This window comes from Chiloscyllium plagiosum, unplaced genomic scaffold (assembly GCF_037043375.1).
Source record: "Chiloscyllium plagiosum isolate Xiang-an unplaced genomic scaffold, Cpla_swu_hap1 HiC_scaffold_7, whole genome shotgun sequence".
Lineage (NCBI taxonomy): Eukaryota > Metazoa > Chordata > Chondrichthyes > Orectolobiformes > Hemiscylliidae > Chiloscyllium > Chiloscyllium plagiosum.
In genome coordinates, this window is record NW_028270145.1 from 39,166,458 (window position 1) to 39,378,708 (window position 212,251).

The 212,251-nt window shown below is 42.8% G+C and overlaps 3 protein-coding genes and 1 pseudogene across 9 annotated transcripts; 2 read left to right on the forward strand and 2 right to left on the reverse strand.

Moving 5' to 3' along the window:
• The first annotated feature begins 1,566 nt into the window (after positions 1-1,566).
• Positions 1,567-97,423, forward strand: kansl1l (KAT8 regulatory NSL complex subunit 1-like). 4 transcript variants are annotated; one of them, XM_087988953.1, is made up of 16 exons: positions 1,567-1,669; positions 5,525-6,751; positions 20,443-20,584; positions 21,247-21,444; positions 21,693-21,805; positions 40,547-40,736; positions 53,641-53,794; positions 65,391-65,540; positions 66,385-66,531; positions 73,889-74,064; positions 79,986-80,110; positions 82,031-82,085; positions 82,765-82,877; positions 86,007-86,175; positions 94,868-95,187; positions 97,059-97,423. In XM_087988953.1, the coding sequence occupies exons 2-15, from the start codon at positions 5,568-5,570 to the stop codon at positions 95,156-95,158; spliced, it is 3,207 nt and encodes a 1,068-aa protein (XP_087845079.1). In that variant the 5' UTR covers positions 1,567-1,669; positions 5,525-5,567; the 3' UTR covers positions 95,159-95,187; positions 97,059-97,423. The 4 variants fall into 4 exon arrangements, with proteins under 4 accessions (XP_087845079.1, XP_087845077.1, XP_087845078.1 ...); XM_087988951.1 differs by having other exon boundaries at positions 1,618-1,669; positions 5,545-6,751; XM_087988952.1 differs by having other exon boundaries at positions 1,620-1,740.
• LOC148149593 (phosphorylated adapter RNA export protein-like) lies at positions 66,543-69,054 on the forward strand (annotated as a pseudogene).
• Positions 97,424-99,019: 1,596 nt separating the features above from the next.
• On the reverse strand, positions 99,020-133,407 carry rpe (ribulose-5-phosphate-3-epimerase). The gene is made up of 6 exons (XM_043693418.2): positions 133,267-133,407; positions 117,448-117,527; positions 103,694-103,833; positions 100,704-100,838; positions 100,333-100,419; positions 99,020-99,378 (listed from the first exon to the last, which is right to left on the reverse strand). Exons 1-6 carry the CDS (start codon positions 133,404-133,406, stop codon positions 99,256-99,258), a joined length of 705 nt encoding a protein of 234 aa, XP_043549353.1. The 5' UTR covers position 133,407; the 3' UTR covers positions 99,020-99,255.
• A 14,118-nt stretch (positions 133,408-147,525) lies between these two features.
• Positions 147,526-196,250, reverse strand: ftcd (formimidoyltransferase cyclodeaminase). Of its 4 annotated transcripts, XM_043693422.2 has the most exons (15): positions 196,233-196,250; positions 196,065-196,142; positions 193,849-194,032; positions 192,295-192,423; positions 185,154-185,242; positions 180,726-180,905; positions 177,954-178,091; positions 177,545-177,676; positions 174,275-174,336; positions 169,622-169,748; positions 167,867-168,028; positions 157,630-157,673; positions 153,160-153,298; positions 152,169-152,264; positions 147,526-147,755 (listed from the first exon to the last, which is right to left on the reverse strand). In XM_043693422.2, exons 2-15 carry the CDS (start codon positions 196,116-196,118, stop codon positions 147,669-147,671), a joined length of 1,623 nt encoding a protein of 540 aa, XP_043549357.2. In that variant the 5' UTR covers positions 196,119-196,142; positions 196,233-196,250; the 3' UTR covers positions 147,526-147,668. The 4 variants fall into 4 exon arrangements, with proteins under 4 accessions (XP_043549357.2, XP_043549361.2, XP_043549358.2 ...); XM_043693426.2 differs by lacking the exon at positions 196,233-196,250 and having other exon boundaries at positions 193,849-194,057; positions 196,065-196,174; XM_043693423.2 differs by lacking the exons at positions 192,295-192,423; positions 196,233-196,250 and having other exon boundaries at positions 196,065-196,220.
• Positions 196,251-212,251: the final 16,001 nt, after the last annotated feature.

The following is a 212,251-nucleotide window of genomic DNA, read 5'->3' on the forward strand; positions in this document are numbered from 1 at the left end:
CAGTTCAGAGTGTGGTCTTTAAAACGATTTGTATATTTTACAGCATCTTAAATTGTTTGCCAAACACAAAACAAGATGCCGCGGAAGCTGAAGTAGATGTGTTATCATAGAGTCATTGGGATAGAATTGTCTAATGACGAAGGAATTGGGAGAATGGGATGGCGTTTTTACAGGGGGCAGGATGGGAGGAGGTGTAGTCCAGGTAGCTATGGGAGTCGGTTGGTGTGTAGTAGAAACTTCCATATCCGCCACAGATTCACCTGCACCTCCACCCACATCATCTACTGCATCCGCTGCAGCCGGTGTGGCCTCCTCCATATTGGGGAGACAGGCCACCTACTTGCGGAGCGATTCAGAGAGCACCTCTGGGCCACCCGGACGAACCAACCCAACCACCCTGTAGCACAGCATTTCAACTCCCCCTCCCACTCCACCGAGGATATGCAGGTCATTGGACTCATCCACCGCCAAACCACAACAACGCGACGGTCGGAGGAGGAGCGTCTTATCTTCCGACTGGGAACCCTCCAACCACTGGGGATGAACTTGGACTTCACAGTTTCTTCATCCCCCCTCCCCCCACCTTGTCTCAGGCGAATCCCTCCAGCCCGGCACCGCCTTCCTGACCTGCAGTCTTCTTCTTGACCTCTCCGCCTCCATCCTACTCCGACCTATCACCCTCACCTTGACCTCTTTCCACCTATCACATTTCCAACGCCCCTCCTCCAAGTCCCTCCTCCCTACCTTTTATCTTCTCCTGCTGAACACTCTCTGCTCATTCCTGAAGAAGGGCCTGTGCCCGAAACGTCGAATCTCCTGTTCCCTGGATGCTGCCTGACCTGCTGTGCTGTTCCAGCAATAAAGTTTCAACTTTGATCTCCAGCATCTGCAGACCTCACTTTCTCCTAGTTAATCATTTGTTAGTGCAAACTTTATAAATGTATGTGTTTAGATTGAAGTTTCATTACGTATCTCTACTGTATGTATACTAATTCTGCCAACAATTCCTAATTTTCAACACTTTTGTTTAGCAGAACAGGTTGCTGGGGTAGCCCAGTTTCTTCATCTAAAAATGTTATCTAAACAATGAGTCCTTGAACTCAAAAAGACGAAGTGCTGAGCAGGTCGGCAGTCTCTGTGACCAGAGACACAGTTAACTCCCCAGATCGATGATAATGTAAATGCGACTGGTTGAATTTTTCAAAAGAAAAAAGGATCCCGAGATAAGACTTACTTAGGCACAAATGCTTGTAAAGGAGGGAGGGATTATTGTTGAGCAGGTCAGTCAATCACAAGCCTCCCATCGCCCCATCTGTTCACATGACATGGGGGTGGAGCCTTCACTTATACACTGCTTCTGTGGCAACTAGGGTGGTTAGTGGCAGTAGCTGGGCTCCGCCCCTTTCCCCGGGGCATTGCGGCAATTGGTGAACATCGAGTGGGCAAAACCTGGTCCTGAAATGGTGGGGACGTCAATCATAATTATGTCACCACATGTCCCCGCCCGCTTGTCGTCGATGGGCCTGTAAGGGTGCCCACGGGGAGGGGAAACGTGGGGATAACAACAAACACAAGAAGTTGGTAGTGAGCGAGAGAAAGACAGACAGGCTAGCGAAAGTTTTCGTACCACTACAGTAGTCGACATTTCTACGGTGACGGAAAGATCTAAGTGCGTTTACTCCTTGCCTTTCAGGAAAAGGATGAAGTACGGCGGGAAAAGTCGTGGACACTTTTCGTTCTGTACCGTATCTTTTTTTTTCCCCAAAAATAAATTGCTTGTTTTTTTTCTTTCGCCGACGGGAAAGGGGGGGAAGGATCGAAGTGTTTTGCACGGAGTGAAAGACCGAGGGATAGCGAGCGCAAGCAAACTGCCCGTTCGCACGCGCACGCGCACCCTGCACCCTCCAACGGCGGAGCTTTGCTGCGTGGTCACGTGGGCAAGCGCGCGCCCGCGCACTGCCTTTGCTGACGGCTCTCACTGTGCAAGCGCGCGCGATGTACAGTTGACCATTAGCGGTTGGCTGAGACTTGTTAACCCAATTGTTCAAAGTGTGGCGCCTTTAACCCCTCCCAGTCTTCTCCATTGAGAAGTGCACTGCGTTATTTCGGTGGTGCAAGCAGATTTTTAAAATACCTTCTTCTTTCAAAGCTGATAATTGTTTAATGGAGGGAAGGTGAGAATGGGTTAAATTTTTCTCTCGATACGCAACCAGACTTGCTGAGTTTCTCCAATATGTGAATCACAAAACAACGTTGATTTAAGTTTGATATTTTAACGGCTTTCGTTTTCTGATGCTCTTCACTTTTATCGTGCAGTTTTTTCAAAATATCTGCTCCCATATTTTGTGAGCTATCCAGATTAAAAATGAGCCTATTCTGCAGTCATGTGCACCCAGTTTTTCCACCTGTTATAATGGAGAATGGACTCATTAAATTTTGAAAGTAATTACTTTTGATCATGTCCCAAAGTCTGCTGTTTTTATTTTCATAGTAGTGTTCCAGTCAAGAGACTGTTTGTTTGTTTGTTTAAGAAGCATCGTTCAAAGGTAGATTAAATGTGTTGCAATATTGTTAACGTTAGGATGTCCATTTCAATGATGTGAACATTAAAAGCAACTTTACAAACTATTTTTAAAAAAATCTGTCAGGGAGAACCTGTAATGCTTTCCTCCTTCATAACTCATACTTTTAAGAGAATTGTTTCCTTTCTGCTGCACAAATTTAAAAATGTTTGTGAATTAGTTCGGAGGTTCAAACATTTTTCTTTGTTTGATAACTGCTATGCCTAGCAAAAAAAACTTAATGCGTTTTGACATCTTCATTTTTTTCTACTCGTCAGCTTTTTGAGATGAAGAATTCCAGGTTTTCACTGAGCCCTGAAATAACCCCAAGATGTAGTTTTGAGGACTCCTTTATTCTACAACTGCCCTACTGGTAGAAGTAGTCTCTCTCAATTTCAGAGAATCTTGGAAGAAATTTTAGTTAATTTATATTTAGAACAATAATTGGAGGGGAGACAAATTTTGACTGCTTTGATTACATGGTGAACTTTGAAAATATCACAGTTTTAATTTGATTTGCTAAATGTAGTTCATACAGACGGAAACAAGTACAACTATTTTTTTTAAATCCAGGCACACACAATCATGGAATTTTACAGGAGAGAAGGCGGCCATTCAGCCCATGTCTGTACTGGTTCCTAAATGAATGACCCAGCTAATCCCAATCTCTAGCCCTCTTAATTCATTATTTTCAAATATGTACCTGCTTATTTGAAACCTCATATGGAAACAACCTTCAGTACTCTCCTAGGCAGTGCATTCCAGCTGACAACTGTGAAAGAGTTTCTATGTCTCACTCTTAGCTCTGTTGATAATTTTACTAATGGTAACAGAATTTCCTCCTTTGCCATATCAAATTTGTTCATTTTGAACACCTCCAGGTTATCTCCTAATCATCTGCTCAAAGGTGCCTAGAACTAAACTCAATACTGAAATGTGGTCTGACCAATCATTTCCTTTATTTTATACACTTTTTTTAAAGAAACCTAAAGAATCCTATAAGCTGCCTTAATTGTTTAAATTTGATTGGTCTCAATCGCATTTGAACCCTGAGGTCCCTCTGCTCCTGAACTCTCAATTGTACCATTGAACTGGATTGTCTCTCCATGTTACTGCTATAAAAATGTAAACTTGATTTGTCTGTATTGAAATTCATCTGTCAGATGCCCCTCTGTCAGAGTCGTCTTAGTCTGTTTTGTCTGGCAATCCAGTGTTGCCTATTCCCAGAAATATCCATAAGACATTGACCGCTCAGTCCATTGAGTATACTCTGCCGTTCAATGAGATCATGGTACATCTGATCATCCTTAATTCTAATTTCCTGCCCTATCTTCATAACCCTTGCTGATGAACAATCTGTTTCAACCTCATCTATACTTAATGGGTCAGCCTCAACATCACTGCAGTAAAGAATTCCACAGATCCACATTCCTGCCATAAAAGGATAACCTCATACTGAGATGTCCTGTGGTCTGAGATTTTCCAACAATGGATAATGACTTTTCTGCATCTACCTTGTTAAGTCCCCCAAGAATCTGATCTTTTTAAGATCACCTCTCTTTTAATTCTTCAATGAGTACAGAACTTGCTCTATATCTCCTCCATATGACAGCTCCTTCATCAACCTAACAAATCTTCTCTGGACTGTCTCCTATGTTCATCCTCTTCCTTAGAAAAGGGTCCAAAACTGTTGACTGTTCTCCACCTGTGGTCTGACTAGTGTCTTGTAGTATTTGCCAGACCCTTCTAATTTTCTACTTTTTGTCATAAAAGGCCAAGAGTTTTTCAGCACAGTGATGCTTAACCATTAATGGTTTTCTTTCCATGTTGTTAAATGCCTTTTCCTATACGCTTGTGGATGAATTCATTCAAGTAGATGGTTTGAAATTGATTGCAGATCAATACGATTTAGTTATTTTACACTGCCAAATGGAATTTGGAGCGTTGTTTTAATTGCTTCAGCGCGAGGTGCCTTTTTTGGTCTGGTCTGATTTCAGTTGTTGAAATCTTGCAGCATGGAAATAAGCAATTGGTCTATAGTGCTTCCCAGTTTTCAAAATACCTATTGAATTGTAGTCATGATTTGGAGATGCCGGTGTTGGACTGGGGTGTACAAAATTAAAAATCACACAACACCAGATTTGAGTCCAACAGGTTTAATTGGAAACTCTCTAGCTTTCGGAACGTTGCTCCTTCATCAGGTGATAGGCACTATCACATGAAGGAGCGACACTCCGAAAGCTAGTGTGCTTCCAATTAAACCTGTTGGACTATAACCTGGTGTTGTGATTTTTTTTTTTCTTAACTATTGAATTGTAAGCAGTCCAATTCATGTTTGAAAGCTGAATTAAATCTGTCTCTACTAATTGTTCAGACAGGGTCATCCTTAAGACATGCTTATCTTTTGCTCATTGTAAATCTCTTGCTTTTTTTTCCACTGGAAGTAGTTTCTCCTCATTAACTATCCAATCTCTTGACTTTAAGCACCTCTTAACTCTCCCCTCAACATTTTCTAACACAACACCTGCATCCCTATCTTTCCACAAAGGCAAAGTCTCCTATCCTGAATAAATTTGTTTAGAGTTTCATACTTCCAACATAGTGAAAAATTTATCTTTCTGCATTTGAAGTTAATTATCACTTGTAAGGTTAACAAAAATATTATCTCCAATAACTCCATTTTAGAAATACACCAGGAACACTTGGTCGCTTAGAAGACATATACTTAAAAATTAAATCTTAAAATATAACATGACATAGCCAGGTGACTTAAATTGACGAGATGTAATGGTTTCTTTTGAAATTATTTTTGTGTACCTGAGATATTTGTGTTGGAGGTCATGCTGTGTAGAGAATAACTCTAGAATCATTTTTGTAATTTAGGCTTTACATATCATTTTATGTAAGGCAATGGCTTCAAATATTTCGCGGTATCAGTTTTTATTTACTCATCTGTTCTGTAGGGGCAATATCTTTATTGCAGTGGGATTGCTGGGACAACACTGTATGGTTACAATGGCTCCTGCTCTCACTGAAACTGCCACAGAGCCACATGGATTCCAGCTGTTATCGTCTTCATTATCTTCCAGTTTCAATGAACCTGATACATTCTTCCATGAAGAAGACACCATTACAGAGCAGAAGCTGAATGAAGAGAGTAACACACAGTCTGCTTGGTCTCAACTTGCATATCCATTTGCAACATGTGGGCTTGGCAGTGATGCACCTGATTTGAAACATGTACCTTATGGATCTATAACTGTTCACTGTGCAATTCCAAGCAATGCAGCCTTGTTAACTAGTCCTAATTCTCTACTGGATAAACTGTCTTTAAACTGTAAACTAAATATTAGGAAGACATTGTTTAGCAAAAGCTCTGCTGTTATTCTTGCCAAAAAATTATCTTGTGATAGAACTAAACAAGTATCTGCTTCTAAAGCTTGCAAAATGTATTTTGTACCTGAAGCAGAGCTAAGTAGTAGTAATAATGACAAGAAAGACTTAAACTTCCAGAAAGACAATGCTTTGGAGTGTACGGGCATGTTAAGCACTGCTCATCAGGTGAAATTGGCCTGTGATTCTGTTTCAATGACCCTTAACAATGCTGGTGGCATGACTTCAAATCAAAAGGTCATGTTGAAACCAGTCAAAGCAAACAAAACTTGGGATACAGTACCAGCACTGGATGACTTTGAGTTTGAAAGTTTATTGAATAGTACCAGGCAATTGATCCTGCAGAGAAATGAGGAAAAACAACTTCATGGTTCCACAAGTATAAGGAAAAATGAAATTAATACTCAGCTGTTTGAGTGCCTTAGCAGACAGCAAGAACTAGCTAAAAAGTCTAGCCGACTTAAAAAGCATTTACAACTCATCCAAGCAAAGCATGTTGAGTGTCAAATTAAGTGCAAAATTCAGGATGTTATGAAGTGCCAGCTTGAAAAGCAGGCAAAAAGAAGCAAAATTGACATTTCAAATACTGAGACTGTCTTTCCTTTTGGAATAAAGCACAGTGGTGTGCACACTGGATTCATTTCAAATTCAATCAATTCTGAATTCTATGAGTATGTGTCCTTTTCAAAAGCATTGCTTTCGCACATTAAAGAAAGTGTGGATTCCGACGCAACCAGCAGTAGCACTGAAGAGGATACAGACAGCGAAGAGATTGCACTGAATAGAAATATGCCGTTGTAAGTAGAATTGTTAATACTGTCGTCGTTTTAGACATCAGCTGAGTGAATTAGATGCAAATCAAAGCAGAAGCATGAGTGCTTGTTGAACTTGTTTTTACAAAAAATCTTCCATGAATTCTCTGGGAAGGGAGAGGTCCCTGTAAATCAGATCACTTTGACTGAATATAATGGCTTCATAAGTGCAAATGGTTTAGTGTATAGAAAAATGATCATTTCTGTGAACATTTTATGAACTTTGAATTATTGATTCATTGTAGTACGGTTTCTATTATGTTTTTCATATCATCAGAATAGGATACATTTTTGGGATATCTATATTTGTGTGATATATAGTCATGATGAGCTAACCAAAATTGGTTAGTGTAATTCTGCAGATACAATGGGTGTAATGCCCTCTCATTCGCGAAGACCACTGCCATCTCAATGGCAATAGGGAGTGCGCAATAAGTGCTGGCCGAGATGATGATACCCATATCTTATGGACAACTAAAAAAGTGAATTGGCTACAATTGCTCTGAAGTCAAAAGAAATGGAAAGTTGGTTGTTTTTATTTTAAAGCTGATTGAGGAACACTCATTTAAATAAGTGCCATGTCCGTCATGTTTTACTTACCAGAACTTTTGTGATACTGCTGAGCATCCACTTAATAATGATAAACTCCAGGTGTGATGGACAATAGGGAAGTGCTCTCCGAAAAGTTGTTCTGTGGAGCTTAACATCATGTGATTATCTGCAGTGTGATTTGAAGAATAATGTTCAGGTGCTTCTTTTAGTCTAAGTGCTTGAATGGTTTAACTTTCATGTTTTGTCAAGAAGTGGACTGGTGCATATGGGTACATACATTTTAACTTTTATAAGGGTTAATTGAATGAAAATCACAATGTAATTGGATTCAATGACACAAGTAAATTACCATGATTGTGATCTGGTAATTGCTCAGTAATATGGTACTTGTTGTATAGTTTTGTCCAGCTGTTAACATGAAACAATTCTACTAACTAGGTAAAATTGAACCATTTCATCTCTGTAATTGATTCAGCTTTGCAAAATATAATTAATTGTACACCAGGAAGTGATTTTCTGACTTTTGTGTGAAGATCCTTTTGACATTATATGTAATAGGTGTGAAACAGAAATCATTTTAAAACAGATGAGTAATTTAAAAAGAACAGAGAACGAAAACTCTCATTCTTACGTACACATACACATACTCTTGCTCTGGCCCACACTGGTCAGTGCTGACCGTGGTGCCCACTCCTAGTTCTAACTGCTCGCAATTGGTCCACTACCCCCTCACCCTTCCTATCCATGTATCTATCCAAATGTTGCTATTGTACCTGCCTCATCCATTTTCTATTACAACCCATTCCGTATAAGCACCACTGTTTGCCTCAAGAAATTGCCTTTCAGGTCCTTAAATCTTTCCCTCTCACCTTAAACCTATGCTCTCCTAGTTTTCATAATTTTATACACCTCAATAAGGTCACCCTCATTCTCCTATGTTCTATGGATGGAAGTCCTATCCTGGCCAACCTCTCCCTGTAACATGGGCCTATTAGTCCCGGCAACATCCTTGTAAATCATCTTTGCACTCTTTCTAGTTTTAACTATGTATTTTCCATAACAGGGTGACCAAAACTGTACACAATACTCCCAATGTGGCCTCAGCAATGACTTATACAACCGTAACATAATATCCCAACTCCTTTTTTTCCATGCCTTGATTGATGAAGGCCAGCACACAAAATGCCGCCTTCAACACCCTGTCTTCCTATGATACCGCTTTCAACTAACTATGTATTTGTATTCCTTGGTCCCTCTATTCCACAACACTCCTTAGGACCTTACCATTTTACTGTATAAGTCCTACCTTGATTTCACTTTCCAAAGTGCAACACCTCACACTTATCTGTACTGGCAAATGCACTTCAGTCCTCAGTCCACTTGCTCATCTGATTAAGATCTCCGTAATTTTTGAAAACCTTCCTCACTATCAATGATACCTCCCTAATTTTGTATCATCTGCAAACTTACTAATCATGTCTTGTACATTCATATCCAGATCATTTATGTAAATAACAAATAACAAAGGTCCCAGCACCGACCAATGGGCACACCGGTAGTCACAGGCCTCCAGTCTGAGAAACAACCTTCAACCATCACCCTCTGCTTCTTACCATTGAGCTAATTTTCAGTCCAGTTAGCTAGCTCTCCCTGGATCCCATGCAATCTAACCTTCATGACAACATCCACTGCCCTACCCTCATCTATCCTCTTGGTTACCTCTTCGAAAAGCTCTAAAAGATTTGTCGGACATGATTTCCTGCGCACAAATCCAATCTGACTATCCCTAATCAGACCCTGACTATCCAAATATTGATTGATTGTGTTCCTCAGTTTCGTCTTCAACTTGCCTACCACTGATATCAGGCTGACTGGCCTGTAGTTCCCTGGATTGTCTTTGCTACCTTTCTTAATCAATGGAACAACATTAGCCACCCTCCAGTCTTCTAGAACATCACCAGTTGATAAAGATGAAGCAAAAATCTTTGTAAGGGCCTCTGCAATTCCTTCCCTCGCCTCCCATAATGTCCGATGATGGGCTTGATCAGACCCAGGGGATTTATCCACCTTAATGCACTTTAAGGCTGCAAATATGTGATCCAAAACATCCCAACTTGTTTCTCTTATTTCCTTAGCATCCATGATTCTCTCCTCAGTAAACACCAAGGAGAAATATTCATTAAAAATATCCTGAGGGGTGTGTGGTGATGGATGTTCACAGTTGTAATGGAGAAAATAATACCCTTTTATGGAGTTGAAAGGGATTAATTCCTGGTGCACATGTGGGTGACAGAGACTTTGCTTTGCAGAGGAGCATTCTGGGAGAAGTCTGCTCAGTCACCACAACCCCTCAAGGTCCTGAGTGGATGTAAATGTGCAGAACACAGAAGATGGGCAATGTCCTCAATGAATATTTCTCTTCTGTGTTTACCATGGAGAAAGACTTGAAGACTTAGGAACTTGGGGAAGTTAGTGGTGATACCTTAGCGCCAGTTCTATTCACAGTAGAGGAGGTATTGGATGTATTAGAATGTATGAGAGTGGATAAATCTGGTCCAGACGAGATATAGAGCTGAAAATGTGTTGCTGGAAAAGCGGAGCAGGTCAGGCAGCATCCAAGGAACAGGAGAATTGACGTTTCGGGCATCCTGAAGAAGGGCTTATGCCCGAAACGTCGATTCTCCTGTTCCTTGGATGCTGCCTGACCTGCTGCGCTTTTCCAGCAACACATTTTCAGCTCTGATCTCCAGCATCTGCAGTCCTCACTTTCTCCTCCAGACGAGATATATCCAGTAAAACTGCAAGAAACTAGACAAGAAATTGAGGGGGCCCTGGCTGATTATCTTTGCACCCTTGTTAGTCATAGGTGAGGTCCCGGAAGACTGGAGGGTAGTGAATGTTGTGTCCTTATTCAAGAGGGTTACAAAGAAAAAACTCTATGGACCAGCAAGCTTAATATCTATGGTAGGTATGTTATTTGAGAAGATTCCGGGAGAGAAGATGTACATGCATTTGGAAAGACGTGTTTGATTAGGAGTAGTTAGCATGGCTTTGAATGGGAGATCTTGCCTCACAAATTTGTTAGAGTTGTTTTGAAGTGACTAGATTTCAGTGAGGCCTTTGATCAGTTTCCACATGGTAGACTGCTGTGGAAGGTTAGAGCACATGGAATTTAGGAGAAGCTGGCAAATTGGATGCACAATTGGCTTGTTGGTAGGAAGCAAAGGGTAATAGTGGAGGGATGCTTGTCAGACTGGAGACCTGTGACTAGTGGAGTGCCTTGGGTCGGTGCTGGGCCCATTACTGTTTGTTATCTATATCAATGATTTGGATCAAAATGTACAAAACATGATTTAAGTTTGCTGATGACACTAAAATGGGTGGTATCGTGGACAGTGAGGAAGGTTATCAGAAATTGCAGCAGGACTTTGATCAGCTGGGGAAACGTGCTGTGAAATGGCAAATGGAGTTTAATATAGCTAAGTGTGAGGTCTTGCATTTTGGAAAGTGAAATCAAGGTAGTAGTTTCATGGTGAATGGTAGGGCCGTAAAGACTGCAGTAGAACAGCGTGATCTTGGAGTTCAGGTTCACAGTTCTCAAAGTGAAGTCGCAGGTAGACAGGGCAGTGAAGAAGGCTTTTGGCACACTGGCCTTCATCAATCAGGGCATTGAGTATAGAAGTTGGGAAGTTATGTTGCAGTTGTAGAGGATGTTGGTGAGGCTGCACTTAGTATATTGTGTTCAGTTTTGGTTACCTTGTTATAGGAAGGATGTTATTAAACTGGAAAGAGTGCAGAAGATATTTACAACAATGTTGTCAGGACTCGATGGTCTGTGTTATAGGGAGAGGTTAACCAAGCTAAGATGCTTTTTCTCTAGAGTGTAGGAGACCAAGGGGTCATCTTAAAGAAGTGTATAAGATCGTGAGAGGCATGGATAGGGTGAATGTGCTCAGCCTTTTTCCCAGGGTTGGGGAATCGAGAACTAGAGGGCATCAGATTAAAGTTAGAGCGGAAAGAAAAGGGAGCCTGAAGGGCAACTTTTTTACACAGGGTGCATTACGCACATGGAATGAGCTGCGATGGAAGTGGTTAAGGTGAGTACATTAATAACACTGAAAAGGCATTTGGATAAATACATGGATAGGAAACATTTAGAAGGATTTGGGCCAAGTGGGGATAGTGTAGCCTGATGTTTTTGTTGACATGGGCAAGTTTGGGCCAAAGGGCTTGTCTGGAGGACTCTATGACTGACCAGCGGAGTGAGCCACACAATCACGCAAGTAAGGTGAGCAAGGTGAATTTCTTTTCTCTTTTAGTGTAAAGGGGCAGAGATGGCAGATTGGGCAATGGTGTGCTCCTTCTGCCACATATGGGAGATCAGGGAGCAGTCTATTGTCCCTGACAACTATTCTGCAGTAAGTGTGACTAGCTGTAGCTTCTCACAGACCACGCTGTTCAGTTGGAGCCGCAGTTGGACACAGAGGAGCAAAGAGGGGACAAAGTGTGAGATAGACACTAGGTACGGGGAGTTGAGCACACCACAGGTTCAGTCAAGTAGATTGATGACTGGAGAGGCAGGCAGGTAGTTCAGGAGTCTCCTGTGGCTGTTCCCCTCTCAAAACAGATATACTGTTGGGGGGAATAGCCTCTCAGGTATAACAGCAGCAGTCAGGTTTGTGGCACTACAACTAGCTCTGCTGTAGAGCAGGGTCAGGCAAGATAGTGGTAGGAGATCCCTAGATAGGGGCACAGATACTTCTGTGACCAAGTTTAAAACTCTAAGATGCTGTGTTGCCTCATTGGTGCAAGGGTCAAGGTAATCTCTGAATGGTTACATGAAATTCTTGAGAGAGTGAGTAGACAGGTCATTGTTCACATTGGTACCAATGACAGAGGTAGAAAGAGGGATGAGATCCTGTGGAATGAATACAGGGAATTAGGAAAGCGACTGAAAATCAGGACCTTGAGGGTAGTAATCCCTGGTTTATTACCAGTGTCGTTCGCTAGTGAGGCAAGGCAACAGAAAACTAGGACATTTGAATGTGTGGCTAAGGAGCTGGTGCAGGAGGCAGGGTTTCAGTTTCTTGGATTATTGAGACTTCTGGGGCTGTGGATGTTTACACTGATATTGTTTATGCTTTCTTCAAGGTCCCTCCTGGTAGGCTCATCCAGAAGATGAAAATGTATGGGATCCACGTGACTTGGCTGTGTGGATTCAGAATGAGCTTGCCTGTAGAAGGAAGAGGGTAGTGGTAGAAGGGTATTTTTCAGGCTGGAGGGGCATGAATAGTGGTGTTCTGCAAGAATCCATACTGAGACCTCTGCTGTTTGTGGAGTTGAATCCAGGTAAGTGTGAGGTCATTTGGGAGATCAAATGTTAAGGAAAAGTGGCAGGACCCTCAACAGCACAGATGTACAGACGGATCTTAGGGTTCAAGTCCATAGCTTCCTGAAAGTGGCCACGTAAGTAGATAGGGTGGTAAAGAAAGTGTATGGCATGCTTGCCTTTATTGGTTGGCAAATTGAGTACAAGAATCAGGATATTGTGTTGCAGCTATGTAAGATGTTGGTTAAACCACAGTTGGAGTATTGCATTCAGTTGTGGTTGCCATGTTACAGGAAGGTTGTGGAGGCTTTGGAGAGAGTGCAGAGAGATGAAAATGTAGATGCTGCTAGGATTAAAGGTATGAGCTATAAGGAGAGGCTAGTAAAACTTGTTTTCTCTGGAGCAGCAAAGGGTAAGAGGAGACTTGATAGAAGTCTATAAAATTGAGATGCTTAGATAGGTTTGATGGTCAGAATCTTTCCCCAGAGTTGAAATGCCTAAAACTAGGTGGCATGCATTTAAGGTGAGGGGGCAAGTTCAAAGGAGATGTGAATGACAAGTTTTTTTTTAACCTAGTGGTAGTCTAGAATGTATTGCCGGGGTGGTGGTGATCATGGAGGCAGTTAGGGGCGTTTAAGGGACTTTTAGATAAGCACATGAATATGCAACAATAGTGTGATTTGGACCAAGGACAGGCAGAAGGGATTACCTTGACATAATGTTCTGCACAATGTCCTGGGCCGAAGGGTCTGTTCCTGCGCTGCACGTATCTTCATTTTCTGTTCTGTATTCCACGTAGCCAAGTCACTGTGGTTTCCATGCATCTTTTTCTTCTGGACAAGTAGGACCAAAGGGTCGATTTTCCATGTCATATAACTCTTCGACTCTATAAGAAAGCTGAGTAAGTGTTTGGAACTGTGGGTTGACAAGTGCCTAGGTTGTGATGGACTTTATCCTAAGGACTTGCATAGCTCTTGAGATTATTGACACATTCATTTTAATTTTCCCAAACACCCTAAATTCAGGGAAGGTTCCATTCTAGCTGAATATCGGGTAATCCTCCATTGAAAAAGCAAGAGAGATGAATTAGGAAAATACAGGCAGATTAGTTTAGTGTCTGTCATGTAAGAAGTTCCCAGCAGGACACTTTGAGTTCAAGGTAATAAGAATTTACATAATCTTGGGGAAGAGAAAACATGTTGAACATGTAGTTGTAGCACAGACAGAAGTCCTTCAGCCCATCAGGTCTGCATTGGTCAAAAAATAGCCACTTAACTATTCTAATTTTTATTTTCCAGCACTTGACCTATTGCAACAAGGATATCTGTTACAGTTCTTTTGAGAAAGTAGACATGCTATAACTGTTACAACATGGGGTAAACCCTCCTGCTTAATTTAAATTGGCACTATATTGGCACACATAAGAGGCACATATTGACACTAATGATATAGCCAGGAAAAGGATCGAGGATATAAAAAGTGATTTCAGGGAGTTAGCATGGAAGCTGCAAAGCAGGATGAACAGAATAGTCTTCTCTAGTTTACTACCGGTGCGACGAGATAGCGAGGCGAGGAACAGGGAGCAGGCGCAGCTCTAACACGTGGCTGCGCAGCTGGTGTAGGAGGGAGGTAGTTGGGATGCCTTCTGGGGAAGGTGGGACCTGTACAAGAAGGATGGGTTGCATCTGAACTGGAAGGGGGCCAATGTCCTGGGTGGAAGGTTTGCTCGAGTAGTTCGAGAGGGTTTAAATTAGTATGGCAGGGGGGTGGGAACCTGAGCTGTATATCAGAGGTGAGAGTTGATGCAGATGAGGCAATAGCAAGAGGTAGACCAGATAGTGGGAAGAATTTTCCTGGGAAGGAACCCAGGGATCAGTTAAAGTGTGTTTGCTTTAACGCAAGGAGTATCATAAATAAAAGTAATGAACTTAGAGCATGGATCAGTACCTGGTGCTATGATGTTGTGGCCATAACAGAGACATGGGTTTCTCAGGGGCAGGAATGGTTGCTGGATATTCCAGGGTTTAGAGCATTTAAAAAGAATAGGGAGGAGGGGGTGTAGCACTACTAATCAGAGAGGGTATCACAGCTACAGAAACTTCCATTGTCGAGGAAGGTCTGCCTACTGAGTCAGTATGGGTGGAAATTTAGGAACAGCAAGGGAGCAGTCACCTCGTTAGGGGTTCACTACAGGCCCCCCAATAGCAGCAGGGAGATGGAAGAAAGCATAGGTCGGCAGATTTTGGAAAAGTGTGGACGTAGTAGGGTTGTTGTAATGGGTGACTTTAACTTTCCCAATATTGATTGGAACCTCCTTCGAGCAGAAGATTTGAATGGAGCTGTTTTTGTAAGGTGTGTTCAGGAGGGTTTCCTAACTCAGAACGTTGACAGGCCAACGAGGGGAGAGGCCATTCTAGACTTGGTGCTCGGAAACGAGCCGGGGCAGGTATCAGATCTTGTGGTGGGAGAGCATTTTGGAGATAGTGACCACAACTGCCTCACATTCTACATAGCTACGGAGAAGGAGAGGATTAGGCAAAATGGGAGGATATTTAATTGGGGAAGAGGAAACTATGATGCGATTAGACATGAGTTAGGAAGCATTGATTGGGAGCAATTGTTCCATGGTAAAGGCACTATAGACATGTGGAGACTGTTAAGGAACAGTTGTTGCAAGTGATGAATAAATATGTCCCTCTGAGACAGGCAAGAAGTGGTAAGATAAAGGAACCTTGATGACGAGAGCGGTGGAGCTTCTCGTCTAAAGGAAGAAGGTAGCTTACATAAGGTGGAGGAAGCTAGGGTCAAGTTCAGCTCTAGAGGATTACAGGCAGGTGAGGAAGGATCTCAAAAATGGTCTGAGGAGAGCCAGGAGGGGGCACGAGAAAGGCTTGGCAGAACGGATTAGGGAGAACACAAAGGCATTTTACACTTATGTGAGGAATAAGAGAATGGTCAAAGAAAGAGTAGGGCCAATCAGGGATAGCATAGGGAATGATTCGGAGATGCCGGTGTTGGACTGGGGTGTACAAAGTTAAAAATCACACAACACCAGGTTATAGTCCAACAGGTTTAATTGGAAGCACACTAGCTTTCGGAGTGACGCTCCTTCATCAGGTGATTGTCGAGGGCTCAATTGTAACACAGCAAAAATTTTTGCTATAAATTCTGTGTTACGATTGAGCCCTCTACAATCACCTGATGAAGGAGCGTCACTCCGAAAGCTAGTGTGCTTCTAATTAAACCTGTTGGACTTTAACCTGGTGTTGTGTGATTTTTAACAGCATAGGGAATTTGCGTGTGGAGTCCTGAGGAGGTTGGGGGAAGCCCTAAATGTGTTTTTTGCTTCTGTCTTTACAAAAAAAATGAACTTTGTAGTGAATGAAACCTTTTGAAGAGCAGGTGTGCATGCTGGATGGGGGGATAAAGATAGAAGAAGCTGATGTGCTGAAAATTTTGTCAAACATTAAGATTGACAAGTCGCCAGGCCCGGACCAGATTTGTCCTCGGATGCTTTGGGAAACGAGAAATGCAATTGCTTCGCCACTTGCGAAGATCTTTGCATCCTCGCTCTCCACTGGAGTCGTACCTGAGGACCGGAGAGAGGCAAATGTAATTACTCTCTTCAAGAAAGGAAATAGGGAAATCCCCGGCAATTACAGACCAGTCAGTCTCACGTCTGTCGTCTGCAAGGTGTTAGAAAGGATTCTGAGGGATAGGATTTATAACCATCTGGAAGAGCATGGCTTGATTAAATGCAGTCAACATGGCTTTGTGAGGGGCAAGTCATGCCTCACAAACCTTATCAAGTTCTTTGAGGATATGACTAGAAAAGTTGATGAGGGTTGAGCTGTGGATGGCATTTGATAACGTTCAGCAAGGCATTTGATAACGTTCCCCATGGTAGGCTCATTCAGAAGGTCAGGAGGAATGGGGTACAGGGAACCTAGCTGTCTGGATACAGAATTGGCTGGCCAACAGAAGACAGCGAGTGGTAGTAGAAGGAAAATATTCTGCCTGGAAGTCTGTGGTGAGTGGTGTTCCACAAGGCTCTGTCCTTGGCCTCTACTGTTTGTAATTTTTATTAGTGACTTGAATGAGGGGATTGAAGGATGGGTCAGCAAGTTTGCAGACGACACAAAGGTTGGAGGTGTCATTGACAGTATAGAGGGCTGTTGTAGTCTGCAGCGGGACATTGATAGAATGCACAGATAGGCTGAGAGGTGGCAGATGGAGTTCAACCTGGATAAATGCGAGGTGATGCATTTTGGAAGGTCGAATGTGAAAGCTGAGTACAGGAGTAAGGATAGGATTCTTGGCAGTGTGGAGGAACAGAGGGATCTTGGTGTGCAGGTACATAGATCCCTTAAAATGACCACCCAAGTGGACAGGGTTGTTAAGAAAGCATATGGTGTTTTGACTTTCATTAACAGGGGGATAGTTTGAGTTGTGAGATCTTGTTGCAGCTCTATAAAACTTTTGTTAGACCGCACTTGGAATACTGCGTCCATTTCTGGTCGCCCTATTATAGAAAAGATGTGGATGCTTTGGAGAGGGTTCAGAGGAGGTTTACCAGGATGCTGCCTGGATTGGAGGGCTTATCTTATGAAGAGAGGTTGACTGAGCTCGGACTTTTTTCATTGGAGAAAAAGAGGAAGAGAGGGGACCTAATTGAGGTATACAAGATAATGAGAGGCATAGATAGTCGATAGCCAGAGACTATTTCCCAGGGCAGAAATGACTAACACGAGGGGTCATAGTTTTAAGCTGGTTGGAGGAAAGTATAGAGGGGATGTCAGAGGCGGGTTCTTTTTACACAGAGTTGTGAGAGCATGGAATGCGTTGCCAGCAGCAGTTGTGGAAGCAAGGTCATTGGGGACATTTAAGAGACTACTGGACATGCACATGGTCACAGAAATTTGAGGGTGCATACATGAGGATCAGTGGTCGGCACAACATCGTGGGCTGAAGGGCCTGTTCTGTGCTGTACTGTTCTATGTTCTAAACCAGCAACGCAGAAAAGATCTATCCCATGCAGTAATCTGTGAAAATTCGAGAGGCCAAGAACTATTTAAAGTAAACATTAACAACTTTATTCTTAAAATATCACAAGAGAATAATTAACTAACAATTATTTACACCTCCTTTCCCTTCTATAAACACCCAATTAAGATTTACTGAAATTCAGATTTCAAAACCAGCCAGCGGTCAAATCTCTTTATATCTTCCTCTGTCGATTTGCTCTGCAGGATGGTGTAAATGTTTTTCTATGTGCAAACTCCTCCTCTAGTCAGGTACCCCTCAGAGTTTTGACTAGCAGCCTACATCTGTTGGTCTTTTGGCAGTAATCCCTCAACTGTTCAATTTTTCCTGGTCTTAAAGCCCAAAGCGTCAGATTAGTTTCATTTGGGTTTTAATATCGTCGATATACTAAATTCAAACTTGATTGGAGGTTTTTATTTGGGGGGGGTATAATTTAAATTGACTGGCTGAATTTGAATTTGTTTTGTCATGTCCAGGCAACCCAGTGAATCTAGCACTTCGACCAATTGTTACATTGTTCCGTATTCAGAACACTCTGTGCTGTATCAGGTAGTTCTGCTAGCGTTTAACTCTCTTAAAAATACTGTACCCCTTACACCTTCATAACATAGCTAAATGGAAGCCAGTGGATGTACTGTAATTAGATTTCCAGGAGGTCATTTGAAAAAGTGAAGTAAAGATCAAAAGCAAATGCCTAAAATAAAATGTTGTAGCAGTCACATATTGGCTAGTAGCGAATAGCCATAACTGGATCTTTTTGTTTGGCAAGATGTAACAAGTGGTGTGCCACACCAATCGGTACTGTGGCTCATCAAGTATTTAGGAAAGCAAGTAGAATACCATTGTAAGAAGAATTGAATGCAAAATGAGGGAGGTTATTATTCAGTTATACAATATAGTGGGTGGCACAGTGGTTAGCACTGTTGCCTCACAGTGCCAGAGACCCGGGTTCAATTCCCGCCTCAGGCGACTGACTGTGTGGAGTTTGCACGTTCTCCCTGTGTCTGTGTGGGTTTCCTCCGGGTGCTCCGGTTTCCTCCCACAATCCAAAAATGTGCAGGGCCAGGTGAATTGGCCATGCTAAATTGCCCGTACTGTTAGGTAAGGGGTAAATGTAGGGGTATGGGTGGGTTTCGCTTCGGCGGGTCGGTGTGGACTTGTTGGGCCGAAGGGCCTGTTTCCACACTGTAATGTAATGTAATCTAATCTAATCTAATCTAATATACGTTGAAACTATATCTGGCGTACTATGTACATTACTGGATTTCTTCCTTAAGGAAGGAAGCAAATGTGTTGGAAGAAGTTCAGAGAAGGTTCCCTACACTATTGCTTGCCAACGGTGAATCCTCTCTCATGAGGAATGGTTGGTCAGGCCAGACCTGTATTCACTGGAGTTTAGAAAGTAAGAGCTGACTTAATTGAAACATACAAGGTGCTGGATGTGGCAAGGATTTTTCTTGAATTTATTACTAGGGGCTACTGTTTATGAATGAGTCACCCATTTAAAACACAAGGCTTTTTTTTGTCTCCAGGATTGAGCCTTCCATAACATTCTCTTGAAAAGATGGTAGAACCAGAGTCCTTGAATCTACCTAAGGCAGAGGTGGGCAGGTTTTTAATCAAAGGATGAAATGTTATTGAAAATTGTAACCTCCAATCTACATTCTGGGCATTCAGGTCAACCATGACATTATTAAATAGTAGAGCAGGTTTGGGGTTCTGAAAGGCCTACTTCTGTTTCTTGGTCATTTGTACTTTAACAAGAAACCAAAAACATTGGTATATACTGCAACTTAACCAATTATTTTTCAGTGACAAAATTTAGAAAAGATCATTGCAGTTATGTTGTACTAGAATTGGTGCAAACATAGATGATCTTAGTGAGCCCACCTAGTTTCCTCTGGCTTGCTATTTATTCCATCTGGAAGTTTGTGACAAAGACTTCAATTAAATACAATATATTTAAAAGTTTCTACTCAGACATTCAAGACTGTGTAGTTAAAAGAATAGGTTTTTTTTTGGAAGAACGGCATAAGTTGGTGGCACGGTGGCACAGTGGTTAGCACTGCTGCCTCACAGCGCCAGAGACACAGGTTCAATTCCCGCCTCAGGCGACTGACTGTGTGGAGTTTGCACGTTCTCACTGTGTCTGCGTGGGTTTCCTCCGGGTGCTCCGGTTTCCCCTCTCAGTCCAAAGATGTGCAGGTCAGGTGAATTGGCCATGCTAAATTGCCCGTAGTGTTAGGTAAGGGGTAAATGAAGGGGTATGGGTGGGTTGCGCTTCGGCGGGGCGGTGTGGACTTGTTGGGCCGAAGGGCCTGTTTCCATACTAAGTAATCTAATCTAATCTAAAAAGAGCAAGTAAGACAAAACAAAAATTAATATATTAGGAATGCCACCAAGATCCTGAGATAAAATTATACCATGAGCAACTTGAGCCATGGGGAATCGTGTGAAAAGCTCAAAAGTAATTTAACCAGGGTTTTGGTTAGGTAGCAGCCAAGGATGATGAAGTTTTAACCTCCTTGACTGCAATATTAACTAATATTTTGATCGCATTTGCAGAGAGAGGAATAATGTTTCAGCATCCAAATTGTGCATAGTATTATTGATACATTTTAATAACTCTTTATGACTTTAGAATATCAAATTGTTGTCCTCTAAGATGAAGCAATGCAAATATTGAGTGGAGACCAGGTTGGTAAATTGTTAAATCGGTCAAAATGAAATTATAAACAATTTTGTTTTACAGTAAGTACAGGTCAGAAAGGAGATGGATCATTGATCGAGCTGAAGTTGCAAGCCGGTGGACATGGCTTCAAGCCCAGATAGCAGAACTAGAGTATAGGATACGCCAAATAAACGAAATCTACAAGCACCTATGTGCTGCAAAGGTAAAATAGAGAACCAGCGGGAATAGCAGTTTGCTTTAAATTTAAAAGCAAATGTTTAACATTGTATCCATGCCAGCTGATTTGAGAGCATTAACCCATTTTGTATGGGTTATATATACAAATTTGTGTTCTGTAATTTAAAGCTTGGCATCACCAGCTGTTTTTTGTTAATATTCAGCCAATTTAAAAAAAAATAATTCTCAGTTGCAACACCTTTTTAAGTGAAATTCCCTTTGTGTGCCCTAACAATTTACATCTGACTTTATAACTGTGCACTCTAGTATTCAGGTATGCTGCATTTGGAATATTTTTGATATCTCCACTCAGACCCCAAAACACTCAGAATTTAGGATTAAGAACCCTTAAGGACTTTTAATACTGCTCATTACTCAGTGATTCCTGTTGGAAAATATGGTTGAGATCATTGTATGAGAACAAGACAAGGCCTGAAGTATATGTCATCTTTAATCAAACCTTATCTAGGACCACACAAGTGCCATTGTAACCTACAATATTTTTTAGTTTATGTAATCTATCATTTGTCGTTAGGGTGTTTCATTTTTCAGAACGAGGTTTTGAAGGTTTCCTTTCATTAATTAGCAGAGTAACTCACTTGAAGCAATGTTTCCTAACTCCAATCATTTTGTTTAATTGTTGTCTAGGAAACCGTGACTCTGGACGCTTCTCAGTTGTCCGAAGACGCTCTCGAAAAGCAGATGGAGTTGACAGAAGCTGCAGCTTTATTAGCTGCAACCAAGGATAATAAAACGCCTGTGGAGATGAAGGATTTAGCTCTGGAATGCAATTTGGAAATAACACCAAGCAGCCCTTTGCTGCTTCTAAGGAATATAGATAAACAGGTAGAAAACAAAGTTAAAGCTGGAACTTGTTGATATCTTGAACTGCCAGTAATGTTACAGTCTCAATCTATTAAACAAAGGCATGTAAAATAATTGAGATGAAGAAACTAAGTTCTGTAAAATTGTCTTCCAGTTAAACTACAGGTTAAAGATAGTTCAAGGGGAAAATGCTGGATTAGCATTTACTTCACTTGCACTGAATCATACTGTCTAAGAGTTTGAAAACATTATTTATTAATTGTCTGCAGAGTGCACAGCTAACCGAATCAGTCAACAGTTTGATCCCTCCACTCAATTTGTCACCTGCTTCTTCTCCTGTCTCCTGGAAGAGATGCAGGCATCATGATGGCCTTGTCTACAGGTAAGAATGTTGTTAGTTTCTCTCTGCTTCACTTGGGAATTTCCTAGTTAGGAATGCGATTAACAAGCAGTTGCTTTCATTGGTAGCACTGAATGTCATGGTTGTGCCAAAGTAATTTTAATCAAATGTTCCTCTTTAGAATTACTGATCCATGCAAGCTAGTTTAAAAACTGTTTGGGTGTTAGATTAATTCTTTGTAGGGGGTCAAAAATGCATGTATTTGAGCTGAAAACATAATGAGCTTGAGTTTATAACTTCAAAGTCTATCCGAGATGGTCCCAGATCCTCAATGCTGATCCTAAATTTTGGAGTATGCAAGTTTGAGGCTATTGTGTTATTGCCCTGCCTAGAACAGGATAATTTGAAGCTTTTGTTTGTCAGGATAGCTATTGAGGAACCTTCCTGGAAGACTGCTGGAGTTTAGTTATGTAGTGTTAATCTTGGAGAATAGATAGTCATACAGTGTGGAAACAGACCCTTTGGTCTAACCTCTCTTTGTGCTCTTGATAGAAATCTGTTATGAAGGAAACAAAAACATTTGTAAGATGAGGCAGTTTTAACACCATTTTATGAACAAGAATTTGTTTCACAAATAAAAACAAAGAGTATAGTATGGCACAGGAACAGGTTCTTCAGCTCACCAAGTTTGCCATTGTTTGATGCCCTTCTGAACTAAAAGCCCTCTGCCTGTAGCAGTCCATATCCCTCTATATCCTGCCTATACATGTCTCTATCAAGATGGCTCTTAAATGGGACCTTGGGTTCATGTCACATTACAGGTGACTACTATTGCACTGTACACACGCACACGCACTCCTATACACACGCACGCACACATACACAGACACACACTTACACAGACGTGCACACAGACACCCACACACACCCTTACAGACACACACACTCCCACACTCCCACATGCACCCTCTCACAGATTTAAGACACTCTGCACTCACTACACACACACACATACATGCACTTTCTCACACTCACAACCACAAACCCACCCAGACAGAGACAGACAGACACACGCACGCGCGCGCGCACACACACAGACAAAGACCCACATGCGCGCATATATTTTGTGGGGTGAATTTGTACTTGCAGGGTTACATTGTACTTTGCTAAAAAAAATGCATGAATTCATGTAAAACTCCGTTATCTCACTTTTTAGATTAGAATCAATCTAAACATCATGGCATAGACCGAGAATACAGAGGACTAACACCTTCAACATATTGTCTGGCTATCACCATTGTTAACAGCTAACCCGAGAATGCAACTTTTTTAAAAAAAGATTTTGTGATTTACACATGAAAGAAGTGAAACTATCACTTTATTCTAACAGATGAAAGGCTTAACAGACAATCAATTTTTCAATGTATAATTTCAGTTACATCACACTATATTTGCTATATAGTTTATATTTTGCTATATAGTTTATATTTGCTATAAATTCTGTGTTAGGATTGAGCCCTCCACTGCCACCTGATGAAGGAGCACCGCTCCGAAAGCTAGTGTGCCTCCAATTAAACCTGTTGAACTATAACCTGGTGTTGTGTGATTTTTAACTTTGTACACCCCTGTCCAATACCGGCATCTCCAAATCATCTCTTAAATGTCGTTGTTGTATCTGCTTCTACCAGCACCTCTCTGGCAATGCATTCCAGGCACTTACCCTTTTGTAAAAAACAACTTGCCTCTCCTATCTCCTTTAAACTTTTTCCCTTTTACCTTAAACCTATAGAACAGTAGAGGCCATTCGGCCCATTGAATCTCCACCAACTCTCCAAAGAGCATCCCACCTAGACCCAGATCCAGCTCCCTACTCTATCCCTGTAACCCCATGTTAAGCATGCCTAATCTGCCTAACCTGGACACTATGGACAATTTAGTACGACCAATCTGCCTTACCTGCACATCTTTGGACTGTGGGAAGAAACTGGAGCACTTGGAGAAAACCCACACAGACATGGAGAAAATGTGCAAACTCCACACAGTTAACCAAGGATGAAATCAAACTCCTGGATCCCTGGTGCTGAGGGGAGCAGTGCTAACCACTGTACCATCATGCTTCCTGTGTCTCCGAGAAAAGTTGATATTTGTCCCCTGGGAGAATAAATAATGAGAAGCCCTCTCATCTATCCATGCTTCTCATTATTTTGTAAACTCTATCAAGTCACCCTGCAGCCTCTGTTCAAGTGAAGACAAATCAACAATGTCCAATCTCTCCTCACAGATCATACCCTCCAAACCAGACCACACCCTGGTAAACTTTCAGTACCCTTTCCAAAGCCTCCACATCCTTCTGGTAATGTGGTAACCAGAATTGTAGGCAATATTTCAAATATGGCCTAACTCAAGTTCTATACAGCCTCAACATGACTGGACAATTTTTTTTATACACTCGCCCCAACTGATGAAGGCAACTTGCTGTTTGCTTTATTTGATCATCCTTTCACTTGTGTTGCCACCTTCAGGGAACTGTGGACCTGTATGCCTAGATCCCTCTGTATGGGGCGGCACGGTGGCACAGTGGTTAGCACTGCTGCCTCACAGCACCAGAGACCTGGGTTCAAATCCCGTCTCAGGCGACTGACTGTGTGGAGTTTGCACATTCTCCCCGTGTCTGCGTGGGTTTCCTCCGGGTGCTCCGGTTTCCTCCCACAGTCCAAAGATGGGCAGGTCAGGTGAATTGGCCATACTAAATTGCCAATTGTGAAGGGGCAAGTGTAGGGGTATGGGTGGGTTGCGCTTTGGCGGGTCGGTGTGGACTTGTTGGGCCGAAGGGCCTGTTTCCACACTGTAGGTAATCTAATCTAATCTAATCTAATCTAATCTTAATGCTTCTATGGGCTCTGCCACTTACCACAACATAGAACATTTCAGCACAGTACAGGCCCTTCAGCCCTCATATTGTGCAAGCCTGTGAAACCAATCTGAAGCCCATCTAACCGACACGATTCCATTTTCATCCATATGTTTATCGAATCATTATTTAAATGCCTTTAAAGTTGGCGAGTCTACTACTGTTGCAGGCAGTGTTCCACGCCCCTACTACTCTGAGTAAAGAAACTACCTCTGACATCTGCTCTATATCTATTACCCCTCAATTTAAAGCTATGTCCCCTCGTGCTAGCCATCACCATCTGAGGAAAAAGGCTCTTACTGTCTGCCCTATCTAACCCTCTGATTATCTAATGCCTCTATGAAGTCACTTTCAACCTTCTCTCCAACAAAAACAGCCTCAAGTCCCTCAGCCTTTCCTCATAAGACCTTCCTTCCATGCCAGACAACACCCTAGTTTTTCTCTGAACCCTTTCCAAAGCTTATCACCTTCCTATGATGCTGTGATCAGAAGTGTATGCAATACTCCAAGTTTGGCTGCAACAGAGTTTTGTACAGCTGCAGCATGACCTTATGGTTCTTAAATTCAATCCCTCTACAATAAAAAGTTAACACACCAAATGCCTTCTTAACAACATTATCAACCTGGGTGGCAACTTTCAAGGATCTATGTACGTGGACACAGAGATCTCTTTACTCATCTACACTACCAAGAATCTTACTATTAGCCCAGTACTCTTTTTTTATTTCTGTTGCTCCTTCCAAAGTGAATCACCTCACACTTTTCCACATTAAACTCCATTTGCCATCTCTCAGCCCAGCTCTGCATCTTATCTATGTCCTTCTGTAACCTACAACGCTATCCACAACTTTACTGACATTTAGTGTCATCCACAAATTTACTAACCCATCCTTCTACGCCCTCATCCAGGTCTTTTTTAAAAATGACAAACAGCAGTGAGAATAGGGCCCCTGAAAGTCAGCAAGGCGGCTTTTGTGTGGAGTCACAGGACATGTGACTAAGCGAGTATTTTGCATCAGCGTTTACTGTGGAGAAGGACATGGAAGATATAGGATGGAGGGAAATAAATGGTGACATCTTGAAAAATGTCCATATTACAGAGGAGGAAGTGCTGGATGTCTTGAAACGCATGAAGGTGCATAAATCCCCAGGACCTTATCAGGTGTACCCTGGAACTCTGCAGAAAGCTAGGGAAGTGATTGCTAAGCCTCTTGCTGAGATATTTGTATCGTTGATAGTCACAAGTGAGGTACCGGAAGTCTGGAGGTTGGCTAACGTGGTGCCATTATTTAAGAAGGGTGGTAAGGACAAGCCAGAGTACTATAGGCCAGTGAGCCTGACATCAGTGGTGGGCAAGTTGTTGGAGGGAATCCTGAGGGACAGCATGTACATGTATTTGGAAAGGAAAGAACTGACAAGGGATAGTCAACATAGCTTTGTGCATGGGAAATCATGTCTCACAAACTTGATTGAATAGTTTTTTGAAGAAGTAACAAAGAAGATTGATGAGGGCAGAGTGGTAGATGTGATCTAATGGACTTCAGTGAGGCCTTCCACAAGGTTCCCCATGGGAGACTGGTTAATAAGGTGAGATCTCATGGAATATGGGGAAAACTAGCCATTTGGATACTGAACTGGCTCAAAGGTAGAAGATATGGTGGTGGAGGGTTGTTTTTCAGACTGATGGCCTGTGACAATGGAGTGCCACAAGGATTGCTGCTAGGTCCACTACATTTAATCATTTATATAAATGATTTGGGTGTGAGCATAAGAGGTATAGTATAAATTTGCAGATTACACCAGATTAGAGGTGTAGTGGACAGCAAAGAAGGTTACCTCAAATTACAATGGGATCTTGATCAGATGGGCCAATGGGCCAATGGGCTGAGGAGTGGAGGATGGAGATTAATTCAGGTAAATGCGAAGTGCGGCATTTTGGGAAAGCAAATCTTAGCAGAATTTATACACTTAATGGTAAAGTCCTGGGAGTGTTGCTGAACAAAGATACCTTGGAGTGCAGGTTCATAGCTCCTTGAAAGTAGAGTTGCAGGTAGATAGGATAGTGAAGAAGGCATTTGGTATGGTTTCCTTTATTGGTCAGAGTACAGGGGAACCTTGATTATCCGAATACCAATTATCCAACAATCGGATTATCCAAAGGAGATCTCGAGGTCCCAATAGAAACATTACATCAAAGACTTGTTTCCAACAGTGTTTTGTTTCCCGTGATTTAAACAGGCACCATCTCCAAATGACTGACCTCCCACCCTCTCTTGCCCCCCCACACTTTCCCTGGGGTTCTACAGAGAGGTGTACACTAATTCCACCCCCCCACCAGATAATCTCTCCAACATTGCCCTGTACAGGGCAAATGTGGAAACTGTCAAAAGGTTGCAGGAAAAGGTGTGTGTGTGGTGTGTGTGCACGCTATTTGGAGACTCGCGCATAAAGATAACAACAGCATGAGCAGCAGTCTTGTGATTGGTATCCAGTCCGGCTGCTCTGGAGAGGGAGTGGTGGGGTGGAGTGGGGCTGTGTTGGATGGGGTTGGGGGGCGCTGTGTGCTGCTGTAGTCTCCTGAACAAGGAGCAGACTTTAAGAACTTCGAGCCCCAGAGGAAAGGCATTTAATCGATTAACCAAATAATCAATTATCTGCCCATCACGTTCAGATAATCGAGGTTTCCCTATATTGAGTACAGGAGCTGGGAGGTCGTGTTGCGGCTGTACAGGACATTGGTTAGGTCACATTTTTGGAATATTGTGTGCAATTCTGGTCTCTTTCCTATCAGAAGGATGTTGTGAAACTTAAAAGGGTTGAGAAAATGATTTACAAGGATGTTGGCCAGGGTTGGAGGATTTGAGCTAATGAGAGAGATTGAATAGGTTGGAGCTGTTTTCCCTGAAGTGTCGGAGCCTGAGGGGTGACCTTATAGAGGTTTACAAAATCATGAGGGGTGTGGATAAGATAAATAAACAAAGGGAACCTTGTCGAACGCCTTACTGAAGTCCAAATAGATCACATCTACCGCTCTGCCCTCATCAATCCTCTATGTTACTTCTTCAAAAAAACTCAATCAAGTTTGTGAGACATGATTTCCCACGCACAGTTCTCTAATCAGTCCTTGCCTTTCCAAATACATGTACATCCTGTCCCTCAGGATTCCCTCCAACAACTTGCCCACCACTGACATCAGGCTTACTGGTCTTTAGTTCCCTGGCTTGTCCTTACCATGTTTCTTAAACAGTGGCACCATGTTAGCCAACCTCCAGTCTTCCGGCACCTCACCTGTGACCATCGATGATGCAAATATCTCCGTAAGAGGCCCAGCAATCACTTCTCTAGCTTCCTACAGAGTTCTAGGGTACACCTGATAAGTTCCTTGGGTTTTACCCACTTTTGAGCTTTAAGACATTCAGCACTTCCTCCTCTGCAATATGGACATTTTTCAAGATGTTACCATCTATTTCCCTACATTCTATATCTTCCATGTCCTTCTCCATAGTAAACACTGATGCAAAATACTCATTTAGTATCTCTCTCCTGTGGCTCCACACAAAGGCTGCCTTGCTGATCTTTGAGGGGCTCTATTCTCTCCATACGTACCCTTTTGTCCTTTATGTATTTGTAAAAATCCTTTGGATTCTCAACTCTGTTTGCCAAAGCTATCTCATGTCCCCTTTTTGCCCTCCTGATTTCTCTCTTCAGTATACTTCTCCTGCCTTTACACTCTTAAGGATTCTCTCGATCTCTCCTGTCTATACCTGAGATATGTTTCCTTCTTTTTCTTAACCAAAACTTCAATTTCTGTAGCCATCCAGCATTCCCTATACCTACCAGCATTTCCTTTCACCCTGACAGGAATATACTTTCTCTGGACTCTCATTATCTCATTTCTGAAGGCTTCCCATTTTCCAGCCATCCCTTTTACCTGCGAACATCTGCGCCCAGTCAGCTTTTGAAAGTTCTTGGTAAAAATGATGTCACTTCTGCCCCCAACATGGCCGTTTCCACAGCCACTTTCACCCCCCTCAATTCCTCATGCACCATACGTGACATCACTTCCGCCCCTCACATCATCGCTGATGTCACACGCTCAGTGACGTCCGCCCTGGCCTATGCCATGTTTGCCACCACTTCCGCCCCCACCAATGCCACTCACCTAGATTCTCTTGACACGCCTCCCACAGATACCACTGTCACCATCCCCGCCCCCCAGAACCCTGCAGGGAACATCAGCCCTGCTCATGACTCCACCCCCATTCCCCCCACCACCACACCCAGACCAGTTACAGGCTCCGCCCCCATTCCCAGCTCCACACCCACACTAGATCCCAGCTCCCAGCCCTGCCGAGTTTTCACCATCCCTCCACACCTCCCCCTCACTGAGGACGAACGATCAGTCCTCAGCAAAGGACTCGCCTTCATCCCCCTCTGCCCATGCATCAATGAATTTAATACACGCCGTGACATCGAACACTTCTTCCACCGCCTCCGAGCTTACTTTCACAATCAGGACTCCCGCCCACCTTCTGAGGACCCCTTCGCCCACCTCCAACACATTCCATCCACCTGGACACCCTGTGCTGGCATATTACCCTCCCTCGACCTCTTCATTTCCAACTGCTGCTGGGACATTAACCGCCTCAATCTGTCTACCGTCCCCCCCCCTCCCCATTCCAACCTCTCACCCTCACAACGCGCAGCCCTCCAATCCCGACCTCACCATCAAGCTAGCAGATAAAGGGGGTGCAGTGGTAGTCTGGCGCACTGACCTCTACACCGCTGAAGCCAAACGCCAACTCGAGGACACCTCTTCCTACCGTCCCCTCGACCATGACCCCACCCCCTATCACCAAACCATCATCTCCCAGATCATACAGAACCTCATCACCTCAGAAGATCTCCCACCCACAGCTTCCAACCTCATAGTTCGGGAACCCCGCACTGCCCAGTTCTACCTCCTTCCCAAGATCCACAAGCCAGACCAACCTGACCGACCCATTGTCTCAGCATGCTCCTGCCCCACTGAACCCATTTCTACCTATCTCGACACTGTCCTATCCCCCTAGTCCAAGAACTACCCACATACGTTCGAGACACCACCCACGCCCTCCACCTCCTCCAACGCCTCATCTTCACTATGGATATCCAATCCCTCTACACCTCCATCTGCCATGACCAGGGCCTCCAAGCCCTACGTTTCTTCCTCTCCCGACGTCCCCAACAATACCCTTCCACCGACACTCTCATTCGTCTGGCTGAACTGGTCCTCACCCTTAACAATTTCTCCTTCGAATCCTCCCACTTCCTCCAGACCAAAGGGGTAGCCATGGGCACCTGTATGGGCCCTCGCTATGCCTGTTTCTTTGTTGGCTACGTAGAACAGTCCATCTTCCGTAATTACACTGGCACCACTCCCCACCACTTCCTCCGCTACATTGATGACTGCATTGGCGCCACCTCGTGCTCCCGCGAGGAGGTTGAGCAATTCATCAACTTCACCAGCACATTCCACCCTGACCTTAAATTTACCTGGACCATCTCTGACACCTCCCTCCCCTTCCTGGACCTCTCCATCTCCATTAATGACAACTGACTTGACACCGACATTTTTTACAAACCCACCGACTCCTATAGCTACCTGGATTACACCTCTTCCCACCCTATCTCTTGCAAAAGTGCCATCCCGTATTCCCAATTCCTCAGCCTCCGCCGTATTTGCTACCAATAGGACCAGTTCCACCACAGAACACACCAGATGGCCTCCTTCAGAGACCGGAATTTCCCTTCCCACGTGGTTAAAGATGCCCTCCAACGCATCTTGTCCACATCCCGCACCTCCGCCCTCAGACCCCACCCCTCCAACCGTAACAAGGACAGAATGCCCCTGGTGCTCACCTTCCATCCTATGAACCTTCGCATAAACCAAATCATTCGCTGACATTTCCGCCACCTCCAAACGGACCCCACCACCAGAGATATATTTCCCTTCCCACCCCTTTCCGCCTTCCGCAAAGACAGTTTCCTCCGTGACTACCTGGTCAGGTCCACGTCTCCCCTACAACCCACCCTCCCATCCTGGCACCTTCCCCTGCCACTGCAGGAATTGCAAAACCTGTGTCCACACCTCCTCCCTCACCTCCATCCAAGGCCCTTAAGGAGCCTTCCACATCCCATCAAAGTTTTACCTGCACATCCACCAATATCATTTATTGTAGCCGTTGCTCCCGACGCGGTCTCCTCTACATTGGGGAGACTGTACACCTCCTAGCAGAGCGCTTTAGGTGACATCTCTGGGACACCCGCACCAATCAACCACACCGCCCTGTGGCCCAACATTTCAACTCCTCCTCCCACTCTGCCGAGGACATGGAGGTCCTGGGCCTCCTTCACTGCCACTCCCTCACCACCAGACGCCTGGAGGAAGAACGCTTCATCTTCCACCTCAGAACACTTCAACCCCAGGGCATCCATGTGGACTTCAATAGTTTTCTCATTTTCCCCCTTTTCCCCCCCCCCCCACCTCACCTCAGTTCCAAACTTCCAGCTCAGCACTGTCCCCATGACTTGTCCTACCTGCCTATCTTCTTTTCCGCCTATCCACTCCACCCTCCTCCCTGACCTATCACCTTCATCCCCTCCCCCACTCACCTATTGTACTCTATGCTACTTTCTCCCCACCCCCACCCTTCAGGCTCTCTGCCTGTATTCCTGATGAAGGGCTTTTGCCCGAAACGTCGATTTTACTGCTCCTCGGATGCTGCCTGAACTGCTGTGCTTTTCCAGCACCATTCTAATCTAGACTTTTGAAAGTTCTTGCCTAATACTGTCAAAATTGGCCTTTCTCCAATTTAGAACTTCAACTTTTAGATCTGGTCTTTTCCATCACTATTTTAAAACTAATAGAATTAGATTAGATTACTTGCAGAGTGGCCCTTCGGCCCAACAAGTCCACACCGCCCCACCGAAGCGCAACCCACCCATACCCCTTCATTTACCCCTTACCTAACACTATGGGCAATTTAGCATGGCCAATTCACCTGACCTGTACATCTTTGGACTGTGGGAGGAAACCGGAGCACCTGGAGGAAACCCACGCAGACACTGGGAGAATGTGCAAACTCCACACAGTCAGCCGCCTGAGGCGGGAATTGAACCCGGGTCTCTGGCGCTGAGAGGCAGCAGTGCTAACCACCATGCTGCCCACTGGTCGCTCGTCCCAAAGTGCTCCCTCACTGACATCTCAGTCATCTGCCCTGCCTTATTTCCCAAGAGTAGGTCACGTTTTGCACCTTCTCTAGTAGATACATCCACATACTGAATCAGAACATTTTCTTGCACACACTTAACAAATTCCTCTCCATCCAAACGCTTAACATTATGGCAGTCCCAGTCTATGTTTGGAAAGTTAAAATCCCCGACCATATTATTCTTACAGATAACTGAGATCTCCTTACAAATCTGTTTCTCAATTTCCCTCTGACTATTAGGGGGTCTATAATACATCCCGATAAGGTGATCATCCCTTTTCCAAAACAATGCAACAGCATATAACCCTGACGAGGAATCAAACTGGGGCCATAATATTGAGTGCACTGACTAGATTCACTACAGTGTGGAAGCAGGCCCTTCGGCCCAACAAGTCCACACTGAACCTCCAAAGAGCAACCTACCCACACCCATCTGCCTCTGACTAATGAACCTAACCACTGTGGGCAATTTAGCATGACCAATCTCCCTTACCACATCTTTGGATTGTGGGAGGAAACCAGAGCACCCACACAGACACTGGGAGAATGTTCAAACTCCACACAGACAGTCACCCGAGGCTGGAATTGAACCCAGGTCCCTGGCGCTGTGAGGCTGCAGTACTAACCACTGAGCCATTGTAATTGTAACCACTAGCCAAACAGGGAAGCATGTGGCTGGTGGATGTTTTCTAATCAAGCTGTTTAGCGATGTTATTACGCATGTCTGGAGCAGGTGGGACTTGAACCTGGGTCTCTTAGCTCAGAGCCACATGGCGAAAGCAGGAGCTGCATTGTTAGACAGATTTCGCCTGAACGCTGCTGGGCCCAGTCTTCTAGTGAGGTATATATCCAGCATTCCCTATACCTACCAGCCTGCCCTTTCACCCTGACAGGAATATACTTTCTCTGAATTCTTGTTATCTCATTTCTGAAGGCTTCCCATTTTCCAGCCGTCCCTTTACCTGCAAACATCTGCCTTCAATCAGCTTTTGAAGGTTCTTGCCTAATACCATCAAAATTGGCCTTTCTCCAATTTAGAACTTCAACTTTTAGATCTGGTCTATCCTTTTCCATCACTATTTTAAAACGAATAGAATTATGATCGCTAGCCCCAAAGTGCTCCCCTACTGACACCTCAGTCACCTGCCCTGTCTTATTTCCCAAGAGTAGGTCAAGTTTTGCACCTTCTCTAGTAGGTACATCCACAGACTGAATCAGAAAATTGTCTTGTACACACTTAAGAAATTCCTCTCCATCTAAACCTTTAACACTATGGCAGTCCCAGTCGATGTTTGGAAAGTTAAAATCCCCTACCATAACTACCCTATTATTCTTACAGATAGCTGAGGTCTCCTTACCAGTTTGTTTCTCAATTTCCCTCTGACTATTGGGGGGTCAATAATACAATCCCAATAAGGTGATCATCCCTTTCTTATTTCTCAGTTCCACCCAAATAACTTCCCTGGATGTATTTCCAGGAATATCCTCCCTCAGCACAGCTGTAATGCTATCCCTTATCAAAAATGACACTCCCCCTCCTCTCTTGCCTCCCTTTCTATCCTTCCTGTAGCATTTGTATCCTGGAACATTAAGCTGCCAGTCGTGTCCATCCCTGAGCCATGTAATTGCTATGATATCCCAGTTCCATATTCCTAACCATGCCCTGAGTTCATCTGCATCCCCTGTTAGGCCCCTTGCATTGAAATAAATGCAGTTTAATTTATTAGTCCTACCTTGTCCCTGCCTGCCCTGACTGTTTGTTTGACTCACTTCTGTTCTCAGCTGCACCCATCTCAGATCGATCTCTTTCCTCACTATCTCCCTGGGTTCCCCCCCCCCCCACCTTACTAGTTTAAATCCTCCCAAGCAGTTCTAGCAAATTTCCCAGTATATTAGTCCCCTTCCAATTTAGGTGCAATCCTTTCTTCTTGTACAGGTCACTTCTACCCCAAAAGAGTTTCCAATGATCCAAAAATGTGAATCCTTCTCCCATACACCAGCTCCTCAGCCATGCATTCATCTGCTCTATCCTTCTATTCCTGCCCTCACTAGCTCGTAGCACTGGGAGTAATCCAGATATTACTACCCTTGAGGACCTCCTTTTTAAATTTCTGCCTAACTCTCTGTAATCTCCCTTCAGAGTCTCAACCTTTTCCCTTCCAATGTCATTGGTTCCAATGTGGACAATGACCTCCTGCTGGCCCCTCTCCCCCGTGAGAACATTCTGCACCCTCTCTGAGACATCCTTGATCCTGGCACCAGGGAAACAACACACCATTCTGCTTTTTCTCTGCTGGCCACAGAAACGTCTGTCTGTACCTCTGACTACAGAATCCCCTAACACAATTGATCTCTTGTTTGTCGGCTTCCCCCTCGTTGCATTAGAGCCAGTCTCAACACCAGAAACTTGGCTGTTTGTGCTACGTTCCCCAGAGAATCCATCACCCCCTTCATTTTCCGAAACAGCATACCTGTTTGAAATGGGTATATCCACAGGAGTCCTGCACGAGGTGCCTATCTCTTACCTTTCCTGGAGTTAACCCATCTATGTCACTGTATCGGAGACTTTCCCCCCTTCCTATAACTGCCATCCATCACATACTGTTGCTGTTGCAAATTCCTCATTGCTTCTATCTGTCTCTCCAACCGATCCACTCGATCTGATAAGATTCGCATCCAACAGCATTTATGGCAGATATAATCCGCAGTAATCCTTAAACTCTCTTTAAGCCCCCAAATCTGACAAGAAGTACATATCACTGCAAAGGCCATTTTTGCTCCCTCACAATCTACAGACCCAGAAAATAACACTGTCTTATTCCTCTACAAACACTGCTTCAGGTTAAATTAATAGCTATGGCTTATATTTTAAGTTTAATCAAGAGATTTAATGCCAAAAACATATAATCAAGAAAGAATCCACTATACTCTATACTGCAACCTTTCTCTTGGACAGACTTAAAACAACAATTAACTTATCTGATTCTGTACTGTGAACTTCGCCCAACATTTCCTCCAAGATTAGTTGTGAATTTCACTGTTTGTTAATTTTTCCAGATGCACTCCAATGTCCATCTCTCTCTCTCTCTCTCTCTCTTCCCCCCCCCGCCCCTGCACTGTCCTCACCATGTGCTTCCTTTGTCTGCTCTTCTCCCACTTTAAACTGCTGTTGTTTTTGACTTTTTTTCCCAAAGTTCCAAAACCATGCAACAGCATATAAAATAGTAATTGCTGCTCCTGGAATTCGAGGAAATCGCCTCCAGCACCTAAAATACCTCAAAAAAAGGAGCAGCTCTTACAGTCAGAAACTTTTCCTGTTTTAGGCCAGAGTTTTCAAAGACCATTTACGAACAGAGTGAAGGCTCTGTTTCAGAATAGTCATAGGATTTGGAATAAAGCAGATGAATTGTCAGTTCAGAGAGAGAACTTTGTAGGAGCTATCAGGTCTTCCACACAGAGACCTAGCTACAAGGAAACCAAAGCTACAACCTGAATAGCTAAGGATATGTGACATTTAGGAAGGACATGTAGCTGAGAAAGGCTTGAAGGGTAGCTCTAAAGAAGATATTAGAGCTGCGGTGAGAGATGACTTTAGTTCTAAAGTTTACATTGTAGAATCAGTTTAAGAAGAACTAAAACAGCAAAAGGGAGAAATCTTTAGTGGGACATGTTTTTAGGCCACTATACAGCAGTGGAAATGTAATCACAGTATAAAGTAGAGAATTGAGGGCAATGTAGTAAACTTGAAGAATCTGTATCTACATAGGCTGGGCAAACTGAACTAAAATTGTAAAGGTCAAGTTTTTGAAATGTATGTAGAGTATTTTTTTTAAAGAGTTTATATGTTGAGAAACTGACTAGGAGCTATTTTAGATTTCATAAAGTGCAATGAATAAAGGTTAATTTAATAATCTAGTAAAGGTAGCTTTAGGAAAGACTGACCATACTTTGGTAAATTTCACACTAAGTTCAAAAATAATGTATTTCAGTTAAAAACTTGGGCTTAATTCTAAGCAAAGGAAATAATGAAGACTTGAGGGGCAAATTGACTATTGTGGGATTGGATGCTATGTTTAAAATGCATGACCCCAGATAGAGGAAATGGCTAACGTTTAAAGTTTACAATAGCAATGTATTCCTTTAATGTGCAGTAACCCAGTTTGAAAAGGGCAAGTGTTCCAATTGTGGTTAATGCAAGAAATCAAAGATTCTGTTAAATAGCCAAAAGAGAAAATGCTGGAAAATCTCAGCAGGTCTGGCAGCATCTGTAAGGAGAGAAAAGAGCTGACGTTCCGAGTCTAACTGATCCATTGTCAAAGCTTTGTGAGGATGTAACCAGCAGATTAGAAAATGGGGAAGTGATGGATATGGTACATTTCCAGATTTTCAGTTTCTGATAAGGTCCCACACGAGATGTTGGTCTATAAAATTTGACCATGAGAGACTGAAAGAACTATACTGGTATAGATTGAGAACTGAATGGCAGACACAATGGACAGAAATCAGTAGGAATGAATGGGTCATTTTCATGTTCTGTGCTTGGAACCCCAGTTGTATACAATATATCAATGATGTAAATGTAACATTTCCAAATTTCCAGATGATTCATGTGGAAGTGAGTGTGATGCGGGATATACGCATTGGCTGCCTGGGTCACCATTTATTGCCAATCCTTTGTTGCTTTTGACCTGTTTGGCATACTAAGCCATTTCAAAGGGCAGTTAAGAGTAGGGCAGACCAGGTAAAGACTCCTACCACTCTTTTATATTAAAAAAATTGCTTTTACACATTTCCTTTTGAACCCCCCACCTCCCAACCTTAAATGAATGCCCCCTAGAATTAGACCTTTCAACTCTGGGGGAGGAAAAAGATTTTGACCATAAGCCATATCTTTGCTTCTCATAATTTTAAAGACTTCTATCAAGTCTCACCTCAATCCTCCACTGCTCTAGAGAAGGAAACTCAAGTTTTTCTAGCCTCTCCTTTATAGCTCATTCCCTTTAATCCAGGCAGCATCCTGGTAAGCCTCTTCTGCATCCTCTCCAAAGCCTTTCTGTAATGCGGTGACCAGTATTGAATGCAGTACTTGTAAGTGTGGCCTAACCGAAGTCTTATAAAGCTGCAATGTGATATCCTGACTCTTGTACTTAATTCCCTGACCAATAGAGGCAAGCCATGGCATATATCTCCTTTGTCACCCTATCAACTTGTGTGGTCACTTTCAGGGAGCTATGGACTTGAACCCCAAGATTCCTCTGTACATCAGTGCTGTTCAGGGCCCTGCCATTAGCTATTAACATTTGATCTCCTGAAATGCAGCACCTCACGCTTAACCCGGATTAAACTCCATCTGCCATTTCTCCAACCATATCTACATCTGATCTATATCCTGCTGTATCTTTTGACAATCTTCTACAATATCCATAACTCCAATGATATTTGTCTGCAAACTTACTAACCCACCCATCTAAATTTTCATCCAAGTCATTTAAATATATCACAGAAGTTAGTCTATCGCTTGTCCATTGACATTACCAGTACGCCACACTTTAAATGGCATTCAGTACGGAGAAGTGTAGGTTATTCACATTGGTATGAAAAACAGAAATGCACAATATTGTAAAAATGCCATTATCTGCTACCCAAGCATCCAGGATTCTCTCTCAATTCTGGGTAATCTAAAATGCAGGATGGAAAAGAAATTGTGGTTATAACAGCTGTTCTTTTTCTGAAGTATTTTCAGACTTCGAACTGATTTCTTTGCATCCTTGGAGCGGCAATCATGGTTTTATAAGATATTGCATTGCATTGTTTTGAAACTTTGGAAAAGGAGAGATTAAACTAATGGCACATTGTTTTATAAAAGAGGGAGAGAGAAAGCAGGTACAATATGGGAAGTGGGGAAAAAAAACAGTGAATCTTCACAGCTGACTGCTTCTGTTAGTTTCAAGTATCTCTGGCCACTGGAGTTCCTTGTACGAAAAATAAATGATTAATGAAATTCACAACTGACCTTGGAGAAACCTGTGCAGGGAGGCCACAACAGGGATAGCTAAGTGGCGTTTCTTTTAAAAAAGATTTTTCTTCTGTAAATCTACAATGCGTAGAGTGGGTTTTTTTTAATGTTTTGAGGTCTGGCTCTTGATTAAACTTTTAAAAAATATAAAACAATGGTACTGTTATTCTGGAGCAGCTTTTAGAGCAATGAGATGTGCTATTTTCTGTTAAGGTGCAAAGATGACCTTTAGTAGAGTGATGTGCTCCTCTTGTCAGTTGTGGAAGATTAAGAAGAGTTTCCATGTTCCTGATGGTTTATGTCTGGAGGAATTGTTTGGTTGTGAATCCTATCAAATTGCATGGATCAGTTGGAACAGCACTTAGAGGTAATGGGGAAATTTACAGGAGCTAGATGTGATGGATGGCAGGTTCGGGAAGGTAGCAGAACCGCAGATATAGTCCTGTAGATGGGTTACCTTCATGAAAGGTAGTGCAGGAGTCACCTGTGGCTATCCCCATCACAGACAAGTGTGCTGTTTTAGAAACCATAGGATGGACTCAGGGGAATGTAGCAATGATAGCCAGGTTTCTGGTACTGAGACAAGCTCTAATGTAGTGAGAGGTATGTCAGATTTCAAGCAATCGATTGTAACTCTCTAGTCAGAGGCATGGACAAATGTTTCTGCGGCTAACAATGAGACATCAGAATGGTGTGTTACCTTCCTGGTGCCAGGATCAAGGATATCTCTGAGAAGGTGCAGAATATTCTCCAAGGGGAGAGGGACCAGCAGGAGATCGTTGCACATGTTGGAACTAATGACATAGGAAGAGAAAAGGGTGAGATTCTGAGGAGAGAATACAGGAAATTTAGGCAGGAATTTTTAAAAATCCCCAAGGATGCTAACATGTGGATTACTGCTGGTGCCATGAGCTAGTGAGTAGGAATAGAAGGATAGAGAAGATGAATGTGTATGAATATGTCTTTGTATTCTCTTTTACCACAGGTGTGGTCCCAGGGGACTAGAGAATAGCCAAAATTGTTCCACTGTTTAAGGACAGCAGAGAAATTTCCAGGAAATTACTGGCCTATGAGTCTCACGTCAGTGGTAGGGAAATTTAGTGGAATAGATTCTCTGACAAAATCTGTGCGCGTTTGGAAGAAAATGGACTTATTAGCGATAACGCAAGGTTTTTTGTGGGGGACGTCATGCCTCACTAACCTAATGAAGTTTTTTGAGAAGGTAATGAAGTTGATTGAGTGAAAAGCGGTTGATGTCTTCATGAGCTTCAGTAAGGCCTTTGACAAGGTCCCTCATGGCAGACTGGTACAAAATGTGAAGTCACATGGTATCATGGGTGAGCTGGCAAGAAGAACCAGTTCTGTGTTCAGTCATAAGAGACAGTAGCATTGGAAAGATGCTTTTCAGAATGGAGCATTGTGACTAATGTTTCACAGGGATCAGTGCTGGGACTGCTGCTGTTTGTGGTCTTCATAAATGATTTGGAGGAAAATGTAGCTGGTTTAATTAGTAGGTTTGTAGACGATACAAAGATTGGTAGAGTTGTGGACAGTGATACAGCAGGATATAGATCAGCTGGCGGCGTGGGCAGAAAAATGGCAGATGGAGTTTAATCTGGACAAACGTGAGGTGATGCATTTTGGAAGGTCAAGTGTAGGTGGAAATTATGCTTGCCTTCATTGGAAGGGGCATTGAGTACAAGGATAGGCACGTTATGCTGCAGCTTTTATAAAATTTTAGTTAGGCCACACTTGGAGTATTGCACACAGTTCTGGTGACCCCACGACCAGACGGATGCTCAGGAGAGGGTACAGAAAAGGTTTACTAGGATGTTGCGTAGTCTGGGGATTTTAGCTATGAAGAAAGGTGGAATTGACTGGGTTGGTTTTCACTGGAACACAGGAGGTTGAGGGGCAAACTGATAAACGTTTACAAGGTTATGAACGGCATGGATAGAGTGGAAAGTGTGAGGCTGTTTCCCAGAGTGGAGCTGTCAGTTACTATGGGACACTGCTCTGTGGTGGGGTTGGGGAGAATTTAAAAAGAGATATGCAAAGCACGTTTTTCTCTTGCTGGGTGGCGAGTGCCAAGAGGAGGTAGTGGAAGCAGACGTTCAAGTAGCACCTGGACAAATATGAATAGGAAGGGAATAGAGGGATATGGATCCTGTAAGTAAATACAGTTTGAGCATGGAAGGGCAAAATGTGTCAGAACAGGTTTGGAGGGCTGAAGGGCCTGTTCGGTACTGTAGTGTTCTTTGAAATGTTTAACTCTTCATGAAAGTTGTAGAATTTGTTTTGAAAGTTCCATCCATACAAAGATTTGAAAAGAATCCTAATCACAATTCATTTATGGTTCTAGCAGAGCCATGGACAGTTAATCTGAATTATTGTGGGGCTTCAGCATGCACGAAGAATTTGTTTTTGCAAAGCGGTGAGTAGGCAGCGCCTTAAGGCTAAAGCTCACCACTTCTTTTACTGTTGTATCTCTAGCTGCTACAGTTGACTTTGTGGAAAATTATTTGTTTGAAGCAGTTCACAAAAGCCAGTGTTTTTGTTACGTTGTCTATTTGTCACATTATAAAAATAACTGTGGTTGTTAGTGTTTTAGGTGATGACATGTCTGGCTCTTCAAACTGCTCTGGTTCTGAGGACTATCAGCCTAAGACAGAGCATCCAGACAGGACTACACAGCGACCTCTTTCTGTGGATGACACATCAGCCAGAACCAGGCCCCTCCGGATGCATCATAAGCACAGACTTCTCTGTTGTGTTTATGACACTAGCAAACGAGTGAGTTGAACTAAGTTAAGAAAGAGTTTGTTTTGTGGTCGAAGCTACCAGGTTAATTTGTGAATTTTGTGCGCACTAAAATTGAAAGACATTTGAGGTATCTCATGTCAAATGATGGGTCGTTTTCAACTGTGGGCCTGTATGCATGATGTGCAAACTTTAAAACTTCCCAAATCAATCCCCAATAGGACAATAGATGAAGGAGACATCCTTCTTATCAGTTTAAGCTGACTTGAGCCAGGATTAGAAATAAAAGTAAGTATCTAATCATTTAAATTATCTGGACTTTTTTTTTGCCAAAAAGATTAATTTAAGTTTTTTTGTAACTGTAAGTAGAAGCACAAGTATTTTACCAATTGCATTTTATAGATTACTGTGATAGCAGAACTGGAGTCACTGGGAATCAGGAGGTGGAGAGAAGCTCTGTGCTGGTTGGAGTCCTATCTAGCAAAGATGGTTGATCATCTTGGCCTCAGGGCATTACTGGAGGAGTTCCTCATGATCATGATTGAGGCCAACTGCTTCTTGATTACCTCCCCTTTATAAGGTCAGAACTTGAGATATTCACTGATTGCACAATGCTTAGCATCATTCACCACGACTCCAATACTGAAGCAGTTTATGCAGCAAAACTGTAACATGCAGTTTTGGGCTGACAAATGGCAAGTAACATAACACTACAAGTGCCAGGCAATGACTATCTTCAGTGAGAGTGAATCTAACCATATCACCTGGATGTTCAATGGCATTACTATCGTTGAATCTTCAATCAGGGGTTACCTAGGGGTTACCATTCACCAAAAATTGAAGTGAACCAGCCATGTAGACATTAGCTACAAAAGCAGGTCACAAACTAGGGTTTGTGCTCGAAACATTGACTCTCCTGCTTGGATGCTGCCTGACCTGCCCCACACTTTTGACACAGACTAGGCATCTGTTAAGCAACTTGCCTCCTGTCCTCCAGTGCCTGTTCATCTACAAAGCATAAATTAGCAGTATGTTAAAATATTTACCACATGCTTGAATAGGTTCAGCTCCAACAGCTCAAATTCACCACCATCCAGGACAAACCTGCCAGCTTTATTTGTACTCCTTTTTGTCCAGGAGATAGTGAGGAATGCAAATGCTGGAGAGTCAGAGTCAATAAAGTGTGGTGCTGGAAAAAGCATAGCGGGTCAGGCAGCATCCGAGGAGCAGGAGAATTGATATTTCAGGCAGGACCCTTCATCTGAACTGGGGAGGGGGCTGAGAAATAAATGGGTGGGATGGCGGGGTGGGGGGGTGGGGGCAGGTGGCGGGGGCAGAGAGAGAGAGAGAGAGAGAGAGAGAGAGAGAGGGGCTGGGGGAAGGTAGGTGGGATGGCGATAGGTGCATACAGGTAGGTAATTATGATAGGTCAGTGGGAAGGAAGATGGAGAAGTAGGCCAGGTCAGGAGGACAATGCTGAGTCAGAGGGTTGGATCTAGGATGGATTGGGGAGATTTGGAAACTGGTGAATTCGGTGTTGAGGCTGATTGAAATTTGGTTGAAAAGATACATTGTTAAATGAATTTCTAATTGAAAAATGAAATGCAGGTAGGGATGCAGGTAGGGAATTTCAGAGAGTAGGGTGAATTTGGCTGAGGGCTTTTCTGCTGGTGTTTGGATGACAGAAACCAGAGTTGAAGATCAGAAGTCATGAAAGTGTAGGCTTGAGGTAGGCAGAGATAATTAGTGTTATAAAGTGAGCAACAAGAAATTTACATTTTTGTTCTGGGCAGATTCAGGAATCACTGCGGGTTCCATGATCGTTTTCAATTGATGGCTCTTTTTTCACGGCTTTCCAGTTCAGGAAGATAGTGTTTCTCAGCTTATTTTGTTAAAATGAATTATTCTGCTTTCCTAAATCTTTATTTAGTCTTCCCTGTACAATTGACATTGTCCCAGTATCTCAATACATTTTTTTAATCCCTTCTAGTCCTGATGTCTTTCAAGATTGGCTTGGAGCTCATGTTTGAGTGGCAATATAAATTTATTGTTAAGAACAGAAGTAAGTCATTTATCCCTCAAGCCTCATCAGCTATTTACTGAGGTTGTGGCTCATCTATGACCTTTGTCCTATTCTCTTAAGAAAAATCTGTCAATCCCAGATATCTAATTATTAGTTTGTCTAGTTTCAATTATCATTTGCAGAAAGGAGTTCCAAAAGGTAATGTTAGTAAAGAGCAGTGAATTTTCTTAATACCCTGTATAAAGCTTTTTCCTATGTTGGTGCAATAATCTAACTAAGCACTTGCATAAATCTGACCTTAATATTTATCTGCGTTACTGCCAGTGAGCAACAAAAGCAATGCACTGCATGAAGTACTTTATTGAGCTGTTACATAAATACAAACTATTATAGTCAACTTTCCATAATTCTGACCTTAACTGTTTAAAATAAGAGTTTTAGTGAGGTGGTCACCCCTCTGGTGCAGGCAGAGAGTAGCTGGGTGATCACTAGGAAAGGAAAAGGGATTAGTCTGAGAGTGCAGGAATCCTCTGTGGCCATTCCCCTCTAACAAGTACAGACATATATCGTTTTTACGTACAGTTAGGGGGGGTGGGGTACCATTCAGGGGAAAGCAGCAGTAGCCAGGTCAGTGTCGCTATGACTGGCTCTGGAGCACAGTGGGAAAGGGTAAAGATACTGACAGGAGATTTGATAGTTAGGAAGACAGACAGGAGATTCTGTGTCCACAGACAGCAATCCAGGATGGTGTGTTGCCTCCCGGGTGCCAGGGTCCAGGATGTCTTGGAGGGGCTGCAGAACATTCTGAAGGGAGAGGGTGAGCAGCCAGAAGTCATTGTGCACGTTGGCACAAATGACATAGGTAGAAATAGGGATGAGGTCCTGCAGAATGATTATAGAGAGCTAGAAAAGAAGATAAAAACCAGGACTTAGTCGGCGCTAATCTCTGGATTAGCATATATACTGGAGTTGCAGTCGATCTCATGTAAAAGTCAACTCCCTATTTTTGGCTAAATAATCTGGAATTTTCCATATCTCGTGTAAAAGTTGACCCTAGTTCTTCCCAGATAATGGATCAACATTGATTAGTCAGTGTGCTGGTGTCACGTTCAGCTCCAGCTTTCCAGTCTGCCAAATTGTTCAGATCCACTCCCGGTCTTCCAGTCCGCTGACTGTTGTGTTCTGCTCTAGGTTTTCAGAATTATCAAAATTCATTTGTTTTCCTTATTCGTTTAGAGATCAATTGGGCTTCAGCCAATGATACGGTTTGAATTTTGATGGGCACGAATTTCAGCCCCTCAAAAATCGTATCCATGTAACAGTTGAACCTTAAGAAGTAGTCAAAACAATTTGACTATTACTCTAGTACGTATGGTACTTCCAGTGCCATGTGCTAGTGAGGGAAATAACCGGATGGTATGCCAGAGGAATACATGGCTAAAAAATTTGTGCAGGGGGCAGGGATTCAGATTTTTAGATCATTGGGATGTTTTCTGAGGCAAAGGTGACCTGTTCAAGAGGGACAGGTTGCATCTGAACTGGAGGGGGGCCAATATCTTGGCAGCCAGGTTTGCTAGTGCTACAAGGGAGGGTGCAAACAAGATTGGATGGAGCAGACTCGACGTGCTAAAAGGCCTAATTCTGCTCCTATATCTAATGAACTTATAAACCAAAATTAATGCTCATTGGGACTGAGTAATTGGTCAGAGATGCAAACTTGGTGTAATGTGATCTCAAAGCAAATGCCAATCTGTCCTATTTTGAAAAAGAACATATTATTCTGTGTCCCAGTGAATATTTAACCTTCAGTGAACATCACGCAAACAAATTATCTAGTAATTATCACATTGCTGTTAGAAAGTTGATTTGCTGTAATGTTGGAAATCAACAATGATTGGGATGTCCTATGTTTATAGAAGGTTGTACCTAATACAAATCTATCTTCCTGTTCTCACTGTTACAAGCATAACAGGTGTATATCACCCCTACTAATCGGATAAATTGCAATCAACTAAAACTAAGTCGACTTTCTTGGCCAGGGCAATACCTGTGATTACAAAGATTGAGAGGTAACCTGATCAAGGTGTTGAAAATATTAAAAATTTAATAGGTAATGTGTTTACGCAATCTAATGTCTTTGGATGGAAGAGTCCAATTGGAGTGAGACCCATTCAGGAGTGAAATCAGGAAGCTTTTTCTCACCATTCCTTTAATGAAGGTCTGGGAAAGCTGACCCAAAATGGCAGAGACAGTTGGAACTTTGAGAACTGAGATTCACACAAATTTGTTAGATAAAGTATTAATGGCATGTTGCAAAGGCAGATAAATGGAGCTGAAATTGACACCTTGTCTCAACTACTACTGAGGAACTGTTAATCTATCTGACATCTGTCTGATACTTTGATATTGCACTGATGTTTAGTAGTAGCAGGAAAATTATTTTGTGGGAATGAACAGTGTTAACCTGCATTTGTTTTCTGTTGATGGCTCACATTTATTTCCAAGCAGAGGTTAAAGCGTATCAACTCTTGTTGAAGTTTATTTGGGGCTTTTGAGATTTGTAGTGGCACTTTAGTGTCAATCACTTAGCCCAACAGAGACAAAGGTTTGATTCTCACATTCTGCAGTATGTGACTTGACATCTCAATGCAAGTCACATTTTACCTCTGGTCATTCTTTCTATTAAAGATGTTTTGTGTTGACCTGCACAGGCCCAATTATTTTCTACTGAGGTAGTACAAATTATTTAGAATCCACTCTTGATATCTTTTAGCCCTGTTGGATATTAACACAGATTAGGGACGAGATTGTCAATGATGCTGTCTGATTAGCTGCTTTTCCATTTGATGGAAACTACAAGTTGAGCTATGACTCAGCAGGAGTTACTTCTGTTGTATGTAAATCGCCACACGTTACCTTTTAAATCAGTTACTTAGTAAGAAATCTCATCATCAAGTACTGAAGCAAAGATTTAAACTTATTGCATGTAGCAACCAAAATAAGACCCTTTAAGTTAAGCCTCTCAACCCAACTTGGCTATTACCTGATTAATAGTGGAACTTGGCCATGATTCCATCAACAGTAGTCTGTATCTGGAAGTGTCCATGTTTCGACCTTTATGCAAAGTTGTTCTCCAGAGTTCTGCTGCTTCCTGTTCTAGTGTATTTGTATACAATTTTCTCTGTTTCAAGTTTGTGGTGTGACATTATTGATGATTCAATAGACTCTTTCGTCCAGATTACTGCAAGTCTGCAGCTTGTCGCCATTATCAGCAGTAGGTTCTTTGTTCATTGTTATGTTTGGCCTTCACTTTCTGTTCGAAGACACAGCTTTCCTGTGATTAACTCCTCGAATTCTTCTGCAGAACAATAATAGAACATAGCTGAAGAATTACAGAACATAGGAATCGTGAAGAAGGGCTTATGCCCAAAACATCGATTCTCCTGCTCCTTGGATGCTGCCTGACCTGCTGCGCTTTTCCAGCAACACATTTTCAGCTCTGATCTCCAGCATCTGCAGTCCTCACTTTCTCCTAATTATAGAACATAGAACTGTACAGCACAGGAATGGACCCTTCTGCCCATGCTGTTGTGCCAAACATGCTGCCAAATTAAACTAATACTTTCTGCGACCCTTGGTCCTTTTCCCTTAATTCCTTGCATATTCATGTGTTTATCTAAAAATCTCTTAAACGCCCCTATCGTATCTGCCTCCACCACCATCCCTGGCAACGTGTTCCAGATTCCTACTATACTGTTTAAAAAGAAATCTTGCTGTTCACATCTCCTTTGAACTTTCCCCCTCTCTCCTTCAATGCATGCCCCTTAGTTTTATACATTTCAACTGTGGGATAAAGATTCTGACTCACAGCCCTATCTATGTATTTCACAATTTTATGAACTTCTACCAAGTCTCCCCTCAGTCTACACCACTCCAGACAAAAGCAGCCTGTGTATTTCTAGCCTTATCTTATAGCTCTCATCTTCCTAATCCAGACAGCAGCCTGGAAAACCTCTTTTGCACACTCTCCAAAGCGTCCATATCCTTCCTGTAATGTGGTGACCAGAATTGAATGCGATGCTCTTAACTGTGGCTTAACCGAAGTCTTATAAAACTGCAACATGACATCCTGATTCTTGTACTCCCATTGTCCGACCAATAAAGGCAAGCACGCCATCCGTCTTCTTTATCACCCTATCTACTTGTGTGGATACTTTCAGGGAGCTATGGACTTGAATCCCAAGATTTTTGTTTGTACATCAATGCTGTTCAGAGTCCTGCCGTTAACTGTATACTTTTCTTTAACATTTAATCTCCCAAAGTGTAGTACCTCCACACTTATCCGGATTAAATTCCATCTGCGATTTCTGTATCCATATCTGCAACTGATCTATATTCCATTGTATCTTTTGACAACCTTCTCCACTATCCATAACTCCACCAATCTCTGTGTAGTCTGCAAACTTATTAACTAACCCGTGTATATTTTCATCCAAGTCATTTACGTGTATGTATATAAATATCTCTCAAATAGCAGAGATTCCCAATGGATCCCTATGGAATACCACTAGCATTGGACCTCCAGCCTGAAAAACACCCTTCCACCACTACCTTCTATGGGCAAGCCAATTCTGAATCCACACAGCCAAGTCACCTTGAATCCCACGCATCTTTAACCTCTGGGCAATTTGGACCAAAGGGTCTGTTTCCATGCCGTATAACTGACTCTATCAGAAACTTGAGTAAATTTTTGGAGCTGTGGGTTGACCAGTCTTGATGGACTTTATCTTAGGGACTTAAATAGCTAGTGAGGTTATTGGCGCATTAACTTTAATTTTAACTCCCTTGAGATCCTGCTTCTCAGCGTCTTTCCTAACTCCCTGTACTCACTCCACAGGACTGAGTACATCCCTCTTTCTATCTATGTCGTTGGAATCAATCCTTTTCCTTTGTGGCAATAAAGCAGTTATCGAAGCAGTTTTGTTTATGTAGCTTCCACTCCTCCTTTAGTCAGATGTTTGGCAAAAAAAAGAAATGTACAGTTATATATAACAAAAGAATTGTGGATACGGAAACAGACATTGCTGGAGAAACTCAGCAGGTCTGGCGGCATCTGTGGCGAGCAAGCAGGGTTAACATTTGGGTTAATGACCTGTCGTCAGAACGGCTGATAGACATCGTTGTTGTACTTACAACTGATCAACGTTGTGTACAACTTGCTGTCAAGTGAAACTCTTCCATTGGTGGTAATTGGGAGGAAGCAATAACTAACCACAAAGAGATGAAGAGAAGCCGAAAGCAAATACTCCTGCATTTTCAAATCCACAGTAATTCATGTCATCTTTTTGCATGTTCTGATAATACTACATATTGTAGAGTAAGGCTTCTACAATACCCTTGCAACTACCTTTATGTATAACTACACCTGCTTATTTTGTTATTTGACATATTCACTTTCCTGCTGATTTAAAATACTACTTATACTCCGTCTCTGATGACAGGTGGATATTATACAGTGAATGACAGAATCATGCTTGCTTTCATTGGAATGGACTTTGACTGTAAGGATAGCCAAGTAATGCTGTAGCTTTATGAACTTCAGGCCACACTTAGAATATTGCATACAGTTCTGATCACCACACTATCAGAAGGATGTGGATTTTTTGGAAGGTACAAAAAAGTTTTACCAGGTCTGGGGATTTTAGCTATGAAGAAAGGTTGGCCAGACTGGGTCTGTTTTAACTGGAATGTAGGAGATTGAGGGGTGACCTAATTGGAGTTAATAAGATTGTAAATGGCATGGATAGAGTGGAAAGTATGAGGCAGTCTCCCCAAAGTGGAGGGGTCAATTACTATGGGATATATGTTCAAAGTGGGGTGGGGAGAGTTTAAGAGATGTACGAGGCATGTTTACCACAAAAAGGGTGGTGAATGCCTGGAGTACACTGCCGGAGGAGGTGGTGGAAGTAGACACAATAGCAGCATTCAAGAAACACCTGGATGAATACATAAATAGGAAGGGAATAGAGGGATGCACATCCTGTAAGTGAAGATAATTTTTAGTAGGGATGTGCAAAATGGGTCAGTGCAGGCTTGGAGGGCCGAAGGGCCTGTTCTATTATTCTTTGTTCTTTGCAAGTTAGATCTCTTGTTGTCACAGAATGTCAGCTGTGATAACTGAATGAGATTTGGTGGTTGCTTTCTAATGTGTTTTTTTCCATAAAATTACCTTGCATCCCATGTTATTGAAATAGAGTCCACACAAGAATTTAGTTTTCTTGGTGCTGAACTGCTGATGATCCTTTTGTGCTAATTTAATATAAAACTGAGGACATCGTACAGTGAGCTAGTGGAGGAACTTAAACCACAAAGATATTTAAAAAGAATTTGTCTAGTGTAGCATTACTTAGCAAATGCCAGACTATTCCCACTAGGAAGCTTGCACGCTTGTTTGCTACCCTGGAAACAGTATAATTCATGAATGGGCTTTTTGCAGCAATTGACATTACTGGAAATTGCTCCTCCTGCAAACTCACTAAACCTTTAATTAAACCCGACTTCCTTCATTTCTTGATGTTTTGCCATTCACGTAAGGAAGTTTGGAGTCTAAATTACAAATTTGTTCCAATTCTCTTATCTATGTTTATCTTCCTTGGTAGCAACTGTTTACAAAGATAATTTGTAAGCAAATTAATTGTACACATTCAATTCAGCAATTTTGACATGAGTTTCTTGAGTACTTATGTGCAGACAAATTAAATGTTTAATATACATGAAATGAAATCTAAAATTACAAAAAACACCAGTTGTCCAAGCTACTCTACTCCTGATTTTTTTTTTGCTGTTAGGGTCTGGGTTTTTAGGGACGGGGTTTCGCAACAGGCGGCAACGTAAAGTTGAGGATTAAGATTGCGAATTTGAATTAACAGAAATAAAACCTACAAATACTGTAACTAGATGGTAGCGCAGTCAACTTCTGAAAATGGAATAGACTGGATGACAGCACTCATGAAAGGATGCACACCCCAAAACCATGTTTCAAATGCTGACTCCTTTGTTGGGTATTTCCAGAATTTCTGTGAGTAGATTTCCAAGATTCACTAAGGCCGGTGGCTGGGATGATCTAATTTTTTTAAAAAAAAAAGAAAACTGGAAACACTACATAGAATCTTAAGAACTCCGTTAGCAGGGGTGAAGAGTTCAGTATTGACCTCAGGGAGGATACAGCACGTTGATTAAGATGCTTGATGTGTGATTGAGGCAGAAATGGTCAACAGTCCATATTAGTTTAGGTGGGAGGGTGAAGGAAAATGACATGAATGGATGTGGAAACATGGTGGGTGATTGTGATTAGACATGACATCAACTGGCTGGGAAACTGGACTCTTGAAATGAAAAATTTAGAAGTTAACCTCAGGAGCTATGCAGTGTCCCAATAAAATGGAGAAATGAACATTTCAGATTCTCTGTCTGGACCCATGCCTGGAATAGGTTCGCCCAAACAATAAAAATAATAATTATTTCATAGAATTACAAAATCCCTACATAGCAGATAGAGGTCATTTGGCCCACTGAGTCTGCACTGACCTCTAAAGAGCATCCCGTGCTATCTACGTAACCCCACATTTATCATGGTTAACCGACCTAGCCCTGCAAGCTACAGGGCAATTTGGTTTAGCCAATCCACCTAACTTGGACGTCTTTGGACTGTGGGAGGAAACTGGCACACTTGGAGGAAACTCATGCAAATAGGGAGAATGTGCAAACTCCACACAGTCACCTAAGAGTGGATGGAATCCATGCCCTGGCGCTTTGAGATAGCAGTGCAAACTGCTGTGCCACCCCATGGTAACGCTTTTAACAAAACATCAAAAGATGCTTCACTGGAGTACAATAAAGCAAGCTTTCACACCGAGACATGTTGTAATGTGAGGAAAGATGTACCAAAGCTTGGTCAAAGACTTACATATAAAGGAACTCCAGTTTAGAGAGGTGCTGACCTTTTGAGAGGAGATTCCTGAGTTTAGTGCTTACATTATTGAAGCTATGGCTATCGCTGGTGGTTGCAGATACTACTTGGCTTGCTTATTTCCAGCATCTATGGTTTTTTAAAAATGAATCAGCCCTGATCTTTATGGAAGTAAATAAATTTTGCTTCCGTTGTCATGATCTTCGAGACCAGCTAAACCATTGTTAAAGTGTCATTGGTTATCTTCATAAACCACTCTGCAGTGATCTGCTTTTGTTTCTTTTTTTCTTCTTTTTATCAATGGAATAAATTTGTGTAGTTTGACAATGTCTATTTTTTCTGCCATTGATTTTTTTTTTCATACATTGCTGCCCTCACAAATGCAAGGGCAGAAACACATCTTCCAGATGTATTCTTCTTTTACAACACTAAGGGAGTTGCACGTTAGAGGAAAACTGAAAGAACTGCGGTTGCTGAAAATCCGAGACAAAAATAGAATTTGCTGGAAAAGCTCCGCAGGTCTGACAGCAGCTGGAGAGAAATCAGTTAATGTTTTGAGTTGCGTGCGTGTTCCTCAGAACTGATGGGAGCTAAGAAAATGTCAGCTTATATGCAGAAGGTTCTACCACGCAACAATCGCCAGACAGGAAAGTTCCCTCCATGTTGGGAATCACTTCAGCAGTCGGGGGCATTCAGACCCCGATATTCGAACAAGCATCCACTACTGCGGAATTCGACATACACAACAACGCCCTATCACAGATTCTGGATCAGTGGTGCTGGAAGAGCACAGCAATTTTTTTTAGCCCTATCACAGAGCAGAGACTGATGTCTAAGTTCCGTATCCATGAAGATGGCCTCACCTGTGATCTTGGGTTCATGTTGTGCTACATGAGACCCCACCACAGTGTTGTGTATCTGTAAAATCTTCCTTCCTGACCTGTTTTGACACCATCATCTTGATAAATTCTGATTTCTCTATCTTAATTAGTTTGTATAGTTTTGAATTTCTTATTATTTTGGTTAGACTCTTCTACCAATCACGTTATTCAGGTAATTTATTTTGTCTCCAGCACCACCTTATTTTTAATTTTCTGTAATTATCTCTCTGCTTCATTGTTTCAGATTATAGGTCATTCCTTCGCTGGTTATTCAGCTGTTGAAACTTTACTTATCGTCTAATAATCTTAGTCACCTGCAGAGACTTATTATCTGACACTGCACTCACACCAGTTGTATGATCCTTTGATCTCTCTGCCTATAAACTCTGGGTTTATGTGCTCTTCTCTCACTGCACCTGATATTGAAACTGGAAAGCTTCTGGGTCCCCAAGTAGTAAATGAGGTGTTGAACTTTGCTGGAGCATTGTAGAAAGCCTGAGACAGAGATATTGGCGAGGGAGCAGAGTGGTATGTTGAAGTGGCAGGTAACTGCAAGCTCCGGGTCTTTTTTGCGAACAGAAAGCAAGCGGTCACCTAGTCTATGCTTCGTTTCCCCAATGTAGAAGAGATGACATTGTCAACAGTGAGTGTAGTAGACTAGATTGTGTGAAGCGCAGATAAAGATCTGTAAGGGCCCTTGGATAGTAAGGCGGGAGCAAGTAAACTGACAGGTGTTACACCTCTGCACCACAGCTCACTTCTACCTCCTTCCCAACTTTCATAAACTGGATCTGCCTGGGCAGTCCTTTGTTTCTGCTGGCTCCTCCCCACTGAACTCATCTCTTCTTACCTTGACTCAGTCTTTTCTCCCTGCTCTAGTACATCCCTGCAATATCTCGGATGCTTTACACCAGTTTCAGAATTTCCAGTTTTAGACTCTAGCTGCCACCTCCTTTACTCTGCATGTTCATCCCCCACTAAGGTGGTCTCAGGGCTCTCAGCTTCTTCCTGGAGCAAAGACCTGAGCTGTCTCCATCCACCACCCTGCCTCCTGCCTGGCCAAGCTTGTCCTCACCCTGAGCAACCTTTTTTCAAAGTTCTCTTATTTTCTTCAGGTCAGAGGGGTGGCCATGGGTATGCACTTTGACCCGAGTGATGCCTGTCTCTGTGATGTATGTGGAACATTCCTTGTTCCAGTCCTATTCCAACCCCCACTCAAAACTCTTTCTCCGGTGGTTTCGACGATACCAGTGTTGCGTCCTGAATTGGAAAAGTTTATCAGGTTCCACTTTGCTCTCACCGTCACCATCCTGGTCCATCTCTGAATCTTCCCTTCCTTGACATCTGTTCCCATTTCTGGAGATAGACTGGCCACCAATATCCACGCTAAATCAATGACTCCCAGTTTACTGGATTATATGTACTCGCACCCTTCTTCCTGTGAAGACTCCATTCAATTCTCCCAGTTCCTCCGAGACTGTCACATTTGTTCTGATGATGCAAACTTCAACAAGGAGCCTCCTAAATGTCCAACTTCTTCTTCAACCAAGGATACCCCAGCACTGTTGTTGACAGGGTTCTCGGCTGGTCAGACCCATCTCTTGTACTCTTCCTTCCAGTGAGAGAGTCTGGTAACATTATGAAATCATGGATGGACTACAGGCCTGTCCATCTCCTTGTCATTCAGCAATAAGATTAGCTTAATTAGAAATACAAGTAGTTTTACTATTAGGTGCTTGTTACATCCTTGTACAACCCTGTGATATACACCGATCACATAATACAAATATACTTAGTGTTGGCGATGTAATCGAGTTATCAAGTTATTGTGAATAATGAAAATGGTTACATTCAATGGGAACATTAGTGTAGTTTCCAAATCAGTGGAATATTGGCAATGAACAAAATTTTATAGTGATTTTCCTTCCTCCTAAATTGCGGTCTGTAACTCCTTTGAACGTTTGGCTTGGTTCAAATTGTCATTTACTGTGAGTCAATTGATGAAAATATGTAATTGAAACTGCTGTTTTCTAAATTGTTTTAAACTAGTAATTACATTTACAGGTTCAACAGGTGATACCTGCGCAGTGTAAACATTACTGTGAAATGTGTGGTCCTAACAGCACAACTGATGCAATTGACCCAAGGACGATGACACTGGAAGAACAAGTGGCTGTGTTGGACCCCTGTTTCCATCCAGTATTGTCACCCCATTCTGGTAAGGCTGGTTATGTAGCAATATTTTCTTATTACAAAAGTTTTTCAAAGTACTTTTGAGTATTTGAAATGTTTACAGTTCATTCTGTTGTATTTAACTTTGCATTTTCACCAAATCTAATGATTCTGGCTAAGGTATTGTACTACACAACAATATGTCAATGGTGCATCATCCAAATAGCCATTGTACCTATTTCGCCATTGTTTGTGTACTGGTCAGCAAAGGCTGGGAGTTCCTAACTCGACTTCCCTTTCAGGCAGTGAGTTCCAGATTACCATCATCCTCTGTGTTTTAAAAACAAGTCTCCTCAACTCTCCTCTTGGCCTTCTGTCTCTTCCCTTAAACCTATACTCCTGATTATTGACTCTTCTACTAATGGCAAAATTGCATTCCTATCTGCCCTATCTATGCCCCTCAATCTTGCATACCTTTTTGTAGTTGCAGCATGGTGGCTCAGTGATTAGCACTGCTCCCTCACAGCACCTGGGATCTGGGTTCAATTCCACCCTTGGGTTATTGTGCAAACTCTACACAAACATTCTCCCTGTGACTGTGTGGGTTTCCTCCAGGTACTCTGATTTCCTCCCACTTTCTAAAAATGTGTGGGTGAATTGGATTGGTCATGCTAAGTTGCCCTTGGTGCCGAGGGATGTGAAGGAGATGGATTACCCATGGGAATTGTAGAGTTACAGGAATAGGGTAGGGGGATGGGTCTGCTTAGGATGCTCTTCGGGTGGGGAGGGGGGGTCAGTGTGGACTCGATGGGCTGAATGAGCTCCTCTTGCATTGTAGGGATTCTATGGTTCTGTGATGTCCCCTCTCAATATTTTTGATGCTCCAAGGAACATAACCCCAACCTGGGGTGGTGTTCCAGTTGTGGCCTCAGCAGCATTTGTACAATTCCAGTGTAACCTCCTAAACAAAAAAAAATTCAGATGCTTAACACTTGAAATAAAAACAGATTCCTGGAGAAACTCCACAGGTCTGGCAGCGTCTTTGGACAGAAAGCAGTCAACATTTCGGATTCAGTGACCCTTGTTCAGAAGATAAAAATTGATTGTAGAAGTTTTAATAGATACAATGAAGAGAAAAAGATTGGTGAACACAAACATAGGATCACCAATGTTTTTTTTCCCCCCCCCTTTATAGGGCCAACATTTAGTCTGTTCGACTGCTCACGGGAAAGGTAGTATTGTGAAACACTGTAGAAACGAACGACTTCCTTACTTTAGCTCCGACTGACCTCTCTCCCTCCCTCCCTCTCTCCCTCTCTCCCTCTCTCTCCCTCCCTCCCTCTCCCTCCCTCTCCCTCTCCCTCCCTCCCTCCCTCCCTCCCTCTCTCTCTCCTTCCCTCCGTCCCTCGTTCTCTCCCTCCCTCCGTCCCTCGTTCTCTCCCTCCCTCTCTCCCTCCCTCTCTCGCTCCCTCTTTCCCTCTCTCGCTCCCTCTTTCCCTCTCTCGCTCCCTCTTTCCCTCTCTCGCTCCCTCTTTCCCTCTCTCGCTCCCTCTTTCCCTCTCTCGCTCCCTCTTTCCCTCTCTCGCTCCCTCTTTCCCTCTCTCGCTCCCTCTTTCCCTCTCTCGCTCCCTCTTTCCCTCTCTCGCTCCCTCTTTCCCTCTCTCGCTCCCTCTTTCCCTCTCTCGCTCCCTCTTTCCCTCTCTCGCTCCCTCTTTCCCTCTCTCGCTCCCTCTTTCCCTCTCTCCGTCCCTCTCTCCCTCTCTCCGTCCCTCTCTCCCTCTCTCCGTCCCTCTCTCCCTCTCTCCGTCCCTCTCTCCCTCCCTCCCTTATAGGGCCCTTATAGGGCCAACTGGCCTGTTTCCACATTGTAGGAATTCTGATTCTGTGGGTGGAAGGGTAAGCATGAGGAGATAGAGATGCTTCAGTATGATTTGCGCAAGCTGAGATATTGGGCAAATGCACTATAATGTGGATATGTGCGATAAATAATTGGTAACAAAAACAGGAAGGCAGGTTATCATCTGGTTATAAATTGAAAGAAGGGAATGTGTGACAACAGTGTGTCTTTGTATACTAGTCACTGAAAATGTATGCAGGTGCAGCAGGCGGTAAAGATGGGAAATGGTATGTTAGCCTTTGTAACGTGAGACCATAGCCAGAATATTGTGTGAATATTATGGCCTCCTTACCAGAGGAGGGGATGCTCTTGCTGCACAAAGAGGGCAGTGAAAGTTTACCAGACCGATTCCTAGTAACAAGAGTGTGGCGCTGGAAAAGCGCAACAGGCCAGCTGCTTCCAAGGAGCAGGAGAATCGACGTTTCGGGCATAAGCCCTTCATCAGAAAATGATTCCTCATTTCGTATAAGAGAGGTTGATTTGATTAGGATTATAATTGCTGTAGTTTAGAAGAAAGAAGAGAGGAGTCTCACAAATCTATAAAAGTCTAACCAGACTAGACAGGCTCAATGTATAAAACAGAACAGTTCAGTATCGGAAGATTTCCTTTGGCCCACAGCATCTTGCTGACCATGATGGCAGTCTGAAAACATCCTGTCTTCCTGTGCATGTCCATATCCCTCTATTCCCTGTCTTCCACATGCCTCTTAAATGTTACTGCTTCTACTGCCTCTCCTGGCAGCAGGTTCCAGGCACCTACCATTCTCTGTTTTTAAAAACAAAACTTGCCTCGTAAATCTTCTTAAACATTTTCCCCATAGTATTTGAAGAAAAAACACTCCGACTATTCACTTTATCCATGCTTCTCATAATTTTATATATTTTTACCAGGTTGCACCTCAACCTTTTTGAAGCTGTAGTGTCAACAATCCAAGTTTGTTCAACCTCTCCTTTTTACTAATACACTCCAATCCAGGTAACATCCTGGTAAACCTCTTTGTACTCTCTCCAAAGCCTCTATATCCTTTCTATTATGTGGTGACCAGTATGGCACCCAAGACTCCAAATGTGGCCGAACTAAAGTTTTATACAGCTGCAACATGATTTGCCAACTTTTATATTTAACGCTCTGACCTGTGAAGGCGTTCTTTACCATCTAACTGCTTATGTTGCCACTTTCAGGGATCTATGGACTTACAGTCCAAGATCCCTCTCTGTATATCAATGTTCATGATTTCCTGGCATTTCCTGTGTACTTTCCTCTTACATTTGACCTCCCAAATTTCATCATCTCACTCTTGTCTGGGTTCAACTCTGTCTGCTATTTCTCCAGCCAGCTTTCCAACTGCAATATTTGCCAACCTCTGCAGCATTTGCCAGCCTTCCTCGATATCTACAAATTCACCAATTTTTCTGCTGTCTGCAAACTTACTGTTAGTGGGAGTAGTGCTGGCAGAGGTAATGAATAGGATGAAAATTGTTGTAAGGATGTACTGGAAAGTCTTGACTGTGTGTAGGGTAGCTGTTTCACCTGGTATGATGGCTTTTATGATGGCAGGGCAGTATGGTGGCTCAGTGGTTAGTACTGCTGCCTCACAGCGCCATGTTCGATTCCAGTCTCAGGCAACTGTCTCTGTGGAGTTTGCACGTTCTCCTTGTGTCTGCATGGGTTTCCTCCAGGTGTTCTGGTTTCTTCCTACAATCCAAAGATGTGCAGGTTAGGTGAATTGGCCATGCTAAATTGCTCATAATGTTCAGGGATGTGTAGGTTAGGTGCATTAGTCAGGGGTAAGTGTAGAGTAATAGGGTAGGGGAATGGGTCTGGCTGGGTTACTATTCGGAGGGTCAGTGTGGACTTGTTGGGCCTAATGGCCTGTTTCCCATTGTGGGGATTCTATGATTCTATGATGACAATAAAGTGTAAGTGGAGAGAGCGGAGGGTCTCACCATAATGTTTAAGTCATCCAAAATGTAGGAGAGGTGCCAGATGATCAGACAAGGATGTAACATACATACTCAACAAATACAACAGGTTCTGAATCGAATAAGAGACAATCTAGCCATTGCCCCTTGACATTCAATGGTGTTTACATCACTGAATTTCTCAGTGTCAACATCCTGGAGGTTGCTATTGAGCAGAAGCTGAACTGGAATCACCAGATAAATATAGTGCAGGTCAGAGGCTCGAAATACTGTGGCGAATAACTTACCTCCTGACTCCCCAAAGGCCTCTCATCATCTTTAAAGGACAATTCAGGAGTGTGATGGAATACTCTCCAATTTCCTGGAGGAGTGCAGCTCCAACAGCACTCAAGAAGCTTGACACTATCCACGACAAATCAGCCCACTTGATTGGCACCGCATTCACAAACATCACACCCTTCACCACCACGACTCAATACCAGCAGTTTGTACTAAATTCAAGATACGCTACAGAAATTCACCAAAGATCCTTAGACAACAACTCTCCATATCCAAAACCACTTCCAAGTAGAAGGACAAGGACAGCAGGTACATGGGAATGCCACCACTTGCAAGTTCCCCTACAAGCTACTTATCATCCTGATGTGGGACTATATCTGTGTTCTTTCACTGGGTCAAATTCTTGGAATTCCTTCCCTGATGACGTTGTGAAGGTACCTACAATACATGGACTGCAGCGATTTCAAGAAGGTAACTCACTACCACCTTCTCGAGGGCATCTAGGGACAGGCAACAAATGCTGGTCAGCCAGTGGCACTCATGTCCCAATAAATAAAAAATACAAATAAACCACCTACATTTTCATCCAAAAGATTTATATTATCACAAATAACAGAGGTTACGGGAGTTTTTCCTTATGGCAGGGATGTCCAGAACCAGAGTCACATCCAAGGATGCAGGATAAACCAACTAGAACTGAGATAAGGAAACATTTCTTCACCCAGAGAGTGGTGAGCCTTTGAAATTCACTACCATGGACAGCAGTCGAGGCTACAACATTGTATGATTTCAAGAAGGAATAGAACTTGGTGCTGAAAGGATCAAAGGATATGGGGGACATATGGGAAAAGGTTTTTCAGTTGGAGGTCAGCCATGATCATCATGGCATGCTCAAACAGCCAAATGGCCTTCTCCTCCTATATTCTATTTTTCTACATCATCCCTCCTCACTGCTTTAGTTGTTCCTTGGATCAATATTGCATGCCCTTCCATGTCCTTCATCTGAATGCTCAATAACCAGCAATGTTGAGTTGCTAATCATGTTCATCTTTCAGCCAAGCCTGGGTCATAGCCATGATGTCACACTGCCGTGTGCTTATCTGTGCCCTCAGCTTGTATATCTTACACTTTAAAGCAAGGAGCCCAAGGAGTATGTTCCATTTAGCCTTATTCAACTCGATACTTTCTTATCAAGACTACGTTTCCTCTGTCTTCCATATGCACTTTTAATTACAACACTGCTTCTACCCCTTAAGATCTACTTGCCAGGAACTCACCTCCTGTCAATCTAGTTGAAATTCACCCAACAGTTTTGGCAAACTTTCTGTGAGAACGTGATCCCATTCCAGTTCACATCTACCCAGTCTCACTGTATTGTTCACCCTCACCTGGAAAAGGTCCCAGTTCCTCAGATATCTAAAGCCCTCCTTGCAACAATCTCTCCATTCAGTGATTCAACTAACGTTGTGTGTTTGTTTAAGAAGGAATGTAAGGAGAAGCCTGGGAACTATGAGTCTGACTTTGATAATGGGTAAGCTGTTGGAGGTGATTCTGAAAGGTGGGAGTTATATGCATTTGGAGAGGCAAGAAATGATTAGGAATAATCAGCATGGTGTTGTGTGAGAAAAATCATGTCTCTCAAACTTGATTGAGTTTTTTGAGAAAGTAACCAAGAAGGTTACTGAGGGCAGAGCAGTAGACATTGCTTACTTGGACTCTAGTCAAGCCTTTGACATGGTCCCATGTGGCAACTAATTAGTAAAATTAGATCACGTGGGATTCAGGGTGAGCTTGCCAATTGGATACAAAATTGGCTTTCTGGTAGGAGACAGAGAATGGTGGTGAAGGTAGTTTTTTGGATCGAAAGCCTGTTACCAATGAGGTTCCACAGAGATCGGTGGTAGCTCCACTTTTGTCATTTCTGTAAATGATTTGGTTGAGAGCATAGTTAGTAAATTTGTGGATAACACCAAAATTGATGATTTAGTAGTCAGTGAAGAAAGAGATGTTGATCAGTTGGGTCAAGGGGCTAAGGCGTGGCAGATGGAGTTTGAGTTGGATAAATAGGTATTGCATTTTGGTGAAACAAACAAGGGCGTGACTTATACAATTAAACAATTGGTAGTGTTATAGAGCAGAGGGACCTAAGGTTTCAGATACATAATTCTTTGGAGTTTGCATCACATATTAAGAAGGCATTTAGCATGCTTACTTTCATTGCTCAGACCTTCTGAATACAGGAATCAAGATCTCATGTTGAGGTTGTAGTGGATGTTGGCAAAGCCTTTTCTGGAGTACTGTGTCCAATTCAGGTTGCCCTGTTATTAGTAAGGATATTATTAACCTGGGAGGAGTCCAGAAGAGATTTATCAGGATGTTGCTGGGAATAGTGGTTTTGAGTTATAGGGAGATGCTGGGACTGGAGCATGGAAAGGTTGAGGTGTGACCTAATAGAGATTTACAAAATCGTGAGAGCTATAGATAAGGTGAGTGGCAGGTGTCTTTTCCCTAGGGTGGGGAATGTCCAGTCTCGAGGGCATATTTTTAAGGTGAGAGGAGAAAGACATTTCAATAAAAAGAAGCCTTTTTTTTTTAAAGAGTGGTTCATGTGTGGAATGAATTTTCAGAGGAAGTAGTAGATGCAGGTACACTTCTAATGTTTAAAAGACATTTGGAGAAGTAAATGAATAAATGTTTGGAAGGATGTGGGCCAAGCACAAGTAGGTGGGAATAACTTAGTTTGGGATTATGGTCAGGTATGGACTGTTTGGACCCAAAGGTCTCTTTCTGTGCTGTATGATTCTATGATACTCTGCTCTATCCTTCTATTTTTATATTACTATGTAACTTTGAATAATCTGGAGGTCCTTTGAGGTCCTGCTTTTAAATTTCCTACCTAACTCCCTCAAGTCTGCTTACAGAATGTCATTTTTTTTCTTCTATGTCATTGATCCCAACATGAATTAGATTAGATTAGATTTTTAGATTAGATTACTTAGTGTGGAAACAGGCCCTTCGGCCCAACAAGTCCACACCGCCCCGCCGAAGCGCAACCCACCAATACCCCTACATTTACCCCTTACCTAACACTACGGGCAATTTAGCATGGCCAATTCACCTGACCTGCACATCTTTGGACTGTGGGAGGAAACTGGAGCACCCGGAGGAAACCCACGCTGACACGGAGAGAACGTGCAAACTCCACACAGTCAGTCGCCTGAGGCGGGAAATGAACCCGGGTCTCTGGCACTGTGAGGCAGCAGTGCTAACCACTGTGCCACCGTGCTGCCCACGACTGGGCCTATTTACCCTCCCCCTTCAGAATGTCCTATAACCATTCCAGATGTCCTTGAACCTGATATACGGGAAACAAAGTACCAATCTGGTGACATATCTATCGTAGACAGATGCGTCTATCTACTCCCGTTACTCACGATTCCCCTACCATTCCTGTCCTTTCACATGTCTCTTCTCCCCCTCTTTTATTTTTTCCTCTCTCTGTTCACAGCCCCTAAAGCAGCTGGACCAGCCTCAGTGCTATGCCTCTAAAGAAAAGTCCTCACTCTCCCTGTTTTCTGAGAGAGAGAGAAAGGGGTTTACAGGGGAGATTTCCTTGTTACCTGTCTGGTGGTCACCCATTTCCTCTGTCTGGTGACGACAACCTAAATGTTAGTATCCAGGTACCTCTGTCATTTGAATGCACTGTGGTGCCCATAGGCTCAGAAAAATTCTGTAACAAAATGTGTGATGTTGCAATTGTATATCTTAAGGTTTATGTTGAATTATTGAAGGTTTTGCCATATAATTTTTCAGTTGAGATTAAATATTTCTCAGGTGAACGATTTTGCTGCTTGATAGATTTCACTAAAGTTCAGTTTATCACAATCAATACCTACTACAATAGTTTGGATTCAGCAATTTAAGTAAAACAGCTAACGGAAGAACATAATCGATTTTTGACCTTTCAATTAATCCATATGATCAAATGTGAGCAGTACAGATGCTGTACAATGCAATGTTGGTCATTTAATAAAAAGCTCATTGATTTTTGTATTTCCTGCTTGCAACAAAATCTTCCATTAATGTTGTCAATTCTGCATAGTGCAGATACAGTTCCATCTCAATACTCAGTGCCTGTCATCCACTCCTTCAGCATTTCAGTAAATTGGGTTGAAATCTCCTGATGCATCTGGTTTCTACATCCACTCATTTGTACCTTCTCTTCCTCAATCTCACCAGCTCCAGCATTCTCCCGTAGAACTTCAGTGAAACATAGAAATTGAGTACACAGGTGCAGCAGCTAATCAGGAAGGCTAATAAAATGTTGGCCCTTAGAGGGTGGAGTATAAGAGTAGGGAAGTCTTACTGCAACTGTGCAAGTTGGTGGTGAGACCACATCTGGAGTACTGTGTACGGTTTCGGTCCCCTTATTTAAGAATGAAGGGCTTGTCATATACTGCCTGGTTGAGGGGGGTCTCACTGAAACTTGTGGAATACTGAGAGGCCTGAATAGAGTGGACATGGAAATGTTTCCATTAGTAGGAGTTTTGTGATCCAAGGGCATGGCTTCAGAGTGAGGGGAAGGTGATGAAGGTGTGGAGCTCACTGCAGCGGAAGGCTGTGGAGGCCAAGTTACTGAATATCTTTAAGATAGAGATAAGCTCTTGATTTAGAGTTGTAGAGATGTACAGCATGGAAACAGACCCGTTGGTCCAACCTGTCCATGCCGACCAGATATCCCAACCTAAGCTAGTCCCACTTGCCAGCACCCGGCCCATATCCCTCCAAACCCTTCCTATTCATATACCCATCCAAATGCCGCTTAAATGTTGCAATTATACCAGCCTCCACCACTTCCTTTGGCAGCTCATTCCATACACGTACCACCCTCTGTGTGAAAGAGTTGCCCTGTAGATCTCTTTTATATCTTTCCCCTCTCACCCTAAACCTATGCCCTCTAGTTCTGGACTCCCTGACCCCAGGGAAAAGACTGCCTATTTACCCTATCCATGACCCTCGTGATTTTGTATACCTCTATAAGGTCACTCCGCAGCCTCTGACGCTCCAGGGAAAACAGTCCCAGCCTGTTCAGCCTCTCCCTATAGCTCTAATCCTGCAACCCTAGCAACATCCTTGTAAATCTTTTCTGAACCCTTTCAAGTTTCACAACATTTTTCCGATAGGAAAGAGATCAGAATTGCACGCAATATTCCAACAGTGGCCTAACCGGGGATCAAGGATTCCAGGGAGAAGGCAGGAGAATGAGGTTGAGAAACCTATCAGCCATGATTGAATGACTTGATGGGCTGAATGATCTAATTTGCTCCCATACCATATGGTCTAAAAATATTGTTTCATTGAAGACCGTTCAGAGAATATTCACTAGCATGATCCCTGGTGTGGATGGATTGTCTTATGGACTGATGCTAAACAGGTTGGGACTCTACTCATTGAATTTTAGAAGAATGAGAGGTGATGTCATTGAAACATTTTGAATTCTTAAGGGCCTCGACAGGGTAAATGCTGAAAGTATGTTTTTAACCTCCTGGGAGAGTGTAGAATTGGAGGATTTATTCGTAAAATTAAGAGTCACAACTTTTAAGACTGAGATTAAGATGGAGCACAGTGGCTTAGTGCTAAGCACTGCTGCCTTGCAGCAGCAGGATACCTTGTGTGTACTTATGACTGAGACAGATTCTTAATCAATAGGAGGATCATGGATTATGGGCAAAGGGCAGGAAAGTGGACATGAGGGATGTGTGATCAACCTATTGAATGGCAACCAGGCTTGAGAAACCAAGCAGCCTATACCTGTTCTTAATTCTTATGGTCTTATGCCTTGGAAATTCCAGTGCAACAGTCTTCCTGCACTCTGAACTTTTCTGGGTTTTTTTCCCTGTTGAAAACTGTTGAGAGAGCTTGACCATTATCAAAATCATTCAAGGATTATCCATTAGTTTGGGATATTCAAATACAGTTATTTCTTTGATGCTTGCAATAAGACAGATTTAGTGCTGTAAACAATTGGCAATGATTCTGCTTTCAACACCTCCTGTGATAAATGAACCCTGTTAATTGCTCGCAAAACATCAATGATAAATGATGCACTAGCGTCATACATTTCAGCCATTTTTCTTTATCAAGCATTTCCTAGCTATGGCTGGATTATGGATGTCATTTGATTGTAGAAATAATAATAACCTCCTTTGTATTTAATGCTGGCACTTGATTTGAACTCCATGATAGATTCATTTTGCGTTTGGCTTTCAGTCCCATAGTGCTAACTTTGCTAACTTGTTGTTTCCCAAGGAGTAATCATCAATGAACCACAATTTTTTTTTGTTTTTAATAAAACAAAGAACTGCACTTGTTGAAGATCTGAAGAAAATGCAAATATTGCTGGAGAAACTCTTCATGTCTGGCATCATTAGTGGAGAGAGAGTTGAGAGTGTAGTGCTGGAAAAGCACCACCGGTCAGGCAGCATCCAAGGAGCAGGAGAGTCAACGTTTTGGGCAAGAGCCTTTTTCCAGCACTACACTGTCAACTCTGATCTCCAGCATCTGCAGTCCTCACTTTCCCCTCAGCGGGGAAAGAGCAGAGTTAATGTTTTAAGTCTGATGACTCTTAACCATTCTGTATGAAAGTGTTACTTTATCTGTAAGCTGTCCTTACAAAGTGGAGGATTCTTAACCTAAAACTAGAATGACTAGGGATGTTTATGATTCTATCTCACTAGGACAGTTTTGTTGAATATTTGTATTCTATTTGGGTGCAGTTTGTATATAGAAGACCACTGGCTCCATTGTTATTGATTTATTTTCCATTTTCCATTCCGATAAGGCCACCTACAACCTCAAGTGAAAGCAAAGTTATTCCAAGTATTAGATTAGATTAGATTCCCTACAGTGTGGAAATAGGCCCTTCGGTCCAATGTTTTCCTTCAATCAACATTGCAAGGCATTTGCCTAGTTATTATCATATTACTCTATGTGGGAGCTTGATGTGTACATATTGGCTGCTATTTCCTGCATTTCAACATACCACATTTCAGAAATACTTCACTGGCTGCAACATACTGGAAGATAATAAAAGGTTCTATGTAATTCCAAGCATATCTTCTGAGATGCAATCAAAGGAATTCTAGCACATTCCATTTTTTACGTTTAAGAATATCCACAGGCCAAAGTTTACCAACCCTTTGGTGTCTAAGGGGGAAATAGAGTAAGTTGAGGCACTGTCTCTAAGGAGGATAGAATAAATTGAAAAGATTGCAGTGCAGTGGGATACCTGCCCTACATTTTACAGCAAAGTGATTGATTTAGAATCCAGTAACCATGCTCCCTTCTGAAAGTGTAAATCAGCTGCCGTTTAATTGTTTTTATTGTATATTTCTTTGTTTAGCAGTATTTTAACTTCATCTAGAACCAAAGAATGAATTCACAGTTGTAATGTGATATTGTGTACAAAATGCATTTACATTTTTTACAGCTTGTAAATAAAATCATATACTGAGGAAATGATCTTATTTTTAACATTTTGTAGATATGCCTGTTAGTGTACACGTTCAAACTTTGTTACATAATGAAGACTGGAACAAGCAGCCTTTTCCATCAATGAATGAATTAAAGGCTTCCTTATCAAACAGTACACCCTGTAAAAGTCACCCATGTGAGAATACCTTGGATTCAATCAGTAAGTGGGAACTTGCCTGTTTTAGTTTTTCATTTTGATGTATTCATTTTCTTAAAAGCAATTTTATAGGTAAAGGCACAAATACTTAACTGGAATCCCAGAACAAAATAATTTAGACGCTCAGAGTTTGAAATACAAATAAAAAAACACTAGAAATGCACAGCAGGTGTGGCAGCACTTTGAGAGGCAATTTGGGTTAACATTTTGGATCACTGATCTGTTTTGAATGTTATTGTCATAACGAAAATTAAATTTGTCAGGTTCTCATAATTTTTAAATTGCAATTCCTGTAAAGGTTTCTGCAGGTTAGTGTGCACCAGACGTCATCTTTGAGACTAATTCTGGTGGTGAGAGCAATGTGTATAGTTTGCTGTCATTTGTGCAGACCTTCTTTGAATTGTTTTATAGATTATAATTTTCACTTTATGTGCACAATGCCCTGTTATTGAAATAGCTAACTGTGTGGTGCTGGTTTGGTAATGTTCTTGTAGCCAGATTTGTAAGATATTACAATAGGAACTTATTGTCTACTCTGAAGTTTACTGGTCTGCACAGTGTGTCTCTGCACTTCCCTGTTTTTAATGGTGTCAGGTCCTTGCTAGGGTAAAGTTCTGCCCCTCTGGAGGGGGGAAGAGGCAGCGTACATAAGGTTGTTGTAATTTAGTTATAATGTAAAAGTCCCTGAAGAGCTTTTCAATATTGACAGATGTAAAAAGTAATGGTAATTAAATTAGGTTGTGTAGAATTTTCTAGGTTAGGTTGTGTAGAATTTCTAAAATCATATTTGTATCTTAGTGCATATGACCCAGATTTTTTTTATTGATATTGTCCAATTGATTTCCAGGGTCTAACGTGAAGAAAAACCATTATACAAAGATGCTCACACAGCACTGGGACCAGTCAGCTTCTGACTTAAGGTTGCAGACTCCAGAGTTGAGGAAACCCCTTAAAGAATTAAGAAAGAGGAGACATTCAAATGAGAAAGTAGCTGGTAAGGTCATAATGGTAGTTTTGGGAAAGCTGCTGTCAGGTGTGTAATACGCCATTGTTGAATTTGCTATTGAAAGTGCAGCTTTTTTCAAAATTTGTCGAACATAGAAGTGTACGGCGCAGGAACGAGACCTTTGGGTCATCATGCTGTGCTGAACATGACACAAATTAAACTAATCCCATCTGCCTGCCTTTGGTCCATATCCCTCCATTCCTTGCATATTCCTGTGCTTATCTAAAAGTCCCTTAAATGCCATTATTGTATCTGCCTCCACTAGCAACCCATGACAGACCATTCCAGACTCTTAACACTCTGCGTTTTAAAAAAAAACTCTTGCCCCTCACATCTGCTTTAAACTCCCCCACCGCCTTAAATGCATGCCCCCTACAATTAGACATTTCAACTCTGAAAAAAGATTCTGACCGTCAATCTTATCAATGCATCTTATAAGTTTAAAGAGTTCTATCAGTCTCTGTTGCTTCAGAGAAAACAACCCAAGTTTTTCTAGCCACCTTACAGCTCATACCCTGTAATCCAGGCAGCATCCTGGTAAACCTCTTCTGCACCCTATCCACAGCCCCACATCCTTCCTGTAGTGTGGCGAGCAGAATTGGACACAATACTCTAAGTGTGGCTTAACCAAAGTCTTACAAAGTTGCAATATGACATCCTAACTCTTGTACTTAGTTCCCCATCCAATAAAGGCAAGCACGCCACCTTCTGTAACTGATCTATATTCTGTTGTATCTTTTGACAACCTTCTACACTATTCACAATTCCACCAACCTTTATATCGTCTGCAATTATGCTAACCCCACCCATCTACATTTTCATCCAAATGATTTATATAATATCACAAACAGGAGTGGTCCCAGTCCAACTACATCCTTTAAAGCACACAATGAAATGCCAGCTTATCCATCTTCATTTGATTTGAGCAATTGCTACCGGACCACAACATCTGACAATTCAAGTGAAGAGAGTGATCTTGATTCCAGTGATGAGGAGAGACTCTTGTGGTGAAGGAAATGTCAGAAGTATTTAAATAGTGAAAACATTCTACCTTTAAAGCCTACCTTTTGGTCATGCCTTCTAGTCCAGTTGGTGATGGTTTTACGGGGCCAGGAAATCCTGCAAAAGTAGGCGGTGGCAAAAATAATATTTGGAGTTCTGTGTTACATGAGCAAAAGCAAGACATTGTGGAAAGAGCTGGGAATTTTGGGAATGAAGGGAAGCTTTGATGTGAACTTGTGACTACTCATTATGCACCGACAAAAAAGGTGACAGCAAAGCAGCGTCAGTGAGAGGAGGAGGAAATGAGCAAGCAAGAAGCAGAATCTGGTCTCTTTCCTATCGGAAAGATGTTGTGAAACTTGAAAGGCTTCAGAAAAGATTTACAAGGATGCTGCCAGGGTTGCAGGATTAGAGCTATAAGGAGCGGCTGAACAGGCTGAGGCTGTTTTCCCTGGAGCGTCGGAGGTTGAGGGGTGACCTTATAGGGGTTTACAAAATTATGAGGGGCATGGATAGGATAAATAGACAAAATCTTTTCCCTGGGGTCAGGGAGTCCAGAACTAGAGGGCATAGGTTTAGGGTGAGAGGGGAAAAATTATAAAAGAGACCTAAGGGGCAACCTTTTCATACAGAAGGTGGTACGTGTACGGAATGAGCTGGCAGAGGAAGTGGTGGAGGCTGGTACAATTGCAACATTTAAAAGGTATTTGGATGGGTATATGAATAGGAAGGGTTTGGAGGGATATGGGCTGGGTACTGGCAGGTGGGAGTAGATTGGGTTGGGATATCTGGTCAACATGGACAAGTTGGACCAAAGGGTCCGTTTGCATGCTGTACATCTCTATGACTCTGACTCTCTGTACAGGACGGAAGGAAAATCAAAGACCAGGAAGAGTGTAATCAAAGCAATTTCAAGCAAAAAAGGCCAGTGAAGGAGAGGCTAAGGGAAAGGCTTGAAATGAACTATAAAGAAACCTATGATATTAAAGAAGGTGATAGTTCACAAAAGATCTCAGTTGAAATAGCTTACAGGCTCCAGTAATCAAAAACTGATCTGATTCAAATGGTTATTTAAAATTTTTGGGAGGAAGAAATCAATAGAATGCCTGATTCAAACAGCGAGGTCAAACAGAATTGTGGACTCATGATTGTTGATGGCAGCTGCAGAAGAACACCTGGTGGAGCTAACTTGCAATTGTTGAAAAATACACCAACCATCACTCAAGACCAACTTAAGGACATGTTTTATGACAAAAATCAGAGAGAATATAAAGGCAAAAAAGCAGCCAAAAAAGGTAACACATCATTGGGAAAAAGGTGAAGCAAGTTATTAAGGAACCGAACCTGCAAGTAGATGATGATCATGCTTCCTGAGAGACTTTTGCTAATGATCCAAATCGTGCCTTGGCTTCTGTTGAGGATACAGGAGAAGTGCACATGGAAAAGCCTATATTTGATCATGAAGATGCAATTGAACTTGATAATAGTAATAAGCTGGAAATGTTTTGAAAAACTTTCTTAGTTAAAGCACTGAAATACAATGAGACAAATAAAATAAATATTCCTGAAGAAGGGCCTGTGCCCGAAACGTCGAATCTCCTGTTCCCTGGATGCTGCCTGACCTGCTGTGCTGTTCCAGCAATAAAGTTTCAACTTTGATCTCCAGCATCTGCAGACCTCACTTTCTCCCCAAATAAAATAAATATCCCTATATTGGTGATCTCATTGAAATTTCTAGTTGCCATATTTGTGCTGCATTTATAACATCCTCCTTACTTGAAGCAACTTTTTTCACTAGTATTGTGTTCAATTTGAATTCATGCTTATCTTTCAAATGACATAAATTGTCAATTAACTTTGTGCTCATATAACAGCATTTTTGAGAATATAGGGTAAAATAATGCATTCCTCTCAGCTAAGGAATCCTAAATCATTCTTCCATATGATGTGTTGAAGCAAATTTGCTGACAAAGTTCATGAAATTCCCTCCTCAAGCACATACTGTCCGAGTAGAACAGCCTTAATCGAGTTTTCTGCTGACGAAATGAAGAGTTCCTTCACATTTATGAGGACCACATAGGACTTGAATATTGCTAGAAATGGAATATGTGCTCTTTTGATATTGCTGACCTATTCACTAATATATCATTCGTGGAAGCTGTAGACATTTGTACTGCAGGATTATGTCATGGCAATCTAGACCTGCGTCCATCGTATGAATTATTGAACTTGCAAACTCAGCAACTCATGCAGTTAAGTTTAGTAACAACACCATGCAAATCCACATTGATGATGTTGCCATAGGATTCCTGCTAGGCCCAGTTTTGCAAGCATCTTTAATTTCCATGAAAAATCCTTTCATTGGAATGACACCTATCTCTTGCATATTTTGATATGTAGATTATAGATTTACTGTAGATTTATAGAATCCTTGCACATCTTAGTGAGTTCTATTCTGTGTTTAAATTCACATTTGAAGTGGAACAGTCAAATGATGTGCCTTACCACAAACCTATCTTCATGGTGAGATTCCTACAGTTTCATGTGCTGTAGGATTGGCCTAATCAGCAACCTTATAAATAAAGCCACAGTCACATTTTTACCCTGCAAACATGAAACTCCTGTGCACATTAAAAGCCATCTTGCATGATAATAGCACCCTTATCAGATGATTTCTCTCAAAGTCCTTAAAGGCTCTCAGGTGGGGTCTGTTAGTCCTGAAAAGTGCTTATTCTATCTCAGAAAGGCAAAGTATTTGAAAGATTTGAGCAACAGGTGAAGATGAGGTATCCAGTAACAAAATGAATGGTATTTGCCTCTAACAGGATATTGCTATCAAACTATAAAGATGTTCTGCCTGTCCTACACAAGGTGATGTATGAATTACAATGTTGGTGTGATTCCAGTTAGGTAGGCCATCTATACCAAAGTCTGATAGATCAAATCCAACACCATTTCCCTTAAAGTCTTCTCAACAACACACTGACCATACTCAAACATCTCATTCTTGTAAATCTTGCAACAGTGTTTAACATTAGATTCTGCAATTGGACAACGGGGTAATCCTGAGTGCTATGTCAAAATCCTCCCTCCCTAACAGCAATGTGGGTGTACCTACACCAAATGTACTGCAGTGGTTTAAGAAGTCAGCTCACCACCACTTTCTCACGGCAATTAGGAATGTGCAATAAATGTTGGTCCAGCCAGTGGTTGTTGCATTCCATGAATGATGTTTTTGAAAAAAAATCAGATTCACATGAAGCTTGTACACTGACTCCAACCCAACCTTGCCGGTACACAGCTAACACTGATGCAGATGCCCTGTTGAGGGAAAAGTGCAATAAATAATCTATTTCTTGTATCCATAGAGTCTGGCTCCCTCTGAACTTTTTGTGTCTCTGCAATAGTTTTCTTTCTCTTTTTCACTCTCTGTCTAAGCTAATATTTCTCTTCCACTTGACTGGAAAGATGTTGTGAAACTTGAAAGGGTTCAGAAAAGATTTACAAGGATGTTGCCAGGGTTGGAGGATTTGAGCTATAGGGAGAGGTTGAATAGGCTGGGACTGTTTTCCCTGGAGCATCGGAAACTGAGGGGTTACCTTGTAGAGGTTTATAAAATCATGAGAGGCATGGATAGGGTAAATAGACAAAGTTTCTTCCCTGGGGTGGGGGAGTCCAGAACTAGAGGGCATAAGTTTAGGGTGAAAGGGGAAAGACATAAGAGAGACCTAAGGGGCAACTTTTCATGCAGAGGGTGGTATGTGTATGGAATGAGCTGCCAGAGGATATGGTGGAGGCTGGTACAATTGCAACATTTAAAAGGCACTTGGAAGGGTATATGAATAGGAAAGGTTTGGAGGGATATAGGCCGTGTCTGGTAGGTGAGACTAGATTGGGTTGGGGTATCTGGTCAGCATGGACAAGTTGGACCGAAGGGTCTGTTTCCATGGTGTACATCTCTATGACTCTATGAACTCTCACACTTGCCAACACTTGTGACCTGTTGTCTATCTTGTCACTCACTCATTTGCCAGATAGCGCATTACAGAGTTCTTACAAAAAGAACTACACAAAATTACCAAACTGCCTGGTTTTCACTTCCACGTTGATCAAAGACACAGGCCGGGTTTCTGTACTTAACTAGAATTATTATTTATTACATATCGTTAAATTCTCACTAGAGGTAAGCCAATTACACTGAGTAAAGTCTACAAATTTAAATTCAAAGTCCCTTATGAACTCCCCTTGCACACAACAGATAAAAATGAATAGAGGGAGAAAACCATGAGCAGTGGGAAAACTTTTGAATAAAGGTGATTTTTATAACAATATTTCAAGGGCTGGGGTTCTTGCTGATTGACTTCTCTTTTTCGAAATGCTTCCCTGGTTTGCAGAAGGCACAGGATGGCTGGTTCGTTTATGAAAAGTCTGTCTTAGTCCAATTCAAAGTCACAAATTTCAGCATCTGAAGAAAAGATAAGTCTACTTAATCAGGATTAAAGTGCTTACTGTCAAGAACAGAGAGGGTGTGAGTTCTTGGCTGCTGCAGACCTGGTTTAAAAGACCCAGCACAACCCATGGACAAAACCAACGTCATCTACAAAATTCCATGCAAGGACTGCCACAAACACTACGTAGGACAAACAGGAAGAAAGTTAGCCACTAGGATACACAAACACCAGCTAGCCACAAAAAGACATGACCCTCTCTCCCTCATAGCCCTACATACGGATGAAAAAAACCACCATTTCGACTGGGACAACACATCTATCCTGGGACAGGCTAAGCAAAGACATGCCAGAGAATTCCTAGAAGCCTGGCACTCCAACCACAACGCCATAAACAAACACACAGATCTAGATGCCATCTATCAACCCCTCGGAAAACAAACAGGAAATGACATCACCACAAACCCCAGGAATCCCAGCCAGGAGAAAGATATAAATAGAAAGCAGGAGACAACAGCTTTGCTTCACTTGGAGGTCGTCACTGATGATGTTACCTAGCCAGGTGATGAAATGTCTGGATATCAAACCTACAGCTCAGCGAGCAAACCTACACCCTAGACCTGGTTTCTTTCCAGGTCTGACTAACATCTTTGTTATTCACAGCTGAAGATGTTCAGCTATCTGACAGTCACATAGAGCCATTCAGCATGAAAACAGACCCTTTGGTCCAACCAGTCCAAGCTGACCATAATCCCAAACTATTTAGTTCCACCTGCCTGCTCTTTGCCTCACATCTCTCCAGACCTTTCCCATTCATGTTCTTATACAAATGTCTTTTAAACGTTGTAATTGTACCTACATCCAGCACTTCCTCAGGAAGTTCATTCAAGACTACTGTCATTGATAATTGATCTCTAGTCCACAAGCCAATCAGCCTCACGTGTAAATGACCCCTGAGCTCCTGTTCTCATTAGGTATCAAGTTTCTTACTTTAAACGCATACAGCCATCCTTCTAATCCTCGGTTTTAAAGCTATTTTTTTTTCATTTCAGACCAATGTTTTAAAAAGCACAAAAATGAAAAGACACTGGTGTTTACATTTTCTTGGAGTCAGAAGATCTCACTATAGGACTCGATCATATAACCCACGCTGATACTCCACTGCATTACTGAGTGAATCTTGTATTGTTGGAAATGTTGTCTGTTAGATGAAATGTTTTATCAAAGAGGAGGTCGTGAGTTTGTTCAGTTTCCTGAGCATCACATGTCTCTGTTTTTGGAACTTTGCTGTGTGCAATTTGGCTGTCCTGTTTGCCAATATAAATGATAACTTCAGAGTCATGAATTGGCTATGAAGTGCTTTGTCACACGCTGAATCTGTGAAAGGGGCTATATAAAATGCACATTTGTTTTTTGATTGTTCTTGCCTCTATTTCTGAAGCTATACTTTCTGCCTTTTATTTCCTCCCTGTCCATGACTCCTCCAGATCCTCCTTTCAATTCCACTGAACAGATACTCACAATTCTTATTTTGTAATTCCCCTCCCCAGTTTGACTGTATTGCATTTTGCTACATTAAACAATATCTCCCAATTTGCCTGGGCCCTTTCTAGTTGATCTGCTTTATGATATTTAATGCCCATTTAATTTTCTGTTGAAAGGTTTATTTGAAAATCATTTACTTTTATTTTTTCATAAAAGTTTTCATAAAACTTATATTGTTTTAGATTTAAAATGAAGTAAACTTCATAAATCACAACTAAGAATTACTGAATAGGTGTTTTAAGAGTACTGACACTAGTTTCTAACATCAGATGAGTTAAATAGCTTTGTAGAATCTTGCTGTCATAATGACATAATCTCTCCTATTTTCTGCGCATCGTTTTGTCTTTCAGCTCTAAGTAAACGGCACTGTTCTCTGATAAATCCCAGAGAAACTCCTGGTACTTTAGTGAAAACAGCACAGATATCAGTGTCTTTTCCTATTCAACAAACTCCATGTTCCAGCCCAACAGATACCCGGGCATCCAGGGCAACACTGTGCCAAAGACCACTTTTGCAGACAAAAGACGTAAGATTTCATGTCTGTAATTTATTAAAATTGCCTAAACTTGCTGCTGCTGTTCAGTCCTTGTATGTTTCTTTGTTGAATTTATCCCTCCCACTGCAATGCTGGAAGGAAGAAGGTAGCGTAAATGAAACAATTTCTCCTGAATATCGCAGGGAATCATATACTCAAGCACTGGAATTAGGAGAGCAGTAAGGGGCCATGAAATAATCTCGGCATCTCGAGTTAAAGAAAATCCCAAAGCATTCTATACATGCATTAAAACAAGAGGATAGCTAGGGAGATGTTAGGACCACTCAAGGATAAATGGGGGAACTTGTGCTTGGCAGTAGAGGATGTGGGTAAGATTCGAAATGAGTACTTTGCATTGGTGTTCACCCAGGAGAAAGATATGGAGGATAGTGAAACCAAAAGAGAAAATGCTGGAAAATCTCAGCAGGTCTGGCAGCATCTGTAAGGAGAGAAGAGAGCTGACGTTTCGAGTCTAACTGACCCTTTGTCAAAGCTCTGTCAAGCTTTGACAAAGGGTCAGTTAGACTCGAAACGTCAGCTCTCTTCTCTCCTTACAGATGCTGCCAGACCTGCTGAGATTTTCCAGCATTTTCTCTTTTGGTTTCAGATTCCAGCATCCGCAGTAATTTGCTTTTATGGAGGATAGTGAGATTTGTGTGGAGCATACTAATATGCTAGGGCATTTTAAGATCAAAAAATAAGTTGTGTTGGGTTTTTTAAAGGATGTTAAGGTAGAGAAGTCCCCAGGGTCCAATGGGACCTACCTCAGGTTATTGAGAGAGGCAAGAAAGGAAATTGTTGGGGCCTTGACCAAGATCTTTGCATCCTCGCTAGCCGCTGGAGAGGTCACAGGGAACCGGCAAGGAGGTAATGTTTCCCTGTTCAAGAAGGGAAATAGAAGGGATAATCCAGGAAACTAGATCGGTGAGTGTCTCATTGGTGGTTGGGAAGATATTGGAGAGAATTCTACTTAGGGACAGTCAGCATGGCTTTGTGCAAGGCAGTTCGTTATCTTACTAACTTGATTGCATTTTTCAAGGAAGTGACAAAGGTGATCGATGAGGGTAGAGCAGTAGGTGGTCTTTACGTGGATTTTAGTCACACTTTCAAGAAAGAACCCTCATGGTATGCTCAGCCAAAAGATTAGGATGCATGGGATTCATGGTGACTTGGCCACATGGATTCAAAATTGGCTTGCCCGTAGAAAGCAGAGGGTAGTGGTGCAAGGGTGTTTTCGGGCTGGAGGTCCACGACTCGCGATCTGTGCTGGGACCTCTGCTGTTGGTGACATATGTCGATGGTTTGGATGAAAATGTAGATGGGTGGGTTAGTAAGTTTGCAGACAATACAAAGATCAGTGCAGTTGTGGATAATGTAGAAGGTTGTCAAAGGATACAGTGGGATATAGGTCAGTTGCATATGGTTGGAGAAATGGCAGATGGAGTTTAATCCGGGTAAGTGTGAGGTGCTGCACTTTGGGAGATGAAATGTTAAGGAAGAGTATCGAGTTAATGGCAGGACCCTGAACAGCATTGATGTAAAGAGGGATCTTGGGGTTCAAGCCCATAGCTCCCTGAAAGTGGTCACATAAGTAGATAGGGTAGTAAAGAAGGCGTATGTATGGCCTTAATGGTTGTGCAATTGAGTACAAGAGTCAGGATGTCATGTTGTAGTTTTATAAGACTTTAGTCAGGGCACACTTAGAATACTGCTTTCAGTTCTAGTTGCCACATTAGGAAGGATGTGGAGGCTTTGGATAGGGTCAGAAGAGGTTTACCAGTGTGCTGCTGGATGAGAGGGAATGAGTGTAAGGAGAGGCTAAAAAACTCGTGTTGTTTTCTCTGGAGCAGTGAAGGCTGAAAGGAGACTTGATAGAAGTCCATAAGATTATGAGATGCATAGATAGGTTGATGGTCAGGATCTTTTTCCTCCCACATAGTTGAAATGTCTAATACTAGGGGGCATGCATTTAAGGTGAGAGGGGGAAGATTCAAAGGAAATGTGAGGGGCAGTCTTTTTACACAGAGAATGATAGGGGTCTGGAGTACACTTGGAGAAAGTGAGGACTGCAGATGCTGGAGATCAGAGCTGAAAATGTGTTGCTGGAAAAGCGCAGCAGGTCAGCAGCATCCAAGGAGCAGGAGAAGAAGGGCTCATGTCCGAAACGTCGATTCTCCCACTCCTTGGATGCTGCCTGGTCTGGAGTACACTGCCAAGGGTGGTGGTGGAGGCAGATATGATTGGAACATTTAAGGTATTTTTAGATAAGCAAATGAATATACAAGGAATGGAGGGATATGGGCCAAAGGCAGGCAGAAGGGATTAGTTTAATTTAGCATCATGTTCAGCACAACATTGTGGACTGTAGGGCCTGTTCCTGTGCTGTACAGTTCTATATATTAATTAAACTTTATTTTCAATATAGCCATAATGTATGAAGGTTTCCTCAAGGATGAAGCAGCGATTTTTCCAACAGATTTTGGCACTAATACTGATTTGTTCTTTGTCTGACAGGGCCATGATTCTGATTAATTCGCAAGGTTCTGATTAATCCTATTTGACCTATAAATGTCTGTGCCAGTCTTGTTTGTTTAAGATGCTAAAGCGTTGCTGAGGTATCATGGGAAATAAGGCAGGGCAGGTGACTGAGGTGTCAGTGGGGGAGCACTTTGGGGCTAGCGACCATAATTCTATAAGATTTAAAATAATGATGGAAAAGGATAGACCAGATCTAAAAGTTGAAGTTCTAAATTGGAGAAAGGCCAATTTTGACGGTATTAGGCAAGAACTTCCTAGCCGTCCCTTTACCTGCGAACATCTGCCTCCAATCAGCTTTTGAAAGTGAGAAGCCTTCAGAAATGAGATAACAAGAATCCAGAGAAAGTATATTCCTGTCAGGGTGAAAGGAAAGGCCGGTAGGTATAGGGAATGCGGGATGACTAAAGAAATTGAAGGTTTGGTTAAGAAAAAGAAGCAAGCATATGTAAGGTATAGACAGGATAGATCGAGTGAATCCTTAGAAGAATATAAAGGAAGTAGGAGTATACTTGAGGGAAATGAGGAGGGCAAAACGGGGACATGAGATAGCTTTGGCTAATAGAATTAAGGAGAATCCAAAGAGTTTTTACAAATACATTAAGGACAAAAGGGTAACGAGGAAGAGAATAGGGCCCCTCAAAGATCAGCAAGGCAACCTATGTGTGGAGCCGCAGAAAATGGGGGAGATACTTAATGAGTATTTTGCATCAGTATTTACTGTGGAAAAGGATATGGAAGATACAGACTATAGGGAAATAGATGGTGACATCTTGCAAAATGTCCATGTTACAGAGGAGGAAGTGCGAGATGTCTTGAAACGGGTAAAGGTGGATAAATCCCCAGGACCTGATCAGGTGTACCCTAGAACTCTGTGGGAAACTAGAGAAGTGATTGCTGGGCCTCCTGCTGAGATATTTGTATCATTGATAGTCACAGGTGAGGTGCCGGAAGACTGGAGGTTGGCTAACGTGGTGCCACTGTTTAAGAAGGGTGGTAAGGACAAGCCAGGGAACTATAGACTAGTGAGCCTGACGTCGGTGGTGGGCAAGTTGTTGGAGGGAATCCTGAGGGACAGGATTTACATGTATTTGGAAAGGCAAGGACTGATTCGGGATAGTAAACATGGCTTTGTGTGTGGAAAATCATGTCTCACAAACTTGATTGAGTTTTTTGAAGAAGTAACAAAGAGGATTGATTAGGGCAGAGCGGTAGATGTGATCTATATGGACTTCAGTAAGGCATTCGACAAGGTTCCCCATGGGAGACTAATTAGCAAGGTTAGATCTCATGGAATACAGGGAGAACTAGCCATTTGGTTACAGGACTGGCTCGAAGGTAGAAGACAGAGGGTGGTGGAGGGTTGTTTTTCAGACTGGAGGCCTGTGACCAGTGGAGTGCCACAAGGATCGGTGCTGGGCCCTCTACTTTTTGTCATTTACATAAATGATTTGGATGCGAGCATAAGAGGTACAGTTAGTAAGTTTGCAGATGACACCAAAATTGGAGATGTAGTGGACAGCAAAGAGGGTTACCTCAGATTACAACAGGATCTTGACCAGATGGGCCAATGGGCTGAGAAGTGGCAGATGGAGTTTAATTCAGATAAATGCGAGGTGCTGCATTTTGGGAAAGCAAATCTTAGCAGACCTTATATACTTAATGGTAAGGTCCTAGGGAGTGTTGCTGAACAAAGAGACCTCGGAGTGCAGGTTCATAGTTCCTTGAAAGTGGAGTCGCAGGTAGATAGGATAGTGAAGAAGGCGTTTGGTGTGCTTTCCTTTATTGGTCAGAGTATTGAGTACAGGAGTTGGGTGGTCATGTTGCAGCTGTACAGGACATTGGTTAGGCCGCTGTTGGAATATTGTGTGCAATTCTGGTCTCCTTCCTATTGGAAAGATGCTGTGAAACTTGAAAGGGTGCAGAAAAGATTTACTAGGATGTTGCCAGGGTTGGAGGATTTGAGCTATAGGGCTAGGGTTGTTTTCCCTGGAGCGTCGGAGGCTGAGGGGTGACCTTATAGAGGTTTACAAAATTATGAGGGGCATGGATAGGGTAAATAGGCAAAGTATTTTCTCTGGGATCGGGGAGTCCAGAACTAGAGGGCATAGGTTTAGGGTGAGAGGGGAAAGATATAAAAGAGACCTAGGGGACAATTTTTTCACATAGAGAGTGGTACGTGTACGTAATGAGCTGCCAGAGGAAGTGGTGGAGGCTGGTATAATTGCAACATTTAAGAGGCATTTGGGTGGGTATATGAATAGGAAGGGTTTGGAGGGATATGGGCTGTATGCTGGCAGATGGGACTAGATTGGGTTGGGATATCTGGTCGGCATGGACGGGTTGGACCGAAGGGTCTGTTTCCATGCTGTAATCTCTATGACTCTATGATTGATTTTTAGATGGGATTGGTATAAAGATGAATTCATCCAAGCCAGGGGGAAAAGTAGCTTTTTGTATGTACTATTTGTCAGGATGAATTTGAGGGTAAACAACAAGGATAAACTTAGCCAGGATTAATTAAGAGCTTCGAATTGTTATTGTCCTTGTGAATTGACCATACAAAGGATCACCACATCTGCGGCCACAAGAATTGATTGGGTTTGCAAAGAAATACCCTTTTAAAGAAAAGAAATGAAATGTGATCACTTTATATGTTAATTTGATTCTGAGTGATAGACTTTTATTTCTTGCAACCTAATTGATTAAGACTTTTTGTAATTAGGTGAGTCACACGGATCATTTGCTTCCAGATTTCATTGCTGATCTGCATGCAACTTAATTGTAATGAGAAAGATCGTCAGAGATGACCTTTAGTTATTTCCACACTAGGGAAGGGGAAATAGACTGAGAATTTCTAGTCTGTATAGTGACTTTCCTTGGATTTCATCAAGTGGGGATGGGATTTTCTTCGCCACCATATTTAGCCAAATAGTCTGTTGGTATTTATTTTCTGTCTTCACACAATGGTGATCAGTTATTTGCTGAAGTATTGAACACTGTTGTTTAAATATTGCTTAAAAGAAAAGTAGCATTTTCTCAAAACATGTATCAGAACAATTCACAAGAAACATCAGTATAAAGGGAGAACAACATGAGAAGAGTTTTTTTTTTGCTTTAAAAAAGCTTTGATTGAATATCTTTTTCAACAGTATTGAAGTGTATATTATGAAATGATTGTTTCGTGTTCATTGAATTGCAATGTAGCAAAAAACTTGAGCCTAGTGAGGGAGAGAAGTGCAGCAGAAAATTAACAGGATTATACTCTTGCTATGTCATCATCATCATTATTTTAGTCTCAAATTTTGTTTTCAGGAAAGTAGTAAAGCAAGTTCTTGTATATATTATGAAAAGCTCTTTATATTGTGCCATTCTAGATTCCTTCACGGCAAAAACAGCAGAGTGAATGTTGTTACGATATTGATAACATTGTCATACCGATGTCATTGGTTGCCAGCTCCAAGATCGAGAAGCTACAGTATAAGGAAATAATTACACCAAGGTAGATTTCATTAACAATTTTATTGTTGTATCTAGCAGAAGGCTAGCACTGAGGGACCACAAGAGTTCTCCAAGTATTGTTTCAAGCTGTAACTTTAACCTCACATTACCATTGACCCTAAACCAGTCCAAATCTTTGAGAACAACATGAGTAAATATAAAACAGTACATTATAGCAGATTATTTTGAGTCACATTGGTCATGAAACTTAAGTACATTTTTCTTTCATTGTAAAGTATACATACACCCACCATCTCTAGACAGCAGTCACTTTTGCTAACTTGTCATCCTTTACTGAGTGATGACAGGCTATTTCATAATGTGAACATCGCTTTCTCTCATGTCAGTCGTTGGATAATGTTCAGCACTGACTGAGTTACTAGAATGTTGATCAGATCATGTATTCTGGGAAGTATACAATGCACGTGCTCCCTCTTTGAAAGAACAGTCCAATTCGGTATTCCCATCTTCTTCAACAGCCTGCAATTTTATTTTGTTTCTTTCTAATTCACTTCTTCCATGTTACTAATAAATCTGCTTCCAGGCATTGCGTTTTCATCTTAAATGCAGCTCACTGCATTTAAAAGCTTTTCTCATGTCTCTCTGGTTGCTTTTCAATCATCTTCAGTCTGTGTCCTCTGGCTAATACCCACACGGCAGTGGAAACAGTTTCTCCCTCTGTATCTGAGAGCCCTCACTACATTTTGATTACCGCTAGTAAATACTCCCTAAATCTTAATTTCTCTAAGGAGACAGATGTCAGTTCCTTAATCTCTGTACATAACTCATCTGGTTGGTATCATTCTGTTCCATCCTTGCATATTCTCAAAGGCTTTAAAGTTGAAAACTTGAAGCCCAGACTGTGCACCATTTCTAAAAAAAAAGTGAATGGATCGCGAAATTAACAAAAGGTAATGGGCATTTCTGACTAAAGGCAGATAAAATGAAGCTAGAATAATCTCAATGCTAATAGCATGATTTTGGAACATCAAGCATTTTCAACAAATCAGACATTACAATAGCACAGATGGAAATTAATATGTTTGACCTAATGGTTGTTATAGAGATATAGTTACAAAGTGACCTAGATTTGGAGCAATATATTTCAGGATATGTCAGTTTTAAAAGTGTTAGTAAAACTACAAAAAGTTAAAAATCACACAACACCAGGTTATAGTCCACCAGGTTTATTTGGAAGCACTAACTTTCGGAGTACTGCTCCTTCATAAGGTGGTTGTGAAGCAGGATCATAAGATACAGAATTTATAGCAAAAGATTAGTGTCATGCCATTGAAATGATATATTGAACAAATCTAGATTGTTGTTAAGTCGTTCGTCTTTTAGAATAGGTTGCAGGTTTTGGTTCATTAATATGTAAATCCCAGAACTACTTTTAAGTCGCATTCTCATGATAACTTAAGGCTTTATTTTAAAAAAAAGATGACATCACAGTTCAGACAATGCCTTAAAGGTGTGAGGTTAGAGTTTGTCTGTATCCTAATCTTGAGTCAGACTGGTTCTATTACTCAGCACAAATTTAAAATAAGCAAAAGTACCAAGGAGGAGATGAGGAAACATGTTTTATACAGTAAATGTCGGAATAGTCAGAAATGCACTGCATTTAAATGATATTGGACGCAAATTCAGCAGTAATGTTTGATAATGAATTAGACAAATTTGAAGAGGGGAGAAATTCACAGGGCTGTGGAAAGGACAGAGGAGACAGACTAAGTAGCTGGCACAAGAGCAACAAACCTATAGCTCACTTCTGAAAATGTGTTGCTGGAACAGCGCAGCAGGTCAGGCAGCATCCAGGGAACAGGAGAATCGACGTTTCGGGCATAAGCCCTTCTATAGCTCACTTCTGTCTTGTGCAGTTTATGCATCTGTTGACTGAATTTGCTTTCCTTTCTATCAACAGCTGGCAAATTGTGCCCATTAAACCATCGAAGGAGCGACTCACACAAAGGGAAGTGGTATGTTTGAAGTCAACTGCAACGGTTGCAATAACTGGTAGTGACTTTTACCAATGACCCCTCAATCATACTGGTGATGCTGATGCTGCAATTGTCAAGCTGATTTAGATCAGTTACATTTCCTATTATTGTAGTACTACCCTTTGTGTTGCTTTTCAGATCATTGGTCCCACCTGATATTTTATACCATTGTTATTGCTGTCATTGTGCCAACAGGTTACGAACTGTACAATCAATACTAATCACCCATCTGAGCCTTTTACAAAAATTTTCATCTCTGTATTAACCACCATCCCTCTATCTAGTGGGCTTTTTCTTGTTTTTTCAATGCAAAACGTTTTCCCTAACTGCTGAGCGATTTCAGCTGTAATTTTCATGGCAGTGGCTTTTGGATGTCCTGCTAGGAGATTTGCAATACCAGACTTCCACCCTAATGTGGTTAAAGAGAGGCAGAAACTCTTGTCCAGTTGGGTTGCCTTCTTAGACAAGAACTACTGATGTCTTGGCATTTATTTTGGCAGGACATCAGCATCCCCTGCCTTTGTTTGTCATTGCTGCTTCTGCTTTTATTTTCTATTTCTTTACTCTCGTGTTTTTTCTTGTGCAGACATTTTAACCAAGTTTATGTTAATTAAACAAGATTCTAATTTCTGTTAGTTAACTTCCACTTTATTCACAGCTAGAAGATATTTCGGATGAAGCATTTTCTTTACGGCATAAGAAGCATGAAATATGGGAGCAGGCAAGATGGTTTCTGTGGGAGCAGAGCCGATGTCATCGAAGAGGGAACAGGTACGTGTATTGATCCAGTATTGTTTGCTGTGTTGTTATTCTCTATTGATCTCTTTTTGTCATCTGTCCTTGACATATTTCTTTTTAAGCTGGTACCGTACTTAGTTGTAATGCAAGCGGTCATTTTGTTCAAGATTTTCATCTCCTAAAACTGCTAATCCCTTGCTTGGCTCAAACCTTGATACCTCACCCATCTCGCCTCCCCTCATGTGAGTGCATTAATTCACTCTCTCTCTTATGAAGAGTATTAGCTACCCAAGAGCTGTCAGGGCTTGTGAAGAGTACTAGATACCCAAGGGCTGTCAGAGTTTATGAAGAATACTAGCTCCCAAGGGCTGCCAGGGCTTATGAAGAGTACTAGATACCCAAGGGCTGTCAGTGCTTTGTAGAGTACTAGATACCAAGAGCAGTCAGTGCTTATGGAAAGTACTCAATACCAAAGGCTTGTCAGTGCTTATGGAGAGTACTAGATACCAAGGGCTTGTCAGTGCTTATGGAATCACAGACCAACAAAGGTTCAGTGAAGCTTTTTTTCAAAAAGATTGCTTGAAGTTTCTGTTTCATCTCTGACCTCTACACAATGTTAAAACAGAAGAATGCCATGGAGTTATAGAAATCTACAACGCAGAAAAGGGCCGTTCGACCCATCGTGTCCATGCTAGTCAGAAACAATCAACTATCCTAATCTCATTCACCAGCACTTGGCCTGTAGTTTTTATATACTTTGACATCATAAATGCACTTCTTAAATGTCATAAGTGTTTCTGCCTCTCCCACCCTTACAGGTAGTGAGTTCCAGTTTCCCACCATTCTGAGTGAAAATGTTTTTCTCATATTCCTTCTAAACCTTCTGCCCCTCACCTTGAATCTCTGCCCCTGGTCATTGGTATGAGTTCAGTCACAGCAGTGGAGTTTTGGATGACTACAGGTTTACTTCTATTTGCTACTGAATTAGTTCTGTGGAGGCCAGTGTCCCATCACCAAGTCACCCTTTATTTGCATATGAAGAGTTCTTGATGACAACAGCAGTGTTCCACAGAGATCGATGCTGGGTGAGAATTTAGGAGGAATTGTTAGTAAATTTGCAGATGACACGAGAATTGATATAGCGGGCAATGAAGACGGTGTTCTAAGGTTACGAAGGGCTCTTGATCAATTGGGCCAATGGGCTGAGGAGGTGCAGATGGAGTTTAATTTGGATAAATGCGAAAGGAAAATTTTGGAGGAATTTGGTCCAAACATATGCAAGTGAGTCTACTTGGACTGAAGGGTCTGCTTCCATGCAGGGGAAAAGGTTTCTTCATGTTTATCTATGCCACTCATAATTTGTTATATCTCAAATCGTGTTCCCTCTCAATCTCCTCTTCTCTAAAGAATTTACAGGGAGTCAGCCATGCAATTGTGGATTTAACACACAGTTTCATATGACTAGAGATTACAGATTAGGGAATAGAGTGATCTTGCAACTCATCTTTTTGGACAGTATGTTTCAAACATGTGACCTTTCCCATCTAGAAGCAAAAAGCAGCAGATCCATAGGAACACCACATGCGAGTTCCCCACCAACTCACTCACCGTCTGACTTGGAACAATTCTGGAACAGCTCATTCCCTCTACTACACCCTTAGCAGCATTGGTGTACTCGAAGAACTGCAGCAATTCAAAAAGGCTGCTCATCACAATAACTACAATTAGGGATGGACAATAAATGAGAAGTCACCACTTTGGATCTGAGAAAGGATAGAACACAATAATTTCTAAATGTTAGAAAGCAGAAATACAGGGTGTCCTTACTTCAAGTCAAGTTTGTTTTCCTCAAAATGAAGGATTTTAGTGGGGATACTTGTTACTTGTTCCTAGCTGCTGCCTGGTGGGGTTTTTTTGCTGTTGGGCTGCATACATTTTTGCTGTATGATGCCTCCATAGTTGACTTGGGTCGCTGCTTTATGGAACTTGTCCTCAAGACTATAGTCACGTCTCTGTTTTTAGAGACTGATGTTGCTGCTGATTTAAGTCCCACTGATGGGTCAGGTATGATAAAGTGCTGCTATAGACAACACTGGAAATCTCATGGAGCGATTTGTCTCAGTCTTAATCATGTACTGACATCAAAGTGAAACAATAGTAAACATGTTGACTTTAAACATGAAGTACCTTCTAATAGAGATGTACCATGAACCAGTACGTAAATCATCAATTGTGGTTCAGTTGAGGCATTCAGGAGGCATTAGGTGATTACTAAAAATAATATGCAAGGTTACGAGAAAAGGGATTTGTCCCACTTTTTTTGTGTATAGAACAAACCTGGATAGAGTTGTAGCTGGGCTAGAACAACTTGTTGAGATGCACAGCACTTTCTTAAGCACAAATCTTTTATACTATTGCTGGAATGTTGTCAGGCCCAGAGAATTTGCACTATCCAGTGCCTCCAGCCATTTCTTGATATTGCATGGAGTAAATCAAACTATCTGGAGACTGGCATCTGTGGTGCTGAGGACCACTGCTAGAGGCTGAGATGGATCATCCAGTTGGCACTTGTGACTGCAGATTGTTGTAAATGCTAGCCGTGTGTTCTGCACGGATGGTGTGGGCTTCCCCATTATTAAGAAATGGAATCTCTCCCTGCTGTTAGTAATTTAATCTTCCACTACAGTTCATGATTGGATGTGGCAGGACTGCAGAGCTTGGATCTGCTGGGTTTCTCTGGCATTTTCTATTCTTATTTTAGATCTGTTCCCTTGGTTATGGGATTGCTTAGCCCTGTGTATTACATGTTGCTTGTCATGCCACTGGTCTTGTGTCATCGCAGGTTGACATCTTCTGCCTGATGCTAACCCTGGCATGCTATCTTGCAGTCTTCATTAAACCAGGATTAGTTGCCTGACTGGTGTTGTCTTAAATATTTTTGCTGCAGTTTTGTCCATTCTCTTGACTTATAAGTACGATGTTAAACTGTCACTGACAGTCGTTACAATGTCTCCAATTTTTGTGTCATTGGAAATTTCCAGACACACCGGCTTTACAAACTGCACCCCCAAATGTATTATTTTGAGGGAAGTGGTCTCTTCCTGATTTTGAAATCATTTTTCATAACCTTTTAGTTTATCAATCTTTTTTTTTTCCTTTTAGATCATCATCCTTCAGTAAGAATAATGATGAGCATTTGAATCCTCATCCTCCAGCTTCTCCAGAAATTCAAAACCAACTCAGCTGTACTAGCTCAGTGTGCCGTGTTTCTGAGGTAGCACAGACTGACGACCCTCAGGATTTACTTGTAGAGGGAGTGACCAGTGCAAAGGTAGATTGGAGAAAATGTGTTTCTCTTACCTGTTAATGCAATCTTTGTGCTAATGTGGTCTTTGGCAACAAAGCGTCATTCTTAGCCTCATTCTCTTCATTACCCAATGTCCTCCTGATGTTCACCCTTTAAAACCTCGTAAAATAGAGGCACTTTATTGGAATTATCTCCTGTATTATTCCATACTTCTTGCCTGTGTTCACTTTGTGAAGTGAGTTATGCCCAGTATCCAACACAGCTCATCTTTTGACTGAGCATTGTCAAAAGAGATTTACTATAAAAAGACATTCTGCATCTTGTCTGTTGGCCATACTTCTAATTTCAGTTGTGGGTAAATTGCTGGAGGTGATTATAAAAGATAGGTTTTATGAAGGTTTAGAGAGGGAAAAATTGATCAGGGTTAGTCAGCGTGGTTCTGTGCAAGGAAAATTAAGTCTCACATGGTTGGCTAATTAGTAAAGTTATGTTGCGCCTGCCACATGTGTTTAACTCTTATATCTAGCAAAGAAACTGAGAGTCTGCTCTTTATTAATAGTAAACAATAATATTCATTTATCTAACACAACACTATAACAAAATACTAACAATTTACACATAAACCTAATCAACTAGCTTGTGCTTTAACTTAACTCTGAATGATCATATGCCACCACACTAGGTCTTGGCCTTGATCCACGTGGCAATGACCATCTGGTCGTCTTCTCCCACTGGTCCCAGGATGTCTTCTCTTCACAATAGTTGGTGTTGAGTTACTTCTCCTGAGGGCGGTGTTGCGGCGATTCTTATACTTAGGTCAGGTAGCCCTCTCCAAATAAGAGTGTGAGGTGCCCGTTTCTGGTAAACAACTCAAGGTTCCGATTATCCTGGGGATGGCATTCAGGTTGATTCTATTGAATTCCAAATTAGAGTGTGCATTGTACAGCTGCAGTCTGTCTAGATTCTGCAGCATGCTTATTCTAGAGTATTTGAGCGTCACTTTGATCAAGGCTTGTCTCAATTTCCTAGCATCCCTTATTTATTGTCCATTTTTCATAAATCCATCATATGGAATGGCTCATCCGTCCACAGTTAGGTCAATTGGGATTCTGGGTGAGCTTCCTAATTGGATACATAATTGGCTTAACAGCAGGAGGCAGAGTGATGGTGGAGGGTTGCTTTTCAGACTGGAGGCCTGTGACTAGCAGTGTTCCACAGGGATTGATTCTGGGTCCTCTTTTGTTTGTAATTTAGATAACTGATTTGAATGAGAATATAGGAAGCATGGTTAGTAGGTTTGCAGACGACACCAAAATTGGTGGCATAGTAGACAGTGAAGAAGGTTCCCTAAGATTAGGAGGAGGAGTTGGGGAGTTGATGGTCTATTGGTATTCTTCGAGGAGAAAGTGAGGTCTGCAGATGCTGGAGATCAAAGTTGAAACTTTATTGCTGGAACAGCACAGCAGGTCAGGCAGCATCCAGGGAACAGGAGATTCGACGTTTCGGGCACAGGCCCTTCTTCAGGAATGAGCAGAGAGTGTTCAGCAGGAGAAGATAAAAGGTAGGGAGGAGGGACTTGGAGGAGGGGAGTTGGAAATGTGATAGGTGGAAAGAGGTCAAGGTGAGGGTGATAGGTCGGAGTAGGATGGAGGCGGAGAGGTCAAGAAGAAGACTGCAGGTCAGGAAGGCGGTGCCGGGCTGGAGGGATCCGGCTGAGACAAGGTGGGGGGAGGGGGGATGAAGAAACTGGTGAAGTCCAAGTTCATCCCCTGCGGTTGGAGGGTTCCCAGTCGGAAGATAAGACGCTCCTCCTCCGACCGTCGGGTTGTTGTGGTTTGGCGGTGGATGAGTCCAATGACCTGCATATCCTCGGTGGAGTGGGAGGGGGAATTGAAATGCTGTGCCACAGGTTGGTTGGGTTGGTTCGTCCGGGTGGCCCAGAGGTGCTCTCTGAATCGCTCCGCAAGTAGGCGGCCTGTCTCCCCAATATAGAGGAGGCCACACCGGCTGCAGCGGATGCAGTAGATGATGTGGGTGGAGGTGCAGGTGAATCTGTGGCGGATATGGAAGTTTCCCTTGGGGCCTTGGAGAGAAGTGAGGGGGGAGGTGTGGGCGCAAGTGTTGCACCTCCTGCGGTTGCAAGGGAAGGTGCCGGGAGTGGTGGTTGGGTCGGTGGGGGGTGTGGATCTGACAAGGGAGTCGCGGAGGGAGTGGTCTCTACGGAAAGCTGATAGGGGAGGGGAGGGAAATATATCCTTGGTGCTGGGGTCTGTTTGGAGGTGGCGGAAGTGACGGCGGATGATGCGCTGTACATGGAGATTGGTGGGGTGGTAGGTGAGGACCAGTGGGGTTCTGTCCTGGTGGCGGTTGGAGGGGCGGGCCTCAAGGGCGGAGGAGCGGGAAGTGGAGGAGATGCGGTGGAGGGCACCGTCGACCACGTCGGGGGGGAAATTGCGGTCCTTGAAGAAGGAGGCCATCTGTGTTGTACGTATTTTGAACTGGTCCTCCTGGGAGCAGATGCGGCGGAGACGAAGGAATTGGGAGAATGGGATGGCGTTTTTACAGGGGGCAGGATGGGAGGAGGTGTAGTCCAGGTAGCTGTGGGAGTCGGTAGATTTGTAGTAGATGTCCGTGTTGATTCGGTCGCCTGAGATAGAAACAGAAAGGTCTAGGAAGGGGAGGGAGGAGTCCGAGACTGTCCAGGTGAATTTGAGGTCGGGGTGGAAGGTGTTCGTGTAGTGGATGAACTGTTCAACCTCCTCGTGGGAGCACGAGGTAGCGCCGATACAGTCATCAATGTAGCGAAGAAAAAGATGGGGGGTGGGCATCAATGTAGCGAAGAAAAAGATGGGGGGTATTCTCTCTGGACTGTTAATCTAAAGACCCAGATAATATCCTTTGGACCTGGTTTCGAATCCTGCCATGACAGATGTTGGAATTTGAAGTCAATAAACATCTGGAATTAAGGGTCTAATGATGACCCTGAATCCATTGCCAATTGTTGGAAAACCCCATCTGTTCACTCATGTCCTTTAGGGAAAGAAACTGCCCTACATGTGACTCTAGACCCACAGCAATGTGGTTGACTCTTAACTACCCTCTGGGGGCAGTGAGGGATGGACAATAAATGCTGGGCCTAGCCAGTGACACCCTCATCTCATGAATGATTTAGAAAAAAATTACAAAGGGATCTTGATCAAATGAGTCAATGGACTGAAAAATCGCAAACGGAGTTCAATCTGATAAAAGCGAGGTATTGCATTTTGGTACAACAAACAAAGGTAGGGCTTGTTCAATTAACGGTAGTGCCTTGGTTAGTTTTGTAGAACAGAGGGACGTAGGGGTTCAGGTAAAGAATTCTTTGAAGTTTGCGTTACATAGCGTGGTTAAAAAGGCATTTGGCATGCTTGCCTTCATTGCTCAGTCCTTTGAGTATAGGAGTCGGGAAGTCATGTTGAGGTTGTACAGGACATTGGTGAGGCCTCTTCTGGAATACTGTGTCCAGTTCTGGTTGCCGAGATATAGGAAGGATATTATCGAGCTGGAGACGGTTCGTAAGAGATTTACCAGGGTGTTGTCAGGTATGAAAGGGTTGAGTTGTAAAGATAGGCTAGGCCTTTTCTCACTGGAGTGTGGAGGGGGGTGGTTGAGAGGCAACCTTGTAGAAGTTTATAAAGTAAATGAGGGGTACAGCTAGGGTTAATGGGAGTTGTCTTTTCCCAAGAATGGAGGATTTCCTCACATTTTTAAGGTGAGAGGAGAGTTTTTTTAAAAAACACACGAGGGACAAATTTCTTCAACAGAGGGTGATTCGTGTGTGGAATGAACTTCCTGAGGAAGTGGTAGATGTGGGTACAATTACAATGTATAAAAGACATTTGGATAAGTACATGAATAGGAAAGGTTTGGAGGAATATGGGCCAGGAGCAGGCAGACGGGACTAGTTTAGTTTGGGATTATGTTCAGCATGAACTGAGTGGACTGAAGGGTCTGTTTCTGTGCTGTATGATTCTATAATGATCGTCATGTTGATTATAATACACCTTACCACTAGCAAGATATAGATGCGATCAGCATAACAGATTGGAAGCTATTTGATCTGCACTCCCATTAATCCTAGAATATGGGAATGTATGCATATAAGAGAAAACCAATAGAATAACATACAGCATAGAAGTAGGTCATTCTGCCCAATTGTGCTTGTCAGTATTTATGGTACCAACTGTCCTTTGTTATCTCAGGTTTCTGTAAATAATAGAACCATAGGATTTTACAGTTTAGAAGGAGGCCATTCAACCCATCATATTTGTACCGTCTCCCAGAAGAGCTACCCAGCTAATCCCACCCTCCTATCTCTGCATCTTTCTAATTTCATCACTTTTGAATATATATTTAGCTCTCTTTTGAAACCTCCAGTGAAATCTCCCTCCATGACTCTTCCAGACAGTGCATTCCAAATCCTAACAATTCTGAGTAAAGATGTTTCTCCTCCTTATTGCTCCTAGCTCTCTAACTGCCATACCAAGTAATGGAAACAGAACATCCTTTTTGACCCTGTCAAAATTGTTCATCATTTTGAACACCTCAGTAAGGTCACCTCTTCTCTGCTCCAAGGCGAATAAGCCCAATCTCTCATCTTTCCTTGTATCTAAAATCCTTCATTCATGGTTATCATTCTAGTAAATCTCCTTTGAATTCTCTCCAGGGTTTTAATATCCTTCCTTAAATAAAGTGTCCAGAACTGAACACAACATTCCAAACATGATTTGTAGAGATGTAGCATCACTTTCTTGCTTTTATACTTTATAAATTTAGGAACCTATATAAGCCGCCTTAGCAACTGATTCAACTTGCCTGGCTGCTCCTGTACTTCCCTCAAAGTTGTGCCATTGACCCTGTATTATCTTTCCATATTTTTTGTATCATAATGCATTATTTCAAGTATCTCTGCATTGAAATTCATCTGCCAGGTGCATGCCTATTCGTCAATGTCTGTTTGAAGTTGCTCAGCATCATCCTCACAATTCACTCTTCTCCCTAGTTAGTATCATCTGCATATTTAGAGATTTTGCCATCATCCTATTTCTAAATCTTATATAGATCAGAAAAAGCAAGGGTCCCCCAACACTGCTTCTTGGGGAACATCATTTCCAACTCTTCTCCAATCTGACAAATTTGCAGATTTCCTCCCTCTGTTTCCTATCTTTTAGCTAACATCTAATCCATACTGCCAAAGACCCTTTAATCACAAACATTTCTAATTTACTGACCAATCTGCCACATGGCATAATATCAAATGCTTTCTCAGAGTCCAAATATACCATATCCACAGCACTATACCCTCATCCACTGCCCTGTGTCACCTTGTCAAAGAGCTCAATTAAATTTGTCAGACATGACCTGCCCTTAACAAAGCACCGTCTAGTATGAACTTATTTTTTCTGTATATATTTACCTTGTCCCATATTATGGCCTCCCAATACTACCTGTCAAGCTGACAGGTCTGTATGTTCCTGAGTTATCCTTGCACGTTTTTTATATTGGTGTCACATTTGAAATGTTCCAGTCCCCTGGAACTGAAGCCTGAAATTTCTGTCTCCAAAATTTTCTCCCTTAGCTGTAGGAAGCTGGGATGCATCCCACTGGATCCGAAACTTCTCTACAACTGGAATGCTGTCAGCCTTTTTAGTACCTCTCTATACTGTTGTGAAATTCCTTTTTTTAAATCCACTGTTTTATCCACCAAAATGCAATCAATTTGCTCCAGTTATAGAGTCAAAGAGATGGAAACAGCCGACCAGATATCCCAACCCAATCTAGTCCCACCTGCCAGCACCCGGCCCATATCCCTCCAAACCCTTCCTATTCATACACCCATCCAAATGCCTCTTAAATGTTGCCATTGTACCAGCCTCCACCACTTCCTCTGGCAGCTCATTCCATACACGTACCACCTCTGTGTTAAAAAGTTGCCCCTTAGGTCTCTTTTATATCTTTCCCCTCTAAACCTCTGCTCTCCAGTTCTGGACTCCCTGACCCCAGGGAAAAGACTTTGCCTATTTACCCTATCCATGCCCCTCATAATTTTGTAAACCTCTATAAGGTCACCCCTCAACTTCCAACGCTCCAGGGAAAACAGCCCAGCCTGTTCAGCCTCTCCCTATAGCTCAAATCCTTCAACCCTGGCAACATCCTTGTAAATCTTTTCTGAACCCTTTCAAGTTTCACAACATTTTCCCGATAGGAAGGAGACGAGAATTGCACACACTATTCTGTTAGAACCTTAAAATCTAACCTTTTCTAGACTGGAATCTTAATCCTTTTTCGACTTAACATTGAACCTTTTATTATATTATGATCATTATTTCCCCAGTGCTCCCTCACTCTGAGGTTCTCCATTTGGCCTGTCTCATTTCCTAGGACCAGATCTAGCACAGCTGCCTCCCTGGCAGCACTGGAAATGTACTCTTCTAGCAAGTTCTCCTGCACACACTGCAGGAATTTCTCTCATCCTGTACCCGACAGTCTATCTTTTTCAAACTCTACCCTTGGATAATTGAAATCACCAACTGTTGCAACCCTACTTGCTCTGCAGATTTCCATAACCTGCCGACAAATGCTCTCTTCTACTTCCTCCCCACTGTTTGGAGAGATATAATAAATACCCAACAAGGCCCCTGCTCCCTTCTGTTTCTCACCTCCAACCATATAGATTCTAATTCAGGAACTAGATCCTGTTCAAGGGTGATGATACTATCTTTGTCAAGACTGCTACACCACCTCCCTTTAACTCACCTCGTTTCTACAAAAAGCCTGGAATGTTAAGTATCCAGTCATGTTCTAGCTTGAGTCACATGTCTGTCAATGCTGTAGGGGGATATGACATAGCAATTTCTGTTTCCAGTTCCCCAATTTTGTTCACTATATCCTTAGCGTTAGCATACATATAATTTAACCCTGCCTTTATCTCTTGGAAGACAATCATTTTCTTGTTCACTGTCAACACTCAGACTTTCCTCACTTCCCCATTCACCACCATTCTCTTATGCCTTCTCTAGTGCTTCCAAAACTAGATCCATTTGTCATCTCAGCCACATCTTGCAAAATCCACTATAACAAATTATAGAATCATGCATTATAGAAGAGACTCTTCAGCCCATCAAGTCTGTACTGCCAAAGCTACACTAAATCCACACTAGCCCCATTTTCTTGCACAAGGCTCATAGTTACGACATTACAAGTGCTGATCCATGTTGTTTTTAAAGGTTGAGGTTACCTACCTCAACTACCTTGTTAGATATCAACCCTGTATGGAAAAAAAAACACGCTGACTGTCCTTGGTCAAATATTGCCTCTCTAAATAGAGATTAATTCTCTGCTTCACAATTTTCTCAGACCATTGGTAAGGAAACTATCTCTACCACCCTTCTTAAAACAAAACTACATCAGCTATCCTCCAGTCCTCTGCCACAACCTCCAGTGACCAGAAAGAAATTAAAAAATTGTCAGGGCCTCTGTAATTTTATCCCCCCTGTCCTTCAGCAACCTGGGACACAGTCCTCCAAACCTGCCAGAACCTCCAATACCTTAGTCCCTGTATCAATCTTCTCAAGAACATCTCAGTCCCTCTTCCTCAAATCTGTACATACATCCTCCTCCTTATTGAAGACAGCTTTGAAGTTCTTGTTTAACACTCTACCCAACGTCCTGTGGCAGCACACACAGATTTTCTCTTTTCCTGGTTATTCTCTTCTCATTGATATACTTGAAAAGTATCTTGGGATTCTCCCTAATTTTGCCTGCCAATACAGTAGGATATAACTTGCCATCCTACTCTAATGAAATTGTGTTTCTCTTTGAGTTAGACCCTAATGGTATGCCAGAATTCAGAGAACTGAATAATACCAAAAATTAACATTTGCTTTGTTTGAACCAGAGGTCACTAATTTGTAACCGTTTGAGAGGAAGGAATATTGAAATATTTTATGAATGTAGCTTTAAGATTCTGTAGTGTCTTAGTTGGTCAGTGTATTGGCAATGATGAATGATTTGAAAAGAAATTGGATCAACACCTGAAGGAAATAAACTTGGAAGGGCTGCAGTGATCTAGCAGGAGTGGGACTGACTGGATTGATGTATGGAGGGTCAATATGACTTGTATAGATTAAATAGTTGTAATGAAATTACAAGCTTGTTAAATACCTTTTTGAAATAAGATTTGGGCAATTTAAACTGCAGTTAATTTTTAATATTGCTCTTTGTCTGTCCAAGTCTTCTCAAGCACTTTTTTAAAATTCTGGAATTCAACAATGTTTACTAATATGTGTTCAAGATGGGTGTGAGAGGTCAGACTCAGTTACCCAAAATGTACAGAAGTGAAATAATTTTGATGCAGTTTCAAAATTTTGTTAAGCTTGGTAATATTAAATATATAAGTTGTATTGAAAATATGTAAATCATCAACACAGCTTTATCTATAATGTTAAAAAATCACACAACACCGGGTTATAGTCCAACAGGTTTAACTGGAAGCACTAGCTTCCGGAACACTGCTCCTTCATCAGGTGGTTCATCAGTGCTCCAAAAGCTAGTGCTTCCAGTTAAATCTGTTGGACTATAACCTGGTGTTGTGTGACTTTTAACTTTGTACACCCCAGTCCAACACCGGCATCTCCAAATCATTATCTATAATGAGAACTGTTCTTCTTTTTTCCAGGTTGTTTTACCCTGGAATTGTCGTACTTTCCCTCTCAGTGATGAAGAGACAAAACACTTAACTCATCCCAAGGTAGCTGTAAGTGATAAAGTTGGCTCTCAGCCACTAACAAGGTGTAACTCAGCACTCAGTGGGAATAGTTCAACTAATCAATCACCATCTGCCACTGGCAGTTCAGATAGAGTACCATCTACTGGACACACAGTTACTGAAGAAACAGAATGTAAAGACTCACTCTGGGGGACACAGCAATATGACGAAGTAGTGCTGATAAACCTGAGGTTTATTTAGCAAACAGAAAAATATTGGATGATCATAAGGTAATTTGTAGTAACTTTCATAACTGTTCTTTTGAAAGCAGCAGCCTCCTAATCAATGTTGAGCAAACCTTTGTTGTTCCTGCCCTTTCTACAAGTGTGGATTCTGACCTGGATGACTGTTGACTGACCAGAACTCCTCCCTAGTGGTTATAATTCAATACATGACTGCTGGCAGCATTCAGGGCTAATTACTGATTGTGAACGTCTCACTGCGCTGGGTCCTTGCTCCACCTAACATCCAGACTTTGACATTTTCAGCAGATATTACGGGAAAGCATTCAGGAATTTGGGAAGATTTCATTTTCACTTCAATTTAGGGCATGAAGCTAATTAATTTTAGTCACCATTTATGACCAGTAGATATTAGGAGTTGAACCTGGATTCTACCAGTATTTAACTTTTCAAGCACATGGTCTCCTGTGGCAGAGAGTATAACATGTTGCACCTGTTTTTGAATGTGCAGTTCATACATCTCAAACCTCCCAGTGATATGACAGTTTCAGGTGCACGGTCACAGACTTGTCCATCACTGTTTCTCTTTCCACCTTTGCTGTCTGACCTGTTGAATATTTCCAGCATTTTGTTTTTTTTTAAAAAAAATCAGGTAATGAGGTTGTTTCAGTTCTAATGAACTTTTATCTCCAATCCTTCTGTGCTATGATCTTTTTTTGTTGACAGCATCTCATCTTCGATCAACATGTCAGGTGAAATGTTATTTTGATCAATATCCAATCTTGTTTTGTGGGCCATACTTATTGCTGTTCCTTCTGCTATCCCCATTTTCTCACATTCCAGACTCTCCTTGCGTGACCTATCTAATGCCAACTGATTTGCCTCTCAACAACCCTTTATTGTTGCCTTTTCTGTCATTTGTCTCTGTATTTACTTTGAAACTACTTCTACCTCTTTTGCCAGTCCTGACAAACGATGTTCACCTAAGATGTTGTCTGACCTGTTGAAATATTTCACTTTTGCATCGAAGAATAAAATTGGTGTTTTAACCATTTTTACAGTCAAACCTGTGACCTATGCTAATAATTTATTACTGATCCAGAACAATCCCAGGCTCATCTTGAGAAAACAAAGTCAAGTGCTGGAGACTTCGATGGGTAGAGACAGAATTAACATTCTGGGATTGTTAATAGTGGCAAATGAGAGATTGATGTATAAAATAGGTTTAAATTATCAGTGTGGAAAGGAAATGTGAATGGGTCCTCTCTGCTGTAAGCAAAGTCAACAAGAGCAGAGAGAATTAGAATGAAAATAGTACACCAAGATCATGTTCTGAAGTTGCAGAACTCAGTGTTGAGTCCTAATGGTTTAAAGGTAACTTAGTGGAAAATGAGATGCTGTTCCTTTAGGCACTTCCAGATTGTACTGATCATATTCGGAGGTTATGGATTCAAATCCCACTGTAGCAGTGTATTCTGTATTGTTATTGGATTCAAAATCTAGCTTAAGTGACATACAAATTCATCTAGTTCACTAATGTCCGCAAGGGAAGGTAATCTGTCATCCCAACCCAGTCTGGTCTACATGTTACTGCAGCAATTGCCTCTGGGCCATTAGGATGGGCAGTAAATGCTGACCTTGCTATTGCTGACTGGAAAGTACAATCAATCAAAACTGAGCTTGACTCACTCTTCACTGATACTTTCTCTACACACTCTCTATATATTGTTTTCCAGTAGAGCCCTAGCCAAGTGTTAGAGGTTATTTCAGTTTGTTCCCAAATGGAAAATTGATTGTAATGAATTTGTTAAATAGCAAAAGAAAATCAATGAGAAAAAGAACCTTAAATTTCTGAATGAAATTTATTTCCTGTTTTCAGTTTTCATCATACAATCTAAACCCTTGTATTATTCTTGCAGCCATTATCTTCAAGAAATCACCTTATGGTAGTGAAAGACACCTGCAATTCTGTAAGCTTTTTGTCTAAAAAAAAAAGCATTCAAATATAACTCAGCGGAAGTTGGAGTTCAGGCAAAGAGCTGAAAACATTGGATGTTTTCATGGAGAGTAATGTTTGGATAATTACTAACCAGTGCAAGCGTGAAGTAGTCATGTAGCCTCGCTGAGAACAGCAATATCTCAACCTGTTGAATATTGTGCATCCTATCTGACCAGCAGCTGGACCTGAGGACATAACTAGAGAAAGTGTTCTGAAACTGTTTTTGTTTAGTTTTCTTTTCACACATTGTTGCCTTCTGTTTACCTTCTTAAAAAGTAAAATTATTTAGTTAATAAATGGTTTGTCCTCTCTTATGCTAAGAGGTTTCAGTTGGTGCAACTGTGCTGCAAATACTCCAGCACATAAGTCTGAGGGTGGACTGGGCCATGAGGTCAAAGCTTCAGAGCTACTGTGTATTTTCTAGGTTAACTTTGTATTTTGACTGACAGTCACTTGCTTTCACAATCTGCCCCATATTTATTATTACTGTTGTCATTATCAATTTTAACACTGGAGTAAGGAAGGTAGTTTCAGTCTTTATGACAGCATATTATGGAACAGTAGTGGAACAATCTTCATTCTATTTTACTCCTCCAGGAGGATGTGATTTTAAACACCATCTCCTAGGGCACCCCATGGTTTAATGATTGTGTATGAAATAAATGGGTACGTAGGAAACTGAGAAGCTGTTCTTCCCCATTTTTTCCTTCAGGGTGGAGGCTGTGTCCAAATACGAACTACTGCTCTGCCTCTGGAACTTCCTTGAAACCAGCTGACAGTTTGTTTCCCCTGGAGGGACAGATAGTGTTTGAAGCAGGAAGGCTACAGAAGGAAGCAGATGAGGCAAAGAAATGGCAAATGAATACAATGTGGGGAAAATGAGGTTACAGACTTGTAGACCATTTTATAAACAGGGAAACGCTTTGGAAATCTATACTAAGATTCCTAAAGGTCAACATGCAGGTTCAGTTAGCATTGCATTTGCCTTCCTAACCGCTAACATTTATTTCAAGACTATAAGAGCAGAAACTGCTGAGATGCTAAGGCTCTGGTCAGACTGCATTTGGTGAGCAGTATTGGGCCCTATAATCTAAGAGAGGATGTGCTGGTCTTGGGTTTACAAGAATGTTTCCCAAGAATGAAGGGCTGAGGACTGTTTCTGTACTTGGTGTTTTGAAAGATGAGGTAAGGGCGTCTGAATACTGAGAAGCACAGCTAGAGTGGACACAGAAAATGTTTCCACTCGTCCCTCCTGCTAGGACCCAATGGCATGGCCTCAGAGTGAAGGGATGATGAATTACTTCAACCAGAAGGAAATGAATCTGTGGAGGCTAAGTCATTGAGTATACTTAAGACAGAGGAAATTTCTTGATTAGTAAAGGGATCAAAGGTTACAGGAAGTCAGTAGCAGAGCAAACTCAAGTCTCCTTCTGCTCCTATGGTCTTCATCCATCTGTTGGGTATTAATTTAAACTGACTGTTACTAAATTGGTTTGAGGGTAGGATTAAAATGATAGATAGAATAACATTTTACTTTAGGTGTTTACATTTTTTATTAAACGGTGACCTGCTTATAAAACATTGCAGAAATAAAATCTTACACTTCTGGCTTTCAACTGGCTTCAAAAAAAGTTTCATTTTACAGCCCCTTTCTACATTATGCTTGGTTCAATGCACTGTGAAAGCCCAAAGGAAAACTAAATTTCACATGAAAATGTTTTTATTCTTAATCTGTAAATTATCCTGTTAAATAACATTACTAACCCCAATGCTGTGACCATTCCTTTCTTGCTTCCTAATTCTCACCAGATGGATTTGTCTCAAGGGTCTTTTACTTCAGATTGCCAGCTCTTGCTTCCGCATCACACACAAACAATATAACACAGCTATTTGTTTTTATTCAAACAAGAGTATAGAGAAAGAGAGCAATAGAAGATGTTTCAGTCACAGAGTTTTACGTTCACAGACTCTGCTCATATAGCCACCTGAACTACTTTACTGCTTCAGCTGGGTTAAGAATTATTAGTTTTACACAAGTGTTTGAAATTCATTCCTGTACCACCACCACCAGCAGCAGCAAGCACAACTGAATTTCCTGGAGTTGCACTGTTGTTATTTCACCTGTCCAGACAGCGCTTTTGCATGGCTTCAACACAGACATTGCGGAGCAGATTTATTACAGATCTGGGGTCATCACTCTTCATGACTGCACTGCCAGATACAATCATGTTTGCTCCAGCCTGAAAGAAAGAAAGAATTAAGTTCATAAAGCTTTTTTTTTTTGGTAAATCTGTTATGTATGCATTGAATACTGTGAAGTCATGGAGGGAATAATGTTTGTGATTGGCCAATGCTCAGTAGCAGAAGTGTACAGTTTTCAAGATACACAGTGGAAATTCACTAAAGCTTCTTATATAGTACTTTCCAAACCCTTAACCACTTCTATCTAAAAGGGCAAGGTGAGCAGATACATGGGAATACCACCACCTTTGTGTACCCTTCAAATCACTATGGTTTGGAAATAAATTCCTGTTCCTCAAGTGTCCCTGGGTCAAAATCCTAGAGTTTGCTTCCTAACAGCTTTGAGAGTGTCTCTACCCCAAGGTCAGCGGATGAGCTCATCTGTGAATGGTGTCATGCTTTTATTTTCAGCTAAGAGTACAGAGTCTCAATAAGCCTGAAAAATACCTTATTTTCTACTTTAAATTCAAAACCGGTTGATTTATTTAAAGTATATCTTGCAGAATCACAATATAGGGACTGTGAAGGTAAATGCCAAGCTCAGTTTGAGGTAGGGAAGTATTTTATGAATCTGCAGAAAATCTCTGACTAGAAATCAGTTACATTTGCATCGCACACAGATAGCTGATCTCCACTCAGGCAGCAACGTGCACTGTATATTAGGATCGCTATTGTCTGTGCGGTCATCTCATCAAAGCCTGCTGACATGGAGTCAGTGTGTCACAACTCACCACCCCACCAAGTTTATCACCTTCAGCAGAGGAGAAAACAAGGGAGCCATCTGGAGTACTACAACCATAACCTTAAACTCATTGTGCTGCAGACATTGAGAACGTATAATAGATGACCTGTAAGGTGGCATTACTGTAATGAACATGGAAAAAATTCATCCTGTTGAAGTAATTAAATACAGTTATGTACCAGATTATTTTTTGGTCACAGTGTAGTAGTACCTCTGCACATTTCTGAATAGTGTCTGGTCCTACACCTCCATCAACTTCAATATCCAGAGAAGGAAACTGTGTTCGCAACCAGTGGACCTAAAAAAAACAATGGCTTTCAGTTCCGAATCTCTTCTACAATTTAACAATCCAGTGGAGGGAATTATTTCAGCAAACAGGTTCCACAGCTAAATGGGAACAGATTTGTAACAGCGAATGCAAGACTTTATATCTGCATTAGGACAGAAAAAAAATGAATTATCTTGCAACTACTTATACTATCCATAGTAATAGGATCTATTAAGATGTTAAACCAATTCCTTCATTGATCAAACACCATGACAGGCCACAAAAGTTCAAAGCATATGAAATAGAAATTATACCTTTGACATCATATCACCCATAAATTTCTGACCTCCAAACCCAGGTTCCACAGTCATCACTAATGCCATGTCAATCTGATTTGCCCATGGTGCCAAGTCTTCTACAGTTGTACCTGGTTTAATTGCTAGCCCCACCTTTAAAGGAAGAAAACAAGATATATTAAAAGTGTGATTGCCATAGTATATGGGTTTGGATTTACATCAAGTTTTGAAAGTTCATTCACCTATTGTGTGTCCTTGCAGCAGTGAAATAAAGGATTACTTATTTTAATAGAGTGCTGTCCAGTTCTACAAGGCTTCTGTTGGAAGTTAGAAGAGATAACACCCACTCTGGTCCTCCTTGTACTGTTTGAAAAAGAGCGAACCAAGAAACTTCCTACATTTGGGTTTAAAATAAATTCCACGTGTTTGCGTATTTTGCTCTATATGAAGTACCAAAGGGAAGCTTTCTCCTAGCACCCAGGACCACTCATTCACAGTTCAGATACAGCAGTTTAAATGCAGAATAAAGTTTAATATCAAACTAGAGGCAGTTTGCTTTGATCAAATTAATTCCATCAATGTTCCAGAAGTGAAATTTCTAATCTAGAATTTCATAGAATATACTGAACACAAACAGACCAACCAATACGTGCTGACGTTTATGCTTTACTCAAGCCTCCTCCCAGGTTTCCTCATCTAAATCTATCACATTAAGCATTTATTCCTTTCTCCCTCATATGTTTCATTAGCTTCTCCTTGTATATCTCTGTACTATTCCCCTCAGCCACTCATACATACAAATTACTTTCCAGATAAAATGTTTTTCCAAATTCCATGCTTGATTTCTTGGTAACTACATTATGTTGATGTCTCTTGTTTTGCTCTTCTTCACAAGTAGAAATGCTTTGTCTGTGCTCCCTAAAAGTATTGTCCATTATGTTCACCACTCCCACATGACAAGTGCTCCAGCTGTTACAGTTACAGTTGTAGTAAATAAGCAAGCACCAGCACCACACTTAGACTGTTATTTCTCCCTAAGTAAGCAAAGAGTAATATATTTATATATATTGATGTTAAACAGGACCACACCAGACTGCAATTACATCAAATCATTTATGGAATTGAAGGCCATTCTGCCCATTTGTCTCCACTCTGGCTCTCCACAGACCAATTATTCCCATTCCCCCATTCTTTCCCCATTGCCCTACCAGATTATTTCTTTTAACTACTACTTTAAGTACTTACTCCTTCTCAATTTTGTGTGTCTCCAATATCTACTGCTATTACAGATTCTTCTTCCTTAGTAAATACCAATAACAATGACCTATAAAAGGTATGCTGGACATATTGTGTACTAAACATATTAGCATCATTGTTATCCCTTACAGCACCCATTCTACCTCTTACACCCCATATTCAAACTGCTGTTCTTCACAAAGGACAGTGGTCCAACTGATCTTCATTATTTTCTTTAAGAATCTAGTGATACCTGGGTGCTAACTGAGCAAATGCCTTTGTTAAGCTGGTGGTTGGCAGTATTCACAAGTGACTACATGCATAAAGGGAGTTAAACGTGTATTAGTGGAATGGTGGGGCAGTATAGAAAATAGGTTCAGCCTTTATCTTAATAGATATGTTGAATGATTGAAAGGTATAGGATGACACTGGTATAAAATGAGAAGTTTCAGGACATCAGCCATGAGCTGTAATTAAATTAAGTGTTTGGATATCATGTTTGGAAATGGCTTGAAAGAGAACATAAACAAGGTAATCCTCAGAATACTCTAGAGATTTAGACATTCTGTTCCCTTTAATTCTGTGTCTCTGCGTTATACAGTGACAGATTTGGCTCCACCAGTACTGTATCCCAGTGTTACACAATGACAGTCCTGTCCCTACCAGTACTCTTCCCCAGTGTTATGCAGTGACAGATCTGACCCCACCAAGGCTGTACTACAGTATTATATAATAACACTGCTGTCCCCACCAGTACTATGTTTACTACCCAATATGTCCAGCATACCTTTATAGGTCATTTTTATTGGTATTTACTAAGGAAGGAGAATCTGTGGTAGCAACAGATTTTGGAGACACAGAAAATTGAGAGGGAGTATGTATTTGAAAAGCAGTAGTTGAAAGAAATAATCTAGTAGGGCAATGGGGAAAGAATGGGGGAATGGGAATAATTGGTCTGCGGACAGCCAGAATGGAAACAAATGGGCAGAGTGGCCTTCTATTCCATAAATGATTTGATGTAGTTGCAGTCTGGTGTGATCATGTTTAACATCAGTACGTTTACTACTCTTTGCTCACTTAGGGACAGATAATAAATAATGGTTGTGAGATGCTGGTGCTTGCTTGCTTACTTACCACAACTTTAACACAGCTGTTATACTGGAGCACTCGTCATATGGGAGTGGTGAACATAATGGACAATACTTTTAGGGAGCACAGAAAGCATTTCTACTTGTGAAGAGCAAAATAAGAGACAAATCAACATAATGTAGTTACCAAGAAATCAAGCAGGGACTTTAGAAAAGCATTTTATTTGGAAAGCAATTTGTATGTGTCAGTGGCTGAGATGAATAGTATAGAAATATATAAAGAGAAGCTAATGAAACATGAGGGAGAAAGGAATAAATGCTTACTATGATAGATTTAGATGTGGAAACCTGGGAGGAGGCTTGAGTAAAGCATAAACTTCAGCACGTACTGGTTGGTCTGTTCGTGTTCAGTATATTCTGTGTAATTCTAGATTAGAAATACTGTACTGCAATGGAAGGTAATCACTGCAATATTATAGATGTGCGCTCCAATATGAAACTGTAGAACTGTACAGCTCTAAACAGCCCATAACCTGAATTTGGAGGGAGTGGTCCTCTATCCTCAGACTTCATTGATAGCTTTTTAACAAAGTTCATTTTCAACAGTCAGCATTCTCTTTATTGAAATCTCAGACAGAAATGAAGTGATTCATACTGACTCAAACACTATTTTTTCACACTTACCTTCATGCAGTTTTCACGTATGTCTTTGATGAGTGGTCCTGGGTTATTTGTTGCTTCTAGATGGAATGTGTATTGATTAGCCCCTGCTACTGCCATTGGCTTCACCCACTGCTCTGGCTTTGAGACCATCATATGCATATCTGTAAAATAAGCAAGACACCGTGGCAGGGAACCCCTATCAACCAATAGTTTCAAAAGGGTTATACTTATAAAATTCATTCTAGCAACAAATCTAGATCCTGTAAATTAACACAATAAGCACACTGAAAATGGTGAGAATGACCTTTGATTTACAACACAGCGTTTGTCAATTCTGGTCAACTTTCAGCTCTCTCACCTTGACCACTCCTTCAGTAGTATTTGAGCAAGGGAAGTTCTACATACAACAAAACAGAGGCATAACTTGGGCACTCCTGCCTAGGCATATGATAGCCATCAAGACTCAACTTCAAGTTTAACTACATCACATCTGGATCTCTGTCCTATTCTTATACACCCCCCAATGTTGGTGTCTTGTTTATACTCAGCAGAGGTGACCTATTTTAAGATCACAAGATGGAGCAAAAGCAAAACCAAAACCATTCCATCCATTGATTCTGGTCCATCAATGAGGTCATAGCTGATTTGATAATCCTCAACTCCACATTCCAGCCTTTTCCCAATATACTACTTTCCCTTACTACTTTCACTGGAATGTCAAAGACTAAGGGGTGATCTTATACAGATTTGTAAAATCATGAAGGGCATGGATAAAGTCAACTCTGGTCAACAAAGCCAAGGTTTTCCTTTCCTTCCCTTCCCGCCCCCCCCCCCCCCCCCCCCCCCCAAAGAGTAGACAAGTCAAAAACTAAAAAGAGCATAGGTTTAAGGTGAGACAGGAAAGACTTAAAAGGTAACTGAGGGGCAACTTTTTCACAGAGATACATGTATGGAATGAGCTACCAGAGAAACTGGCAGAGGCAGGTACAGTTATAACATTTAAAAGGCATATGGATGGATACATGGACAGGAAAGGGTTGAGAAGGATATGGGCCAAATGCAGGCAAACAGGACTAGATTGGTTAAAGAGGAGTTGGACTGGAAGGGTCTGTTTCCGTGCTATATGACTCTACGATAAAAATCTGTCTATCTTGGCCTTTAAATATACTTAATGGCTGACCGAAACCGCCCTCTGGTGTAAAGAATTCCACAAATTCACCACCCTCGCACAAAGTTCCTCATCTTTCTCTCTCAGCTGGGCAACCTCTTACTGAGATTATGCCCTCTGATCCTAGCCTCTCCCATGAAGAGAAACGACCTTTTCATATTGTGGTGTAAAATTCCAAGCAGTGGAATGTGGTGAAACGGTTAAAAATTATGTCCCAATACATGTGTGAATCTAACCGGAATGGAGGTGTTGCTTAGTCCCGTGTGAATCTTATTACACACCTCCCCGTGTGAATCTTCTTATCTGTATGTAACCAGAATGGAATGTGTTTTTTAGCCTTGCTCTGCTGTTCACATGAATGTTTATATCTGGAAAAGAGTATATCAGCTGGAAAAGTCTCCAGTTCGGTGAGTCTGCTCCGGGGTTACGTTTAACCGCCGAGCGTGGGTTGTTGGCAACCGCTCTACGAGAACTGACGGCTCCCAGTTTTTGTAACATGTAGAGTGAGTATAAGCCAGACCCGTTGTGCGACACTGCGGGGAATAAAATGCCCATATTCTAGCAGTCTCGCCTCTTGGTCGTTTGTTCTGTGTCAGACTACTCTCCTACGAACCTGACCTTGAGAATTTTTTAAAACACATATCTACCCTGTTAAGTTTTCCAAAGGATCTTACATGTTTCAGATCTTATACGCCAGGTGTCAGAGCTCTCGGTGGGAGAGCATTTTGGTGACAGTGACCACAGATGCCTCATTTTTACCACAGCCATGGGGAGGCATAGGAACAGAATATGGGAAGGTATTTAATTGGAGGAGGGGAATTATACTGCTATTAGACAGGACCTGTGGTCTATAAATTGGGAACAATTGTTCTACAGGAAATAGCCTCCATGTTTCTGTTGCGCACTTAAGGAGCACTTGTTGCGCCAACTTTGTCCCACTGAGACAAGCAAGGAATGGTAAGGTGAAGGAGCCTTGGATGACAAGAGCAGAGGAGCTTCTCATCAAGAGGAAGAAGGAAGCTTACTTAAGGTTGAGGAAGCAAGGATCTGGCACAGCTTTAGAGGATTACAGGGTAGCTAGGAAAGAACTCAAAAATGGACTGGGGAAAGCTAGGAGGGGACACGAAAAAGCCTTGGCAGGAAGGATTAGGAAAAACCCAAAGGCGTTCTACACTTACGTGAGGAACAAGAGAATGATTAGAGAGAGGATAGGGCCAATCTGGGATGGGGAGGGAACTTGTACCTGGAGTCTGAAGAGATAGGGGAGGCCGTAAATTAGGTTTTTGCTTCAGTACTCCCTATAGAGAGAGAGACCCTGTTGATAGTGAGAATACAGTGGACCAGGTTAATGAGCTTGAGCTGATTGATATTAACAAAGTGGATGTGCTGGAAATTCTGAGAATCATCAAGAGAAATAAAAGTCTCCTGGGCTGGACCAGATATAAGCAAAGTTATTACAGGAAGCGAGGAATGAGATTGCCGTGCCTCTGGTGATGATCTTTGCATCCTCACTCTCCACAGGGGTCGTACCAGATGATTGGAGGGAGGTGACAGGATTCTTGGCAGTGTGGAGGAACACCGAGATATTGGGGTCCATGTATATAGATCCCTCAAAGTTTCCACCCAAGTTGATAGGGTTGTTAAGAAGGCATATAGTATTTTGGCTTTCATTAACAGGGGGATTGAGTTCAAGAGCCGCGAGGTTTTGCTGCAGCTCTACAAAACCCTGGTTAGACCACACTTGGAATATTGTGTCCAGTTCTGGTCGTCTCATTATAGAAAGGATGCAGACGCCTTAGAGACGGTGCACAGGAGATTTACCAGGATGCTGCCTGGATTGGAGGGATTATCTTATGAAGAGAAGTTCAGTGAGCTGGGGCTTTTCACACTGGAGAGAAGAAGGAAGAGAGGTGACTTGATCAGGATGTACAAGGTAATGAGGGGCATACATAGATAACCAGTGACTTTTCCCCAGGGCAGAAATGGCTGTTACAAGGGATTATTTTATGGTGATTGGAGGAAGGTATAGGGGAGAGGTCAGATGCAGGTTCCTTATTCTGAGAGTGATGGGTGCATGGAGGTAGAATCAGAGACATTAGGGACATTTAAGCAACTGCTGGACAAGCACATGAACGGCAGTAAATTGAGGCACATGTAGCTTGAGTTGATCTTCGATTAAGATAAATGCTCAGCACAACATCGTGGGCCGAAGGGCCTATGCTGTGCTGTACTGTTCTATGTTTCAAAAGGTCACCTTTTATTCATCTAAACTCTAATGACTAGAGGATCAACCTCTCGTGAGAAAGTCCTTCCCTACCCAGTAACAGTCTATTGAACCTGTTCTGGCCGATCTCCAACATCTTTCCTTGGAGAAGCGACCCAAAGCTGTGGTCTGACTTGTGCCGGGTGTAGTTTTAGCAAGACCTCCTTACTTTTATACTCCATTCCCTTTGAAATACAGGCCAAGATTTAATTCACCTTCCTATTATCCACTGAACTTAGATGAGAGCTTTTGTGATTCATTGAGGACTCCCAAGTTCCTCTGCTGTGTCTTTCTGCAACCTTTCTCCATTTAACTAATATTCAACTCTCCTCTTCCTGTCAAAATGCGTAACCTCACACTTTCCGACATTACATCTGCCAAGTTTTTGTCTAGTCTATATCCTTCTGCAGACTCTGCCACTCTCATCACCTACTTTCCCACCTTTTTGTGTTGACAAACTTTGCGATCGTACATTCACTTTCCTCATCCAAGTCATTAACATTATTGTAAACAATTGTGGCCCGGCATTGATCCTTGCGTCACTCCACTAGTTACAGGTTGCCACCGTGAAAATGCAACCCCCCACCAACCCACTGAATCCTAACTGCCTTTTAAATCTTAGCCAATCTTCTATCCAAGCTAAAAGACATTTCATTGTTGCCTCAAATGCGGTACCCATAAAACGTGTTTTGGAAAGCCAAATATACTACAAAGATTATAAATGGTAGCACCCTGTAAGTACTGAAGATTAGAGGGACCTTCGTATGCATATCCTCTGAAAATAACAAGGCAGGTACAGAAGGTGGTTAAGGAGACATACAATTATAGACTGAGACTCAAACAACAGGGAGGTCATGCTCGAACAGTATAAAGTGATGAATAAACCACGATGAAATATGTGACAGACACCTAAAAGTGCTGAAAGACACCCTCATACGAACGGGATATGGTGCTCAACTCATCAAAGCGCCAGTTCTGACATGCCACAGTTAAAACTGCAACAATCTCCCCAGGAGACAGACACAAGACAAGATCGATAGAGTAGCCTTCTTTGTCCAGAACTTGCCCAGAGCACAGAAACTACACCATGTTCTTTGCAGCCTGCAACCTATTCTAGATGACGACGAACATCTTGCCAAGGTCATCCCTTCATCTCCACGTCTCGCCTTCAGAAAACCAGCTTTAACAGCAACATCAACCACAACACTAAACAAACCTGCCACGGTAACCTGTGCAAGACATGCCAGATCATTGGCATGGATGCTACTATGCACGTGGCAACACCATCCATCATATACATGGCAGATACTCACCTGACTTGGACAATGTAATCTGTCTCATACGCTGCAGGCAAGGATGTCAGGAGGCATGGTATATTAGCGAGACCATGCAGATTCTACAACAATGGATGAATGAACACCACGCAACAGTCTTTGATGTTGTAGCCATTTCAGAGACATGGATAGAGCAGGGACATGAATGGTGATTGCAGGTTCCGGGGATTTAGATGTTTCAGTAAGAGCAAAGAAGGTGTTAAAAGAGGGAGGAGTGTGGCATTGTTAGTCAAGGACGTCTGAGGACTCGTCTACTGAGGTAGTATGGTCTGAGGTAAGAAATAGGAAAGGAGAGGTTACCCTGTTGGGAGTTTTCTACAGGCTTCCGAATAGGGATGTAGAGGAAAGGATAGAGAAGATGATTCTGGATAGGAGTGAGTAACAGGGTAGTTGTTATGGGGGACTTTAACTTTCCAAATATTGACTGGAAATCCTATAGTTCGAGTACTTTAGAGGAGTCAATTTTCATCCAATGCATGCAGGATGGTTTCCTGACACAGTATGTAGACAGGTCATCAAGGAGCGAGGCCACATTGGACTTGGTACTAGGTAATGAACCTGGCCAGCTGTTAGACTTGATCACTTTGGTAATAGTGACCACAATTCAGTTATGTTTACTTTAGCAGTGAAAAGGAATAGGTATATAACACAGGGCAAGAGTTATAGCTGGGGGAAAGGCAATTCTGATGCAATTAGGCAAGATTTAGGATGCACAGGATGGGGAAGAAAACTGCAGGGGATGGGCACAGTTGGAATGTGGAGCTTATTCAGGGAACAGCTATTGCATGCCCTTGATAAGTATGTACCTGTCAGGCAGGGAGGAAGTGGTCAAGCGAGGGAGCCATGGTTTACTAAAGAAGTTGAATCTCGTCAAGAGGAAGAAGGAGGCTTATGTTAGGATGAGATGTGAAGGCTCAGTTAGGGTGCTTGAGAGTTACAAGTTAGCCAGGAAAGACCTAAAGAGAGAGAGCTAAGAAGAGCCAGGAAGGGACATGAGAAGTTGTTGGCAGATAGGATCAAGGAAAACCATAAAGCTTTCTACAGGTATATCTGGAATAAAGGAATGACTAGAGTAAGATTAGGGCCAATCAAGGACAGTAGTGGGAAATTGTGCATGGAGTCAGAAGAGATAGGAGAAGTGCTAAATGAATATTTTTCATCAGTATTCACACCGGAAAAAGACAACGTTGTCGAGGACAATACTGACATACAGGCTACTAGACGAGATGGGATTGAGGTTCACAAGGAGGTGGTGTTAGCAATTCTGGAAAGTGTTAAAATGGTTTAACTCCCCAGGGCTGGATGGGATTTATCCTCAGATTCCCTGGGAAGCCAGGGAGGAGATAGCAGAGGCTTTGATCTTTGTGTCGCCATTGTCTACAGAAATAGTGCCAGAAGACTGGAGGACAGAAAATGTTGTCCCCTTGTTCAAGAAGGGGAGTAGAGACAACCCTGGTAATTATAAGCCAGTGAGCCTTACTTCGGCTGTGGGTAAAAGTGTTGGAAAACGTTATAAGTGATAGGATTTATAATCACCTTTGAGAGGAATAAGTTGAATAGGGATAGTCAACGTGGTTTTGTGAAGGGTAGGTCATGCCTCACAAACCTTATTGAGTTCTTTCAGAAGGTAACCAAACAGGTGGATGAGGGTAAAGTGGTTGATGTGGTGTATATGGATTCCAGTAAGGCATTCAATAAGGTTCCCCACGGTAGGCTATTGCACAAAATACGAAGGTATGGAATTGAGGGTGATTTAGTGGTTTGGATCAGAAATTAGCTAGCTGAAAAATGACAGAGGGTGGTTGTTGATGGGAAAATTAACTCAGAGTTCAATTACTAGTGGTGTAACGCAAGGATCTGTTTTGGGGCCACTGCTGTTTGTCATTTTTATAAATGACCTGGGTGAGGGTGTAGAAGGATGGGTTAGTAAATTTGCAGATGACACTAAGGTTGGAGGAGTTGTGGATAGTGCCAAAGGATGTTACAGGTTACAGAGGGACATAGATAAGCTGCAGAGCTGGACTGAAAGGTGGCAAATGGAATTTAATGCAAAAAGGTGTGAGGTGATTTACTTTGGAAGGAGCAAGAGGAATAAAGAGTACTGGGCTAATGGGAAGATTCTTGGTAGTGTTGGTGAACAGAGATCTCGGTGTGCATGTCTATAGATCCTTGAAAGTGGCCACCAGGTTAATAGAATTCTTAAGGCAGCGTAGGGTGTGTTAGCTTTTGTTGGTAGAGGGATCGAGTTTTGGAGCCACAAGGTCATGCTGCAGCTGTAAAAGTGCAGCAGTACCAGAATTTTGGAGTATTGCGTTCAATTCTGGTCACTGCGTTATAGCAAGAATGTGGAAGCTTTGGAAAGGGCTCAGAACAGATTTACTAGGATGTTGCCTGATATGGAGGTCTTATGAGGAAATCAAAGTTTGTGAGAAGATTTGTAGCTCGGGTGCTCGTTGCTGTGGTTCTGTTCGCCGAGCTGGAAGTTTTTGTTGCAAACGTTTCGTCCCCTGTCTAGGTGACATCCTCAGTGCTTGGGAGCCTCCTGTGAAGCGCTTCTGTGGTGTTTCCTCTGGCATTTATAGTGGCCTGTCCCTGCCGCTTCCGGTTGTCAGTTTCAGCTGTCCGCTGTAGTGGCCGGTATATTGGGTCCAGGTCGATGTGTTTGTGGATGAGTGCCATGCTTCTAGGAATTCCCTGGCTGTTCTTTGTTTGGCTTGCCCTATAATGGTAGTGTTGTCCCAGTCGAATTCATGTTGCTTGTCGTCTGCGTGTGTGGCTACTGGGGTTAGCTGGTCGTGTCGTTTCGTGGCTAGTTGATGTAGCTACGAAACGACACGACCAGCTATCCCTAGTAGACCCACTATGGGCAATTTAGCACGGCCAATTCACCTAACCTGCACATCTTGAACAGTGGGAGGAAACCGGAGCACCCAGAGGAAACCCACGCAGACACAGGGAGAATGTGCCAGCACAGTCACCCAAGGCTGGAATCGAACCCGGGTTTCTGGCGTTGAGGCAGCCAAGTTCTATACCCATAAAGACGGCCTCAGTCATGATCTTGGGTTTATGCCACATTACATATAACCCCACCATACGCTTCCAAAGAACACAGAAAAATACAGCACAGAAACAGGCCCTATGCCCCTCCAAGCCTGTGCCGATCCAGATCCTCTATCTAAACCTGCCGCCTATTTTCTAAGGGTCTTAATCCCTTTGCTCCCTGTCCATTCAAAAATGCGTCCAGATATGTCTTTAATTCACACTAACGTGCCTGCCTCTACCAACTCCGCTGGCAACGCATTCCAGGCACCCACCACCCTCTACGTAAAGAACTTTTCCCCTCTCACTTTGAACTTGTGACCCCTAGTAATTGAGTTTCTTGCTATCCACCCTGTCTATACCTCTTACAATTTTGTCAATCTCAATCTGGTCTCCCCTCAAACTCAGTCTTTTGAATGAAAATAACCCTAATCTACTCAACCTCTCCTCATAGAGAAGTCCTCCATACCAGGCAACATCCTGGCGAACCTACTCTGCATCCTCTCCAAAGCATCCACACCCTTTTGGTAATATGACGACCAGAACCGTACGCAGTATTCCAAATATGGCCGAACCAATGTCCTATACAACTGTAACTTGACCTTCCAACTCTTGTTCCATCTGATGAAGGAAAACATGTCATATGCCTTCTTGACCACTCTATTGATCGGTGTTGCCACCTTCAAGGAACAATGGACCGGAACACCCAGATCTCTCTGTACATCAGTTTTCCCCAGGACTTTTCCATTTACTGTATAGGTCGTTCTTGAATTGGATCTTCCAAAATGCTTCACCTCACATTTGCCCGGATTGAACTCCATCTGCCATTTCTCTGCCCAACTCTAGAGATATATCGTGACTCCTTTTACTTCCTCGTTTCAGATTGGTGCTACATTCCTGATATTTTTCCAAAGTTTTGTCTGTCTCACTTGCCTAGACCTCATGTACGCTTCCTTTTTTCTCTTAGCTAGTCTCACAATTTCACCTGTCATTCATGGTTCCCTAATCTTGCCATTTCTATCCCTCATTTTCACAGGGACATGTCTATCCCGCACTCTAATCAACCTCTCTTTAAAAGCCTCCCACATGTCAAATGTGGATTTACCTTCAAACAGCTGCTCCCAATCTACATCTGCAAGCTCCTGACAAGTTTTGCTATAGTTGGTCTTCCCCCAAGTTAGCAGTCTTACTTTAGGACCACACTTGTCTTTGTCCATGGATACTCTAAAACTTTAGAGAATTGTGAACACTATTCCAAAGTAATCCCCTACTGAAACTTCATCTACCTGGCCGGGCTCATTCCCCAACACAAGGCCCAGTATGGCCTCTTCCCCACTCGGACTGTTTACATACTGCTCTATAAACCCTCCTGGATGCTCCTTACAAATTCTGCTTCATCTAGAGCTCTAACACTAAATGAATCCCAGTCAATGTTGGGAAAATTAAAATCTCCTTTCACCACTACCCTGTTGCTCTTTCCATAATCTGTTTACATATTTGTACCTCTATCTCACACTCGCTGTTGGGAGTCCTGTAGTGCAGCCTCACACTCTTCCTATTTCTGAGCTCTTCCCATAATTCCTCACTGCTCGGGTCGTCCTCAGTGCCCTCCTTTAGCACAGCTGTGATAGCTTCTTTGACCAGTAATGCAACTCCTCCACCCCTTTTACCTCCCTCTCTATCCCGTCTGTTTCCACACTGTAGGGAATCTAAACACACCGTCTGACACTTCTGATTCCCTGCAGAGACTCGTTATGCCACCTATCTATGCTCCACTCATACTATTTGTATGATCTTTTGATCTCACTGTCTACAAGTTTCGAGTCTGTGCACTTCACCCCACCCCATGAAGGAGCAGCATCCCAAAAGCTTGTGATTTAAAATAAACCTACAGTTCCAGGTTCGTCTCCTTCCCTTTGTGAATAAGCAGGTTACACTGGCAGATTTCCAAGAATCCTTAGAAGGATTTGGCTTTGTGATTACGTTTCCAAGGTTCTTAACAGTGAGTTTATACCCGAATTGGAATGAGCTGTGGGGTAGTCAGGCAATGAGCATGTAAATATTCTGAGACAAAGAAAACCTGGATCCCAGCAACCTCCTGACCACAGGAATTAATTTTGCGCTATCAAACCAAACAGCTGAGTGTCCAATTAAACAAGTGCATTCTCTTTTTTTGTTGCCTTTAATATCCTGGATGCAACCCATCAGGTCCAAGGGGTTCACTGGGCTTTAGCACCATTAGTTTCTCTAGCACTTCTTCTCTGGTGATATTGCATTTATTTTCTCTCCTCCTTTTGCCCCTTAATTATGTAGCAATTCTTTTATTTAGCACTTTCTACTGTGAGGACTGATGTATTTAATCAACTTTTCTGCCATTTCCTGGTCCCCCATTATTTCCCTCGCCTCATTCTCAAGGGGGCCATGTTCATTTTACTCACATTCTTCCTTTTATGATTTTAAAAGCAGCTCTTGCTATCCATTTGGCTATTACTTGCTAGCCACAAAGTTCCCTTCCTTTTTTTGGTCCACTTTTGTTTTTAAAAACATTCCCATTGTTTAGTTTACCACTAATGTTTGCCAAATTGTACATTTTCTTTCAATCTGATGCCTTCCCTTAACTTTCCCGGTTAACCATGGTTAGCTTATTTCTTTCCTGGAATCCTTGCGTCATACTTGGGTACATCTTTGTTGCGAGCCATGATCTAATTTCTTAATCATTGCCATTATTTAACAACTGTCACTATCTGTTCCACTTGCTTCTCCTTCAATCTCTCAACAGTATAAGATACAACATTTTCCAGCTCCTTTCATTCTGAAGGTGTATCACTGGGCTCAAACTGTTAACTTTGTATTTGTCTTCATAGAAGCTGCCAGACCTGCTGAGTTTCTACAGCATTTTGTTTTCATTTCAGATCTTAAGCATAAAGTGCCTGTGTGCACTTTTTCAAGCAAGGATGTACATATTGGCACAGCTTAAACATGGTGTTAATAATTTTTGTTACAATTGTATTTGCAGTAATCTAATTCTATGTTAGTTATTTAAGGAGCCTAGTTGACCCATTTCCGATACTGGGCTACAAACGGTTTACATCTATATAATTGGCAACAAAACATTTGCTGGCACCAACAATAATTACTACCTGTGTATGCTCAAGTCTGATCGCTCTTCTTCTGCACATCGAGTCAGAGTCCTACAGCACAGAGACAGGTCCTTTAGCCCTAACTGATCCATGCTGACTGAAATGTCCGTTCCATGCTAACCACATTCCCTGCACTTGGCCCATATCCTTCTAAACCTTTCCTATCCATGTACTTGCCTAAATGCCTTTTAAATGCTGTTAATATATCTGCCTCAACCACTTTCGCTGGCAGCTCATTCCACATGTGCATCACCCTCTGTGTAAAAAAAGGTTGCTCCTCAGGTTCCTTTTATTCTTTCCCCTCTAATCTTAAACTGATGTCCTCTAATCCTCAATTCCCCAACCCTGGGGAAGAGACTGAGTGCATTCACCCTATCTATGCCTCTTATGATCTTATACACCTCGATAAGAAAACCCTCCCCTCAGTCTCCTACGCTCTAAAGAAAAATGTCCAAGCTTGCCCAACCTCTCCCTATAACTCAGACCATTGAGTCCAGGCAACATCCTTGTAAATTCCTTCTGCACTCTTTCCAGTTTAATAACATCCTTCCTATAGCAAGGTGACCAAAACTGAACACAATATTCAAAGTGCGGCCTCACCAAAGTCCTGTACAACTGCGACATAACTTCCCAAATACTATACTCATTGCCCTGACTGATGAAGGCTAGTGTGCCAAAAGCCTTCTTCACTGCCCTGTCTATCTGTGACTCCACTTTCACAAAACTGTGACCCTGAACTCCAAGATCCCTCTGTTCCTCCACACTCCTTAAAAGCCCTACCACACATAATAAAAGCAGTTCTTAAAAAAAAATTAAATCTATTTTAATTGACACTTTTCTTACATTTACAAATACTTTAAATTCTTGTAGTTTTTATGTTTGCTGGCTTTTTATCACTTTTTAAAAATGCCTCGAGTGTAGGCAGATGCAGCCGAACCTAGCCCCTTCCCCATTGTTGTCATTTTAAAATTGACATTCGAAGGTTGTGTTCATTTGTACCGCATGATGTCAGGACCTGTTTGAAGTTTTTTGACCTCTTCCATTCCCAGTGAGGCCTACCCAACTTTAGTTACAAGCTTCAAAAGCAAAAGGAGAGAGACAAAATTCATCATCCTAATTTAAATAGATACAATCATTTATTTACCTTTCAGAAATAAGTGTATCGGTATTAAGGAGTGATTGCGCTAGCACTGCAACTACTTAATTCAGGAGCCGAAAGTACTTGTTTGAAACTTGCTGAAAACATTAGCCAAACAATAACAACACACCACAACAAATTCCTGTGTCATATTCAAAGCACCAGGCCTGTTTTTGTTGCTGAACTACTTATGACAAAGTTTAAAAGAAATAAGAGGGTACTGGGGAGCTGCATCTTGCTGCTACAATTCCAGAGAGAATCAGCTCTGATGAATGGTCTGATTACAATTCAATGTTCTTCCTTTGTACCATCGTGCAGCATGTTGCCTGCCACACAACATGGGTCACGTGTTTCGCAAGAATCAAACATCGAAGGACATTTTAACCTCAACCCAATTTTTAAATAAAAGGAATCAAATAATTCAATTGGACGAATTCCACGAAATTAAAAAGAATACTAGGCAGCTTTCAAAATCAAGGTTGTCTGATTGTCAAACTATTGTCTTTAATCTTAAACAAAAAGTGAGGAAACAGGTGCAAGTGTAGAAAGCGTATCCCAAATGTGGGTTGAATAATACAGTTCAACATAGCATGCGCCAGATGACTAACATACAACTCTCAGTTACAGTTACTAGGAGGATAACATAGCTCTCCCATTTAATATCTCAAAAGAACAGCTTGCAACTCGGTTACTCCCATTTGGAGACAGTATGCATTTCTGTTACTCTCACGAAGGGGCAGCATTTCTCTCTATTACTCCCACTTCTGGACAGTACCTCAGTTACTCTGACTAGGGGACAGTACTCTAACTAGAATTTTATCTTTCAGTTATGCTAGTTGGGGACAATACTTGTCTGGAAAAGCACAGCAGGTCGGGCAGCAGAGGAGGAGGACAGTCGATGTTTCAGGTATAGGCCCTTCATCACATTCCCGAAGCATCGATTCCCCTGCTCCTCTCATGATGCTTGACCTGCTGTGCTTTTCCAGCACCACTTTTCAACTTGGATTCTCTGTTACTGTCACTTGGGGTCAGTATTTATCTCAGTCCCTCGCACTTGGCAAGTGTTTATGCTGGTTATTCTCATTATGAAGATGGTAGTTTTCTCAATTACTCGCACTCACAACAGTATTGACCACTCATTTAGAGGACACTATTTGTCTCTCAGTCGCCCTCACTCGGAGTTTCAGAGGTACAAGAGTTCAAATTTATTTTTTGATGCTGTCACTGAGTATACAAGTCTGAATCTGAGCTAATTGCTCGACAGCATCTCAGTACTTAGTGGCTTTGTGATTACGTTTTCAAGGTTCTGAACAGTGAGTTTGTAGCTGAATTGGAATGAACTTCCTGTGGCTGCAGGGTAGTCAGGCAGCAAGCATGTAAATATTCTGAGGAGACAAAGAGAAAACCTGGCTCCCAGCAACCTCCTGACCACAGGAATTAATTTTGTGCTATCAACGAACAGCTCAGTGTCCAATTAAACAATGTCCTTCATCATTTCTGCGTGAAGTCCAAAATGCTTAGGACTTTTGGAAACCATCCCACTAATTTCAAAGAAGGAAAGTAGTTCACTGCAGTGAGACTGCATTATCAGGTGCTGACAATAACTGGCCTCAATCCCATCCAAACACTTCTTTATGCCACAGTTTCCAAAACATCACTGACACAACACCACAGTGAAACTCAGAAGTCTTACCAAAGAAGGGCTCTTGGCCAAGTTCCTTCCGAAGACATTCTACGACAGGATGACCAAACGTGATATTAGGCACAAAATGTCTGCAAGAGAGAGGACACAAGTTCTTAAAAGCAAGTCTTGAAGCAAGGGGTTTCACAAGACAGCATGTCACAAGCACAGCATGTTGCTATTTACCCAGTCATGTCAGCATTAATTCTTTGCAAGAGCTGTCCAATTTCCCCTCTCACTCCAGTTTTCTCCTCACAACCCTGCAAATGATTTCTCTTCAAGTGGATGTCTTGTGAAAATTTGGAATTTGCACTCCCCCCATTCTTTCAGGTAGTGTCCCAAAGACTACCAACCCTTAGCCTGATAATAGTTCACATCATTTTCCCCAATCACTTCAAATCAGTGGTCGCTGACTAGCAAGTTGTTTGTCAGAGCAAACAGTTTCTCACTAGGCTCTAACAAAGGTGCAGCTATTTGATTAGATTAGATTCCCTACAGTGTGGAAACAGGCCCTTTGGCCCAACCATTCCACACCAACCCTCCAAAGAGTAACCCACCCAGACCCATTTCCCTCTGACGAATGCACCTAACATTACGGGCAATTTAGCATGGCCAATTCACCTGGCCTACACATCTTCGGACTGTGGGAGGAAACCGGAGCACTCTGAGGAAACCCAGTAGACTCTGGGAGAATGTACAAACTCCACACAGACAGTCGCCCAAGGCTGGAATCGAACCTGGGACCCTGGCGCTGTGAGGCAGCAGTGCTAACCACTGAGCCGCCCTATGCACCTTGATTAAATCCCACTTATTCTTCTTCTCCGCTCGAAAGAGAACAATCCCAGCATCCCCAGTCTCTCCATATAAATGCAGTTCCTCATTTCTGGTACCATTCCAGTAAACCCTCCCCAAGGTCTGACATCCTCCCTAAAGCATGAAGCCCAGACACATACAAAATAACCCAACTCAGATCTAACAATGGTTTTGTAAAGGCCAAGTATGATTCCTCAGATTTGTTTTCTACGTTTCATATGTCAGTGTTATGAACAGATTAAAAAAAAAACTTTATCATATAGACATATATGGGTGGCACAGTGGTTAGCACTGCTGCCTCACAGTGCCAGAGATCCGGGTTCAGTTCCCGCCTCAGGCGACTGTCTGTGTGGAGTTTGCACATTCTCCGTGTCGGCGTGGCTTTCCTCCGGGTACTCCGGTTTCCTCCCACAGTCCAAAAATGTGCAGGTTAGGTGAATTGGCCATGTTAATTGCCCGTAGTAGGTGAAGGGGTAAATGTAGGGGAATGGGTCTGGGTGGGTTGTGCTTCGGCGGGTTGGTGTGGACTTGTTGGGCCGAAGGGCCTGTTTCCACACTAAGTAAGCTAATAAAATCTATATTTAGAGTTGAGTGTGGGGTCAAGTCAGGCAGCATCCGAGGAGCAGGAGAATCAACGTTTCCTGATGAAGGGCTTATGCCCGAAACGTCGATTTTTCTGCTCCAGCACTACACTCTCGACTCTGATCTCCAGCATCTGCAGTTCTCATTTTCTCCACATATATATAGCAACTATTTGAAAAACACATTAAAAAAGCCCACGCAATAATGAGCAAGTTGGCTGCTCTAGACACTTCCAGTAATTCTAATCAAATCAAAATTCAGCTCTGGCATGGCTCACCTCCCATCGTGTGAGCATTCTAGTATAGGAATAGAAGACGAGATAGGAAGAAATAGAAGGCAATATTTCAGTTCTGAACAAAGGAAACTAGTGAAAGACACTGCGCACAAGCTGGTGCTAATAACTCCAGGTATCTACTGCAACAACAAATTCTGACCAGGACATCAAAAGCTAACTTGGTAGCTGCCTCAGTTACATTACAAACATATGACCTGTTCACAATTGCTTTTAAGTATACAATTTTTGATACCGTCCTCTTGGACATCCAAGAGAGAGCGTCTAATTCCCTGTGTTTTCAATGCATTAACACATTTTGCATTAACCCTAAGTAATTTGCCTTGGGCCATTTTTTAAATTGGCTTTCACAAACAGAGTCTTTTGGGTAGACACATGACGGCCTATTTTTTCAAAGAGAAAAATATTAGAAAAGTCAAACCACCTTTATTTCAGATAGAAGAGGGATGTCGTTCAAAAGTTCCATTCACCTCTCCCTCATGTCTGTGGCATCAGTGTTCCACTTGCTTCCTGAACCGCCTCATCAACTTTACCTAGAAGGAACTCAAATCTTCACTCCCCAGGCTGCAATGTTTCTGCATCATCCTTTCAATTTAGGATTAAGTAAAAACTGCAAGAACTGTAGATGCTGTAAATCAGAAGCAAGAATAGAAATTGCTAGAAAGGCTCAGCATGTGTGGGAAGAAATCAGAGCTAACATTTCTGGTCAAGTGACCCTTCCTCAGACCAGAAATGTGTCACTTGACCAGAAATGTTAACTCTGATTTCTCTCCACAGATGCTGCCAGATCTGCTAAGCTTTTCCAGCAATTTCTATTTTTGCCTCCAATTTAGGTGGCGTCCAAGACGATGGTGGAGTAGGGCTCCTGAGCTCAGGGCTCATCTGCTCTGTCTGCTTTCCTATTTACTCTCTCCTTCCTTTCTTCCCGCCGTCTTACTTAGCTTTTGTACCTATGGTTCTCTGAAGAACTCAGACAGCATCAACGGTGCTGAGTTATCCCAGCACGGATTAGTAGTGGAGAAGAGTGAGCCTGCACAGACTCGAGTGAGCCATTACTTACTTTTGCAGGGTGAGCACAGGACCCTGTGGTAGACTACTGCAAAAAATACGGAGGTATGGCATTGAGGGTGAGTTGGAGGTTTGGATTAGGAGTTGGCTGGCTGGAAGAAGACAGAGGGTAGTAGTTGATGGCAAAGATTCATCTTGGAGTGCCGTCACTAGCGGTGTTCTGCAAGGATCTGTTTTGGGACCATTACCGTTTGTCATTTTTATAAATGACCTGGAGGAGGGGTTAGAAGGCATATGGAGTACTGGCTTTTATTGGTAGAGGAATTGCGTTCCGGAGTACTGAGGTCATGTTGCAGTTGTGTAAGACTCTGGTGCAGCCGCATCTGGAGTATTGTGTGCAGTTTTGGTCGCCATACTATAGGAAGGATGTGGAGGCACTGGAACGGGTGCAGAGGAGGTTTACCAGAATGTTGCCTGGTATGGTAGAAAGATTGTATGAGGAAAGGCTGAGGCACTTGGGGTTGTTTTCATTGGAGAAAAGAAGGTTTAGGGGTGACTTGATAGAGATGTACAAGATGATTAGGGGTTTAGATAGGGTCGACAGTGAGAATCTTTTTCCACGTATGGAGTCAGCTATTACAAGGGGGCATAGCTTTAAATTAAGGGGGGGGGGTAGGTATAGGACAGATGTTAGGGGTAGGTTCTTTACTCAGCGAGTCGTGAGTTCATGGAATGCCCTGCCAGTAGCAGTGGTGGACTCTCCCTCATTATGGGCATTTAAGCGGGCATTGGATAGGCATATGGAGGATAGTGGGCTAGTGTAGGTTAGGTGGGCTTGGATCGGCGCAACATCGAGGGCCGAAGGGCCTGTACTGCGCTGTATTCTTCTATGTTCTATGACCTGGAATTGGTGGCTGCTTTATCGGCAAAGGCAACGCCAGTGAGGCATGCCCAGTGGTGAAAGATGGCACCTAAGGATCAAAGTGGGGCAAAGCGGTGGTGCTCCTGAGCCAGCTGGGGACACTCATAGGAGGCAGCGGAATGGAGATGGGACTTCTCCTTAAGCTATACCTTTTCATTTTTCTTAAACTATTCAAAACGGAGCTGGATTGTGGTGATGAATGAAAGCTTTGCACTGCATTTTACTGATATTTCTCACTATAAAATACATGTAAAAATGAAATCATTTAAACAAGTCAGATTATTTACATAATACTGTCATGTGGCAAGTATCCACCCACTGAGATTTCAATGTATTTCTGAACCCTGCTACTTTCATGTTGCAGATCAATCACATCTAATTTCTTTCAGCCACAAACTCCATAACTGCACTCCTTAGCCCAGAGTCATATATATGTATAATATGTTATATAAATGATAAGTGGGAAAACAAAAGTGTCCATCCCAGGCTAACTAAATCAAATTGCTCTCCATTCACCAGGAGCTTCTGTCTTTTACTTTCAAAGTTCCACCGTACCATTACAACCATATATTTCTACACAATAGGAGAAGGCCTTTGATATGGTAGACTGGTTAAAGTTAGACCACATGGGATCCAGGGAGAGCCAGTCAATTGGATCCAAAATTGGCTTGATGGCAGGAAACAGAGGATGGCAGTAAAGGTTTATTATTCACACTGGAGGCCCGAGACCAGGAGTGTGCGACAAGAATCCATGCTGTCTCCACTATCGTTTGTCATTTATATAAATTATTTGGATGAGAATATCAGAAGCATGGTTAATATGTTTGCAGACAATAGCAAAACTGGTGCTATAGTGGACAGTGAAGAAGAATATCTAAGAGTACAACACAATCTCGATCAACTGGGCCAGTGGGCCGAGGAATGGCAGATGGAGTTCAATGCAGATAAAAACAAGGTGTTGCATTTTGGCAAGACAAAACCAGGACAGGTCTTACACAGTTAACGGTAAGACCCTGAGAAGTGTTGTCAAGCAGAGACCTAGGGGTACAGGTACGTAGTTCCTTGAAAGTGGTGTCACAGAGAGACAGAGTGGTGAAGAAGGTCAGAGTATTATGTGCAGCAGTTGAGACATTGGTATGGCTACATTTAGAGTACTGTGTACAATTCTAGTCGCCCCGCTATAGGAAGGATGAGATTAAACTGGAAACTGTGCAAGAAAGAATTAGAAGAAATGTTACTTTGCGTTATAAGGAATGGCTGGGTAGGCTGGCCCTTGTGTCCCAGTGGAAACCTTATGGGAACATCTACTCCATGTCCACTCTATGCAGGTCTCTCAGTATTCTGAGAGTTTCAATGTAAAACCCTAAGTTACTGGTTCTAAAGTTGCGACTAAATACAACATAATTCGTGTATTGAATGAATATTTCTTCCTATATGCTCCTCCTGTCTGTTGAAATTAGTAAAATCATTGATCACAGAAGGAATGAGATAGAAGTTAGAAAAACACAAATTTATCAAAGTTAAAAATCACACAACATCAGGTTATAGTCCAACAGGTTTAATTGGAAGCACACTAGCTTTCGGAGCGACGCTCCTTCACCACAATCACCTGATGAAGGAGCGTCGCTCCGAAAGCTAGTGTGCTTCCAATTAAACCTGTTGGACTATAACCTGGTGTTGTGTGATTTTTAACTTTGTACACCCCAGTATCTCCAAATCACAAATTTATCAGGGTGACATGTGCCCAGAGCACTCCAACATGAACTTACACAGAGCCCATACTTCACCTCATCAAGTAAAGCTCAACAAGTCAAAAGGGCACTCAGGTAGATTATGTTAACCTTAGTCAAAGAGCTTGTATCTGAAGGTAGTGGTGTAGCAATATATAATGGGAACGCACAAGAGGACCAGATTGGAGCAGATTATTTTGGTTGCTTCCATGGAAGGATTTCAAAGAAACAATAAGTTTACAATCAAGGCAGACCTGGGAACCAAAACCATCAGTGAGTACAGGGATCAAGGGTGAACAGGACTTGGTGCGTCTGAATACAGTAAGATATATGTTCACAAGAGGATTGCATGTGAGGAGAAAGTTACTTCTGCAGATGCTGGAGGAAGGGCCTGTGCCCGAAACGTCGAATCTCCTGTTCCCTGGATGCTGCCTGACCTGCTGTGCTGTTCCAGCAATAAAGATTGCATGTGAGGGGCTACAAAGGAGTATAGAGCAGTAGCCTCAAGGAAACAAATATGTTTGCTCAGAGGTTTCAGAAGCAGAGGGAGCAGTAAAAGAGGGGTACTGTTAATGATGGCTACAAGCTCATATCTGGACTAAATAATATATCAGGTTACATTTAAACTCTCTCAATTGAGAGGATGGAGTTAGACGCTGACAACCAGAGCTTGCGGGAAGGATTTAAGATGGTGGCTTCATTCTTCCTGGTATTTAGTTAGAGCAAATTTCTGCTTATTGTGTAGCAAATACCCAGGTAAAATGTCAGCTCATTCAGAGACAGTAAAGGTGGTGGCACTTTGAGCCACGTGTCAGATGTGAAATCCCACGAGCTGTTGGAGGTGCAGCCCATAGATAAGAAATAGGTGCAGGAAGAGAAGAGATTGTGGTGGATCGCTGATTAGGAATCAAAATGTGGAATTTGTATGGATGAGGTGAAAAAACTACCAGGGGACAGAAAACATTGTTGGTGGTGGTTTCCATAGGACCCCAAACAGTAGCTGAGATGCAAGGGAAGGCATCAAACAGGACATTGGAGAGAGACAAGCAATAGGGGTACAACTGTAATCATGGGTGATTTTAATCTACATAGGGATTGGAGCTGTACCCATCCATTGCAAGTAGGGCGTATTCCATTATGGGCCTTGTAAGTGAGTTATTGTCAGTTTCTGACCTGCTCTTGTAGCCACTGTATTTCTATGACAACTCCAGTTGAGTTTCTGATCGTTGCCAATCCCAAGGGATTAGCTGGTCACAGATTCAGTGATCGTAAAACCATTATCTCAAGGGTCGGTGGTTAGATTGTCTCTTACTAGAGAGATAGTCATTGCCTGGCATATGAGTGGAGTGAATGCTACTTGTCAGCCCAGACCTGGATATTGTCTAGATCTTGATGCATTTGGAAATGGACTGCTCCAAAATCTGAGTCGCAAATCTTGTACAATCATTGGTGAACATTTCCACTGCATACCTTTGGATGGAGGGAAATTCATTGATGAAGCAGCAAAAGAAAAAAAAAAACAGGTTGGCCTAGGACACTACCCTGAGGAAATCTTGAAGAGATGGCCTGCAGCTGAAATGACTAACCTCCAATAACCACAACCTCTAAAGCCTTTGTTAAGGTTCCACATGGTAGGTTGTTGCAGAAAATGCAGAGGCATGGGATGGAGGGTGATTTAGCAGTTTGGATTAGAAACTGGCTTTCTGAAAGAAGGCAGCAAGTGGTGGTTAATGGAAAATATTCAGCCTGGAGTCCGGTTACAAGTGTGTGCCACAAGGATCTGTTTTGGGACCACTGCTGTTTGTCATTTTTATAAATGACTTAGATGCAGGCATAGGTGGATGGATTAGTAAATTTGCAGATGACACTAAAGTCGGTGGAATAGTGGACAGTTTGGAAGAATGTTACAGGTTGCAGGGGAACTTGGATAAACTGCAGAATTGGGCTGAGAGGTGGCAAATGGAGTTCAATGCAGCTAAATGTGAGGTGATTCACTTTGGAAAGAACAACAGGAAGGCTGAGTACTGTGTCAACAGAAAGATTCTTGGTAGTGTGGATGTGCAGAGGGATCGTGGAGTCCATGTGCATAGATCCCTGAAAGTTGCCACCCAGGTTGATAGTGCCGTTAAGAATGCATACGGTATGTTAGGTTTCATTAGTAGAGGGATTGAGTTCTGGAGCCGCAATATCATGCTGCAACTATACAAAACACTAGTGTGGCCACACTTGGAATATTGCGTACAGTGCTGGTCGCCATATTTCGGGAAGGATGTGGAAGAGGAGATTTACCAGGATGTTGCCTGGTCTGGAAGGAAGGCCTTATGAGGAAAGACTGAGAGACTTGGGGCTGTTCTCATTGGAAAGAAGGCAGCTTAGAGGGGATTTGATAGAGACATACAAGATGATCAGAGGATTAGATAGGGTAGACAGTGAAAGTCTTTTTTCCTAGGATAATGATGTCAGCTTGTACGAGGGCGCATAACTACAAACTGAGGGGTGATAGATTTAAGACAGATGTCAGAGGCAGGTTCTTTACACAGAGAGTGTTAAGGGCGTGGAATGCGCTACCTGCCAATGTAGTTAACTCAGCCACATTAGGGAGATTTAAACAATCCTTGGATAAGCACATGGATGATGATGGGATAGTGTAGTGGGACGAGCTGAGAATAGTTCACAGGTCGGCGCAACATCGAGGGTCGAAGGGTCTGTTCTGTGCTGTATTATTCTATATTCCATGAGCCAGATATGACTTCGACCGTGGAGAGTTTGTCCCATGATTCCCATTGACTCCAGTTTTGCCAGGACTCCTAGCTCTTTTGTCCATGGTTGAATCAAAGCTGTAATGAGGTCAGGAGCTGAGTGGTCCTGGCAGAAGTCAAACTAGGCATCATTCAACTGGTTATTGCGGAGCAAGTGCTGCTCGTTAGCACTGTTGATGACACCTCCCATCACTTCACAGAAACAGACCCTTTGGCCCATCTCGTCCATGATATGCTAAATGAATCTAGTCCCATTTGCCAACACTTGGCCAATGTCCCACCAAACCCTTCCTATTCATATACCCATCCAGATGCTTTTAAATGTTGTAATTGTACCAGCCTCCACCACTTCCTCTGGAAGCTCATTCCATATACACACCACTCTTGGCATGAAAAAGATGCCCTTTTGGTCCCTTTTAAATCTTTCCCCCTTTCCTTAAACCTACGGACTCGACCACCTGTGGAAAAAGACCTTGTCTATTTATCCGATCCATGCCCCGCATGATTTTATAAACCTCAGCCTCCAATACTCCAGGGAAAACATCCCCAGCCTATCCCTCTCGCTCAAATCCTCTAACCCTGGCAACATTCTTGTAAATCTTTTCCGAACCCTTTCAAGATTCACAGCATCCTTCCGAAAGGAAGGCGGCCAGAAATCGCACGCAATATTCTAACAGTGGCCTAACCAATGTCCTGTATAGCCGCAACATGACCTCCCAACTTTTACAGTCAACGGTCTGACCAATAAAGGAAAGCATACCGAACACCACCTTCACGTTCTATGTTCACTATCCGATCTACCTGTGACTCTACTTTCAAGGAACCATGAATTTGCACTCCAAGTGCTCAGCAACACTCCCCAGGATCTTACCATTAAGTGTACAAGTCATGCCCTGATTTGTCTTTCCAAAATGTAGCACCTCACATTTATCTAAATTAAACTCCATCTGCCACTACTTGACCCATTGGCCCATCTGATCAAAATCCCGTTTTACTCGGAGGTAACCTTCTTTGCCATCCACCACCTCTCCAATGTTGGTGTTATCTGCAAACTTACTAACTCTACCTCCTATGTTCACATCCAAATCATTTATATAAAGTGACAAAAAGTAGCGGACCCAGCACCGATCCTTGTGGCACACCACAGGCCTCCAGTCTGAAATGCAACCCTCCACCACCACCCTCTATCTTCTACCTTCGAGGCAGTTCTGTATCCAAATTGCTAATTCTCCCTGTATTTCAAGTCATCTTATACAATCCCCACAGTGTGGAAACAGGCCCTGCGGCTCAACAAGTCCACACCGACCCTCTGAACAGTAACCCACCCAAGACCCATTCCTCTACCCTATCACTCTACATTTACCCCTAACTAATGCACCTAACCGACATCCCTGAATCTACGGGCAATTTAGCATGGCCAATTCACCTAACATGCACATCTTTGGACTGTGGGGAGGAAACCGGAGCACCCAGAGGAAACCCATACAGACATGGAGAGAACATGCAAACTTCACACAGATAGATGGTCACCCAAAGTTGGAATCTAACCCACGTTCCTGGCACTGTGAGACAGCAGTGAAGAACACTGAGTCACTGAGCCATCCTTGCTAACTGGTTTATCAAGAGGAACCTTGTCGAACGCCTTACTGAAGTCCATAGAGATCATGTCCACCACACTTCCCTCATCAATTTCTTCAAAATTCATCATTACTTCTTCAAAAACTCAATCAAGTTCATGAGACATGATTTCCCACGCACAAAGCCATGTTGACTACCCCTAATGAGTCCTTGTCTTTCCAAATACATGTCAATCCTGTCTCTCAGGCTTCCCTACAACACCTTGCCCACCACCGATGTCAGGCTCACGGGTCTACAGTCTCTTGGCTTTTCCTTAGCACCCTTCTTAAATAGTGGTACCACGTTAGTCAACCTCCGGCACCTCACCTGCGGCTATCGATAATCTAAATATCCCAGCAATCACTTCCCTAGCTTCCCACAGAGTTCTCGGTTACACCTGATCAGGTCCATGGGATTAATTCACCTTATGCATTTCAAGACATCCAGCACCACCTCCTCTGTAATATGGACATTTTTCAAGATGTCACCATCTATTTCCCAACATTCTACATCTTCCATGTCCTTCTCCACAGTAAACACTGATGCAAAATACTCATTTAATATCTCCATCTCCTCCATTTCTCCTCACAGGTTGCCTTGATAATCTTTGAGGAGTGCTATTCTCTCCTTAGTTACCTTTTTGTATTTGTAGAATCCCTTTGGATTGTCCAAAACCCTATTTGCCAAAGCTATGTACTCTTTTTGCCCTCCTGATTTCCCTCTTAGGTATACTCCAAGGATTCACTCACTCAGTCTCTCCTGTCTATATTTGACATATGCTTCCTTCTTTTTCTTAACCAAAACCTCAATTTCTCTAGTCTTCCAGCATTCCCCAAACCTACCAGCCTTGCCTTTCACCCCAACAGGAACATATCGTCGCTAGACTCTTATTTCATTTTTGAAGACTTTCCATTTTCCAGCTGTCCCATTACCTGTGAACATCTGTCCCCAATCAATTATTATAAAACGGTGAACATTACAGCACAATATAGGTCCATTGACCCTCGATGTTGCGCCAAACTATGGAACCAATCTGTAGCCTATTCCATTTTCATTCATATGTTTATCCAATGACCACTTAAACGTTCCTAAAGTTGTCGAGTCTACTACTGTCGCAGGCAGTGCGTTCCATGCTCCTACTACTAAGAAAAATACCTCTGACATCTGCCCTATATCTATCACTCTTCAATTTAAAGCTATGTCCCCTCATGCTAGCCATCACCATCCAAGGAAAAAGGCTCTTACTGTCCACCCTATCTAACCCTTTGATTATCTTATAAGTCTCAATTAAGTCACCTCTCAACCTTCTTCTCTCTAACAAAAACAGCCTTAAGTCCCTCAGCCTTTCCTCATAAGACCTTCCCTCTATACCAGGCAACATCCTAGTAATTCTCCTCAACCCTTTCCAAAGCTTCCACATCCTTCCTAAAACGCAGTGACCAGAACTGTATGCAATACTCCAAGTGCAGCCTGATAGTATCAAAACTGGCCTTCCTACAATTTAGAACTTCAACTTTTAGATCCAGTCTATCTTTTTCCATCACTGTTTTAAAACTAATAGAATTATGGTTGCTGGCCTCAAAGTGCTCCCTCAGTCACTTGCCCTGCCTTAGTTCCCAAGAGTGGGTCAGGTTTTGCAGCTTCTCTAGTAGGTACATCCACATACTGAATCAGAAAATTTTCTTGTACACACTTAAATTCCTCTCCATCTAAACCCTTAACACTATGGCAGTCCCACTCTACGTTTGGAAAGTTAAAACTCCCTATCATTACCATCCTATTATTCTCACAGATAACTGAAATCGCCTTACAAATTCGTTTCTCAATTTCCCACTGACTATTGGGGTGTCGAAGTACAATCCTAATAAGGTGATCATCCCTTTCTTATTTCTCAGTTTCACTCAACTTCCCTGCACGTATTTCCAGGAATATCCTCTCTAAATGCAGAGATAATGTCAACCCTCAAAAATGCCACTCCCCCTCCTCTCTTGCACCCCCCCCTTCCTGGAATTTGTATCCTGGAACATTAAGCTACCAGTCCTGTCCATCCCTGAACCACCACGTTTCTGTAATTGCTATGATACCCCAGCTCCACATTCCTAACTATGCCCAGAGTTCATCTGCCTTCCCTTTACTGATGGTAGACAGTAAACCGATGGAGCAGTAATTAGCCAAATTGGATTTGCTCTGCTTTTTCGGGACAGGATACACCTAGGCAATTCAACATTGTCAGGAAGGCTTTTGTGCTGCGAATGTACTGGAAGAGCTCGATTAGGGACTTATGATGTGGAACAAAGAAATGGCACATACTTTGTTCTGACTTCACAAAATTTGGTATGAATACTTTCTGGAAAACATGAGGAAACCTGCCATCCAGTGGAAGAGGGGAATTGAAGAAAATCAGTATTAGTAAAAAAAAAAGTGCACGAGAAATTAAGGTTAAACTCCCCAGGGACTGGCAATCTACATTGTAGAATAATAAAGGAAATGACCCTGATGTATTCGTGACCATCTTCCAAAATTCAATACACTCTGGAGCAGTTTCGGCAGAATAGAGTGTGACAAACACTTTTTAAAAATGGAGTGAGAGAAAACAGTATTATAGACTCATTAGCCTTACACCGGCAGTGGGGTAAATGCTTATGTCTATTATTTAAGAAGTGATAACAGAATATTGGAAACTTTGAAGTCTGCATATGTTTACGAAAGAAAAATTATGCTTAACTAACCTTCTGGAATTTTTTGAGGATGTACTACTAGAGCAGGGAGAAACAGTAGTGTGTAAAATTAATGCATATGGGATTGGGGGCAATATACTGGCATGGATTGAGAACTGGTTGACAGTTCAGAAGCATAAAGTGAGAATAGGTGGCAGGCATAGACTACAGGATCAGTGTTGGGGGACCAGCTATTCACTAATTAAAAAGTGGATAAACGATCTGGATAAAAGTAACTAAATGCGACATTTCCAAATTTGCAGATGATACAAAACTGGGCAAGAGTGAAAGTTGCAAGGAGATATAACAAGGCTTCAAAATGATCAAGACAGTCGAAGTGAGCAACCACATGGCAAATTCAATATTGCGTGGATAAATGTGATGTTGGTGTGTAAAAAAAAAGGCCAAGCATTACTCAAATGGTGATACCTTGGGTGGCATGAATGTACAAGTGATCTGGATGTCCTTATTAGTCAATTAAACTAGACAGGTAGGTGCAGCAAGCAACTCGGAAAGTATTGTGTATCGATCTCCACTGCGAAAGGATTGGAGTTCCAATAGGGAAACGTCTTACTGCAGTTATACAGGGCCTTATTGACACCAATACTTAAAAGTATTGCATGCAGTTATGAATTCCCTATCTAAGGGAGGATATACTTGCCAGAGAAGGAGTACAGCAGAAATTCAGTGGGCTGACACAGAGGAGTGCAGACCTCTAACAGTTCAAAGATGTGCAGGTAAGCTGGATTGTTCATGCTAATTTACCCATAATATTTGAACTAGCCATGGGAAATTTAGGCTTACTGCGATAGGGTGGGGGTGGTGAGTCTGGGTGGGATGCTCTTCAAAAGGGCATTGTAGACTCGATGGGCCAAACAGCCCGCTTCCACACTGTAGGCATTATACGATTCTATGAACCCTCTACTACAACTCTGCACAATCCTTGAGTGCTCAGAATTAGAAATCAAAGACACAAGGGGTTAAGCGGTGTTATTGAGAATCAGCGAAACAACAGTTTTTGTACTTATGTCTCTATTTATAAAGCACATTGAAATGACTGGTTTCAGTATGATACACTTTACAACCATGACCACTTGCAAATTACATAGTCATTTATTGTGCAACCAGCTCCACTTTAGTAAACCCTGCCCCATGTCAAAATAACTTTGCTTGCTCATACTTCTGGAAATCTTCTTACAGACTACTTTTTGATTTTTAGAAGCTGTGTTTTTGTTTCTCGGGGCCTCTTTCTCAGTAGTACAGTATGGTGGCTCAGTGGTTAGCACTGCTGCCCCACAGCTTCAGGGACCTGGGTTCAATTCCAGCCTCGGGCGACTGTCTGGGTGGAGTTTACACATTCTCCCCAAGTCTGTGTGGGTTTCCTCCCACAATCCAAAGATGTGCACGTCAGGTGAATTAGCCATATTAAATTGGCATAGTGTTCAGGGATGTGTAGACTAGGTACATTAATCAGAGGTAAACATAGAATAACTAGGATAGGGGAATGGGTCTGGGTGGGTTACTCTTCGGAGGGTCGGTGTGGTCTTGCTGGGCCAAATGGCCTGTCTCCACGCTGTAGGGATTCTATAATTATGTGAAGCAGTCATAAAGTAACCGTACCTTATGTATTCTGTGCAATACATAATCAGAATTAAAGATTTGATCAATATCCTCACTGCTCCATCAAACAAAGTATCACTTTCCTAAACACCAAAGTATGCAAATTAGCACAAAACAACAGGCTTATATTCACAAAATGACACTTCTACACAAAGGAAAAGCCAACATGCCAATCATGCCGACTGATAAGATCAAACCTCACATGCATTAGATGCATTTCCAATCCATATTTACAAAATGGGAAGATCTACTGCTTCTAAGATCTCAATCAAAGATTTAAACCTTACAATTGTTAATTTTCATAGAAACATGGAGAACAGGACACGTAATCCATTCAGCCCTTGGAACCTGCTCCACTATTCAATCTGACCATGGCTGATCATCCAAATTCCCCTGATCTCCCTTTCTCCTTTATTCTCTTCACCCTCTCACCCAACTTTATCATCTGCAAATTTGATGTTATATTTACTTCCCTCATCTTATTCACAAATTATACGAATAGCTGGAGTTCAAGCACCGATTCCCATGGTAACTCGAACTGACTGTCACTTGGAAAAACAAGCTTTGAAATCTTATTTGTTACAATGACATCTACAATATTTATCCCACATAGTAGCTCCTGATCTTATGCAGTTAGAGGACAGTTTGCATTCGTTTGCAATAGAGACACTAAGTTTCCCTGACTCCTAGAGAGCTGAATATGCTTTGATCTTTCATATTCATTTGTGGGACATGAGCATCGTTGGCCAGCCAACATTTATTGCCAGTCCCTAGTTGCCTTTGCTAACAGATTTAAAACTTTTTTTACTCCTTGATGTTCTCCTAACACTGGACATCACACTCCCAGACCATGCTGTCAGCACTTTCTCTCACTCTGAGGACTGGACTCCCTCACGCCAATCCCAATGACTTATTCAGCCACTTGAATTCCCAGCTACTCCTCCAATCACAGGCTGGTTCTCTCCTGCATCTGTTGTTGAAGAAATGTGGATGTAAAATAACCTGTGAGTGAAAGAGCCAGCACCTCACTCACTGTCGCTCTTACATGTGGGGACATTCTGTAATCACTACTTGATTGAGGGGGGTGGTGCACAAGTCCAGGCTCCATAAAGATACAAGGTCACAATGATTAATACTATCCTAGGCCCTGCTGAAGGTACATTCCAACTGAATTGAATTGAATTTAACTTATGTCACGTGTACCGAGGCACAGTGAAAAGCTTTGTCTAGCAAGCAATACAGGCAGACCATAGAGTTAAGCAGCACAGATAAGTAAATAATAGGTAAACAGTGGCAAAAACAAAAACACAGGTACAGGTGAATGTTCAGAGTTTGAGAGTCCATTCAGTATTCTAATAAGAAGTTGATACGAAACTGGCTGGTGCGTGTGTTCAGGCTTCTGTTCCTTCTCCCCGATGGTAGAGGTTGTGCCCTTAACGGAATTGGGATGATTAAAGAGGAAACATTTGCAAGGGGAAAGGCAGGGAAGTGGGATTCAGGGAGCTGGTTGTCAGACAAACTGAAAAACCTGCTGCTGTTCTGGAATTAATCGATAACAGCAAGAGTTAATTGGACACACAACACGGATTGAAAGGGAAGTACTTTTCTTTCCACCGCCCCCCCACAGTCTGTGAGGAGTATCCCAGGGTGTAACCAGCAGGAAAACCCCAGTCAAACTGGTCCCTCCATGGGCTCCTCCTGTGCACCGCAAACCCTTCACTCCACACCCTCCTCTAAACAACCTCTTCCTCACGCCACACACAACTCGTACCCATCCATCACATCCAGGTGAAGGTAGTCGGCCCCGCAGTCCATCATCCTCTGACACTCAGCCCCGAGCCGGGACAGGTCGCTGTTTAAAATCGACGGTCCAATCCTGCAACCAGCCGCCATCCCTGACCTTCTACCCATCCTGCCCCGCGACTTCACGTCACTTCACTTCTGACCTTCTCCCCATCCTGCCCCACGCACCCTCACCCGGCTTCTAACCAGCCTGCCCCACGCCCTTCCTCTCCCCCGCCACAAACCTACTTCAGACCTTTATCCCGGCATGCTTTGCGAGCCAGAGCACGTGATCAGTGGTTTCGGCGGGGCGGGGCAATGGTTTCAAGGCGATGGCGGAAAGCCAACTTGAGGCTGAAGAGATGGAGCAGACCGTTACAACGAGGAGGCCGAACCTCTCTGGTAATTAAAGCCAATCACCCAGAAAAGCTCTCTGTTAACACTGTTAGAGAGTGAGTGGGAACTCCTAATTTCCACTATTTAAAGAAAAATAACAATTTATTTTTCCAGCTCTTAATAGTGAACACTAAACAGAACCATTAACAAATCCAAGCCCCTTTTCTTATGTAATGACGATCTGATCCCAAATTTATAAAAGTACTGCTCCAATAACACAATTATTAAACATTACATTAATTTAAGTCCACACAGTCTCTGTCTTTTCTGTTGTCTTCAATCTTCCATCTGTTGATCTCCAGAGGTCTTTATACTGCAAGTATTTTTTAACTACCACCACAACAACAAAATCACAATCTAATTGGTATTTGTACCATGGAACTGGTATATACTCTCCAACTATCCAATTTATCAACACTTTGGTTTTCAATTAAACCTCCAAAGGGAAAATGAAATGCTTTCCCAGCAAGAAACTTTGAGTAGTCCCTTCATATATTTATGGGCTTGGCTGCTTCTTTGAAGAGAAAGGGGTTATTTTCCCTTTCATTATAAGCCTTTAATATACCTCAGCTACTTGACGTGCTTCTTATTCACTCACAGCAGTGCCTACAGGTAGGACACTCATAGAGGAATGGACAGGCGATTCTGCGGTCATGAACGGGACTACCGGAAGATATGTTGCCTCCCACATGCCACGGTCTGGGATGTCTCTAATCAAGTCTGCATGTTTCTGAAAGGGGAGGGTGAGCAGCCAGAAGTCGTGGTGCACATTGGCACTAATGACATAGCCAGGAAAAGGGATGAGGATTTAAAAAGTGATTTCAGGGAGTTAGGTTGGAAGCTAAACAGCAGGACAAGCAGAGTAGTAATCTCACGTGCTAGTGAGGCGAGCAACAGAGGGCGAATGCAGTTAAACACGTGGCTACAGGGCTGGTGCAGGAGGTTCAGATATGTAGATCATTGGAGTATCTTCTGGGGAAGGTGGGACTTATACATGAAGGACAGGTTGCACTTAAACTGGAGGGGCACCAATGTCCTGGATGGAAGATCTGCTCGAGTACTTCGGAAGGGTTGGAACTCATTTGGTAGGGCGATGGGAAACAGAGCCACAGATCATAGGAGAGGTTAGTCATTGAACAGTCAGAAATAGAATTCAGAGAGTGTATCAGGAAGGATAGGGCAAAGGGGTGGGTTAAAGTGTGTCTGTTTTAATGCAATGAGTGTAATGAATAAGAGTGATGAATTTAGAACAAGGATCAGTACTTGGAACTATGATGTTGTGGCCATAACGGGGATATGGATTTCACAGGTGCAGGCATGGTTGCTCGATGTTGTAAAAAGAATAGGGTGGGGGTTAAAGGAGGAGGGGGAGTATAGTTGTTAATTAGAGAGTGCATCACAGCTGCAGAAAAGGAGGCTGTTGAGGAAGGCTTGTTTACTAAGTCAGTATGGGTGGAAGTCAGTAACAGGAAAGGAGCAGTCACTTAATTGGGTGTTTTCTACATGCCCCCCAATAGCAACAGAAAGATGGGAGAACAGTTTGGACAGCAAATCTTTGAAAGGTGCAGATGTAACAGAGTTGTTGTTATGGATGACTTTAACTTCCTCAATATTGGTTGGAAAGTCTTTAGTGCAAATGGTCTGGATGGAGCCGATTTTATCAGGTGTGTCCAGGACAGATTCCTGACTCAATATGTAGATAGGCTGACTGGGGGGATGCTATATTGGATTTGGTGCTCGGCAATGAGCCAGGCCAGGTGTCAGATCTCTCAGTAGGAGAGAGCATTTCAGTGACCACAACTGCCTCACCTTTACCAAAGGGATAGGAACAGATAGTATGGGAAGATATTTAATTGGGGGAGGGGAAATTAAACTGCTATTAGACAGGAGTTATGGAGTATAAATTGGAAACAAATACAAGAAATGGAGACTATTTAAGGAGCGAGCTTTAGAGGAATTCAGGCTAGCTGGGAAAGAACTCAAAAGTGGACTGAGGACAGCCAGAGGGGGCACGATAAAGCTTTGATGGGAAGGAATACAGAAAACCCAAAGGCGTTCTATGTATACGTGAGGAATAATAGAATTATTAGAGGGAGGGTAGGGCCAATCAGGGATAGTGGAGGGAACTTGCGCCTGGTGTCTGAAGAGGCAGGGGAGGTTAAATGAGGTGAATGTTATTCCTCTGCTCAAGAAAAGGAATAGGGAACTCCCTGGGAATTACAGACCAGTCAGGCTTATGTCTGTGGTAAGCATTATTTGGAAAAACATAGTTTGATTAAAGATAGTCAGCAAGGCTTTGTAAGGGGTAGGTCATGTCTCACAAACCATATTGAGTTCTTTGAGGACGTGATGAGACAGGTTGACGAAGGTTGAGCAGTGGATGTGATGTCTATGGATTTCAGTAAGATATTTCATAAGGTTCCCCACAGTAGGCTCATTCAGAAAGTTAGGACGTATGGGATACAGGGAAATTTGGCTGTCTAGGTACAGAATTGGTTGGCCAAAAGAAGATAGCAAGTGGTTGTGGATGGAAAGTATTCCACCTGGTGGTCAGTGACCAGTGGTGTCGCGCAGTGGTCTGTTCTTGGACCTCTGCTGTATGTTGTTTTTATCAATGACTTGGATGAAGAAGTGGAAAAGTGGGTTCGTAAGTTTGCCGATGACACAAAGGTCGGTGGTGTAGATAGTGTCATCGAGATATACAACAAGGAAACAGACCCTTTGGTCCAACTTGTCCATGCTGACCAGTAATCCTAACCTAATCTAGTCCCATTTGCCAGCATTTGGCTATATTCCTCTAAACCCTTCCTATTCAGAAACCCATCCAAAGGCGGTTTAAATGCTGTACTTGTATCAGCCACCACCACTTCCTCTGGCAGCTCATTCTATACACGTACCACACACTGCATGAAAGAATTGCCCCTTAGGTCCCTTTTATATCTTTCCTCTCTCAGCCTAAACCTATGCCCTTTAGTTCTGCACTCCCCCACCTGAGGGAAAAGACCTTGTCTATTTATCCTATCCATGCCCCTAACGATCTATAGGGTCATTCCTCAGCCTCTGACGCTCCTGGGAAAACAGCCCCAGGTTATTCAGCCTCTCCCTATTACTCAAACCCTCCAATCCTGGCAACATTCTTGTAAATCTTTTCTGAACCCTTTCAAGTTTCACAACATCCTTCCAAGGGCTGTTGCAGGCTACAACAAGACATTGATAGGATGCAGACCTGGTCTGAGAAGTGGCAGATGGAATTCAACCGGGATAAATGCAAAGTAATTCATTTTGGAAGGTCAAATTTGAATGCTGAATACAGGGTTAAAGACAAGAGCTTGGCAGTGTGGAAGAACAGCGGGATCTTGGGATCCATGTACATAGATCCCTCAAAATTGCCACCCAAGTTGATAGGGTTGTTAGGAAGGCATATGTTGTTTTGGCTTGCATTAACAGGGGGATTGAGTTTAAGAGCCATGAAGTTTTTTTGCAGCTTTTGGTTAGACTACACTTGCAATATTGTGTCCAGTTCTGGTCGCTTCATTATAGGAAAGATGTAGATGCTTTAGAGAGGGTGCAGAGGAGATTTATCAAGATGCTGCCTGGATTGGAGGGCTTGTCTTATGAAGATGTTGAGTGAGCTCAGATTTTTCATACTAGCGAGAAGAAGGAAGAGAGGTGACTTGACAAGGTAATGTTTTTACCTAGCCAGGGACTTTCCCCAGGGCAGAAATGGCTGTCATGAGGAATCATAATTTTAAGGTGATTGGAGGAAGGTATAGGGGTGATGTCAGGGGTAGGTTCTTTATGCAGAGAGTGGTGGGTGTGTGGAATGCACTGTCAGCAGTGGTAGTAGAGTTAGAAACATTAGGGACATTTAAGCGACTGCTGGACAAGCACATGGATGGCAGTAAATTGAGGGGTGTGTAGGTTAGGTTGATCTTAGATTAAGCTAAATGCTTGGCGCAACATTGTGGGTCGAAGGGCCTGTACTGTGCTGTACTATTCTATTTTCTATTTCTGGTGTCTCAGTTGTAGTTAAACTACAATCTAATCCATGGCTTTCTCCTTCTGAGTTTTCTTTTCGTCCTCATTCTTACAAATTCCAGTAAGTCCCATGGGTTTCCATCTCAACTCCCAGCATTCTGAATGTGCCTCACCTTGTTGTAATGGAAACACTTCAGCTTCCAATTTCCATCTCTCCCCTCAGTACTTTCCCTTCTGATCTGAGGAGGTGACCTCTGGACATTCCCAGCTCTTCATTCTTTATCTTGGCAACCTGCCTTCCTTTCACTCTCCCATTTTCTATTCCTTTAGAATTTATGAGTATGATGGAAAAAAAATCACTTTGTTTTATGAATTAGCTCATAACCATCAGCCATATTGCAACCTGTTGGTCCTCAATATGGTTGTTATTACAGAAAGTAGAGAGTTTTGAAATTCCTCAAGAAAAGTTTATCTAAGAGCTTCATATGTGGATTCAGCTTCTTATGCTTGTATCTTCCTGTCAAAATTAGTTTGCTTAACCCTCTTGAATACATTGTAGATTGTTCCCTTAAATTCTGAAACCTTTGCCTCAGGCATTTAGCCAGTATTGTCTTCTTTATAGTGTCATAATCCTGAGAAAAGTCCTCTGACAACGAAGCATAAAATTCCTGTCATTTAGCAACCTGTACAGTAACTCAGTTTGTGTTCTGCCAGGACCACTCAGCTCCTGTCCTCATTACAGCCTTGGTTCAAACGTGGACAAAAGAACTGAATTCTGTAGTTGAGGAGAGAGTGACTGTCCTTGACATCTAGACTGCACTGAGTGTGACATCAGGGAGCCCTAGAAAAACTGGAATCAAGTGAAAATAAAACAAAGGACTGCAGCTGCTGAAATTCTGAAACAAAAACAGAAAGTGGGAGAGAAACTAAGCAAGTCTGACAGCACCTATGGAGACAAAACTGTGTTAACATTTTAGGTCCTACAACACTTTTTCAGAACCATTCAGGAATCAATGGGGATCAGGTGGAAATCTCTCCACTAGTTGGAGTCAAATCTGGCACATAGGGAGATGGTTGTGGTTTTGGAGATCCGTCATCTCAGTTCCAGGACATCTCTGCAGAGGATTTTCAGGGTATTGACCTAGGACCAACCATCTTCATCTGATTAGATTAGATTAGATTCCGTACAGTGTGGAAACAGGCCCTTCGGCCCAACCAGTTCACACCGACCCTCCGAAGAGTAACCCACCCAGACCCATTTCCCTCTGACTAATGCACCTAACACTATGGGCAATTTAGCATGGCCAATTCACCTGACTTGCACATCTTTGGACTGTGGGAGGAAACCAGAGCACCCAGAGGAAACCCACACAGACACAGGGAGAATGTGCAAACTCCACACAGTCACCCGAGGCTGGAATCAAACCTGGGGCCCTGATGCTGTGAGGCAGCAGTGCTAGCCACTGTGCCGCCCTCATTAATTACCTTGATGAGAAGTAGGAATGTTCACTGATGATTGTATAATGATCAACACTATTCATGACTTCTCAGGTACTGAAGCAGTCCATGTCCAAATGCAGCAAGACCTAGACAATAACCAGGCTTGGACTGAAAGTGGCAAACAAGATTCACACCACACAAATGCCAGGCAATGACATGTCCACCAAGAGAAAATATGACCATCGCACCTTGATGAGTGAATGAAAAGAAAATTAGTCTGCCTAAGTAATATCCAGTCCATTTTTCATCAAATCATAGAATTCCTACAGTATGGAAGCAGGCCATTCGGTCCAACGAATGAAGAACCGAATTAAGAACATCCAAACCAGACCCACCCACTCCATGTAACCCCTGTATTCCCATGGCTAATCCACTGAGCCTGCATATCCATGGAGACTATGGGCAATTTATCATGGCCAATCCACCTAACCTGCACTTCTTTAGATCGTGGGAGGAAACTAGAGCACCCAGAGGGAACCCAGGTTTGTCCAACTAATTTATCCCAGACATTTTCTTCAATGATAAGAAGAATGCCTCCACATCCTACTCCTTAAATGTTGGTAGGACCTGTACAAGCTTATACATTTCATTATTCGACTTCTAGTTATGCCTCAGATTTTCCTGAACAGGGCCTGCATCTGCTGGTACAATTGCATTGTTTTAAGCTGACTTTATATTCTCTTGTTTTCTTTCTCTCTTGTACTTCGAATTCTAGTTTTCTCATTTCTGTTTCCTGTCTTTTCATGTTCACAGCCTTCTCCCTTTCCATGTCTTTGTCTGCTTTTTCCTTTGTCTTTTTCTGCTCTTCTGTTTTATTTGCCCTCTCCAGTTCCTTTGTTTTCTCCTCATGCTTAAAGCACCTTATTTGTTACTGTATATCACCTGGCTCTGATGTTTCACTATCTGAAGTACTTGGTCTCTCTTGTACTTCCTCTAAGCTGAAGTGCCATGCTAGTACCTCAATTATCTCTTGCTTTCCTAAATCTGCAGGGTAATACACCTCCAGTCTACCTGCCAACTCAATCAACTTGTTCTTTGAAATTTCCCTTAAAACTGTGAGGGATAACTCTGCCACCTGCAGGGAATATGTCTTAAACATAGTACAGAACCTAATGGTTTCCTTCGCCTAAATCATTGTTGTTGTTCTTTGACCATTTATCAACTAATTAGCACCTTTTTCTCATGCAGTGTAAATTGTTGCTCCCTTTGAAATTTGTCATTCTTGCATCTGTCCTGATGACTGTGAGATGAAAGGTTTCAACAGCCTGTCTGTTTTCTCAGCAATGTTCAAGCTCTGTACCACTAACTGAGTATTTCTATAGGATATTTTTGGTATTCTTTTATTCTTATGTAGTATTATTCTAGGCTGATGCCACATCTCCAGATTGCTCTTATCATTGTCATTTAGTCTTCACCTTTAATTTAAGTTTGAAGATGAGAAAATCTCGAAGTAATCTTTGGTTTAGAATTTTCTGCAGCAGGTTACCTCATGGCGTGTCCAGTTAATTTGATTTGTTCTCACGTCTTTCTGTCCAAAGCATTTTTGAACTGGCTGCTGGGTATGCAAACTAATAACAGCATGGGGAAGGTAGTAGGGTGTCCTGAATGTTAGTGAAATATAGACTCGTCACTGTATCTCCTTCACCAATGAGTTACTGTGTGTGTGAGAAAAAGGGTGAATTAAAGAAGAAAGAAAATTTACAGCCCAGGAACAGGCCCAAGCCTGAGCCGATCCAAATGTACTGTCTAAACCTGTCGGTCAATTCCTAAGCATTTGTATCTCTCTGCTCCCCACCTACTCATGCATCTGTCCAGACACATCTTAAATGAATCTACCGTGCCTGCCTCTACCACCTCTTCTGGCAACGTGTTCCAAACGCCCACCACCCTCTGTGTGAAGTACTTGCCACATGTATCCCCCTTAAACTTTCCACCTCTCACCTTGAAAGCTTCTCATTATTGAATCCTTCACCCTGGGAAAAAGCTTATCTCTATCCACCCTGTCTATACCCTTCATGATTTTGTAAACCTCAATCAGGTTCCCCCCTCAATCTCCTTTTTTCTAATGAAAATAATCCTAACCTACTCAACCTCTCTTCATAGCTAGCACCTTCCATACCAGGCAACATCTTCGTAAACCTTCTCTGCACCCTCTCCAAAGCGTCCACATCCTTTTGGTAATTTGGCGACCAGAACTGTACATAGTTGAAGTGGGTGCATCCAATGCTAAATGAGGTACAAGAAAAATAGAGAAATAAAGATTGAGCCAAAAACTGTAGAAAGGAAGAGGAACAAGTTGATCTTAAAAATTATTTTAAAGTATTGCTTCTCGAACAACAATTCACTACATCCATGAATTAAACTTCATATATTAAATCGATCCGTTGAACAGTGAATGAGGCAAAGATCAACTTGTACCTTTTTTGGCAGGCGGGGGCAGATATTTACAAGAATTTTCCAGTCTCTAAGCTTCAGACATCACAAAACTTTGATTGGAACGTAAGAAATAAGAGCAGGAGTAGACCACTCAGCCCATCAAGTGTACTGTACTGTTCAAACCAATCATGGCCAGTTTGTTAACCATGTTATTCCCACTATCCCCTTATCCCTCCATGTCATTGGTCTCCAGAAATGTATCAATCTCTCTCTTAACCCTGTCTAATAATTGAGCTTCTGCAGAGCAGTAGATTACAAAATTTCACCACACTGTGAATGAAGGCGTTCTTCTTCATTTTAGTCTTAAATGGTTTGCCTTTAGATTATATTAGATTCCCTACAGTGTGGAAACAAGCCTTTCGGCCCAACAAGTCCACACTGACCATCCGAAGAGTAACCCACCCAGACCCATTTCCCTTTGACTAATGCACCTAACACTATTGGCAATTTAGCATGGCTAATTCACCTGGCCTGCACATCTCTGGACTGTGGGAAGAAACCGGAGCACCCGGAGGAAACCCACGCAGACACTGGGAGAATGTGCAAACTCCACACAGAGAGTCAGCCAAGGCGGGAATCAAACCTGGGTCCGTGGTGCTGAGAAGCAGCAGTGCTAACCACTGAGCCACCGTGCTGCCCCAATCTAAGGCTATGTCCTCTGATTTTAGATTCATTAGCTAGGAAAAACATCCTATCTCCATCCACCTTGTCATGCCCTGGAAGAATTTTGTAACTTTAAAAGGGATTACCTCTCATTCTTCAGAATGCTAGAGATTGCAGGCCTAGTTTCTTCAATCTCTCTGACATGAATAGAGGAGCAGAAGGAGACCATCTGGATCCTTCTGCACATTCTGTCATTCAATGAGATCATTTAACAAACAGACCGTTGCCTCATATCCCATCTTCCCTTTGATTAGCACAAACCCATCAATCTCAGTTTTAAATATGTAAAAGAGGGGGAGTGTAGCATTGTAAATCAAGAGTAGTATTACAGCAGCTGAGATAGTGTTTGAGCACGCATCCACTGAGGTAGTTTAGGCTGAGGTTAGAAACAGGAAAGGAGAGGTCACCCTGTTGGGAGTTTTCTGTAGGCCTCTGAATTATTGCAGGGGTGTAGAGGAAAGAAGAGCAAAGATGATTTTCGATAGGAGCGAGAGTAACAGGTGGTTGTTGTGGGGGCCTTTAACTTTCCCAATATTGACTGGGAATACTATAGTTCGCGTAGTTTAGATGAGTCAGTTTTTGTTCAATGTGGGCATGATGGTTTTCTGACACAGTACGTAGACAGGCCAACAAGGGACGATGCCATATTGGATTTGGTACTGGGTAATGAACCGGCCAGGTGCTAGATTTGGAGGTAGGTGAGCCCTTTGGTGATAATGACCACAATTCGGTTATGTTTACAATAGCAATGGGCAGGGATAGGTATATACTGCGGGGAAAGAGGTATAACTGGGGGAAAGGCTTATGATGTGATTAGGTAAGATTTAGGATGCATAGGATGGGGAAGGAAACTGCAGGGAATGGACACACTTGAAATGTGGAGCTTGGTCAAGGGACAGCGACTGCTGATCCTTGATAAGTATGTACCTATTAGGCAAGAGGTAGTTGTCAAGAGAGGGAGCCATGGTTTACTAAAGAAGTTGAAGCTGTTGTCAAGAGGAAGAAGAAAACTTATGTGAGGGTGAGGCGTGAAGGCCCAGTTAGGGGGCTTGAAAGTTAGAAGTTAGCCAGAAAAAATCTAAAGAGAAGGCTAAGAAGAGCCAGGAGGTGACATGAGAAGTTGTTGACGAATAAGATCAAGAAAAACCCTAAGGCCTTCTATAGGTAAATCAGGAATAAAAGAATGACTAGAGTAAGATGAGGGCCAGTCAAAGATAGCAGTGGGAGGTTGTGTGTGGAATCTGAGGACCTGGGGAAGTGCCAAATGAATACTTTTCGTCAGTGTTCACGTTGGAAAAGGGCAATGTTAGTGAGAATACGGTGATACAGGCTACTAAATTAGATGGGATTGTGGTTGACAAGGAGGTGGCTTTATCAATTTTGGAAGATCTGAAAATAGATAAGACCTCTGGGCAGGATGGGATTTATCTCATTCTCTGGGATACCACGGAGGAGATTGCAGAGTCTTTGGCTTTGATCTTTATGTCATCACTGTCGACAGGACTAGTGCCAGACGACTGGAGGATAGCAAATGTTTTTCCCTTGTTAAAGAAGGGGAGACGGGACAACCCTGGTAATTATAGGCCAGTGAGCCTTACTTCGGTTGTGGGTAAGATGTTTGGAAAAGGTTATAAGAGATAGGATTTATAATCATCTGGAAAAGAATAATTTGATTAAGCATAGTCAGCATGGTTTTGTGAAGGGTAGGTCGTGCTTCTCTAACCTTATTGAGTTCTTCATGAAGATGACAAAACAGGTGAATGAAGGTTAAGCGGTTGATGTGGTGTATATGGACTTCAGTAAGGTGTTTGATAAGGTTCCACATAGGCTATTGCATAAAATACGGAGTTTCGGGATTGAGGGTGATTTAGCATTTGGATCAGAAATTGGCTAGCTGAAAGAAGACAGAAGGTGGTGCTTGATGGGAAATGTTCATCCTGGAGCTCAGTTACCAGTGGAATGTGGTGAGGATCTGTTTTGGGGCCATTGCAGTTTGTCATTTTATAAATGATCTGGATGTTGGCGTAGAAGGATGGGTTAGTAAATTTGTGGATGATACTAAGGTAGGCAGAGTTGTGGGTCGTGCTGAAGGATATTGTGGGTTACAGAGGGACATAGATAAGATGCAGAGCTGGGCTGAGAAATGGCAAATGGAGTTTAATGTGGAAAAGTGTGAGATAATTCACTTCCGGAAGAAGAAACAGGAATGCAGAGTACTGGGCTAACGGTAAAATTCTTGGCAGTGTAGATAAACAGAGAGATCTCGGTGTCCAGATGCATAAATCCCTGAAAGTTGCCACCAGGTGGGTAGGGTTGTTAAGAAGTCATATGGTATGTTGGTGATTATTGGTAGGGTGATTGAGTTTCAGAGCCACTAGGTCATGTTGCAGCTGCACAAGACACTGGTAAGGCCGCACCTGGAGTATTATGTACAGTTCTGGTCCCAGCATTATGGGAAGGTTGTGGAAGCTTTGGAAAGGGTCCAGGGGAGATTTACTAGGATGTTGCCTGGTATGGTGGGAAGGTCTTACGAGGAAAAGCTGTGGGAACTGAGGCTGTTTTTATTGGAGAGAAGAAGGTTGAGAGGTGACTTAATCGAGACGTATGAGATAATCAGAAGGTTAGATAGAGTGGATAATGAGAGCCTTTTTCCTCAGGTGGTGAAGGCTAACACAAGGGGCCATAGCTTTAAATTGAGGGGTGATAGATTTAGAACAGATGTCAGGTGTCGTTTCTTTACTCAGAGTAGTTGGGACGTGGAACGGCCTGCCTGCAACAGTAGTAGTTTTGCCGACATTAAGGGCATTGAAATGGACATTGGATATACATATGGATAATAATGGGATGGTGTAGGTTAGATGGGCATGACAGGTTGGCGTGACATGGAGGGCCGAAGGGACTGTACTGCGTGTTAAGGTTCTATGTTCTATGTAACAATTGAGCTGGCAGCAATAATGCCTGTGGAACTGAGTTTGGTAGAAATTTGAAACACTTTGCCTGGACTTTGGACCATGTCTACATACATTTTGTAAAGTAAACTGGTAGATCATCTTAAACACAGTTCCTCCCAATAACCTAGTGAACACGACATGGCCGAAGGATGCCTCATTGAACTTCACTGGGAGAACACAACTGAATTTCATAATCAGAATGGGACATGAGAGGTTATAATAATGTGGCCTAACCAGTGCCCAGAAGAAAGATTAAAAACAGTGCTAGTCACTGGCGCCTATACTTTTGGAGTGGAAGGTTTGTGGTCTTGGGCAGCACTGCACTCTCTCAGGCATCGCAATGTGCTGGGAAACCAGTTCCCAATGAGTATGCAGCTCCAGGACAGGGGACCAGATTCAATTATCCTGGAGCAATGCCTTGTGACTATTGGTTTGGACAGCCAGTTGCAGACTGGGAAACATAGCCCAACTTTGACCACACTCCCACCCAAGCACACAAGTACTGACCACTGAAGGATACTGGAGAAATAGGGCAGAGTATTGAATGAATGTACGTGTAAAACAGAGGGAATACATCTGTATGTGTGTGAGAGACAGACAGATTGGTGTGTGTGTGTGAGTGAGAGAGATAGTTTGAGAGTGTATGTGTGAGAGAGAGTTTCTGTATGAGAAAATGTGAGTGAGAGTGTTTGTGTGACAGAGGATGTGTATGTGTGAAAGATTGTGTCTGTAAAAGACAGAGTGAGAGAGAGAGAGAGTGGGTGTGTGAGAAAATAATTTCTAAATGATAACCCCTAGCTCTAGATTCTTCCACAGGAGGAAATATGCTTTCAACATCTATCTGATCAAGGTCCCTTGGGACTGTATACAGTATAGAACATAGAACAGAATAGTACAGGTTATTTGGCCTTTGATGTTGTGCCGACCTTTCATCCTACTCTAAGATCAAACTAACCTACATAGCCTACTTTTTGCAAGATTTGTGAAAGTTTGTAGCTCAGGTTGAGGTTTAGGGTGTAGCTTTGCTCGCTGAGCTGTAGGTTTGATATCCAGACATTTCATTACCTGGCTAGATAACATCATCAGTGGCGACCTCCAAGTGAAGCGAAGCTGTTGTCTCCTGCTTTCTATTTGTATCCTTCTCCTGGATGGGATTCCTGGGGTTTGTGGTGATGTCATTTCCTGTTCGTTTTCTGAGGGGTTGATAGATGGCATCTAGATCTATGTGTTTGTTTATGGTATTGTGGTTGGAGTGCCAGGCCTCTAGGAATTCTCTGGCATGTCTTTGTTTAGCCTGTCCCAGGATAGATGTGTTGTCCCAGTCGAAATGGTGGGTTTTTTTTTCATCCGTGGGCTACAAGGGAGGGAGGATCGTGTCTTTTTGTGGCTAGCTGGTGTTCATGTATCCTGATGACTAACTTTCTTCCGACATAGCCTACATTTTACTATCATCCACGTGCCTATCCAAGAGTTGTTTAAATGTCCCTAATGTATGTGTCCGAGTCTACTACCACTGCTTTCCACGCAACCACTACTCTCTGTGAAAAGAACTTACCTCTGACATCTTCCGTAAATCTTCCTTCAGTTACCTTAAAATTATGCCCCCTCGTGATAACCATTTCCACCCTGGGAAAAACTCTATGGCTATCTATGTCTCTCATCATCTTGTACACCTCTATCAAGTCACCTCTCATCCTTCTTTGTTACAATGAGAAAAGCCCTAGCTCTCTCAACCTTTCTTCGGAAGGTGCACCCTCCAGTGCAGGCTGCATCCTGGTAAATCTCCTCTGCACCCTCTCCAAAGCTTTCACATCCTTCCTATAATGAGGCAACCAGAACTGAACACGATATTCCAAGTGTGGCCTAACCAGGGCTTTATAGAGGTGCAGCATAGCTTCGCGGCTCATGAACTCAATCCCCCTGCTAATGAAAGCCAAAAGTGTTTCAAGTAAGTCACTTTTGACAAAGATATAGGGCCCAGTATAAATTTCTAAATGAAATTGAAGGAGAAACATACACAGGGCTTTGGGAAAGGGGAGGGGAGCAGAATTAATTGGGTAGCTCTATCAAAGAACCACCATGGGTTCGCTAGGCACAATAACCTTCATTTGTTTTGCAGTTCCATCAATGTAAAGGAGTAGTACTGAAGGAGCAGTACTTTTGGTGCTACATGTTCTGAAAGCATCAGAACAGGAGTGAATGAACTATGGTGCTCTTTGGACCTCTCCCAACTGCCCCCACCCACACCTACCCCCAAGAACACATGAGGTAAGTACATTATCAAAGGATGCTGTTTTGCAGAAAAACGCTCATACACGTTATGAGCAATATTAGTCTTTTATTCACACTGCAGCTAAACATAAGGATTTACACTGAACACTCTTCTTTCTCACTCTGGATAAGAGTGCTCTTATGGACTGCTGGTGGATGGTTCATAGCCATGTTGTTGTCTGTTGTAGCTTATTTCTCACTCCTTGCGTTTGTCCATCAGCTCTAAGACCTGCACTGTGTTTCGTCTCGCCTCCTCCAGGAGGTCAAGAGCCCTTGCTCTGGCCTGTGGGCAAGCAGAGAAAATGTTAACTGCTAACCTTTCTAAGGTTGCACTGACAGCTCTTCAACACTGAAACCACACAGAGTGTCCTGCACTAGGACAGTGATAAAACCTTGCACATGCACTATCTTTGCAAACTAAGGAATCACCTAAAATCTCCATCCACCTCATGACACAATTACATTCAACACCAAACTATCAACCTGCACGTAGCACTGTTCTGCACGTAGCACTGTTCTACACATGTTCTTGCACAGGAGGTATGCCTAATTATCCTGATGAATAAAGGAGCCACCATTTCTTGGTGTGCTGTCCCTTGCCCAACCTCCGCAAAGCCCTGCAGTAACTCATCAGCTATACTGTATGTAACCAATACCCATTTGCGAGACTAATGAATCTGATTGCAATGGTGCAATGCTGTTTCAGCTATTGACTGAGCAGAAGAAATTCTCCTTATCATTGTCATAAAATCATGCAGTGCAGAAAAGGCTCTTTGGCCCATCAAGTCTTCACCAACATAATTACCACTAAAATTGCGCTAATCCCAATTTCCTGCACTTGTCCCATACCCTTGAATGTTATGATATTTGAAGTACTCATCCAAATATTTTTAAAAGTTGTAAAGTTTCCAGCCTCCGCTAACTTTCCAGGCAATGCTATCCGGACTCCCCCCACCTGCTGAGTGAAAAATGTTTTTTCCCAAATTCCCTCTGAAACCCCTGCCCTTTACCATAAAACTATTCCGTCTCATGATTGATCCCTCAACCAAGGCAACAGCTGCTCTCTATTCACCTGTTCATACCTATCATAATCTTACACACCTCAGTCATGTCCCCACTCAGTCCTCTCTGCTCTAAAGAAAACACTCCAAATCTGTCTAATCCCTCCTTATATCTCAAGTTCTCCACCCCAGGCAACATCTTAGTGAACCTCTCTGTACTCCCTCTAATGCTGTCACAACCTTCCTTGTACAATGCTCTGTACAACTTCCAACATTACATCTTTGTTTTTATACTCTGTGCCATGACTGTTGAAAGCAATTGACCCACATGCCTTCTTAGCTATCCTGTGCACATGCTCTGCCAACTTCAGGGATCTTTGAATAATTATCCCAAGATCCTTCTGTTCCTCTAAGTTAACCAGTGCCCTGCCATTCATTAAATACTCTTGCCATCTTGTTTCTTCTTCAAAGTGCATCACCTCACACTTATCGGGGTTAAATACCATCTGAACTTTTTTGCCCATCTGACCAACCCATCTATATCTTCCTGTAATCTACAACCGTCTTCTTCTCTATTAACCACTCTATCAATCTTGGTGTCATCTGCAAATTTGCTTAACATTTCCCTGACATTTTCACCTGTATCATTTATGCATATATCAAACAATAAGGGTCCCAGTACTGATCCTTGTAGTACATCACTGTACACCAGCCTTCCATCACTCAAACAGCCTTCTACCAGTACCCTTCATGCCCTATTACTCAGCCAGTTTCTGATCTATTTGCCAAGTTTCTCTCAATTCCATGTCAATTGGCTTCAGACTGTGCTTTCTGACCTGCTGCTATGGAAATTATTTGTCCCTCCTTAACAAAAACCTCAGTAATTTTGAACGCCTCTGTTGAGTTTCCCTTAACCTTCTCTGCTCCAAGGAGAACAATCTCTTCTGCAGCCTACAGGATAGAAGATGCATGTCCATGGAGTCATTCGTAGAAATGTGATGTCTGAGGCTTTGCCATCCTCCCTAAAGAGTCGTGCCCAGATTTGGATATAATACTCAGCTTGTGTTAAATAGAGATTCCTAAAAATTTAGCATAACTAAGTTGCTTTTAAGTCTGAAGGGCAGTCTTGCAGGTGTTGACCTGGATGTGAAAGTCCTGCATCTATTTCACACAGATACCATTTTTGCCTATGGGGGTGGGGTGTTGGAGTGGAGAGAGAGAGAGTCCTAATTTTCGTATTAGGAAAATCTGAACTAAGCACAGCTATTTCAATTCAGTGCTGAATTCAAACACACCCCACTTTGGCTGTAATCTAAGGTGTGGGAATCACAAATTGATGGAATACACATACAACATCATGATCTGAAACATGTTAAACCTCTTGTTCTTGTTTTATATATCTAATAGTGTTCTTACACATAACTGAATGTTTTCTCCCCATCACCAAATCATTGAGACTTTTTTTTGTTTTTAACTATTAACCAGCACTAATAAATCACCTGTACAGCCAATTAGATTATGACAACCAAATCCCATTATGGGGAATGCAAACCATCAAAAGTGAGGGAGAGGTAAGGAAAGTGGAAAGGGGCTAAATCAAACTGAAATTGGAAGAACAATAAAGCTGTGCATCCCTGTTGTGCCCACCCCTCTCTAAAGGCATCGACAGCATTCGTGAACACCACATGCTCCCCTTCCAAGGGGTTCCAGGCACAAACATAAACTTTATTTTTGTCTACCCAAAAGTGCTAAGACACACATTAGAGTGCCTGCCCACCACCAAAATCACAGTGACTTAACTGGTAACCACAACCAGCAAAAATATTCTGCTATAACATGCATTTCGTCAATGTGAACTGGCTGTAACGCGATTGACAAATAGAGATGCTGTTTCTAAAGCATGAACTTTTTAAATGTGTGTTAGCTATAATGCAATTGTATCAGTAACACTTTAAGTGCTATTTTTATTGTGTGATTTTTGTTTGATGCGGGGTTGCACAAGAATGCAACCATGGCACTAGAAAAACTACCTGTATATGAAAGCAAAGCCCATTATGGGCAAAGCAAACCATGAAAGTTGAGGGATTAGGGTATAGAGAGCAGGAAGAGAATCAGAATAGAGTTGGAGAGGGAATGTCCCACTGTTTAAACAGAAAAACAAATTGGCTTCAGATGTCAGTGATTGTTAAAACCAAACCCCTGTTGGGCTTCTTTAATTGAGAGACCAGCTGGTATAATTGCTTTGGCAGTATTTATTAATATTCCCTTAGGGCAATTTTAATTTTTTTCTCTTTTCATCTTTCATGGGATGTGGGTATTGTTGGCTAAGTGTTTTAATAAGTTCAAGAGTCTTTGAACAGTAATAATTCAAGCTTTAGGTTTCAGTCAGGCTTTTTTTAAAGCTAGCCAGAGAAGGCTATACATAGCTGTAAATCAATGGAGGTGAGCAACTTGTGTTCAGAGAGACTGAGGGCAGTGCAAGCCTACCTAAGCTGAATGGTTTGTTTGCTCTGTGGGGTGGGGTTGGACTCTAATGAATCAGTGAGACACAATTGTGGGATGAGATGTTGAGCTGCTGGGCAGTGAGCAATTATTGGGGCATTGTAAGGTTGAATCTTGTCACCTGACACACTGGCCTGGTGTTTTGGTTTAGTCCAATCACATTACCACTACACCATCACTGACAACTACGTGCAGCCAAAGAAGAAACAGGAAGCCCTCCAGGCTGAATAGGAGTTATTGCAGTGGGAATTCTAAGGCAAAATCTTCAACAGCAAAGAATTGGAAGAGGTAGAGTTTTGATGAGGTCTGGTAACCTACAGTGTCACTAGAATCCATATAGTGTGGAAACAGACTCTTTAAGTCCACACTGACCCTCTGCTCTGCATTTACCCCTGACTAATGCACCTACCCTACACATCCTAAGGTCAGGTGAATTGGCCATGCTAAATTGCCCGTAGTGTTAGGTATAGGGGTAAATGTAGGGGTATGGGTGGGTGGCGGGTCGGTGTGGACTTGTTGGGCCGAAGGGCCTGTTTCCATACTGTAATGTAATCTAAAAAAAAAATCCCTAAACACTGTGGCTAATTTAGCATAGCCAATTCACCTAAACTGCACATCTTTGGATTGTAGGAAGAAACCAGAGGAAACCTATGCAGACACAGGGAGAATGTGCAAACTCCACACAGACAGTCACCCAAGGCTGGAATCGAACCCAGGTCCCTGGCAATGTCAGGCAGCAGCACTAACCACTGAGCCACCGTGCTGCACTAGCATCTGGGTGTGCTATTGTTGAGGAATCCATGGGATCTATCTTGATCACATCTGCTATCTGGTGTACTCTGCATATTAACCAATATTTACATAATGTTAATACTGAATGCTAGATATTGAGTTTTAAATCCTAGCTTGTTTTGCTTTCTAAGATTGTACATTAAAGTTTATTTTTATGGTTTAAAACTGGAATGTTATAGATTTATTTTCTTAGGGATAGGGATATAAGGATTATTAATGGTGTGAAAGAGGGAAAAAAAGCATTACTTATCCTGAACGAGATTGTAATGGAATTTCAGGGATGGGATCTGGTCCAGGATTGTAAAAATATTGGTATAATCCGGGATTGTAATAGTTGTTCCTAGCCTTCTCACAATTTATTTCCCCATCCTTTAGAAACAGTGTTCTCAATTTCATCATACCTTGGTGCTGAAATCCTGGTCTTTCATATCCTTGAGGTTAATGATGATGTTGTAATGGGCCCCAAATACTCCCAGTTCCAAAGCTTTAGCAGCAACCTAGACAGAGACAGACAGTTGAGAGCAAAGTGGGAAGAGGTGTTGGTACATCTCAGTTATCTCCACGGGTAGTCTTCTGTTCTCTGGGTGGGCCAAATTCAAATATCAGAGGAACTTCATGGGGAACACTTACTGCAAAGAGCATGTCCAAAATATTCTTTCCATATCAATCAGATTCCAAGCTTAGATTAGCTCATAGGGCTTGACAGCCCAAAACCAACATACTTGCTGACTCTACAAACATTTAAATCTGTTCAGGCATGCTGCAACATAAATCTGGGGCAAGTGGGGCTTGAACCCCTATTCTTTGGCCCAGAAATAGGGACATTACCACTATGCCTCACTTGACTTGATATCCTTAAAACCAGCCAACTTCCAAAACCAGAAGCTTCCACTCAGACGCTATGGGTGATTTTTAAAATCTTGAAGTGACTTGACAGAATGGGTGTGTAGAGGATGTTTCCTCTTGTGGGGGATTCTAGAATGAAGGGCCAATGTTTCAAAATCAGGTGTTTTTTTTTCTCTTAGAAGCTTGTGAGTCATTGGAACCCTATCCCTCAGAAGCTGGTGGAGACGGTCTCTTTTTTTTTAAGGGAGAGATAACTTCTCAATAAGTGAGGGGGTGAAAGGTTATCAAGATGGTTGAGATTATGCAGTAATCATATCAGCTATGATCCTATTGAATGATGACTCAAGGTGCACAGTGTTCTACTCCTATTTGTATACTTAGGTAACCACGTTAAGAACCAACCAAAACATGATAAAGCTGGGTCTCTCATTCACTTTTAAAGCTGAATCAACACAAGACACAGAAGGAACTAACTGCATCTGGCAAATGTGGCACCACATCTGTGTTGATTTTAAAGCCCCCTACCCCACCCATAGCCAGGTGTACCTGCAAGTCTGATTTGCAGGCCAGGTTTCCACATGTTGCCATCTCCTTTAAGACAGGCCAGAGACTGTTCACCTTCTCTGCTAAGGCCAGGGGGACGTTGATTGCTTTCTTCGAACCGTCCTGCATTGCAGCTTCTCGCCTGAGAAAGGAATTAAGAAGACAGCTCAGCAGTTTATGACATGAGCCATTTGAGCAGAAGTCCACTTTCCTAGAATGTTTAGAAATTCGTCCATGGTATGTGGGCATCACCGGCTAGGCCAACATTTATTGCCCATCTCCCACTGCCCTTGAACTGAGTGGCCACTGAATCAGATCAGCCACATTGAATGACAGACCGGACTCAAGGGGCCGAGTGGCATACTCCTGTTTGCATGCTGGTGTCTCTTTATCTACCCAGTCCAGCTCCTTCAATATAAACTGAGTTTTAAAACACAAGCATTATTTTGCAACACCACAGGTTTTAGAGATGAGGTGAGGTGCAGTGGCATCCTAATAATTTGCTAAGTGCTAGCAAAGAGCGATAGCATTGCCACTCAGTAGCCATACAGTGAGGCAATTCACTTTCTTTCCCAAAATGGAGCGAGGCCATTTCAGAGGTCACTTCAGAGTCAATCGTACTGCTATGGATCTGGAGTCACAGGTACAGCAGACTGGAGCGAAGGACAGCAGATTTCCTTCCCTTTAAAGGAGTTAGGTGTTTATTACAGCAAGCAATGATAATTGTCATGGTCACCATTATAGATAAGCTGGTTCAATCCTATTCACCTGGCCTTTCCCCATCTCCCTGCAACTCCTGTTCAATCTTCAGGTGTCGGTCCTCTTTTGAAAGTCCCAGTTGAGTCTGTCCTTGTCTTTGTCATGCCACTGGGTAGTGCACTCAAGATCCTAACCCCAGGGGTTTCCAAATTATGGGTCATGCCCCCCAATGAGACAGTAGGGTGACCATATGGTCTGAGACCTCTGAGTTAGCAATGGCAACTATCCAACAGGGGAGTTCCAGGATCAGAGCTGAGCTGAGTTGAGGAGCCATTGCACGTGATGGCTACATCAGAAATCTTTGTGACAGTTATGGGCACAAGAACTGTCTCTCTCACAACATTTTAACAACTCCCTCCTTCCCTGTCACAACTGAACAACCTCATTGACCCCTCATCTCATGCTCTGTATGGGGTCACATCAATTTCACACATTAAATATTTGTAACATTTGAGAAAAATTTAGGAAGAGCCACTTTCTGGGATAGGGTTTTTCCCCATATTCCTATTTGTTCATTCCCCCTTGCCTTAAACAGCTTAGGGTTATGTATCCTCTGCTTTGAGGCCCTTCTGCCAATGGGAAATCTAGAAAACAGGTGAAAGGTCGTGAGTCATTGGAACTTTTACTGAATAGCTCGTGGAGGCAGAGTCCTTTAATACTCTTGAAGGGAGAGATAGATTCTTGATAAACAAGTGGCTGTAAAGTTATCACAATAGGTGGGAATATGGGGTAATCCGAATCGTCCACAATGGCTCAAGGGACCAAGTGGATAACTCTTGTTTGCATACTGGTGTCTTTTCGTCTAACCTGTCCACCTTCCTCAATGTAAACTGAAGTCCCAGCAAGATCTTCAAATATAAAGCGAGCTGAGGTGCAATGATGTCAAGATTAGCTAAATGCTGGCAAAGAGATGGTAGCAGTTGGCATTGCCACTCAGCAGCCATGCAGCGAGGCAATTTATTTTCTCGCCCAAAACAGATCAAAGCAGCCATTGATCCGAATTAAGCTCCCCCTTTCAGGAGTTCCTTTCTCTTGGAAGGGGGTGAGCTGACCGGGAATTGGGGTTGTGGGAGTGGTGAAATAATGGGAATGGTCTGAGCCCTGGGTTCTGTTCCTTCAGGGAAGATTTGCCATTGGGCTGGCAATGCCCAGCAATTACTCTGAAGAGGTGCTGTCCAGTGAAGGAGGAAACTGAAGAAGGAGGAGCAGGCCCACGAATTCAGACAGCAGCTTTGCCACTTCTATTGACAGCTTTGTATTAGGGGAGTAGCAGATGGGGGTCATGGGCACAGACCATTAGAGAGCCTGAGGCAACTCAGGGGCCTGGGTTTGCTGACAGTGACGTTGAGGGGTGATAACGTTACTGTAAACTGATCTGCACTGAGAGGCCATGTCCAAACTGAGATGTATGATGATGGTGATACAGTGACTCTGAATTCCTGCATCTCAGGCGCATTCCTGGGGCCTCTTGGCAACACGTATGGCCTCTCCCAATGAATCACAGATCGCTGCATTGAGACAGTGAACAAGATTCTCCTCAGGAATATCATCCACATTAGAGGAGGGTGCAGAGGAGATTTACTAGGACGTTGCTGGGCTGTAGAGTTACAGTTCTGAAAAGAGAGTGGATGGACTGGGATTGTTTTCCTTAAAGCAGAGGAAACTGAGATTAAGATCTATAAAATTATGAGGGGCATAAATAGGATAGTTGAAAGAAACGTCTCCCTATGATGGAGCGATCAAAGACTGTGGGTATAAATTTAAAGTAAGGGGCAGAGGTTTACATGTGCACTTGCCATTCCAAGGTAGACAAGGCTATGGACCAAGTGCTGAAAATTAAGATTAGAATAGTTAGGTGGTTGCTTTTGAGGGAAGCAGATATGATGGGCCAAAGGATCTTTGTCTATGCTGTAGATCATTATGACTCTAACCAATAAAGAAGATTTTGAACTTATGAGAGTCATCATGCAGAGCGAGCAAGAGGTTTTGGCAAAATTACTTCAGCCTTGCCAATTTCCATCCACTGCACCTGTGTGGCCATCATGAAAGTATTGACCAACCAGCAGACTGCATTGGTTGGAAAGGATTACTATCTCTCACAGTCCACCTTGTTAGGGTGCGTGATACCATGGAAATGGTCACAATAGGAGTGGTTACCTTGGAAGCGGTCATCATAGGAATGATCATCATGGAAGTGTTCACCATGCGAGTTCACCATGGGAGCAGTTGCTATGGGGTTGGTCACCATGGGGGTGGCCACCATGGGAGCAGTTACAATGGGAACATGATTATGAACTCCCAGGTGCTGCAACCTTTCTGAGGAACCCAAGGAGTGAGGCTAAGCAGCATCTTCACATGAATCTTTCTGCAGCAGCAGTGCGATTTCCTCAGCAGATAGAGGAGGGGTTGGAAGAGTGACAATCTCACTGTGCCCAGACGTGGGTTCAAATTCCATCACAGCAGTTAGTGGAATCTAAACATTATTAATAAAAGAATCTCAATTTGAAAGTGAAAGTCTCAGTGATGGTGATCATGACAGCTGTCATCAATTGTCGAAAAAAACCCAACAGTTTCACTAATGTGTTTTTTTTCATTCATTCATGGGATGAGGGTGTCACTGGCTAGGACAGCATTATTACCTATCCCAAAGTGCCCAGACAGCAGTTAAGAGTCAACCACATTGTTGTGGGTCTGGATTCACATATCAGCCATAGCATCTAGGGATGGCAGTTTCCCTCCCTAGTGAATCAGATGGTTTTTTTCCCCCAATAATTGGTAATGGATTCATGGTCAACATTAGATTCTTAATTCCAGATTTTCATCAAATTCAAATTCCACCATCTACCATTGACAGGATTCAAACCTAGGTAACCAGATTGTTAGCTGGATTAACAGCTTAGCATTAATACCTCTCAGCTGTAGTGTCCCCATGATTTCCATATCGAGAAGGAAATCTGCCACGTTTTCCATGTAACTCCATGGCCACAGCATTGTGGTTGTCTCGTAAATGCCCTCTGAAATGGCTGAGTGGGGACACTCGTATCTAGGGGCAACTAGGGATGGGAAACAGATACTGGCCCAGCCAACAACATCCACAAAACAACAGAATTCATGGCTTCCTGTAAACCTGCTAGAAAATGAATGTCTCAACTAAGGAAGTATCCAAAGTGTCAGAAACTCAGCCAACTATGAGAGTACAGGCACACAATCCTTTATCCGAAATCCAAAACCCGAAGTTTGTCTCATGAAGTTTTTTGCATAACAAGGTTGTTTGACGTGCAAACAGGTGACCCAACTCCACACTCACTTGATGCACGTTGTTAGGTGTGACATGATGGCGTGGCCTAGCACTGGCAGGCATCCATTGTGTCTCAGCGCTTGTACTGGTCACACGCCGGTCTGCTGTTCGGTAAGATTTTTAAAATTTTCACCGTGAAAACGTCATTTATTCTGAAATCTGAAAAATTCCAAAATCCTAAAAAAAACAACTGGCCCCAAGGATTTCGGATAAAGGATTGTGTACCTGAATCAGTTTGCTCATGAGGATGAGGCAGACACAAAGTGATTGAAACCAGTAACACAATAAGCTCTCATTTGCAAATGAATTGAAACTGGATCTTAATTATTATATTTAATGAGTTAGTAGAGATTGTGTATTATAATGCCAATACAAGATATATTGAATTGGTTTGAGTCAGAATGTCTGGAACTTACCTTTCCCTTTCTGCTGAGGTTGATTTGGGCATCTTGAGGGCAGCCTGAAGAAAACATTGAACAAACACAAACTCAGTGTGTCATTGCAGCACCTGTGTTTCAGTTGACACACACATATTGAGGCTAAAAGGACAACAAGGGCCTGGGTGACAAGCGGTGTCCTGCAAGATTCAGTGTTGGGGCCGCAGCTGTTCACATTATATATTAATGATCTGGATGAAGGGACTGGGGCATTCTAGCGAAGTTTGCTGATGATACGAAGTTAGGTGGACAGGCAGGTAGTACTGAGGAAGTGGGGAGGCTGCAGAAGGATCCAGACAGTTTGGGAGAGTGGTCCAGGAAATGGCTGATCGAATTCAATGTGAGCAAATGCGAGGTCTTGCATTTTGGAAAAAATAATATAAGCATGGACTACTTTCTAAACGGTGAGAAAATTCATAAAGCCAAAGTACAAAGGGATCTGGGAGTGCTAGTCGAGGATTCTCTAAACGTAAACATGCAGGTTGAGTCCGTGATTAAGAAAGCGAATGCAATGTTGTCATTTATCTCAAGAGGGTTGGAATATAAAAGCACCATTGTGCTATTGAGACTTTATAAAGCTCTGGTTAGGCCCCATTTGGAGTATTGTGTCCAGTTTTGGTCCCCACACTTCAGGAAGGACATACTGGCACTGGAGTGTGTCCAGCGGAGATTCACACGAATGATCCCTGGAATGGTAGGTCTAACATACGAGGAATGGCTGAGGATCCTGGGATTGTATTCAGTGGAGTTTAGAAGATTAAGGGGAGATCTAATAGAAACTTACAAGATAATACATGGCTTGGAAAGGGTGGACGCTAGGAAATTGTTTCCGTTAGGCGAGGAGACTAGGACCCGTGGACACAGCCTTAGAATTAGAGGGGGTAAATTCAGAACAGAAATGCGGAGACATTTCTTCAGCCAGAGAGTGGTGGGCCTGTGGAATTCATTGCCGCAGAGTGCAGTGGAGGCCGGGACGCTAAATGTCTTCAAGGCAGAGATTGATAAATTCTTGATGTCACAAGGAATTAAGGGCTACTGGGAGAATGTGGGTAAATGGAGTTGAAATGCCCATCAGCCATGATTGAATGGCGGAGTGGACTTGATGGGCTGAATGGCCTTACTTCCACTCCTATGTCTTATGATCTTATGGGTGCAATCCGAAATGAAATCTTCAGTGTATAGATTGTAGTGTAAAGGGCTAAAAAGAGTCTTAAGGAGAGCTACTGAGCATGTGTGAAAATAATGGCAGATTGCCTGGGAACTGTAGATTGTGTTTGTCAGGCTGGAGCAACATGTCGTTGCTGACCATGTCTTGTAAATAGTTTAATAAAGTCTGTGTATGGTTACTGACATTTAGAAGAGTGTAGACGTATTGGCTAAATCTTATGTTGTTTTGGTAATGTTTGAGCTGTTTTGGAGGGATTTCCACTGTATTTTATCAAACCCACTTCATTAACTATCTTTCCCCTATGTGTGTGTCATGTTTAACTAGCAGCATCTCCATCAGATGGTGGCGGCTGCGTACTATCAACACAATGCCAATGATCTGGTAAAATGGTCCTCTGCAGGGTATTTCAATATTGGAATGTGCTTCCTGCATCCTTGCCTCAGATAAGTCATCTGAACCCATTAATAAAATTTCCACAGCTACCCACACCCCCCACCCAACCAACCACTAATGTCAGTAACTATTTTCTTGCTGACTGTGGGATTTCCTCTCCTAGCTGTATTTCTATAGCCCTGTAGAATCACAGAATCATATAGTACAGCCCAATGAGTCTGTAAAGGCAAAACTCTACTGCTGTTTACATCAGTCCCACGTTCCCTCCCAACACATGGTGGCAGAGAGACTTCACTGAGGAGCAATCTGGGAGAAGTCAGCTCAGTCACCACGACTGAACCGGGGGGTCAAGGAATGGTAAACCTCAAACAGTAGTGTTTCCATCCTTCCCCCCTCCTCTAACTGAACAAAAGTTAAAAATCATGCAACACCAGTGATCTTGTGCTACAAATTCTGTCTTATCATCCTGCCCCACTAGCTACCTGATGAAGGGGCAGCTCTCTGAAAGCTAATACTTCCAAATAAAGCTGTTGGACTATAACCTAGTGTTTGTGTGATTTTTTAACTTTGTCCACCCCAGTCCAACACCGGCACCTCCTCATCAAAAAAAAGAGGAGAAAAGGCTTGAGCGAGGCTGTTAGAAATTTTGTTGTAGCCTGAAATTTTGTTGGTCTGTTTGTAAAGATTGCATTGTAATTTAAATAGCCAAAAAATTGAAAGTTACTAACAAAATAGTTTGAGAGGGGCTGCTGTGTGACAGAAGTGGTGCCGGTTGGTATAAGTGTGGGCTTAGGTGAATACTGAACTTGAGTGAGTAAAATATGCAAGGTAAGATTCTTTTGTCTTTCTTGGTGTAAAGGGGCAAAGATGGTATTTAGGGCAATGGTATTCATTCCTTGCCAGATGTGGGCGATCAGGGAGCAGTCTAGTGTCCCTGACGACAATGTCTGCAGGAAGTGTGATTGGCTGCAGCTCCTCATAAAAAACGCTGTTCAATCCAAGCAGCGGCTGGATCCACTGGGCAGCATACTGGCGACAGAGAGTGTAATGTACAGTAGTTACAGGGAGATGGTCATACTGCAGATTCAAGGAGAAAGTGAGGACTGCAGATGCTGGAGATCAGAGCTGAAAATGTGTTGCTGGAAAAGCGCAGGAGGTCAGGCAGCATCCAAGGAACAGGAGAATCGACGTTTCGGGCATAAGCCCTTCTTCAGGAATGAGGAAAGTGTGTCCAGCAGGCTAAGATAAAAGGTAGGGAGGAGGGACTTGGGGGAGGGGCGTTGGAAATGCGATAGGTGGAAGGAGGTCAAGGTGAGGGTGATAGGCCGGAGTGGGATGGGGGTGGAGAGGTCAGGAAGAAGATTGCAGGTTAGGAAGGTGGTGCTGAGTTCGAGGGATTTGACTGAGACAAGGTGGGGGGAGGGGAAATGAGGAAACTGGAGAAATCTGAGTTCATCCCTTGTGGTTGGAGGGTTCCTAGGCGGAAGATGAGGCGTTCTTCCTACAACCGTCGTGTTGCTATGGTCTGGCGATGGAGGAGTCCAAGGACCTTTCCCGCCGTACCAACCAGTACCCTTCCACTGACACCCTCCTTCGACTGACTGGTGGTCCTCACCCTGAACAACTTCTCTTTCCAATCCTCCTACTTCCTCCAAACCAAAGGAGTAGCCATGGGCACCCGCATGGGCCCCAGCTATGTCTGCCTCTTTGTAGGATATGTGGAACAGTCCATCTTCCGCAACTACACTGGCACCACCCCCCACTTTTTCCTCCGCTACATCGATGACTGTATCGGCGCTGCCTCGTGCTCCCACGAGGAGGTTGAACAGTTCATCCACTTTACCAACACCTTCCACCCCGACCTCAAATTTACCTGGACCGTCTCAGACTCCTCCCTCCCCTTCCTAGACCTTTCCATTTCTATCTCGGGCGACCGAATCAACACGGACATTTACTATAAACCGACCGACTCCCACAGCTACCTAGACTACATCTCCTCCCACCCTGCCCCCTGTAAAAACACCATCCCATATTCCCAATTCCTTCGTCTCCGCCACATCTGCTCCCAGGAGGACCAGTTCCAAATCCGTACAACCCAGATGGCCTCCTTCTTCAAGGACCACAATTTCCCCCCAGACGTGGTCGACGATGCCCTCCACCGCATCTCTTCCACCTCCCGCTCCTCTGCCCTTGAGCCCCGCCCCTCCAACCGCCCCAGGACAGAACCCCACTGGTCCTCACCTACCACCCCACCAATCTCCATGTACAGCGCATCATCCGCCGTCATTTCCGCCACCTCCAAACGGACCCCACCACCAGGGATATATTTCCCTCCCCTCCCCTATCAGCGTTCCAAAAAGACCACTCCCTCCATGACTCCCTCGTCAGGTCCACACCCCCCACCAACCCAACTCCCGGCACCGTGCCCTGCAACCGCAAGAAATGCAAAACTTGCGCCCACACCTCCCCCCGTACTTCCCTCCAAGGCCCCAAGGGATATTTCCATATCCGCCACAAATTCACCTGCACCTCCACACACATCATCTATTGCATCCGCTGCACCTGATGTGGCCTCCTCTATATTGGGGAGACAGGCCGCCTACTTGCGGAACGTTTCAGAGAACATCTCTGGGACACCCGGACCAACCAACCCAACCACCCCGTGGCTCAACACTTCAACTCCCCCTCCCACTCCACCTAGGACATGCAGGTCCTTGGACTCCTCCATCGCCAGACCATAGCAACACGATGGTTGGAGGAAGAACGCCTCATCTTCCGCCTAGGAACCCTCCAAACACAAGGGATGAACTCAGATTTCTCCAGTTTCCTCATTTTCCTTCCCCCCACCTTGTCTCAGTCAAATCCCTCGAACTCAGCACCACCTTCCTAACCTGCAATCTTCTTCCTGACCTCTCCACTCCCATCCCACTCCGGCCTATCACCCTCACCTTGACCTCCTTCCACCTATCGCATTTCCAACGCCCCTCCCCCAAGTCCCTCCTCCCTACCTTTTATCTTACCCTGCTGGACACACTTTCCTCATTCCTGAAGAAGGGCTTATGCCCGAAACGTCGATTCTCCTGTTCCTTGGATGCTGCCTGACCTGCTGCGCTTTTCCAGCAACACATTTTCAGCTCATACTGCAGATTCAGTCAGGTAGATGGGTGACTGCCAGGATAGGCAGGCAGGTAGTACAGGAGTCTTCTGTGACTATTCTCCTCTCTAATAGGTGTATTGTTTTGGATACTGTTGGGGGATGGGGGGGCGAATAGCCTCTCAGGACAATACAACAGCAGCAGCCAGGCTTGTGGCGCCACAACTGGCTCTGCGGTACAGCAAGGTTGGGAAAGTCCAAGTGAGTGATAGTTCCAGGGGACTTGCTAGTCAGGGACACAAACAGATGTTTCTGTGGCTGTGTTCGAGACTCCAGTATAGTTAGTTGTCTCCCTGGTGCCAGGGTCAAGGATATCTCTTGAGTGGTGGCATGACATTCTCAAGGGGGAGGGTGAGCAGTCAGAGGTCATTGTGCACATTGCCACTAACGACATAGGTAGAAAGAGGGATGAAGTCCTGTGGAAAATGTACAGGGAGATAGGAAAGAGCTGCAAAGCAGGACCTCTCGGGTTACTACCAGTGCCATGTGCTAGTGAGGCAAGTAATAGAAAGATAGGGCAGATGGATCCATGAGTAAGAAGCTGGTGCAGAGGGCAGGGTTTTGGGTTATTGGATCACTGTGACCTCTTCTGGACAGAGGTGACCTGTACAAGCGGGATGAGTTGCACCTAGACGGGAGGGGAACCAAAATCCTCACATCATGGTTCGCTAGTGCTACTTGGAAGGGTTTTAACTAGAGTGAAAAATCACACAACGCCAGGTTATAGTCCAACAGGTTTATTTGGAAGCACTAGCTTTCAGAATGCTGCTTCTTCAGGTGGTTGCCCTGTGCTAGTGCTTCCAAACAAACCTGGTGTGATTTTTAACTTTGCACACCCCAGTCCAACACCGACATCTCCAAATCAATATAAACCAAAGTGGCAGGGAGCTGGGAACCAGAGAGGTAGGTCAGCAAGTAGAGGGATTGAGGGGAAGGTAGATGTAAGGACCAGTAAGTCTGAAAGGAAGGACAGGCAGAGACAGGTAAATGAACATGATGGTGCTAATGAACTGAAGCATGTTTATTTCAACACAATGAGTATGATAGGTAAGGCAGATGTGTTTAGAGCTTGGATCAGTAAATGGGACTATGTTGTTATGGCCATTACAGAGACTTGGTTGAGAGAGGGACAGGACTGGCTGCTCAATGTTCCAGGGTTTCATTGTTTTCGATGAGATAGAGAGGAAGGTAAAAGAGTTGAAGGAGTTGCATTACTAATCAGGGAGAATGTCATATCTGCATTCAGAGAGGACTTATTGGAGAGCTCATCCAGTGAGGCAATATGGGTAGAGCTCAAAAATAAGTGGCACCTCTCCCTCCTCTCACTAACAGCCACCGAGACATTGAGGAAAAAATATGTAGGCAGATAATGGAAAGCTGCAATAACAACAGGGTTGTCATAGTGGGGCTTGTTATCTTCCCCAATATTGACTGGGACTCCCTTAGAACAAGAAGTTTAGACAGTGCAGAATTTGTTAAGTGTATCCAAGAGAGTTTCTTGAAACAGTATGTGGATAGTCTACCTAGAGGAGGGGCCATACTGGATCTTGTACTGACTAATGAGCCTGGCTAGGTGACCGATCTTTCAGTGGGAGAGCATTCTTGAAAACAGTGATCACAACTCCTTAAGTTTTGAGATAGCTATGAACAGTGGGAAGGCGTATTATGTCAGTATTAGGAAGGAGATAGGGAGCGTTAATTGGGAGGCGATATTATTGGGAAAGTCCACATTTGACATGTGGACATTCTTCAAAGACCTACTGATCAGAGTTCAGGACCAGCATGTTCCAGGAAGGAGGAAGGACAAGGATGGCATGGTAAGGGATATTTGATAATGAGGGAAGTTGTGAATTTAGTCAAAAGGAGAAAAGAAATAATATGTGGGGTTTAGGAAACTAAAATCAGACAGGGCCCGTGAGATAAATAAAGAAAGCAGAAAAGAACTCAAGCAGGGAATTAGGAGAGCAGGAAGGAGCCATGAAAAGACCTTGGCAAGTCAGGTTAAAGAGAATCCCAAGGTATTCTATACAAACATTAAAAACAAGAGGATAACTAGGGAGATGGTAGGACCGCTCAAGGATAGAGAAGGGACTTTGTGCTTGTAGACAGAGGATGTGATGTGAGGAAGCTGTTCCTTTAACAAGGTTAGGTTGTCATTGGTCTTTTTCAGAGAGGTTGGAAACAACACAGGTTCTGAAAAGTCTGAGTTTGGATGGGTTTTAGGGCCAATTTGATAATAGTTAAGAGATATTTCCTCAGGCAGAAGGCTTTCAAGTTTTAAAAACAAACACTTGTCTAATGAAAGGGGAGTGGCCAGTTCTCCCAGCTCAGCTATTCTCTGCTTTGGTTGGTTTTAATACAGGTGTGTGTGTCTCTGTGTGTCTGTGTGTGTGTATATTTGTGTGTGTCTGTGTGTGTGTATATTTATGTGTGTGTGTGTGAGAGAGAGAGAGAAAAGAAAGGCTGCTGGACTCTCTCTCTCTCTCTCTCTTTCTCTCTGACGATAGTCTGTTGTGTTTTTGGATAGGACAGGTTATTTGGTATTCTGTTTTCTGTCATTTTTGTTTCATTCAGTAATATTGTAAATAAATTCTGTTTTGTTTAAAACAAAGTGGTTTGACCATCTGATTCTCACCTGGAATACCCACTATACACTTGCTTAAAACAACTATCAAAATTAGGGTCTGGGCTACTTTCTTAAAAAGTCTTGACGGGTCTGGCCTGGTCCATAACAGTAGGCAAAATCTTAAATGAGTACTTTGCGTTGGTATTCATCCAGGAGAAAGATATGGAGGACAGTGAGATTAGTGTGGAGCATGCTAATATGCTGGGGCATTTTGAGATCAAGAAAGAAGTGGTATTGGGTCTCTTGAAGAGTGTTAAGGTGGATAAGTCCCCACTGCTTGATGTATCTCCCCATGTTATTGAGAGATGCAAGAGAGGAGACTGCTGGGATCTTGACCAAGATCTTTGTATCCCAGAGCACTGGCAAGTAGCTAATGTTATTCCTCTATTCAAAAAGAGAAATAGGGAACCACAGACTAGTGAGTCTCACATTTGTAATTTAGAAGCTATTGGAGAGAATTCTTAGGATTTGGATTTATGCACATTTGGAAAAGCATGGACTAATTAGGGACATAATGTGGAGGTGTGGGTAGACAATGTTAAAAATCGCATAATTTTTAATTAGGGACGGTCAGCATGGCTTTGTGTGGCGCAGGTCATGTCTTACTAACTTGATTGAATTATTCGAGGAGGTGACGAAAGTGAGCAATGAGGTTAGAGCAGTGGATGTTGCCTACATGCATTCTTGTAATGCTTTGGACAAGGTTCCTCATGGTAGCTCATCTAGAAGATTAGGATGTATGTGATCCACAGTGACATGACCACATGGATTCAGAATTGGTTTGCCCATAAAAGACAGAGGGTAGTGGTAGAAGAGTGTTTTTCTGCCTGGAGGTCTATAGTAGGTGTTCCCCGGTGATCTGTACTGGGACCACTGCTTTTTATGATATATGTAAATGACTTGGGCGAAAATATAGATGGGTGGGTTGGTAAGTTTACAGATGATACAAAGATCAGTGGAGTTGTGGACAATGTAGAAGCTTGTCAAAGGATACAGTGGGATATAGATCAGTTGCAGATATGGACAGAGAAATGGCAGATGAAGTTTAATCTGAGTAAGTGTGAGCTGCTACACTTTGGGAGATCAAATGTAAAGGAAAAGTACAGAGTTAATGGCAGGACCCTGAACAGCATTGATGTACACAGGGATCTTGGGGTTCAAGTCCATAGCTCCCTGAAAATGATCACGCATATAGATAGGGTAGTAAAGAAGGCATATGGCATGCTTGTCTTTATTGGGCAATTGAGTCAGGGAATTGAGTATGAGAGTCAGGATGTCATGTTTCAGCGTTATAAGACTTTGGTTAGGCCAGAATTGCGTTCAATTCTAGTCACCATATTACAGGAAAGATTTGGAGGCTTAAGAGAGGGTGCATAAGAGGTTCTGCAGGATGCTGCCTGGAGTAGAGGGTATGACCTATAAGGAGAGGCTAGAAAAACTCAGGCTTTTTCTGGAGCAGCAGAGAATGAGGGAAGGCTTGATAAAAGTCTATAAAATTATGAGAAGCATAGATAGGGTTGATGGTCAGAATCTTTTTCCCAGTTTTGAAATGTCTAATACTAGGGGGCATGCATTTAGCGTGAGAGGGGGAAAGTTCAAAGGAAATGTGGGGGCAAGTTTTATACACAGAGAGTGGTAGGAGTCTGGAAAGTGCTGCCAGGAGTGGTGGTGGAGGCAGTTATAATAGGAATGTTTGAGGAACTTTTAGATAAGCAAGGAAATAAGGGATATAGACCAAGGGCAGGCAGGAGGGATTAGTTTAACTTGGTTTCAAGTTCAGCACAACAGTGTGGGCCAACGGGCGTTCTGCTCTGTATTTTATATTCTAGGCCCAAAGCCTTGAAAGTTATGACATTTCAAGTGCTCATCCAAGTAGTTTATAAAGGTTGAGAGGTTTTCTGCCTCAACCACCCTCCCAGGTAGTGTATTTGAGACCCTACCATCCCCTGGGTGAAAACAATTTTCCCCAAACCTCCACTAAAGCCCTTGCCTTTCACTTTAAAATTATGCCTTTTGTTATTTACCCTTTAACAAAGGGATAGCTGCTCCCTATCCGATCCACCCAGGCCCCTCATAATTTTACACATTTCTGTCAGATCCTCCTCAATCTTCTTTGCTCCAAAGAAAGCAACCTGAGCTTATCCAGCCTCTCTCCACAGCTGTAATGCTCCATCCCAGGAAACATCATGGTAAATCTCTTCTGCCCCCTCTTCCAGTGCAATCACATTATTCCTGTAGTGCTCCAGCTGTGGCCGAATCAAAGTCCTCGACAGCTCCAACATAACCTCCCTGCTCTTATTATCTAACCCACTACTGATAAAGGTAAGTGTCCCATATGCCTTCTCAACTACCCTGTTAACTTGTCATGCCATCTTCAGGGTTCTGTGGACAAACACTCCAAGATCCTTCTTTTCCTCTGAGTTTCCTAGTATCCTGCCATTCATTTTGTACTCCCTTGTCTTGTTACTTTTTCCAAAGTGCATCACCTCACACCCATCAGGGTTTAACTGTTTCTGCCACTGATCTGCCCATCTGATCAATCTGTTTATATTCTCCTGTAAACTAAGACCTTCTTCCGCACTGTCAGTCACCGGCCGATCTTCGTGTCATGCGCTATCTTAATTATCAATTCCCTTTCCCCCAACATTCATCTACTTCGTTTATGAATATCATAAACAATAAGGGACCCAGCACTGATCCCTGTGGTACACTACTCAACAGTGTGCTCCAGTAACACAAACATCCTTCTGCCATTACCTTCTGCCTCCTGTCATTCAGCCAGTTTTGGCTCCAAAAGTGTACTGGAACTGGGCGCAATACTGTACCCAGAATAAACAAATTTATTTTCTTTATCGATTATTGGTACACCACTCACCATGTAGCTGTTGAACGCGTTGGAGTCATCATCCACCATGGTGATGAGCTCATTCATTGTGCGATGGAAAGGAGTGATCAGTTTCCTCATTGAACCATCCAGATGATCAAATTGTCGCTTGCCGTAAGTCATTAATCCAACCATTGAGCCCAGGGCCGCACCCTAGTGAAACAATTGAGACCCAGAAGTCAAGAACCATTGTACAGAGACACTGAGGCCAAACTCTCATTGTCAGAAATGCTTCTTGGCAAGCAGCGAGACACAAATGGAGTGGTGAGGAATAGACACATCTATTTGTGTCAAGGCAGATCCTTAAGGGTTTATATGGCATCAGTGGAGGACAGTGCTATTAGGATGTAGCAAATAATAGTTCTTGTTGCAACAAAGATGACACAAAGTTGGGAGAGAAGGTGAACTGAGAGGAGCATCCAGAGATGCTCCAGTACGAATTGGACAAGCAGAGTGAATGGGTGAATGCAGTACGTAATGTGGATAAATGTGAGGTTATCCACTTTGATAACAAAACCAGGAAAGGAGATTATTATCTGAATGATGAGAGATTGGGAAAAGGGGAGATGCAGTGAGACCAGTCATAGAGATGTAAAGCATGGAACAGACCCTTCAGTCCAGTTCATCCATGCTGACCAGATTGCTAAATTAATCTAGTCCCATTTTCCAGCATTTGGCCCATACCTCTCTAAATCTTTCCACTTCAGGTGCCCATCCAGATACCTTTTAAATATTGTAATTGTATCAGCCTCCACCACAACCTCTGGCAGCTCATTCCATACATGCACCACTCTGTTAGAAAGTTGCCCCTCAGGTCCCTTTTAAATCTTTCTCCTCCCACTGCTGAAGGTAAGCATACAAGTACTGAAGATGGTGAAGAAGGAAAATGGTATGTTGGCCTTCATAGAGGATTTGAGTACAGGAGCAGGGATATGTTGCTGAAGTTGTACAGGGCTTTGGTGAGACCACACCTGAGTATCATGTGCAGTTTTGGTCTCCTTATCTGAGGAATGATTTTCACATTGTAGGAGGTGTGCACCAAAGTTTTACCAGACTAACCAGACTGATGCATGAAGAGAGACTGGATTGGTTAGCACTATATTCACTGAACTTTAGAAGAATGAGGGGGGATTTCATAGTCACCTATAAATTTCTAACAGGACTAGATTGGGTAAACATGACAAGGATGTTTCCAATGACTAGGGATCGCAGTCTAAGGATACAGGATAGGACAGTCAGGACTGATACGAAGAGAACGTTCTTCACCCAGAGAGTGGTGAACTTGTGGAATTCTTTGCCAGAGAAAGTGGTTGAGATCACAACATTGAATGTTTTCAAGGCAGATTCAGACATAATTCTTGTTGCTGAAGGGATCAAAGGGCTTGGATAGAAAGCAGGACCACAGTATTGAGTTGGCTGATCAGCCATGACAGACTGAATAGCCTAGTCCTTCTATTTTATGTGTCTTTATGTGAGAATGATTGTGTCTCATTTTACTGAGGCATTGGTTCGTTGGTCACTGACACACAGCACTGAAAAACTCAAAAACTGAGTATTGGTAATTTTAAAGTTAATAATTGTGAATGCTGTCCTGTCTTTGTGAATGTGGCACCACCACTTTTTCAATAAATGAAGCATACCAATAGTGTCACACATGGCAGCACACACATCCCAGCATCAATTCACCGGGCTGAGGCCTAGTTGCTTCTTGGACTGAGGATTGATTGGAAACTTTAATGTACAAACCATGGCAGCCACGGCTGCAGTGACGGAGCCTCCACCAGGAGCTGCAGACCGAGCTCCAACATTTTTAATAAATTCCCGCAAAGGCAAAGAAACCAGGCGACTCTCCTGCTCCTCCTGCACCATGTATCTGGTGAAAACAGGGAAACGCAATGACTGCAACTTTCTCAAATCACTAGGAATACTCAAAAATCGTCAGTCTACGAAAATAGTGTTGTAAACTAAACAAAATACACTGTTAGTTTGAAAAACTGAAAATCTTTCTAACTGCCGGGTGCATATTTTGTTAATGTTACTTGTAATAACCCAGACGGATATTGGCAATGATAATCACTCTGGAGTCTTAACCACGAAGGTCATCAAACAGGGTTGTGTAACATCGGATTGGTCGTAGAGCCATCAAACGGTCAATTTATGACAGATGTGATGCAACTGGTAATAGATATTCTTGTCCCTTCGCTGTTTGCAACAGGCAGAATGCTGCATTTTTACAGCTCTGCCCATAATGATATAATGTCCAAAGTTAGATATGCAATTGGACAGCACTTGTGGAACAATCCAAAGTATGCGAAGAATTACTTGAACCAGCAATTCAGCATGATCAGTCAGGCTCACAGAGATAACGATGCATGTTAGAAATTGCATATATTCATATATGGAGCTCTGTTCTTACGTGGAGCTCTGTCCTTGCAAATACAAAGAACATGTTGGACGGGTTGGACCGAAGGGTCTGTTTCCATGCTGTACATCTCTATGACTCTATGTTCTTCCAACTAAGTAACTTTGGTGTGAAAGGAGACATTCCCTGGTCTGTCTGGTTTGAATTTGATTGTCAGTTTACTGTACCTTGCTAAATTCTCCATGGCAACTAAATTGTGGCCCACTTTGAGGTTTGGTTTTGTGATTCCATTCCCAATGAGCGTAGGAAAGGAAAATTTGACATAATGTTCCATGCTTCAACAACACTCATTGTTGATTGTAATCATTGATAACCTAGTGTCAGTGTAATCGCTGATTTCTCAGGCTCCAATCAACCTTTGTACTCTTTTACTGAAATTGATTTGGAAATGTATCATATTGTGATTACACAAACTTCATAGTCATGGAATCACAGAGATCTATAGGGAATCTAATCTAATCTACAGCACAGAAAGCATTCCTTTGTCAAATATAACTACCTAGCAATTCTAATCCCATTTTCCAGCACTTGGTCCATAGTCTTGTATTCCTCAGCATCACAAATGTACATCTAAAAATTTCTTCAATGTTATGAGTGTTTCTGCCTCTACTGCCCTTATACAGGCAGTGAGTTCCAGATTCCCACCACTCTCTGGGTAACAACATTTTTCCTCACATCCCCTCTAAACTTTCTGCACCTTAACTTAAATCTATGCCCTTGGTAATTGATCTCTCCACCAAGGGGAGAAGTTTCTTCCTGTCCACCCTATCTATATCCCTCATAATTTTATACATCTCCATCATGTCCCCTATCAATCAACTCTTTTTTAAGGAAAACAACCTCGGTGTGTACAATCTCTCTTCATGACTGAAACTTTCCAGCTCAGGGAACATCCTGTAAATCTCTCCTCTTCCCCCTAATGGTCTGGAATAGTAAAACCTTCCTACTTTTATACTCAATTTGAATTCTCTATTACTCACTGAACTTGGATTCTAGCTTTTATGATTCACAGACAGGAACTCTCAAATCCCTCTGGGCTGTAGCTTTCTGCAGCCTTCTCCATTTAAATGTTACTCAGCTCTTCATTCTTCCTGCCAAAGTTTCTCACATTTTCCCACATTATATTCCATCTGTCCAGCTTGTGCCCACTCACTAAACCTGTTTACATAACACTCTTGGTGTCATATTCACCACTTGCCTTCCCACCTGTTTTTATGTCGTCTGCTGACATAGCTTTAGTACATTCACTTTTCTCATCAAAGTCAGCAATGTACATTGTAAATAATTGTGGCTCTATTACCGACATGTAGAGACACAAACACACACAGAATCACAGACATATACACAAAAATATATATATATACAGGGCTGAGTGCTTAAACACATTGTCCCTCCTCTTCCTTCCCCTCCTCCTGCTCCAAAATTCTATTCATACGCTGATCAGGGACAGAATGAGAACCCAGACTGAAAGGCCATTTGGTTTTAATCCCTCCCCCACCCAACTTTTCGATGAGGCCAGTGAACCTTTCACAAGGTCCTCAGCTCAGCCTCTGTACTCCCTCCCTGCTGATAAGGATTTAGTATATCTCCTTCTTAAGTAAAAATGCAAAAATTGTTTTATTAATTAGCTCTTCTGCTTGGCACCTTTTAATACTCATCTTTTCCAAATTCTATTTTTGTCATTGCCAATTTACTGGTTCGACATTTGTTTTGGCTTGGCAAATTTTTGAGAGAATGTGCCACCCTTACTGAGTTACAAAAGCTGTTCTCCCAAGCTCACCGATCCACATGCTTCCCCCTCAAAAAGCCCCATTCTACACGTCACCCACCCTACTCCCTCCTCACCAATCCAGTCACTCCTCATCAGCCACACTCTCTCCTCTCATCAACCCCACCTCTCCTCATTGACCTTACACTACCCCTCACCAACCGTGCTCTCACTGGCCTACCCCTCCCCACTCCTCCCACACCCTCAGGTCTCTTGTCACCCGTTGACCTGCTTTTCCCTGTCCAGGGAAGCACCAGATAAACTTCCAAGGTAACACTTGGAAGTGAGGGTCCTGGTGATACTGGACAGATACGTTGGTGTGTACAAAACATAATTTTGTTTGATTTATCAGTCTTTACATTCTCTCCTTCTGGAATCTCACTGAGGGATTATGACTCTCAAAGAGGAGGTCCTGCTTAGATGACATTTTGGGAAACACGTGTATACTCTTATAGTTTGACTAGTCTCACATCAAACAACTGCAGATCTTTTCTCGTTATTCCTTTATACAACATGACAGGGTCACCAAAATGCTATTTCTCCCAGGAGAAGGATAGGTAGTTAGTGCGATTTGTGTGCAGAATGCTAATATGCTATTTGAGATCAAGAAAGAAATGGTACTGGATCTCTTGAAGAGCATTAAGATGGACAATTCCTCAGTGCCCGATGATATCTATCCCAGGTTATTGAGAGAGGCAGAGAGGAGATTGTTGGGGCCTTGACCAGGATCTTTGATTTCTCAATAGCCACTGTGGAGGTCCCGGAGCACCAGCAAGGAGCTAACATTATTTCTCTATTCAAGAAGGAAATAGGGATAATCCAGGGATCTATAGACCGGTGTGTCTCACATCGATGGTTAGGAACCTATTGGAGAGAGAGATAGACTTTACATGCATTTGGGAAAGCATGGCACAATTAAGGACAGTCAGAATGGCTTTGTGCAGGGCAAGTCATGTCTTACTAACTTGATTGAACTTTTCAAGGAGGTGACAAAGGTGACGAATGAGGGGTAGAGCTGTGGGTGTTGTCTGCATAGATTTTAATAAGGCTTTCGATAAGGTCTCTCATGGTAGGCTCATCCAGAAGATTAAGATGCATGGTGACTTGGCTGCGTGGATTCAGAATTGCTTATCCTCAGAGGGTGTTTCTCGGGCTCGGGGTCTGTGACTAGTAGTGTTCCACAAGGATCCATACTGGGATCTCTGCTGTTTGTGATTTATATCAATGACTTGTACGAAAATGTAGTTGGGTGAGTTAGTAAGTTTGCAGATGATACAAACATCAGGGGATCTGTAGATAGTGTAGAAGGTTGTCAAAGGATACAGTAGGGTATAGATCAGTTGCAGATATGGGCAGACAATTGGCAGATGGAGTTTAATCTGGATAAGTGTAAGGTGCTGTACTTTGGGAGTTCAAATGATAAGGAAAAGTAGAGAATTAATGGCAGCACCCTGAACAGCATTGATATACAGGGAGATCAAGTCCTTCGCTCCCTGAACGTAGCCATGCAAGTAGGCAGGGTAGTAGTGAAGGCGTATAGCATGCTTGCCTTTATTGTTTGTGGAATTGAGTACAAGAGTCAGGGTGTCAGGATGTCATGTTGCAGTCTTATAAGACTTTGGTAAGGCTACACTTAGAATACTGCATTCAATCCTGGTCGCCACATTACAGGAAGGATATGGAGGCATTGGAGAAGGTGCAGAAGAGGTTTACCAGAATGTTGCCTGGCTTAGAGGGTTTGAGCTAAAAGGAGAGGCTGGAAAAATTGGGTTGTTTTTTTTTGAAGCAGCAGAGGCTGAGGGAGACCTGATAGAAGTCTGTAAAATTATGAGAAGCATAGATAGGATTGACAGTCACAATTGTTTCCCCAGAGTTGAAATGCCTAAAAATAGGGGGCGTGCATTTAAGGTGAGGGGGAAAGTTCAAAGGAGATTTGAGGGGCAGTTCTTTTTCCACAGAGCATGGTAAACGTGCGGAAAGTGCTGCCAGGGATGGTGGTGGAGGTAGCTATGATAGGAGGATTTTAGATAAGCACATGAATATAGAAGGAGTGGAGGGATATGGACCAAGGGCAGGCAGAAAAGATTTATTTAATCTGGCGTCATATTCGACACAACGTCTTGGGCTGAAAGGCCCGTTTCTTGCTGTAAGGTTCTATGTTCTGTTTTGAAACAATGCAAACTAATTCTTCATTAGCACCATCACTTACTCAATAATCCTTTCTTTAGCATTGAAAGGAGCAAGAGAATCGAGGCCCAGTCGGCTGATGACCTGCAGCAAAGTAGATGCAGTCACACTGTTATTGGGAACATAGATGTGGAGATACCAGTGATTACTAATTACTTGTAATTATCTCGCTACCTTAATTAGTTTGTACAGTTTTTCGCTACTTGTTACTTTGGTTAACCCTCTTCATGTGACTCTGATACCTACTCATGTTATTCCCAGACATTTAGTTTGTCTTGAGCACCATCTTGTATTTGATAATTAGTAATTATCTCCCTGCCTTAATTAATCAGTTCATACGTCATCCTTTGACTTGCTATTCAGCTGTCGACACTTTATTCACCTGCAAAGACTTGTTATTCAGCCTGTCAACACTCTACTCACACTATTTGTACTCATCTGTTGACACTCTTAATTACTTGGAATTATCTTGTCATTATTTCTCCGTCTATGTATTTTGTGCCTATGCACCTCCCTCCACTTTACCTGACAAAGGAGCAGCATTCCAAAAGCTTGTGGTTTTAAATAAACCTGTTCAACTATAACTGGTGTACTGTGAATTCTGAATTTGAGAACATAGAATAATGCAAAGAGAAAAGCATTCAGCCCCTCCAGTCTCTTTAGAGTTTTCATGGCTGGCCAGTATCCTAATTCCATTCAGTCACCCAAATTTTTAACAGAAATAAAAAGGTGAGTACAGTTCAAATGAACATGGAGTTAGGAAAAACAGTAGCATCTTAAAAATCGGTTTGTACTTCGCTGATTATGGCAAGCGTGGAGTTATCCCATATATACCTGATATGGTCCAATGGAAGTGTACCACTCACATATAATATGGTCGGATAGCCTGTAGTAACCTCATTCTATATATGAAGTAATGCATTCCATGTACACTGGAAAAGATTAGATTAGATCCCCTACAGTGTGGAAACAAGCCCTTCGGCCCAACAAGTCCACACCGACTCTCTGAAGAGTAACCCACCCAGACCCATTTCCCTCTGACTAATGTACCTAACACTATGGGTAATTTAGCATGGCCAATTCACCTGACCTGCACATCTTTGGACTGTGGGAGGAAACCAGAGCACTCGGAGGAAACCCACGCAGACACGGGGAGAATGTGCAAACTCCACACAGCCCGAGGCTGGAATTGAACCCGGGTCCCTGGTGCTGTGAAGCTGCAGTGCTAACCACTGAGCCATCATGCCACCCCACTTGGAAAAGTCCAAGAGGAATGGGGTTTGGGCTGGGGGTGTAGGGTGGGTGCTGTAGTATAGTGGGAAGCAAACATGTTACTGATGATGCTACTCTAACTTTGACAGTCACATGCACCTGAGAACTGTGATCAGTATTCTGTATATTATTGTGTAAACAAAGGGAGGACAGTTACTCTTCACCAAGGTTAGGGTAGAAATGCAGCAGAACCAGGTCAAAGGCAAACGAGGTGGGACATAGTGGCCTTAGGGGAGGAGTACAGACATCCAGTGGCCAGATGGTAGACAGAATCTGTGAGGGAAGATGACACAAGGTAAGGAAGCACTGTGAACTGTGAAGAAGAAAGTATTAGCATTCAGAATGACATAGACAGCGTGGTGAGTTTGTGGGACCTGTGGCAGATGATACATAATGCAGAGCAATGCAAAACCATTCACATTCACTGGTGAGAAGAATAAAAAAGCACAAAACAAAGGGTGGCACTTCCAAAGGATCTTGGGGTATATGAGTACAAATGATGGAAGGTGACTGAATAAGCTTGAGAACATGGGCAAGAAGGAATATCAGTCCCTGGACTTCATGACCAATTCACCTGACCTGCACATCTTTGAACTGTGGGAGGAAACCAGAGCACTCATGGCACGGTGGCATAGTGGTTAGCACTGCTGCCTCACAGCGCCAGAGACCTGGGTTCAATTCCTGCCTCAGGCGACTGACTGTGTGGAGTTTGCACGTTCTCCCTGTGTCTGCGTGGGTTTCCTCCGGGTGCTCCGGTTTCCCCCCACAGTCCAAAAGATGTGCAGGTCAGGTGAATTGGCCATGCTAAATTGCCCGTAGTGTTAGGTAAGGGGTAAATGTAGGGGTATGGGTGGGTTACGCTTCGGCGGGTCGGTGTGGACTTGTTGGGCCGAAGGGCCTGTTTCCTCACTGTAAATAATCTAATCTAATAACTCAAAACATAGGAAGTTTTAATGAAACTTGCTAAAACATTGATTCAGCCTCAACTAAAAAGTTAAACTGATCGGTTTAGGAAGGTGTAGAGAAGACACAGAGACAAAGCTTCCAGAAAAGAGGGTACTTCAGTTATGATGATGAACTAAGGACTGTTCTCCTTGGAGAAGTGTATATTGAGAGATTTGATGGAGGTTTTTAAAATCCTGAGGTATTTTGAACCGTTTGAAATTCAGTTAAAAGAAATGTCTCTTTGGCAAAGGGAATCAGAAGAAACAAGTGGAACATGGATGGATAAAATACAAAATAATGACAGAAAAATGTAGTTCCTACGCAGCAAATGGTTAAGTTCACAAATGTCCGAGAGAGACAATGGAAGCAGGTTTAATTGAGACATTCAAATTGGAAATGAGAGAAATAGCAGAGGAGAAGGCTCAGGAAGTGGGACCACTGATTTATCTTGAACAGAGAGCTAGCATGCACTCAAGAGGCTGAGTGACCCCTGTTCGTGCTCAAACTTTACAAACATAAGTTACATAATGACAAACAGACAAAGCACCGAGATTTTTGTTATGGGAATTGATAAGATTTCACTAGTGTTGAAGGTTGTAAACATTAACTATTTATTAATAAGTCCATGAGGAAATTCAGGAAAATCATCTTTACCCAGAGAAACACAACCTCCTGTGGGAACTCTCTCACAGATATACTGACACAAGTACTTGATAGATGGCTCTGATGATAGAGTTAAAGGAGGTGGGATTCAGGAGGTTTGTGGGGAACAAAGGCTGGATAGCCTGTTTCTGTGCTGCTTATGCGATTGTAAGGATTAGATTCCCTTCCCAGACATGGTCAGGTCATTGACTGCTGCAGAATCTCTGCTTCCCTGCACCTGCCTGCAACCAGTTGAAGTGAATTACCAAAACCTTCTGAGCTGGGAAGGGGATCTAAGAATCATTTGGTTCTCAAGCATGACTGCTGCTCATATGAATAGGCATCAAACCAGTGCCACTCACCCATGCACCCCCCTCCCACTACCACCACCACCACCACCACCACCAAAGCCATCTGCAGTCAGCACACATACCAGTCGGACTTTGTGCTCTTCCTCAAGGATAAATAAGTTTTCTTTTTTCATATAAAACTCCGCGGCAGCCATTATGGATTTCAAGGGGACGAGACCAACAATCTGAGAGCCAACGACGGGCAAATCTAAATCCTATGGGGAGGACAGCACATTATTAGAGCAACAATGGAGCTCCTGTCTTCATTCATAAATTCTGGCGTACTAACTGGCAAATCATTTTTTAAATCCCATTACTCTGAGTGATAAATGTTATTTGAAGTTGAAGTGTGTGAGTCCTGTCGTCACTGTTTCTTGTTTTTGCTATAAATAGCCTAAGTGGTGAGGACATGCTCTTGACAATGCAGTTTAATTTGTGCAGCTGTGGAACTGAGGCTGCACAAATGACAGTATGAGTAGCTTTTCACAGTACCTTGGCATCCTTACAGACTTCTTCAAATACTGTGTGCAGTGCAGTCACTTCGAAATCAAGAAGATTAGTGGAGACCTGGGCAATATTAGCTTCCTCTAAGTACCAGCCAATAGCTTGCACTTTATTCAGACGTCCAGGCTGCACAAACACAAGCAATCAGTCAGAAAGTGACACCTCAAAAATGGTTCAAAATGTTAACTTACAATAAATTCTCAGGCAGACCTTCCGCGTGACAGGTTTGAACTCAGAAACAGTGACAGTTATCACCTCAGCCACACTGACACTTGGGAACTCTTGGTTCTGAAAAAGTGTCATCAGACTCAAAACGTTAACCCTGTTTTCACTTCACAGATGCTGCCAGATGTTCTGAGTTTCTCCAGCAAGTTCTACTTCGCCTTGGGAACTCTCCCCTCACAGGTTCTCAATATCTGATGTGACATTCTTGAAACACTTTCTTTATCTCACCTCATGGCAGCCCAGCTCATATTCAAACATCATGCCCTCTCCCTCTGAGCTTCACTTCACCTCCATTCCTCACTCTGTTTCACTCCACCTTCACTCCTCACTCTGCTTCACTCCTCCTCCATTCCTCACTCTGCTTCACTCCTCCCCCAGCCCCTGAGCTCCAGAATAGGACCCACCTTGCTTGCTGAATCCTACTGGTTTGGGAGTTAATCGAGAGCTTGCTGTGTGTTCATCTGTTGCCCCAGTTTGTCAGGGCTTTTGACATGTAGCAGTACATTTCTGCCTGTGACCTAACCACTGGCTCTTTCAGCCTCCTGATGGAGGTCTCCGTGATGACATAGCTGTGATTGCCATGTACCTGACACCATGTGTGTCGAGGGGGTAGGCCCTGATGTAACAGCCGACCTTTGTCTGCATACTGCGGCTCAATGTAGTGCTGGACTATCAGATTCCATACCTTGGATTTATACATGCTGTTCCACTCCTTTTGAGTCAATGACCCTTACAATCTGATTTGCTAGAAAAGCAGTGAATCCCTGACTTGTGATTCCCACCTTATGTGTTGGATAAAAATAACATGGGTATGATGCTGGCATATGCACATTGGTTGACGTGCAGATGCCGTACATGAATCCTTTGTCAGGAAAACATCTTTTTTTAAAATTAAACTGGCTACTTTTGGATGTCATATGCAGTCTGTTTTGAGGGGCCAAGAACACACAGATTTATTTTAAAGGGGTCTTTCTCTTCATTTGTTCCTGGAATGTGGACAATGCTGGCATTAGCTGCCCCTCAAACTGTATGATTTACTAGGATAATCTCAGAGGTCAATTAAGAGTCAACCGCATTGATGTGGGTCAGGAGCTGGAAAAGCACAGGAGGTCAGGCAGCATCTGAGGAGCAGGAAAATTGATATTTCGGGCATAAGTCCTTTATCATTCCTGCTACATGTCAATTCTCCTGCTCCTCAGATTCTACCTGGCCTGCTATGTTTTTCCAGCACTCTATCCTGCCTCTGATCTTCAGCATCTGCAATCCTCACTTCCTTCCTGCTGTGGGTCAGGAGTCTCATGTAGGCCAGACTGGGTAAGGACGGCAGATTTCCTTCCTTAAAGGACATTAGGGAACCAGGTGAGCTTTTTCACGATCACCATCACCGAGGCTGGCATTTATATTCCTGACTTGTACAAGCTGGAGTATTGCATACTGTTATAGGAAAGGTGTGAATGCATCGCGGAAGTGATTTACAAGAATGATTCCAAGAATGAGAAACGTCTGTAATGAGGATAGGTTAAAGAAGTTGGGACTGTTCTCCTGGGACAGAAGAAGTGTGAAAGGAGATTTGATAGAGTTTCTCAACATTATGAGCAGACTGGATAGCGTACAGAGGAAGAAGCTGTTCCCACTCATAAAAGGAACAAGGTTTAAAGTAATATGCAAATGAAGCAATGGGCAATGTGAGAAAATCTTTTTCATACTGCGAGTGGTAAGGGTGTGGAATACACTAGGAGAAAGTGAGGACTGCAGATGCTGGAGATCAGAATCGATAGTGTGGTGCTGGAAAAGCACAGCCGGTCAGGCAGCATCCCAGGAGCAGGAGAATCGACGTTTCGGGCATAAGCCATTCATCATTCCTGATGTCGATTCTCCTGCACCTCACATATTACCTGACTTGCTGTGCTTTTCCAGCACCACTATCCCAACTCTGATCTTTAGCATCGGCAGTCCTCATTTCCTTTCTGCTGTGGGTCAGGAGTCTCATGTAGGTCAGACTGGGTAGGGACAGCAGATTTCCTTGGATTACACTGCCTGGAAATATAATGGAGCTGAAAATGTGTTGCTGGAAAAGCGCAGCAGGTCAGGCAGCATCCAAGGAACAGGAGAATCGACGTTTCGGGCATAAGCCCTTCTTCTCCTGTTCCTTGGATGCTGCCTGACCTGCTGCGCTTTTCCAGCAACACATTTTCAGCTCTGACCTCCAGCATCTGCAGCCCTCACTTTCTCTGGAAATATAATGGAGGCAGGCTCCATTGAGGCATTCAAGACCAAAAGACCATAAGACATAGGAGCGGAAGTAAGACCATTCGGCCCATTGAGTAAGACACTTGTTATTTGGTTATAAATGGTGTGCAGAGATGTGGGGAAAAGATAGGAGATTAGCAATAGATAATGATACTTATCTGAAGAGCCAGCGAATGCATGATGGGCCGAATGGCCTCCTCCTGCACCTTAACAATTCAGTGATTCTGTAACTTATTGCAGGGTCCACTAAAATCTCTTGCCAACCTAATGTTGAAGGACACTAACCTGGTCCCTGCCTCGACCTTGCTCTCGGATATTGAGGGCAACGCGGTGAGCTTGCTCCTTCGTGCTCAGTAGATTCACATTGAAGGCGATGAGGAAGTTCCGGGCTCCAGTCACTGTGGCTCCCCAGCGCGGGACAAAAGTCGTGCTCCCAAAGTCCGGACTCCACTCCAGATTCTTCAGCTGTAACAGGACAAATTTTTGTATTACACAGACATGCCACTGGGCTGCGAGGGAAAGGAGGCTTCTCTCAGCCTCTTCTTGCAGATGCCTCCAGTGAAAAAAAATACAAACTTTTCCAAATCAATCCCAGCCCCAGTGAGATTTCAAGAATTGCTCCAAGACCTTGGTCCACAGAAAGCCACCCGCCCATGTGACAGGAACAGTGAAGAACAAACAGCCTCCAAACTCTGCAGTCCCAACTGAGGAACCATTTAATCGTTCTTCCTGCAAATCTGAGTCTGAGGGAAAAAAACAAATAGTCCCTTCGCAAATTTGGACATGTTACATTTATTTCTCTCAAATAAATCATTAAATATATCTTGTGAATAGCTGGTGTTCTAGTCTTGATCCCCGGATTACCCGACTCTCCAATTGGAAAAAAAACACACTCATTCCTACGTTATGTTTGCTGTCTGCCAACCACTTTCCTATCTAGCTCAATAGTTTATCCACAATCCCATGCACCTTAATATTAGACACTAATCTCTTTCATGGGACTTTGTCAAAAGTGTTCTGAAAGCCCAAATAAACCATATCCACTGACTCCTCCATATCAGCTCTATGGTACATCTTTGAAGAATTCCTGTAGGTGTGTCAAACATGATTTCCCTTTCATTGTCCAAGCTGATTTCATCTGATCCTGCCACTGTTTTTCAAATGCTCAGAATAAAGCTTTGACAATGGACCTTAGGATTTACCACACTTTTGACGTCACACTGACTGGTTCCCCTTTGTCCTCCTTTGCTAAATTCTAAACTGCTCCCACTACTCAGGTTTGATGGTTTTTTTCCCTGGTCAGTTTGTGCTGTTAAATGGAAATATAGAAAATAAAAGCGGGAGTAGGCCAGTCAGTCTGTTGAGTGAGGAATGGAAGAAGAATGAAGCAGCGCCTGCTCTGCCATTCAATTTGATCATCCAACTCTCAGTACCTTGTTCCAACTCCTGCCTGTTTGTCAGACATGTAGAACAGTCCATCTTCCTCAGTTACACCGGCACCACACCTGACCTGTTCCTCCGCTACATCGATGACTGTATCAGCACTGCCTTGAGCTCCCACAAGGAGGTTGAACTGTTCATCAACTTTACCTACACCTTCCACCCCGACCTCAAATTCACCTGGATCATCTCGGAAACCTCCCTCCCCTTCCTGAACCGTCTCTGGCGACCGATTAACCACAGGCACAGATGCTGCATGATACCCTTTGAATGTTTTCAAGAAGGAATTGATATAATTCTAGGGGCTAAAGGGATCAGTGTTTTGGCCTCAACTACTTTCTGTGAGATCGGCCTCATTTTAAAAAAACAGAAATAAGAACGGAACATTACTGGTCTCAAAAGGTTATGAATCTGTGGAATTCAATACCCTGGTGTGTGGTGGATGCTGGGACATTGAATAAATTTGAGAATAAATTTAAGATAGATTTTTAATTAGTCATGTTTTGAAGAGTTATGGGGAATGGACAGGAAAAGAGGGTTTAGGCTGAGATGTGATCAGCCATGATTGTATGATGGAGGAGGCTTGAGAGAGGCTGAATGGCCTACTCTTGCTCCTAATTCTTATGTTCTTAGATTTGTTCTGAAGAGGTGCCAATGTTCACACAGCATCTGAACATTCAAGTTGCATCCTAAACTATAGAAATAAAGAAGTATTGTTACAATTATATAAGGCATTGGTGAGACAACATTTGGAATATTGAGTCTAATTTTGGTCTCCTTCCTTGAGAAAGGATATGGTGGTACTGGAGGCAGTTCAGAGGAGGTTCACAAGGTTGATTTCAGGGATGAAAGGGCTGTTGTATGAGGAGCGGTTGAATAGCTTGGGCTTATATTTGCTGAAGTTCAGAAGTTTGCAGGATCGGACTGAGGTGTGTAAAATGCGAAAGGGGATTGATAAGGTGGATGTTGAACAGATGCCCCCCCCCCCCCCTTGTGGGACATAAATATAGAGTGAAAGGAGGTAGGTTCGAAGCTGAGATGAGGAGAACCTACCCTCTCAAAGGGTTGGGAATCTGTGGAACCCACTACCACAGAGTACAGTAGAGGCAGAATCAATGAACATAGAACATTCTAGCACAGTACAGGCCCTTCAGCCCTCCATGCTGCACCAATCTGAAGCCTATCTATCCTGTACTATTCCATTTTCATCCATATTTGTATCCAATTAATTAAATGCCCTTAACATTGGTGAGTCTACTACTGTTGCAGGCAGCGTGTTCCACATCCCTACTACTCTCGAGTAAAGAAACTACCTCTGACATCTGTCCTATATCTATCACCCCTCAATTTAAAGCTATGTCTCCTCATGCTAGCCATCACCATCCAAGGAAAAAGGCTCTCACTATCCACCCTATCTAACTCTCTGATTAACTTATATGTCTCAATTTGAGTCACCTCTCAACCTTCTTCTCTCTAATGAAAACAGCCTAATGTCCCTCAGCCTTTACCAGGGTGGCACGGTGGCTCAGTGGTTCACACTGCTGCCTCAGAACACCAGGAATCCAGGTTTGATTCCGGCCTCGGGCAACTTTCTGTGTGGAGTTTGCACATTCTCCCTGTGTCTGCATGGGTTTCCTCTGGGTGCTCCAGTTTCCTCCCACAGTCCAAAGAGGTGCAGGTCAGGAGAATTGGTCAGGTAAATTGCCTGTAGTGTTAGGTGCATCAGTCAGAGGGAATTGGGTCTGAGTGGGTTACTCTTCGGAGAGTCAGTGTGGACTTGTTGAGCCGAAGGGCCTGTTCCCACACTGTAGGGAATCTAATCTAATCTTTCTTCATAAGACCTTCCCTCCATACCAGGCAAAATCCTAGTAAATCTCCTCTGCACTCCTTCCAACTCTTCCATATCCTTCCTGTAATGTGGTGACCAGAACTCTATGCAATACTCCAAGTGCGGCCGCACCAGAGTTTTGTGCAGCTACAGCATGACTTCAAGGCTCTAAAACTCAATCCCTCTAACAATAAAAGCTAACACACCGTATGCCTTCTTAACAACCCTATCAACCTGGTCAGCAACTTTCAATGATCTATGTACTTGGACACCAAGATCTGTCTGAACATCTACACTACCAAGAATCTTACCATAGCGCAGTACTCTTTATTCCTGTTGCTCCCTCCAAAGTAAATCACCTCACACCTTTCTGCATTAAACTCCATTAGCCATCTCTCAGCCCAGCTCTGCAGCTTAGCTGTGTCCCTCTGTAACCTGCAACATCCTTCAGCACTATCCATAACTCCACTGAACTTAGTGTCATTCTTCTGCACCTTCATTCAGGTCATTATAAAAATGACAAACAGCAATGGCCCAAAACAGATCCTTGAGGTATCCCACTAGTAACTGAACTCCAGGATGAACATTTACCATCAACTACCATCCTCTGTCTTCTTTCAGCTAGCCAATTTCTGATCCAAACCACTAAATCACCCTCAATGCCATGCCTTCGTATTTTGTGCGATATCCTAACGTGGGGAACCTTATCAAACACCTTACATGAGAAACCATATGAAATCCATATGCACCACATCAACCGCTTTACCCTCATCCACCTGTTTGGTCACCATCTCAAAAAACCCAATAAGGTTTATGAGGCACAACCTACCCTTCACAAAACCATGTTGACTATCCCTAATCATTTTATTCCTCTCTAGATGATTATAAATTCTATCTCTTATAATCTTTTCCAACACTTTACCCATAACAGAAGTAAGGCTCATTTGTCTATAATTACCTGGGTTGTCTCTACTCCCCTTCTTGAACAAGGGGATAACATTTGCTATCCTCCAGTCTTCTGGCACTATTCCTGTAGACAATGATGACATAAAGATCAAAGCCAAAGGTGCAGCAATCTCCTCCCTGGCTTCCCAGAGAATCCGAGGAGAAATCCCATCTGGCCCAGGGGACTTATCTATTTTCACACTTTCCAGAATTGTTAACACCTCCTCCATGTGAACCTCAATCCCATCTAGTCTAGTAGCCTGTATCTCAGTATTCTCTTCCAGAACATTGTCTTTTTCCAGTGTGAGTACTGACGAAAAATCAATCAACAGATTCGAGAAAGACATTGATATGTTTCTGATGAAAAGTAGGATAAAAAGGAGCAGGCAGGAAAATGGAGTTGTGACCAAGATAAGATCAGCCATGATCATGTAAAACAGCAGAGTGAGCTTAAAGTGCGGAACTTCCTACTCCGACTGGTAATTCCTATGTTCCCGTACCTTCTCCGGCAGCCCTTCATATTCACCAGCACGAATGCTGGGCAATGTTCTCCGACTTTCATCACGAGCTGCTTCTGCGTATAAATACACTGTAAGGAGAGTAAAGGGGCTGTTAGAATAAGCACAAGTTGCAGAAGCAGTGAGCTGAATTTTCTTTAGGAGTGTCCCCCACCACCCAGCCTCACAAGGAGCTGCCCATCTTGTATTAAGTCTCACGGTGTGTATGACAGTACACCTTCAAGTGACTCAGTAGTGGTGATGTTGGGAATGACACTAAACAGAAAACCAGAGTTACTTGTGGTGACAGACCATCTGTAATTATGGATGACTTTAAACTGCATATAGATCAGGCAAATCAAATTAATCAAAATACCATAGAGGAGGAATTCCTAGAGCGTATGTAGGATGTTTTGTTTGGATCAATCCATTGAGAAAATAACTACAGAACAGGTCATTTTAAACTGAGTACTATGCATTGAGAAAGGAAAAATTGGTAATGAGAGATTGTAAGCAATCCTTTGAAGAATACCACTACAATATGATAGAATTCTGACCCAAGATGGAGAGTGAGGTCCTGACAATGGAGTCCTGAATCTTAATAAAGGAAGCTATGATGGTGTGAGTTGGCTATGATGGATTGGGAAATATTACCAAAAGGAGTGACGGTGGATAGGCAAGGCAAACATTCAAAGAGCAAATGTGTGAACAATAAAAATTATTTATCCCTGTCTGGCAAGGGTGCAAAGAGAATAGTGGCCAAACCATACCTTACAAAGGAAGCTAGAGATAGTCTTAAATCAACTGGAGTCAGCACATAAACACAGTGGCTACAGGAGCAGGCGAGAGGGTAGGAATACTGCGTTGAGGAACCTCACCGCCTAACTCCTCAAAGCCTGTCCATCATCTACAATCAGGTAGGGAAACCTGAGGACTGCAGATGCTGGAGATGATGCTGGAAAAGTATAGCAGGTCAGTCAACATCCGAGAAGCAGGAGAGTCAACATGTCAAACAGAAGCTCTTCATCAGGAATACAGTAAGGTAGATGGGTTACCTCCAGGTAAGGTAAGAGAAATAGGCAGGTAGTGCAGCAGTCTGCTGTGGCTATCCCAATCTCAAATACGTGTGCTGTTTTGGAAAATGTAGGGGGTAATGGACTCTCAGGGGAATGCAGCATGAACAGCCAGGTTTCTGGTACCAAGAATGGCTCTAATGTAATGAGGGGCACTCGGGTTCCAAGCGGTCGATTGTGATATGGAACTTTCCAGTCAGAGGCACAGACAGACATTTCTGTGGCCAGCTGCGAAAAATCAGAATGGTGTATTGCCTCCTGTTGACAAGATCAAGGATGTCCCAGAGAGCGTGCAGAATGTTCTCAAAAGTGAAAGGGACCAACAGGAGGTCATTTTACACATAGAACATAGAAGAATACAGCGCAGTACAGGCGCTTCGGCCCTCGATGTTGCGCCGATCCAAGCCCACCTAACCTACACTAGCCCACCATATGCCTATCCAATGCCTGCTTAAATGCCCATAATGAGGGAGAGTCCACCACTGCTACTGGCAGGGCATTCCATGAACTCACGACTCGCTGAGTAAAGAACCTACCCCTAACATCTGTCCTATACCTACCCCCCCTTAATTTAAAGCTATACACATTGGAACTAATCACACAGGAAGGGAAATGATTGGAAATCTGAAGGGAGAATATAGAAAGTTAGGCAGGAATTTAAAAATAGGCACATGTCGACTATTAGATCCCCTAATAGCAGAAAATTGAGAAATAAATTTGTAAGAATAATAGGGTGGTTAGGGTCGGGGACTTTAAGTTTCAGACTGGGACTGCTATAGTGTTAAAGGTTTAAATGGAGAGGAATTTGTTAAGTGTGTGCAAGAAAATTTTCAGATTCAGTATGTGGATGTACCTACTAGAGAAGGTGCAAAACTTGACCTACTCTTGGAAAATAAGGCAAGGCAGGTGACTGAAGTGTCAGTGGGGGAGCACTTTGGGGCCAGCGACCATAATTCTATTAGTTTAAAAATAGTGATGGAACAGGATAGAAAGGATCTAAAAGTTGAAGTTCTAAATTGGAGGAAGGGATGTTATTGGGCGAGAACTTTCAAAAGCTGATTGGGGGCAGATGCTCACAGGTAAAGGGATGGCTGGAAAATGGGAAGCCTGCAGAAATGAGATAACAAGAGTCCAGAGAAAGTATATTCCTGTCAGGGTGAAAGGAAAGGCTGAATGCTGGATGACTAAAGAAATTGAGGTTTTTGTTAAGAAAAAGAAGGAAGCATATGTCAGATTTTGACAGGAGAGATCGAGAGAATCCTTAGAAGAGTATAAAGGTGGTAGGAATATACTGCTTACCCTAGGACCTTACCATTAAATGTATAAGTCCTGCTCTGATTTGTCTTTCCAAAATGCAGCACCTCACATTTATCTAAATTAAACTCCATTTGCTACTCCTCAGCCCATTGGCCCATCTGATCAAGATCCCGTTGTACTCTGAGGAAATCAGGAGAGCAAAAAGAGGACATGAGATATCTTTGGCAAAAAGGAAAATCCAAAGGGATTTTATAAATACATTAAGGACAAAAGGGTAACCCAGTAGAACAGCAAGGCAGCCTAAATGTGGAGCTGCAGGAGATGGTGAAAATACTAAGTGAGGATTTTGCATCAGTGTTTACTATGGAGAAGGACATGGAAGATATAGGATGTGGGAAATAGATGGTGACATCTTGAAAAGTGTCCATATTACAGAGGAGGTGGTGCTAGATGTCTTGAAATGCACAAAAGTGGATAAATCCCCAGGACCTAATCAGGTGTACCTGAGAACTCTAGGGAAGTGATTGCTGGGCCCCTTGCTGAGATATTTGTATCATCGAGTCACAAGTGAGGTACCGGAAGACTGGAGGTTTGCTAATGTTTACCACTATTTAAGAAAGGTGGTAAGGACATGCCAGGGAACTATAAACTGTTGAGCTTGACAAGTTGTTGGAGGGAATCCTGAGGGACAGGATTCACGTTTATGTGAAAAAGCAAGGACTGATTTTGCATGGGAAATCATGTCTCACAAAATTGATTGAGTTATGAAGAGGATTGATGAGGGGTGAGTGGTGGACATGATCTATATGGACTTCAGTGAGGTGTTCAACAAGGTTTCTCCTGGTAGATTGGTTAGCAAGGTTAGATCTCCTGGAATACTGGGAGAACTAGCGATTTGGGTAAAGAACTGGCTTGAAGTTAGAAGGTGGTGGTGGAGGGTTGTTTTTCAGACTGGAGGCCTGTGACCAGTGGAGTGCCACAAGAATCGATGCTGAGTCCACTACTTTTCATCATTTATATAAATGATTTGGATGTTATCATAGGAGGTATAGTTAGTAAGTTTGTAGACGGCACCAAAGTTGGAGGTGTGGTAGACAGCGAAGAAGGTTACCTCAGATTACAATGGGATTTTGATCAGATGGGTCAATGAGCTGAGGAGTGGCAGATGGAGTTTAATTTAGATAAATGCAAGGTGCTGCATTTTGGAAAAGCAAATCTTAGCAGGACTTACACACTTAATGGTAAGGTCCTGGGGAGTGTTGCTGAACAAAGAGACCTTGGAGTGCAGGTTCATAGCTCCTTGAAAGTAGAGTCGCAGGTAGATAGGATAGTGAAGAAGGCGTTTGGTATGCTTTCCTTTACTGGTCAGAGCATTGAGTACAGGAGTTGGAAGGTCAGGTTGCGGCTGTACAGGACATTGGTTAGGCCACTGTTGGAATATTGTGTGTAACTCTGGTCTCCTTCCTATCAGAAGAATGTTGTGAAACCTGAAAGGATTCAGAAAAGATTTACAAGGATATTGCCAGGGTTGGAGGATCTGAGCTATAGGGAGAGGCTGAATAGGTTGGGGCTATTTTCCCTGAGGTGTTGGAGGCTGATGGGGTGACCTTACAGAGGTTTATAAAATTATGAGGATAGATAGGATAAATAGACAAGGTCTTTTCTCTGAGGTGGGAGAGTCCAAAACTAGAGGGCATTGGTTTAAGGTGAGAGGGGAAAAATATAAAAGTGACCTAAGGGGCAACTTTTTCACATATGTGTGTGAATGGAATGAGCTGCCAGAGGAAGTGGAGGATGCTTTTAAACTACAACATTTAAAAGTCATCTGGATGGGTATATGAATAGGAAGGGTTTGGAGGGATATGAGTCAAGTGCTAGCAAGTGGAACTAGATTAGGTTATTGTATCTGGTCGGCATGGATGAGTTGGACCAATGGGTCTGTTCCCATGCTGTCCATCTCTATGACTCCATGACAACTGCACTATCAGGTGAAGCACCCGGTCAGTGGCAAAATCACAGCAGATTCTGCCCAGAAAGAAAAAAAACAATAAACCTTGTGAATGGTGTAGACAGATTCGCCATACCTTGTATACTTCAGACAGTGCTGCAGTATGACCAGTACATTCATGTCCAAATATTACTGTTTCTTTACTGGATTTTATTCTAGGCAGTTGGTAGAGTAGAGCTGGGACAAAAGCTATTGAGTTGAGACCATATTATTCTGGAGTTGGGTACGTCTGTGTCCCTGGCCCAGCATATAGTTTAGCTGCTATACAGGCCCCTGCATCCTCCCATTCCCCTGTCACAATCAAGGTCAATATATACAGCAAGCACATTGTGCTTGAGACCAACTGGGGAGCATATGTGTCAACACAGAGACACTTGCAGAAGTACACAACTAACACCCACACACACATGCAACAGACAGATAGACACACACACGCGCATACACACTGGCACTGAGACAGACACACACACATACATGGTATACACACAATCAACTGGGGAAATGTCATAGTTGATGTCTCTGGAGATCTGTTTCAGGGTTCTATGTCAGAAACCTGCACAAACGAAGAGACATGTTTATCTAAAGCTACAGTTAACATTACATTTGTGAGTCCTAGAGATCAACAGCACAGAAAAAGGTCTTTTGGCCCATCACGCCCAGTTACTATTGTAATCCCATTTTCCAGCATTTGGCCCATAAGTCTTGTATGCCTTGGCACCGCAAGTGCAGATTGAAATACTTCTTAAATATTATGAGAGTTTCTGTCTCTATCACCCTTAGAGGCAGTGAGTTCCAGATACCACTATCCTCTGGACGAAGTGGTTTTCCCTCATTTTCTCTAAATCTTCTGCCCTTTACCTTAAATCCATGGCCTAGGTCACTGATCCCTCCATCAAGGGGAAAGGTTTCTTCCTGTCTACCATATCTATGCCCCTCATAGCTTTCTACATCTCAATCATGTCCTCTGTCAATCTCTTAGGCTCTAAGGAAAACAGCCCTAATTCTGTACAATCTCTCCTCATAAATGAGTTTCTCCAGCTGAGACGGTATCCTGGTAAATCTCCTTTGTACCCTCTCCAGTGCTATCACATCTCTTTTAGAATGTGGATTCCAGAACAGTACACAATGCTCTAGCTGTGGCTCAATCAACATTTTATACAGTTCCAGCATAGCCCCCTGCTCTTAAACTCTACACCTCAGTTAATAAAGGCAAGTATGCTTTATTCATCTACTCTGATACCTTAAGGACTAGTGAACATGCACATACTCCGATTCTCAGTGCTTCCCAAGGTCCTCTTGTCTTGTTTGTCTTGTCCGAGTACAGCACTTTGAATTTATCTGGATTGAATTCCACTCTGTGAAGTTACTAAAAGATATAAACAGTCACAGTTGAGGGGGAGCACTGTGACAAATGGAGTTCAATGTGGAGAAGAGAGATATCATCCACTTTGGATCCGAAAAAGACATATTTAAATGTCAAAATGTATGGCACAGAGACATTAGATAAATTACTAAAGATGCATTTGCAGGTATAAAACAACACCAGGAATAGGTGAAGGAGGCGAAGGGAAAGATTTTGATTTCAGTGGTCTGGGAATACCAAGGGGAAGGTTCTGTGCTGTATTTGGGTACAGAGCCTTATGCTTCGTTCAGGGTCCTGAGTTCAGTTCCAGATACCGACCGTCAAGCACAATGGCACGGCATTGGGAGGTGGATTATCGGGACAGGCAGATGAGGCTTGTGTTTCCTTGAAGGACTGGTGGTGGGGATGGTGATCTAATTGATGTAAAATGATAAAGGGATTTGGGTAAATTATAGAGAATCTATTTCCTCTATTAAGAGAATCTTGGATAAAGAGCATAACCATAGAAGTAAAGCCACTGTAGTCTAGAATTGGTTTAACCTGAGGATCACCATACCTCAGTTGACGGGTGAAGGTGAGAAGATAGGACATCATAGTAACCTCAGCTGGTGCAGGAATTGAACCCACTCTGTATTGCAAACCAGTCATCCAAGCTAAATAAATTCCAAGCATCCCGGGCTTAATGATTTAAGGAGGGACTTTGGCAGTACCATTTCACACAAAGGATTGTGGAAATCTGGAATTCTGTCCCAACCACCTCCCACCCTCCCACCCCACCCCGGCCTATCTCTGTCCCTGTCTCCATCTCCATCCCTGTCTCCATCTCCATCTCCATCTCCATCCCCACCGGGCTGTGAACTCAGAGCCATTGACATTTTCAAAAGGGATGAGATATTTATTTGGTAAGATTTGGGCGATCAGATTCTGGCTGATAGCAGAACAGACTGGCGGGCCGAGTGGTCCAATCTTATTCTTGTGAGACTCATACTAATAAACACACACATTCACAGATATGCTCACATACAATCTCTCTCTCTCATATACACACATAATCTCACTTTAACTCTTTCACATTAACACATCCACTTTCTCACTCACATACTTACTAACACATGCTCTCCCTTTCTTTTTTACATACACAATTGCACAAACATATGCAATCTTTCTTTTTCATTTACAAACTCTCTTACACATACTTCCAATGACACCCACACATTCTCCCTCACACACAATTACACTAACATACACATGTACAAACTCCCATGAAAAAACACACTCACAATACCCTCTCTCACAAATACATTCACAATACATCACAGTCCTTCTGACATTTGGGCCTACACACAGACCTTCCAGTCCACATACACACACATATGCATACTCACCCACCCACCAGTTTATGGGCCATCATTGTCCTCATTTGTTTTTCTCAAAAGCACTCACCAGGCACTTCCAGGTTGTCTGCAAGCCGTTTGCCGAACTCATTTGCACACCAAACACAATCAGCCATATCGACATTCCGGACTGGGATAAAGGGACAAACATCCAGACTACCTAATCTGGGATGTTCACCTAAGAGCAAAAATTGTCAAATTAAAATCAAAGCAGTTTGGAGTTCTTAACCATTCAAAACTATGCACTTGGAAAAGAACAAAAGCAATATTAAAACATTGATTCAGAACAGGAGAAATTGAGATTAATTCCAAGTTAGAGATGGGAATTTTCAATTCTCAAATTCTAAATCACTATCACATCTATGATGTTGTGATTCTACGACTCTTGTCCAACAAAAGAGAATCTAACCATTGTCCTTTGACATTCAATGGCGTTACCATTACTGAACTCCCCCGCTATCCGCATCCTGGGGGGATTTACCATTGACCAGAAATTCAATTGGACGCCTAAAATAAAACAAAGAATTGTGGATGCTAGAAATCTGAGACAAACAAGAACAAATTGCTGGAGAAACTCAGCAGGTCTGGCAACACCTCTGAAGAGAAAACATTGTAAATGTTGAGACCTGTGACCCTTCTTCAGAACGGATAGCAGCTCGGAAAAGGAACTAGGGATGGGGAAGAAAGGTATGAGCATACAGATGCAAAGGGAGCCCAGAGACAGAGATAAAACAAACATGGGTAGATAAGAGGAGTGTTGCTCTAGTAAGCCAGGGAAGAAGAGAGGCTAGATAGGTTCTGCTGTAAAGTGACAGTGGTAACTAGGGCCTACCCCTCTGACACCACATGATTGAAGGTTGCCATGGACACAGGTGGTATATTTAATGAGGTGAGCAGTGGAAACTGATTTGAGAAATAAACCCACAGTCCAACAGAGAGAACCTTCCAACCAGCCTCCTGAAAAGGACAGCTCATCAAAATATGGGAGGAATCAACCTGCTGTGTGTATTTCAAACCACATTTAATGGTCTAAACCCAAGCCAACACACTGCTTAAGTTAGAGCCACATTGAGCTCAGTCTGCAGAGTGAGTGTAAACAGAGCCATTTAAATCAATACACCCAATGGTGCAGGAAACTTACCCTGAATTAATCACAGACAGGGTAGGTCACTATTATCTCGCAAGATTTGTTGAGGATCACAACTCTGTGCTGAGGTACGGTCAGAGTTTACCACACACACTGGGCTAGCCACAATTTGTTTCAGTTTAAAGTAAGTTATTGGATAAACATTGCACTCTTGTGCTTGCACTTACATACATGTCGATGTTGGCAGACTGTGAATTTGGGTCCACAGGATTGTGTGGAACAGGAATGCTAAGGAACACAGTGTTATTGGGAGGGGGGGGTGGGGGGGGGGGATGGAGGGGGGGGTGGGGGGGGGGGATGCACTCCAGGCTGCATTATAAACACTGCAGGGGATTGCACAGAATTTGAGGAGAAGCCCTCAATCCTCAACTCCTCCTTTAGCACCAGTGTGCTATTGATCAACCAGGCAGGCATCACTTGTCTGATCTCCCCACAATTAGCCACCTGCCAGCTCACCTCTGTGTGTCGTCATGTCGATGAGGTCAAAGGCCACTTGTGCAGCATTCAATGCTCCCTCTACCACAGCCTCGGGAGAACCAACAAACGTATACACCGTCCGATTAGTGGACGGACCAGGATCCACATCCAACAGAGAGCAGCCATTAGTCCGTGAAATAGCAACAGCGATGGCATCAATAACCTAGCAGCGAGGATTCAGGAAAGGCCTTATTCAGAGAGTGGAGAGGAACAGTTACAGGTAAAACACTTTAAACAACAATGTAGAGACTGACAAAACCTGAAAGAGATTGGGCACATTATCTCGACAAATCCAGGACACTCTAGTTGGCATCTTGTATGTAATTATGGTGTCAGATGATGTTAATATGGATAAGTCCAATCCCAGAAGGAAAATTGGCTTGACAGAATTCCTTGTTTTGAGGCAATGTTTGCAGACAGCTGCAAGTGCGGACAATTACCTACATGCACTCATTCAGGAACTGGCCTGTGCACGGATCCAAACATAATACGCATCACACGTGATGTCATGCACAGGGTAATGCGTGCAATTTGGATGTTGATATGTGGATGTGGGTGTCTGGGTAGGGGTGTGCTATGGGTAGGGATGTAGGTGTGAGTGTGGGGGTATGGTTGGGGGTGTGGGCACATGCATATAGGCTTGTGGGAAGGGGTGTGGATTTGGGGCTGAGTGGGTGTGTCGGTGTGAGTGTGTCTGTGTAGAGAGGTGTGAGTGGCATTGGGAGACAAGGCAGGTTCATGGCTCAGGAGGCCCTCTACCCCTCTGTCTGTCTTTGTCCATGCTCCCTCCCTACTTCGCTTCCTCTCCCTACTCCACCCTCCCTCCAACTTCCTCCTTAAACCCATGTCCCTCCCAGTTGTCTCCGAGGTGTTGATGCTACTTCCCAAGTCTGGATTTCTGCACCACACACCCCCGCCCTTGCACTCCCCTTCTGACTCTGAGGGAATTGCCCAGGAAATTGAAGATTGCATTTGAAAGTTCCTCAGCGCCTGTAACTCTCAGAAATTCTCCATTTAAATCAGAGAGTTTAGAGGGTTCACTGCAGTTAGACAAACAATTACCCAGGAACAATTAGATAATTAACAACCTTCTCTAACTCCTAGGTAACTATTAAACTAAAGCCTTGACTTACACAGGTTCCTTCCAATGATATCTTACATACCTTGGACCCTGACCTGACACTGTCCTCACCATTTGGGACATGAAATCCCAAAACCCACCACTGGACATGGCAACCTTCCCTCTTTCTCCAATAGGCAACAGCCCTCCTCTCCCTTTGGATCCTGACCAGCCCCTCCCTCCCCCTCAGTACTGACAACCCCCTCTCCATCATAGAATCATACAGTACACAAGAGGCCTTTCAGTCCATCAAATCTATACTGCCAAAAATATACAGTAATATTATTTACATTAGTCACACTTTCCCGCATGAGGCCTATAGCCTTGAATGTTATGGCATTTCAACTGCTCATCTAAGTACATTTTAAAGGTTGTGATGTTTCTTGTCTCAATGTCCATTTTGGGCAATGCATTGCACATCTCCAGCCCCCTCTGGGTGAAAGACATCTTCGTCACATCCCCTCTAAATCTTCTGCCTGACTTGAACTCCCTCACCCTCTGAGACCACACACACCTCTCCTTCTCGATCAGATTGACTAGAAGAGGTTTTAGGAGGAGGGCTTGTAGAAACTTCAGTCGATTGGTGAGGGCAATTGTCCTCCTTTGACCAAAGAGAGAGAAGAGATTGGATACAGTTGATTAAATGTTTTGATTAATCACTAGCCTTCAAAAAGAAATTGGATATAAACATGAAAGGGAAGAGATTGCATTGGGAAGTAGCAGGAAAATAGGACTAACATTTCAAAAGAGCTGGCAGGGTGTGATGGGCTGAATGATCACCAGTGTCATGCTATGCTGGGATGCTCCAGCACAAGAGACAGGGATCAGTGGGTGACTAAAAAAAAGAGAAGAAATTCTGCCCATTTCATGTATCCCCAATCCAGGAAGCTAATTAGTCTGAATCCTGAAATCCACCAATTTATTTTGGAAGCTGATCTTGGAATCATCTCTCAATAAGCAGCAGCTCCTCAGCTTCAACTAATGCTGGTCTAACTGTGTCTTCAGATTGATCTCTGCATGTAGTCCTGGTAAGATAGCTGGTAAATTACTGAGCAGCCATTAATTCCAGCCTTACCTCCTTATTCTGCCCGTTGGAGAAATTTGGAACACATTCCACAAGCCGGGCCATGATTTTCCAACTATCCGTCAATTCCTGCAAAGAAGGAGATCGGAATAAGCCCTCCTCAGAGCACGGTTGCTAATTCACTCTGCACTTACGGCTATTCATTATGACAATACTTACCTTTAATGTGTGTGTATATATGTGCTCACATTACAGCCACACTGACCTTTTTACAGTCTATCAATCAGTTACTAGAAGAACAGGATCCTGACACAACATCTGATTGATCAGATTAGTAGACACCACCACTTAAAGGGGACACAACATGTGCCAAACTACAGCATTAATTACTTCACTTTTGAGTTGGTCTTTCATTCATATTTTATTTTTGCCCTTTGTCCCAGGGTAGGATCTGAGGGACGCATCAAGGATCAGAGAGATCACATCAGCTCTGATGGATAGGCATCTAGACTCAAAACGTTAGCTTGGATGTTGCCTGACCAGCTGTGATCACTAACACTTTTTTTTCAGGATAGGTTCCAGCATCTGCAGTAATTTGCTCCTACAAGGATCAAAGGGATCTTGGTGTGCGTTTAAAATGGTCCCTTAAGGTATCAGGAACAGGTGAATAAAGTGGTCAAGAAGTCAGATAGTATATTTGCCTTCAGTAGCTGAGGTACAAAGCTACAGAGGAGGAACTATATAAGGTCACAAATCACAAGACACCAGGTTATAGCCCAACTGATTTACTTGAAATCACAAGCTTTTGGAACCCTGCTCCTTCATCAGACTCCTTCATAGCTTCACCTAACATTGGTTAGTCCACAACGAAAGTATTGTGTGCACTTCTGGAAGGCATATTGTAGGAGGAATGTGATAGCACTGGAGATGGTGCAGAGGAGTTACCAGGATGATGCGTTTCACTTATGAAGAGACATTGGATAGGTGGGAACAAAAAAAAAGAAAAAGCTAAAAAATCTCAGCAGGTCTGGCAGCATCTGTGGAGAGAAATCACTTAACATTTCAGGATCGTGACCCTTCCTCAGAACTGATGGTAGCTGAGAAGATGGAGGTACGGGATAAGGAGTAAATGATACGTGGAGATAAAGCACAAAGAGAGGGAGAAGAACAGTTGGACAAAGGAGTGCACAATGATCAGGCTGGGGAGGTTATCATTAGCTGTTACTGGGGATGTTAATGGCTAACAATAGGTTGTGTGTAATAGCACTCACCCAGCCTGTTTGTTAGCCCCTCCCCGCCTCTGATCTTCTGCATAAAAAAATGACATTTCCCAGCCTCTATCAGTTTTGAGTAACTGTACCTGAAATGTTAATTTTGATTTCTCTCAACAGATGCTGAGTCAATAAAGTGTGGTGCTGGATAAAGCACAGCAGGTCAGGCAGCATCCAAGGAGCCGTCTCAGGCAGGACCCTTCATCAGGACTACTGCCATGCCTGATGATATTTTCCAATAATTTGTTTTGTTTCTGATTTCCAGCATCCACAGTTCCTTCGGTTCACCTTGGTAACGATGGAGTTGTTTTCTTGACAGCACAGAAGATTAGAGGGGACAGGGCGGAGATGTATAATATGATGAGGGGCATAGATAGGATACACAGGAAAAAAAAAGCCTTTCTCATTGTTAGAATGATTAGTGGCCAAGAAGCGTAGATTTATGGTAAGGGCCAAAGCAGAGATATAAGGAAAAACGTTTACCCATTGGATATGCACAATGCTGGCTGGCCAGCGTTTATTGTCTGTCCCGAGTTGCATTTGAGAAGGTGATGGTGAGCTGTCCTCTTGAGCTACTGTAGTTCATCTACTGTAGGTAGACCCAGAATGCCCTTAAGATGTAAACGCTATGATTCCGACCCAGTGACAGTGAAGAAATGGCAATATATTTCCAAGTCTTAATGGTGAGTGGCTTAGATGCTAACCTACAGATAGTGGTGTTCCCATGTAGCTGCAGCCTTTGTCCTTCTATGTGGTAGAGGTTGTGGGTTTGGAAGATGCTGACTAAGGAGCCTTGCTGTAATTATACAATGCACCTTGTTGATTTGGAAGATGGCACACACTGCTGATACTGAGCATCAGTGGTAGAGGAAGTGGATGCTTGTGGATGTGGTGTCAGTCAAGTGGGCTGCTTTGTCCTGGAAGGTATCAAGCTTTTTGAGTGTTGTTGGAATCGCACCCATCTTGGAACATGTGGAATATTTCATCAAATGCTTGGTCTTGTAGATGGTGAACAGGCTTTAAGGAGTCTGGAGGTGAGTTACTCTTTGCAATCTTCCTCGTCTCTGACCTGCTCTTGTATTTATCTGTTGAGTCCAGTTCAGTTTCTAGTCAATGTAACCCCCGGGAGGTTGATAGTGAGGGGTTTAGTGATGGCAACACCACTGAATGTCAAGAGTGATGGTTAGATTGCCTATTGTTGGAAATGGTGTGGTGTAAATGAGGCTGTAGCACAGATCGAAATTGGCAGGTATGATGTGGTGGGCATCACGGAGATGTGGCTGCAAGGGGATCAGGACTAGGAGTTGAATATTCAAGGATATACATCCCATCGAAAAGATAGGCAGGTGGGCAGAAGGGATGGGATTGCCTTATTAGTAAGAAATGAAATTAAATCAACAGTAAGAAACAAAGTAGGATCAGATGGTGTAGAATCTGTGTGGGTAATACTGAGGAACTGTAAAGGTAAAATAAACCATAGTTGGATTTCAGGCCTCCAAACGGTAGTCAGGAGCTGGGGCACAAGATATACCAGGAGATAGAAAAGATGTGTAGGAAAGACAAAGTTACAGTGATCATGATGAATTGCAATATGAAGATGGACTGGGAAAATCAGATTGGTAGTGGATTGTAAGAAAAGGAATTTGTGGACTGTTTATGAGATGGCTTTTTGAAGCAGCTTGTGGTGGTGCCCACTAGACAACAGGCAATACTGGATTTAGTGTTGTGCTATGAAGCAGATTTGATAAGGGAACTTCTGGTGAAGGAACCTTCAGGAAGCAGTGATCATAAAATGATTGAATTTACTCTGCAATTTGAGAGAGAAAAGTTGGAATCAGAGGTTACGGTATTACAGCTGAATGAAGGCATTTCCAGAGGCATGAGGGAGGAGCTGGGTAGAACTGACTGGGAGAGGAGCCGAGCAGGAAAGACAGTGGAACGGCAATGGCAGCAGTTTCTGGGAATAATTCAGGAGACAGAGCAGAGATTCGTCCAGAGGAAAAGAAGGCATACTTAAGGGAGGATGAGGCAACCATGGCTGATTAGAGAAGTCAGTGATAGCATAAAAGCAAAAGAGAAAGCACATAATGTGGCAAAGGCAGTGGGAAACCAAAGGATTGGGAAGTTTACAAAGACCAACTGAGAACAACAAAAAAAGAAATGGGGAGAGAGAAGATTAAAAATGAGGGTAAGCTAGCCAGTAATATAGAGGAAAAAGTGAAGATTGCAGATTAAGATCAGACTGCTGGAGATCAGAGTCAAAAAGTGTGGCGCTGGAAAAACATTGCCGGTCAGGCAGCATCGGAAGTGCAGGAGAGTCAATGTTTCGAGCATAAGCTCTTCATCAGGAATATGTCTGTATGGGGGAAGGGAGAGTTGCCAAGGGGGCTGAGAGATAAATAGGAGGGGTTTGGGGCTGGGGGAAAGGTAGCTGGGAGTGCGATAGATGAAGATGGGGGGTGATGATGATGGATCAGAGCGGAGGGTGAAGCGGATAGGCGGGAAGGACAATGGACAGGTAGGGCAGTTCAAAAGCTGAGTTGGAAGGTTGGATCTGGGATAACACGGAGGGGGAGGGGAGGGGAGATGAAGAAACCTGTGAAGTCGATGTTGATTCCGTGTGCTTGGAGGATCCCATGGCGGACGATGAGGCGTTCTTCCTCCAGGCATTGGGTGGCTAGAATCTGGTGGGAAAGGAGGCCCAGGATTTGCAAATCCTTGGTGGAGTGGGCAAGGGAGTTGAAGTGGTCGGTCACAGGGCGGTGGGGTTGTTTGGTGTGTGTCCCAGAAATGTTCTCTAGCATATTCTGCAAGTTGGCATCCTGTCTCCCCGATATCGAGGAGACCACATTGAGAGCAACTGTCACAGTAGATGAGGTGTTTGTACAGGAAAACCTCTGCCTGATGTGGAAGGGTCCTTTGGGGCCTTGGATGGAGGTGAGGGGGGAACTGTGGGTGCATCTCTTGCGGTCGCAAAGGAATGTACCGGGAGTGGAGGTTGGGTTGGTGGGGGGCATCGACCTAATGAGGGAGTTGCAGAAGGAACAGTCTCAGTGGAATGCTGACAGAGGGGGGAGGGAAATATATCTCTGGTGGTGGTGGAAGTGGCAGAGATGATACATTTTATGCAGAGATTGATAGGGTGGAAGGTTAGGATCAAAGGATTCTATTCTTGTGGCTGGTGGACTGGGGTTCATGGGTGGAGGTGTGGGAAGTGAAAGAAATGTGCTGGAGGGCCTAGTTGAGCACTTGGGAGGGGAAATTGCGGTTCTTGAAATAGGAGGCCATCTGGGCTGTTCTGGAGTTGAATTAGTCCTCTGGGGAGCAGATGCAGTGCAGGCAGAGGAATTGAGAGTAAGGGATAGCTTCTTTACAGGAGGTAAGGTGGGAGGAGGTGTAGTCCAGGTAGCTGTGGGAGTCGGTGAGTTTGAAGTAGATGTCCGTGTGGAGTTGGTCAACAGAAGTGGAGATAGACAGGTCCAGGAAGGGGAGGGAGGTGTCCAAGAAGGTCCAGGTGAACTTGAGGTCAGGGTGGAAGGTGTTCGTGAAGTTAGTGAACTGTTCAACCTCCTTGTGGTACTGTGAGGTGGCACTGATACAGTCATTGATGTAAGGGAGGAAAAGGTCAGGAACTGTGTCTGTGTAGCTGCGAAAGATGGACTGTTCCATGTACCCGATGAAGAGGCAGGCATAGCCTGGGCCCATGCGGGTGCCCATGGCTACCCCCTTGGTCTGAAGGAAGTGGGAGAATTTGAAAGAGAAATTTTTGAGGGTGAGGAAGTTCAGCCAATCAACTCCCCCTCCCACTCTGCCAAGGGAATGCAAGTCCTGGGCCTCCTCCACCACCAAATCCTAGCCACCTGACAACTGGAGGAAGGATACCTCATCTTCTGCTGTGGGACCCTCCAACCACACAGAATCAGTGTTGATTTCACCGGTTTCGTCATTTCCCCACCCAGATCTCGACTCTCCTATTTCTCGGTTGCTGCCTGACAGGCTGTGCTTTCGCAGTGCCGCACATTTTGACAGTCATATAAAGGAAGACTGTAAGAGCTTCTTTAGATATATAAAGGGCAAAAGAGCGACAAAAGTGGACATTGGGCTGCTGAAAAATTAACCTGGAGAAATAGTAGTGGGGTACAAGGAAATGGCTGAGGAACTGAATAATTATTTCACCTCAGTCTTCATTGTGGAAGACACAAGTAATATCCCAAAAACCTAAGAGAATGAGGTGACTGAGCTGAGTATGGTGGCCATCACTAAGGAGAAGGTACTGGAAAAACTGAATGGTCTGAAGGTGAATAAATCACCTGGACCAGATGGACTACACCCCAGAGTTCTAAGGGAGATAGCTGAAGAGTGGAGGCCTTAGTGTGATCTTTCAGAAATCACTACAATCAGAGAGGGTTCCAGAGGACAGGAAAATCATTAACGTGACACCCCCGTTTAAAAAGGGAGTAAGGCAAAAGACAGAAAGTTACAGATTGATTTGACTAACCTCGGTCGTGGGTAAGATGCTGGATTTGAGATTTCTGAATACTTGGAAGTGTATGGTAAAATATGGCAAAGTCAGCATGGTTTCACCAAGGGGAGGTCATGCCTGACAATACTTCTATAATTCTCTGAGGAAATAACATGCAGGAAATAACAAACAAGGAGAGCCAATCGATGTTATCTACCCGGACTTCAAGGAGGCTTTTGACAAGGTGCCACCCAGGAGGCTACTGAGTAAGATAAGGACGCATGGTGTTAGAGGCAAGATGCTAGCATGGATAGAAGCTTGGCTGTCTGACAGACAGCAGAGGATGGGGTTAAAAGGGTCCTTCTCAGGATGGCAGCTAGTGACAAGTGGTGTTCTGCAAGGCTCAGTGTTGGGACCATAATTTTTCATTTTATACATTTCCAATGTGTCATGTTGTAGCTGAACAGAGCATTGGTGAGGACACTGTGTACAGTTTTAGTTGCTCTGCTATAGGAACTTTGGAGAGGGTGCAGAAAATATTTACAAGGACGTTACTGGGACTGGAGGGTTTGAGTTATAAGGAGAGGCTGGATAAGCTAGGACTTGTTTCACTGGAACATAGGAGGTTGAGGGATGACCTTAAAGATAAGTGAATACCATAAGTCTTTTCCCTAGGGGTAGGAGTTCAAAACTAATTTTAAGGTGAGAGAAGTAAGATTTAAGAGGGATGCGAGGGGTAACCTTTTCACATAGACGGTTGTTTGTATGTTGAATGAACTGCCAGAGGAAATGGTAGATGCAGGTACCGTTACAATATTTAAAAGACATTTGGACAGGTTTATGAATAGGAAAGGTTTAGAAGGATTTGGGCCAGATGCAGGCAAATGTGAATAGTTTAGTATGTGAAACTTGGTCAGCATGGTTGAGTTGGGCTGAAGGGTGTGTTTCCATGCTGTATAATTCTATAATCTATAAACAATCTAGATGAAGGAACTGAGGGCATTCTGGCTAGGTTTGCAGATGATACAAAGATAGGTAGAGGGACAGGTAGCATTGAGGAGCCTGCAGAAGGATTTGGACAGGATAGGAGAGTGGGCAAAGAAGTGGCAGATGGAGTACAACATGGAAAAGTGTGAGGTCATGCACTTTGGTAGGAAGAATAGAGACATGGTGTATTTTCTAAATGGGGTGAAAGTTCAGAAGTCTGAAGTGCAGAGACTTGGTCCAGGATTCTCTCAAGGTAAACTTGCAGGTTGAGGCAGGAAGGCAAATGCAATGATGGTATTTATTTTGATAGGACTTGTATACAAAAGCAAGGATTTACTTCTGAGGCTCTATAAGGCTCTGGACAGACCACATTTAGAATATTGTACGCAGTATGGGGCCCCATATCTCAGGAAGGATGTACTGGCCCTGGAGCGTGTTCAGAGGAAGTTCACAAGAATGGTCCCAGGAATGAAAAGCTTAACATATGAGGAATGTTTGAGAACTCTGGGTCTATACTCAATGGAGGTTAGAAGGATGCGGGGTGATCTAATTGAAACATACAGAATACTGAATGCCCTGGAGTGAATAGATGTTGGGAAGATGCATGGGTGGCTCAGTGGTTAGCACTACTGCTTCTCAGCACCAGGGACCCGGGCTCGATTCCAGCCTCAGGTGACTGTCTGTGTGGAGTCTGCACTATCTCCCTGTGTCTGCATGGGTTTCCTTCAGGTGCTCCAGCTTCCTCCCACAGTCCAGAGACATGCAGGTTAGGTGAATTGGCCATGCTAAATTGCCCATAGTGTTCAGGGATGTGTAGGTTAGGTGTATTGGTCAGAGGTAAAATGTAGTGTAATAGGGTAGGAGAATGGGTCTGGGTGGGATACTCTTCGGAGGGTCAGTGTTGACTTGTTGGGCCAAATGACTTGTTTCCACACTGTAGGGATTCTATGATACATGTAAAGCAGTAGACATAGAGAGAGAGAGCAGTAAATATGTAAATCAGTAAATATATACTGACAATGAGACTCACACCCTTCCTCCCACTGGGGACCCTGCTTTATGACAGCCAGTCTGGAGAACAAAGAACAATGCAGCACGTTTTGAGATCATGAAAGAAACGGTGTTGGATCTCTTGAACAGCATTGAGGTGGATAAGTCCACAGGGCCGATGGTATCTACCCCAGGTTATTGAGAGAGGCAGGAGAGGAGTGTGCTGGAGCCTTGACCAAGATCTCTGTCTCCTTGCTAGCCACTGGAGGACCAGAGAGTGGCTAATGTTGTTCCTCTATTCAAGAAGGGAAATAGGGATAATCCAGAAAACTGTAGACTAATCAGTCTCACACCAGTGGTTAGGAAGCTTTTTGAGATAGCATTTATGCATATTTGGAAAAGCATGGCCTAATTAGGGACAGTCCGCATGGTCTTGTGTATGTCTTACTAACTTGATTGAATTTTTCAAGGGGATGATAAAGATGAGCTCATGACAGTAGAGCAGTGAATTTTGTCTACATGGATTTTAGTAAGACTTTCAACAAGGTCCCTCATGGTAGGCTCATTTGGAAGATTACAGTGCATGGAATCCATGGTGAGGGATTGGCTTGCTCATAAAAGGAAGAGAGTAGTGGTGGATATTCTTCAGACTGGAGGTCTGTGACTTGTGATGTTCTACAGGCATCCATATTAGGACCTCTGCTGTTTGTGATATACATAAATGACTTGGATAAAGATGTAGTTGGGTGGATTAGTAAGTTTGCAGATGATACAAAGATCGGTGGAATTGTGGGTAGTGTTGAAGGTCGTCACAGGATATGACAGGATATAAATCAGTTGCAAATATGGGTAAAGAAATGGCAGATGCAATTTAATCCGGGTAAGTGTGAGGTTCTGCACTTTGGGAGATAAAATACTAAGGAAAAGTATACAGAACCCTGAACAGTATTGATATACAGAGGGATCTTGGGGTTCAAGTCCATAGCTCTCTGAAAGTGGGCATGCAATTAGTTATGGTGGTAAAGGCAGTGTATGGCATGTTGCCTTTATTGGTCATGGAATTGAGTACAAGAATCAGGATGTTATGTTGCAGCTTTATAAGACTTTGGTTTGGGCACACTTAGAGTATTGCATTCAATTCTGGAAAAGCCAGATTACCGCCACATTACAGGAAGGTTGTGGAGGCTTTGGAGAGAGTGCAGAAGAGGTTTACTAGGACACTACCTGGATTAAGGGTTTGAGCTATAAGGAAAGGCTAGAAAAACTCAGGTCGTTTTCTCTGGAATGGCAGAGACTGAGGGGAGACTTGATAGAGGTCTATAAAATTATAAGATGCATGGATAGAATTAATGGTCTGAATCTCTTTCCATGAGTTGAAATCTCTAATATATGGGGGGGCAAGCATTTAAGGTGAGAAGAGGAATCTTCAAAGTAGATGTGAGGGGAAAGTTTTTTACACAGAGGGTGGTAGTAGTCTGGAACATGCTAAAAGGGGTGGTGGTGGAGGCAGATACGATAGGGACATTTAGGGGACTTTTAAATAAGCACATGAATATACACAGAATGGAGGGATACTAAGGGCAGGCACATGGGATTAGTCTAATTTGGTGTCATGTTTGGCACAACATTGTGGGCCAAAAGGCCTGCTCCTGTGCTGTACGTTCTGTGTTCTATAAGAAGGTCTCTGTGGAGACATGAGGTTCACTAAGTATACAGTACTGCTAAAATATTTGCACTCAGAACTGGTAACAAACACTCCACTGGTTAGTACCTGCTAGGATTTGTCTTTTAAATCCAGATGGGTGCAGTTTACCTCATGTCAGTTAACCCTTTCAGATGCCATTTGCCTTATACAACTGCTTGTCACCCGCTATGTTCTCGCTTATTATTTGTATGTCTCCTTCCATCCTACTCCTCCCTCATCATCTCACATGTTGGAAAACAACCCATTAATACCCACCCACCACACTCATTTAGTTGCTCCCCCTGACAGTGCCACTATTGTGAAGCGCCTTGGCACTTTTTATGACAATAAAGGTTCCAGATATCATTGTTGTCTTTCACAAATGCCTTTCAATGTACTAGAAAATACACTTCAGGAAATCCATGTTGCTTCCCAAGTAAGAAACTGTGATGGCAAAGACTGAGGAAATGATTTCTTGTCCAGAGAACATATTGTCCAGTCAATAACTGTTAATCAAAAACCTAGAGGGCAGTCTTTTGACCTTTGTTCTGTGATGTTGATAATGGATCAAAGATTAATCACACTACCTAAACAGTCATCTTTATTTTGAAAATAGGAACCTTTGTTTCATTACAACACTCACTGTTGGTTCAAGTGAAATGCTAAAACTGAACTTTGTCTTCATGTACAATCGGTGCTCTAAGTAGCTATTATGACTGCTTCCTTGACAAAAAAAAGGAATAATATTCATACTATTTGACAGCCACGACTCAATTCTTGAGCATGAATGTAAAACTAATTGCAAACTAGCTTTATCTATAATACAGAGCAGACTTGAGCTGATTAGTCTGATTATGCTCCATATCTCATGGTCTTATCTGAATCTACTACCCGAAGGTCAATTGTTAAAGATTGCAGGTGGACTGTTTCTTCATAACCTGAAGCGTATAGCAGTTAAATTACATGACCATCAAACTCCAATTGTTTCTTGATTCTATGACGTATTCCTGCCACATAGGTTTATAAGATCATGAGGGGTATAGATGGCATTAATGGTAGGTGTCTTTTCCCTAGAATGGGGGATTTCAAGATGAGGGGACACATTTTTAAGGTGAGAGGAGAGAGATTTTAAAAGACTTGAGGAGCAAATTTTTTTACACAGAGGGAAGTTTGCCTGTGCAATGAGGAAGTGGTGGATGTGGGCATAATTACAATGTTTAAAAGCCATTTGGACAAGTATATGAACAGGAAAGGTTTGGATGGTCATGGGCCAGGAGCAGGCAGGTGGGACTAATTTAATTTGGGATTATGTTCAGCATGGACTGGTCAAACTGAAGGTTCTGTTTCCATGCTGTGTGATTCTACGACTTGATGAAGTAAGCACAAAATACTGTGGGTGATGGGTATTGGGAATAAAAACAGGATTAGGTCTGGCTGCATCTGGAGAAAGAATCAGAGTTAACATTTCAACTTCTCCAGAACTGTAAGAAGATCGGGTTATATCCATTAAAACCATTAGATATAGGGGCAGAAAAAGGCCATTCAGACCATTGAGTCAATGAGATCATGGCTGATTTGATAATGCTCACTTTCCTGCCTTACTCCCAGATCCCTTGATTCCCTCACCAAGAGGAGGAACGCAGAGAAAGAATTATCTGGGATAGGTAGAGAGTAGGAGAGATTAAAAGATAAAGCTGTCATGGATGGACAGGCAACGGGATTGGTAATATTTGTGGTAAAGAAACAAAGCATTGTTCTAGAGTGTGTGTGAATGGCAGAATAATGAATGGCTTCATGCAAAAACACAAGGAACAATATTAAGACCGCAAATGGCAATTAAACAGAATTGAAATGGGTAACAGAATTAGTAGTCTGAATTTGTTGAATTCAGTATTGTGTCCAGAGGCTGTAAAAGTTCCTGAATGTGAAATGAGAAGCTGCATTGTTTTCATTGGGCCTGATCTGATCAGGTGCACCCTGGAACTCTGTGAGAAGTGAGAGACGTGATTGCTGGGCCTGTTGCTGAGATATTTGTATCATCAATAGTCAATGGTGAGGTGCTGGAAGACTAGAGGTTGGCTAATGTGGTGCTGCTATACAAGAAACGTGGTAAAGAAAAGCCAGGGAGCTATAGATGGTGACCCTAACATCGGTGGTGAGTAGTGTCGAAGAGTGTGGTGCTGGAAAAGCACAGCCAGTCAGGCAGCATCTGAGGAACAGGAGAGTTGACATTTTGAGCATAAGCTCTTCATCAGGAATGACAGTGAGCAAGTTGTTGAAAGGAATCCTGAGAGATAAAATTTGCATGTATTTTGATAGGCAAAGTCAACATGGCTTTGTGGGTGGGAAATCATATGTCACAAACTTGATTCAGTTTTTTGAAGACGTAACCAAGAGGATTGATGAGGGCAGAGCGTGGATGTGTATTTGGAAAGGTAAGGACTGATTAGGAATGGTCAACATGGCTTTGTGCGTGGGAAATCATGTCTCACAAACTTGATTTAGTTTTTTGAAGAAGTAACAAAGAGGATTGATGAGGGCAGAGTGATAGATGTGATCTAAATGGACTTCAGTAAGGCATTCACCAAGGTTCCCCATTGGAGACTGGTTAGCAAGGTTAGATCTCATGGAATACAGGGAGAGCTAGCCATTTGGATACAGAATTGGCTCAAAAGGTAGAAGATAGAGGATGGTGGTGAAGGGAGGCCTGTGACCAGTGGAGTGCCACAAGGATCAGTGCTGGGTCCACTGCTTTTCGTCATTTATATAAATTATTTGAATGTTAGCATAAGAGGTATAGTTAGTAAGTTTGCAGATGACACCAAAATCGGAGGTGTGGTGGACAGCGAAGAAGGTTACCTCCATGTCAAACGGGATCTTGATCAGATCGGCCAATGGGCCGAGGAATGACAGATGGAGTATAATTTCGATAAATGTGAGGTGCTGCATTTTGGAAAGGCAAATCAGGCAGAACGTATACATTTAATGGTAAGGTCCTGGGGAGTGTTGCTGAACAAAGAGACCTTGGTGTGCAGGTTCATAGTTCCTTGAAAGTGGAGTCACAGGTCGATAGGATAGTGAAGAACGCATTTGGTATGCTTTCTTTTATTGGTCAAAGTATTGAGTACAGGAGTTGGGAGGTCATGTTGCAGCTGTACAGAACATTGGTTAGGTCACTGTTGGAACATTGCATGTAATTCTGGTCTCCCTCCTATCGGAAGGATGCTGTGAAACTTGAAAAGGTTCAAAAAAGGTTTACAAGGATGTTGCCAGGGTTGGAGGGTTTGAGCTATAGGTAGAGGCTGAAAAAGCTGGGGTATTTTCCGAAGAGTATTGGAGGCTGAGGGTTGATCAAGCCCTACAGCACGGAGACAGGCCCCTTGGCCCAAACGTATCAATGCCGACCAAAATGTCCATCCACGCTAATCCCATTTCCCTGCATTTGGCCCTTTTCCTCCCAATCCTTTCCTGTCCATGTATTTGTCTCGTGCCTTTTAAATATTATTAATGTGCTTTTCAGAGCAGGAATTGCTTCTTACACTAATTGCTATATACTAAGACTCACCTGTGAAAATACATAAACAGCTACAAACTGGGCAGTGCCTCACAATACTCCTGTGAAGTAGCTGCATGGACCAGTGGTCTCCAAGGTAGGATGTATGGTGAAAGATTGATGACTTATTTTTTTGCCTGTATATCTGAGACATAACGTCACAGGCACCAGGAATACCTATCTCCTCCCAACTCTGTTAAATGCCATGTGTGCTCAATGAAACTTGAATTCTCCTGTTGCACCGACACAAATGAACTTCAAGCAAATAAATTTGTAGCAGAGAGAAGGAAGAGGAGGCTGTGCACTCCTTGAAAAACAAGTCAAAATTGAGCTGAGGGACTTGGAAGAGAAATACAGATCATTAAATGGAGCAATGAAGGTTAAATACGGTCACTGCCTATAAGAGTGGTCGGGACAGAAACCTGCCTAAGTATTTAGACATGCGCTTGCAAGGGCTATCAAGGGCTACCAAGTGCTGGAAAATGCATTTTATATAATTAGGAGGTTGTTCTTGATTGGTGCAGACTCGATTGGCCAAAGACCTATCTGTGATGTAGATTCCAATGATTCTAAAAAGGCAAACAAGGCACTACATTTCATCCTGAGGTCGATAGAATTGAAAACCAGAAAATCTACATGAAACTCTGATTGGACCACACTCACAGTGCAATGACACCAAAACCGAGAAGTTATGGAACAAAAACATTGGAACAAGGTTCATAGCTCCTTGAAAGTGAAGTCGCAGGTAGATAGGATAGTGAAGAAGTTGTTTGGTATGCTTTCCTTTATTGGTCAGAGCATTGAGTACAGGAGTTGGGAAGTCATGTTGCGGCTTTACAGGACATTGGTTAGGCCACTGTTGGAATATTGCGTGCAATTCTGGTCTCATTCCTATCGGAAAGCTGTTGTGAAACTTGAAAGGGATCAGAAAAGATTTACAAGAATGTTGCCAGGGTTGGAGGATTTGAGCTATAGGGAGAGGCTGAAGAGGCTGGGACTGTTTTCCCTGGAGCGTCAGAGGCTGAGGGGTGACCTTATAGAGGTTTACAAAATTATGAGGGGCATGGATAGGGTAAATAGGCAAAGTCTTTTCCCTGGGGTCAGGGAGTTCAGAATGAAAGGGCATAGGTTTAGGGTGAGAGGGGAGAGATATAAAAGAGACCTCAGGGGCAACTTTTTCATGCAGAGAGTGGTACGTGTATGGAATGAGCTGCCAGAGGATGTGGTCAAGACAGGATCAAACTGGAATATGTCATCATCCCACTCTTTTCTCCATCTTCACTGCTACCATTCTTCATTTTGTCAAGAACAAGCTTTTCAGTGGTGTAGACATTGTCAACAGGACGGAAAACCTTTCTTCTTGGTTGAAATCCAAGAAGAAAATTACCTCATTTGTGGAACGTCATTATGTGGATGATAATGTTATTTCCATTCTTGTAAAGAAAATTTTCAAACCTAGGTTAACACCTTTGCGGAAGTATACCAGAGAATTGATGTTAGCCTCAACCTCAAGAAGACTTGAATCCTTTACCAATGAGTCCCAGGTCAAGTTCTGGTCCAGCTATCCAGTAACAACAATGGAGAAATCCTATCAAAAATGGAATATTTCCCATATCTGGGAAACTACCTCTCATGGAGTCATAGAGTCATACAGCATGGAAATAGACTCTTCAGTGCAACTTGTCCTAAACTGAACTAGCCCCATTTGCCTGCGTTTAGTCCATATCACTCTAAACCTTTCCTATCCATGAATCTGTTCAAATGTCTTTAAATGTTGTAATTGTACTCATGTCTTCCACTTCCTCTGGCAGCTCATTCCATACACGCACCATGCTCTATGTAGAAAAAGTTGCCCCTCAGATCTCTTACGAATCTTTCCCCTCTCTCACCTTAAACCTATGCCCTCTAGTTTTGGACTCCCCTACCCTGGAGAAAAGACCTTGACTATTCACCTTACCTATGCCTCTCATAATTTTTAAAGCCTCTATAAGGTTACCTTTCATCCTCCTACATTGCAGGGAAAAAAATCGCTTTGATAATTTCTCCTTATAAACCAAACACTCCAATCTCAATAACATCCTTGTGAATCTATTTTGCACCCTTTTCAGTTTAATAACATTCTTCCAATAGCAGGGCGACTAGAATTGTATGCAATGCCTCCAATGGGGTCTTATACAACCGTAACATAATGTCACAACCCTTGCACTCAGTGCTCTGACTGATGAAGGGAAGTGTGCCAAACACCTTCACCACCCTGTCTACCAGTGATGCCACTTTCAATGAACCCCTATGTACCTGCACCCCTGGCTGTCTCTGTTCAACAAAGCTCTCCAGGGCCCTACCATTTACTCTGTAAGTCCTGCCCTGGTTTGTCTTCCAAAAATGCAACAGTTCACATTTATCTAAATTAAATTCCATCTGCCATTCCTTGGCGGACTGGCTCAGTTGATCACGATCCCATTGTACTCTCATCTAAAGATGACATCAATGCAGAGATTCAATGTCACATCCAATCTGTGAACGCTGCCTTCGGATGCCTAAGGGTGAAAGATAGGACTTTTCTTTGAAAGACTGGAAACATTCACTAATCCTACTCACCAATAGGCTTTATTTCCTGCACTCGTGTCATGCTGTGGTTGGTGATGTCTTGTTGCAGGAAGACCTCGTGATCCATACCCTTAATCCTCTCCCACACACCTCTCACTCTGGGGAGTTCTCGCAGTAAACCATAGTTCAAGCACTTCTATCCCACTTTGCAATGAATTCCCACTTGAACTAAATTCTCACTTTCACTTACTCAGCCTGTGTCCAAGCAATGTCTTGATTTTAAAATTCCCATCCTTGCTTTCAAATCCATTTGTGGTTTTTCCCCTCCTTATCTCCATACCTACAAAGTCTCCCCTCTCTGAAATCTATGTGCCCCCAATTTTAATTTTCCCCCCACTAAAACCGTATTACAGCTGCTTAGAAGTGCCCTTTCTCAGCTTCTCCATCTCACCTTTTCCTATTTGAAGATGCTCAGGAGAAACCTTGCTCCTTTTATAGGTTTTTGGCTAACTGCCCTTAGTATCTCCTTCTGGAGCTGACTGGAAAATGATCTGCTCTTGAGAAGTACTTTGTGATGTTTCACTATGTTGGGGCAGCATAACTGCCTGTTAAATGTTCCCACTTTACTGAGAATCCTAATTTCTCCAATTATGGTGGTGCTTCATGTTGTAGTTCAACCTGGCAGGTCCATGGTAACTTTAGAGATCAAAGCAACATGTCAACCCTTTATTAATTTCCAGTCCT

Bases quoted from the DNA above. Each gene is read 5' to 3' on its own strand.
- kansl1l (XM_087988950.1), top strand. The intron at 74,065-79,985 runs GTAAGATTTCAT...GTGCCATTCTAG, and splicing joins CACTTTTGCAGACAAAAGAC to ATTCCTTCACGGCAAAAACA. The intron at 80,111-82,030 runs GTAGATTTCATT...TTCTATCAACAG, and splicing joins AAGGAAATAATTACACCAAG to CTGGCAAATTGTGCCCATTA.
- rpe (XM_043693418.2), bottom strand. From the start codon at position 133,406: ATGGGTAGAAGGTCAGGGATGGCGGCTGGTTGCAGGATTGGACCGTCG. The intron at 117,528-133,266 runs GTACGAGTTGTG...TCTCTCTTGCAG, and splicing joins CACCTGGATGTGATGGATGG to ACATTTTGTGCCTAATATCA. The intron at 100,420-100,703 runs GTATAATTTCTA...TGTTTTTTTTAG, and splicing joins TGGGTGATATGATGTCAAAG to GTCCACTGGTTGCGAACACA.
- ftcd (XM_043693422.2), bottom strand. From the start codon at position 196,118: ATGGCCCGGCTTGTGGAATGTGTTCCAAATTTCTCCAACGGGCAGAAT. The intron at 194,033-196,064 runs GTAAGGCTGGAA...CCTCGCTGCTAG, and splicing joins CCAACGGGCAGAATAAGGAG to GTTATTGATGCCATCGCTGT. The intron at 178,092-180,725 runs GTTAGTGTCCTT...GTGTTTGTGCAG, and splicing joins AAGGTCGAGGCAGGGACCAG to CCTGGACGTCTGAATAAAGT.